This window comes from Sinohyriopsis cumingii, unplaced genomic scaffold (assembly GCF_028554795.1).
Source record: "Sinohyriopsis cumingii isolate HCF-2022 unplaced genomic scaffold, ASM2855479v2 utg001276l, whole genome shotgun sequence".
NCBI classification, from domain to species: Eukaryota; Metazoa; Mollusca; class Bivalvia; order Unionida; family Unionidae; genus Sinohyriopsis; species Sinohyriopsis cumingii.
The window spans coordinates 91,543-379,900 of NW_028315977.1; the positions used below are offsets into that span (position 1 = coordinate 91,543).

General features: G+C 38.3%; 2 protein-coding genes across 8 annotated transcripts; one reads left to right on the forward strand and one right to left on the reverse strand.

Annotated features, from left to right (window-relative positions):
• Window positions 1-6,016: 6,016 nt before the first annotated feature.
• On the reverse strand, window positions 6,017-167,890 carry LOC149772680 (BCAS3 microtubule associated cell migration factor-like). Of its 7 annotated transcripts, none has more exons than XR_016417618.1 (23): window positions 167,700-167,890; window positions 163,268-163,322; window positions 156,360-156,435; window positions 152,749-152,849; window positions 148,215-148,296; window positions 144,972-145,035; window positions 141,202-141,312; window positions 140,800-140,876; window positions 137,873-137,949; window positions 136,465-136,548; window positions 133,779-133,940; window positions 133,122-133,352; window positions 130,083-130,176; window positions 125,652-125,798; window positions 117,496-117,771; window positions 114,480-114,642; window positions 111,539-111,639; window positions 108,394-108,494; window positions 104,138-104,331; window positions 103,432-103,559; window positions 84,856-85,035; window positions 11,684-12,096; window positions 6,017-9,154 (listed from the first exon to the last, which is right to left on the reverse strand). XR_016417618.1 is itself a non-coding variant. In XM_089947488.1 (23 exons), exons 1-23 carry the CDS (start codon window positions 167,765-167,767, stop codon window positions 12,072-12,074), a joined length of 2,634 nt encoding a protein of 877 aa, XP_089803614.1. In that variant the 5' UTR covers window positions 167,768-167,890; the 3' UTR covers window positions 6,017-12,071. The 7 variants fall into 7 exon arrangements, 5 of the variants coding, with proteins under 5 accessions (XP_089803614.1, XP_089803613.1, XP_089803611.1 ...); XR_016417617.1 differs by having other exon boundaries at window positions 6,017-7,868; window positions 9,008-12,096; XM_089947488.1 differs by adding an exon at window positions 36,078-36,114 and having other exon boundaries at window positions 6,017-12,096.
• Window positions 45,006-46,618, forward strand: LOC149772681 (uncharacterized). Its single transcript, XM_089947489.1, has one exon. It carries the CDS (start codon window positions 45,033-45,035, stop codon window positions 46,242-46,244), a length of 1,212 nt encoding a protein of 403 aa, XP_089803615.1. The 5' UTR covers window positions 45,006-45,032; the 3' UTR covers window positions 46,245-46,618.
• Window positions 167,891-288,358: the final 120,468 nt, after the last annotated feature.

Genomic DNA, 288,358 nt, shown 5'->3' on the forward strand with positions numbered 1-288,358 from the left:
TGTTCAGGACGGACATGCTCATGTATGTCCGATCCAAGTGGACCGTTGTCCACAAGACAAACACCAGTCTGTGGATACGTAGGATCTACGTAGAAAGACAAGGATGCCTCAAAAGAGTGCTGATTTACGGGCCAACAGTGAGACGCAGCCTAAGGACAAGAAGAAGACCAATGCGGTGCCCTTTATGTTAATGGATACATTAACATAAACCCAAAGGCCCTTTTCAGGGCCACGCATATTTCTCGAAAAGAGAATGACTTTTTCAATTGCCTACCCCTTTTTTAAAAATTTTTTGTAAAAAAAAAAAAATCCCATGTTTAATTCCCCTTGTCCCTAAACAAACCCAAACTCTATTCCCCATGTTAAATTCCCCTTGTACGTAAAGTGACCCACGATTTATTCCCATGTTAAATTCCCCTTGTACGTATATTGACCCACGATTTTTCGCCATGTTAAATTTCCCTTGTACGTATATTGACCCGGGGGGGGGGGTCTGTAATGCTAATTCCCATTGTACGTCTAGTATCCCTACTTACTGCTCGTAAGCTACATATTGCTAGAGGTGGCCCACAGCAAATTTGACTGGGCCTATTCTACTCGAATATATCACATTTTTTGCTGCCTCTATAGTGAATGTCATACAGGTTATGAAGGCATTCAACACCGTAATAGGTGTCATTTCATAGAATTTGATTATACATACATTTAAGTGGCAAATATTCACTTCATTTAGATTCTTATAAATTATTACGACCCGTATACATGTTTCTGCCGATACCAATTCTCAATGACGGCATGTGTTATTGTTCGTTCGTCTGATGTAGTTTATAAAATTGTTTGTTTATATATTTCTTTCCTAACACTCTTAGTTTTATAATGCTCTGCTGATGGTCATACTCTCCATTCTCATTCCCATTCATTCCTCTGATCCTACCCTCCATTCTCATCCCGATTCATTCCTCTGGTCCTACCCTCCATTCTCATTCCCATTCATTCCTCCGGTTCTTTCCACCACTCTCGTTCTCGTTCATTCCTCTGGTACTACCCTCCACTCTCATTATCATTCATTCCTCTTGTCCAACCCTCCACTCTCATTCTCATTCATTCCTCTGATCCTACCCTCCACTTTCGTTTTCATTCATTCCGCTGGTCCTACCTTCCACCCTTATTCCCATTCATTCCGCTGTTCCTATTCTCCACTCTCATTCTCATTCATTCCTCTGATCGTCCCCCCCCCCCCCCAATCTCGTCCTGATTCATTCCTCTGGTCCTACCCTCCACTCTCATTCACATTCATTCGTCATGTCCTACCATCCACTCTCATTCTTATTCATTCCTATGGTCATACACTCCACTCTCATTCTCACTCATTCCTCTGGTTTTCTTTTGCTATCCGGGTCCCTTAATTCGCCTGCTCTTCCTCGTGTTTTGAATTTTCCGTGTTTCTTCCTTTCTCATTTTTTCTTTCTGATAAGCTTTTATTGTGTATTGACATTCTTCCGTTTGTAGATCAGACTCCTTGAAAAGTTCTGGAAATGTAATATTTCTATTATGTTGATAATTGTATATCAACAAGTAATTATATCTTCCATTAATAGTTTGAATCTTTTCTTCTAAACAAATACTCAACAGCATTCCTCTCATCCCATTTGTTAAATTAGAGGGTAAAATTTGCTTTGATCTTTTTTTCTAACCTGGATGAATAACTAGTGATAAATTAACATACGTCTCCATTCTTTATACTTGATGCGCTAACATTCTTAGATAAATAAATTACAAGCATAGAGTCTCTGTTTACATTAATGGATTTATGTATAAATCATCTAGCTGGTAAGAAATCGCAAACAATGAAGTAACAGGAAGTTATTCAAATTTACGTGTTTGATTCAGAAAATCTATGCTTGAATTCTTTAAATTTCAAAATATGATATACTATACACCTGACAATTAAATTATAAATTACGATATAGCATTCTGCTCAAAGTCTCTTATATTTCTCGAATTGTCAGATCGAACTTAAAACAACTGTTACATCATCCGTCTTGAAATCTTGAAGAAGCTAGACTGTTGTCCTGTATTTTTATTAAACAACTGAACCAGTTTATCTTTTAATGAGCAAAGTAATAATATAATATCTCGCGTTCATTTCAGATATGAAAACAAGTTAGACCAGCTGTTTGGAATAGGGCGATCAATTGCAAACTGTCTGTTGTCTGCAGGAAGAGATTACGAGTCTTTATTGGATGACGTTTTTTATTTTCTTTTCTCAATGTATAGAGTTGGTTCTGTACCCTTGCCATCATATATAAACCTTTTTCTGCATCTTTAATGAATCATCTTCATTTGCAAATAGTTTCTTTGGAGCAAGTGTTTAGTCCATGAAAGAATCATACAAGTGTGATGGAAAATCCAGATCCACTATAAAAATATCATAGTCATCTGATATTTTGGAAAGATCTTTTTCCACTCATCTAAATATTTTATCAACTGAAATTATCATTTACGTACATGTTATTGGCACATGCCCCAATATGCTAGCTATTGCCTTCTGACTATCTGATAAATGACATGAACCAGATTTCATCTTCATCTTGTGACCCTGAACTCTCGTTTTCAACATCGTAGCGCTCTGCGACGTGAACGTCGTTCTTGTGATTTTTCATTGTTTTTGTTAAAGGAAATTTTTCTGACTTGCTTCACGACATACTGTTATGTATATTAATTTGCTTTCTTTGTTAATTTTATTTCGTTGCATGATATTAGGAGGTAACATTGTTTATTCGACATGACTCTGTCCGAAATCGAGTTCATTTCTGCTTGACCCAAATTGGCTTTTTTTATTGTATTCTTTGTAAACAACTAATACATAGCTAAATTATTTTCTATGTGTAAGGGTTTAAAATCAGTATTATTATTAAGAGAAGAAGTAGATATGTTTACTCTGAGTCTATGTTTTGGAATTTCCTTGGTGAATTGTACGTAATACAGGTTATTGTTTTGTTAACGTCAAGATCATTATAAAGAGTTATTTTCCTTGGGTAATATTTTTCTTTAGTAAATGTCAATTGTGGCCAGAGGTAAAATAGAGAGCAATGTATTGTGTAACTGAGGGGACTGTGTCAGTTGCTTTAAGATCTAGCACTTTAAATTGTATGTTAGTTTGTGTCCAGTTGGGCTGAAATTTAGTTTTTCAAAATTACTGAATTCAATGATTTTTCCCCCAAGAATTACAAAAGTGCTCTAATAAAATTACTAGATACAGACATTCACTGAAATTTATTGTGTCTTCAAGCCTGGAATCGTATTTCTGTGATTCAAAAAAATACTACACATACACACATTAGTAGGTATAACAGACATGTAATCACCTTCAGTTTTTTATTTATTCTGGACATTACTGAATTGTATTTTGGACTTTAAATAAAAAGGACTTGTGTCTGTAATTCTTTGATTATTTTGGGATTTAATTCGCAATACCGTAAGTTCTTTTTTCTTCTTCTCATTTTCACTTTGTATTCAATGAAATACATTATTTATTATACTTTACAAAGCTTGATGTCTTTCACTCCTTTCTGTTACTTAGTTCAGGGCATAGAGTCGCATCAGAAAATAGGGGACTCGTCCAGGATACGAATTTCGCTAAAACAGTGCAGAAATGTTAGTGTTTGAAATTTCGGTTAACCTTATTTTGGAATTGCCTAAGTCCCGGATATTATTTCACATTTTAGAAATCTTTTGTGAAACCAACAACCTTTTCACAATATCTTCTAAAGTAGAGAACTTTGTTTTGAATCCTACCCAGAAGTGGTTAGAAATTTTGAAAATGGAATCACAGTTTAACAAAGTTGGAATTAAGGTTAAGACATGTTCATTTTCCGGTAGATGTGATGTATACTTTCCTGATTCTTGTTTCCTCTACCAGATCCATCTGGATAAAACGTTACACGGTATAGCTGCTACCTGCCAAGGTAAAACCTTTAGCCATTGGTCCTCCAACCATTACTGTTAATATTGCCATTTATTATATTCCTATCAATTTTGTACACAAGATATTAATATAATTTTCTTCAACCTTTCCTAGAAGTAGGAATGCGATCCTGACATTTTCTAATTCCGTGTCAGCATCCCCTCCAACGCGGCTGTAACAGCTTTTTGTTCGAGACTTCCTGGTTAAGTGTGGAAAAAGCGTCAAGAAACATGCAGTAACCTCAATAGGCATTCAAAATAAAACGAGTAACATTCTCAGTAACTGGTCTGTTTCGTAAAGTTATAATACTTTATCCAACCGTGCTGCAAATAAATGTCAAAAACTTGTCCTAGACTGAAACTGTAACATTTTAACTTCCATCAGCCCTACGTAATATAGAAACATAGAAACTTTCATAGTCATAGTCTTTCATATGGTGCAATCATCAGTGATGCAAATTTTAACAATAGCACAAAAGCTATAAATCATATATATATATATATATGTGTGTGTGTGTGTGTGTGTGTGTTACATGCCCCCTCGCCCTGGGAGTTTTTGTTTAAAGACAGTGAATGAAGTGAAAATGAGTGTTATTTCACGCGCTTTATTTGAACAAAACAGACACGTACAAAATAACGAATTCTTTGATGATGACAAGAGTTGATCTGCGAACAGAAGGAAATATTAAATGGTCACGGCTGGGCATTGATGAAAATGTAATTTTTTACTTAAGTTCTCACAAAGTGGACACATACCTAAACATCCTGTTAAAATCTCTTCCTCGTCCATTTATGGTTCACTCAGTAGCAGCTTAAAGTTGTTGAACATCCTGCTTCGAAGTTCAAAGTTAAATAAGCAGCTATGACGACCTCTTAATCTTGTATCATACTTAAGTAGTGTAAATAAAACCGTTCAGTTGGCGTTGTGCCAATACACCCGTTGACCTTATGTGGTCATAATTTTCGTAAAACCTGCTCAGCATGGAGACTGACATCATTATGTCTTATTTTTAACATTTTTGCAATTATTCAAACCTATTAGGAAGGAGGCGTAGATAGTTAGCAGTTAGTGTGGTTGTCTTGTAACCAAAAGGAGTGCGAGTTCGAACCCTTGGATCTAATCAGTCTGTGTTGGTCCGGTCATGCATTCTCCGTCAACACAATTTCATACAAATGCATCAGCACTTAGTAGCCTATTTGTGTTTATTTTCATTAAAACACCAAACAAGCAGTCCAAACCAAACCCATTCAATGATTGTTTTTGTCCATATATTTAGCTTTCAAGATAACTAATATATGTATGGAGACTGAATAATTTGAGTAACTGGAGACGTTTTGTTGGTTTGTTTGATTAAACTGCCTGATGAACTGGTGTTTGTATAAACAAACAAAAAGAAAGACTTACTGTATAACCTTGCCTATCCCAGCCGCCTGCCCGTATGATTCTCAATTCATTTTTGAGCCGCCCCCCCCCCCCCCAAAAAAAATTCAATCTCAAAACCCTAAACGTTAATATGAAATAAAGTATATTTGAGCCATTAAAATTTTGCACATCAGTAAGGAAAGTTCCTCTTATATTTTCATTTATAACTTTGATAATAAATTGTTTTGGTGAAGTTTTACAGAACCTGTTCGTTTTGCTTGTTTATGTTACTTAGTTTGTCACCATAGAGCCGTAACACTTGCCTAACATATGTAAGTCACCCGCATACTTGGTGAAGGTATATAGTCGAGAACATAAAACTTTGGGCAAAATTCAACTGTTTTCTTCGAGTAGAAAAAGACACTGACCTTTCAACGTTTGACCTTAAAAACGACGGGCATCTTTTCTCCCCAAAGTACAAACCATTCGTCAAAAGTTCAGATCTGATATGTAGAATTTATGTTGTACAAATATCATTTTTCTTCTTTTGGTCAGTGACCTTGACCTTCGACATTTTAACTCGAGGTATTGCGCTAAAACAAAATTGATAACAGGCGGACGTTCGGTCGGACATGATCATAACATAATACGCTCCCCCTTACGCCGATCGAATACAAACACAAACAATTAAGTTTCGCATATTTTAAAATCAGGTAGGACTTGACGTGAGCTCCACATTTATCTCAGTAATACCTGGAAAGAACTGTTTGTGTCTAAAGACAAAAGCTTAGTATACATGGATAAATCATTTTTATACTAGTATCTACAATCTATTCACAGCTGTTGAAAAAAGACATAATTGTAATCTAAAGACGACCTAAGCAAATATCGACAACTCTATAATACCTCTAACATAATGCAAAACAATACAAATACAAATAGAAAGCCCCTATACAATAAGGGAAGTATATATTGATGTCAAATATATTAATATTTAGAGGAAATACTTTTTAAAAAATCCATAGATCTACAATAAAATCGAATCGTCAAATAATTCTCTCTCACTCATCAGTTGCACAATTACGGGAAAACGCAAAGCATGCTGATATTTATACCTGATTATATGGAGAAACAAATTATTCACTAAAAAGTAGAAAGGGTAAACATTGGACTCAGAAATGTCCCAAAGAGAATTTTAAATAACAATAAATCTATATATGAATTAATACATTTCTAACCAGCATATGCATTACATATATAACAAATGTGGCAACATTTCTCATCGAGAAAACACTGCATATTGAATTTCTTTCTTAATCGCGCACTTGTCAACAATGTTTGTTAAACTAAGTACTTGTTTCAATACTTGGTTGCTATACCAAGAATATACAATCAGCGCAACTCTAATTGCTTTTGAAACAATGAGAAGTGTTGAACCATACTGGCTTGGATGATAAATAAATGATAATGGATAGCCCATTGGTGAGTATCTCTAGTGTACTAGTTTTTCTGTTTGCATTTGTATTAAAGGCAGTTTTCTTTAACAACTTGAAAATTAGTATTTGCCCAGAGACGTGCTTCTGCCAACTTTGGTAAGAGAATAAAATCCTAAACATCTTTTTAACATCTTGGTTAAAACTCTTGACATAAAAAGAAATGTCAGTTTGAACAATTCTTTCCTTACATGAAAATAATATGCGTAATATTTTATGTGTAAAATAGATAAGTGAAACGACAATCTATCATATTTTGCCCTGCTAAAACTGAAAGACTATCAAAATAATGAAGTATTTGGTTCTTTGACAGCTACAAAATAGATGAATAAAAGTAAATGTACAAAAGCTTAAAATTAATTCCTCAAACTTTCATTTAAAACTTTGAAAAGAAAATTAACGAATGATCCCTGAAAGTAAACGGTCAATCTAAAATTTTGGCTTAGAATATTGGCTAAATGAATTGAAGAATCATAAAATCCGAGTTAAACACGTCAAATAAATAGCATCAGACATTCTTTTAAATCAAAGATTTTCCTCTAACAATTTAACTATTGTATTACACAATGGCTTTAGATAATGAAAGTTTCAATGCATCTGTTTGGCAGACGGTGAAGTTACAACGGTGTCAGTTTGTACAAGGTACATAGTAGAACCTTCCAAAGTAACGTCCGTCAAGCTTAGCATGCATACATTCTTACCAAATAAATAAAACAGACAGTCGGCAGCACTCCTCAGGAATCCTGAAAAAATTAAGATTGAAAGTTGGTGGCAAGTAGGTAGAACTTCGGGATGCTTCGATTATTCCCCTTTCACTTCAACAATGAGTAAGCTTTACGAGGTAGATTTGGATGTCAACGTTTGTTTGGTTCAGCTGCACCTTTAACACATAGCATGCTGAAGAACTGGGAAGTAAGTGATTTTGCTAATGTCACACGGATGTAGCTGGCCTGGGATGGGTATCGAAACCAGGGTACTTGGAAGAACGTTAAATGACATTGTTCAACCAAGTCGGCATTTCTTGGCTACCTTTGTTCTTTATTCAGCTGAAAAAAGCGGTCCATAATAGCATACATAATTTAGTACATACTGAAACTGTCATGCAAAGTGGTTGAATAAGTTATGACATTTTAATCTTTACACGATGCATAGTGATAGTCGCCTGGGTTTCGAAGAAATCCAAACTAAAACTTGAAAAGAAGGATGGGTGAATGAAACATACGTGCAATAACGTACTATGACTTGACGCAGAACGTTGTCTTGCCTCACCAAACACCCCAATGCCCAATGTACTTTTAACGTTGAAACGTGTATAACATGTTTGGCATATATATATATATATATATATATATATATATATATATATATATATATACATTGGGAATCATGGCTGGCTTTTCGTGATAAACTTTAAAACTGCAGAGATACGAAAGAATTCACTAACAATATTTTTTCTTCAAAGAAACCAAGTTGCTTGCTTCATAGCTCTGCTACCACAGGCCATATCACCTACCTTATAAATCAAGATCGTGTAGCGGTTGCTTGAGCCATATGGAAAGTTTACTATCAGTTCTGAAAAGGTGATGTGATGTGATGTGATTTTGATTTTTAACGTAGCTTTAACAATTTTTCAGTCATATCGCTACGATGTCTACAATGTGGCAGTTTATAGTGATGTCTAGCACTGGGGCATCATGCCGCAGACATGTAGCATGATGTCCCACCCAGTCACATTATCCTGACACCAGGCCGACCAGTCCTAACACTAACCTCTTAATGCTGAACGGCAAGCGAGGCAGCTGTTAGTACCATTTTTTAAGTCTCTGGTATGACTCGGCCGGGGATCGAACCCACTACCTCCCGCATCCGAGGCGGACGCTCTAACCATTAGGCCACCGGAGCGGTGTAGTTTTGAAAAGGTATATCCCCCTTAATTAAATGCAGATAAAATAACAAGATAGTTCAGTATGTTTAATATGCAATCGGCAAACGTTTTAAGAACAGTAAAGGTTTTCATGATAATGAAAGACACCTATATCAGTGTAATTACGACTAATTATAAAATAAATGTAGTTTTAATCCGCTAACTGCTTTTCGCACATGCACATAACAAAATTTTCATAATGACTTACAGGTAAAAGTTTATTACATGCATAATTATTGAGTTACACGCCTGCTAATTTACCTGTTTATTGAAAATCAGGCGATAGGCATCGATGGCTATGTTTCCCACATTCTTGATATCTACCATGCCTTTGATTGGGCAGGCCATATTGAGGAGGCACGCATATTCCATTCAGACTGTGTAGGTAACTAATATTCAGCGTACAGTCTGAAGTAATGAAATGAACATGATATAAAAACCAAATGTTCCACGGAACCATGTGGCTCCTTTGGATCCATATGTTAATGTGCATCCCCTCCCACCAGACAAACACACAAACTCCCCATTCGACTAACATAAGCTTCAACGAAGAAACTTGACCACTGTTGATATTCCATCCTTGACCACCGGAAAAAGGTCCCATCATTACTAACGCTCTTGAGAATATAATAGAGATCCCGAATCGAAACGTGCTTAAACTACATTTTTCGATCAATCTGAGTTTCATTTCAGGGATTGCTCAAAGAAGACATGTGTGGCGATTAAGATTAAAGCTTATTAGATTAAATGCAACGTAGCGACTAAGAAGGATTTTTTTTTACTTAACATTAAGAACAAAGTAACTAATGAGTAGTACAAAAAGAAAGTGAAATGTCGCTCTCGGAATCGGCTTAATACTAGGAATGTAAAAAGGATTCATAGGGTTTTCCTTGCCTGTTCTCCCATCAAACGGAAATTTGGCAGTAATGCTCAGAGCGTATGAACCAATGATATATTCTGGGAAATTGTTAGTAATGTACAGAGCGTCTGAACCAATGATGTATACTGGAAATTTGGCAGTAATGCACATAGCGTCTGAACCAATAACGTATACTGGAAAATTGTCAGTAATGCACAGAGCGTCTGAACCAATGATGTATACTGGAAAATTGTCAGTAATGCACATAGCGTCTGAACCAATGATGTATACTGGAAGAACCAATGACGTATACTGGAAAATTGTCAGTAATGCACATAGCGTCTGAACCAATTATGTATACTGGAAAATGGTCAGTAATGCACACAGCGTCTGAACCAATGACGTATGCTGAAAAAGTGTCAGTAATGCACAGAGCGTCTGAACCAATGGTGTATACTGGAAGAACCAATGACGTATGCTGAAAAAATTGTCAGCAGGAAACGGTCATGATGAAATCCATATCATACAAACTATATTTAAAAATTGCACGCAGAATCCGAAAATGAATTATGCAAATGACTAGCAGATTAGAAATATTGTGTGAACACCTCTACCAAGAACTGAACATAGGCATATATATATATATAATGATATGATCTCCTGATTTACCACGAACAGCGTAAACAGTGCAGTATACGTGTGCCCAATGTTTAATAGTCCCTTATATGCCCAATGTTTAATAGTCCCTTATATGCCCAATGTTTAATAGTCCCTTATATAGGTAACATAACTTTTGTGCAGAAACAACTTTTCTTCTTTCAGTCTTAGTGATGTTGAACATTATCATTTTTACCCCCAAATAAGTAGACTATTTTTATGCACCAAATAAAAACCATCCACAATATATGACCCAGTTCTGTGATGCAGAACTGACGTTATTGTACGGAAAATTTTTGTCTTCTTTCGGTCATAGATGCCCTGGCCTTTGACCTCTTGTCCCCATATTAACAGGAATATTCGTCACCCAAAATGAAACCCATCCGTAATGCTTGGTTCAGGTCTAAAGTGTAGAGCTAATGCTATCACGCGGAAACCTTCAGTTACAGTGGTCTTGATCTTTGATCACAAGACCGATAGAGTACTTCCTTATTCCAAAAGGAAACTATCAACAAAGTCCGGTAACCACTGATAATGGAGAGTTTACGTTACTTTGCTGAAACCTGTTTTCTTCTTTCAATTAAACTGACCTTCACCTTCGACCTTCTGACGCCTTCTCCCAGTGACCACGATAACATGCAAACAATCCACAAAGATGGGTAACTTTAGATAGTGGAAAACTGAAATTGGTCGTGCAGAATCCATGTTCATTTTTCATCACAGTTGCCTTAATCTTGGAGCCGGAGACCAATAGGCTTCTTCCTTACCCAAAGTGTATGACAGAGATGGGCAACCTTTCCAGTGCAAGTGCCGCATACACAAATTTACACCTTGTCGCGGGCCACATAGTTCATTAAGTAAAATAATTAATATTTGAGATAGCAAAAACAAAAGATTTTTCTAAATAACATCTAATTCATTTTCAGTTGTTAATATGTTGTTAATATTTGAAAACTTAAACTTAAAGTTCAAAAGAAGCACATTTATTTGATAAACAGAGTAACATAAACAGAGTCAGTGCGAATGACGACTTGTTCCTAGGCCGCATGAAAACCCTTGGCGGGCCGCACGAAAGCCTTGGCGGGCCGCATGCGGCCCGCGGGCCGTAGTTTGCCCACCCCTGGTGTATGATATCCATCGAGCCTGTTAACCGTATATGGATTACACAAGGTAATTTTATTATACGAACGGTCATATGGCTAAACATCACAAGATAATAGCATCCGACTTATAGTAGGTATATTAAAAGTAGTCAGTATCTGATTAGTTATTGTAAACAAATGTAAATAAAAACCTTTAACCACTGCTTATAGATCCCTGCCCTGCAGTAATGCTGTATCTTAGTACATGACTGTAAAATTAAGGCTAGCAGAATATTAACATGTTGCCAATTCAAAAATGAAATATAGTATAAAACCTACCCATTTATCTGTCTAAGAAAAGACTATTTCATACCAAATTCACACCTCGCAAATGAAGGTGTATAGTTTGCAAACGTTCGCATCGTTTCCAACAACTGCCATATACCAAGTCCATTTACACAAGGTATATAGTTGTCAACAACAGACTTCGTATGGTCACATTTTCTCTCAGGATGCATTTCTACAACAATTTTCATCATAGCAGACCGACTCAACCATCTAATAAATTTAAACGGAGGGGAGATAAGAGCCCATTCTTATCAAAGGTAACGTTTATGTTGTCCCCAGTGAATCTGGAGAACCACCATCTAACAGGAACAAGCTTTCCACATTTTCAGAATGGCGAGGATGTGACATACTTATGCTTGATCCAGAGCTACTGCTCAAGTTATCGTTGATCCCGCAGAACACATCTGAAATAATAATAATAATAATAATAATAATAATCGCACCAGTGGCAATAGTAATAAGTTTAAGAAGAAATATGTCGTTGTACTTACCAATGTTAATCTACCTGCCATGTTGCATGGATCTATGGCACTGTTTCCATTGAACTACGTTAAAGGCAAACTTGTACCAAATTAAAAAAGCGTGTAATATAGGTTACCGTGATTCAGCTTTGGTAAGAAGGGTTTTGTACTCATCTAGACTCATGTACATTCCAAGTTGCAAGATATCGGTGACAAATAAACCATGAGAACACGGCCTAAACGACAAAATAAACCAACATGTGACGGATGGCCACCATCATGGCGGGGAATTCAAAAGTTTACTGTTAAACAGAAGATCCCTTTAATAGTTCCTATCTTTCTCCATGAATATTTCAATCCATTGTACATATTATTGCTCATGTTTTTTAAAAAAAAATACAAATATATATGTATTCCACATATAATTTCAAAATAAAGCCCGATCGTCATTACCAAAAATCTATCAATTAGGGTTTTATAAAGGAAAGACTCGCATATTTCAGGGATCTGGGAAAACAAACAAAGGATCCAACCAAGCTCTCTACTTATTATTATGTATAAATGTGAACTTTTATAGTATTTCGCACTCTTCATGTGCCCTGAGCTTTGCGGTAACAATAGTTTTCAATCAAGCAAATTGGGATTAAGGGTAGACCTATGTCCATTCCCGCAGGAAACAATCAGTATTAATACTACTTTGGGGGTGAAAATTTTCCGTTCAGTATGAAACACATTGGACATTGTTTCTAAAAGAATGTTGCATACGTATAATTCCTAATGTTTCCTCTATACAACACAACATCAACTGGTACTGCTTGTCACCCAAACAGTATGTCATCGAATTCACTATCTCATTCTGGAGAATTTCGTTTCAAAACGTGAGGCTGAATGGCTTCATTGGAAAGGGAGGAGTTGCATTTTGGAGTCAGAATTTATATTTCTTTCAATTATTTAGCTCTATGACAAATCATCTGAATATTTATTATAAGCAAGTGTGATCTTCCTTATCTGATCGAACGAAGCAGTAGCATCTACAAAGAATTAAGCTAAATAAAAAATGATGAGTTGTGAAAACTAAAGATACTTCCAGAGATTGAATCGCCATGATTTGTATTAATACCACACCCATCCCCAGTCTTCCAACATCACCTAACTCCTTCGTGACTATGATCAAGGACATATAAGCCCAAACCTATTACATACCTTATTTGTATTCCTGCTATGAAGACATGTGAAGAATATGATTTAACATATGTTTCCAGTCTCACTATAACTGCAATTTACGTAGAAATGACCTACCTGGAACCCCAAGAGGAGGCGAGGCATACAAATGGCATCGTCTCGCGGATGGTTACCCACACATGCATCTTGTGCATCAAGGTTGGTGAATTTTCAACCAGTAGTTAAGAAAGAGATAGCTACATATATAGCGATGTGTATTTACCAAGTCAAAGGGTAATAATTAAATTTTAAACATCATCCTATTGCCTTTTTTTAGAGTGTGATATTTTTTGTTAACAAAACTATCATATGTTATCTGTATCGACAATGCCGACCGGAATATATATTCAAAGTTATGACCAATGGAATTATCGCTGATATTTACCGACTGCCCAAACGTCTGAACTGAGTCAAAAGAAACAAATTTTAACATGTTTTGGTAAGTACTGTACACTGTTGAGAACAAACACCGGAGATGTTATGACAAATTATCAGCATAAGATACACGATACAATTTGTAATACTGCAATTATCAAAATGTCTCTATCGTAGTAAGGTAGTGAAAGGACCGAACCTATACAGGATCAAAACCGCTGAGAGAGTGAACATTTCAATTTTAATATCAACATTTTTATGCTGAAATATGCATCCTGTACCCACCAACGACAGCAGAAAAAGATAGCGTGTCAAGAGATAAGGAGGTCAATGAGGAGAGTAGATCTGACACAACGATCACAATTTTCAAATTCAGTCTGCATAGTAAAAATCAGAGTGTTTCTTCCTGTCACGAACTTCAATTTTTTAAAATGGTATCACTGATTATTCCCCAATTTATCATGAATTTATCCTAAACAATAACCAATTTTCTATTCAGAAACATCGGTGGTTCGATTGATTACTTGTTCGTTTTTACTGTGTTGTCTATGTCATTGCATTTATTTTTCTGTGAAACTTTCGTCTTTACTTTTCTTCATTTTGTTTTTCAACTATTATGTCAGTGATGTGATAACTTCATTGTCATTTGCGTGGCGTTTTTATCGCTACATACTTAGTGCCACCTTTAGATGTCTATGAATAATATACATGTAAACGAAAGAACCCTTGATAAGTTATGAAAATGTGGTACGATTCCACTGCTTTTCTATACTTGCAGGTAGTATAACTGTTAAAACGAAACAAAGGTATATATATATAGGGGGAGAGAGAGAGAGAGAGAGAGAGAGAGAGAGAAAGAGAGAGTTATGTGATGGGGGGGGGGGTATAACTCGTGTACTTAATGATATGGAATAATTGAAAAAACAACCATTTCAAGGTGTCAACAATAAAAGCATGTGTACCGAACTTGGCCGAATCCAAACATTTATTGATAAACTATCGCTGCAGAAACCAGAACAAGAGACCAGATAGTTGGGGTTGGGGTAATAATTCTAACATGATAAAATATGAACGCTAGAAATGAAACTAATTTAAGGCCCTATCTGTATACAGGAGTTCAAGGATAAGGACGAATTTAATGGGCATTTATCCCTTAAAAATTACAGTTATCGAACCCAGATATTTAAATCACGAAGACAAATTTCTTTACTACATTTTGCAAGCATTCCTCATTTTCTTCATTAAACCGGTCTTCATTTGCTGATTGATATAATAAATCACGGTTACAGGGTTGGAAAACTGGAATCAAATTTGTTAAAGTTTTATCAATATAAGAATGTATGCCAAATTTAGTTGAAATAAAATCCATCGTAAAGTTATGTCGCAGAAGCCAAAGTAAGGAACGGAAGCCGATGATGAGGCCCATAAAGGAGGTGACGGAATAATGGAAATTGAACTCATTCTAAGACTCGTAATCATAAGGTAACATACTCGGTCTGGCCGAACTCAAACTAACATTGATACATTTATGATATGGAAGTAGTTAAGTGGGATACTATACGTACAATGGGAATTAGCATTACGGAGACCCCTGGGACAATATACGTACAATGGAAATTTAACATGGCGAAAAATCGTGGGTCAATATACGTACAATGGAAATTTAACATGGAGAAAAACGCTGGGCCACTTTAGGGACAATGGGAATTTAACATAGAGTTTGGGTCTGTCTAGGGACAAGGGAAATTAACATGGGAATAGAGTTTGGGTTTGTCTAGGGACAAGGGGAATTGAATATGGGATTTTTTTTTTTTAAAAGGTTTTTTAAATTTAAATTTAAATTTAAAAAAAGGGGTAGGCAATGGAAAGGCTATCTCTTTTCGAGAAATATGGCTGGCCCTGAAAAGGGCCTTTGGGTTTATGTTAATATTAATATTAACATAGATGGCATCTGTCACATCTTCTTCTTCTTCTTCTTAAACTCCTTCTAACTACCGGTCCATACACAAGTACCCTCTTGAGACATCCTTGTCTTTCTATGTAAACTCTCCTCATCCATTGACTAGTATCTGTCCTATCAACAACAGTCCACTTGGACCTGACATACATGAGCATGTCCGTCCTAAACATCATGGAAGACACAAGGGTGGATGACTCAATGAGCGGGTACAAACACAAACACACAAACACAAACACACAAACACAAATACACAAACACATACGCTAAGAAACAATAAACAAATCCATAATCTACTATCCACACAATCGTACGTGAGCGGGTACAAACACAAACACACAAACACAAACACACAAACACATACGCTAAGAAACAATAAACAAATCCATAATCTACTATCCACACAATCGTACGTGAGTGCGTACAAACACAAACACACAAACACAAACACACAAACACAAATACACAAACACATACGCTAAGAAACAATAAACAAATCCATAATCTACTATCCACACAATCGTACGTGAGCGGGTACAAACACAAACACACAAACACAAACACACAAACACATACGCTAAGAAACAATAAACAAATCCATAATCTACTATCCACACAATCTTACGTGAGCGGGTACAAACACAAACACACAAACACAAACACACAAACACATACCCTCACACTATCTTAAAAAAGAGTTAGTGTTTATATTCACACTACTCTACCTACACATTGGCAAATTGATCGTTATTTCTTTTCTAGAGTATTGGGTAGCCCTGAAAAGGGCTGTTTTTTTGGAACTTCATGGACACCTGGTTAATGGTGGCACCTTCCAGGCCTGGCGCCACATACACATCTTATCCCCCAGTTACTTTTTACTTTTTTGGGGGAGAGAGCAGAGGCAGGATATGTCGCTTCAGAATCCCAATTTTCGCTCTCTGGGATTCTGAAATTTATTCTTCTTCTCTTCTTTTCCTTCTCCTCCTCCTCTTCTTTGTTTCTTCTCTCCTCCTCTTTGTATCTTCTTTCCTCTTCTTCTTCTTCTTTATATCTTCTCTCCTCCTCTTCTTTTTTTCTTCTTTCCTCCTCCTCTCTTATCCTTCCCTCCTCCACAATCGCTTCCGCGGCCAGTTCATTCAACAGGCGCCTGGCATATTCCAGATGCACATGAAGTTCCAACAGTTTAGACAGTCTCGTGTTCATTTTTGGTGTTGATCAATCAACAAGGGTAGCTAGACTGCCCAGCGAGTTTCAATTTATAGTGAAAGCGCGGACGTGAAGGAAAACATCCCCCTAAAAAAACATAAAATTGATGTTACCTACATCATGACCAAAAACAACAACGCGCGGACCTAAAAGAAACACTCACTCACTTTTTTATGCTACCCATCACTATTTTAAAATTTTTTATAAATCACTTCATTAGACTATCCACATACGCAAAGCAATCCAATCTAACTCCAAATATACACCTCAAACACCAAAAAAACATGATTTTAATCTACTATTCATACCAACTTACTTAAGCACTTACTAACACACAAACACATACCCTCACATTTTTTAAAAAAGAGTTAGTGTTTATTTTCACACTACTCTACCTACACACATTGGCAAATCGATCGTTATTTCTTTTCTAGAGTATTGGGGTAGCCCTGAAAAGGGCTGTTTTTTTTGTTTGCTATGGCATTCCTTTTTTAGTTTCTAAGAATGCGATGTCCTCTGAGGATAGACTTTCTGGCGATAGGTCTGCTTCTTCGGAAAGAAAAGAAGAACTCTTTGGTGTCGATACGGCAATCGACAAAGCCTCTGTCAGGTTCAGGTTGCAGCTGCTGCTGCTGCTGTTGTTGTTGTTGTTGTTGCTGCTGTTGCTGCTGTCTCTGAAGTCTGTACTTCTCTGTCCATTCTTCTTTCTCCCTGTTCATTTCTTCTCTGAAGAGCTCTTCTATCAGGTCTTCAGTGATTTTTAACATTCTCACATTCTCTATTTCTTCGGGCTTCGGTATCAGACTGTGTCTGACCCTATGCAAATTCACGTAGGCTTCGTTGAGTTTAGCTAGTTTGGAGCACATCTTCTTAGGAGGATGAGTCGACAATGGATGGTTAGACTGGAAACAACCCGGTTCTTAAAGTCAAAGCGCGGACGTGAAGGGAAACATCCCCCACACGGTTTTTGAGTCGCAACGTTTAGTGAGTGTCATGAGAGGGATAGTAAGAAATGAAAGAGCATCAATCCAACATTCTTATAGCTAAACAAAAGACAAAGGCATTTTTTTCAAAACACATTTTTTATTCAAAAATCTCTTAACACTAAACAACAACTCTAACATTTTTAACAATAATCCAACATCATAACATCAAACAATTTTTTTCAAAACACAACATTTTTTTCCACAGTCTCATCACATTCCATCTTTAAAGTTTCTCCACTAGGTAAAGAGGGATAACAGTCTTCCATGGTTTCTAGTAATCTAGGATGACTTCTCTCAAACTGTTGATTTCTATGGTATTATCGAATTCTGCATACAGGATGACGTTCACCGTTTCATCAGGGTCTCGGTCTTTAAACTGAATTTCCACATGAATCTGGCCGGATTTTATAGGGTGGAAATGTCCCTCGTCGCTGCCTTGGTCTGGAGTGAAATCGAAAGCCCACAAAGCGTAGCCTCCTGCATAATCCTCGTACGTAATGCCGTGACTGGTATTGGTTCCTAACTGTCCGGTGGCTTCGTACAGGGACAAGTACGATCTCAAGTAATTCTTCTTGGTAAAGTCAGGTTCGAAAGGTCGGGTACACAAGGTCTTGCCATCGCGACTGACTTCGATTTTGGACACGCCAAAGTGTTGAAAGTAGAAAGGATTTTTTTCGGCAGCTCCGTTGAAGGCTGTATTCTCGACGATACCAACGATCAAACGTTTGGGTAACTGTCCTTGGAACAGATGATCTTCGATCATGGATCGCTGTCCCTTGGGAATGGTGAAGGTTTTCACTTCCACGCGTCGTATGGGATACTTGGCGGTCGTTCTGCTCAACGTCTGACTGATGTCGTTTCCCACTTTAGGTAACACTTCCACACGGCGTACGTAGAGTCTGGCTTCTAGGATTTTGGTTTTGTAACCGTCACTATCAGCCATCAAATGGAAAGCGGCACTGCTACGATTCAGTCTCAGGCGGACATCCACCCCGTTCAGCAAATACTTTTCTTGCAACCACATGTCCAAATGCAAACGATCCATCAGTTCTAAACTTGTGTCGGCTCCCGTGATTCTCTTTCTTCGTTCTACAAATCCATCATTGTTGTCTTTCTTTTCATCAGTTTCCAATATTTCAAACTTGGTAGGTTCGTCAGCTTCCCATACCACACAGGCATTGAGATGAGTGTTCTTGGCATCTATTCCGTACGTCAAGAGATTTTCCAGGTAGGCACGATAAGGGTAAGTATCCATGCTGCTACTGACCAGTTTGTTATTCAAGTACAAGTCCACTCCACTGAACAAGGAATGCATGAAATTGTTGACGGGAGCTACTGCTTCATCGTCTATAGCACCTCCAGTCTTATCTAGAATTTTGACTTTCAGGTACAAGTAACTGCTATTCAGATCGATGTAATCTTCGGGCTGTCCTTTGATTTCAAACTCGATGGGAGCGGAATCGGTCAGTGAGGAGACGGGGTGAAATTCCACCCACTGGGATTCTTGCATGGTCGTCATGGTAGGGGGCATGGCAAACAGATCCAGTTCCGTCTTGGAACAAGCGCAAGATTCTCGGTGCATCATTTTTTTGTCTCTTTTCTCAATAATCGAAAACGTCTAAGTCTCGAACGGTTCTTCTTTTCTTGGCCTTTCTCGCTTGAAGTCTGGTGAAAGGGTGTTTTCTTCGTCGTCTCTTTCTGCCTTGTCCTTGCTGAATGCCTGACTCGGTAGCGTGCAGGGCATTTATAGGTGTTTCTCGTTGGCCTAAAATGTCTTTGCCCGTTTGCAGCAAGACATTTTTGCCTGCCCTCATGAAGGCTTCTTTAGGGTTTTGTTTGTCGATGATGACATTTTGGAGAAATTCTTTGCCTTGCGTCAGTGCCGCATCTTTCAAGGCGTGCAATCCGCGTGTCACCATCGGTTTCAACACCGGGGCCACCGAACGAAAGGCCGATTTTAACATATCTCCTAAGCCGTGTCCTCGCTGTCGAGCAACCCCTCGGTACACTGGATACATGACTTACTTACGAGTCGTGAGAGAACCGTTTTCGAAAATGGAGTTTCACCGTGACTTTTCCTTTGGTGAATGGAATATTTTGTCCCAAATCTCCTTTTATAGCAATGTTGACCGTGTCCAAATACGACTTACTGACAGGCAAATAGTGAGGATGTACAAATTCGCGGTGGACGTGGTAAGTGTTTCCACCTTCCTCGTCAGCGCCCGTGGCAGAATCTACTTTGAAAGGAATGACACGCAGTAACGGTACGGAGGTGTGTCCCACCACGTTATACTCCACCACATCGGAGTACACAAACATCAAATTCAGTCCTTGGTTCAGTTCTACCGGGGCACGAAATAACTTGCTAAAAGACTCGTTGTCGTAAACGATGGGTAATTCGTTTTTCTTGATCATGGTCTTTCTCATGTCCATGTCTCCGCCCAACATGTCAAACAATTCAGGACAAAATAAAATGGACATGATTTTACTCCGTTCAAATTTCATCAAGAAGCGACGAGCTGTTTTGTGGTACTCCATGGTGACACTTTTGTTGACATGCTCCAAAGCTTTCAGAAACACGACATTAAACCTGGAGGTTATGGTGCTGACCAAATGTTGACCACTAAAATAATAGCCTGGGGGAATGAACAAGTGATAGGTGGTGTACTTTTGATTTTGTGTACGGGTGTTCTTGTCATATTTGACATTGCTATCCATCCACTGTTGCATTTGCTCGTCATGAACTTCCACATCAAAAAAATTTTGATTGGGAAGGACATTGAGGACTTGGGTCGGGTGAATCATTTCTACTAAAGCCACTTCCCAATGGGCTTCGTGATCTAACTGGATGGCTTGAGGTAATTTGGCCGTGTAACAGCACAACGTGTTCTTGGGAAACACCTCCATGGAACTGTCACTGGGTAAGGTTAAGTAAAATTGGTTTTGGTGACTCATAATTCCAGAGTTCTGTGGCTGTCCGAGGGGATATTACTGGACGTCAGAGGCGTGTCTCCGTCTAAAATGGGGTTCTGGTTGTGGTTGAAGTGGTGACTGGCACTAGCACTGGACACAAGGTTCCCGGGGTTCCCGTTCGAGGTGAATTTCAGGGAGGGATTAGGAAGCAGGTAACCGATGCAACTGCTCAATAAAATGGTCCACAATTGTTTGTCTCCTTGTTGCAAACTCAAATTGGCGATGGCTGCCCCGATGACACAATACACCACGAAGATTTGGCAGAAAAAGACGATTTGCGTTTTAGGCACACGTTCTCCACACCACACCCACAAGGGTTGTTTTTGTAAATCTTGCACAGAAGAACTAGGTGAAGGAGGAGTGGTCGACGTAGCTGCGTCTGCTGTGTGAAAGGGCATGATGGTCACTTCTTTTTATAGCCGATGACTTACGAAGCGTCGATCCAAGAATCGAAACTGGGTGGATATCCTTTCCAACGTACTTTGACTTCTTTGACACGTCGTTTGCCCACTTTACGGGTTCTGCGTTCGAGAATGCTTTCGATGTCGTACACGTCGTCTTCTTTTTTGGTGACACGTTGTAACTCGGGTAAATAAAACGATCCTTTGAGCACTTTTCCGTTCATGTCTTCCAATTTATAGACGGCAGGATGACGGCCATGCACTCGTCCAGTGACGCGAAACAATTCGGTCGTCCAGTTAGGTAAGTAACCTTTGTCGAAAGTGCGTTTGGTTTTGCCAATGCGCACCCAATCTCCTACGGCCAACATTCCACTTTTCTCGGGGACAGCCCTCGTCGGGGACGTACCAAACAGACGCTCAAACACCAACACTTCGTTCTCGGGAGTCACGTCTTGCGGGGCACGTCCGATGCTTCGATGGTAAGATTGGTTGTACGCTTGCACCAGGTGCGGTAAGATGTCGATGTACTTCAGAGTGTGGTGATGCGTAAAATATTTCCACATGCGTTCTTTCAAAGTGCGTTGAAAGCGTTCCACGATGCTGGCTTTGGTTTCGGGATTCTCGGTGGTTAAAAAATGAATGTCACGTTTCTTTAATTCTTTTTGGAAAGCTTGGTTCAGAAATTCGGTGCCTTTGTCCGTTTGCCATCGAAGAGGGTGACGACCGCTTTGTTTCAACACTCGTTGCAGGGCTCGCACTAACTCGCTGCTCGATTTGGAAGTCAAGGGCACGACCCAAGCAAATTTGGAAAAGACGTCGATGACACAAAACAAATATTTGTAGCCACGATTGTAGCTGGCCAAATGAGAGACATCGGCTAAATCGGCTTGCAATTGATGATCGATGCCTTCCACTCGGGTGCGACTTCTGGCAAACTTGCGTCGAATGGGTTTGTGTAAAGTGTAGGTAGCTTGTTCTTGTAACCATCGTTGCACTTGAGGTAAACGGAGACTTTTCAGTCGCGTTTTGGCAGCACGATACAATTTTTGAACTCCTGCGTAACCTGCAGGATGGGAGGGATCGTAGTAAATGCTGGCAAAGACTTTTTCCATTTTTTTTGTGTTGGTTGGTGTGTTAATAAGACACCCACTCTTGGAGGATGCTACTCTTTTTCTCTTGGGGTATTTTCTTGGATTGCAATGCTTTGCGTGTGCGGCCAGCAATAGGTGTCGAAGAGGAGAAGGATGTCTGAGCGAGGGATATCGGTTCTTGTTTCACTTCTGTCTTCACTTCTGTCTTCACTTTCTTTTTCTCTTGTGAGGAAGAAGGGGTGGCCATCATCTTTTTAACCCATCCAATTCTGGAGGTAGGTGGTGTTGTTAACTTGCGTACTTTTTCTGGTGGAGTTTGAAACCCTTCCTCTTCTTCTCCTTTTTCTGTCTTGGTCACGGCTACTGGTGGTACTGGTACTGGTAATGGTACTGGTGATGGTGCTGGACTTTTCATCAAGGTCTTAAAATCTTTCAGAGTGGGTAGAGCTGTTTCGTCTAAAGCTTTCTGGTGAAAGAGTTGCAGTCGTTGCAAGAGTTGACCGTACTTTTGCGATTTTTCTGTTTCGGACTAATCTTGGCGATCCATCAAGGACTGCAATTCGTGTTGTAACTGGGACATCTCGCTCAAATGGGGACTGGGAGGTAAATGCGGGGTGTGTTGTTCTTGCCACCGATGGTATTCCATCCATCGTTTGTAAGGTACTAAAGCTAGTTTTCGTCCTTCCATGGGGTTGTCAGGGGTCGATTCTGAGATCTTGGAACTTCCGAGGCCTTTTTATCTTGCTCCCACCAGTCCTCCCAACATGGTTCCCAAGACTCCTTTCAGTATGGGGCCTAACAAGAGAGGTAAAATACCTCCACGTTGCACTAACATCTTCTTTTTTTGACGAATGGGAATTTTCTTTTGAACTATTTGGCGAAGAACGTGACGATGTTTGCCTAAGCATTGTTTCTGGTGTTTGGACAAAGGGATCGTGCCTTTCAAAACGTTCAAACAACATTCGCACACGGTATCGATGACCTCTTTGGAGGCCGTTTGAATGAGTTTTTTTCGTAGGGGTGGAGAAGCTTTGGACAGGACAGATAACATGTCCCCATGTTTGGCTAAACGTGGTGGCAGTCCTTTCCTTTTCTTTCCTTGGGTATTTCTGGAGGGTGACATCTTTGAGTCTTCAGGAGCACCAAAAAAACACTGATACCCGACTTGGTCACAGGCCTTTTTTATACTGGAACGCGTCGTCACTGATTGTCTTTACGTCGTATTAGTTTGAGGACAGGCATGACACGTCGTGCAGGGTTACGTAACGGACTAAATCGAGCCAGTTCTTGCCTGGACAAATCCAGCAAACTTTGTAACATGCCCGATCTTTCTTGAACTTTGATTTTGGGAGAAGGTACTTTGTGAGCAGCAGCCACTGCCACTAAATTGGAAGGTCCTGCCACTGGGGAAGTTCTTTTGGGGTCATCAACGGAGAAGTTCTTGGTGTGATCAACGTCTCCAAGTACTCTTCAGTTCTGGGTGTCATTAACGGAGAAGTGGACAAACGTGAAGCTGCCGGAGACGCAGTCACCGCCGTGGCAGGTCGTGGTTTGCGAGTGTAAGGTTGCGTCCTGGCCGAAGTGCCTCTCTTGCGACTAGTTTTCTGTGGACTTTTCTTTTTCTGGGGGCTTCTTTTCTTTTTCCGGGGTGGTGGTGGTGTCTGGTCAGAGGAGGGTCCTGCCACTGGTGAAGTTCTCCTTGGGGACCTGGTCTTTTTCTTCTTGGGGCTTCGTTGGACTTTTGTCTTGGGGATAACTTTGGGGGCATTAGGATCCCATCTTAAAAGTGAGCGAATGATGACCCCTCCTAGAGTACCGCTCCCTCCAGGTTTCAAAATGATTTGTTTTTTGGTTTGAGTGTCGATGCGGGGATCGGCCAGTTGGACCAAAGCGACTTTGTTTCGATCGAGAAAGCGTTTGGTTTGATGAGGAATCTGAATGATTCCTTGGAGTAATTGACGTGCCGTCACCGTGAACCATCGTAAGACTTCTTTGAGACTAGCTTCTAAGACACGAGCTCGTGTTTGTGGATCTTTTTCTCGACTGATGCCATACAAGGCACGAATCAATTTGACGGGAAGATGCGACTGAAGGGACGTCATGTTCGCACTGAGAGTGAGACAGACGAAAAAGGGTCTGAGGTTTTTATAGATTTTTTTATGGGGAGTGAAATGAAGTCGAGGACGGATACGTGTACAGGACAGGCCCTCCGTCTTGGCACCAGTGGTGAAACAAGTGGGTACGAAATCGCAAATCCTCAGGAGTCGTAGGTTTCAAATCGACGAGTAAATAGGCGTGTGGCGTTTGAGTGGCATCGTCGTACGCCTGAGTCAGCCAAGGCGTTCCTAACTGTTTGGCTAAGACTTGCACTTGCGATTTATCTCGAGGGCTTTTAAACAAGACCACGTAATGCGCATTGAGACTGATGGTGCGATGGGCTTTACTTTGTTGAAACAAATTTTGGGTGATGTAAACGACACTGGCATTACGGTGATGCCCTTTGCGCGTGAACCACAGTTTAATTTCTTCTTCGTCTTCTCCTAACATGTCGTCGAAAATGACCAAATGGGTTAGACGGGAGTCAGAGACGATGCCATCGTCTTCTTTAGGAATGCCTTCCACAAACACGATGGAATCGCCTTGACTTTCTCGCAAGAGGCTGTACGCCGATTGCCACTCTTTGTAACACCACACGATTCGTTGAGGGGGTCGATCGATCAAATGATGTTTATGTTCGATCAAACGTTTGACGAATTCGGTTTTGCCTGAACCGCTAGGTCCAGCAATGAGCATGTTAAAGGGATGGCGAAGATACAAAGCCTCCCAACTGGCACGATCTAAGTGTTCGTCGATGACTTTGACAGTAGAGGAAGAGGGAGCAGAGACAGCAGAGGTAGCCATGGTGTGAGAAATGTCACTTGTGACACGAAAAACAAACAAGACAAGAGTTTATATACTTTTTCAGAACACGTTTATTGAATGTTTCAAACATGAATACGAAAGACAAAAATGCATAAAAGCCAAAGGCTTAAGTACAAGAATAAAAGGCACATGATAACCATGAACGTGGAATAAACACAAGTGTCTGTACAACATGTTTTGGGTAAAGTTCTAACCAGTTCTACAGTAGGGGGTAAGTTCACACAAGTGTCCTCCCGAAAGGGTCTTTCAGGCCTGTCCACGACAGTCCTGTCCTGGGTGACGGGTTCTTCTGGCACCGTCACTAACACAGGTTGAAAAGTAACTTTTTTCCTTGAATAACTCTCGTGCATACTGGGCCACCTCTTGTGTCCAAGCCTCAAAACCCTGGTCTCGGTGATGTCCAACATTTGACTCCTAACCAATCCGGTTTCTTCTTCGTCAACGACATGGTAAGTTACTTCAATGAACAATGAACTATCGATCTTGCCTAGGGTTCCTTTTCATATACAGACCAATACCGACGTGACCGTACGGTAAGGTGAAGTGATTGGGAAGTCTCACTCGCTTCTGGTATACAATTTGATAGACTTTTTCCAAGGGTCGACTGACGATGTGGTGAGTGGGTAAACGTACAATCTTGTTCGGTTGATAGGTGGTCACTTTAAAGTTTCCATCCTCTCCCGATTGCAAGGCTTCTTTCAATACCCCAAAGTTGACCACTCGACTGGTACGATGATTCAGAGTCAGTCCTTTCACTTTGCACGTCGTGTGCACTTCTCCTTGTTTGTCCCGGTATTCGTAGCCGTAATTGTTGGGACCACCACTGACGAAACTTAGAATCTTGTCGTCGGGATGCTCGTCTGTCCAGGCTCCTAAACGGTCTCCTTCGATGTCAGGGTGCTGTTGAATCGGGTGATGGATGTAAATGCAACTGTCCGTGTCAAAGTACAGGACGCGTTCTTCTAACAGTTCTAAAGCTTCGTACAATTTTAAGCGAGCATGAGCTGTCACGTAAGCCGCAATGATGACATTTCCAAAAGGGTCGTCTTGTACAAAGTCCAGATCTTCTTCGTAATTGACCAAGATCAAATCCTCTCGAACGACGTCCACGTGTTTCATGTATTTGGTTTTGTCGTGAATCATCTGGAAGTAGCGGGAAGGTTCTGTCAAATATTCCGTCTTGGGTAAACACGGTCGTTGTGCCATTTTACCCCACAAGCAATTTAACATCACTTTGGCAAACGATCGCCTGCCTTCGTATTTTTCGATGTGGTCTAAAGAGATGCCTTCTTGTGCGTAGTATTTCTCTTTGAATTGTATTTGGTCTTCGGGAGTGTGACACCAGGAAGGATAGCCGCTGGCTTCTTGTTTCAGTTTCAAAAAGGCATCCACGTAGTCGGCGAAAATGCCTTTCTGAGTAGGGTCACCCTTGTGGTATTGTTGTGTCTTGGGAAAGTGGCAAATTTCGTACACTTCTAACAGTTGGTATCTCATGTCCAGAGCTTTGAACAATTCCACGCTGACCCAGGTTCCCGTCAAGGCACGTTCTTCCTGGCTGTGATGGCAAGGTTGGTCCTGGTTGCACGTTTCGGCACAAGTACGGCACAATGGAAACATCAGTTTGCCTTAACAATGGTGAGGTAAGACGGGATGGTATAGGTTCGTGGGAGGCAAAACTTTACACTTGATCAAGCCTTCGTATTGTCGAATGTTTTTCAGGTCGATGTGTTCCGTGAACAATTGCGGGTGCCCTACAGGAAAGCGACAATATTTGCACACGTAGGTATACACCGAACACACGTCCAAGTATTTGATTTCTTCTCCTTTCTCTTCGTCGGCTTGGTACAGCAAACAGGTGGCATTGGTCCTTCCTCCGTACAAATTATCCCTCGGGTTCAGCGGGTCCATGAACTGGTAACTTTCCACGAGGCGTTTAAACTCGGGATCGGTTTTCAAACGGTGATCGTACTCGTGTTCCCACATTTCCACCACTTGGTATCCTTGCTGTTCTATCTTTAGGCGTCGCTGACAAGTGTCCTGGTACAAGTCTTCCATGGTTCGTTGCAAAAACTGATTTTTAGTGTCACGGTCAGGGTAACAGACGGGACATCCGTGAAATAAGCAACCGTTAAACTCGTACACGATCTTGGGGTTTTCTAAGTCCCAGCCATATACCGAATACGTTCCGATGGTCTTTTCGCCTCCTCCGTTGCGGGCATGCTGAATCCATTTGTCTTCCTTGTCGCACAAGTAATGTAACCAACGTAGGGCTTTGACCGAGTATTGACGCTTGACATAGTGGGTCGTTTGAGGACTGATGACAGCCACGGTGTTTTCAGGCATGAATCGTTGGCGGTACACTAAGGAACACGCTTTGGCAATGGTGCAAGCTTCTTTCAAAGGATCGACCCCTCCGTGTTCCATGAACAGTTCTCGAAACTTTCCACAGCAACGCCGTAAAATGTCCACGTCGGAACGACAATACTTTAACATTTCTTCCTGAAAGTCGAAAGGGTCCGAGGCGTGAGCTTGGTGCCAAGCGTAGAAAGCTTCTCGTTGTTCGGTACGCATGTTGTCGGGGTCGTAATAGTGAGCCTCAGGCAAATGGGGTAGAACAGCATGTTGACTGGCTTCCGTATTGAAAAAGTGTGGAAGTACCCTTTAGCCATTTCTGTCATTCCAAACGTTTTAGGCATTCGGCTCAAAGGCATGGCCAAGTAACTCATCGAATCTTTAAACTGTACTTGTCCCACTTGCATGAAAATGATTTTGGCTCCGTTCAAAATCACTTTAGGACGTTCGGTGCCATGTTCCGTATAGTACCTCAAAAGAAACTGTCCATCGTATCCGGAGAAATTGTGAGCCATCACCGTGGCATGACGATGACAATCTCCGTAACGTTCGATGTCCTCTTGGCTCCACGTCTTGTCGATGGGGTCTAAGACCCATTGGGCAAAATCGGCTAACGTGTTTGGTCCCCGAAAGATTTTTTCACGTCCTCCAGGAATCTTGCTGCAGTGAGGGCAATGACTGAAGATAGGTTCTTGAATGCACTTCTCGCACGCTCGATGAGCCACGCAGAAATTAGGGATGTGAATGCCAGTCTCTTGCATGCATTCGAAATCGAAAAAGATGAAATTGCCTTTTTTCTTGTGACCGTCCTCTTTCTCTGGTGGGGGTTGGTATTTTTGCACGTAACATTCGTGTTCCAAGTCCACGATGTGGTGACAAATGTGACATTTTTTCTTTCCTCGACATACGTGTGCCTTGGCATTGTTGGTAAGTATGCCTTGTCCACACGTAGGGCACAATCTCAGGAGTTGACAAGCACATTTCTTCTGTGAACCTTGTGTTTTCAAATGTTGCTGGTAACAGGCAGGGCTGACAAACGTGCGCAGACAAGTCGAACAAGGCACTGGTTCTTCGCTCAGACAGGGTGGAGAGGCCAAACATCCTGGGCATTTCAATCCACAATGCTTGTGTTGCTCTCGATTGTTATAACCATAATCACATTTCTCACAATAATAACCGTATCCCAGGAATCCGGTGATACTGGTAATGGTATCGAAATGGTCATCGTGATGATAAACATGAATGTATTTTCCGTCCTTAAAATCCTGGCCTCGAAACAACAGAGACCCGCGCATTTCTTGAGGGTGCACTTTCAAGGTGTAGCGTGGAGCTAGGGCATCTTGCAATTTTTGCATCTCAGGAATGCCACAGGGTGTGTCTTTGGACAGGCCAGCTTGTTGCAACAGGAGTTCTGCTTCGTTTCGTTGTTTGGCTCGATCGGATCGTTGAATAGTGTTCCAGGTTCTTTTCCCTTCTGTCGTGTCGTTCTTGTTGGCATAGGTTCGTCCCACCACGATGGCACGGGCTAAACACATCTGGTCATGAGGATTGTGAATTTGGACAAGACTACGCTTAATGCTGCGAAGCTCGTTCACCAATAACATCTTTTTGCGTCCTGTCCCTTGAGGAAGAGAGACGTGGGCCATTTTCAGTGTGGCTTTACCATCGGTGATGTCAAACTGGTCATTAGATTGTTGCACGTGTTGAATCTTGTCCATGATTTTGGAAGGGGTTAGTTCTGCAGGTCTGCTAAACTCGATCCAAACAGGGGATTTCAAACCGTCGTGATCTATGGATAGTGTCAAGCGATCGTCTTCTTTGGGTTGACATTGTCGCTTGAGTGCGGTGAGCAAAGAATCCCACATCTCGGTGATGAACCCTTTTGCTTTCTCCAAGGGTACGTCGGCCTTGAAATCTTTAAACTTCACCGTGTAGGTGTAAGCCGTGGTTCTAAATTTTCTAGAGGAGCGCTTTTCCGTCTCTCGAATGGAATAGTATTTTTCAGGGTTGACTAAGGGTGACGAACTTGGTTTAGAGGTTTCAAATTCTGGTTCACTCATGTCCTCTTCAAAATCACTGGCATGAATCTGTGCCAAGATTTCAGCCCTGGTACGAGGCGATAGATCACGTTTCTGCCTCTTACTTTCTTCTTCTTCTTTCTTCTCGAATGAATGGGATCGTTTCATTTTGAGTGCAAAACGTCAAATGACTCAAGTTTAAACACCATAGACTAATTTATAGTCTTGGCAAACCAGCGTATATAAAAAGGGTGTGTGTCTTGTCCTTTCACTATCCATTTCACTCTCAAGCTGAGCACAACGATGGAAGAGACTACCCAGATGGAACGTTTCGTCAGAGCTTTGCGAGGGGTCATTAGAAAATTCTCTTCAGACCAGCCGACAGACTACTCTCCTTCCTTTCGAGATAAAGGTCAAGATACTTGCTATATCTGTCAGAAGAAAGGGCATTGGTCTTCAGAGTGTCCAGACCGTCAAAAAAGAACAAAAACAGGGGCTAAAAAAGACAAAAGTCAAGATACCTGTTATTATTGTAAAGAAAAAGGACATTGGTCTCCAGATTGCCCAAAAAAGAAACAAGAGGAGTCAGAAGAAAAGAAGGATTCTTCAAAAGAAGAGAGGGATTCTTCGAAAGAAGAGAGGGATTCATCAGAGGAAGAAGAGGAAGAAAGAAGACAATTCTATTTAAAAGAGGCAAAGAAACAGGAGAAGAAAAGAAGAAGAGAAGAAAATGAGGAAAAAACGGTGAAGAAATTCAAAAAACAGAGAGACTAAATAATGAAAAAGAAGAAGTGTACGAACTTTTTAAAGTGTTCTGTGGTGAATTGTGAATTGGATTGTAAAAAAATGGATAAAAGAATACATGAATGATATAAGGTAAGTGTCTTTGAGTTTTGATTTTAAAATAAGAAGCTACACTCACGCACTCATACACAGACACGTACTATAAGGGTAAAATGGGTGGGTTTATTTTTGAGTTATTGGCAAATTGAAATTGTATTTCTTTTCGAGAAATGTGGGTGGCCCTGAAAAGGGCCTTTTTTCTTTATGGTGTAGGAGTGAGTTTAACCAATCAACTTTAACTGCCTTAAGCCTTTGCCACGGCCAAGGCCTACTTCTGATGATTGGGTTGAAATCACTAAGGGTGGTACGACAGGCTTAGTCACAGGGTTGGCGTGTTTAGCTCGGGAAGGTCGTATTCTCTTCGGTCGTGATAAAAAAGTCTGATACATTTGTTTCAGACTTCTTAACTCCGCTAAAATGTCCAACAGTACCGTAGCCGTTTGATTTTCACCCTCTTGTTTCTTTGCTGCTACTTCTTCTTGCTGTTGTTGCTGTTGTTTTTTTCTTACCTCTTCTTGTTGCTGTTGCTGTTGCTGTAGGAGAAAAGCTTGTTCCGCTTCCTTTTGTCGTTGCATAAATTTCTCCAATTCTTCTTTCTGTCTCTGTCTAAAATTCTCCACTTGCGGTAATGAAGAAGGTAACGAAGGTTCCGGAACAAATTCTTGCGAGGTAAGAAAATCCACAAAATCCCAATGTACCTCTTCTGAAAGTAAGTCCGGGTTCCCTTGGGCAGTCTCCCCTGCTGGTGCACCCCAATGGATCGTTTTCTGAGTTTCCGTCATGTTGAATCACTGTCGCATAGATTGACTGCACACAAGCGCTAGCGAATCTATATAGACCAACTGACGTCACAGACTACTCTCTTCGGATTGGATGCGGGCTGAATGAATTTTGTAACGCGTGTTTGGATTGGTGAATGAACTCAATCCGTTTCAATCCTGCCTCTACCTATAAATAAGCGCAGTTCAGTGCATTGATTCACCTGTTCTCGTCGCTTCAAGATGTGGACCGATGTGCAATCTTCTACGCTTGTGTCTTCCATGATGTTCCGGACGGACATACCCATGTATGTCCGATCCAAGTGGACCGTTGTCCACAGGACAAACACCAGCCTGTGGATACGTAGGATCTACGTAGAAAGACAAGGATGCCTGAAAAGAGTGCTGATTTACGGACCAACAGTGAGACGTAGCCTAAGGACAAGAAGAAGACCAATGCGGTACCATTTATGTTAATGAATACATTAACATAAACCCAAAGGCCCTTTTCAGGGCCAGCCATATTTCTCGAAAAGAGATAGCCTTTCCATTGCCTACCCCTTTTTTAAATTTAAATTTAAATTTAAAAAAACTTTTAAAAAAAAAAAAAAAAAAAAAATTCCCAAAAGCCCAAACTCTATTCCCCATGTTAATTTCCCTTGTCCCTAGACAGACCCAAACTCTATGTTAAATTCCCATTGTCCCTAAAGTGGCCCAGCGTTTTTCTCCATGTTAAATTTCCATTGTACGTATATTGTCCCACGATTTTTCTCCATGTTAAATCCCCTTGTACGTATATTGACCCACGATTTTTCGCCATGTTAAATTTCCATTGTACGTATATTGTCCCAGGGGTCTCCGTGATGCTAATTCCCATTGTACGTATAGTATCCCACTTAACTACTTATGGAAGCCAAGAAAAGTAGGACATTTCATGGAGGCTAAGAAAAGAAGACATTGTATGGAAGCCTAGAAAAGAAGGACCGAAAATAAGCAGGTAAAACTGATGTAAACTATGATGTACTGCTGTACGCTGAAGTGAAAACAACTCAAGGCTAAATCAATATACAGACGCCAATAAAATTTGGTTAAAATCGAACAAACCTTGGCAAATATTTGTTCTGGAATTCAGAAAAACGATAACTTACGGGTCATAACTATTGTCAATGAAACTGTGGACTGCTAGCAGTCATATTCATTAAAGTTCCCATCAATCTAGCACTGTATACTCATTTGGTTGAAATTGAACAAACCTTGGCAAACGTATGCTAACGAAACCAAAGTCAGGGGAAATAAGTTCTGTTGATGACGTAACGGAACGCTCAAAAGAACTAATTCACAGCCCTATGACGATAGACCAAATTCGATGAAATCCAACAACCTTAGTAAACTTGAACTGCTGAGGCTAAAGTTAGAAATATAGTCAATCAAGGACCATAACTTCTCTCAATGATGACAAGGACCATAACCCCTTTCAATGATAACATAGAAGACTAGAAGTTTAGCCCTTTTGAGGTCGCATCAATACAAAGCTCCACGCCAAGTATGACTAAATCCCAGTAATTTGTAATACCGAAAACTAGCTTGTTGGCGGACGGACAAATGATGTTGTGGTTATCGATGACTAGTAAAAGCACTGACCTGTGGGTTCTATGTGTTCTTATTTGTTTTTTTCTAAACATCACTTACTTCTCTTTTTCGTCTAATTGTTGTTCCCAAGACACACCACCGAAACGGCAGACCGGTTTGCCTAGACGGGTATCGAACCCGCGACCATATAATAAGAGTAGTGAGAGAGAGAGAATCAAACTCTAAAGTACCCAATGCTGGAAAAAACAAACATGCATGCAACAAAGTAATTAGTGAAAGAAACGTAAATCGAGGACAGAGAGAATGATGTAAGGAATTGCGGTTGTATCAAAGAATCATTCCCAAAGCTAGAGATTTGACTTTTCTCTTGAAAACAAAATCTTTATACTTAACTTTAAATAAGAAAGTCACTTGTGTAAAGAAGTCGGTCTCTCTGATCAATTACCGATGTTGTGGTTCAGATTGATGCAGGAAACACCCCTACTAATTTCATAAGATATAATGCCCGATAGATTGCCAGCAACGGCAGTAAAACAAAAAATCTGCACGACTAACCGGCAATACCAACTGTGCGGGCTTACTGCAAACCGCTCCCATGCATTTCTGACAGGAACAAGAAAGTATACCATCGTTCAGCAGCACTTCCCTTCTTTTGACAGGGTCATTTACTCTGGATTGCCAAAACACGCCTAATAGTGAGGGGGATCCCAGTTAGATAGATATTACTATACACTGCATCCCCCAACCCGTATTGAACAAATTGTAAAGACCAAAATGTTGATAGATATTTAACAATTTGGAAATACTGCTGGAATAGTTTGAAAAGGTAATTAGGTCGTTTTGATATGCATAGAAATATGCCTGTCAAGTTAAAGTATTCTCCGTTTATGCGGTTTCGTTGTGCAATGGAGGCGAAGTGCTTCTCGAGAATCCCCCCCCACCAAAAAAAAAACAAAAAACGATGAAGTAAATTAGATTAGATTTTCTGTCTTTCGTGAAACAATCAGATTTTGTTGGTGAAAATATATGTTCTGCTAATTGGTAGACGTTTATTTTTTTATACATTTAAACTATTGCAGTTAAAATTAAATTCTTTACGTTTCTTTATCCAACATTCTATATTTCATGCCCCGTTTATTAAGAATGACGCAACGGACAAAACGTATCAGAGAACACATATTGATGGGATGGGATATTGTGTTTAAGTGATTCATATCATGTGCACTTTCCCGTCCATTGTGTTCGAAATGACACATACACTGATCTGGGTAGGTTCCCGTGGTGATGAGTGGCACTATGGTACGTGTCCTTTAGAATGTATCAAACAGTAAAGGCACACTTTTGAGAATATTACCCGTCGTATACGAGTTAGTATATGTCATCAATAAACAGACCTATATTATGTATGAAACACAGTCTCAGAAGATGCCTTCGAATGTATAAAAAGAAGCAGACGATATTACTACGATGGAATTTGTTCAAACGTATAATCAAGCAAAACAAAGCAATAAAACCAAAACAAATGTGGCACTAACATACGCAACAGACGGTAAAGAGAAAAGAAAAACCTGTCTTAACAATAAAAAAACAGTTACAGGAAAAAACAAATAATAACCGATGGTTCAATAAAGGAATATAGCTGACAGAAAAGGAAAAGCAAGAACACCGCACTCGATACATGATATGCCCACAGTGAAGGCCTTAGAAAACGAGGGGCCCGGTCGGATCAATTTGGCGGGGCATCCTGAATTAACGCACGGGGCCCATTGTGATCATGGCATTTGGAAATATACTTTTAAGCAAGGTTCCATCGCTCTAAAATTACTTTCCCCAAATAGATAAAGTTTTAAAACGTAGTAACGCACGGAACCCATATGAGCGCAGATCGGTCGAATCGGCCTAAGGCTGCCCCTGTACGCCCATATTAATAATGTTGGGTGGATTCAGTGGGAACTTGTTTTGGTGTGTATATTTCCTCCGTGTGTATATCTGTACCAGTGTGGAGAAGCTGCAATGTTGGAGTTTATTAATAGGACACTGATCCCTCCACCATGATACAACTGAAACGAACATGACATACGTCAATGCAACTTTCATGCAAAGGTAACATTTGACAGGACTAGAAATAAATTTGGTTTAAATTCATGAAGTGTTCTAATGTTATTCATCAATAGCAAAGGAAGGATTTTACTAAAACGAGCGGTGATTCCATCTCGTTAAATATGGTAAGTATCTGAATTGACGAAGATCAGCATAAGCTAAATCGTTTAAAATATTTTCGTTTTCAACTCATTAAGCTGTTGAAAAGATTTTGGAGTAAGAATAATATTTTGTGACGGACAGTAAGTTCAATTGAACTTAATTCTTTTTTAGTATAACTTCTGAGGTAGTTAATGTTATCGTGATACCTGACAGAACAAAGAATTCGAATGAAAAGAGAAATGAGTAACTGCATCAGATGATGACAATATGGCTTCATCGTCACGCTGGTCTGCTTGGAATACAAATAGCATATCCCTTTCATGGAATACAAATAGCATATCCCTTTTCATGGAATACAAATAGCATATCCCTTTTCATGGAATACAAATAGCATATCCCTTATCTTATTTGCATTTGGAAAAAGTAAGCATCCAGTTCAGTCTTCGTAATGAGAACTAATATATGTAAATAGCTTTGTTTTAGAAAATGGATTTAATTTTGAGGTTAACTAATACATGTAAATAGCTTTGTTTTAGAGAATGGATTTAATTTTTAGGTTTTAACATAAAATTGTTCATGAAATACAAATAGTATAATCACTTTCGTGTGCCAGTGACTTCTATTCACCTTCATAAATGTCTGAAAGTTTGATCGTATGAAATGTAAAACGTTATAAAACAATTTTTTAAACAATGCTGTAAAATGAAATAGCTGGAAAAGTCATAACAAATTCCTTTGGCCCGTCAATAATTTTGTATGACAAAGGAACAACAAAGAGCATAATGGACACAAATATGTACGCGTTTATCTGCATTGCGAAAAATGTGGCAATCTTGAAGGCCTGTTAGCAAGCTTTGTTAGAAGCAACAACTCAGGTACTTTTCAAGGACATGCACATTCTCGGTAATATAACAGCGGGACATACTATAATACACAAAGTAAAAAAGCATTCAGTTCAAACTAAAAAAAAAACGGAAATTTACACGAATAAGAACTCAAATATGTCCACTTGCAGCTTAAGAGTGTTACCTTTTCCAGCAACACCCCATATGGACTTGTTTTTTCTCTGTAATGAATAAAATGTAATAAAATGACCATGGACTTAAAAGCATTTTATTATTATTATTATTATTATTATTGATCATAGATGAAACTTGTGGACTTGTCTGAGAAAGTCTGTCTCATTAACAAATAAATTCATATGTGTAGTACTAGTCAGACACATAAATATGTGTTGTGTACATGCAGATAGACATGTAGGAGATAGATATATCGTTTTTATTATTCAAATTGCAAGGTAAGTAGGTACAATGGCAGTTGTGAGAATTCTTAAGTGTTAATACTTTCGTGTATGATTTAAGTTTGTAGGAAAAGCTACATTATCACTGCAAAAGAGTCTAGTTGCAAAGGTGCTAGTAAGCATCACAAAACAATTAATGGTCATGTTTCTCAATAATTGTGACTCTCTGTAAGCACTAACACTTGTAACGATAAGCGCAAAAGAGAAACGTGGTTGGTATGTTCAAAGATTATGAATTTTTATTCTAACGTTGCTGGTATAACTGCAAGAGTCACAAAAGCATGCAGTGTGGAAGAATGCGGCTGACTCATAGTCAAGTGACAAAAAGTTGTCATAAGGATACAATTCATCTTCACGTTTATCAAATTCGAACAACTGAAATGTACAAGAGCTAAATTTTCTTTCAAATGATTACTTTGAAGGAAATGTTTGTTTGTTGAATGACTTATAGCTATCTATATATGAATGAATGAAAAACGTAATGAATCATCCTTCAGTTATTACACACAATGAAGAATAATTGACATACATGTTTCGCTCACAAGCACTGAATTCGAAGGATCACGGTCCTCTACTGTGGTGTTTAGGCCTCAAAGTCTGCAAATATTCCTTAAGACAAAATCTCTCTGGACCACGTACAAATGATCATATGATGAACTCTCAGGACCACGTATGAATAATCATATGATAAACTCTCAGGACCACATATGAATGATCACATGATAAACTCTATGGACCACGAACGAATGATCACGTGATAAACTCTCAAGATAAGATTTGGCTGACTAATGGTATCTACTGCATGACTATGAATTTCCTCATTGGCAGCGGGATACTCTGCTTGACTACTGGAATTTCAACTGTTCTAGGTGGCACTGCTATCACAATGTGAGGAAATATTACGTGACATCACTGCATGTGAAATACTAAATTCATTATTGACTTCTCCCTTGGGAACCGTTCTGTTAACACATTAACCCCTAGCGACGAGTTAACGTGGCAGGAGGTATTAGCCTACTGCCGAGCTTTGTAGCGTCAAGGTCATGCATGATACACTAAAGTGGGTGGTATTATAGAAAGGTAGATAGATGTATCTCTACAATGATACCAAATAATCTGGAATTTCTAGCTGCACTACAAAATACAGAGGGAAAAACCTCAATTTTTGGAATCGATTTTTTTTTCTATCCAAAATTGGTTTGTGGTCGGGATCCGATTTTGTGTCCGGATTTTATACTTTTTGGTCTCGGATCTAAGGGAAACCGATATGAACTGCAAACAGACAGACGAACCTTTGCAAAAAATAGGATAAGATGGGCATTTGGAATTTTGGAATAAAGAGTAGCCTCGATACAAAAATAATGGGTCCGTTTAAAAAAAAAAAAAAAAAAAAAAAAAAAGAGAACTCGAACTTTTCCCCTTCTGCTCATGCGCGAGCCAAACAGCCAACGAAAAACGATGTTTTTAACACAACTAGGCAGTATGTTATTGACAAATCACATGGGATTTGGTGTTTTCGGATGCATTTAGAAATAGCTTTCAAAATGTGTTTCCTACTCGAATTTCAGGCAAAAACGAAAAAACCTCCAGGGGTTAATGTGTCAACGTGTTTTCTTGCTCGGTATAGGACTGTCCATTATGGTTTTCAATGGCGCAGCCATATTCTGATCACAGAACCTTTCGAATTCGCTCAGCGCACGGTATTATAAAAAGTGCATTCGATCACATTTGCTATAAATGTCATTGATCTGCGTAAGTACGTAACATAATAGCTGCCTGTTAGGTATCCAAACGTTTAATTGTTATTATTTAGGCCTTTCGTGTGTAATGTATCTGAAGGCACCTAGTGATCTTTGAAATTATTTTAACTATTTCACCAAAAGAATTTGCTTTCTTACTTAAAATGTTTGACATAAATCAGGCACGTTAGTACAGATCGTAATTTTAGTTCATGTATTATAACATTTACTAATTCTTTCACGTTTTTGTGAGCGCAACAATTAACGCACATATGATTCACTTAACTCTGAAATGAATAAAATTATTAAAATAATTACTCAATCAATAAATAAAATTATCTTCAGAAAAATGATGCGTTTCAGATTTAAAATGGACTAAGGATGTACAGCATATCAACTATGTAGACTGTCACAACGTTTACTTTATTTTCAATATTTCTGCGATATAGAAAGTATTATTTTAAGGCCATTTAACAAAATAAATAAATAGTAAACTCATAACGAACGAATTTCAGGTTGTTTCAACATTTTCAGTATAACCAATGCTGTTTTATAACCACTGTTGTTTACTGCATAGCGAGGTGTTTACTGCAACATTAGGCAAGAGTACCCTAAAAGGCACATCATACTCCTTTTCCCGTCTTTCATAGATCTCTATGGAGACAACTGAAAAACGTTTGTACAGAAACCCGTTTCATCTTTCAGTTACAATGATACTGACCATTGATTTCTTAACCTCAAATAGACAGGTTTCTTACTGACCCTAGTGATATCCATCCATGAAATATTATTCCAGGCTCTGGTGTAGAATACACGTTTCCGCACACTCATGCGAGTTCCACATCTTACTGCACACATCGACTATCTACCTTCACCAAGGTTTGGAAGACTTACGTGGTCAAGTTCATTTCGACTAGTAGAAAAGTACAACTTTTGTAAAACTTTTTTCTAGACCCACGTGCTTCTACCAGTTTTTGGAGGCTTACACTTACGGTATGAAGAAGCATACTAACTGTGGAGTCAAAAGGTAATAAATCAAGGTCACTGTTGCACAGAGAACAAAAGACTTTATGTAAAATAACCTTTGCTATACAGCAAGGTCCTTGATCAAACTTTATTGATCGTTTGCATATAAGGTCACAGAGGAAACGACATATATATTTATGAAGTACAGATAACAGAGGTCATGGCAAGTCTAATAGGAGAATAATGGTTTCTGCACATTACCTTTAGTTCATGTCTTCGTACCTTGATCAAATGTCTAGGCCATTGAGACCCGTCTCCTCCCCACCCCATCCCCAAACATCTCCCGAATCGCCTATAAAGATGACAATTAAATACGGGAAGGGAGTATAATGTGCCGTTCGCGAGTTTCATGCTGACATAATATTTCAAATTTCAGAATGTTTCTATGAGTTAAATTTGATAGCTTTTTAATATATTTCCATTATTGGTTGACATAAAAGAAACTACTTGGGTTAAAATGCCACTCCTGGATCTTTTCAGAAATGTGACTACACAATTTAGTGAACGTAAGTGTGATAAATAAATTTTCATTTTTGTTTACTAATATTCTGATTTTTTCTGGTTTCTACCTGACGCTTTAAATAAGTCGCACTCTTTGTATGAAGTAATTTCCTGACCAGATGTCGCCAAACATGATTCGTACGAGCCACGAATCAACTAATGTATACAATTTGCATATGCATTGCTTTCTTTGTAAAACGGACTTCTTTGAATTGATTACTGTGTAAAAGGGACTTCTTTGCATTGCTTACTGTGTAAAAGAGTTTTCTTTGAAGCATTGATTAATTAATAGTTTGTTGATCAGTAGTTAATATGTACTTTTGATACTGATTTTAATATGTACCTTTGATACTAATTTCAATATGTACGTTTGATACTAATTTTAATATGTTCTTTTGATACTAATTTTCGAGCTTTTCGGAGAACCAATGCCATTATCCATCATATCTAAATGACCCGTTTGTATACTACTAGGGCCCATTACCGCGGCATCTGAACATTTCGGAGAACCGCTATCATCAGCCATCAAATTTGAATGACCCGTATGTACACTACAAGGTCCTCTGACCGCGGCATCTAAACATTTTGGAGAACCGCTGTCATCAGCCATCATATCTGACTGACCCTAATGTAAATATATACTCAAGAAGTTCACACAGCTGTGACGATTAACAATTGTAATAAATACTCAGTTCATCGTTTCAAAAATTTTAGATTTCCGTTACATGTACACATTTAAGTAAGTAATTAAATTACAGCCAGTTTAAATTCCTTTTCTGAACTTTTCATTCATACAATCGAGCCGGAAACAATCGTGATATTGTTTGCATCAGAATATAAACAAAACAATTAGAAACGGTGTCACGATTTAAACTCTTTGTGAAAGAAAGTGTTATCTAACTAGTAGGAGACAATTAAGGGTGCAATGTCAAACTCGTGAGTTTCGTTTCACAGTAAGGTCTTAGATAAGTCGAATTAAGGCTTGTTAATGAACCCCGTAACTCCTTCAAATTCATAAAAGATGTATTAAAGAAATGGGGCGTTGGCTGGGGAGAAGTACAAATATTCCATATAATATAATAATATTCTAAGTCATAATTATTGTATGGATCTACTAAAACGCGGACACATAATGATCTTTAAAATAAAGGTATTAATTTGGAATATTTTTATCAAATTTATAACTTTTATGTAACATTTCCAGATTTTTAATTTAACTTTGATATCATACCACGATGGTCACCGTATTTCTCAATTACTTCGGAAAAACGTTTTTCTTAGAACGCCTCTCGTCAGAGGTCACGCTGAAGTACCCAGCTCTTTGGCTGACACATTGATCAGAAACGAACATGATTCACTGCTATAAGGTTTACTTATCAACCTCAGAATAATAATCATAATAATTATAAAACAATACGGACCCTACAAGAAAATTGCAAATTGCTTAAATTTATGTCCCCCTTTTGATGGCCTTGTCAATTTCAAACTGACTACAATCTAGCTGAAATCCAACTACCGTTTAAGGAAGTTATTGTGCGGAAAGAAAAGTGAGTGCGTCTAACATACAAAGGCAATAACTTCCCTAAACAATGCTGGACGCTGAAATTCGAATTCGGATAATGCCTCATGAAAATCAAGCTGCATATCAAATTTGGTTAATGTGCAATAATACTGACAGACGACCGGGGGGGGGGGGGGGGGGGTTGCGGAATACCGGGTTTGTTTATAAGGGTTTATAACTCTGCAAAACGATGAAGCAGAATGCTGATAAATCGATTCACACATGTACTATTCAGTATCATGCAGTAAACCATATTTTGTTGAAATCAAATAACAACCAATATATGCCTGGCGAGCCAACGAAAGTGGGTGGGTCTTATGATCAGTTGCTATAACTCATAAACCATGACGTAGAAGGGCGACAATCGAATTCAGGCATGTATTCATACATATTAAACAGCATATTTGCTTGAAGGACAATTACAAAAATCACGGATTTATTTGGCGGAAAAGACAGTGGTTGTGTCTGACAATCAGAGACGATAACTCTCCTAAACAATTATTAAATATATCGAACTCGTCCAATGTCTTGTCAATACAATGTGAAATACCAGATCTGGATTAAATCCAACAATAAAAAATGGGTAAAGTGGGTTGTTCTGAGAATCAGGGTCCGTAACGAATTGAATAGAGAGCAAAAAATGCAAACAACCGAACTCACTTAAGGAGTCGTCAATATCAAATAACAAATCAAAATGTTGCCAAAGCCCAGTAATACTTAATGGACCTACTCTGGGCAAACAAAAGTGGGTGTATCGGATTATCGAGACATATAACTCCGCTAAGCGATGTTATAGAACACTTGCAACTTAAATAATCTACTGTCATATCAATGTCAATATCAATCAACATACTTAGTTCAAATCCAAAAACAATCAACGTGCGAAAACAAAAGTGGGTGGGCCTGACAATCAAGAACTATAACTCTTCGAAATGATGCTGTAGATGGCTGACTATCGACCTCAGTCAAGCTGTCGTCTTTGTAACATGGAATACCAGACTAGGATGACCCCAAATAATAAGTAAGGTCGCTATTGTGCAAAAAGGTGAGTGGGTCCGAAAATCAAGAGCGATAACTCTGCCACGCGATGACACCGAGTCTGAAAATGGAGCCCATGACTCTTCAGCACCTCGCTGCACTGCACAGTAAAACAATAATTAGGGAGGTACTTTGTGGAAACAACTGAGGGACGAATTATGTAGGCTGGCGATAAATACAAATATGCCGCATACAAATATAACACAAGTCAGAATTATTTAATGAATCTAATACAACTCGGGGACACAAACATCTTAATTCAATTTCTTAATTTAATTTTTAATTTTTGTTAAATAAGTTTCCTTTGCATAACATTTTTAGATGTTTTCTTAATAACTTTGATACCATACAAACGACGGCCACTGTATTTATCAAATTCCGCAGTAATAGGACATTCACTTTAGGGCACCTCTCGTCAACGGTAACATAGAATTATCCAGCACTTTAGAGGATACGTTGACCGGAAATGAAAATCATTCACCGTTAGCAATGCCTAATATGTTCATTAATGAAACATTTTCTGGGGGTGTTTTCGAGTCAATTTCGCAGCAAAAAGACGTATCGGCCTAAGAATAATTGTTGTCAACCATGGTTTCAGTCGTTTTGTATTTTTTTCTTCACTTTTCCATATTTGACGGGAAGTGGGGGGGGGGGGGGTTAAGGATACTTCTGAATGTCAATTTGGATTACTGACATCAATTTGTAAATGCATCTATAAACTTAAATATAATATCTAGATCTTCAGGAAATTATGAAACATAATTTCCTTGAAAATATAGCATCTAGATAGTGATAAAATCTAGTGATCAACTGATTGTAAAAGCTTGTTGCTTGAAACCTAATCTACTAATGACAAGTTCGATCTATTGTAGCCTATATTGATCCTTACATTTGGACGGCTTGAGTTTGCAGACTGCGTTGCAAAAAGCAGCACATGACATAGTAGTTTCATTGACCTCAAGAAAAAAAAACAACGACATTCATCTACCTGCCAATAAGAGTATGATTTCCAACCCATTTTCCTGATTCGATTTTCAACCGTTTTTGCTGGTGCATTTTTATCAGCGCTTGGTATGCCCGGTCTATGCAGCTTAGTTATCAACTTTCAGAATAATAACCATAATAATAATAATGTAACAATAATGAAAATGAAGAACCAAAAGTTTGAATCCGATTTCATCTAGAAAATTTGTCAATACATTTGTGCACTTTTGTTTTAATCTTTCGTCCTCCTCTGAAGTCATTCAAGAGAAATATCTGAAACCTCCAACTCGGTGAAAGTGTAGACTAGGGCACTACACCCACCAGACGAAACTATTGATGAACAGTTCCACTGGGAGAAAGTAAATATAGAATAATAGTGTTTAACTTAATTCTACATATGAGCAACATCTTTGTCTAAGTATTTACTTCGCGCTATTGTGAAAAGGCATACAAATCATACTTTTTTAAATAAAGCATTTAACTAGAATTAAAAAAATATATATGTATGGTTGAACAGCTGTTAGTTATATTATTAAAAAAGAATTATCCTTCTGTGTACACATACAACTCTGAGTTAAAGGATGGAACAGTGTATTGAAAATAGAAACCAGGCTTGTCAGGAACTTCCAATAGGCGAAGTACGTGATGTTCTTCTTCTTTTCGCAAAGTTCATTTCGCAACTGTAACATTACAAGAAGTTAGTAGCAGGCGAACGGACGGACGGATGGATGGACGCATGGACTAATTGATGGATATAAATGACCAATCACAATATTTTCAAAGTGGTATATAAACAAGAACACAAAATCAGAGTAACTGGAGTAGAAAATTGACTACAACGCACCAAGAGAACGATGTCAACTTTAATATGCTTGCAATATAACATACTTCTAGAGTTTCCCGGATGCATCAATTACTTCTGGAAATAACTGCGGAGACGAGTTTTATGTGACCTGAAACATATTAATGTAACAGGTAAAATATATTATTGATCACTGTCAACCTAATTACACGGATATGAGTCCAAGTCAGTAGAGTGATTCTAAATGTGTTGTGTTCTTTATGGCAGCAATTGTAATGCATTATTGGCCATAATAGAGAGAGAAAGGGGGAGTGGGGTGGTATCGAACTAGCGACCTTGGATTACGAATCAGACGCATGCTCAGAACAAGTTCACGTGGAAATTAAGCAGCTGTTTGCTTTAGAGCTTTCTTATCTACTGGTATGCAACACGATAAACGTCAACGATGATTACGTCATATAATTCAGTTTTACTTGCATCTTCATCATAATCAGCTATGCAAATGCCTTGTCAATATGGACACATCAATGTTGAAAGCCAATTGTAGACATGGAACAAGATTCAAAAGGATCAAAAGGAAATGTGCAAATATCGTAACATTAAAACTTATCCTATTCATTGGATTTTATGAATAATGCAGGTTAATCAAAGATAATCATTTAATAAAACAACACAAGATAAGCAGGTATTATCTAATACGCAAAACCATCGACATATTGATGCTGGTAATGCGACTGCATTCGTGCAAACACGCTGACATCAACACTTAATTTTTCTTTCTAATGAAATGCAAGATGGGAACGAAACTTAAATCTCACATGTTGAGAGGCTGCGACGATGAAAGATCAAATAAGATGATGCAGTAGCTCAATTCATTTGAGTGAAAATTATGTTCCTGTTTCAGTTCGGGATTATAAAGAGGAACAAAAGTAATAAACAATCGCAAACACTTAAGTAAGTCATTTAATGCAACAGGTGTTATTTGGAGAAAGGGAACATTAATTTATTAGTACTACCCTGTACAGCAGAAGCTATGAACAGCAACACCAGTAACATGGAAATGGATGACCATAACTATCTGATTCAGAACCTGAATAAAGCAAAGGTCATTGAAAACATAGGAGGTATTGTCTTCATCGGCCTTCTGATGATTGTGGGAATTTCAGGCGATACAGCTGCTCTCTATGTGTACTTACAAAAATACAAGCCATCTACCCACAGGACCTTTATCGTGTGTCTAGCGATCGTTGACCTCGCAACATGTGGTGTGACTATGCCCTTCTTTCTTGTGATTTTGAGATATCCCATCACATTCCCAGACAGAAATATCTGCAAAATGTTTCACTTCGTGGCCTACGCCCTATGTTTGGGGTCCATATTTATTCTAATTACAGTTGCAATAGAGCGATATCGTAAAATCTGTATCCCACATGGCATGCAGTTTTCAGAGAAAATGGCTTGGTATATATGCATTTTAGACCTATTCGTGGCATGTTGCTTCTCATGGCCTGCCATTGTCATGTATGGGAACAAAATATATCCAACTGCAAGCAACGGGACCAGTGGTACCGAATGTACTATTAACGACAACTTTGTGGATACAAACTATCCGACATATTTCAACTTTGTTTTGCTTTCTGTTTTCATTGCATCATTCATCAGTCTCACTATCATCTACATTCTGATCGGAAAACAAATTATGCGCATGAAGTCAGGGAGCTCTAAGAGGAATCAACAGCCAAAGTTCTTATCAGATGAAACGGTAAGAACACAAACAACTGAGTTTTCTTGTTCCAAATATTCGGGAGAACTCGATACAATACAAATTACAAAGGAGGAGAGTGGTGTTATGTCCTTTACCCTGGATACGAACAACAGATGCGATGTTCCCGATGGCAACATAAATGCGAAATCCAGATCAGATAAACAAAATATCGATAAAGGAAAACGTAGGAAACAACGCCAAAAAAATATTACTATAGCCAGAACTTTGTTCATCATTACAGTTGTGTTTGTCTGTAGCTTTCTCCCACATTTGGCTCTTCGCATTACAGCATTCCTAAACAAAACCTTCCTGAAAAACCTTTCATTTTCGGGGATTGCGGCATACCAGACTTTTAGATGGACCTTCTTTATTAACAGTATGGCAAATCCAATTATTTATGGATTCCGTGACAAGAAGTTCTTGCGAGAAGTAAGCAAACTCTATAGGTCTTTCTCAAACAAATGCTTAAATAGAAAATAATAATGAAAACAAACAACATTCTTCACAGGAGCGGAAAGAGAATATCTTTGTAATGGCAAAATGCAACTTATTGTATTATGACTATGTAAAAAAGAATCCAGTAAATGTGTCTTGTATTTTTAATTTCTTGAAGGAAGTTAACATTTATCCTAAAATATAGCCTGTGTGCGACCATATTCCCTTTGAGTGTTTTTAACCAGCGTTTGTACCTTTAATCACCCTAATTTATTTTTATTATCCGATTACCCTTTATACACATCATTCATACCACCTTTCATCAGACACCTTCATATATTTTCATGCTATTTTCGTTACATTTTTGTACCTTTATCGTTCGTTGGTAATTAACTTTTTGATCCATACATTTGTACCCATATAACCATTTTTGTGGCGCTATATACCCTTACGGAACTCTTAAGCCGAAAAGTCCACTATGAACCAATAACCAACCAAAAACAAATAAGACAAATATCTAGCAATGTAAATCATTCGAAATCACATTGACATAACGATATTTATAGAATTTGCTTCAATATCTAAGTATTCGTTGCAAAAGAATATATCGAAAACCAAAATCGAAAAGAATACACAGATTAGTGCAACAACTCCGCCGAAAGATGACGTTATATCGACAATCAAAGTCATCAATGATTCAGTAGAAGGCTGCAACCTAAATATAGTTCAAATCTAAAAATTGTGCAAAAATTAAACTGCGAAAGGAAGAAAACTCCATGCATTTACTGCGTTAAGAGAGACTATCATAAAACACTACTTGTGTATATATATATATATATATATATATATATATATATATATATATATATATTGTTGTTGTTATAGGGTTTAACGCCATTTTCAGCACAAGATAGGCTATACATGGCAGCCAGTATTAATGGTGGAGGAAGAACCCGGGAAAACCCAGGAAAAAACCACCCACCCACGAGAAGCTACCGGCAAGCTTTCTCACATATCCACATTGGCCGAGCCCGAGACTCGAACCCACGCAGACAGAGGTGAGATGGCAGTGATCCGTGACGTAAAGCGCTTTAGACCACTCGGCCACTCGGGGCCCATATATATATATATATATATATATATATATATATATATATATATATATATATATATATATATATATATATATGTGTGTGTGCATATATATATATATATATATATATATATATATATATATATATATATATATATAACAATTGTTGTAAATTTCTCCTAGTGATTCTAACATGCAAGACAACAGAATTTTTCGTAGGCTTTTTGTTAAGTGTTTGATTTGTATATGTAAATTGTTTTTTCATTTCCCATGACAAAGAGCTTGTCTATCCGGAAACATTGGGAAACAGTTTTAATTTGCACCGTTATAAATTTTGTATATATATATATATATATATATATATATAACAAAAAGGGAAGGAAGGTGATACGTAATAAACAATAATGTTAATTCAAATTAAGTCAAATGTATTTCCTTCTTGTACTTCCAATAAAACTAATATATAATCATACAACGCATGAGATAGGTACATAATGTGCACAACAGTCGGTTGTTTTCTCACTTCGGCCAGACATCATTTAATTCTTGTACAAACGACTGTTTGGAAGGAAAATACGAGCAATATAAACGAACGCAATGAAACGGTTCGGAATCAGAACCTGAATAACCAAAAGTCCTAGGAAACATAGGAGGTTTTGTTTCCATGATCATACACAGGATTCCATGAAATCCTGGGAATGCATTTGTTATATACATGAGCTTGCAAAAATATAAACTATTCATAGGTCATTCTGTCACTTTACTAACAATGACTGACAATGGTTGACTATCAATGGTTGACTATCAATGGTTGACTATCAATGGGTGACTATCAATGGTTGACTGACAATGGTTGACTATCAATGGTTGACTATCAATGGTTGACTGACAATGGTTGACTATCAATGGTTGACCTGGCAGAATGTTGTATGTCAATACATTTCAACACAGTAATCTTGAGATACAGTCTGCAACCTTTTTACTTTTTGACCAACGCTATTATCATAGAATCCGTATTAATTACAGTGAAAGTTACGGCAAAGAGGAGGAGCCCCGAGTGGCCGAGTGGTCTAAAGAGCTCACCGTTACGGATCATTACCATCTCACCTCTGTTTGCGGGAGTTCGAGTCTCGGGTTCGGCCAATGTGGGTATATGAGAAAGCTTGCCAGTAGCTTCTCGTGGGTAGGTGGTTCTTTCTGTGGTTTTCCTTCACCATTTACAAAGGCCACCATGTACAGCATATCTTGTGCTGAAAAGTGGCGTTAAACCCGAGCATATCTTGTGCTGAAAAGTGGCGTTAAACCTTACAACGACTACAACAACAACGACAAAGAGGTATCGTAAATTAAGCATACCGCATGGGGAAAAATATGGGTTGTATATCTGTTGAACATTAATCACCTGGCCTTTTTGTTTGAAAACCCAGTTTTAAAATATGGTTGTCATACCGTATTACTGCATTGACGATAATAATAGCCCTGTATATGCGGACAAAGGGGTTAATTTATTTTCATGTATTGTGACCTTGGTTTCGTCAGCACACAAGCGACCCAGGAGATGCAGCAACGCGCTTTCTGATGTACAGGAACCAAGGGCTCAACATATCACTGTCGACTTCTGACATTTTCCCCAACCCACCTTCACTGAATTTTTTCCCACAATGTTACCACTACCCTATTGCAAGTTATCAACTAAATAATAAAATATATGTTCACATGAATAAAGTTGAAACTACAATATAAGCAGACGAGGAAAATACTTGTATCTGTGTTTCGATGATTCACACTGTATAAATAACTATTCAAATAAAAACCAGAAATGGAAAATTATGAAAACAGAAACAATGGAAAATACGTCCTTAAATGTATGGCAAGACAACGTTATTAAATGAAAGGATTTTACATTTGACAAGAACGTCAATTATTGATCCAACATATCAAAAATATCCACTACTGCACAATAATTAAGACAGGTATAGTACAGTATGCATGTAAAAACTTCAATGGCACATCCGCACAATCCGCGCTATATAATGCCGAGTAAGTTTAGGTGTCCCAAATTTGAATTTAAAAAAAAAAAAGATAAAATGATACAATCTTTAAAAATCCAGTGACAAATTTTCTATGAAACCGCAATCATGTAAAAAGTCGAAGATCATTTCAGTTGCAATATGACCGCATGGCTTGTTCATGAACGGAAAGGTTGCCTAATTAGTCGCCTCTTATGACATGCAGCAGGCAGAGCTCTTATTGGAAACAATATCTCCACACAAGATGGCTCCGTGGGTTGTCCATCATTTCTTTCTGTGATCAATTTATCCAAGCTGTATTTTGACTTTATTTACCCGCTTTAACTATGTTCTTCCTGTACAATTAGGACACTGGTAAGAATAATATGTAACACAGCCTCGTCTCCTTGTATATGTTTATATCCACACGACTCGTTTACAACACTTAACCAGGATGATGCAAGTAATAAGTACACAAGACGTGATTGTCTCCCTCACTCTGGTAACTGTGATACGTACGCATCACTTTGTCCCACTGAGGCAGAGATTACTGATAAGCTATACATTGTTTATTTATTTATTTTTTTTTTTTGTATGAGCATACGTCCCAAACTAGTGGATATGTAGCTAGAACACGTTTTGTAGAATCAGTAAGGCCTGCTATTTTAAGGTAGCGCTAAGCAATCTTCGGTTACTTGCGGGGCTGAAGATGGACCTTCTTGCCTTTGGGACCACCCACTATCAAACTAACACTGTATAACCTCTATAACCATCAGCATATGCATTTTAAATTCGCCTAAAAAAGAAGGAAACGAATAAATATCAAGCCTTGCATCGCCAAACTGACCCTTCATTGATCATCCTTTATATTACTATAACCCGAACCCACGTGTAAAATAAGCCATAAAACTAGCGGTTTTCAACTTCGCAAAGAACAGAACAAAATCGGATATATTTCATAGAAGAGTTGGTTACAAAAAAAGTCCCAGCTAGTATTTTAATGATGAAGAAAGTGGGCCATAAGAGGACTAACTCCCCTTAAAAACACCAAGATTTACAAAACTCAACACCAACAAAACAGGGAAAACACGAGAAAATGGACAGCCACACGTGCATATTGCAGAACAAAACTTAATTCTAAACACGGCTAGTATAACATCTGTTTCTGAGCTAGAATCGTCCTCTTGTTCACACATCATGGCATATGTAATCTTGCCATACCTGCTGATAGCTATGAAAGTGCAGTCAACATGGAGATAACATATACGTATCCATAATCGAAAATTCGACAATACTAAATTGTATGTTCTTACCTATACCCTTGTAGCCAACCTTATGTTCCAGAATCAAGGTCAAAATAACCCTACAACCTGGAACACATTTTCAGTTATCGTTTCTTCTATGTGATAATAACTCCAACAACTTGGATGGATTTATCTCTAATTTATAATGTGTAATGATCAAGAAAATTCTATTTTTTTTTTTTTCATCTTGCTGCATTTACACGTTACTGCTCTCTAAAGCAGTGTCAAGGTCATGTGAAATACTATTAGGTTTCTGGATAAAGTTGTTCTGCACGCCCACAAGTTCCAAACCATTGAAACAATTTACTCTGACAAGTTGCCTACAGCATCAGAGGGCTTTTTCATTTCATCTTTATGCACTCACACTCTCCATCCCTTCGTACACGAGGCAAGATCATATTAAAATCTTGTTCATGTTATTAGCTATTTTTTTTTCTATATGTTCATAAATCGAATCCTTTAAAGTTTAAAGTGATAAAGACTGTAGTAAGTGCAGTCGATCATTCACTTTATGTCCTCTCAATATCAATACTATTAAGGTATATACTAATCAGAGTGAATGAATATAAACCATATCCGCAAAGTTACGATATAAATGGCGTCAAAGGTTGAATAAGATGGCACTAATGCATATGCGGCATGAAGATTGTTCAATATCCAGCGGAAGTGTGATGTATACTGTCATGCCATCATTATCTTTCTGTGATTAACCTTATGTCCTATGAGCAACATGAAGTGTTAATTCTCAAGGACTTTTTCCCGATGTCAGGAAAAAAAAAACATTGTGAAAAGTAGATAAATTTAATATCAAAATTCTAATAGGCACATATTCTACAAGTGGAAGCTAATTGCAGATCACACCAGGGTTGTGATGCAAGACCTGGTTCTTGTTAAGTAGCGGTAGAGGAGGTAACCACTTTCAAGTATGAAATCAAAGGTGAATGCAGCGATCATACATGTAACTAGACAGATTCTGCTAAATACACTAATATATTATCACAGATTAGCCCTAGCAATTAAATGGGGGGGGGGGGGGAATGAAGATAAACCAACTTAAAGAAAAGACAAAAAGAAGCACCCTTGAAAACAATGGTTTCAGAAATTCGAAGACATATCTAATTCGTCTATAGCAACTAGTGGGAACTGGAATATTCCGCATAATTACGAACCTGACATAGTTACTTATTGTGCGAAAACAATAAAGTGTGCAAACACAAAAGTCACAACCAGAATAGAGCCAGCCGGTTTAGTTGATGTTTGGCGGAACTCTAACCCTTCTGATAGAAGATATACATGACGTCGACCCAATAAGAAAAAAGATGGCTAAAATATTGTCTGGTTTACTGTGATTTAAAGTTATATGTGCAATCTTAAAATACTGATATTAATCAACGATCTGATCATTCACCCCTAGGGGGTTTCACTTAAATTTATGAAACAAACAAGGGATAAAAATCATGGAAATTCATTAATAGTCTTTACGACGACTCGGAATAAGTAATACCATGAAATCACGCATATCAGAGACAGTGGAGCAGTACTGTACAACTTATGACAGATGTGCAGCTTTCTGTATTGATTGTCGGCTATTCTGGGAAACTTTAAAAGTAATTATTAGGGGAAGAATGATATAATATTGATCGCATTTAGAAAAAAGAAAACAACGAGAGAGAGAGAGACAGAGAGACAGAGACAGAGAACAAAGAGCGAAAGAAATTATTGTCACAACGAAATCAAAACTGAGGCTGACAAATTTCTAAATATTCATGAAATTTAGGATAGGGACTCCATACTGAAGTAGGACTCCATCGAACATACTGACGTTCTAATGTTAAAAAAGGCTTCTGAAGTGTTCAAAATACAACAATATCCTGGTTTTAAATTATGAGTGGTGATGTATCTCTGATATTCTTGAGCGAAAAGATTTTCAAATGAATAGCTATGACGGTCATAATAAGTTCCAAATCTACACCATTTTTATCAAGGGCAAACTAAACATCATTAGAAGACTTCAGATGAAAACTAATATATCAACATCTTTCAGAAGTAAGCAATCACAGGAATTTGCAAATGGTCACTGTAGTAGCCTAACCAGTCTCAAAATGGCACCTGCAAATAGTACAGTACATGAGAATTTACTAAAATGTCCCCAACGGCATCCGTAATTAGTGAACGTTTTGCTGTTAACCGACATATTTCTAAAGTTTTTAATATATATATATATATATATTCTGAGTACATTGACGACATGACGACATTAGCGCGAAAATACGAGGAATACGTTGCTTAATCTTACTTTCATTTAGTGTGACCTGCTACTCCGTATTTGGAAAGACAACACGTTTTGTGATTCATAGGGCGCTAGGACTAGAACTATGACTGTCATCAGCTTCAAACACTTTGACCTTCCCGAAATAAAAATGAACCACTAGCTAATGATGAAATATCCTCTGAACAATAAAAGAGTAAACTTCATGCAAATAAATGAAACCCACACTCTAAACAAAAGAAGGAAATACTTGTATCCGTGTTTAGATGACTCAATGCCGCTAGTAAGATTCTACAAACTGAAACATGAACATCACTTGAAATTATTTCTCAAACATATACCGACATACTTTGATTTGGTACCTACTATTTCATTTTTTTTGGAGGGGAGGGAGGAGTAGGCGCTTGGATTTTCTTTCGAACAGAATATTTGTTTCTTTTATCTCAAGATAAATTATGTTGTTTGGTTGCCGGAGGTCGTGGGTTCGAACCCCGGCTGAGTCACACCAAAGACTCATATAAATGGTACTAAAACCTGCCTCGCAAGGCGCTCAGCTTTAAGAGGTTAGTGTTAGGTCTGGTCGGCCTGGTGTCAGAATAATGTGACTGGGTGGGACATCATGCTACATGTCTGGCATGATGTCCAATTGCTAGACATCACTATAAACTGCCACATTGCTGACATCGTTGCGAAATGACTAAAAATTGTTAAAGCTACTTTAAAAATCCAAATAACACACACACACACACACACACACACACACACACATTGCTTTATGTCAAATTCAAGCAGTTAACATTATGTGATGATAATGGCGTGGTCTACTAGTAACAAATATGTGTTTGCTTACAAGAATGTGTTATTAATACAGATACAAGGATTGAGTAACAAGAATGTGTTATTAATACAGATACAAGGATTGAGTTACAAGAATGTGTTATTAATACAGATACATGGATTGAGTTACGAGAATGTGTTATTAATACAGATACAAGGACTGAGTTACAAGAATGTGTTATTAATAGAGATACAAGTATGAGTTACAAGAACGTGTTATTAATACAGATACAAGGACTGAGTTACAAGAATGTGTTATTAATACAGATACAAGTATTGAGTTACAAGAACGTGTTATTAATACAGATACATGGATTGAGAAGATGGAGAGGAAGCATCTACAGATTATTCCTAGGTTTCTGTATACAAAGTATTTTTAATCGCCAGAGAATGAGATCTGTGAAAATAAATACGTGAAAGGCATACATTCGTTTTTAGTGTTTATTTTGGTTGGTACATATGACTCCTTGAGTACAGGTCTGTGTCAGAGTTGATGTCACATAAACATGAACCATTTTAATAACGTGCTCTTAAATGTACATCAATTATATTCAGAAAAATGTTTTCAATTATCCTTGTAAAATAAAGCTTAAAAAGTGCGCATTTACATGTCCTATTTGAAGATGTGTTCTTTCTTATTTACATTTCATTGCGTTTGAACTGTCTCTATCTGTACAATTCGTTGAGACCATATGACCTTTGTGTACTTGTCTGTAGTATTATAAGCACTTATTTGGTTGTAGGCACTTAAACTATATAAAACTGGTATGCATATATCGAATTAGCTTCTTTCTGTCAATAGCTTTTAATTTACTACTTCTCTGCCTCTCAACATTCATGTATAATGTTGTGCACTAAATGTTGCACACATAATTAAACACCCACCCACCTTATTAGTCATGAACTTTATAATACCAGGTGTTCATTATTACTTTTAGAATAAGTAAACATTTCAAGTTAATCTAGGTAGCATACTCCTGAAAATCTCGTATATTTTCAGGATAAATAGTCACTGTAATACAAATTTCGCTTCTCACATTTCTGAGTGTCAAAATGTAACATGTTGCTTTCCTATGATTGTACATTTAATTTCGTTGTGAAATGTCCGTATCTAACACTTCTGACTGGATTTACCTGCATGTTTGTGACATGAAATTATAGAAACTCACGTTATTTATCTTAGGGCATGTGTTGGACTAGCTCGGATGATCCATAGTCAGGTTGTGTTGGCAAGGACATGTACAATTTATCCAGCAAAAGTCACCATGAAAATAATTCATACCATCACAATGAGATATAGTAATGCTCGGGCTTTAATCACAGAGATCAACAATACCGCTTAAAGAAGTAAAGCCTCTGTGAAACTATATTCACCTATTACAGGGCTAACTTTTCTTGCTATTTCATTACAATGCCGTGTAATATTGCTACAGAACATGGTGCTGGTCACACAACTATGGTCAATTGTTGTTGTTGTTGTTGTAGGGTTTAACGCCATTTTTCAGCAGACGATGGGCTGGCTATACATGGCGGCCAGTATTAATGGTGGAGGAAGAACCCGAGAAAACACCGGAAAGAACTACCGATGCACGAGAAGCTACTGGCAAGCTTTCTCACATACACACAATGGCAGAATCGGAGACTCGAACCCAAGCAAGATTACATATGTTTCTAGTTTCTTCTGACTTAAAATTAAGTCCAATCTTTCGAGATTCTACTTCTGCTTTGACAGATATGACCATTCAATTATAACGTATTTGTGCGCCAATGTGTGTACATTCCAAACGACAGGCAAGAGTAAAGTACACATAGAAAAAAATCACTGTAAAAGATGGGAATCCTTGATTCACATAAAATCTAACTGTATCATTTCAGAAGTAGGTTTTTGTGTTCACCTGTGCTGACAATGTTTTGATAAGAACCAAACTAAAGTGAAAATCAAGATAGACTTTTGTCTTCCATACCGTTATATTCACAATCATTTTGTTTCAGAATATATATATATATATTGACGCTAACAGCAGCCAATTCTTGAAGTCAACTTTATGAGCCTGAATATAAATTTGATTATTCACTCCTTTGTTCCTTTCAAACATATCCTCCTACGTTGACAGCAGAATCTATTTTACCACTTCTTACCACTCATAAAGATTTATTTGCACGTACGATCGCCGAACATCACTGATGAAATATATTAAACCATCACTTAACCGCAACATTGAATGATTTGGTCGCTTACGTTAGCTGCAGCGACAACAATAAAAAAGGAACCTTATTAACTTACAACGTTACTAATAATAACATAATAATTGCCTTAAGCACAACAACAACAACTAATAATAATAATAATAATAATAACAATAATAATAATAAAAGTAAAGCAAAACGCACAGACGTTCAATAACGATTTTTATTTTTATTTTATGTTACATCCATAACTCTTCCCATTTTTATATTTCAATGATTTCAAGAAATAAGAAGCTAAAGAAATTTATACAGATCAAAGTTGGTGAATAAAGATTTAACACCTAAAATCAAATTAAAATTTCAAACGTCTCTTCCTAGTATCTAGATTATTTCTCACAGTCATTAAAATGATGATGATGACGACGTTGATGATGAAGATAATAATGATGAACACTTTAAATAATGCCACAACCCCTCTCCACAAATCTGACATGCAATTTGTTTGATATTTCATTATCCATTATACATCAGGAATTATTATTAAATCTCCAAAATACCGCTTTTTTGCTGATATTTAAATAATACCCATCTAGAAGTAACTCGATATGAAAATAAGTTTATTTTAGATGAAACCTCAATATTCATAAAAGAAAAAACAATTAAAAAAAACATGTCAAAAGCAGTAACTGGATTTTCAAGACGGATGTGTGAATAGAGGTGAAAATTACGACCATCGGTGCAGAATTGATGTATTGCCGACTCTTCCCACATTTTTACAAGTGCATCATTGCTGACCATCCTATTACTAGCCAGGTGTGGCTTGGTACTGTATTACTAACAAAAGCAACCACTTGCCAGGGCTTTCCCACTGCATGGTCACTAGCCAGGTGTGACTTGCTATTCTATTACTGACAAAAACAACCACTTGCCAGAGCTTTCCCATTGCATGGTCACAGGCCATGTGTGACTTGCTACTCTATTACTGACAAAAGCAACCACTTGCCAGGGCTTTCCCACTGCATGGTCACAGGCCATGTGTGACTTGCTACTCTATTACTGACAAAAGCAACCACTTGCCAGGGCTTTCCCACTGCATGGTCACAGGCCATGTGTGACTTGCTACTCTATTACTGACAAAAGCAACCACTTGCCAGGGCTTTCCCACTGCATGGTCACAGGCCATGTGTGACTTGCTACTCTATTACTGACAAAAGCAACCACTTGCCAGGGCTTTCCCACTGCATGGTCACTAGCCAGATGTGACTTGGTACTCTATTACTGTCAAAAGTAACCACTTGCCAGGGCTTTGCCACTGCATGGTCACTAGCCAGGTGTGACTTGGTACTATATTACTGACAAAAGTAACCACTTGCCAGGGCTTTCCCACTGCATGGTCACTCTATTACAGACAAAGCGACAACTTTCTGATTGCATCGTCATATATCTGAATAATTGTCAGTATATAAAACACACAACCTAATACTTCTTTATGAATGTTAATGCAAATTCCGGCATAAATATTTGTCACATGATAAATATTGCTTTTTGATAATATAGTCTTCTAAACAGAAGGTGATGCTATCTCTGTTCTGGTTATAGTTGATTCTTTATAAAATAAATACAGACTAAAAATAACAAAACCCAATTTTCTTTTCCAGATGATATACAATATACTTGCATGCAAATAAAAAAAATAGTTTATTAACATAAGTTAGACAAATATCCTGAAAAAAGAATTAACACAATAAGGCGGTAACTATGCACATATAAAGGTGTAATATTATAAAATTATTTGGGACTTTGTGAATAATTCCCCTGTAAATTCCTAATAATACTGTTAAATCCTGAGGACAATATTGTATCTTCCTTTCAGAAAGCCATAGCTGCTCATTTGGCAAAGCATAAGGCTAGTAATCCAACGGTTGCAGATTCGATACCCACCTAGGTCAGCTTAACCCGTCTGCCTGAATCAAACAATGGTTTCTCCCTGCATTGAGCAGTCACTATAGCGTATCTACACTGACCGTTTAGTCTAGCAAACCTATTTTGCATCTCGAAGAAGGCATGGTTTAGATCAAGGACTATCCGGTGAACTGGTCTGCAAATATTTCGTATGTTAGCAAATTGTAACTTCTATCAACGACGGCCAAATCTGCTTCTCTCAGCAGCTTTTACTGACCTGGTATTAACAACCATTTTGGTCTGAGCCATGACAAGATGGGGAGTATATTCTGAATACACACTGATGTATTTAGAGATTATCTGAAAAAGTAGGACCAATTAAAATACACAATTACGAAAACAAATATGCATGAAAACCTTGTCCTCTGAAACATATAGTTCGTGTTTGCAAATATAAATGAATGTACAAGAACATAACAGAGGTAATCAGATAAAATCAATATGCAATATCTATTAATAATGCAAAACCAATAGCAGAAATATAAAATAAGTAAAAGGTTAATAACTTTTTTTAAAAACCTGATTAAGTGGAAAACACTGTCTCATCTGAGATCATTTTTGTAATGCATCCCTCCTCCCACCACATTCATAGCATTGTAAAAGCTGTAACACCCAAACTTTAATATTCAACTTTAACATTGTTGACAACGATAATGCCAAACATACACTGTATACATCTCACCATAATTATGAATCTCATACTTTGTTGACGATGATAATGCCAAACATACACTGTATATATCTCACCATGATTATGAATCTCCCATGCATATCAGATCAGATGCTAAAATATACAGTCTATAATAGAATGAATCCAAATGCAAACATTTTCATGTCTCCATGATATGGATCAACTTATAGGCAATATGTATAAAATCTCTCTCTCTCTCTCTCTCTCTCTCAGATTACTATGATTTAAGGTTAAAATACTGCGAATTTATACAACATGCCATGTCACGGCCTATTACACTAAAATGGTATTAAAATACCGACCCGTGGTGCTGCAACCGTAACCTACCTGTTTAAAGCAAACTGAATGTAAAATGGACAAAAAGATGACTGCAGGATATCATGTCTTTCATTCTTAAAACATCACTCCTTTAAGAAAACCCTGCCATTTTATAATGGTTTCAGTTAGTATATACAAAGTCCAGTATTTATTTATAAATATTTTAAGATGATAAAACAAAATATTTGTTTATGATGCAAACTATACAAATATGAATAATTGGTTGAATGTGAAAAGTTTCACCAATAAAATCAATGGTAAACTGAGAAAGATGACTGCAATTAGTTATGAAACGAATGGTATTTTACAGAATTTATTGAGTCCTGAAGCCTGAAAATTAATTACAAACTTCATGTATAGTACATAATTCATTTTCGAGGTTCATGATTTTATTAACTTGTAAAACAGGATGTTGAGTTCTTATAATTACAAGTATTTACTTAAGTAATAAAATGTCAAAAAATAAAAAAGAGAAATATATTTCAATTATTATTCATAAATAATGACAAAACACACAATCCAAGCATATGGATACCTACTAAGTAGTTCCTTTCTGGTGCTATAAAAAAACAGCTTCAATTGTTCTGCCTTATGTGATACACTTGTAACCAATCTAGATGCTAATTATTAGTTAAATAATATAAATACGGAATCAAATTCATGATGCCATGTCAACCTAATCACCTGGTATATTTTATCAATAGCCTAATATAAGGTTTATACTTGGGACAGTCAATTTATAATATTTATGCTTGAGACAGTCCATTTATAATATTTATGCTTGGGACAGCCAATTTGTAGCATAATTTCAAGCTCACTCTGACCAAAATATAACAATTTTCAAAAATATTGACAAGGGGCCCTGAGTGGCCGAAAGCGCTCTCCGTTACGGATCACTGCCATCTCACCTCTGTCTGCGCCGGTTCGAGTCTCGGATTCAGCCAATGTGGGTATGTGAGAAAGCTTGCCAGGAGCTTCTCGTGGGTCGGTGGTTCTTTCCAGGGTTTTCCCCGGGTTCTTATTCCACCATTAATACTGGCCGCCATGTATAGAATATCGTGTGCTGCAAAATGGCGTTAAACCCAACAATAACAAATATTGACAAAATTAAAAGAACTGTTTCTAAGTTAATTCAGCTCAAACTTGACATACATTTGGTTTACATCCTAGTCAGGTATGTAGGAGAAGTTTTTTTATTATGGCAATCTGCATTTTATAATGGGCAATCACAAGACTTGAGTCAATAGCCCTCGTTATGGCTGTCAGAATTATCAATGAGACAAATTAGACAAATTATATGCATTGAAAATAAAAATATATGAAAGGTCTGATCAAATTCAATAGTATGCTCTGATAGCTTAGTAACTACTGGGCCAGGCTAATTATGTTGGCATCATTTCTTGAAGGCAGTGACCAATATCTATTGAATCAATACAGTCCCATTGAAGAGACTGACACTCTGCTAACCAAAAAAAAAAAGAATTTCTAGGAATCCAAAATGTAACTATTTCTTGTTTCACTTGTGAATGAAGAAATAATATGGTGGCCATATTGGGTGTAAGATTATCACCATTTTCATTTTGGACCAAATAAGAAAAGCACTATCCAGACTTTTGTGATCATCGCCAAGACCTATTTTCAAAAGCTTTAAACAATCATTCTGTGACCTAGAATTATTTAGTTACTTTTCCTTCTTTCTCACATGGGATACATTATCTCTTGCATTTGTATGCACGCTTATCTGACAAAATTATATGCTTCAGATCAATGGCAATTCCAAAATAAAAAGAGCCCACAGCTTTCGTGACCTTCGTTTTTGAGTAGTTCTATCCATTGTGCTGATCTTCAAAATGTATGCCAACAATGTACGTGGTTAAATGGAAATCTACTGGAATGGCAATAGCTGATATAGCCTAATTTTTATTACTGACTGGCATGGCCAATCACAAAACAAACATCCATGGTCATATAAACAAAAGGATTCCAGTAAACATTACCTTAACCCTCTGTGGTCATTGTACAATGTATCTGGGCCTTATGACTTCAAATCAATACAGCAGAACCTATACATTGTCGTCAATTCTAAACAACAGAACTATCAGGACCAAATGACGGTAATTTAAAACAAATAATTTTATTTTAATAACTTCTAAACCATGAGCTCAAGACATTTCAAAGCTGTTTTGAAACAACCCCAATAAATATACAGGATAGAATATTCAGTCTTTACACTACAGAGATCATGTATTCAAACCATGGTCAATGATATTACAACTATATGAGGGTGGCCGAGTGGTCTCAAGCACTCTCCGTTACGGATCACTGCCATCTCAACTCTGTCTGCGTGGGTTCGAGTCTCGGATTCGGCCAATGTGGGTATATGGGAAAGCTTGCCAGTAACTTCTCGAGGGTCGGTGGTTCTTTCAGGGGATTTCCTGGGTTCTTCCTCCACCATTAATACTGGCCGCCATGTATAGCCTATCGTGTGCTGAAAAATGGCGTTAAACCCTACAACAACAACAGCAACTATATGCTTCAGGGGACAATTCAAAACTGAATGCGAATGTTCGGATATAGTCAATTCTTTTTGAGGTTCTGGAAACTTAACAAAAATATTCAAAAATATATAGTGGCAGCTGATTAAATATTTGTACCCGTTTGTAATGGCCATAATGTACTCTAAAAATTCTTATTAGCTGACATTAATTGCATTGTCTAGTTTTCGCTTTGGTCATGTCAGGTCATGCATCCGAAATGCAAGGAGTAAGGACCAACATGGGTACATAAATCTTAAGTATATTTTTAGGTAGGGATACAGTGTATTACATAAAAAACTGCTTTTATGCACAAATATGTCGAACAGGTTTAATATTACAATTCTAACATGAACATTTTCCTGTCTCACTTTACAACACACGGTGTGATAGGTATTTATCTTGATACATCTTTTAGAGTCATGTGTCACTTAGAGTAATGAAGTGCAGGAAGCACAGTCAATGACTTAGCAAAAAAGTCACATGATGTATTACAAGGTCAACAAAGTGCAATGGGTTTAAACAAACCAAATTATTTTTTAAGTTAGAATAAAAGTAATCACTTGGAAAAGATGCATCTTTTTTAAAAGCTAAAAACTTACTTGCAACATTGATAATATTCACAACGGTGAACCAGGGTTAGCACAATCTAGGTAACAATGCAAAGAGACATTTACCTACTGAAACAGATGCCTCTTTTAAGGTCATTATGTTTTAATTGCACCATAAAAAAATAGTAGTAGTCGAATGAAATAGATACCGCTCTCCAAGTCATTATTTATTACATTCTGGAATGATAGGAAGTTGCAGCGTCAAAGGATGCATAATGGAAAACATTATAAATACCCTCGTACAATTCGACACTAATAGCGGGTAAGAAAATTTACATCTCATTTTTTGTCTGACATTCCAATATCAGTCAAATGATCAAAGCTGTCAAGATTTAATGGTCAGCAGTCTTAATGTATTAAACAATTATAGAAAGCGCTGCAAAATCATAAAGCAATCCAACCAACAATCACACCATCAAACCTTACCCTGTTAAAGAACCAATTCTAGCAATGAGATAAATTAAATAAATTACAATAACTATGCTGCAGACCTTCATAAGAAATTCTTGGTTTTCTTTTTCTTCTTTATCTTGCCTTTAGATGCCTCTCTATCTGTCTCAGCTCCATTTATCTTCAATTTGCCCCTGTCCGTGGCACCACTTCTTTCCCTGTTAGGTTCACGATCTTTTTCACTGAAATTATAATGGTCCTCTACCAGTGTTGGCAGATCATCTATTTCACTATGAGCAATTGAAGCAGCTTCCTCTTCTGGAAATGTAAAGTCATTACTGTCAGGTCCATGAATTTCTGGAACTTGTCTCATAAGATCTTCGTACTGTTGCTGCTTCTCACTAAACTTCTCGTCCACCTTCATCTCCCTGACCCTCCTTGTGACATCGTTTCTTGATTTTTCTAGTGATACACACATTCATGGGACAAGTTAGATGAAAGACATTTAAATACACATTTTACAAAGCTAAGACTACATCGAATGTCCACCACTAATAACAAAGTAAAATGGTTGCTCTGGAAGATAAATAATGAACAGATAATATGCCCAGTGCGCTTGAAACGTTTGGAATGTTGAAACTCAAAACAATCTAATTCCACGAGCTTATAAAAATAATTCTTATATTACGTTAGAATCCTATCACATGATGGCTCTCTCAAAGTTTACTCTGATACTTATATACATGATGTCAGTGACACAGGTACTTTTAATGTAGATGTTGAGATTAGGGTTGATTTCCATGTTTAAAATGTTTTGAGGATAAGGAATAATAACTAATAAAAAGTAACGTAAAGAAAGGGTTATAAAATTTGGTCCCTAGATCATGGTAAATAAGGTGGATACTCAGAACTACACATGAAATTTGCTCCAAGTTGGTCGACTGAACAAGTTTGACATGGCCAAGGGACATGTCATGGTCTAGACATACTTATACACCCTATCAAACAATTTCTTTCACGTCATTCAGAACAAATCTGTCATGTGGTTTTGCATTTATTACATAAATTACAATTGCTAAATTTAATACAAATCCCACGTTAATATTATTAAAACATTTTTGTTAATAAAAAGTAATCTGAAATAACAAAACAAAAACTGGGAATCAAAAAAGTTTGATTTGGTATATGAACGAACATTTACATGCAGAAACCAGAGAAACAAACCGAAATAGTTCTAGGCTGTGTGTGAGGTCCAGAAACACGGGATTTAACTTCGCCATATCAAACACCAGATCCAGCATGGATGATTAAAGTTGTAAGCAATAAAAGGTCATCCCAACCATAAACTGAAGTTAATTAACATTTACTTTACGAATGATCTATGATATTAAAGAACTTTTACAAATAATATCCCCACCTCCCAAACACCATTGTACTATGTTTTGATAGAAAAATGCTCTCTCTCTCTCTCTGTGTTAGTTCAGCATATGATCTCAAAGAAAGAAAATTTACATGTAGAAATCGGTGGAAAGAAACTCGAAATAGTTCTAGTCTGTGTGGGCGATAAAGAAACACGGATTTAACTTCTCCATATGAAACATGCATGATTAAAGGAGTACGGAATAAAAGGTGACCACAAATTGAAGTTAATTACCACTTGCTTTATGAAAGATATTTATGTTAAAGAACTTTTACAAATAATATTTCCACCTCCCAAATATTGTATTATATTTTGATAGTAAAATTCTCTCTCTCTCTCTCTCTCTCTCTCTCCCCGTTAGTTCAACAGATGATCTCAAATACTGTTTACAATAGCTTAGATTGCATGAATAATCAAAACATCAATTTTCTGTTTTCACTTCTTTTCTTTTCTTTTTTTTTTTTTTGCCTGGGCCGGCAGAATGTTTGGAAGTTGAACATTATTCATTAAAAACTACAACAAATGGAAGAAGAAAAAAATCTATTTTTGTCTCTCGTAATAATATACCCGATAAATGCACTAAAATCAAAATAAGTCAATAAATTCAACTAATTTTTGTGATGATAAAAATAGATGACACATTGATTAACTGATCTGACACTGCATGTACAAGAATATTTTTCCAGCAGTTTAGAGATACAGAGCCACTTACTACACAGCCTGCAAGGTATCCGGTTAGAACCTTTTAGTAGAGCAGCTCATGCAGCAGGAATAACACAGACAAATCTAATTTAATTCCCATCCATAACAGTCTGATTTTGTTTCCACAGCCCGTTACATAACCAGGCCCTAAGTAGCAGCTTGCACAGTTATGAATGGGCTTTGACTGCTCTGACATGTTAATAATGGTGACATTTGAGGATAAACTGTCTAACGTCAAGAAGTGTACATGTCTCAGTAGCAGCCTGCACAGTTAAGAATGGGCTTTGACTGCTATGATAGGTTAATAATGGTGACAATTGAGGATAAAATGTCTAAAGTGAAGAGGTGTAGCAGTCTATGCATACATGTATGAGGCTACTTACATGGTGCGTACTTCGACAAGATACTCTACTTCATTTACACTGGCACTAAAAATTTAGCACGTGTTGCTATGCCATTTAACACCAAACCAAAGCTGAACGAAATTAAAATATTGACGATGCTCATTTTAAAGCAAGCAACGAATTCTTAAATACTGCATCATGGCTTTGCATTATGCTGTGAATATATATATATATATATATATATATATATATATATATATATATATATATATAACCTCATGTCTACTGCGTAGGTTCAAGTCTCGGATTCGGCCAAAGTGGGCTAATGAGAAAGCTTGCCAGTAGCTTCTCGAGGGTCGGTGGTTCTTTCCGGGGTTTTCCAGGGTTCTTCCTCCACCATTAATACTAGCCGCCATGCATAGCCTATTGTGTGCTGAAAAATGGCATTAAACCCCACAACAACAGCAACAATAACAACAACAACAACATGCCTATACATTATACTTATTAAACATCAAACATTTCGTCTGTGTTAAAGCTTGGGACAAATTTTTTTATAATAGTTCTTAATTAGTGATCGATATCGAGCTGACAAATCAACAGAATATATGAAAATCGCACATTATATTTTCAAGTTCTATACTGAAATTGAAAAACTTTCAAGTTCTATATTTTCAAGTTCTATATTAGGGGCCCCGAGTGGTCTAAAGCGCTCTTCGTTACGGATCACTGCCATCTCACCTCTGTCTGCGGCGGTTCGAGTCTAAGATTCAGCCAATGGGTATGTGAGAAAGCTTGCCAGTAGCTTCTCGTGGGTCGGTGGTTCTTTCCGGGGTTTTCTCTGGTTCTTCCTCCACCATTAATACTGGCCGCCATGTATAGCCTATCATGTGCTGCAAAATGGCGTTAAACCCAACAACAACATCAAGTTCTAATTTATTTCTCAATTAGATCTCTCCCATGTACAGAAAATCCTCCAACTTCTTCTGAAATGGAGAAATAAATCTCCCTCATTCTATATGTTCAGTTCTAATATACACCCTGCTGCATGGCTAAACTCAACTCATCAAATCAAACACGAGTTGCAACTTTAAAAGTGTATTTGTTAAAATTTCAGGTTAAGACTGTAAAAAAAAATTGTACATTGAAATACCAAATAAGACACAATTCCAACGACAAATTGTTGTACAATATAATGCCAAAAAAAACCAATTGTAACGTAATATTTCTGTACATAAAAATGACAAATTCCAATGACAAGTTACTGTATTTTAAAATACATACAAGACAAATTCCGATGGTAAATTTCAAGACATTTAAAAGCCAAGAAAGACAAATTCCAGTGACAAATTCGTGTGCAATAAAATTCGAAAGAATACATATTCCAATGACAAAATACTTTACAGCTTTCTTTAAAGGCTACTAAATTTCACTTATAAGTACAACCACAATTTAACTTAGCCGACCAGTCAATCGAATTCTCGGACTAGATTATTCGTGGCTGTTCTGTAATCCAACTCTCACATGAAATCCCATGAAAATAAACAAAAATGTGAACGCAATATGATTTGGAATCAAAACATTATTGATATCAATAAAGTGAAAATCCATTACTTTAGGTTCATAGTGATTTGGAAAGGAAAATAAAATGTTTTATTCCTCGTGTATTTGCTATTGCTCAATATACGGGGGTGAAGTACTGTAAGAAGATAAATAGGTTTACATTGACATATTTTGGAATCCGTTCCAAGCTTAAGATCAGAATCAGAGAAAAGTTAGATGTATTAAGATTAGCCACAGCGATTCAGTAGACCAGTCTCAAAGAATAGGTAGATGTATAAAGTAACATTTGGCACATAGATTCAGCGAACACATACGTAAACATCCCGCTCACACATGTTCTTGGCCCATGTACGATTTAGTTAGCTGCAGTTTTAGTTAGTTTGACATCCTGGTTCTAAGTTCGTAATTTTATAAGCAAATATGGTTATTATTTCATGATCATGTTGCAACCAAGGCCGCGGATAGGGTAAAACTAGAACACATTCCGGGATCCAACAATGGTCACGTGGCCAATGCCGAAAAATATTTTTTCTCTTTTTTTTTTTTGTTTGTTTGTTGCAATTCACAGTGGCCTACTGTATAATTTGTCCCTGGGCCAACGAATTTTGTCGGTGGCCAAGGCTGCAACTGACTCCCAACCTCACCCCTCATTCAGCTGGCATTGTGCCAACCTGTTACTGAACTTGCCAAGTTGTTATAGATGTGCCCCTATGTGCCGGCGCCCATGATCCGAATGCACTTTATTATCTGAATCATGTGCATATGATCTCAAATTGATTTGCATTTATGCTTCAAACCCCAAACTATGATACACGGAATACATTTATGCAACTTAAGTTCAGCACGTCTGTAGGGAAGAAAAAGACGTTGAGATTCTGCACGATTTTTTATTCTCACTTTATTCTAATTAAACGTACAGATCGTCCAAATTTCCGATTTTTATGCTTGAGCTGGAAAACCCTCGCTTCACAAAATTTGGGCCTGATTATCCAAAATCATAGCGTGTTCCCAATGCTACCAAAGGTGTTCCAAAAAGCTTCCTACCATTCTAACTAGTCCATATAGATCTGAATTCTGATTAATGAAATTTTAAAAATTTCGCTAATAAGCTTTATTTCGCTAATAAAATCTGGTAATTTAGTTATGTAATATTCTACAATATCAACATCTGCAAGTTTTTAATGTAATAAGGCTCAACACTGTTATCATTCATTAGATTGATTCTTCTCTGTGACAATACACTGATGTAGAATATTAGGCTTACGTATGGTACAAAACACCAGCTTCGGACTGCCCGTCTGTTACAAAGCTAAGAGTCTTTTTATCTTTACCGCCAAATGAGGCTAAAATCCACAGCACTATGAACACCGAAATAAGAGATTGCAACACTGAATGGGAACTCTTGTCCTGTGAATACCGTATATACTCGCTTATAAACCGAGTCAGACTGTAAAAACCAAAGATCCTAATATGCCCAAGCATTTTACACATGTAGTTCAAGGTCTATCGTATTTGTTCTACTAATTACTCCTAACAAATAGCACTGATATTATGCGAAGGGAGATCTGGGTCCGTTTAGTTTGTAGTTGGATTCACCTTATATGAGAGTATATGCGGTATTAGTACCTGGACCGATTAATGAAAGTTTGAAGGTTACATGTTACAGAAAGTACAGGCATTTACACGATCCATTCTCGTTCAATATGAATCAGGATTAAGAGTCAGAAGTTTTCAATGATAGTCATTACTTGCAGCCATCCAAAACGTCTGAAACAAATAGATCTCTCAGCAACAACCATTACAGATTATGACTGTCACTAGCTACGATGTCGTAGCCTAACTTGATCTGTTCTGGTTGAGGCTACGAAATGACCCCATATCATGTAATGGAGCAAAATAAATCATAACTAAAGTCAGAAAAACAAACAGTGTAGAAATATACTACATACGTATAACCATGCTGTAAAACAAGTTTGGCTTATTTTGAATTTATTAAGCCCTGACGCGATAAAATAAAGTATCATGTTTACACTAACCTCACCGTGTCCGCCATAGCAGATAACGCGAGACTCTTGCCGTGACCCATATTCTACGTAAGGCTTGCCGGACCGTATCTGGATATTCTACGCTATGTTATTATCAATCAAGTGGCGAATAATGGCTTCTTGGTGGAATTTCAGAGTTGCCGAAAAACCGTATTTACTTCTAATGCACAGAATTTCTGACTCAAATCGCGCCATATTTCTACAACGATTTGTTTACGTTTCCAAATAAGGCCTCGATGTCCTTACATGGCACACACAAACAAACGAGGTTGAGAACGGAAGTAGTCATTATCTGAACTAACATGGCGGACGATCTAAACGAAAATATCGGATAAAAAAGGTAAGCGAGATTTTACAACTATTTCTACGATGATTTTCGATCTGGTATTAAATAAGAGGGCTACCCAATTTATTGGATTATATGCAAGAAATATGTTCAGATTGTTGATATTAGACTAAAAGAGCGCCGAGTGTGAATCACACCCGGCTTGCTCCATTGATACGTATATGCTCATGTTAGTACCCTGTCCACTAGGTAGGATGTAAGAGTACTAATATTAGTACTAGACTGTCAGGTACCTCATAAACAATAAAATAATTATGGCAAATCAAATTTGTGGTGGGCATACAAAATCTTTGAATTGATCTGGATTATATATTTAAATGCATTTGGATATGCTAGAGCCACATTTTTCACGGTAATCAAATGTAAACTACAAAAGGCTAAATTGGGGCCCCGAGTGGCCGAAAGCGCTCTCCGTTACGGATCATTGCCATCTCACCTCTGTCTGCGTGAGTTCGAGTCTCTGATTCAGCTAATGTGGGTATGTGAGAAAGCTTGCCAGTAGCTTCTCGTGGGTCGGTGGTTCTTTCCGGGGTTTTCCCGGGTTCTTTCTCCACCATTAATACTGGCCGCCATCTATAGCCTATATTGTGCTGAAAAATGGCATTAAACCCTACAGCAACAACAACAAAAGGCTAAATTTATATGGGAACCTTACTTAACTGCAGAAAATTCTTAATATAGAAAATCCATAATATGGATTTGTGTGCATTACAAAGTTTAAAATAAAACTTTATTAAACGCATTTTTTTTCTAAAAATTTCCTCGTGTTGAATTTAAGGAATTTATTTTCACACAAACTTAAAATCGGCGGAGTCTGAAATTTAAACAATTGGTCATGTATTTTTATTATGAATTCAGCACCAAAGCTAATCAGGTTTCCTTACAGAAAATTATTCTGTAAAGGAAAGCAGTGTATTCATTAATATCCATGTGTTTTGGAATTGGTCTGTGATACTCCTTATATAAGTATTTTAAACATTACTGAAACTCTTAAGAACTGTCAATGGATTAAATTTTAATTTTTCATTTTCCTCGGTTTCATACCTATTATGACACCAATAAGTAATATCTAATAATCAATACCTTCAATCATGACCTTCAATCAATACCTTCAATCAAGACCTTCACTTTCGACATGATGGCTCAATATCAAGTGTAGTAGTTGATATCTTTCTTCTTCTCACATCCTATTCTACTTAATTGTTGAGAGAGAAAGAGAGAGAGAACTTTGCAACGCAAGATGAGTTTCCGGCTGGGACTATACCTGCCCCCCACACCACACACCCAAACTTTAATAATCCGCTTTTTTCAAGCTTATTAAAATTCTCACTCTTTAGGGTGTGGTGCAATATATCCCCCAATATAAGAACAGTACTCTGTACATGACAGACTACTTGATAAACAAACAAGCACACTAGTTTGAGCGCGAGTTTGTGGAACTTTAGTGAACGGGATGGATATGTCGAAACACTGGAATATCAACGCGTGATAAAGCCCGAGCACTTGCATATTAACACGCGATATAAACACGGTATACTCCTGCTGAGCATATATATTCCATAATTCGGCAAATTCAGCATATTGCTACTAATACATTTATTTACACTTCCTCACAAAGCCCTGCAAAATGTCATTATCAATAGGACTACCACATTCATACATATGGTAATCAGCGTCAACCGTACGCGAGACAGATGAGAAACTGCAACTACTCAGCTACTACCATCTTGTTTAATCAGCTCCCACTATTGACAACAAACTATCGCGGTCAAAGCCTGATGCAGTTATAGGTTACTGCATTTGTATGGGAAAATATCAACGAGTTTTTTCCAACCGAATAATACTGCACAACCTTTGAGAAAACGAGTTCATATTTTCTTATTCAAATGCAATAATCTTTTTATTACGTACTCATTTTCTAATTCTACGAAAGGCTTAAGTATATAAAAAAATACACTAAAAGAAACAAAGTAATTACAGGTTACTGCAATTTTATGGGAAAATATGAACGAATATTTTTGGAATAATACTGAATGACCTTTGGGAGTGAAGTATTGTTTAGAGAAAACGAGTAAATAAGTTTCCCATAAAAATGTAGTAACCTTTTTATTAAATACTCATTTTGTTAGTTTACCTAAGGCTTAATTATAAAAATACACATAAGAAAAAAGTAATTAAATTTTTGATGTATTAACAAATTATACAAGCGTACATTCGTCATGCACAATAACAATATTACTGCGCACATAGCACCGCCTGTTGGCAAAGTGCATATCGTAATTAAATACACTTAACAAATGGAAAATTGATACATCACATTGTCTTCAGTGTCTTTACCTCCACAAAATAATGCTGCAAACTCCACGTAGAACATGATATGACAAGAACTGGTTTTCAAACCAGAAACGAACAGGAGTAGGAGCATGCCATAAGAGAGACATTTAACATATGTATGACATTTCTCTATTATGCAGTCGTATCTCATTTCATTGAGAAGGCCACATTAACTCAATAACTAAAGCATCCGACGATAATATAGGGGTCGTGTGTTCGATACATGCCTAGACCAGCAAGGGTTGGCTGTATAGAGTTCGTAGCAAAGGCACTTAGCTTTCATTTCCAAGTCATGATATAGCTAATAATTTCTTAAAGGTGCTGTTAAAACCAACCAACCAATATTATTCCACTGATGTAAGCATCTGAAAACCCAAACTATTTCAACTAAATTAGGTAATGTATGTATGATTTGTGTCATTTAAGAAACAAGTTATTAGAGGGAAATAAAGTAAGTTGTCATGCATTTTATATGTGGTTTGCCACTTCATCATATACACAGGAACTTGTATAGTAGTACAAAAGGTGGGGCATTTGTATTTTCTGCCAACTTTGCTGCCATTCCAACCGTCCTCACTTCTACCCGATGACAATTTTGCCCCCACTCAAGCATTGCTTTTAATTATGCTCGCGGGGTGCAAACACCACACGCACACAAACACACACACATGAGGCCTAGCATAACATGTCATTATGAGTACTGAAACAACACATCCACAGGTGTTACGTGATGGTTTATGTGCACACACTTGCCTTAAATGTGGTATCGGGATCAAATCACGAAATAAACTTTGACAGCCTTTTGGATCTGTTCGTAAGTACTGTAAAGTATGCTGAAATAAATGAACACCACAAACATATGCGGCAACCCAAACACAGAAAAAAAAAAAACCTTTAACAGAAATAAAGGAAATAACCAGGATTGAAGTCACTGAAGTTCCTGATCCTAATAAAATACATGTGTGCTTTGGATTTTTATCGTAGCTTTAACAATTGTTTAATCATATCGCTACCATGTCTGCAGTGTGACAGTTTATAGTGGTGTCTAACAACGGGGCATCAGGCCACAGTCATGTAGCATGATGTCCCACCCAGTTACATTATCCTGACACCAGGCCGACCAGTTCTAGCACTAACCTCTTAATGCTGAGCGCCAAGCAAATCAGCTGTTAGTACCATTTTATAAGTCTTTGGTATGACTCGGCCGGGGATCAATCCCAAGACATCCCGCTTCCGAGGCGGACGCTCTAACCACTAGGCCACCGGAGCGGTTAAAATACAAACAAAATAAAACAAACCATTGACAGAAATTCCCAAATATAAATATACTTCGACACCCCCTTCGTACAAAAATGCCGACTGTGCCATAGAAGGAAAAAACCCAGCTCGCACGGCTGCATGGACTAGACATACCAAGTTGTATGATCAAAGGCGATCCATCTCTCACCGTATCAAATGTCTCATGGATCCAGTTACATAGCAACACCAAACTGGGTATCCCCAAGGTCAGTTATGAACATAAAAAAATTATCAACATATTTTTGATGGGTAGTTTGAACGGCGCTATATCCGGTCAATGACAATCATGACTTTTTCCGAAAATAATAGCAACACCTGGGCGTACTAGACTTCGTAAAATGGAATTTCCTGTGCAGGTTACTAAACTCGGTACCTAAAATTCGTGCTCGCTATCAATGGTTCATAGAGAGTTTCCGCACATAACGCATGCAATTTGCAGTTGATAATTTACCCCAACCAAACAAAAATGTTTCATAGCTTGAAACAAAAACAATATTCACACTGAGAACTGGTATATTTGTCGAAAACACATCCGCTCACAGTGTGTGTATTGATCGCTACCAAAGGCCTGCCTGAATAAAAACACTCAGCGGGATTTCTTTTATACAATCACAGGAGAGCAGTAGAGAAGTATCAAACGGTGGATCTTGTTCCTTTTTGGAAACCCTTGGGAGTACTTTAATCTGGACAAGACTCTATCCCCCATGTCTCAAGACGTTTCGCTTGTGTATGCGGTGCTTATCTACCGGCGGACAAAATTAAAAGTAACCAAAGGCAACGCACGTGTGTGGGCTAAAATGTTATGAAGAGTAGAGCAAGTCGGGTGGAAAGGCCCCAAAGGCGACATAAAATGCCCTACTTTTATACTACTTGTATCAACACTGACAAACATTATTTGTAAGAAAAAAAACCAAGATAAATCAGATAAATGCTGTCAGTCACATCTGGATAATAATTATACTCGAAAAGGTGTGAATAGTCATTTCTTGTAGCCAATAAACCGCAACAATTCATAAAGCAATGTTACGAGACAACGACAAATACTTTAAAAACAAAACAAACACATTTATAGAATGTTTGAAACAGTTGTGCCAACAAAACGTTAGGGGCCGAGCACGTTTCAGGCTTTGACGCCCCAAGTACTGATATTTAACAGCGCAACGGTGGAGTGGGTAGGTGGGTCGGGGTACTGACCTATTTGGGCGTTTTTAAGGATCTATTTCTAAAATAGAGGCCTTAAAAATATTGAGCTCTTGTACTAAAAACACAGATGCAAGCCCTCTACTATAGGTCCACGACGGCATCATGAGGACCGCCCACTTCGTTGGGAGGGTGCCCACGGGACAAGCAGGGCGTGTTATAAAATAATTGACTTATCGTTGATGTGCTGACAGGTTGCTCAACCAAAGATTTAACGAGACCAATGCGATATCGTGTTCTTGGAATGTGTAAATGAAACTGTAATCAACCCATGTGGTATTTTATGAGCATGCGCTGTCTGTTGTGGGTTTTAACGCCATTTTTCAGCACACGATAGGCTATGCATGGCGGCCAGTATTAATTGTGGAGGAAGAACCCGGCAAAATCCAGGGAAGAACCACCGACCTACGAGAAGCTACTGACAAGCTTTCTCACATATCTACATTGGCCGAATCCTAGACTCGAACCCATGCAGACAGAGGTGATATGGCAGTGATCTGTAACAGAGCATGTGTAAATAAGTTCCTAAAATAGCATACGTGCATATCGCTGGGGCACAAGGTCTGATGAATACTGCGTAGTGTATTTCTTTGAACGCCTTAAAGATATCCATCAGTTGATTATCTTTGATCACTTTTGGGGATCTGAGCGTATCGCTGCGTAGCGTAAATGACATCTGTGTTTTCATGCATTCCTCGTAAAAATATTCTCGTTGGATTTGTTTGTTTGTCAAGCATGACGTCTTCGTAAACCACAAGATTATTAACGCGACCATCAAATTCATCGACCGATGGTACGTCATTGGTATCAGTAATAAATTAAACATATTCATCGGGCGATAATGAATCCTTTCCAACTTCACTGAATTCCTTGAGGACATCATAACATCGCTGCTTATGTCGAGTGTGATGTTTCCGCAGATTGGTTATCCCGACACGCACTAGGGTAAATTTACCTGCCACAACCTAGAAAGATTCAAAATGGATGGTTCGATGTCAGCGGCGTTCATCAGGCAGATATCTTATTTTTCCACACGAAAAGGTACGTACACGCACATACACATACGTCTGACGGTCGTCGACGTTGCAAGCAGATACAAGGAAGCGGAACCATTGTCAACTAAAACAAGCAACATAAGTCGCAGTCACGCTTGAACGAATTAATCAACGTGGACATTTACTATGGCCAGGAATGCTACAGCGTGATACAAGCAAAGAATTTATTGGTACAACAATATCGTCAATGGGCGTTTCTGGAATTATATTGCCCATCATCTCACATTGAATCCTGCCGGGTTTAGGTCTATTCATTATTTTTAGCAATATTAATTATTCGTCCATGGCCCTGTGATCTTCTAATATTTCCTCGTAATAATCTACACAATTTTATCTAGTTTTGTGGTGATTCTCCTGTAAATGAAGGACTTTGTACCTGATCGCCGCACATGATAATCGCCGTGGATTTTGTTGGTAGCCAATTTAGAAACTTCGTTAACGTTTCCTTGTATACATTGCATATTTCGTCCCAAATGATGATTTCTGGAACTTTGGCGCCCTAATGATCTGATAGTTGCATCCAGGAAAATAGTTCGCAATTCACGTCAGTCTGAATTACGTAAGAACCATAAGGAGACATTTCCCAAGTTACCAGTTCAACTGTTTTCGTCAAGCGAATAATCGTCTTCTAAATATTCTTGTTCATATTCCAGGTACACTTACCCAGCAAAAACGTGTTCTTAATGATATTGTTCATGTTCCATTGACGTTGTCGAGTGCGCCTTGTTATAACCATCATGCTGACATCTATGATATGCCATAACAATGCATTCATTGCAGGGTCTAACAATCTCAGATACCAATATCTGGATTGTCGATGATCGTGTCGAATGGCCAAACTCAGTGCATGTGGCAGTATCGAGAGTTACAAGAGCTGTCTTAGCTATACATAATGGTTTATAATCAACCTCAGCATGTATCCGGCGTTCCAAGTCACGGGAATTTAGTCCCCAGCAACGTGAGCACACAAAAAAAATTAAATAGCCGGCTATCAGCGAGATAACAGCAAAAAAAAAAAAAAAAAAAAATAAACGCGAGTTTGATCTTGATCCTTAATTCAACATGGACTTGAAACAACGACAAAATAATCACTGCGCTCTTTGTAACATAATAATGTTATGGCAAAATATTTTCCTAAACCCACGACAATCTACTGTGGACATAATTGACTAGTTTGGGCCATTCACGCGAAAATGTTGCACCAATATGTCTTGTACGTAACTGATGTTGGGGAGCCACTAAAACTGACTCCGGATCCATGCCAGTTGTAATTGTGTATTTTCAAGAATTACCTGTAATTGTTCACGGACAAATCCACGTTGAGGAACTGCCGAATCTAGTCTGTAAATTGTAGGCCTACCCGTAGATCTCACCACACTAGAAATCATATGTGTTTACACTCCAGATAGGATCAGTTGCTCTTTTTTTACTACCTTCAAGTTTACCAGGTTCATATAAATACCTGTCACACAGCTACCCAACAATGGTCTCGCTGGCGAGTCGCGTCGCTTAGCCTGTATGTGTTTCTTCACGATTGCATCGATGCGTTCCATAGCAATTCCACGCGTGACTCCGTTGTTTACTGCAGCTATTACGCTTGGTATTCTTGCAACCCAGTCACGAAATTGAGTGTCCTTCATCAGCAATCATTAGTCTACTGATGTCCAAACAATCTTCAAGAAAGTGCTCGATTAAATCGCTCAATGATTTCCTGATCATGGTGTATGTCGGCAAGTTCGCGTCTGCTTTAACATTATGTTTCTGCATCAGCGATATTACTGCACCAATAAACTGTTTGCCAGGATCAACATGTAGTAATCGTGGCCATCTTAAATGTCCACGTCGATAAATTCGAGTCAAACACGGCTGTGACTTCAGATGCTGGTTTAGTTGAGTATGGTTCCGCTTCCTTGTATCTACTTGCAACATCGACGACAGTCAGCACGTATTTGCATGTGCGTGTGCGTACCTTGTCGGTGGGCAAAACAAAGGTATCTAATAGATGAACTTCTCTGGGAGTGCTGACATCAAACCATCCATATTGAATCCATTTAGTTGGTAGTAGGTACATTTGTCATATTGCCTGTCGGGACAACCAATCTGTGGCTACATCACACTTGACACCTGCTGCATCAGCGTGTTTGCTAATCACCGCTGTGCCTTTCCAGTATCCTCTAGGACTATGTTAAATAGATTACATTATTATAATTCACAGACAATTAAATACCCGCCTGCACCAATAGTTTACCACTCATCTCCGATTGTATCAACCAGTTGGCCAGTGACTCTTATATTTTCATATTTTTTAGACTTCATAGTGTGAATCAGCTAGACAGCAGCGACATGACGTTGTTGGAGATGATTATTTTTTTAAGTGACGTCAAGAGCATGGCTTGCTTAATCAATCACATTCGCTGTTAATTCGCCGGCCTTTGGTCAGTTTTCCTCATCAAGTCTGTTATCATGTCTGTTTCCAGGACCACAATAAATAGATCCCGGCTGATGTTTTCATAAAGACACTTAGACCATGGAGTTCCTGGCAATTTCCCAAGTGTTGCGGCAATATCATCTCCCTTGGTTGGCGTCTCGTGAGACGCTGTTTGTGATTGGCGAATCGCTGAGATACAAACTTATATTTTTGGGGTACCGTATTTTATGCACGTACATGTAAGTGGCCGTGGAGGATTCCTCGTCGTTGTTGCTCTTAATCTAATAGTATCAGTGACCATCTTGCATCAAACACAACAAAGACTCATGATTATACATATTAATACATTCCTACAATATGAAAGTGATTAGCTTTTCAGCGACACAAGAGCAAGGACCCATCAGAACTCATCCGGCATTACCCAGTTCTATCAGCGCAATCATCATTGGTCAGTTTTTGTTCGGTAAAACTCAGTTGCTACTCAACATGATAATGAAATGGCTCAAATGGGACAAACCTTAGTTAGAAGTGGCATCCGCAGACGACCAGGGATGTTATATCTCCTCAGTGAATTCAGTGAAGCTGCAAAGGAATCCTTATCACCCGAAGATGTTGCCGAATTTATCACTGGCATCAATGATGCAACGTCAGTCGAAGATTTTGATAGTAGCATTAATAATCTTGTGGTCTATAATGATGTCATGCTTGACAAACAATTACATCCAGATAATTTTCAGACCTGGTGCCCCGGTGATATGAATATATGTTTAAAAACTTCTTTGCACATGCTCAGAAAACCCCACATGGATTCATTACAATTAATTTACATGATCCAAGAACACGACATCAGATTGGTCTAGATAAAATCTTTGGTTGAGCAAACTGTCAGTTATTTTATAACACACATTGCTACCCCCGTGGACACACTCTACAAAGGGGGCGGTCTTTGTGATGCCATCACGGACCCATAGTAATACAGGGCTCGGACTTGCGTCTTTTAGTATAGGACCTCGATTTTAGAAACGGCCACTAAAAAATGCTACTAAAAGGTCAGCTGAGTTACACTTCCCCTCCCCCCACTTCGCCGTCAAATGTCAGTGGCCGGACCTAATCGCCGACAATGTGCGCTGCCCCATATTTTTATTTTTATACCCCTGATGTGTCTGTGGTAGAGACCACAGGGGAGCATTCGTATCATACCTTACTTCAACTCTAGTAATATTCTGAAATGGGTCATTGTGGGTTTTTTGGTAGAAGGTTCGGTTCTAAAAGCAGACCCCTAAAAATTCTCCAAAAAGGTAGGTTCCGAACCGCTGATGCTCCACGGAATCCTAACTTTGAAACAATTGAGATAATTGCTGGAGGGAAATGTAGTTGGTCAGTGGATGAGGCATTGGAGTCAATGCAGTCTTGACAAGAAAGTTCTAGGTTCAATTCTCACCATCTGATAATGTACGCTCCATGACCATTTACCCATGCAATCCTGCAACACCACAACTTCAGCCCACAATGCTTCTGAACCTATCTGGTTGTGTTTTTCCTGGTATGCTCTAAAATGTATTCCACTAAATAAACATTGTCACCTAATTCCAAAACTATATAACTCCAATGACAGCTTTGCTAACTGCTTCTTGGGTATATAAATATGATAATAAACTTTCTGTTCCATTTTTAGACAGTGAATGGTACTCCTTTTTGAGCATGGCCTTGATAAATAAAAGTTTTGAAGCAGTTATTATCCTTCTAGATATCTATAAGTGAAAAAATTACACACACACACACACACAGATATATATATATATATATATATATATATATATATATATATATATATATATATATATATATATATATATTTATATATATATTGAAAAATGTGGTATTGAAACTGATGGAGTATGGGTTCTTGACTATTTTATTAGTTACTGTTTTTACATAAACTTCATGGTGACTTTTAAAGTAACGTACATTGAACAAAAATGCACAAAGACAAACTGAAATCTCTCATTCCTCATTCAGATTTAAATTCTATCAGAAAATAGTGATATATTTTGTTTTAATTATGCGGTGTAAAACTAAAAGTGTGCTGATGGGATATGCATGTCTATTTCATAGTTATCCATTTTATAACTTGTGCAATGCAATACACATATAAGCAAATTCAAACAGCATACCCCATAATTGCATTATAGTTTCTGCACAATATTAGCAGATTCACATGAATTTAATATCGATGAACATATAAATATTTCTAAGCCCTTCTCATCATTGGGCCCTTTCTATTTTGCAAATAATCACTTCCCAAAAATATTAAGTTTTCACATATTATTTTTAGACTTTAAAAAAATAGTTTTAATATATGAAAAATTAATCAAGATACAAAATATGAAATTTCTGGGCAGATACAATTGCAATTCTTCTAGACCAAGAATTTAAAAATAACAAATAAAGAAATCACTAAAATCACATCTAGCAAATGAACTGAACTGAAACCATGCATATTTCACGAACACTGCAATGTTTAAATCCCCAATTCACATATGATAAAGTGTTGCTTATCAGGGTAAAATATCATTCAAGAATTTATGTTGATAGAAAATAAGGATCCTGTTAACACAGAATGCTTCACTAATATGCATCTATGGATCACATGATGATTCTATAATACCAGCCTTTTAAAGCATTTCTATATCCATGACAACCAAAATAGATGCCACTCTTTGTACATCAGAGCAATGTAACAGTTTAAATAAAGCATTATTTCAACTGAACTGACATAAGGTTTTGATAAGTGTAGTTTAGTGACATGCTCTTGTAACTTGGGCAGAGACTGTATTACACTTGGCTACCATACAATCACATTACATGACTACATGACTGGATTATGGATTAAACAGTAGTTCTGAACTTGTTCCCATTACATTCAGTGTATGTTGCAGATAAACATGTCTTTAAATGAAAGTACATCATCACTGCTTATATTATATTCATATGAAATGCTATTATACTTCCCTGCCATAGAAACACCTTAATACATAGACCTGAACAATTACACCTGAAATATTTCAACATACAAGGAAATATTCAATTTGTGGCAACTATGGTCCACATATTACTCTTTATTAAGTACTGGGTGAAATGTCTTAAAACGGCTGAGGTACAACTGTGAAGTATCACCAGTTAAGATCATGCAATTTGCAAAATTGCAAAGAATGTATCAAAGTAAATATCTCCACACCCGTAATTATTAATACTTTGAATATGGTCCCAAGAATTCAAATACTCAAATGTTTTGTCTCTATACAAGAAATAAGATCAATGTTGTTTAATTGTGCAACAGACTCATGACAGAAATATTGTGGGACTGATCATTACCATCGGATCAGACCTGTTTCCTGCTTGGTTCTGAGCAATCCAAAACTGAGAGCATTTCTGTACCTTAAAACATCAATCCACATACCCCAAGAAAAATACGACGACTAACCCTAAATCAAGGCTAGCCTGAATTTGTAAACTTAAAACAGAAAGATTCTTAGCCTTCAGTGTCTGTTTTTTTTTTTTAATAGTTCTGCTACAAGAAAGATGCTTTGAAGATAGACAAGAAGGCTTCATGGGAAGAAAACATTCATATATGGTACATCTGTGCAATAATCTTAAGAAGTTTTAAAGATATATATCTCTGAAACACAAGATGATTCTAAGTCACAAACTTTAAATTTTTCTAAATTATTCCTAATCTCAAACAACATTACAGCTTCTGTGATGAATATCATCTACAAGTTCAAGCAAGATTCTGTGATGAATTTCATTTACCAATTCAAGTAAGGTTCTATCCTGAACATCACAGTGCAGTTCCAGAAGGAAATAATTCATGACACGGCATCACTTTTGGCAGAATCACTATGTTTAAGTTTATATATCTGTACATAAGACATGTGCTTGGTTAAATTAAATTCAAATTTGAATTTTATCTTAACTTCAGTGAATTATATTGAAAATTAGACCCTTACATGTAAAATCAAGGTCTTGTTACACACTCTTATTAATGGAGCCATTAAAATCAAATCAGTGAATAGGATTATACTGAAATTTAGACCCTTTCATGTAAAATCAAGGCCTTGTTACAAACTCTTAATAATGGAGCCCATTAAAATTGAATCAGTGAACAGAATTATATTGAAATTTAGACCCTTACATGTAAATTCAAGGCCTTGTTACACACTCTTAATAATGAAGCCCATTAAAATCAAATCAGTAAATAGGATTATATTGAAATTTAGACCCTTACATGTAAAATCAAGGCCTTGTTACACACTCTTAAAAATGGAGCCCATTAAAATCATATCAGTGAAATGGATTAAATACTCCTTCTGATCCAGCACTTTGAATTAGAAACAAATCTGCCACAGAACTGAAATTTACCATGACAGTAATATCTGTCAGCATGTTAGAACAGACTTAGATGAAGTGTAATATGGCAGCAAATATACACCAACTTGTCAACATTAAAAAAATGCTGATGCCGGGGAAACATGTTTCAGCACAGCTTAGAACTATTTTAACAAAGGATAAACCTTTCTGAAGTGATATAGAAAAATATGTGTGTTCATCAAACATGCAAGTCCATCCAAATGCTGTACCAGAAAAAAAACCTTGATAAATAGATGAAACATGGATGAACAGATGGACAAAAATAGCACTATATGCCCCTTCCATATTCATGGTGGGGCATATTACAATTACTATGGAACACACAACTATACATAATACAAGATGCAAAAACAAAATCAGATTATCAAGGAGTCCATCAAAATAACGAATGCTCTACAAAATGAAAAGAATTTTCAGAAGACCAAGATAGGACCATTTCTAATTTTATTTTATTGTTTTAACTGCTGAGTATGGAAACCTTGTCTGATATTCTTGGGAAACTCCAACACTCCCAGTTTACAGGCAAAAATATTTCCCACCTGTCTAACTTAACATGGTCACAAGATACATGTAACTGAAGGACAAAACTTTTTATCACTGCCATTGTCTTTGAACCTGATATCATCAATCAAAAATCATTCAACTTGTCTCAATGTCAAGATATATCATTGTCATAGGAATGGTTAAATCTAAAATCAAATATATTTTTTTATTAAAGCAAATGTTATTTCAGTGGCAGCAACCAATATAATCAGATACATCTACAGACTAGGTTTGATAAAAACTTAATTCATTCATACTTATTTGTGTTTAGATACTCACAAGCTAGTACAGCAAAAAAAATGAGTCATGACCTCTGACCTTAAAGTTAAGGTCAGAGTGCTGACTATGAACTTCCTTGGACTTGACTTCAAGGTCAATTAGGTCTGTTTTCTGAAGTTCTGACAAAAGTGTGTAATACACTGATAATCAGATCTGCACCATTTTCATTCAGAATGTATTAAATATCGCAGCTTACAAGTGGGCTTTTTTATTTTTATGAAAGCCAATGTGAAACCCTTATCATTGCAAAAGTAGTGGTGATAACAAGATTTTCAAGATGGCCATTATAGTACCATTTGGAGGTCAGATGAAATAATGGTAATAGGTATAGGGCAGTAACTCTTGTTCAGGTAAATGCAGGGGAAAACATGGAAGCTTTTCTTGGTGAAGTAATTTATATATAATAATAACTGGTCAAACTGATTTTCAATGTTACTTGAACACAATGTGAAAAACTGAAGACAATTGTAACACAAAACTGAATTAACATGCAGAAAATACTGGAATCAAAATTAGATACATTGCTTGATACATAAAACTTTGTTGACTTTGATATGATCCATTTTCCAAGCCATGTACTTCATCAACTTACTGTTCCATATTATATTTTCATGAGCTCTTGAATGAAAAGAACTGGAAATGGTGACATTGTGAGCAAATTTAGAATTTTAACATTATTATTAACATATGAATGGGCTTTTGAATTTGCAGGAAATGAAGTTATTCACTTGTAAATTGCTTTAATGTTTCATAGTTTACATTTTGCATTGTTTCTTTATGAAAATGTTGGCAAACAGCTTGTCTAGCTGCCGAATCTGGTTGTGTCACTAGAAACTAGGTAATTAAACAAATATTTCAATACCTATTTTCTATTTGGATATTTGTGAAGGAGTATTCCAATTTAAAAGTTTGATTATTTATCTCTGCTTTAAATAGCATACATTGCAAGATGGTTTTTTTTAAATGTTGGTATGGACATATATTTAGGAGAAGCAGCTGTTGCTAGAATTTTCAAATTCTGTAAAGTCGCACAGGCATCATTTTCACTTATGACAAAAAATTATAGTGACAAGCGATTTGGTGAAAATCTGATGTCATTATGACCATCCCTTCAACAACAGTAGTGAGACCAAGATTTCAAGATAAACAACTTTAATCAGCACTAGTTTTATCTAGGACCCACTGGATATCAAATGAAATCTTTTACTACAAAACATATATCCATATGGCTATGTGGTAAGGAGGGGTAACATTAAAAATATAACAAAAATAAGCACCGTAGTGACCATATTGGTTACCATTTTCATTTAGAACCAACAAAACATCATAAGAAGTTTCTTTGTGAAAACTCTGGGTCAAAGCAACCATCTATTCAGGAGATGTTGCTATAACAAGATTTTCAAGATGGCCACCTTGGTGAACATATTGCATGTCAGTTCACCACCATTTTCATTTAGAACCAACCAAACATCATAAGAAGTCTTTCTGTCAAAACCTCATACTGATGTGAACTTCTAATAAGAACAATTATCAAAAACAGGATGTTCAACATTGCCACGTTAGTTACCAAAACTGTATGTTAGATCTACATCATTTCCATTTTGGATCAACTAGATATTAAAATAAGTCTTCTGGTGAACACCTTATGTCAAAATGGCTTTCACTTCAGCAGGGTTACAATTAAGAAATTCAAGATGGATGCCATAGTGGCCATTTTGAATCCAAGATTGGCACAATATCTTGCATTCTGAAGGAACAGTGATAAGATTTTTACATGGCTGCCATGGCAACCATATTTGAATATAAATTCAGCACTGTTTTCCTTCCAGACCAATTAGAAATCAAAAGTATTTAGTGAAAACACCATGTCAAATATGACCATCCATTTAAGAGGAGAAACAAGAAAAAGAATTTGAAAAGCAGACAGTTTGGTGACCATAGTGGATGTGGGAGCAGCACCATTTTGATTTAGGACCAACTAGATAATTAGTGTAAAGTTTCATTACAATTCTCAAAGTATTTTAGGATGAGTGGCGATAACAAACTTGTGCTAACAGGTGGCTGATAGAAAGACAATGGGTAACAGGCCATCCCATAAAAGCTTCTGGTCTATAACAAGTAGAACTAAATCTGAAGACCATTACACTTTGTTTCTGTGATCAAAGAACTAAATGGTCTTAAACCATCTGGGAACCAAGACAGTTGAAAACAAGTGGGTGAAAATTTCATAAATAAGGATTCCCCACTTTGCGGAATGCCAAGTGAGACGAAAAAGAAGAAAAGAAAATGAAAATATATATATATATATATATATATATATATATATATATATATAACAGAAAGACACTGTAGGTCTGCATATCCTGGTGTTATTCTTGCAAATGACATAAATGTCTAGGCCAGGAGTTATTTAGCAGCAAAAAGCATAGGAGAAAAAGAAGCACAATTAAGGGTTTCCCTGCCTTGTGTCATGCTAGCTGGTCCCATCTCCTTTGTGGGAGACTCACTCATAGCATCAGCAAGTGTTTCTCTAATCAGGTCCTCCACTATATCCTCACTGCCTCTTGGTTGTTTCTCAAATGTGGACTCGGCCCAGTTACTGTATACATCGATAAGCTGAGGAGACTGGTCAAAACTGCCTGCTAATAAAAAAGCAAGTTTAAAATAATGCCAGATTTTATTTTGCACCACCACACACTCATCTTGTAGGTTTCATAAAAGTTCCATTCACAACTCCAATCGGAGAATAATTTTAGTTGATAGAAACACACAAACACACACATTTCTTGGATTAATTTTTACCTTTAGCATTTTGGCTATAAGAGTGTTAGAGATTTTCCAGTTCTCTTAATTTACATTAGTGGGTGTAAAATCCAGTGATAATTCACTGGTACATACATGAAAAGATAATGCAAGTTGGACAGCATATGTTCTACAAATAGACTTTCCACATTAAAAAATCATCAAGTATACAAGCATGATATTTCAGTAACTGGGGTCAACACTGGAGGCAACAAAGATTAGATGATTATTATTCCCATATATTTCATTAAATAATGTTCTATCATTTTCTTTTAGCAGCGGGGGGGGCGAATCGGACATTTTGTCCAATCGTTATTTTGCTTAATTATTACTTTCTGCACTCAGCGGATCCGGTGTAATCAGCGCTGGTAAAAAAAAAACGACGTCGGTCCATCCTACACGATGGTGACGTCATTTGGTTTAATTAATACCTTCTGCGTGCCGATCCCCAGCGTCGTCAGCGTCCGGTAAGCACAGCGACGACCGCGTCGATGTCATTTCCCCCCCTGCTGCTAAGAAGTTATTTACAATGATCTAACAAACAGAGTGATCACTAACTCCTCCTCTTGTAAATCAATTAGGTTTTTTGACTGATCGGTAAGTCTAAAATTAATTCTCGTTAAAAACCGATTATGGCATCGCATATAGACCGGATTAATTGGGCTCTCAACGATTAAGAATCCTGGAGGGGCTGTTGGCGAAAATGAATAAAGGATATACCCCTGTTGAGCTTGATTTGATTGCTTGGTATCTACCTGGTAACTCCCTTCGATAACATCACACACTAGATTGATTGCTATCACCGATGCGATATTTACGTTGTATGGAGCAATATGCCTACCACCATCTCCGTTATCGTGTCTGAGGATAATTGATGGACCGAGAAAATCATTAAGAGACTTTCTTAGTTCTGGCGCGTTGTATTCTGGAAACTTGAAATCGGGTAAATCGGCTTCTGTGATATTATACTCGGTTAGGAATTTTTGTTTATTACCATCGCTGTTATCGGATATCATTTTAACGATTCGTTCATTGATATATTCCATGTCTGATATAAGTTGATTTAACACCTCAACGTGTTTTCGTGCTTTTGTTTTCCGTAGTTGTTCTAGTTGCAATTGGTAATAATGATTAATCTCGATAAAAGCATTAGTGATATCATTTAAAATAACTGTTAATATGACTTGCGATTCAGGAGTTTCCTTATACTGAAAAAACCACTGCATGATATTCCTGTTTTGAAATAAAAACCAACTGGGTAATAACGTGCTTTTTATAATAGACAAATTATCTCGATAACTGGGATTAATTTCATGATACGATTGCGCATTCGTGTGCAAATCCGCGGGGATTTCATTAGGTGGATTCTCGGGCCAACCTAGTATGGTTCTTATTGAACTGTTATAAATATCAACCATATACCCCGGTGTGCTTATTTCAATCGTCGACGATAACGTCGGTTCATGAACCGTAATATCGATTTTTGATTCTTTTCCTGTGATCGATTTTATCCTGCGTTGAAATTCTTTATTGATTTGTTCTACTTGGTATGACCCAGTTGGTATTGTAACCTCATTCCAGTCTGGGGTCCCATCGGGTTTATTTGTCCATGCAAAAACCAGCGAGTTATTAGGTTGTTGTCCGTTAAATGCTTCCGCTCGGATATTAGGCCAACTGTGATATATTCGCAATTTTGCCAGCGCTATTTCCTTTACTGGAATCGGAGAAGGGAAGTTTACATTGAATTCTGGCTTCGTTGACGTTATCGATATCATACTTGTTTGTACCGGAGTGGTGTTCTCCGCGATCCGTTGAAGCAATTGAAACCCTTCGGGGTTCAGCGACATTATTATTATTCGTCGTTTCTAGTGTTTAATTTCAATACCGAATATTAACAACCTGCTTGTTTTAAGCCCATTGAAGTTGTTTCAGGAGAATGTTTTAAGCCCACTGAAGTTGTTTCAGCCACGTGGTTTCCAGCTTCCAGTTGAAAATCCTCAATTTTTGACATCGCGGAGTCATACAAATGGACCATCGTGGAGAATTCAGCATCGGATATAAACGAATTATCTATCGCCAACGAGATCAACCCGGATAATTTCGAGTACGCGTCGGATACTATTTGATGTTTTACTGTATACTCGTTGAGTTTTTTTTGAAAACACGATGATATCTTTCTAGTGATTGCGTTGGCGACTCCAGCAATTGTTGTCGCCGCGGAGATAGCGATTGGAACAGCGATCGGGGCTATCATGGTCACCGTGGATAAAATAACACCGGTACCGGCTACTATACCTGACACCGAGTACACGACCGCGTCGATGGTGGTTATTTTTCGACGGTATTTTTTTATTTTTACACGGTATTGTTCGGAAAGCGTTTTCAAATTCGCGGAGAATTCTTTTACAGTATTGAATCGATATTGATGTGACGTCGGTGATACCTCTGATTCAATTACCCTGGTGGGCATTTTATTTTAAAAGGGCTAGTGTTTTCAATTACTCACTTAGATCCGCTACAAATTCCACATACCATGTGATGTTTGCCCTAAATAGACTGCTATCAACGGCTTCAATTGTAAATTGTTCAACTGTGTCCTTGTTTATAATTGTTGATATTGTATTGTTAAACCCAGATGAACTCGACGATGATATATTAAACTGCATCGCTGAAATCAATGTCAATCGATAAATACCCTTAACAGTTGCGGTGATATTTATTATATTATTCGTAGGAGTCCAATCGAATGATTCATGCTGAATCGTGTATACTGCGTTGATGGTGTTTTCATGAGGGATTTTTATTTTTGTCATTTCCGGTAGTCTGTTTTTAATCGCTGCAACATCAGTTTTGATTGTTTCTATTTCATATAAACTGATGTTTATACTATTTTTGTTCGTTGCAACATCAGTTTTGATTGTTCCTATTTCCTGTGTATGCGCGTCTACATTCTTTTTGTTCGCTGCAACATTAGAGCTGATTTTTTCTATTTCATATAAACTGATGTTTATACTATTTTTGTTCGTTGCAACATCAGTTTTGATTGTTCCTATTTCCTGTGTATGCGCGTCTACATTCTTTTTGTTCGCTGCAACATCAGTTTTGATTGTTTCTATTTCATATAAACTGATGTTTATATTATTTTTGTTCGTTGCAACATCAGTTTTGATTGTTTCTATTTCCTGTCCATATGTGTATAACCCCGCGTTGATCGCTGCAACATCAGTTTTGATTGTTTCTATTCTCCGTTCATGCACGTATAAACTCCTTTCGTTCGTTGCAACATTAGTTTTGATTGTTTCTATTTTCTGTCCATATGTGTATAACTCCGCGTTGATCGCTGCAACATTAGTTTTGATTGTTTCTATTTCCTGTCCATATGTGTATAACCCCGCGTTGTTCGTTTCAACATCATTTTTGATTGTTTCTATTTCCTGTCCATACGCAGTGATATCATTTATAGTTATTGTAATTTCTTCCGGTTTGGTATTTTTTTTACCAAAGAATTTATCAATGGTGTTATCAGCCCTGTTAAAATTTTTTCGTAACGTGTAAAATTGGCCCGACAGCGTTGTAAACTCCGAAATAGTATTTTTTATCCCCACAAGATTCGGTTCGGTTACCGTCGGGGTTCCAAAAAAACTAGCAGTAGTGAGTTGTATATCGGTGACAGACTTTTGTATCCCCTCGAACTGATTTGCTTGCGCGTTAAATTTATCATACAAATTTTTTAACGAATCCAACACGGATATATAATTGTTGCCAAGTGTACTTATTTTTCCATTTATCGTCAAGATGGATTCACCTGATTTAAGTCGTCCGTCGCCGGTATACAGCGCGATAGTGTCCTCGGAGGCATCATTATTTCGTGTTAAAACGTCATTCAGCGACACATTACTGGATTTCAGTTTACCCTGGCGGTCTTGAAATACAACTATTTCGTCCGGGTCAACACTGGTTAAATTTAACGTATCAGCGATTTCATCCTCAATTAGTTTTTTTATGTCATCGGTGGCGAGCGTTTCCGTGGGCTTTTTCAGCGCCGAAACCGGTCGTCCCCAGATATCAATCATTATTATTGTAAAAAAAACCAGTGTTTTTAATTAACCCGCCGGGCCTCTACGACCCCACTAGTGTATTTGTTTACAACCACATGAGGTGGTTTCCACGATGATGAAATCGCCGCGAGTACGTTCAATACCTCACGGCCGCATATCGGTGGGTCACTTAATTGTTGTGTTGGCAGCGTGGAATAAAAAACCGGGGCTGAACACGCCCGGATATACCGCATGAACTCGTTTGGCGGGGCTAACCCGTATGAATCAAAATAGACGATCGCACGCGGATCAATTGCGTATGCAACCCAATGAGTTCCCGCTCCGGAGGATTTATCGAGGTTAATTATACCGGTTTCAATATTCCTTGGTTTTGTCGGTAATTGATCCCTCATGAAAACACCTCTGAAGTTTTTTATCGCTAACGCGTTTGCGGCATCTATTAAATCAAAATTAGACATTGGAGTCATTGACTCTTGGGTTAATAAACGGTTCCCGGTAGTCTTAGACCCTTCCCCGAGTACCATGAATACGGGGTTCCCGGTAGTCTTAGACCCTTTCCGGCTACGGGTCGTTTTTTTTTTATAGCCTTTCCCGGTTGCTTTCTTCAATGCCATTCCCGCCGCGGTACCAACGGCCCCCAACGCCGCTGCCTTCGCCACTGCTGGGGCCGCCGCGGCAATCAACGCTGGAATCGCAGCTAACAGCGGAAATATCCCACCGGTCTTTTCCATGTTTTTAATCGCTGCGGCCGAAAAATCTATTTGAACACCCTTTTTATTCTTCATCGCATTATTGAAATGTTTTATTTGACGCGCCGTCAACGATATCTTATGATTACCACCTGCCATCTGTGACGGCTTCAGCGTTATTGTGGTTCCACATTGTTTAACCGACTTTGATCGTAATTTTTTGACTTGACCATCAGTCAACTCTACGCCGACAACATTATACGACATTTTATTGTAAACGCGTTTATGTTTTCAATTACATGTTTTCCACTGGTGCATCAACGATTCTCATTCGTCCACCAACGCCTTCCAACAGCATTGATTTATCGCTGAGAATGACAGCAACCGCTCTGTAATTAACACCACCCGGGGCTATACGAGCTCGGAAGTGTATATCAACGACAGATTGTCTCGTTAAATCAAGATGTTCCAGCGAAAAATAATAAATCGGATACAGCTTTTTAAAATCAAGTTGTGATATTTGCAAACCAGTGTCGACGTTTTGATCACGACCCATATATGACAGTAATCGATGATACACACGTGCGACATGGTTGTCGCCGTAATTAAGCTGTATATCCTCGGATGGTTCCTGTTGTCCGTTTATTCTCAGCGAAACATCCCTGACTCCTAATTGATCAAATATCATATGACTGTGTTCTTGATTACCCAATCGTTCCCTATTCTGTAGCGCTATAAATATATGACGCGGGGCTGAAACACCCTGTTTTGATGCCAGGTGCCATGTAAACGTATCGGCGACGTTATCCTCTTTAGCATCAGTTGTTACCGCTAGCCAACTCAACAACGATTTTCCTCCCTGTTCCATAAATGCTAACAATCGTGCTTCCGTGGTAACTGATGGAGTCAACACCGGCATCCACAATGCCATTTTAGTTAAAACGACTTTACCGGCAGCGACGCCAGCAGCATGCCATATTGCATTGTTATCATCGCCCCTTCGCGTCAGCGCGATTGTATGCTTAGCCCCATAGATAACTTTTCTAACATTTCTGCAGAATCCAAATATGTGATGGAGTGGAATCGCGCATGAAAACTGCCGGCGTGGTCTTTGCAACATCCCTACTCGTGTTGCGAATCCTAGATTGTAATCATTGTTGATACTCTTTATAATATTGAAATTAGCGCCTGGTCTTGCTCTGCGGTCTGGGTTATTTGCTTCAGCCTGTGGGGCAACTGCGGTATCTCTTTCCACCAGCACGTTAACGTACTGAAGATGATCAGCGTTATTAGTGGTGTCCTTCGCAAACATCATAGATGGACCCGCCGATCTTGTATAATCATCTGAATACCTCGCTAACCAAATTATCGTCGTTGCAACATCAACCTCGTGTTCTATTGATTCAATTTCTCGCCCGTCAATAAGATATCTGGCGCTCTCAAATAACGCCATGATACCGTTGTTAACGAAGCCAACTCGAACACGATCGTCATCTGCGTATGGTGCATTATCGGCAGCATTTGTCAGGAGTTCTCCCTCGATTTCGATAAACGCTTCACACGGCAAAAAATATTTACTGGTATCTTGGACTTGAAGTTCAATTCGCGATCGTAGGTCAGGTTGCGCTGCATAATAAGAATAATATTGATAATCACGGACAGAATCATCCCTGCGCACTGGGGCATCCATATCAAACGCGGGGTCAGCGGTTCGCGCAAACATTTCTATTATTATTCATGTCGGTGTTTTCAATTGAAATCCATCAACGTTGTTTTCGTCGTAGACCACTCCCCGCTATCGCGTTAATGATCGCGTTGGTTGACGCATCGGCGGATGGCGAAGTCGCCGCCAACGACTCTAATTTTTCTTCCACGGCGTTATTTATTACTTTACTGACATTCGCAGGCATCACTGTCGTTGATGGCATCTGTTTTCTTTTTCGTGAAAATCCTTTGGATTTTACCAACGACATTAATTTGTTCCGCGCGGCTGAAAGCGCCTTTCCGGCAACATCTCCAATAGCGCTGATTCCCTTATCACGAATAACATCAATAGCCTTCATTCCTAATTGTTTGGCTAACGGCGCCACTTTTGGAGCCATTCTTGTAAATAACCCCGCAATGGTGCTACCGAGACCATCTCCATAGTACGCGCGGTAAACAGGTAATCGCGAGTTTACCACGTAGACGAGTACTGGTTTATCATGGTTGTAGTGTATGATCATCTTTATTATAAAAACACCAGTGTTTTCCAATTAGTGATTGTGATCACCAGTGATTAATCAATCGCTGTAATGACCGTGGTCCACGAGTTCGTCTATGAGCGTTCGATATGCATTAATGTCCATAATACCGCCCGTAAATAACCGCTTGCAAATATCAGCGGCCTCATTGATTATTTCCGGAGAGTTATTTCCGGCTCGTTTTCCTCCGATTAGTATTTCCAGCCGTGATATATCACTGAGAACACTACCAGGACAGGTAACGCCGTAGGATTCTTTACCAACAGAGTATCCTTTTCCGTGTTTTGATTTTTTACTTTCAACTTCCTTGTGGAATGCGTCGTAATTGAGATCACCACGATGTGGTAATGCATCTTTATATATACCTGTTAAATACACTATTCTTGTCCAATCCTTTAACGACCTTATATGTTTCTCGTAGCCGCTATTGATATGCTCATTTCGTGTGCCCTTAGCAAAATTTGTAACAGTAAAATTAACTAATTCGTCATCGCTGTCGAAGGCTCTAATTTTATCTATTGTGCTCTTCTTGAGTACATTACGGGGTATATTCTCCTTTTTCTCTATTTTTTCCGGTATTTCTTCCAGTAGTTCTTCCGGTATTTCTTCTTCTGGTTCTCTTGCGGTGGCGCCTGGTTTTTCCTCGTCGGCCATTGTAACATAAGGTTCTTGTGGGTCCGTTATAGCGAGTAGTGGCGGCCTCCGTGTTGTAGCAGCCGCTATTTTCGCAGGGAGTGTTTCCAGAGACTTTTTTGTTTGCTCGGTCTGAGCCGCTATCTTTTCAAGCGCACCGAGGACGGGGACAGTTGCCGCCGTAACATCTTTAGTTACCGGAGCAAAGAGCTGTTCGCTTCCAACAGCAAAATCAGTTTGTAGTTGTTGCCGCGTTTGTAGTTGTTTTCGAACCCTGTCTCGTAACGGTATGAACTTTTTAAGCGCTACTAGCCGCTCTCTGGCTAGCCGAGTAGTAAGTGATTCGCCTACCATTATTGCAATTGCTCCGTAATTTCTAATTTCCCGCCGAGTGTGGCGGGGATATGTCCCAGGGGCTCCAGGGAGTTTTCGTCTATAATCCTTCTAATGTTTTTAATTTTATTAGAGATTTCTCGACGTCGTTCAAAAGCCTGTCCGAGTTTTTTTCGTACTGTCTCAACGGCAGTAAATAGTCCAATAAATGCATTTACGTCATTGCCATACAAGTTTTCATTGATCGTATATTGTAATCGCTTTATAAAAGAATACTCGCGTGGCAAGGTATATCGACCTTTCTTTGATTGCTCGTTAATAATTTCATAATCGGACAATATTTTTTGGTTATCAAGCTTATCAGATAATTCAATTCCTTGATTTTTTAATTTTAAAATCTCGGTTAATATATTATTGATGTCTTCGATATTCATATTCTTATAAAACATCTTATTTCTAATATCAAAAATTTTAATAAAATTATTGGGGTCATTTTTTGACCCGTTTTTAAGGACGATACAATGCCGTAAATCTCCACTCGAGTGTTGTGGCAGATTGTAGGTATATAAACAATGACGTAGATGATATTATGGTATGGGATGATGGGACGGCATAAAACGACGGGGCGGAACTCTACGGCTGATTCGACCAATCAAAAGCAACCCAATTAAATTAACCCGGTTGCATGATTGTGAACAAAAGACAATCACAAGCCCGGGTCAAGTGCGTGGGTTAGTTTTGATTGATCGAATCGGCTTTCGAAAGCCCCAGGCTTATAACGAGTCGTCTTATATATAAGGTGACTAATACAACCGCATCAGTCACAAGGTGTGTGTAATTTGAATTCCCTTGAATCGTTAAATCCTTGAATACTTATTAATGGTGTTTCACAGCATTTAAATGAAACCAAATATTTGAATAAAACATTAAAAAAAAGAATACAGCTGTTAGATAACAGCGTGTATTTCATTAGTTTTCATCGTAAAATGATTAATTAATCGTAACATTAATTGGACTTCAAGGGACGTAACTCTTGTCATGCGACGCTATCACAAAACGACTTATCTCCCTTTGATGTTATATATGAAAATCGAATTCTGTGACCCGTCTTTGTTGAGATTGCTGTTTGATATACTCGTTCTACTACTTTTCGTACTGAGGGCATACAAATATCAAAATATCTACTGGCTTCATTCATTGACTGAAAAGTTTTTTCTTCGTGTGTTGTTGTATCAAATGATTTTACACTCTTTGCTTTCTTTGAGTATTTACCAGTTCCGCCTTTTTTACTATTTTGACTCTGAGAGATGGCTTGCAGATTACACAGTCTGTTATTTTGAGGACATCCATCAATGTGATCAATAACAAGACCGTCGTTGATCAATCCGTTAAACGCTTCATAGATTATTCTATGAACGTAATAGCTTTTTTTCCCGGCACCAAACACCAAATACCCGTGATTATTTACGGTACCAACCGGCTTCTTCAGTCTACAATTTCTAACAACGCCGTCGCGAGATGCCTCGTAATTAACGAGCACAGGATGCGGCAGAAATTCTTGGTTCATTTGTATAATAATACTACTTGTCTAATTCATTATTTGGTTTAATTATAAACCTTTCAATGTAGTCCTGAGGAGTTTTGATGACGAAGTCTGCGGTGGGGTCAATGACGGCATTTTTTATTCGCTTGTCATAATAGCGTTTTAACTCCCTGTATCGCTTTCCGCCACAATTAATACATAATTGTGATTTTCCTCTTACACCAACGTGGCAAACCAAGCACGGGAGGGGGCCAAGAGAACCATTACGAACGCTTTGTAAATGATACCCGCAGAATTCACCTCTACATGATTTATTGCACGGGGTTATCGACCCAATCATCAACCATTTGCAGTGATTCATTATACTATATTCTTTCATTTAAATACTTGTTTTAATTATATGGAGGAGTTCGAGAGATTAGCAGCAATTAAGCCCTGGAAAAATATTAAGTTCAATCTCGACAGAGCCCTCAAGGACGCACCAAAAGCGTTAATAAACGATAGAACCCTGTTGAATAAAATACGCGACTGTATCAATGAATTCAAGCGTGATGGTGCATCTCATAGTTGGTCAACATTTCGAATTGATGGTGTTGTTGATGCTACCATGAATGACAACCGCGCAGCAACGATAATATCACAACTTGACGGTAAAAGGTATTTCTTCAGAGTAAAATTCATTGTCCGGGTGGAATCAGGTAATTGGATCATACGTGATAAATTTGAACCGGTTCTCAGCGATAAGAAAACAGTCATTGTTAGCCGCGACTCCAAGCCAGGGCTGTTAACCGGAGTTGACAGACCATACTATGAACGAGCGTATCCTGAAACAGCAGTTGTCTATGGAATATACCCGTTAAATAAGAAACCTGATATCGGAAAACTAGCGCCGATGAAACAGTCAACGGGGATAAATTGTGTAGCAGAACGAGTAATAGAGCATTTTACAAATGCGTGTCGAGGAAACAAATTGACTGATTTACGACGTAGTAAAATAAACCAATGGGAGGAGACAGTGCGCGAGCGAGGAGCAACCATCAGCGACATAGCGAAATTAGAAACGTCGCTGAGATTTCCAATAACCGTTACAACAATAACCGGTGAAGTATTATACGAATCAAAGTATAAATCAAAGGGAGCCCCAATCAAAATTATTGATCATAACGAACACGCGTGGACGCCCGCGGTCACAATATTCCCCCGGGATAGAACAGTAAAGTATATCCCGGGGGAATTCCTGGGAGAGGATGGTTTTCTCGCGGAGAGGAAACTATTTGATGCTATTGCTTGCTTGTGTAAAAACGACCCTGTATCAGTGTGGTTACTTCGCAGCGCTGAAAACGACATGGATACCTTTGATCAGTTTGTAAGACCAAACGGTGAATTATAACGCACTGAAGCGTTTCACATCAAGATGAAAAAAACCGCCATGGAATTTGAAGAGCATGATGAACAACTGCTAACAAATTGTTTTACGATTCCATCGGTTGCGGCTCATGTTGCAGCAAGGAAAAATGCGTGGAGACCAACGCGCAAGGAATTTCTACCGGATGTACAATCCAGTTGTTTGGAATATTATCACGGTGGACTATGGAACACTGAATACAACCGCGACGCTATGATTTCCGTTGATATGGTTGCCTGTTATCCAGCGAGTTTTCTCGGGTATGGATCCGCCGCTGAGTATTTCAAACGATTTGGACACCCCAGACATGAAATGACTCGTGTTGCTATTAATGGACCACTGCCTGATTTTGATTTAACCGGATTCGCTCGCATAGTATCATTTGAATTCGCAGCAGGACTTCATCGCTGTTGTTATATTTGGATCGGTAGACACATGGCTGAAAAGAAGTGGCTGCCAATAGCGCTGCTACGGTATATGATTGATTGTAGCATGCTTGTATCGTTGATTGTCAGTGACGCGATTATATCATACCGGGCGCAGACTGAAGTCTGGTTACCAGAACCGGAGCGTCTAGATAGCATAATTGACGAATCCAGAAAACACATTGATGCCGACGAGGAATATATCATCGAATGGTCCAAAAAGATATTCAACCAACGAAACCGCGAGGCAAAAGATCTCGGTAGAAGAATAATTGGTAAGTTCACACAAGGTGGAAAAAACTGCGACTACAAACGATATTGCTCACGGCTGATTATAGATGACGCAGAATATGATTTCGTAATCAAGGACGCAGTGGCAAAAAATAGATACGTGAACTGCAAAACAGCTCTGCTGTCCAATGGAACAAAGTTGGGTACAGTTGTTACCTACTTTCATGGAGACAGCCCCGCGTATCCGCATTTGAGGGCGTCTATGCTGGGTTACGCCGCTATCAATTTATTCTCGATGATAAATAGATTTCCCGACACCGCGGTTAGAGTAGCCGTTGATTCATTTTATATAGACGTAAAGTACAAGGAAAACATAACCAAGTTTACTAGTCCGGACGAGAGTTGGGGTATATGGAGAATTAAAAATGAAATACGACGCGATTATTCCCCTTCAGCAAATGTCACCGTTGAAAATAATTACTTACGCGGTGATAATTTATCAGAATGGTCTAATGCACCACCGTGTTCTGATCCAATTTGTAGATATAAAACAGTTTATTTAAGCGGCTGTGGCGGGTCAGGAAAGACGACTCGGGCAATTGAATTATTTCGAACGCGGGCAAGTATAATCGTGCTTACACCGACCCATAGACTAGCGCGAGAGATAAAACAACAAAATGTTGACGCCGTTACTTATCATAGCTTTTTTCGATACAGCGGCGGTGAGTGGACTCCTGATCGAATGGGTGAAAAATTTATTCCTGAGGTTATCATCTGGGATGAGATATGTACTGTTTCGTTAGATACTTTACAAATGTTTCTTGAGTGGTTGCTGCGCGCGAATACAGCGGTAATCATGTGTGGCGACCATGGCCAACCACCACCATTTGTCGGCGAGGGTCCACATGATTGGTTAAAGGGTTTTGTGGACTATTATGAAGAAACCGATACTGATTACCGAGCACTTGATGAACAACTGCGCGAGGTTAAAAAATTAATCAGATTACAGCCGGATAGAGTTCAATGTGAAATAATCCGCAAGGTGATTCCGGAAACGCCGTTAAATGAATTCTGGGAAACATGGAGACCAAACGATTTGATTGTAGCGAGTAGAAAGATAGTTAGAGACACACTTCAGCGGAAGTTGTTTGCGTTGCATAAGGAAAAGTTTCCAACGCGTCCAGTGCCGTTGTGTTATAGACCCGCTGACACACGGCGGCAGAACATTGAAGTTGAAATCCCGGGCCCAACAGCGTCAGGGACAAAAAAACAAATTCTTGTGCTGAATGATATTGTGCTCGTTGATATCAGCGTCGTCGAGGACGCGCTACGTGCTGATAAATCCCCGTGGACGCTAGGATACGCAACAACAATACATTCCTCGCAAGGATTGACTATCACGGATACAATTGTTTGGATGGTTGATAATCGCATCGAATGGTCAAATCTAGTCTATCTCGCAGTGTCCCGAGTACGGAGAATGAATCAGCTTCGAAGAATTGTTATTGACGAAGCCACCGACGAAGCCAGTGACAACGATGACATTATTGATGCTAGCGTCATTGATAGAAAACTCTCGGGTTACCGCCAACAGGATAAAAAAAAAACAGCGGCGTTTTGATATTGATGCCGAATTAATAATTGCGTTACGACAACAACAGAATAATCACTGCGCGAGTTGCAATTGTGTAATTCGGATAAAGACGCTCGCCAATTTACCGTGGATAGGATCGATAACAGTCTCGGTCATATCCGTGGTAATGTGAGGTTAACTTGTCTTGAGTGTAATAGACGCAACGGCGCTAGTTAAGACCACGCGAGGGCAATTGAGTATCGTCAGGTATCACTTGTAGTTGCTCGCGAGTAAATCCGCGCTGAGGAGCAGTTGAATCCAGTCTATAGATCGGTGGTCTACCAGTTGATCGTGTTATCGTTGATATGTTATGTGTGGTAACACTCCAAATAGGATCAGTAGCTCTTTTTTTACCGCCTTCAAGCTCTCCTGGTTCATACAGATATCTGACAGTGACATCGCCGAGAATCGGCTTGGAAACGCTATCTATTTTTGATCTTCCGGGTATGTACTCGTATTTAATCGCGTCGCTGGGCTTCATGTTGATTGCTCGGGTAATCTCGTTATTTAACGCTGCAATTACGCCTGGTAACCTTTTAACCCATTCACGAGATCGTTTTTCTTGGATGAATTCCTTCGCGTATTGATACCCAAATAACCGTTCAGCAAGAGTCCGATTGAATCGTTCAACAATTGCCTGATCACGATGTAGCGCAGTATGACCTCGTCGTATCGCGACGCTATGATGTTTCAGCGTTGATAAAACAGCGCCGCGAAATTCATTGCCAGGATCAACTTGTAATAGATTTGGCCAGCGCAGAGGACCCCTTCGGTAAATCCGCTCAAACGCATCGGCTACTTCAGTTGCTGACTTTGTTTTTAACGGCTCCGCTTGTTTGTATCGACTCGCAACATCAACTACGGTTAGCGCGTATTTGTAACCGTTGTCATGCGGCAGAAATAGTATATCAGCTTGATGAACTTCATCAGGTACGCTGACATCAAAGCGCGAAAAGTTGATTTGTTTAGGCGGTGGTAGATAGATTTGCCATATAGCCTGTTTGGATAACCAATTAGCCGCAACGGCCTTTGTTACCTTTGCAGCGCTTGCGAGTTTACCAATTGCGGCCTTTCCTTTCCAGTATCCTCTCGGAGAATAATAGATGGATTCCATGTTGTTATTATAAACGCTAGCGTTTTCAATTACCAGCGCGAGAAGCTCCGCTTCCAATCATTAATTTACCTTTCATAGCCGATTTTACCAACCATGAGGCTAATTTTTCTTTGACGGATTTATCAGGAATAGCATTTAACGCGTGAATTAATTTTACATCCGCGATATGACGCTGTTGCAGATCACCGCTACGATAAGCTATATCATGTATCCGACATGCTTCGTCGATAGCGTTTATTGGATACTCACCGGGTCGCGGCTGATTTTGATCATCGAGTCTGATATCTAATCGTGTTCCGGGGCCACAGTAGCTATATCCTGGGAGGTGCTTTTCTCCTGGATACTTTGCCCACGGTGTTCCGGGGAGTTTTGATAACTTGGCTGCAATATCACCTCCTCGCTTTTTTTTAAAGCATCCCCGGGTCTAGCAGAAATAAATCTAAATTTCTTTGTACCACATGTCGCACACTTACCAGTAAGCGCCGATCTATTATTTCTTGTTGTAACAGTTGTCATATCATTTGTGCCAGTACGCACTCTACACTTCACACAATATAGATCCATAATTTATGTATAGAGATATGAATATAATTGATTTTTCGGCGACTAAAACGAGAGAACCAGTTAAGCATGTTGCAGCGTTACCAAACTCGATCCGGATGATTATCATCGGACCATCTGGATCCGGCAAGACGCAATTGTTACTTAATTTAATAATGAGATGGATGAAGTGGGATAAGTTGTATTTAATCGCCCCTAGTGTGGATGATCAACGATGCTACGAGATGTTGAAAGATTTTAACGAGAATGCATCAGCGATCGCTGAAAAAAATGTTATTGAGTTTATTACAGATATCAGTGATGCACCAGGCATTGATGATATTGATGGCGACGTTAACAATCTAGTCGTGTACGATGATGTTATGTTAGACAATCAAAAAAACCCAGCTAGGATATTTTCCAGAGGCAGGCATAAAAACACCGACGTGATATATGTCACTCAACGATACACTCAGATTCCAAAAGTAATCAGAGACAACTGTAATATTCTTGCTGTATTCAACGGCGTTGATACACACACGCTACGAAATATTTGGCAAACTTGGTGTGGCGGTGACATGGACTTTAATGGTTTTCGAAACTTTTTTAGTCATGCTCAGTCGACCCCACATGGATTTGTAACGATAAATTTACATGATCCTCGGACACGATATCGTATCGGACTTGACCAAATATTCGGTTAGTTGTAAATAACTTCTTAGCAGCAGGGGGGGAAATGACATCGACGCGGTCGTCGCTGTGCTTACCGGACGCTGACGACGCTGGGGATCGGCGCGCAGAAGGTATTAATTAAACCAAATGACGTCACCATCGTGTAGGATGGACCGACGTCGTTTTTTTTTTACCAGCGCTGATTACACCGGATCCGCTGAGTGCAGAAAGTAATAATTAAGCAAAATAACGATTGGACAAAATGTCCGATTCGCCCCCCCGCTGCTCTTTTTGTTGAAGTAAGAAACTTTGTATCTGCTGGATTACTATTATGGTTTTGATTGTCATGTTTCCCATTTTTTGTCAGCCATGTTTTGGTGATATGCTGCTGAGGTTTCCCATTTTATGGATAATAATCATAATCATAATACGTTATTTTTAGATTGTATAACTTTATTTTCAATGGGTATGACACATAACAACTAATCTTGCATGATGCCCACAGGGGCATACATTACTCTATACTTGTACAAAACATTTACAAAAAAAAAAAGAAAAAATGCATTCGTTTGCAGCTTGATGTCACATAAATATTTCAACTCAAACTTACATAATATACAAATATGTACATCAATGCAATCAAATGTAATAAAAAATAACTCATAACTGGTATTTCAGATTGGTCCATTAGTATTATATTCCCCATGCAAACAAAAACATGCCATATTATTTATAATCAATCACATTATCATGCCATAGAGAAACAGATGATTTGACAAGTTTCAGGAGTTTCCTTAAGGTAGCACTAAACACTTTCATGACTGGCATTTAAGGCAAATTTCTACTCAACAAAATGTTGGCCCCTAAATCAGGGCATAAAAAAACTATAAAAGAGAACACTCAAAAAGAACACTAACATATCAAAACAGAAGTTGACAAAAAACAAAAGTTTCATTCAAAAGCTGACAATTAATTTACCTTAACTGAAAATGCAAGTAAACAAAGTTCATGTGGTCAAATGCCGAGTTAAGGTTCAACCTCTTTAATGACAAGTTTATTCTGTTAAGAATATTGCCGATTTTGTCACATGAATATTATAAATTCTATCAGAAGTGTGTTTTCCATGTGTAAAAAATGTTAATACTTGCGTCACTACACCAGTTTTGTTATTTTTTAAATCCCAATAAAATGTTTATAAAGAAAGAATTGTTCATCAAATCTGTTTCAGAAGCTTTAATTACTGTCCACCCCTAAAAGCCAAAGTTAACTGGATTAAAGTCACATGCATTAATTAATTGGAGTAACACACAGTTTAACCAAAATCAGAAGCGTAGTTCATGCATCAGTAATTAATGTGATTATTCACTACATCTGTGAGCTCACATGAAATGCATTTAGTCACTCAGCTCATTCACAAGCAGAAAACACATTTAATCTGCTGAGGTTAACCAATCAAAATATACAAAACTAAATTCACTGATATGGAGAATTTACCACTGAATAAACATATTTCAATGTCCAACAACCCTGATCATTAAGAACTGTTTCCAGAATGGACAAATTCTATGTGGACTAACAGAGATACCTAACCTACCGTCAGTAAAGAATAATTTGCAATTCATGATTAGGTTTAGGCTTACAATGTGCATGAACAGATGCCCATTTTTTCCTACTCATTTGTTTATCATTCAAAATGTTCCAAGTGTGTGGGAATTTGAGGGAAAATGGCCCCTTTTCATGTCATGTTCCAAGTGTGTGGGAATTTGAGGGAAAATGGCCCCTTTTCATGTCATGTTCCAAGTGTGTGGGAATTTGAGGGAAAATGGCCCCTTTTCATGTCATGTTCCAAGTGTGTGGGAATTTGAGGGAAAATGGCCCCTTTTCATGTCATGTTCCAAGTGTGTGGGAATTTGAGGGAAAATGGCCCCTTTTCATGTCATGTTCCAAGTGTGTGGGAATTTGTGGGAAATCAATCCACTGTCATGGTCCCCTTTGTCTTCATTAAAGTAATATCTGGGATACAAATTTCACTGCCTTGTAGATGAAACCTCTATGATATGGTTCAGTGTATTTTATTTATGTGGTTAAAAATGAAAAGCTCATGGGATTTTCATATCTTGTTGGGAAGAGCATGTTTATCCAGAAAAGTAGTGTCAAATTTCAGCAGCCTGCCTACAATAAATAGATCCTTTGAAAGCAACAAATTTCTATATGTCAATCAAACTGCATCTTCCCTTGGGTCTATACATACCTGTATACAGAAACAATTAAGGTCCAGTGAGAATAAATGTGGTGTATTGATGCGTTTCTCCAATTCAAGTCCTTTGATTTTCTCAACATTTTGGAAAAATAATAACATTAACATTTTAATTTTCCAAACAAAAGAACAAAAAATTTATGAGCCTGTATCTTTAACACTAATTTTTTTACTTATTTACAATCTAATAAAACTGGTTTCTTGCTTTTGACATTCCATCTTATACTAAGAAACTACATTCTAAATACCAATCTAATATATTTGTGCTGAAGTACTTTGTTCTGACCTAAGTCCATATGGAAAACTCCTGTTCATTATTTTATCCCATGCAATCCTCTCAAACATAAATTTGCCAAGTTCTTAATAATTCTGCAAAGTCCTGAATGGTTGGCATAACTGTCCAAGTCCCATTTATTGCCTTTTTGATTACAGGCAATGCAAAATGGTTTAAAAAACTGACCTGCTTCAATCAAGAGTGGGTCAAGATGTCCTCTGCCTGGAGAAGAGCTGCTGTCACTACCTGACAGCCTACGGTAGGCAGGTCGGGTCATTGGCATGGTAACTGGATTGGACCTGGTTGGATGTATTCTGAAAATAACAACAATATCATTTTAATATTTTACCTTGTCATGAGATTGCAAAATTATGAAACATCTGGAAAACTGCTATATTGCAAGAAAATCTCCTCAGGTCACTGATATATGCATATACACATGCATACAATATTTTCTGTCTACCTCATCATGCTAATCAGGTTTATATGAAAATGTTTTAAAACATGCACAAAATTTAATGGTTGCTGTAATATCCTGAAAGTTTAATCAGGTCACTATATCAACATGAATATGTCTATTAAATTATACATCATAATGTTTTTTTCTTAATCAGGCAAATATGGTTTCAATCCCAAAAAGTCAAACACTTTTGAAAAAACACGTAAAACAATTTTTAAAAATAATTAATGACTTATAATTCTAAGCAGGTTATCTACAATAGACAAAAATAAAATGTGTAAAATTTCATGGTCTAAGTTAAATATTCTTTGTGCTACCAAGATAATAAGGATTTGGAACTAATATACAGATCAAAGCAAATAATATCCCTCCTTCTCCTGCTGCTGTGAATGCAAAGTAATGTTTCAAATATTACATAAAATTGTAACTAACTTTAAGCTTTCCAGATCACAGTCATCCCCCATCACATCCATGGCAGTGACAAAGCCTTCTGGACTTTGAGACAACAGAGCCGAGGAAGTCGAGGAAAGCACTGTCGTGTTCTGGACATTCTGATAGGTCTTGAATGAAAACTGAGGACCCATCCATAATCTTCTGTGAGGACCTGCATGGGTGATTATCTCCACCTACATTGACATCAGATACATTAAAATCTTAAATATCATTGATATTTAAATGAAATGATGCAGCAGAGCATGGTAACTTCTGGATTTCTTTTCTTTACTTATGGAAAGATATGAAGGCTGAGATTGGGTTTGAAATGGTGTGTGTGATTGATTTAGATTTTTAAAGTAGCTTAAACATTTTTTCAGTCATATTGCTAAGATGTCTGCAGTGTGACAGCTTATAGTGATGTCTAGCACTGAGGCATCATGCCGCAGACATGTAGCATGAAGTCCCACCCAGTCACATTATCCTGACACCAGGCTGACCAGTCCTAACACTAACCTGTTCATTCTGAGTGCCAAGCGAGGTAGCTGTTAGTCCCATTTTTAAAAGTCTTTGGTATGACTCGGCCAGGGTTCAAACCTATGACCTCCAGCATCCAAGGCAGACACTCTACCATGGTGTGGGTTTGAAATGGGGGTGGGTTGAATCTAATAACGCTTTACATTATTGTTATGTAAAACACAGTTTTGACTGTTAAGAGTACTAAAATTCTCCTTCCACAGGCAAATGCAGGCACTCATACCATATCAGAATACACAGGCTTAAAGAGGAGATGCCAACCATTCCAGATTTTGTAGAATTTTAGTGAAAATGATACATTCAAAATATACTTACAAATATTCCAGACATTCAAAATTGTATGTAATTACAGTTTGCAGAGGGGTCACAGGCTCGAACCCTGGCAGGGTCATACAGAAGATGTATAAAAATGATGCTAGCAGCTTCCTCGCTTGGCACTCAGCATTAAGAGGTTAGCGCTAGCACTGGTTGGCCTGGTGTCAGTATAGTGCGGCTGGGTGGGACATAACACTACTTGTATGTGGCATAATGCCTAAGTGCTAGACATCACTGTAAACTGTCACACTGCAACAGTGTAGCAATATAACTGAAAAACTATTAAAGCTATGCTAAAAATCCAAATCACATACACACACACAGCTTACAGAGGAATTTTCTATATGGACACAGAAATGAAGAGTAATTAGCTATAATTTTACAAACTGCTACATCAAATTTAGTTTAACAAGAAACCAGTCAATTTAATTTTAAATATGGAGAAAAATGGCTTAAAAATGAACAGAAAAGAGAGAAGCAGACAAGTTGTGAGAAAAGCTAATGTTTATGTTACTGTTTTGGCCAAAAATGATAAAGGAATTTAAGGTTTTCCAATCAGAGAAATGGATACACTATTCAATCTCAATGGAGCTTTAGTGTTGCTTACTGCATACAGGTATGTATAGGATCATAGGAAGACAGTATGTTTGTATTTAATTGCTCTTTAATGAACATTATACATTCCAAACCAATTGCCGAGATTTAAAAAAGCTGGTGATTTGACTTCTGATAAACATCTTCATGGGCTGGTATCTCTGATATAGCAAAACTAATGTACTGTGGAAGATAAATGACCTACAAAAGACCTGTTACCATAGCACCATAACACTGGTAACTATGATGTCATCGATGACAGTATAACCCCACCAATGCTTGTTGCTTATGGAAAAGATACCCACAGACCCTGAAATACTTAATTTTACCAATGAAAAGAGAAAAGAATATAATGTAATGCAGAGTGAATGCATATGAAATGCAGAATGAATACAAATGAAATGATAAATACAATAAGAAAGAGATGGAAAGCACATATACAAAATACATAATGTTAAACAATAAATGGTAAATTAAAATGAGATGAAACACAAACGCATTTAATGAACAGATTTGAAAATCTACTAACCAGTACTAACCTATATAGTTCTAGAAGATTCCAGAAACCTATATTGTTAACAGCTTGATAGAAATTTCCATTAAGATGATCTTCATCCTGGTTCTCTTATTGTATCTTAGGTTTTAATATTAGGTTGTTTATACAGAATTACTCATTCCTATCTTAAATTTCAGTTGCGTTCAAATTTAACCTGATAGGAATGATTTACTTAAATTATTCATTGGAATTATAAAGTGCTCCTTAATACTTTATGGGGCAATTTATTATTACTTACCAGCTGTAAAGCTGTTCTAACAACTGCACTAATGTGATGACATCACCAATTTTAGCTGTAACTGTACAGTTTTTATATGAACAAATAGAAATAAGAAATAAAATTTGCTGACAAATATTCTTCAATTATAATTTTACATTTATTGCAGTAGTGATTATATTTTCATTCATCATAAATTAAATGATGACTTTTGAATTTTATGCACTATTTTAAAAAAACATGCTTTTAAAAAGAGAAAATATGCAACTGAAATCATGATTCTGGTAAATTCTTTTAAAATGAACGAAAACGAAAAGTAGATGATGGATGGAAACAATAAACACAAAATAAAAATGCATTTCTGAGATCTGATATATATATTTAATTTGTATTGTCTGATTGACCTTTGTCCATAATTAAGGATAAGAGTTTGGGCCTACATGACTAATGTCATTTTTGGTAAACATGATTGCTTGGTTTTTGAGTTCTAGAAGATTCCAGAAAAACAAAAAATTGTTCACAGTTTGATACAAATTTCCGTTAAGATGATCCTGGTTCTCTTACTGTGTCTTACATATTTATACTATGATTGTTTATCATAGAACTGCTTTTTTCTAACTTTAACTAGAGCTGCATTCATATTTAATTTGAGAAGAATTATTTATTTAAATTATTCATTGGAATTAAACAGTGCTCATTAAAATATTTGGACTAAATCACTATTTTGGGCATTTATTAGACATTTTGAATTGTATCATTATAATCCATAAAGACTGTTAGCAAATCAATACTATTCCATGATATTGGCACATCCAAGATAAGAAATCATTCGGAACACCACTGGAATTCATCAAGAATACTCTATATTTTCATACTTTTGATAAAACTCTATAACTATTTATGATTCCATTCACAAGACTAAGTTCTTTTTTAAATTTTCACTTCGCATTCCAGAGAAATACATTTTTTTGTTGAATTTTACGAAACTTTTTGATTTTCTCATATTTTCAGCTAATTGCATTAAGAGTATAGAGTTATAATATATAGACCAGATGATGGCTGAAGCACAAACAGGATGGAATGCAAACAAAATGAAAAAAAGAAAGTAAATCAAGTGCAAATGAAATATAGACTTGGTAAAATTACCTTTTTCAGGGTTTGTTTTTCTCACATTTCCATATATATGTGACACATTTTGTCCATGTGAGAAAGTCATATGACATATTTATCCCATATGATTGCACTCACTGACACTGCAGATGTCATCTTATGATATCATGAGCAATATTTCTGGAAGTTTAGTAGTAAAGGAATACATTCTGCCAGATGATGAACAGTACAACAAGCTTCAATAATCTACCTATGACATAAATCCTATACAAAGTATTCTAAATTTCTCAAGGATTATTGATACGGATGATATGTCATCTTTACTTCTAACACTACCTAGAAAAATAATCCATCATATGAATCAGTGGGGTTGGGGTCAGAATTTTTGGCAGGAACTCAATAAAGTTTCATTGCTACCTACAGTCTGATCTTCATGTGGTATTTCCTATCTCAAACCAGTACATATCAAAAGTTCTGTTAGTCTCAGTCTTTCATGTTCTCATCTATAAACTGTCACACGTAAATGATGACAAATATTAAGAAAGCATAGAAAATTACTACTTTGCTTTGGATTCTATATTTAATCGCAATCTTTACTCAAAAATATATGTAAAAGGACTCATCTGAAAATTACTCCTTAGCACTACTTTCAGATGCACAACATTTTTAATCCGCATAGTTTGTACCTTTACTTTATTTATATAACTTTGTATTCAGTGTTTCTTTGAAATGTCTGGTCTGGTTACAGTTCTGGATCAATGTCCATTTGGATTGCAAAATTAAATCTCTTTAACCCCAATTAAACCTGATTTGTCACTAGAATATTTCAGACACTCAAACCAGTCAGAAATATACTGTTCTGTCTGTGACCAGATTACAAAACTTTCATTGCTTAACATTTATCAGCTGAACAAAATCTCCACTTACCTGTGAGACCCACTGATCTTCATTGTCTTCCCTGCCACTATGATCTGATGCCAGACTGTCCTTGGAATCCTGTCTTGACACTAACCCAGGCTCTGTGCCATCTAGAGATAGTAAAAGTAAAGGAGTAGAACATACAGTAAAACGTATTTATCCTGTGTTAACCAAGCACATGTAAATGTCTACAAGACAATGTTCATGCTAAATGTTAAATATTTCTTGACCTATGCTGATTACAAGCAACATCCCTTGTGAAGCAGTAAAGCTAACTTTCAAGGGCTATAACTGTCTGAAATGGAGTTGATCTGACAAAATCCATTAATCTAAATCTATGAAAAATTATAAACCAAATTGCATCAGAATATGCTGAATTGTTCATGAGCTATACTGGTTGCAAGAACATTCTGCAGTGGAGATGTCTTCTTGGCAGCCAGCCATCTATGGGGGATGATGGAGTAGCTCCAGAGTAAGCTTTCTAGCTCTCTTTTCAGCATGCTTTATGTTCCTGTCTTCCTTGGCTTTTTTTATGCCCTGTCTGACTGCTAGGTGTAATGGAGATGTAATACTGATTGAAATAGGGTAATGTCTTAATCAAAACTGGAGACAAAACAACAAACCTCTGAAAGACATGACTCAATGTTGAGGACCATTCACCTACCAAATGTCATCAAACTGTGTGCATTGGTTGCAGATATATGCTGGTTACAGTCAACATTCTATGTGAAGATATGAAATTAATTTTCAAGGGCAATAATTCCAAAATGGAGGTGATGGAACAAAATACTATGAGACAAAACATACACCAAATTACAATGGAATATGCTGATCGGTTTCTGAGTGTGTGTGTGTGTGTGTGTGTGTGTGTGTGTGTGTGTGTGTGATTTGGAGTTTTAACAATTTTTCAGTCATATCACTATCATGTCTGCAGTATGACAGTTTATAGTGATGTCTAGAATTGGGATGTCATGCCACAGACATGTAGCATTATGTCCCACCCAGTCACATAAACAAGATATCAGGCCAACCAGTCCTAACTCTAACCTCTTAATGATGAGTGCCAAGCAAGACAGCTGTTACTACCATCTGTATAAGTCTTTGGCATGACTCAGCTGGGGTTCAAACCCACCAACCTCCAGCAGTTTCTGATCTAAGATAGTTACAAGGGTGTGTTATAGTGGAGATGTTAAACTGATGGAAGAGCAGCAATTATTCCCTCCAAACTCATACAAGATGTCCAAACATTTAAAAAGTACATCTACATACAACTGGCAATTCACTTACCAAATTACATCCAATTATATTAATGGGTTACAGATCTATTCTGGTTAGAAAAAATTTCATGTGAAGATAATAATTTAATTGTTGATGGGCTATAAAAATATCTAAAATGGAGTTGAATAAATCAAACCCATACAATCCATGTCTGTTTAACAAATCATCAGAATATGCTCATTGGATTGCTGGTTACAAGGATTTGCTGTGGTGGGCTAATAATATTGATGGAACAAGTGTTTATGCCTGCCATGTCACCTTACTTTGCAAAAACCAATTTTCCTTTTACACCCTCAGTGACCCAGACCTATGACCTACTGAGCCCAAGATTGATAGATGCCTTTCTGGTCTCAGGTACAAGTCATCCTCTATGTTTCATCAATGACAATTGATCAAGGTTTAGAGAATAGGACTCAAGTTATTTTGTGAAAATCATTTTCCTTCTTGGCATTTATTTGACCTTGATCTTTAACTGTTTAACCACAAATCATTAGCCATCTTCCTTATCTCAAAGTGAGCCATCTGTAAAGGTTAGTCAAGGCTTGTAGAGGGACAGAAATTAAACAGTATTATGAAAATCATACTTTGTTAGGTTTCCAATGCATGCCATCCATGCAGTTTGATCAAAATAAGAAACAAAGAATTAAAGATATCATGAAAGACCCATACTTGTCATAATAGCTATGACCTTCAACTATTGACCCCAAAATCTATAACTGTCTTTCATATCTCAAATACTAGCCATTTACAAAACCTGGCCAAAATGTTATTACAGTAAAGTTATAGAGTCAATGCAGGAAACAGTTTTCTTCATTCATCCCTCTGATTTTCTCTCCACATTATTCAAGATTACAGATACACACACACACACTCTCTCTCTCTCTCTCTCTCTCTCTCTCTCTCTCTCTCTCTCTCTCTCTTATCATATAAGCTCATGAGGACAAAGTCTTAGAATTGGTTTCAGTCATTGTAAGATTAGTTGCATGGTTTAACAAAATACATATCTGAGGGTAAAATTTAGTATAATTTAATAAGGTAATACTATAAACTGTCAAGAATATAAAATATTACCTGGTTATATATAATTCTAGAAATCATGGAGCAACTTCAAAATTCAGTAAGATACACAGTGTTCAATAAAACTTGTTACTCATCAAATAAATCAATGACATATCCATTAATTAATTAATTAATTAATTAATTAAGCATATAATCTCAATGTCTTAAAGGCCACCAAATGCTAAATTATTCTGACATTTGACATTTTTTTTACTTTTTCATTAGGCCCTGATTTTGCCATCAATTTAGCCCAAATTAAATAATTACCAAATACCTACATATCACAGTAGTCAAACAGTCTTAAATACATCAAAACAGTAGCAAGTCAGTCTTAAATACACCAAAACAGTAGCAAGTCAAACAGTATTAAATACACCAAAACAGTAGCAAGTCAGTCTTAAATACACCAAAACAGCAGTCAGTCAAACAGTCTTAAATACATCAGAACTGTAGCAAGTCAAACAGTCTTAAATACACCAAAACAGTAGCAAGTCAAACAGTTTTAAATACACCAAAACAGTAGTAGGTCAGACAGTCTTAAATACACCAAAACAGTAGCAAGTCAAACAGTCTTAAATATAACAAAAACAGTAGCAAGTCAAACAGTCTCAAATACACCAAAACAGTAGGAAGTCAGTCTTAAATACACCAAAAATAGTTGCAAGTCAAACAGTATTAAATACACCAAAACTGTAGTCAGTCAAATAGTCCTAAATATACCAACACAGTAGCAAGTCAAACAGTCTTAAATACACCAAAACAATGGCAAGTCAAAGTCTAAATACACTTTACAGAAGTCAATCATAAACAGTCTTACCTAGAATTTTTGTTCTCTGCTGGGTAACAATGGCATCTCTGGCCAATATAAGGGGATTGTTGTTGGGGAGTGGAGGTCGCACTTCTGGTGAGTTCCTCATTCTGGAAATTGTAAAAATACAATTTTATCAATCATTATTTTCTTCTGTAAAAATGGACACCAAAGTGAATGAGGACAGTAAAAAGTGATGATATTGACATATTATGAACTTTGTTGTGGAAGAAAGAAAGAAAAGAAATGTCCAAAATTTATAGATGGAGCATATTTCCTTCGAAAATAACACTCCTCTAGCATGCCTAAGGTAGAAAACTTCAAACAATGTGAATTTCTTTGGACTGTGAGGTCTTCTGTCTGTAGAGAATATGTTTCTTGGCTTGAACAGAAGAAACTTTTGTATTCATGGGATTTGGAGATAATCCCTGTAACAGGGGGAGATCACTATTTAACTGCCAGCTAGGTGAGCAGATAACTTGTTATTGTTGTAGGGTTTATCACCATTTTTCAGCACACGATAGGCTATATATGGTGGCCAATATTAATTGTGGAGGAAGAACCCGAGAAAACTCCAAAAGAACCATCGACCCACGAGAAGCTACAGGCAAGCTTACTCACATACCCACATTAGCCGAATCCGAGACTCAAACCCACGCAGACAGAGGTGAGATGGCAGTGATCCGTAATGGAGAGCGCTTTAGACCACTCGGCCACTTGGGGCCCCAGATAACTTGTAGCTTTTCAGCTAAAAAGTTGTAGTCTGGATTTGCAAGGTACTTTGATTGGGTAACATATCTGAAAAAACCATGAATCCCAATTATCATGGGTTTCACATAAGATATAAAATAAAACCTTAAAAACCCTCAACTGGTCAAGTTATTTGTATGTTTTTGAGTTATGATAAACTTTATCAATGGTTCTGATTTCAACAAATTCAAAGGTTTGATTATTCTATGGTTTCATGCAGACATGAATCTAAAAAAAGAATCCCATTAACTGCATTGTACATGCCCACCAAGCATTTTGACAGCACCCATGGTTGGCTCATGAGATTGTTGAACAATGGGTCTCGATGAGCTGGACCTTTGTTAAGGTATGTGGTCTTAAACTAAACTTACTCTGCAGAAACCATAATTGTCCTATTAAACTTACCATGACCATGACCTCTGACCCAAAGACCCCAGAATCCAAAGGTTTCTTTACCACCTTAAGTGTTTTATAGCAAAAAGTTATTCTTCGAAAGCCATCTCTGAGCCACAATGGCTCTGACCGTTGACCTTTTATCCCTTGAATTAATAGGCATCTTCCAAGCCTTAAGAGCAAGCTCTCCACAAACTCTGGTCACAGTTTAAGACTTATTATGCAAAATATATATATTTGTTTCAGTCATAAAGAGATTATCCTTTGAACTTAAGAAAATCAATAGGTTCTTTCTACCAGATGTGCAAATAATTCACAAGCTTTGGCATAGATATAGTGACATTAACTTTTGCTCTTTGGAGCCAAACAATGAGAGGCTTATTCCTTGCCCCTGGTGCAAGCCATTCACAAGCTTTAGCACAGATATATGGTCAAGAACTTAAATCTGTGCACAGAAATGAGCTTTTCTTTATTCAGTCACAGTGACGTTGACATTTGACCTGTTGATCCAAACAATGAGAGGCTTATTCATTGCCCCAGTTGCATACCATTCACAAGTCTGGTAAGAGAGGTCTATGAAGTAAAACAAATGTTATTATATGGAAATCATTTTTCTTCTTTCAGTAACAGTGACATTCACTCCCTGACCCCAAAATTGATAGGTTTCTTCCTTACCACAAGTGCAAACTCTCCACAAAGATTATTTCAGATAAACAATACAGAACTAATGTTATTATACACAAACCATTTTTTCCTTCTTTCTGTCACAGTGCCATGATCTTTGACCTATTCAACCCACCCACCCCACGCCCATCAACGAGCCCCATACCCACCATAAGTGCATGCTATCCAAAGGTTGGTAGATGATGTATATCTGACATCATGTCAAATTCATTTCTCTCCTTAGAGTCACAATGACTGACTGTTGAGAATGAAATCAAGAAATCTTACACCAAATGCAAGTCACAAAAACATTGGTCCAGGTATGTGATGTGCCACTAAAGCTATTGTGCAAACGCTAAAGCTATTGTGCAAATGCTATTTTACTTCTTTCAGTTCCAGTGACACTGACATTTGATATTTTGACCCCAAAATCAGCAGGGCTCTTTCTTACCCCATGTGCAAACTGTCTACCAAAATCTAGTCCAGGTATGTGATGTAGAATAGATGTCATTGTGTGTACAACATTTTTTAATTCAGTCACAGGGGCCCAGAGTGGCCAAGTAGTCAAAAGCGCTCTTCGTTACGGATCACTGCCATCTCACCTCTGTCTGTGGCAGTTCGAGTCTAAGATTCAGCCAATGTGGGCATGTGAGAAAGCTTGCCAGTAGCTTCTTGTGGGTCGGTGGTTCTTACCGGTGTTTTGCCGGGTTCTTCCTCCACCATTAATACTGGCCGCCATGTATAGCCTATCATGTGCTGAAAAATGGCGTTAAACCCAACAACAACAACATCATTCAGTCACAGTGACTTTAAATCTGGTTATTTTGTGGCAAAAATTAGGTTTTGTATTTGAAAACAGGAAAATTTAATGGACAGATGGACTTAAAATCAATGGATAATACTCTCCATCAGAAGGCATGTATCTAGCATAAAGCCACATGCAAATTAAATTAATACTGATTTCAGTTACTAAAAGTCATCCCAAATAAATATTAAATGGTCCCTGTGAGGTGTAATCATTTTATGAATACGCCTGCTACTTTGTTTCGACAATTGCTAATTCAAAGTCTCAAGAGCTCCATAAAAACTTCTATGCTTGCATTAGATAGTTACTAAAGGGAGACAACCCTTTGATAATATTAACCTGCTAAGGTTCCACTGCATTCGGCCTGCCACCAGTAGCTCCAGAGCACAGTCTTCAGGAACTTTTTCATTGGTTGCTTTTGGTCGTGGTTCCAGCACATATTCTATCAGCATTCCTGACTCCGCCATAATGAAGAGGGAGTCAACTGGTCGCTTACTGCTCTCTGGTTAAATTAGAATTAATAACTCATTTCTTTTCATTCTGAGAAGTATCAATGAACTGATTCCAGTTAACTTTAAAATAGCTTTAGAATATGTCTGTTATAGTACAAAACTAGAAATGTGTCCATATAATGATTATGTTCCTACTAATATAATGGACATTGAAAGGCAAATATTCTAAGTCAATAGGGGCAATAACTCTGTTAAATTATTTGTCACAAAATGGTAAAAATCAGATCCCCCTTTGGTTTCCGTAGTCTTGCTTATAATATTTCAGACAATTTCTATATTGATGTCAGTGATAGAGATAGTGGAAAGGATTCATAATTCCCTTAAGTTTTTAAAATTTAGCACATGGAAATAATTTTATTCTTGAAATACGTAGAGAACTCCTCAAATTTCTCCAGAGATAAGGTAATACTCCTAAAAAAATGCTCAAAACTTCATACTCTATTTTAATCTCTTTTTCCTGCAGAATGTTCTGTAAATAAACTACATCACTGTTACAAATAAGCAATATGAAAATTATTCAAAGATCTTAATTTCAAGAAGAAACTGAAATGTCTGGTGAAACTTGGGCCAGGTACTCCTCAGTTTGAGTTAACAATCAAACTCGAAGTGTTTTACAACAAATTTGTTATATTACCATAAATTAATGCAAACTACAGTTATTTATGACAAAAATCAAATTACCAGATAAATTCAAACATTCAAACTTAATTATCTGAATCCATTTTTTCTATATCAACCAGTCAAAAATTGAGTTTGAGTGTATGAATAGGTTGAATTTTTGTAACTATATGACCAGGCAGTCAGCCATATGGAACATGGTGCAATAGTAACCTATACACCCCTGACACAAAAGACACAGGACCATACTGCTACACCATGACTACCTTAGTCTACAAAAATGTTGATGGATGCAAAATGATAATGTTTTATACTATATTATCACATACCATAGCTATGCACAATTCATTACTAAACATGTTACTATTATTACATACCATATGTATGTACAATACAGAACAACACTGAATACATTAGTATATTACTATGCATCACATTTATGCACAATACTGCCCAAGACTATGCAAATTAGAACAATTGATCACTTTTTTATCAAGCCCACCTTTTATTTAGCTTGACAATGCAAGTTAGAAAAAGGAATCCCTTTTTCATCAAGCCCACCTTTTATTTAGCTAGACTATGCCAGTTAGAACAAGGAATCCCTTTTTTTTTTATCAAGCCCACCTTTTATTTAGCTAGACTATGCAAGTTAGAACAAGGGATCGCCTTTTTTTTATCAAGCCCACCTTTTATTTAGCTAAACTATGCAAGTTAGAACAAGGGATCCCCTCTTTTTTTTATCAAGCCCACCTTTTATTAAGCTAGAAAGTAAAATGCTTCATAACTGAGCTTAACCTAGGATTTGGACAGATGTACATATATATATATACAGATGAATATGGACATGGACACAGACATGGATATGGATATGGGCATGGACATAGACATGGATATGGAGATGGATATGGGCATGGAGATGGACATGGATATGGACATGGGCATAGACATAGACATAGACATAGACATGGATATGGAGATGGACACAGACAAGGATATAGACATGGACATGGAGATGGACACAGACAAGGATATGGAGATGGACACATACAAGGATACAGACATGGAAATGGACATGGATATGGAGATGAACAAAGACAAGGATATAGACATGGATATGGATATGGAGATGGACACAGACAAGGATAGAGACATAGATATGGATATGGAGATGGACACAGACAAGGATGTAGACATGGATATGGATATGGAGATGGATACAGACATGGATATGGATATGGAGATGGACACAGACATGGATATGGAGATGGATATGGATATGGAGATGGACATATACAAGAATATAGACATGGATATGGATATAGACAAGGATATATACATCAATATGGATATGGAGATGGACACAGACATGGATATGGAGAGGGATATGATATGGAGATGGTCACATACAAGAATATAGACATGTATATGGATATGGATACAGGCAAGGATATATACATCGATATGGATATGGAGATGGACACAGACAAGGATATAGACATGGATATGGATATGGAGATGAACACACACAAGGATATAGACATGGATATGGACATGGAGATGGATACAGATATGGACACAGACAAGGATATAGACATGGATATGGATATGGGCATGGATATGGAGATGGACATGGAGATGGATATGGACACAGACATGGATATGGAGATGGACACAGACAATGATATAGACATGGAGATGGATATGGATATGGACACAGATAAGGATATAGACATGGATATGGATATAGACATGGATATGGATATGGGCATGGATATGGACATGGACATGGAGATGGATACAGATATGGACACAGACATGGATATGGAGATGGACACAGACAAGGATATAGACATGGATATGGATATAGATATGGGCATGGATATGGACACAGACAAGGACATGGATATGGGCATGGATATGGATATGGATGCCAACGTGATCATTGTGTTGAACTTCCACCAAGGTGGGACTGACAATACAATCTACATAATGATAAACAGACATGAATGTTTAGTATGCTCAAAAACATTGCATGACATATTTTAATGACCAAATTTTGTAAAATGTTCATCATAAAAGACATTGTCAAGAAAGGTCCCTAAAATACATATATGTAAATATATACATGGTCTTAAGTAATTTTCTACATTATTGTCCATGCTGTTTGAAATCTCACTGATTGAAAACAAAAGCGATTTAAAGAATATTAATGACTAATGTTTTACCTCTCCTCTCTACAGATAACTGTGGACTTCCTATTACCATGAGTCGTGGGGATGAGAAATGTGCAGCCACAGCAAAAATGTTGTTGTCCAGTCCAGTAGGGCTGTGGCTTGGGCTCTGGTTCTTTCCAACAGATGTCATGGAAAGGTTTATGGCCTGCTTTATCTGGTACAAGGGGTATACTGTAATGGGCTGTGGATATGGAGGCATTCGAGGGTTCCCCATGTTGTTGTTTAGAGCATTCTGTCGAATCAAACTTGGATAGTTTTCATACTGTCCTGAAATAAAATAAATTTTAAATCAATTAAATTTATTGTCACTAATGTAAAACTTAGAAAAATAATAGTTTTTATTAATAACTGAGAATATTACTGACCAGCAAATGTAAACCTGTTAATGTCTGTGCTCCTGATACTTATAGAGGCTGGGTGAAAGTAATTGACCTTACTGCCATGTCTATGAGATGTTTATAAAGGTGTTGCACTCAAATGATTTTGTTTATAATATTCAAAATTACTTAAACTTAATTCCTATCTTTGTGATCCCACCAATAGATCATAGCACCATCTCCTACTACATTGTATAATGTACTATCAAAGGAACAGTATATGTATTAGTATATGTATTAGTATTTATGTATCAGCATTTAATGGCAATTCAGCACCTAAAATGTAACAAGAGTCCCTTGAATGGACTAATGCTTCACTGTCCACAAAGAATTTCCAGGAATTCAAGACCATATCTACTGTTGAACTGCCGAGCATTGAAACCATCTATGATGCTCTTGATAACAATTTCAAATTAGGCACTCTGGCAACCCAATGGTCAGCAACATTTTCATTTAGGACAAACTAGACACTGTTAAAAGACCTGGTGAAAAACCATGTTGATTTGACCATCCATTCAAGATCATTAGTGATAAAAGTTTCAATATGTTGTGGCAGCCATATTTGAGGTCATACTGGGACCAACTTCATTCAGGACTAGCTGGATAACATGGATTTGTCTTCTGGTGAAAACCCCATGACAATATGACTTTCTGTTTACATGGAGTAGTAATAAGAGGATGATATTCAAGATGGCTGCCATGGTAGCCATAATGGATTGTCAGACATGCACCATTTTCATTTTGTAATAACTAGACATCATAAGAATTCTGGTGAAAAACCCGCTGTTGATATGACTTATCATCAAAAAGGATTAATAAGATTATCAAGCATGGATATCAGATCTGTAAAATTTTTATTTAAGACCAACAACACATCATAAGAAGTCTTCTAGTGAAAACCCTGCACTAATATAACATTTTGTTTAAGAAGAATGTCAAAAATAAGATTTTCAAGATGGCTGCTGTTTTGGTCATTTTCAATGTCAGACTGGACAATTTTCATTTAGGACCAATTAGTTTAATTAGTTACCAATTAATTAGTTTAATATTATCGTTAAATAAATCAACTATGGAATCAAAAGTGGCAAAAGCAGACTTCATGGTTCAAGATAAAACTGAAGTAGTGTTTAATGCTTGTTTGTAGGTGAACCTATGGAAAATGTTTCCCTTTGGTGGCTGATTTCCTGATCTGCTCCCTATGGAGATGGAATAAGGACAGAAGAAATCAAATTATTGGAAGAAAGTAAACTATATATAAATATATATATATATATATATATATATATAGTTTCTTTCTCAATTTTATGTTCAGTAAACCTTATTCTGAAAAACCAGTTTTTCCTAGTAAAATATGTTTCGTGGAAAATGCTTGCCCAATCATAATATCTTAGGAGAACTACCATTACCTTGCAAATCCAGCCCTTCCAGATACTAGTTTTAGCTACATGGAGCTAAAAGTTTGCCGACCTATCTGGCAGTTGGGCAGAGTGATGTCCCCTTACATATAAGACTTGGCTGCACAGTGTAAGAATGTCCCAGTTATTACTGGAGCAGAGGGTACACTCCCTATGGATGTAACTGCAGGGAAACTGGGAGGGTGTATGTGTATTATGATTGGGTAAGTATTTTTGAAGAAATATATTTTACTAGGAAAAATTGGTTTCTTCTTCAAATACATTACCCAATCAAAATACCTAAGGAGAATAGGTAAGAGGTGGAGGGAATGTACATCCCCTTACCCGGGAGGTACCATCTCTGGTCCCTTAAGGTATTGAGAAAGCTTTTGGGCAACCTGCCTGGAGGAGACTCCAACTGTCGGGACACAGCATCAAAAGGGAAAAAATGCCCACCCCCCCGCCCCGAAATCCAGTGAACTCATTATGTCACATCTTAATACGCTGTTGATCGATCTGGAAGGGAGACCCATTGAGCTGTGAATATAGGTCCTACCAGTTCAAACTGGCCTCACTGGGATAAAAGCTAGCAAATATGCACTCCAATCTCCATCCCACAGCCTGATTAAACAGTTCCGGTTTGATGCTAGGTTCGTGTCAACTGCTCAAACCTCTTGAGCCAAAGCATGTAAAAGTTAATTTCCCTATATGTTCAGCGAATAACCCCCTTACTCCAGGATGCAATATTCTGTTCCAACCAATTCTCCTGTCCTTTTATGAGAAGTAGAAACAGGTATGATCTACCTTGACACAATGGCTCTGTTTGTATAAATGAAGCACCTTAAAGCCCAGACTGGATCTTGTAGGTGTCCTTTAGTTTATGTGTCCAGATGAGACAGAGGGTTTGTGTCAAAAGTTTCATTACCCATGGAAGAGACAGTTTTTGGCGAGGAAAGAGGATGCCATCATGAATAAGACTGACCCATCTTGTCAGAATTTGCATGTAAATCGAGTCTGCTGATAGGGCATGTATTTAGAGAATTCTGTCTAAGTTGCTAATGCCATGAGGAAGCAGGACTTATATGAACAGAAGCATCAGAGATGCCATTGAAAATGGTTCAAAAGGTGTCTTATCCAGCCAGGTTAACACCCAAGATAGGATTCTCTTTGGGCCTAGGGTTAATGTTTTTGGCTGTATATATATAAAGTTGGTGAGAAGGTCAGATAAGTCCTGGGTTTATCCAATATCCTCTCTCCAATGATGAATTAAGGTGTTGGCAATTGTGGAGCATTAATCTTGGATCATACTCAGTATTCACTTGCTCACTTTGAAGAGTCAGAGGAGGAAGTTAGTTATCTGAGGTATTGCTGCCTGGAGAGGCATGATTTGTTTGTTTGTGCACCACTGGGTGAAACTGACATTTGACTTTCAAATGCTTTCAAGTGGAGGACAGTCGTGCCTATGTGATTCTCTCCATGACTGGTTGTGAAAACATTTAGTTCTGAGGGCCTGTTTGCAATGATCCAGGTTCAGGGCTCCAGACAAGGATGAATCGACTGCTTTCGTGGTTTATGAGTAGATGAAGGAAAGCTTGAATTTGCAGGGTTTCTCATGCAAGATTGATGAAGTAATTAGTGGTGCAATAAGGATGAGACTACAGGTTGATTCTCTTGCTTTCTGTATCACTCTGGAATCAGAGGTGTTGGGGGTTGGTGTATGAGTTCAGGTTGGTCCAATCCAATGACAGAGCATCCACTGCCCATGCTGTTGGGTCTGAGACAGGAGTGACAAAGAATGGGGGTATGGCATTCCCTACTGTCGCAAACAGGCCCACAAATGGTCAGTCCTATTGGGTACAGATCTGAGTGAGGACCGAGGGATGTATAGACCATTCCTTCTGTACTAGTCAATTGTTCTGAGACAAAAGGTCTGCCATTTTGTTGAGGAGTCTGGGGATATGGTGAACCTGTATTGCTTGTTAATGACAACACCACTTCAGAAAGTTCCTCAGCATGTTGCAATGATCTGGGGACTGGGGTCTTCCTTGTTAGTGAAGATAAATCACTATTATATGATTGAGTTCCTTGTTGATTGAGATAAGGTCCACACCATGATGCAAAGGTCTGGGGACTGGGGTCCACATTGTTGCTGGAGATAAATCATCATTATAGGATTGAGATAATCCTTATTGTTGAGATAAGTCACCAATGTAGAATTGTCAGACAGAATGAGAACTCCCTTGCCATCTAAGTATTCTTGCCCCCGAAGAAAGGCTTTCACAATGGCTGTCCTCTCCAGAACTGTATATATGAAGATGTCATTCCTGGGAGAGCATGCACCGCTGAAGTCCCAAAACTATGGCAGTGGGTAGGATCCACAGACTTTAGTACCTGCATTGGTACAGACTGTAATCAAACCCACAGTGAACCAAGTTAGGTTGCTCCCAATTCGCCAATGGTGAATCAATTGGGAGATATTGAGAGGATGGTCCAGTGGGCAAATTTTAGGACTCCATTTGTGCAGAAAAAAACAGTAGCAATGCAGTAGAAGGTGATCTGGGACCATCAGGTCCATTGCCATGTTGATCAATCCATGTGGATATAATTCCTTGAAAGTTCGGTGCTACCATGGGCCATTTAAATGCCCAATTGTGAGGGAGAAAAAATATGATGCCTGTGTATTGAATTCTATACCTAGGTGAACGAATCGTTGAGATGCTACTAGGTCAGATTTTTCCTTGTTGACGAAAAGTCCAAATTGGTAACAAGGGCTATCATGACTGGTTAGAACTAACTAGATGATGTTGCTGCAGGATGTTGTCCAGGTAACCTGAGTTTGTCACTATAAAAATGGTCAGCACTTGCGCCATCACTCGATTCGTCGGACAAGGGAAGACGACAAGACTGACAATGAGCCTCAACTGGTGTGCCCTGAATTGATATAAAATGTTGTAGGTGAATAGAGAAATGTCCTGAGAGCCTTATAAATAGAGACGTGGTATGCACTCTCAAAACCCTCATCACACACAAAAAACTGTGTGAAAGGGAACTGAGGCAACATTATTGAAACAAACATAGTAGGTGTGACAAAATCCATTATGAGACAATACTTATTGGGGAAAAAGGCCTGTAAACTGCTTGTACAATACATTAAAGTTGGCACCAAAATACTTCAAAAGCCTTGGATAGAAACTATCCAATATGTATCCGTTTGTAAAGAATTACACATATATAGGAGTTATATGAGCATCAGAGACTTGCACATATAATAAAAAACATACAGCACAAACTGTTACGTTAGGTTGCTTAGGCTCCACATGCAATTATCTAAAAGTGTGATGATGACAAATTGTGTCGACTTGTAAATTCAGAACTTTGTCAGGATAAAAAGAGAGAAAAAGTTGGAAATATATATGAATTATACTTGCCTTAGAAGTTAAAAAACTACAACAAATTGTAGTGATATATCTTCCATGTAGCTTCTGGCTTTTGTGAGGTCTCTCATGACAAGAGTGTGCTTCTTGGCATGAGCAAAAGTATTAACTGGGATATTCTTACATTGAGACACCAAGCCTTTTATGAAAGAGGAGATAACTCTGCATGACCACCAAATAGGTTGGCAGGCAACTTTTAGCTCCTTTAAGCTAAATGTGCTGTTTTGGAGTGCTGGATTTGCAACGTAGTGGTAGATCTCCTATGGTATTATGAGTGGGTAACATATTCAAAGAAGAAACAAGAATGAATTAAAAACACTTTAAAAAGAGTTCAATTCAGAACCATAAATCAGTTAAACAGGCATACAAATACAAACAAGGATCAGGTGGAATTTGCTGAAACAAATCAAAACATACATGATATTATAGTAAACCTGTCTTGAAAGACCAGTGCTGTGAGTGAACACGTGTCTTGAGAGACCAGGTTCTAAAAGCACACAATGGATGGTTATATAGTGTTAAGATCTGTAATGAGAGATCACCTGTCTTGATAGACCATAATTGTCTGGCAAAACAGGTGGTCTTTCAAGATAGGTTTCCAGAACAACAAAATTCTTAGTTGAAAGGTATGTGTGTGTGTGTGTGTGTGTCATTTACTTCAATACAGTACACATACAGAGACTGACAGGAATTATACACGGCTTATGCAGCCTTACTGTTTAATTCATTTGATGGGGTATAAAGGCAAGAAAAACTTCAATTTCTGGCAGTTCATATAATTTAATCCATGCTTCATTTTACTATCATACTACAGCAATAGTCTGTATAAAATAATATTGCAAATATTTTTTTTTTTTACTGATGATACAGTATCACCTTAACAGAGTAGGAAAGATGGAGGTTATGATCTGACAACAGCTTTGGTATGGTCTTTTAACAGCATGGTTACAGATAAGAATCTGAAATATGGGAGCTAATGGAAGCTGCAACTTAACTGGCGATTGCTGAGCTGCCCTGCTCAGTACAGGAACCACTCATTGGCAGATGTTTTAACTGCAAGAACTAGGCTAGGCTCATCCTTCTGATAAACATCCATGAAGACCAGACTGAGCATGGACCAAACAGCTACGACATTACGATTCAATATCTGCACAATATGAAGGTCCATGCATGCAAGAGCAGGTTTAGACATTCCAAGACTGGCAATATCTTGGTTCATGACAGGGACTTCATATTGGACAACTAACATGTGTATTTTGTAAAAGGCCCGACTGTCGTTAGATGGGAGTCATTATAGTAAAATGAAAGACCTGTTGATATTTGGGTCTTGAAGTGAAAATGTCAACAAAACCAGGAATTCTGTGAAAGACTACTGACAAAGCAAAAGCATGTGGATAGAACTCTGCAAATAGAAGTTAGGAGGCTTCTTCAATTATGGCTGTGCTAAAGATTTTTGAGTGTGTATCTTTATTTGGGGCAACAGAGAAATCTTCTGTCATGGTATCAATGATGAAGCACAAATATTTTTGAGTGTGTATCTTTGTGTAGGGCAACAGAGAAATCTTCTGTCATGGTAGCAATGATGAAGCACAAAGATTTTTGAGTGTGTATCTTTATGTGGGGCAACAGAGAAATCTTCTGTCATGGTAGCAATGATGAAGCACAAAGATTTTTGAGTGTGTATCTTTATGTGGGGCAACAGAGAAATCTTATGTCATGGTAGCAATGATGAAGCACAAAGATTTTTGAGTGTGTATCTTTGTGGGGCAACAGAGAAATCTTCTGTCATGGTAGCAATGATGAAGCACAAAGATTTTTGAGTGTGTATCATTATGTGGGGCAACAGAGAAATCTTCTGTCATGGTAGCAATGATGAAGCACAAAGATTTTGAGTGTGTATCTTTGTGTGGGGCAACAGAGAAATCTTCTGTCATGGTATCAATGATGAAGCACAATGAAAGTAGTTGGGAATAGCAAATCACCATACCAATCCCAGTGATATAACATGTCAGTCGAGATAGTACATGAACTGGAGATGATAAAAGTCTCACACCAGCAGGTGCCTAGTGATGAGGTCCAAAGCTTTCACCTATATCTCTTCAAACCAGTGCAAATGTATACTGCAGGTATGGTCTGATTGACATCCTATATTGTTAATATGGGTAGGAAAATCATCTTAATTCAGTATGAACTTCAATCATTTCCAACAACTGATCCCACCAATGTCATACTTACACGTACAAATGAAATCAGTAAAACATCACTACACAGCGAAGTAGAGGATATGAATTAAATATAAAATGCTTTCTTTCAAATTAATGAAATGATTTAATTTCCACAAGAACAAATATAAGTTACTAAATGGTTGTATACTGAGATGAATCGCAATTAGTATTAACCCATTTCAGCAGGCAATCAAAAGGTGCCAATTAGTTTATTGTTTGATAACACAGAGAAAAGAAGTGCAAATATTCAATGATAATGAATAAAATAGTGAAAATTAATTCAAGCTGATTGAGTAAGCTTCAATGTGCAAACTCCTAAGAATCAATCAGACTGGTGAAAAGGGACAGAATTAAAGGTATTGTGAGGAATCTTGTGACAGTCTACTGATGAGCCATGAGCAGGTAGCAGTAACTGGCTTATTATGGTATTTAACACCAATCACTACTAAGGGGAGGCCACTCCTGTTCCACAAACTCCACAGAAATACATAACCATGAGTAATAGTTAATTCAATGTAGTCCTTGGAGCACCTTTAACATGGCAAGAAAATGCCATTATCCAACAAATTTTAAGTTATTTATCATGCAGAAAAATGGGTCTATGACAAATTATTGAATAAACAGTAACAAAAATGCAAGGTCACCTTTAAAATACAGAATATGCAACAAAAGTTTATACGAATAAAATCTGGATCATAATGAATGTGTCTGCTCTACCTAAAGATGCGGGACTGCCACTGAAGACCGGAGGACTGTTACGTCCAGCTGATGAATAGTCCATCTCATCTATACCAGCACTCTTGTGAAATCTACTTGTTCGATTCACTATATGGGGTGAACCATGAGTTCTTACATTGACAGGTCCTGAAATAGTACAAAATGACTCTTTAACAGATAGCAAATTTAAGTGAAACTAGTTAAATATACTAGCCAATCTGGTTTGTTAAATCCGACTAAAAGTTACAAAGAAAAATACCTTATTTTCATTGAACCTGCCTTATATTTAGGTACAAAGGTCAATGACATTAAATGACTTTAAGACTGAGCTTAATCCTTAACTTTAACATTCTGGTTACATTCTGTTGAAAACAGCTTTTGAAAGAAAAGTCACATAAAGGTTTTTCTATTTTTACATACTTCATGGATGATTAACATGATTTAAACAAATCTGAAAAGATTTAATTCCAGGATGTTTTCTGTAATTTTGTAATAAGTAATCACTTAAAGATTTTATTCCATATTTAATACTGATGGCAAAGTAATTTGATCAAATTCTGTTAAGCAGATTTGTTAGAAAAGCAGATTTGTTAGAAAAGTTGGCTTTAACTTTTTCTATTTTAAGTAGTGGCATCCATATATGACAACCAATCAGCATAATATGGAAAGACCTTCATGCCATGATGCTGGTAAAATCTGCTGAATGGTCTCGGAGAAGAAGCCATTAAAAAGTGTTCTGTTTTTTTAGTTTTTGTAATAATGGTAAAATCTGTTGAAAGGTCTCTGAGAAGAAGCCATTAAAAAGTGTGGTCATTTTTAGTTTTAGTAATAATGGTAAAATATGTTGAATGGTCTCTGAGTAGAAGCCATTAAAAAGTGGGGTCTTTTTTTAGTTTTAGCAAGAAATGGTAAAATCTGTTGAATGGTTTCCGCGAAGAAGCCATTAAAAAGTGTTTTCTTTTTTAGTTTTAGTAATAATGGTAAAATCTGTTGAATGGTCTCTGAGTAGAAGCCATTAAAAAGTGGGGTTTTCTTTTTAGTTTTAGTAATAATGGTAAGATCTGTTGAATGGTCTCCAAGAAGAAGCCATTAAAAATTGTTTTTTTTAAAATAGTTTTAGTAATAATGGTAAAATCTGTTGAATGGTCTCCGCGAAGAAGCCATTAGAAAGTGGGGTTCTTTTTAGTTTTAGTAATAATGGTCAAAGGTAATGGCAGATCAACATCTCCTGTAAAAAATAATTTTAAGCACTTCATGTCAGGATCCTTTCTGTCAAATTTGGTCAAGTTTTCCTCAGCATTTTATTCCTCATTAGTTCCCTACTTTTAGTAATTGGTGACACATTTGATTACAGACTGGTATCATTTATACAAAGCTGCAGGGTCTTCATACTAAAATGCCAAATGTTGAAATTGGTACAGTGAATTTATAGAATTCTTTATATTAGAAAATGTTGTCAGACTGACAATGGACAACATGTGACGCATAACATATGAAGGATGTAGGATCATACCATCAGCTTGCTTCAGAGGCTGGTTACTCACCTTTTTCTGTTTGTAACTTTCAACATGCTACATATGACTCAGCCTCATGCTACCATGCAATCAAATGGTGACATATCAACACCTGCAACTTAAATATTGTGTCTAACAGAATTTCAGTCTGTTCAGCAGAGTTCTTATATAATGAATTTTCCTTTCTGACTCAGTATACTTTCTGAATGTGGTCTTTCTGGCCTAAACTGAGTCAAAATGACATCTACACTATCTAATTGCAGAAACCAGTGTAGTGGTTGTACTCCTAATGTATGATAGTTGGGAAGCGTATTGAAGAAAGAAATATGTACACAATAATGACAGGAAGAGAAACTGATATGGTTAATGGGATTTACCATGGTGTTAAGCAGCTGAATAAAACTTTCAAGTTGGTATTTTTACTTCTTCTAAGACAAATTATAACTGAATTGGATGTAAAAGGAGTGCCATCCCTAAACATGTTACTTAATATGACAAAATAGAACATGAATACCAAATAAACTCACTTATAATAATAATAATAATGAGAACTTTGTATAGTGCCTAATCTCTGGAAGCTCTAAGCGCTTTACAACAATAGACAACACCTATAACATAAAAAAACATATGACATTATTACAAAAAGCAAACACCATGAAATTAAAAAACATAAACAATATGCTGAAAATATTTAAGGTATGGAACATTATTAGGTCTTTAAGTTTGTTCTTTGTTATAAGTTAAGTCCAACTGCAAACTGCACAAGCCCATTATGCAATGGCAGATCTGGGTCCGTGCAGTTTGTTAGGAGTAATCAGTAGAACAAACAACATAGACTCTGATCTCAGGCACATTATGCAATGGCAGATCAGGATCTTTGCTGGTTGCAGTTTGACTTATAAGTGAGTATATATGGCATTCCATGTACATGTATCTCTTGATACTTCAGGGTTAGGTCTAGCATTTGCCACTGAATTCATTCAACTTATTTAAAGCCGGCTGGACTTTGTTATGCTCAAAATGTACACAATACACTTGGTCACACTCAAACTGTACCATAGTATAATTTGGTTACATTTCAAATGTAATATGGTGCACTTGGTCACAAACAAAAAGTATCACTGTACAATTGGTCACACACAAAATGTATCACACTACACTTGGTTATACTAAAAATGTATCACAGTACAATTGGTTACACTTAAAATGTATCATGGTGCACTTTGTTATACTCAAAAAGTATCACTGTACAATTGGTCACATTCAAATGTATCAGGGGCCCCGAGTGGCCGAGTGGTCTAAAGCGCTCTGCGTTACGGATCACTGCCATCTCACCTCTGTCTGCGTAGGTTCGAGTCTCGGATTCGGCCAATGTGGGTATGTGAGAAAGCTTGCCAGTTGCTTCTTGAGGGTCGGTGGTTCTTTCCGGGGATTTCCCAGGTTCTTCCTCCACCATTAATACTGGCCGCCATGCATAGCCTATCGTGTGCTGAAAAATGGCGTTAAACCCTACAACAACAACAACAACAACAAATGTATCATGGTACACTTACACTAAAAAAAGTATCATAGTACACTTGGTCACTCGAAATGTTCATAGTACACCTCACATTTTTGGTCACAATGAATATTTATTCAGCACACGTCATAATCATGACCACACTAAAACTTTATCATAGAATACTTCATATCGGTTGCAAAACTCAAAAGTTACCAAGGCAAACTGTATCTTAAAGGTAAATAAAAATATTTCATATGGCCTCTTCATGCACTTTTATATTTTCCTTTTTCAAATTACTAAAGAAATGGCCAACTCATGCCTTGGTTCATGTTCAGCAAAATAACAGTTTATCTGTATTCTTGCCAGAGCACACCAATCGGATCTGAAATTTAAGCAAGTCAAAACGTTTGTGGCTGTATTAATAATGTATAATATACAGGTAGCATATCTAATTAAAAATGGACAGGTAGAATGTTGCCATATCCCATGAATTAAAGCTTAGGAGATTAAAGACATGGCTCCTAAGTATAAAGCTTTTTCATGTTTGAAACAGACACAGTATCTGCATCAGACTGATCCATACCGAACCATAAACTAATGTGATCCGCAATATTTGTTGATTCCTTGTTCGAATTCTAGCTATATGGTTCCCTGGAGCATGTAAACTGACCCAATGCCAGTGCCTCTACAATTAAATCTAGGCATAAACCAAATTTTTAAGTAAATTATATTTCTCCAAGAATGCTTACCCAATCACATTATTTTAGTCATATTAGCCTTCTACCTCACAAATCCAGCCCATCTAAATGAATATAATTCTTTATCTATTTCAACAAACAATGGGCAATATCTCTTGCCCATTACCCTATTAGCACCATAATGTGTCGCTAGATTTCTGCTGAGCAAGATACTAATGAGGATGCTTGCATAGCAGAGTGGTTGGGAGGGTTTTTAAGTAATCTCTTTGGTAAGTATTCTCAGAGAAACATAAATTACTTAAAAATGTCTTTTCTCCTTCAAATATGTCCTCAATCACATTACATTAAGAGACTAATTACAAGATGAGGGATGCTGGCCACAAGAGACTAAGTACAAAAGGAGGGATGCTGGCCACAAGAGACTAAGTACAAGAGGAGGGATGTTGGCCACAAGAGACTAAGTACAAAAGGAGGGATGTTGGCCACAAGAGACTAAGTACAAAAGGATGGATGTTTGCCACAAGAGACTAAGTACAAGAGGAGGGATGCCGGCCACAAGAGACTAAGTACATGAGGAGGGATGCTGGCCATGTGTCATTCCAGAATCATTCAGACAGTAACAAGACTAGTTAGCTGTCCACTTGAATATTCAATATGCAATACCTGATTGAGAGGTGAATGACTGATGGTGGATGTGGCAATCACTTATGCAACTTACCTCCATATGGTGTGATAGGAAATATATGTGTGGTCCCTCTGTGAGTACTGACGGTGATCCAACGACTGTCATGATTGAAATGAATGTCAGTCACCTGCAAGGCATTATAAAATTACATATCATCCACATTTTTAGCCTTGTAGTTTAATGTAAGACCTTTGCAGTTTGTACCCCATCTAAATTTAAATAAATAAATATGCAATATTGCTAAAATGTTTGAAAATGATTCATTTTTTTCAAACATGTTCAAGTTTTAAACCAACCAACTCCATCTCCATGCAAACACCATCATATACATTTCTGTTACAAGTAAACAGCTGGACTAATGCAAAATTTAGTCAAGGTCACCTGGATATTTGTAGATTGCAATGAACCATCATGTACTTCTACTGTTAGGAGAATGAATCAGTTGGTGCTTGTATGTCTGAGCCATTTCATATTCTTCTGCAAGTCTGAATACTTCCTTAACAAACCAGTGAGCAACATGGGTCATTCCTACATCATTCACTCCTTGAACAAAGACTCATCCAGCATCTGAGACTGCATCTGCATGTAGCTAGTCAAGGTACCTAGGTTCCAAATTGATGATTGGTTCCAAATTGATGTTGTCGTGTTACCATCAGGTAAGCGTCCTTCAAGTGGAAATAGATATGATAAGTTTATGTGGAGATGCAGATGATGTCATGTTACCATTAGGTAAGCCTCCTTCAAGAGGAAATAGATATGATAAGGTTTATGTGGAGATGCAGATGGTTGGTTACAAATGGATGATGTCGTGTTACCATCAGGTAAGCATCCTTCAAGTGGAAATAGATATTATAAGGTTTACGTGGAGATGCAGATGGTTGGTGAGCAGAGTGATAAAAGATTCTTTCCTCAAGTTTTTCCCCCATCAAAGCACATTCTAATGGATAAGAAAATATTTTATAATTTAAAACAGTGACAAAGAATTTGTAGAAATGTATGTACAGGGTTTAACAGCACATCAGCACAATCCTGGACATCCACTACCAACAAAACAAATACAACAGTAAAAATGGTAAAAGCTTCAAAATGAGAAATCCAAAAATATTTTATATAAAGTGCACTCTTTAAAAATAGTCCAAGTTCTTCTCAGCAGTTTACATCTTATGACAAAAAAAAATTGACTCTATTAGTGGCCTCAGATGACATAAATTAAGGTGCACTGTGTCTATTTTAGATAACTAAGCCTGAAGGAGGAACATTTTTATTGTGTGCTATACAAAACACAAAATAAGCCTTCTTTTCTCAAAGCTCTACATGTGCTCAAGGATGTCTAATAAATCATAATATGTTCACCAGCCTCCTCCTGCAGCAGAAAAATGGCTTTGTAGAGGGATGAATTTCTTCTGGAGAACCATAAAAGCTGACCATTTAATCTTCCATAGGGGCCTGGGATTTTCCTTCAAGCCAGGTTACTTCAATGCACAATTAATTTATGATAATTATTATTTTTTTGTTAATATAATGAATATAATAGCTTCCATTTTTCCTACATATATGAGCAAAGGATGTGAGCCTGTCACATGCTTGAGTAATGGTTAGTCTGATACCTGATTTACATTAAATTTTCATAAAGAGATAAAGCATGAAGGTTAATGTATGACTTTTAATTTCTGGCAACCAGATATCATGTGGTTTAGTTTAACAATACAGTATTTCTCGGTGAGTAGCTTTTGTCGTCTTGATAGTATTCAGTGTAACAATAAGCAATAATTATCTAAGTGACCTGAAATCTTAAGGACACACAGTTCTTAGGATAACATGTTTTTATACCAGTTTGAATGGATTAAAATTACTTTATTAGTACAACTGTCAATGTGGTGAATTTAGAAATCATCTATTCCTTAGATTTATGCATGTAAACCCCATTTTGTGGCTGCTCACATGTGTACATTTGACATTTTCTGCACTAATAAGCAGGTCACCAGCTAGGTTAAAATGCGTGGCCATCCTAGACGAGGGTACTTTTGAACACAAACTAAATGGTGTCATGGGATTTTGGCCATATAACGCATATGGCTCCTGGTCATGGGGGATGGGGCATAGAGGATGAACCACTGTAGTATATAAATTGAACTTTCCTCAATAACAACTTTATGTTATTTCACTCTGTACTTAAAGTAACATTGATGCCAATTTCATTATGAAGGAGTCAAGTGGAACGCTTAGATTAAAGGCATTTCATTATCAAGGAGTCAAGTGGATGGCTTAGATTAAAGGCATTTCATTATGAAGGAGTCAAGTGGAAAGCTTAGATTAAAGGCATTTCATTATGAAGGAGTCAAGTGCAATGCTTAGATTAAAGGCATTTCATTATCAAGGAGTCAAGTGGAATGCTTAGATTAAAGGCATTTCATTATGAAGGAGTCAAGTGCAATGCTTAGATTAAAGGCATTTCATTATCAAGGAGTCAAGTGGAATGCTTAGATTAAAGGCATTTCATTATCAAGGAGTCAAGTGGAATGCTTAGATTAAAGGCATTTCATTATCAAGGTGTCAAGTGGATGGCTTAGATTAAAGGCATTTCATTATCAAGGAGTCAAGTGGAATGCTTAGATTTAAGGCATTTCATTATGAAAGAGTCAAGTGCAATGCTTAGATTAAAGGCATTTCATTATCAAGGAGTCAAGTGGATGGCTTAGATTAAAGGCATTTCATTATCAAGGAGTCAAGTGGAATGCTTAGATTAAAGGCATTTCATTATGAAGGAGTCAAGTGCAATGCTTAGATTAAAGGCATTTCATTATGAAGGAGTTAAGTGGAATGCTTAAATTAAAGGCATTTCTAAAATATTTTGTTTTATGTAATAACAGCAGTGAAGGGACAGAAATGTGACTGAATGTGATTTTGGCTTTTATTGAAAGTTACTTATTAATTTTTATTAACAAAAATTAATTTTTTGTCAAATATAGTTATTTGCATTTTATTCATTCGTTGTTCCTATAAATATTAAACAAAATTTTTTTAAATTCCAATTCTGCAATTACATAAACAGTATTTTATATTGGACCTTACCCGTGCTGTAGTATCACCTCTGTGAAGAGTATAAAGATGATGAACAGCCCCCAATGATGATCCACAGGGATGGGCCATAAGACGGAAGATGTGGAAATTGTGTCCTAGTTTACAGGCAGTGGCTAGGAGAGTTCCACTGGTATCAAAGGCCAGGGCAGCCACAGGTTCACCTGCATGTGCATGAAAGTGGGCAATCATAGCATCTCCCTCATTGTCCTCATTCACACAGAACTGAAATGAAACATGAATGTGTTTTGTGCAAAAAACACAAAGAAAAATACAATTCCAACATTTATTATAATAATGTCATATACATTAATCTAAACATTCACATGAATTTATCAAGTTTTGCACCTTAATGCTAAGAAACATGCACACATTGCTTCCACATACTTCAGCAAAATACTTTTATTTTTGGTCATGAACCTGATAAATGTTTGTTAAAATGTCACAGTTACTTAACTTTACAGTATTTTCTTACTTGAAAATAAAGTACTTCAAAGAGCTAAAATATTGTGGAACCAAACATATGGTTAGAGTTTTCAGAAGCTTAGATTTTTCTGAGGTTGTTTACATGACAATATTTTACATTAGAACTGTAATTCAACTAAGGAAAGGTTACATGGAATGGGACAACATGTATATCAAGATACTAACGTAGTCAGATGTGACTCTGTGAATATCAACAACAGTTACTATTCCTGGACGGCATCCATCCTCTGTTGCAGTGGTATCGACCCGTTTTGGTTGACTAGGTTTATTACCCGTTACCGTACTGACTATTGCTTCACCAAACATAGACATCCCTTTAAATGCTCCCTGCAATAGGCAAAATGTGTCAATTATCCATTCAATAATCAATCAATAATTGAATCTATCAATCAATCAGTAAGATAATATATCAGTTAATTCCTATCTCTTCATGTAAATACTGCATTTAAGGATAACAGTTATGATGTATCCACCAGCTCCATCAGTACAAAATAAGGCTTTATTTCCTGATTCTCATGAGATGATTTTCACTGAAGAGCACAACACCAGTCACAATGAGGTTAGCTGATTCGTAAAATGTAATACTCACCCCAACAAAGGTCTATAATTATGAAAAAATGAATATATAACATTAGTTCGATATGGAGTGGATATAAGTTTTATGTTAAATGGTATCGAAATAATGGTCTCAACTTTAACTACAGTACTACATAATGATGCCATGTTGCTCAACGACTGACTGCATATTTACGTGATGATGTCAGACTGTTACTTAATATTTAGTGTTACTGTTAGTGAAATGAACCAGCCACCACAAGTATCTATTGTTACTACAAGTATAGTATTACAGTTGGTGACAGGCACCAGCTTCCACAAGAGGTAGATAATGTTACTACATGTATAGTATTATAGTTGGTGACATGCACCAGGCTCAACAAGAGGTCTTTAATGCTACTTCATGTATGATATAACAGTTGGTGACAGGCACCAGCCTCCACATGAGGTATCCCTTGTTACTACATGTATAGTTACTGTATTACAGTTGGCAATATGCTCCTGCCTCCACATGAGGTATCCCTTGTTACTACATGTATAGTTACTGTATTACAGTTGGTGATATGCTCCAGCCTCCACATGAGGTATCCCTTGTTACTACATGTACAGTTACTGTATTACAGTTGGTGATATGCTCCAGCCTCCACATGAGGTATATATTTTTACTACATGTATAGTATTACAGTTGGTGACATGCACCAGCCTCCACAAGAGGTATCTACTATACAAGATAAATACATATTTCCCTGAACTGTCCAAAGAGATGAAAGATGTTCTTGTTTCACAGTAATTTGCTAAAAGATTAAGGTCTTCATTCTACTAATGATTGTATGCAAACCCTGATCTGTTTGTGCATTACATAACAGCAGACACATGCTATATACTATTCACAATTAGGCGTATTACATATGTGACTAAATGTGATACATTAGTACAGTTGTACCGTACCTACATCAGAGACCCAATCACTGTAGCACTGATTATGGTGGCAGATCACATACACAGAAACTAATATGATATACTAGTATTGTATTATTTCTGCAGCACGTGCTCTACCTTGGCAGCACTGATTATGGTGGCAGATCACATACACAGAAACTAATATGATATACTAGTACTGTATTATTTCTGCAGCACATGCTCTACCTTGGCAGGACTGATAATGGTGACAGATCACATACACAGAAACTAATATGATATACTAGTATTGTATTATTTCTGCAGCACGTGCTCTACCTTGGCAGCACTGATTATGGTGGCAGATCACATACACAGAAACTAATATGATATACTCGTACTTATTATTTCTGCAGCACATGCTCTACCTTGGCAGGACTAATTATGGTGGCAGATCACATACACAGAAACTAATATGATATACTAGTATTGTATTATTTCTGCAGCACGTGCTCTACCTTGGCAGCACTGATTATGGTGGCAGATCACATACACAGAAACTAATATGATATACTAGTATTGTATTATTTCTGCAGCACATGCTCTACCTTGGCAGCACTGATTATGGTGGCAGATCACATACACAGAAACTAATATGATATACTAGTATTGTATTATTTCTGCAGCACGTGCTCTACCTTGGCAGCACTGATTATGGTGGCAGATCACATACACAGAAACTAATATGATATACTCGTACTTATTATTTCTGCAGCACATGCTCTACCTTGGCAGGACTAATTATGGTGGCAGATCACATACACAGAAACTAATATGATATACTAGTATTGTATTATTTCTGCAGCACGTGCTCTACCTTGGCAGCACTGATTATGGTGGCAGATCACATACACAGAAACTAATATGATATACTAGTACTGTATTATTTCTGCAGCACATGCTCTACCTTGGCAGGACTAATTATGGTGGCAGATCACATACACAGAAACTAATATGATATACTAGTATTGTATTATTTCTGCAGCACGTGCTCTACCTTGGCAGCACTGATTATGGTGGCAGATCACATACACAGAAACTAATATGATATACTCGTACTTATTATTTCTGCAGCACATGCTCTACCTTGGCAGGACTAATTATGGTGGCAGATCACATACACAGAAACTAATATGATATACTAGTATTGTATTATTTCTACAGCATGTGCTCTACCTTGGCTGTACTGATTATGGTGGCAGATTACACATGCAGCTCAACATGATACATTAGAGTTGTACTGTATCTACAATGTATGCACTACCTTGGCAGCATTGATTATAGCGGTAAACCACATACAAATCTAAATACAATATACTAATGCTGTAATTCAACTCACCTTGGCAGCACTGATTACTGTGGCAGTATAGGACTGTGCCCCATCTCCAGACATCCCAGCAAAGGACTGATGCATGGCAACAAGCTGAGGAGGTAATGACAATTGTCACGTCAAAGTATAATAAGACAAAGTCCATTTTCTTTTCCCTTTTTATAAGAAATAATGATTACTTTCATTTCTGTTCGTGTTGTTGTTGTTGTTGTTGTTGTTGTGGGGTTTAATGCCATTTTTCAGCACAAGTTAGGATATGCATGGCGGCCAGTATTAATGGTGGAGGAAGAACCCCGGGAAGAACCACCAACCCACGAGAAGCTACTGGTAAGCTTTCTCACATACCCACATTGGCCAAATCCTGGACTCGAACACACACAGACAGAGGTGAGATGGCAGTGATCCGTAATGGAAAACGCTTTAGACCATTTGGCCACTCGGGGCCCCTCTGTTTGTGTTAATGTGCAATTCAACATACAAATCAAACAACTTTGTATTGATCATGTTTATAGATTTCTATTTCACTAACAGAACAATACAAATTTAAACTAGAAATTGCAGATTAAATGTTCAGTTCATCAATTCCAAATTCTAAATTAAACATCAGTGCAAACATTTCTCAACAAGAAAGTTTTATGGATTATGTATATATCATTGACAGACATGTGTTCAAAATATCACCCTACACCAAGGTTTTTCAAGTGTCTAATCAAAATCATTAAAAATTTTAATTTATCAACAGCATTGATATTTTGTTGTTGTAAAGCAGGCATGCATAATCTCCTCCAGTTATATAAGCTACACCCTACGATGTAAATAGGTACCATACATACTCGTGTATAAACTTAATAATTTAGGAAAAAATCCTGGAAGAAAGGGGGCTGGCTTATTCACCGACCAAAGTCTAAACTTAAAGAAGAAAAACATCATTTTGTGGCTTCGATAATGACTTTAAATCTTAGGACAATAAATATGATTTATTATTTTCCTCTCCCAAGACTTACATGCATTAGAAAAAAATGCAACAATTTTTGGTGTCCAAACACTTGTAGACATAAAAAATGTAAACACGAAATTGGCAAGATCAATGCAGGTCACACAGTGACCAGCTCTTTCAAAACCCATGTCAATAAACTGTTATAAACTACAATGATTGATTTTGTTATTTTGTATGTGTATATTTTCCGATTACTCCAAAATGAAATTAAATAAAGGTAAAAAAATTCATTAAGTAGAAGATAAAATAAAAAAAAAGTATATGATAAAACTGAGTAATCTGTACACAGGTGGGAATGTCTACCACTACATCAATTTCATCCAACAAAATGCCTGGCAATGGGAAGAATACAGTGTCATAATATTCTGTACACTTTTGCATGAGACACAGATTCTGATACCGTTTAACCTATAGACTGACCCGTCTGTCTGCATATGCTAACCATCTAGAGCTGAGGGCAACTGGGTTAGAATCAGATTCTGGACTGGGGTAACAACCTGTAACAAACAGAAACCTCTCAATAACAACTCTAAGACATTTAATGTAAAAAAAGAACATAACAATAGTCACAGTTTTTTTTTATAGTTTCCAAAGTAATATTTATAAGGCTAAGGCCTCGCTTTAAATGGCATTAAACAGAAGTCAACTATACTTAGTCTCACCTATCATTGAGGAAAGTTGCTCCATATTGGGATCTGTTTTGTTCTGGCTCCTAATAATAGTCATCATGCTGGCTTCAAGTAGTATAAACAAAGTGAAGAAATACTGACTGAAACACCAGTCTAGTGGTGGTTCTATCTTTAAGTGATGAATACAGCCCTGGACAACATGCTGTCTAATGGCACCATACATATAATGTAGAAATTAAAACATGTCTAATTGTTTTGATATAAAAAAGAAGATACCAAACACTACACAACTACTACTACCGTATTTATTAATTTAGACACCTTCCTCAGCCTATTTCAAATTTGGAAGTACTTGTATAAAGAGTAAATATGACAAGGTTTCAATTTTGTTGGTGCCAACATCAGACATTTTAGTTCTCAGAGATCAATGAATACCATCTATTCAGTTTTTAAAATGATACTTGCCTGACTAAATGTTTCATTTTTTTAAAAGCATGAAAAATAAATTTCTGATTATTTGTGGTTTTCATCTATACATTGACTAACTTCTTATGTTCAGTGGAAAACAGTGTGATCCAAATTTCATACCATCATGACAATATCTATTCAACTAGAGGCTGAATAACTCAGGCAAATATTTTTCTCAACTTCATCTCAAAGCAACCTGCTTAAAATGGACATCTCCAGCACAACTGAGATCAGACAAATCATCAATACAAAGTCAAATACTGCCTTTCAATTCTCTAATCAAATTACAGCTTCCACATTTACGAGAGTGAAAAATTTCATTTTGGAACATGATGTTTCTAAGGATAACTAACACAAATTAAAATATTAAATTGAACAGATTACCAAAATAAATGAATCAGAAATCACCAGAACTTGAACATTTATCAGTGCGTGTCAGATTTTATTATTATAACAGAATGTCTTTATCTTGCTCCTACTGCAGGGAGGCAAGATTTGTTGGCACCCTGGGGGAGACCTGTCTCTTTCATCCTTCATGTGATGGGGACATGGGAATATGGGGAGCCTCGTTCTGAGACTCCACCTGCATAGTAGGAGGACTGTCCAAGGAATATGATGCCTCTCTTCTTTTATGAAGCACTCTAGAGAAGAGGACCTACCTCTCTTCTTTCATGAAGCACTCTAGAGAAGAGGGCCTACCTCTCTCCTTTCATGAAGCACTCTAGAGAAGAGGGCCTACCTCTCTCCTTTCATGAAGCACTCAAGAGAAGAGGGCATACCTCTCACCTTTCATGATGCACTCTAGAGAAGAGGGCCTACCTATCTCCTTTCATGAAGCACTCTAGAGAAGAGGGCCTACCTCTCTCCTTTCTCTAGGGCTAGATGATGTGAAGGGATGATGTCAAGCTTTGGCTGGTAACATCAACCTCACCTTGATGACAGGTTCCTGTAGTAAATGGCAGTATGAAAGGGAAGCATAAGTCACTTTCCAGGAGGAGATGAATTATCCATCCCATAGGGATTCAGAAAGATCAGGGGAAAAGGTGTGATATCCATCTCATCCCCTTCTCGTCAAGTGTCTGTATGACAACTCTCAATCCCCCAATGAGGTTTACAGGTAGTCGGACAAGGGGGGATGGGTGTCTTGACCCTTAACCTGCTGCTGTACCAAAAAGTTTCCATAACTGTTGCCTAGCACCTGATGATCAGACTTTAATTTGTAGGAGCATTCCTCCTCATAAATAATTGTGTGACCGCCTAAAGGCAACCTGCTGTGAGAGGGTGGTGACCCTGCCTCTCATGGGGGGTTGGAAATAGCTCTTGCAAGCCATTGAGCTAAGAACCAAATTAGTGATGGAATGTCTCACTCTTCTTCCTTATACAGGACCACACTGATCTTTGGGCCTTATACTTTACTGATCAGACTGAACACTAATGAGAAGGAGCAGACATTTCTTTCTAAGTCCCCAAAAACCCAGGAAGAAGCCTTAATACTGGGATGAGAAGGAGTGCAAGCACACTCACTGAAAACTCCCTGGCTGGAAGTACTAATGACACAACATGTTTAGCACAAGCATAACTTCTTATCAGAAAGAGAGTGGGTGATGACCTAGATCAACATACTACAAAAAGGGGGGCATACAAAGATGTTCACAAAGTAAAAGGAATGTCGGATTCAAGTTTCAGGTTTAGTAATGAATGGAGCAGATACTTAACACAGTATCATGAATAAAAAAACAGAATATTGATATAACTGTATAATATATTGCAATAACTGTATAATATATAGTAATAATAGTATATTGCAAAAACTTTAGAGTATATGTAAAATCTGTATATTCTACTGCAATAACTGTATTATACTGTAATAACTGTATACCATATTGTAAAAACTGTACAGTATGTTTTAATAACCTAAGTATTTTGTAATAACTACATTATATTGCAATGACTACATTACTGGAACTGTATTATACTGCAATAATTGTATTGTATACTGTAATAACTGAATAGCAATATGTGAAAACTGTACAGCATGTGTAATAACTGTACAGTATAGTGTAATAACTATATTATTTTGCAATATCCATACTTTATATATTGCAGTACCAGTACATTCTATTGCAGTATCTGTATTATACTGCAATAACTGTATTGTATATTGTAATAAGTGCAAAGCATTTTATAATAATTCTATAATATAATTGCTGATAATATTCTAAGCATAAACACTGTCAAACAGCCTCTTACTTGTTATCCAGAACAGCTGTCTGAACCGATTGGCATCATAAACACACAGTTTCTCAAGAAATGTGATCACAATATACCTGAAAAAAATAACGCCTTAAAGTATAGTGCCATTTATTTAATAATCATAATAACATACATGTAGAAGAAACTGCATAAATTTACTAATGAAAGAAGAACTTTATGGAGAAACAACCCAAATATATTCCAAAAAAGGAGGATCACACAATTTTTTTGTAAAACAAATATTTTTCAAGACAACTATTTCAAAATAAATCTTTACATTTAAAAACAAAATTTAACATTTTCAAAATAAAGTTTGACCTGATTATTTAAAGATCTGTTACAAAACTAAAGATGGCTGTGTATATTTACAAAAAATGCATTTCATGGGCTAAGACTTACCGTTTATTGCACTCAATATTTTGAACAACCAAGGTTTTAAAATTTACACAGTGAACCTCATCTGATGTCCACAAGGAAACAAACTTAACTGAACAGTAAGGATGACCAGCACTGAAAAGTAAATTAAACACAAATTCAAGTCAACACCAACAAGCAATTATCCTCTGGCATGACTACTGTTTAATTATGTTCTGGCATGACTGTTTTAATTATGTTCTGGCATGACTACTGTTTAATTATGTTCTTTGGGGCCCCAAGTGGCCCAGTGTTCTAAAGCGCTCTCCATTACGGATCACCGCCATCTCACCACTGACTGCGTGGGTTCTTGTCTCAGATTCGGCCAATGTGGGTCAATGTGAGAAAGCCTGCCAGTAGCTTCTTGTGGGTAGGTTCTTTCCAGGGGTTTTCCCCGGGTTCTTCCTCCACCATTAATACTGGCCACCATGTATAGCCTATCATGTGCTGAAAAATGGCGTTAAACCCTACAACAACAACAATAATTATGTTCTTCAACCCATATCAATTTGCTTCTGACACAAAGGTTAAAAGCAAATTCAGTGAGCCCCCCCCCCCTTTCCACCTAAATGGTGAGCTCATCATCCCTTAATTTCAAAAGGCATCAAATTAAAGAGTGGAAGTAAACGTGAGACAAGGAAACTTTAAACTGCAATATTGACCATGAAGACAGCATCACCTGGGTATCTGAAACATTAGCTATAATGTGCAAGTATACAAAGCTTGTTCCCTTAATATACAATGGCTTTAAAATCATGGAACAAAAGACAGTGCAACAATATTGTAAAATATTAAGCTATGACCTTGACCTTGAAAAGGGAACTCCTAATGCAAGGCAGATGTGACACACCTTCAAGTGATGATGTACAAGTATACCAAGTTTCATCCTTTAACTTCTAATAGCTTTGAAATTATGAAGCAGAAATGATAGTGAATCCTCAATGTGATGACACACCTTCTAGTGGTGATGTATATGAATACCAAGTCTCCTTCCTTATACTAAACATTTTTTAAAGTTATAAAGCAGACGTGAAAGTGTGATGAAAATACAAACTCTACTGAAGATGTATAAATACAGAAAGTTTCATCTTTTAATCTCAAAATACTTTAGAGTTCTAGAGCAAAAGGAAAACTGTGATGGATAACAAATTTTGTGCTATGACCTTGAAAACAGGACATGACCCCTCAATCCTACCCAGAATGTATTGCACATCAAACATTCTAATCACTATCTACAACTATACAAAATTTCATTCTTTAACCGTAAGTGGCTTTAAAATTATAGAGTAAAATGAAAGTGCAACATAAGGAAGGACCGATGGTGGATGAAATGCCACCATTGTTTGAAAAAGCTGGTGACAATTACACATCGTGACATTGAAAATGACATCATATATGGCAAAGGTGTAGTATTTAAATGCATTAAATAAATTACCCAAGAGGGCTATAAAAAAATGAATGAGAAATATTGCCTTGATCTAGTGAGGAACAAGCTCAGGCAATATAATGTAAGATCATGTCAATAACATGTACAAATCTCATGATATGACCTGTCCAAGACAGTGATGATGTAAGCTTATTCACCAAGCTGGAGGAAAGACAAATTGAAATGTGATATCCAAATTGGTGACTAGCTCAGCCAATCAACAATACAAAATAACTTCAATATATGTAGACCCTGCTCATAAACAAGTTCAGCATCTTGATAATAAAATGCCATTTAACAAGCTTCATCAAAATCTGGTCAGAAATAATGTCGGTATCTTGCCCATAATCACACGCAACTGAGACATTGATGATATAGGCCTATTTAACAAGTTTGATCAAAATCCTATTGAAATAACAGTCACTAGTGTCACAAAAATCCTCCTCTCAGTTCCCACAGCCGATCAGATTCAACATCACCTCATAAATATGCACACATACTGTTCATAATAAAACCTATCCAAGGTCTTCATATCAGCCTATTTACCAAATACAAAGTTTAGTTACATCAGTTCAAAAACATACCCTATCCTGCCATGACAAGTTCAACAGATACAAGATCACTTTACTAATACAATACCATACACTTACTGGCCTTATGGACTGGCAAACTGAAACTTATTTCTTTACACTACTTTCTAGCAACAAAAATAACATTTGTCATACAATTAATACACTCTTGAGCTGACTGATATTAAATCTATGATGCTCAATGAACCATTTCAATGACTGCTTTCCAGGACTCCAAATATATTGTTGCACTCAAATCATAAATTTAATCTGAAATGAGCTCTCATTATTGATCTTTTATTGACAGAAAATGGATACTGGAGCATTTAGAAATAATGCAAATGAAACCTCCAAGTATTTAACTTTTGGCAAAACACATATATGTTTGCATAATTCTGAGCCAAAAACAATCTAAAACATCAGAAGTTTGCCCTAAAATATGAACAATTAAAGAAGCATAAAAAAACACTAAAATTTTGCCGGTTTAAGATTATAATAATTATATCATTCTTGCTATACACATCAAGATATGTGTACATGCATATTGCTGAGTTAATTTTCCCACTATGCCACTTTTATTAATCAGAAAATGCTAACTAGGATCAGAATCATGGTTTAGTCAAATTATGGCCAATCATAAATGCTTGATAATTTCAGCAAATACATACATTTTATTCATCTCAACTGATAATATAAATATATATTTTCTTTTCATTCTCTAATTAAAAAGTGCATGCTGTAATTATAACAACATCCGATCATGATATTTCCAGGCACTATGCTGCCAAGATGATATGAATGAAATCACAACAGTGATGAAGTGATTACATCACTATAACGTACACTTGTCACCTGCATGAATTAAGAGGTGTGTGTAATCTTTAGTACAAATCAGATAGGATAGGTGTGTGTAATCTTTAGAACAAATCAGATAAGATACAAAAAAGATATGGGAGCTAAATAAAAACTGATGGCCTTCAACCTATATTTACACCAATACTTAAATATGATGTTATGACTTTATTGTCTTAAACTAAGTAACACAAGTCCAAAAGTATAGAGTATTCCAAATGAATTCCTGTTGTGTTCAGAATGAATTCCAATCTTGAAAATGCTGATGTACCAATAGTCTGCAACAGTGTTGATGAATAACAGTCTAGATGTATCACAATGATATAATCCAAAATGTCTCTAAATGAATTCAAAATAATCTCAAAATAGTTATTTAATCTGAAAGTCTTATTGAGCACTGTTTAATTCCAGTAAATAATTTAAATAAATAAATCCTCTCAAATTAAAACAATATAACTAAAAGATTGATTCCACCTCAGATGTTAAGACAAGAATGTGTAATTCTAATATAATTAACCCTATTTTTAAAACACAAGACACAATCAGATGGCCAGGATGAGGGTCAGATTTCCATTAAATTCATTTCCAGAACATTCAAAGTTATAAACAAAGTCAGGTCTCTTACCATAAATTTAATAAAGAACATTTAAAACATCAGGTAGGTCATGTTTTTCACACTGCAATACCAATATCCTGCACTCAGGTCTAATTAATGTAACATGTTTAACTCCAAGTAACATGATCTTACAATACAATCTAAAATCATAGAAAAAAATTAGTTATGTAATATGTTAACAAAAGAATAACTCTGACTCTCTGAAAGAGACTTAGAGATATTTGCAGTGGTACACACAGTCTGATTGCAAACTATACATAATTTCTCATGTGTAAATTTTGGGTTTTCTTACCAAGAGGAGTCACACATGGCCACTAAGGGGCGCTTTTCTGAATACTTGTCTACATGTCCAAGTACTGAAATTAAATACATAATCATTAGTTACTAAGAGAACCAGGGCTACTGCAGGATTCTACTTCAATTTTATTCTTTTAACATACAAGTCAAATGTCAGCTGGTACCATAGAATTCCACCTAATGATTCCCTTCTTTTTTAAGAACACCCCACTAAAACCATGAACAATTCAGAGAACCTTAAGTCTGTCTCAGTATTTAGTACATCTCATTACTATGGCAACTTCATTACAAAGACAACTTTTCTCAAGTTCTATGATTGGTCTTCTTTATGAAGCATTTCTGCATAGGGAAAGAAATGCTAAATAAATTTGTCTAAATAGATTTAGATACATGCAGTAAAACATGTAATTGTTCAAAAGAAAAAACAATTTTCAAAATATCCACGTGTTACTTTCATTATGTAAGCATTCTTAATGCACAAAATAACCCATCATAAACAGTCTTCAATACCTGTCAGGTCTGCCCTCCATTCCACAACACCCTTTAGGGAAAGTGTCTAAACCATATTTTGGGGTAAATGGTTTGGTTTGGTTCTGTGGATGTAACACCATTCTTCAGTACATGATAGGATATGCATGACAGCCAGTATACCTTATGGAGGAAGAACCCAGGAAAACCCTGGGAAGAACCAACATCCCATGAGAAACAACTGGCAAGCTTTCTAACATACCCACATTGGCCAAGTTGAGACTCAAACCCACATGGACAGAGGTGAGATTTCAAAGGATCTAAAAAGGTGAGTGTCTCAGACCACATAACCTCCTGGGGCCCCCTTTTGGGGTAAAACTTCAATATACAGTACTAATAATTTTGTACCTGGACATTAAAAAATTACAATAAATTATACAATTTAGAGAGAGCACTATCTTATAACTTACATGTATCTTTGATTACAAAATAAAAATCATGAAGTTATCAGAGATGGCACTGGCTTTTAAAAAGTTGTCTCCACAAAAATAGCCAGCCTCAATATTTTGTCACAAATTTTTAAATTCATGATACAGTACTATCCATTTATCTTGACATCCTTGGAACCAACGTTATATTATTAACATAAGCAGATGTTTAGATAATTGGGGGTGGGGACTGAAAATAAATTGAAATTTTGCATACAAGTTAAATTTTTACAACTCAGAGATGACCTGTTGTCAGTGACTAGGATTTAGGCATAGAAAAATATATGGAAATTTTGATTAAATGACGACAACTAGTCTGAAATACACTTATCTATTGACAACTTATTTTTGTGTAGTACACTCCATGTGTTAAATAATATACATGCATATGAAGAATCCATGAATTCAAGTATTTGATCATAATTGAAAATCCATGTATCACTATCAGTCAAATCCCACTAGAAAACACAACTAAAACATGTATATAAAAAACAGTGGTCCTCGTATGATCTATATCCCATTGTCAACAAACATTTCCTAAAACAATTCACTGTGACATTTATTATCTATTTAACACGTGGCTGTATAGTTGTTTATATGCTAAATGTACATGCTCTTAAATTGGCCTAGATTTTGGTCAGCTTGAGACAACTACCATGATGCTGAGGCTACCAAGGGGATGAGGCTATTCATAGGGAAATGGAAACATTTGAACAAATTAAAAAGTTCTTGCAAAATGTCCCACCTTCATTTAACCTGATGGCCAGATATCTATTATGTCAAAGTATTGGAACTTTAATTTGGGTTTTAAACTGCCATTGGTAGCGATTGTAAGCATGAACTTTTTTGTTGCAAACAGAAAACTTTCACAGCACAATAAATATGTTTTGTTGCTGGTTTTCTTTGATGAAAGGTCTTCGGTTTGCATAAGTGGATTATGAAATAACAATGCCATGTTAGGGTGGTTTGTCAATATGAAAAAATGATTTTTTATGTAACAAAAGATTCAGATGAAATTTTATATCCAAGTTTGCTGCTTTTTCTGTCATGGTGCTTTTGAATTTCTCAACTCCTAACCCAAGACTGTATATACAATTTTTAACAGCAAAAAATAATGTTGCAAAAAAGATCACCAGATGGTATATTTTGTCTCCAATAAAGAAAACAAATAATAATTTACAATATTGGTGAAGCCCAGCACGACCCTGAGTTATTATTAACAGACATAAAGACTTCAGGGAATTATTAAATATATCACAAATATATTTGGTATTTTATAGCACAGCAAAACAAGTAGGTTACTTAGTGGTGAAGCAGCTGAAATAAAGTGTCTTGCCACAGAACACAAAAGGTCTGAACCTGCACTCTTTTTGGTCACAAGTCCATTGCATTAACCATTCATGCAAAACCTCAATTATTTTTGCCTGTCTTTTTTGGTCACAAGTCCATCACATTAACCACTCATGCAAAACCTCCATTAGTTGCCACTCTTTTTGGTCATGAGTTATCACATTAACCACTCATGAAAAACCTCCACTGTTGCCATTTTTGGTCATGAGTTCATCACATTAAATACTCATGTAAAACCTCCATTAGTTACCTCTCTTTTTGGTCATGAGTTCATCACATTAACCACTAATGCAAAACCTCCCTTATTTGCTCTCTACATCCTTCCTTAAGCACACATGGAATCAATTGCTTGCTACATTACAATGTCATTTTTCATACATTTTTTGTACAAAATCAATCATCAAATTCAAAATTTTGTGGCCAATAAAACTTTTAAAGCTTGGCATACTAAGACTTTTCTATCATCTAAGAATCTGTTATCAATTATGTTAAAAAAATTACCTTAGTTATTAATTCATAATAAAAATAATAAAACAATGCATAGGGGGCCCCAGAGTGGCCTAAGGCGCTCTCCATTATGGATCACTGCCATCTCACCTCTGTCTGCCTGCGTTCTAGTCTCGGAATCGGCCAATGTGGGTATGTGAGAAAGCTTGCCAGTAGCTTCTCGTGGGTCGGTGGTTCTTTCTGGGGTTTTCCTGGGTTCTTCTTCCACCATTAATACTGGCCGCCATGTATAGCCTATCATGTGCTGAAAAATGGCGTCAACCCCTACAACAACAACAACAAAAAAAAAAATGCATAAAACAAAAGACAATACAATGTATTTCTTGTGAGATAATGACATGAGATAATTAATACTGAGTCCATGGAAAGAAGGAAAGTAGTAATGAAGGATTATAACATCGTACAAAAACAACATAGTATCTCACATTGATCTGGGGATGGTAGTATTCGCAGAATTTTGACTGGTCCCTGTCTCAGTGACATCACTTCCTGAGCTTCACCCTTTGGCTGGAACAGATACAAGTAAATGAATGCAGAATATCAAGACTGCTTTGCTGTTTTTCAGCTGGAAATAATCATGTATGAATGCCTCTAATTACTTGACTAGAAGTAAACACAAAAAGAAATTTCAAACATTATATGTATACACATTTTGCTATTTCTCCTATCATAAACCATGATATCTGAACAAATAACTTCCTTAGCATATTTTTCTTTAGCTAGAGGGAACTGCAAATTCTCGTATATAAGGATAAAGATTGCTCTAATCAAGTACCAATGGGAACAAATGGTCATACTAAAATACAACCATGCCTTATTCAAGTTGTTGTTGTTGTAGGGTTTAACGCCATTTTTCAGCACATGATAGGCTATACATGGCAGCCAGAATTAATGGTGGAGGAAGAACCCCGGAAATCCCCGGAAAGAACCACGACCCACGAGAAGCTACTGGCAAGCTTTCTCACATACCCACATTGGCCGAATCCAAGACTCGAACACATGCAGACAGAGGTGAGATGGCAGTGATCCGTAACGGAAAGCACTTTAGACCACTCGGCCACTCTGGGCACCCCTATTCAAGTACCAGTGGAGTCAAATGGTCATACTAAAACATAACCATGCCTCAGAACTTGATCAATGTCAGTTGTTAACTGGTCCAATTTGTAAAACACCCATTGTAATGAGCTTTCAGCATTTCAAGTTTCCAACACTTGCTTAAAGCCAAGATAAAACAGATCTGATGTAATTTGCACTTGTCTAGAGTATGGACGAACAGATCATGTGATTTTGACATGTCCAGAACATTACAGAAAAGGTTATGTAATTTTCACTTGTCCTGAACAAGAAAGATCTTATGGGATTTTCACTTGTCCAAATGATGACAGAACAGATCATGATTTTCTCTTTTCCAGAACACAGAACAGATGATATGTGATTTTCAATTGTCCAAAGCATGACAGAACAAATCATACGATTTTATCTTGTCTAGAAAACGATAGGACAGATCATGTCATTTCACTTGTCCAGAACATGACAGAACAGATCATGTGATTTTGACTGGTCTGGAACATGAAAGAACAGATCATGTGATTTTCAATCATCAAACTTAAAGCACTCTTTGGAAAAAAAATTATTTTTAGACTGAAAGCAAAGATGCTCCAGAAAAATTTGATAACTCAAATGACAAAATGCGATTTTTGTTGAGCCTGAATCAAGTACAATGGAAATACAATTAATCTGCAACAGCACTCTGAGAAAAAATATGGAACTATCATTAATGCAGGTGCACCTGCAACACATGCTAAACCACCACAAGTTCAACTGACACTGACCAAATGTTGACAGACAAAACATTAGAAAGTCATTTAAATCACACATGCTATAGCTGAATATCATGAGTCAGATTTGCTACAGCTGAATAACACGAGTTAGAGAGTTGCTATAGCTGAATAACATGAGTTAGAGTTGCTATAGCTGAATAACATGAGTTAGAGTTGCTATAACTGAATATCATGAGTTAGAGTTGCTATAGCTGAATAACATGAGTTAGAGTTGCTATAGCTGAATATCATGAGTTAGAGTTGCTATAGCTGAATAACATGAGTTAGAGTTGCTACAGCTGAATAGCATGAGTTAGAGTTGCTATAGCTGAATATCATGAGTTAGAGTTGCTATAGCTGAATAACAGGAGTTAGAGTTGCTATAGCTGAATATCAAGAGTTAGAGTTGCTATAGCTGAATATCATGAGTTAGAGTTGCTATAGCTGAATAACATGAGTTAAATTTGCTACAGCTGAATATCATGAGTTAGATATGCTATAGCTGAATATCATGAGTTAGATTTGATATAGCTGAATATCATGAGTTAGAGTTGCAACTGCTTCCATAGTCAAGACTGAAGCATTTAGAAAGATTCTAAAACAATAGTGAAACCTACATTACACTGTTCCAGGAAGGGCATACATTACTGATGCTTACATTCCAAAAATGTATAACAAAAACAACAAAGGAGACTTGTATGACTGTCACAATGCATTGGTGATGAAAGAACACAATAAAATTATGTGCTTCACATATGCAGACTTCTTGAAAAACACATGGGCAAATTTCTGTCACAAGAACAACAAAAGTATGCCAATAAATTGCTTTGAAAATGCCCTCCTGTTTTAACTAATAATGCTGTATTTGTCCTGGAGACCAATAAATAGCTTTGAAAATGCCCTCCTGTTTTAACTAATAATGCTGTATGTGTCCTGGAGACCAATAAATGGCTTTTAAAATGCCCTCCTGTTATAACTAATAATGCTGTATTTGTCCTAGAGACCAATAAATGGCTTTTAAATTGCCATCCTGTTTTAACTAATAATGCTGTATTTGTCTTGGAAACCAATAAATGGCTTTAAAATGCCCTCCTGTTTTAACTAATAATGATGTATTTGTCTTGGAAACCAATAAATGGCCTTAAAATGCCCTCCTGTTTTAACTAATAATGCTGTATTTGTCTTGGAAACCAATAAATGGCTTTAAAATGCCCTCCTGTTTTAACTAATAATGCTGTATTTGTCTTGGAAACCAATAAATGGCTTTAAAATGCCCTCCTGTTTTAACTAATACATTTAAATGCTGTATTTGTCCTAGAGACTGCACATTTAGGCTTACGATGTAATGGCAATTACCCTCACACACAATTTAACAGCTGCAAATTGTATACTCCATGTTCTGCAGGCTTTCAAAATTTTTCACAGAATCCAGTTCTCTTGTGTCCTTCGCAAACAAATCCACACATAAGGCACATTCTACATTGTAAACAAGAACTTCAGCAAATTGCAAAGTCCAGTCTGATAAATAATGTTTAGAAAAGGTGGAACTTGACATATTATTCTCTGTCATATCACTGTGACTAACAGACTGTATTCTGTGCAAAACTGGTAAGATAGGTCAATCCAATGTGTGCCATGAACACATCATTTGTGCAATGTATGATTCAATTAGGCACTCAAGATAGGTCTATGCAAGTTTCCGTTCATTCCCTTAAGACTTTAAAGTGTCTCCTTTAGTCTCACTAATTAATCATTAAATCTTAATTATTTATTGATAAATTGAGACCAATAATCAATTAACCAGCCCTAACTGAATCATAGTACTGTATTAAACTGCAAAAATATTCACAAACACTTTTATCTTAAATCAGAATCTGAAAGTCTGACAAATTTACACGTGACCTGAAACAACAACTGCAAAGTCAAGAAGGATAATGCCTAGATACTGACCCTATGGTCAAAGAATTACTTACAAATTTTAACCAAAATCCTTAAAAAAATGCTGACTATTGATATGATGCAATTCTCACGCAAGTGGAATAGACAATAAAATCATATATTTTTCAGACCGATGTCTTCAATGATTCAAATTCAGTAACTTTAAGTGGATATTCACCTAAAAAGGATCTTTCAAGTAATATATTTCAAATAACTTCTAGTACAGCTTTCAATTCCAAGAAATAATAAGGGTTTCATGGAATACATTATCTCTCCTATGACCCATAACGTTATAAACCCCGACTGTATCCGACTTGCAAAAAAGTTATAAAACTTTAGCAGTGAGAATGATCAGACAGCTGCTAACACCAAAATAATGTCTTGAAGTGCTTATGATGGCAAGAATAAATCTTTATGGTTCACTTTGAATCTACCCAAGTTAGTACGCATGTGTGCTTTTTCCTATTGGAACTGCATGCACAATTCTCCTAATGAATTGTCTGGTAGGTAGGCATGCACAGTTCTCCTAATTAGTTGTCTGGAAAGTTGATATCCACAGTTCTCCCAGGGCCCACCCTAGGCCAATGGACTGATTTGACCAAATTAGGCCCCACACTCGCAGAGGCCCTGTGTGTTAGTAACTTTAAAATATTTCTAATGAAAAAAGAAAGTAATTTTAAAGCGATGGAAGAAAATTTTAAGTTCAATATCATATCATATCAATCTTGTTTAAAAATTAAATTCCAAATGCCATGCTCACAAGGTGCCCCACATGCAAATCCAGCTGGCTCAGCCAACATGATTCAGTATTAGGCCCCACAGGTGAGCATAGTTCTCAAGGGAGAAGGCAGTAATAAATTAGTATTTCACATGGAATAGATGTAATAATTATAGATAGGTGTAGTATCCTTATGTACTCACTGTATAAAAAAATCCCCGTAGTAAGTAAATTGGAACTCAGTAAGAAATGTGATTTATCAAGTAAGCAAAAAACCAATTTTGCTATAAGCAAAACAGTTTCAACAAATTAAACTTTTAAGGTCTGTTACAACAGTTAAAATTATGGAATTATCTGCTTTATCAAAATATCTAATTTACTAACTCTGGTAAAATAATAGGCTGAATGTATAAGATAGCGAGACTAATGACCATGCTTGACTTTGTTTAGAAGCTCCTGTCAAATGCATAATGCTGTACTCACTGTTACATGCCAGATCTGAACTCCATTGATGTACCCCAGCACCACTATTATGGGCAAGCCATCTGAATCTGTATATTTGACATCAGGGTTCTTTCCAATATCTGCATATTAACATAGCTGATGTGTTAATATTTCAACATAATATATACATGATTTGAAATACTCAGAAATCTAGGAAAATATGATAACAATATCTTTCACTGTGACTTTGATTGACAATAATTTTAACATTCTGGCTTTAGAAACTTACACAGAACAATGATATATAATAAAATGTTAAAAAAGACATTAGCTACATTTTTCAATTTTTCACAACTTCAAATCTTTTTTCTTAGGTTGAACATGTGCCAAATACAAGATCCAACCAGAAAAATCTACCAATAACCATGCAATGAATTCTCTCTAAGTAACAGTATAACACGTTCCAAACACAATGTTAGGTTCATAGGAGATAAGTTTTGCCCTTTATTTCCCGCAATGTATAATATCTGGCCAAAATTCAACTTCAAATTCCTTATTTCACCTAACTTCTATTTTATAATCCATATATAATCAAACCTGTCCATAGTGAGCATCTATGGAAAAAGGCATAACTAAGCTTTAAACAGAGGGGATCTATGTAAACAGGTTCATCATTCAAAATGGTTTTTTGAACAAATAACATACAATAAATATAATAATATTATTATTATTAGTTTTGTGCACTATCCAACCGAGATATAATATATATACACCCACAAATGTTCCCTCCCAGACTTGTGTTAGGGTTAGGGGTTAGGGTTAGGTGATCTATGTAAACACGTTCATCATTCAAAATTGCTTTTTGAACAAATAACATGCAATATATATATTATTATCTTGTTAGTATTTTTATTATTATTAGTTTAGTGCACTATCCAACTGAGATATATATATATATATATATATACACACACACACACATAAATGTTCTCTGCCAGACTTGTGTTCCATACATGGCAGCTCACATTAATCCATTCCATAAATAAAATCAACACCGACTATTTTGTGCAACATTGTCCCTTTATGGCATCCTTTCTGCCAGAATATTCCTTTCTCCAGAATATGGTAGACTCTGTGAGTGAGACTGCCTACTGATGGATGATCCTGACTTCCACACAAAGAGTAGGGACGTGATTGTATATCTCTGTGCTGCCTGATGTATACTACCACTGACATTTTGTCAAAGGTGATCATAACACAATGCCAACTTTTGAGGCTGACACAACCATCTTGGGCTAGGAAGATAGCCCAAATTTCTAGGCTGTTTATGTGTTACGTGTTTAGGCTCTTTCAAACAGTAACAAGAAAAAAGTGACGACAGCAAGCTTTGTAAAATTTAATAAATAATTTATTTCCCTAGAAAAACAAGGTAAAAATGAGAAAAAGAACTTACGGTTTTACGAATCAAATCCAAAAATAATCCAAGAATTAAAAAAACAGAAGTCCTAGTAATAAAAAGTCCTAATGAAACTGAGTTTGTATCCCGATGAAATCGAAAAAATGATGCATGCTTTGGTCAGTGTCATACTGATGTGTCAACAGTTCTTTCTAAATCACCGAAAATAATATTCCATTTGAATTCTGTATAAATTTCATTACCTGTCTTTGTCCAAAAATTAATTTAGAGCACAAGTATTTACAGGGAAAAATAATCTCTTAGAACCCAAATAATTTGAAGAAAAATAAAATAATTAGCCCAAAAACTGGTCACAACATAAAATAATTTAACTTATCAAGTGTTATGGCAATAATGATTATTATTTCTCAAAACATCAAAAATAAATCTAGTTACAACGCAAAACAGATGTTGGGATGTGGGTCAATCCTCAGGAAAAACATAACTGATACATGTATTTTGTCATATACTCCAAGTACGGCCTTGATTTCACTTTATGAATCTTACACTGAGAAAGAATAAAATTTTTTTTTAAAAAAGTTGTTTACTTCAACTCTTACTGGTTCTGATTCAAGGTCAGGAACTCGGACAGCATTAGATGCAAAATTTCCATTATTAGTTGTTTCCAAAAGAGTCAGGTCAAACAGAACTAAACTGAATTTCTAGACAATGTCAAATCCAGTAAATAAAGTTACATTACAATAGCATGTAATGGAATAAAAAAATTAAACTTACAAAAAAAAAACAATTAAATTAAATCAAATATACATATGTGAAAAGTCACTTCTTTCAGAGACCACAGCTCCTGAAGAACTACCTGCTCTGGCTCCAGGTGTGCACTCAATCCCAAATGTTACATGCCTGCACATAGAAAGGTGTCGGGTTTGTGGCTGTTGTTGTTGTAGGGTTTAACGCCATTTTTCAGCACACAATAGGCTATATATGGCAGCCAGTATTAATGTTGGAGGAAGAACCCGGGAAAACCCTGGAAAGATTCACCAACCCACGATAAGCTACTAGCAAGCTTTCTCACATACTCACATTAGCCGAATCTGAGACTCGAACCCACGCGGACAGAGGTGAGATGGCAGTGATCCATAATGGAGAGAGCTTTAGACCAGTTGGCCACTCGGGGCCCCTTATGGCTGTAATTGGGTCTCTAGTCAGGAACCAATCCCAATCTAGCCACTAACTCAGGTGGTGACAACATTCAGATCTCAGGCCAATAGTGTGTCTTTTTGAGGTCTCCAGTTTGCTATAAGCAGCAAATGGACAAATTGCAAGCTAAGTTTCCACTGTGGAAGAAAATCCAGTTACTTTCAGAAATGCTATTAACAGGACAGGAATTTACATAATAGAGATTTAATGCTACAATATATTTAGCTGAAGACTACTGTTTAATGGGAGAAGTTATTTCATGCAAAACTAAATAATCCACTGTAACAACATTTGAGTGTATACTCAAGTCAAAGGGTTTCACGAATATGGAGCTAGCATCCGTAGCATTCTTTAGTGTACTGAAATGTTCCATTTAATAAAGACATCTGAAAACACCTAGGTGCATAATCTGTTGTGCATGCAGATATGAAACTAAAATTCAAATAGCTCTACATGGTTGATTGTTTCAGGGTTCATACAGAATTCTGAATGACACATTCAGACTTTTCCCAAACTTTAAAAGACCGCAAACATTGATTTCCAAGACCTATTTTCGCTAACATTTTGTATACAAGTTATGTATATGAGAAAATAATGACTGCAAAATACTACAATTATTGTTTAATGATGAAATGAAACTAAACGGGTCATCAAAAGAAAGAAACCAGGAAAACTTGACTTTATCCAAATCTAACAACCTTGGACAATCATATTTGTGATTACGGAAAGAAATTAAAATGTTTGGGTTTATTTCAATTTTCAAAGACTTTTAAAGATCTCAGGGTAATATGCTCAATTTTCCCAAACTTCCCAAACTTTCAAGGTCTTGAAAATGCTACCTCATTTTTCCCAAATTGTCAAAGACCTTCAAAGACCATATGAACCCTGTATTTACTTCCTGTATATCAAGCCAGCTTAATTTAAACTAGAAATGGATTATCAGAAAGAAATGATCCACCACCAAGAAAAGCCTGAAATGCAGGCCAAAGTGACCTACTTATGGTAAAAGGCTATAGTCATCAAGTGATGACCTTACCATTGGAGTCACAATGCTCAAATCTGACCCACTGAATTTTTTCTTTATCTTCTACTCTAGAACTTCCAGAGTAAGCCTGTAAAATAGAATTTACCAATATAAATTAAGTTCATTTTATGAAAAGTTCATATTGGCAACCAACCATTTGGGCTTTTACCCATTCTGGTACAGGTGTTTTCTACAAATGTGTCATACATGTACAAAAAAAAATTTAATCAATATAACATTTTGTTATGCAGAAATACTCTAAATAAAACTGCTTTGACATTACTCCAATCACTACATATGAAAACAAATATTAGGAAATTTCTGCATACAGTGTTTTTACTAAAAGCAAGAGGCTGATTAAATTATCTGCTAATAAAAAATTTCAGCTACCATTTCCTTTCAAGCAAATGCAAATCATTAAACCTAAAATAGTTACAATCCTGAAATACAGGTATGATGACCCTAATACATTTCCCCCAGGGTTTAATTTTTTTTGTTTAAGAACTTTCTTAACCATGCCCTGAAATTGATTTGTGCATCTAATCGAGCTGGATTTGCCCAGTACCTGAAGCACTTAGTACATTATATACATTAATCATTATAATATATAATGTTAAAAAATTTAATTAAAAAAAAAAATTACCAAAGTTAATTCATGCATTCTAATCAAGCTGGTTTAGTCCAGTACTTGAAGTGCTTAGTACATTATATATACTAATCATCATAATAAAAATGTTTTTAAAAAAATACATACCACCCTAATTTTAAAACCAATATAATAGGAAACACATTTTTGTTGGCTTCAAATGGGCCACCTCTCTGAAAGGGAAAGATTGCCTTTTGAAAGAGATGGCATCTTGTGAAGGGGACAAAAAGGTGAAAAGCGTTGCTCTAGTGCAGCATATAGTGCACCTCTAAACAGCAGGTATCCTTTCTTGCCAAAACAATGTCAAGACTTAGAATAGCATTACATATAGTTTGCACATATATATTATTAGTCCTCAACACAACATGAATGAATGGTGACAGTACATGCTATGTACCGGTACAACGTATTGCAGAAAAAGTCTGACTTAGTCACAAAACCATCTTAGAAATCAGAAAAGCTGATTCAAATTTTTTTTGAAAATAAAAAAAACACAATACTAATACAAAAAATAATAATAATAATAATAATGATAATGTTTTTATTTCATGATGGTGACAGAAAACAAACTAATGACCCAATGTAAATTTTACTGGAACAACCACAATATGTTTCAGTTCCACGTCATTCTAATTTATGTGGAAAATATATTTTTTTTATTCTGTTACATCCTGATGTGTGGTTATCTGCATCAATTGAATTCTCCCTAAATTAATGACCACTCCATTATGTTTACACTATTTAGAGAGTTCCACAAGAGTATTATGTAAGTTTCTTTCAACTGTATTTTTATATCATAAAATTTTGTGTCAATGGCATGGATATCAGCCTCAATAATTCCTGTATGCATATATACAACAAACAGTAGTAGCCCTAAAACAGATCCTTGATGTACTCAAGTGTCAAATATTTATCATTTGATGTGGTATTGTTCATGTCAACTTTTGTTTTCTTCCTTTCAAATACGATTTCAACCAATTTAAAGATTAGCTACTTAGCAAGTCTTTAAATGATTTTAATTCCACAAGTAAAATGTTTTAATTTCTCAAGTAAAATGTTATGATCATCAAAAGCTTTCCTAAAACCAAATAACACAACATCTTGATTATCCAAAGCTCTGAGCCATTTTCAAATCATACAGTGAAACTTGTCTTGAAAGACCACCTTTCTTGAGAACATATTCTCAATGCACAAATTTACTGATTATATAGTACTGTGACCTGTTATGAGAGACCACCTGACTTGAGAGAACATAATTTTTTTGGCAGAGTGGGTTGTCTTTCGAAACAGGGTCTACTGTACTAGCAAGAGCCATTTCACATGAATGATTTGGAATAAAGCTTAATTTTCTATCATACAACAGATCATATTCATCCTGGAAACTTTAGACAAGACAGGATGGATAAACATAACATTGTTTATTTCATCGAAAAGAACAGATTTATGATGTGGTTTCACTTTAATCTCCTTCCATTTCCTAAGAAATTTATTTGTTTTTATACTATGACTACATATGCATGTTATAATTTCTGAAATGAAATGTACTGGTATTCATAGTGATAACATCTTCAATAAAATAAGTTCATCATGATATCTTCTTTGAAACAATCAGTTCATTATGACAACATCTTCAATACAATCAGTTCATCATGATAACATCTTCAATACAATCAGTTCATCATGATAACATCTTCGATACAATCAGTTCATCATATTAACATCATCGATACAATCAGTTCATTATGACAACATCTTCGATACAATCAGTTCATCATATTAACATCGTCGATACAATCAGTTCATTATGACAACATCTTCAATACAATCAGTTCATCATCATAACATCTTCGATACAATCAGTTTATCATGATAACATCCTCAATACAATCAGTTCATCATGATAACATCCTCAATACAATCAGTTCATCATATTAACATCATCGATAGTTCATCATGACAACATCTTCAATACAATCAGTTCATTTTGATAACATCTTTGATACAATCAGTTCATCATGACAACATCTTCAATACAATCAGTTCATTACGACAACATATTCAATACAATCAGTTCATCATGATAACATCTTCAATACAATCAGTTCATCATGATAAATCTTCAATACAATCAGTTCATCATGACAACATCTTCAATACAGTTCATCATATTAACATCATCAATACAATCAGTTCATCATGACAACATCTTCAATACAATCAGTTCATTATGACATCTTCAATACAATCAGTTCATCATGACAACATCTTCAATACAACCAGTTCATTATGACAACATCTTCAATACAATCAGTTCATTATGACAACATCTTCGATACAATCAGTTCATTATGATAACATCTTCGATACAATCAGTTCATCATGATAACATCCTCAATACAATCAGTTCATTATGACAACATATTCGATACAATCAGTTCATCAGGATAACAGCTTCAATACAATCAGTTCATCATGATAACATCTTCGATACAATCAGTTCATCATGATAAATCTTCAATACAATCAGTTCATCATGACATCTTCAATACAATCAATTCATCATGATAACATCTTCGATACAATCCGTTCATCATGATAAATCTTCAATACAATGAGTTCATCATGACAACATCTTCAATACAATCAGTTCATCATGACAACATCTTCGATATAATCAGTTCATCATGACAACATCTTCAATACAATCAGTTCATTATGACAACATCCTCGATACAATCAGTTCATCATGATAACATCCTCAATACAATCAGTTCATTATGACAACATATTCGATACAATCAGTTCATCATGATAACATCTTCAACACAATTAGTTCATCATGATAACATCTTCGATACAATCAGTTCATCATGATAAATCTTCAATACAATCAGTTCATCACGATAAATCTTCAATACAATCAGTTCATCATGACAACATCTTCAATACAATCAGTTCATCATATTAACATCGTTGATACAATCAGTTCATCATGACAACCTTCTTCAATACAATCAGTTCATTATGACAACATCTTCAATACAATCAGTTCATTATGACAACATATCCGATACAATCAGCTCATTATGACAACATATTCGATACAATCAGTTCATTATGACAACATCTTCGATACAATCAGTTCATCATGACAACATATTCGATACAATCAGTTCACCATGATAACATCTTCAATACAATCAGTTCATCATGATAACATCTTCAATACAATCAGTTCATCATGACATATTTGATACAATTAGTTCATTATGATAACATCTTCAATACAATCAGTTCATCATGACAACATCTTCGATACAATCAGTTCATCATGACAACATTCAATACAATCAGTTCATCATAACAACATCTTCGATACAATCAGTTCATCATGATAACATCTTCAAAACAATCAGTTCATTATGACATGTTAGATACAACCAGTTCATCATGATAACATTTCGATACAATCAGTTCATCATGATAACGTCTTTGATACAATCAGTTCATCATGATAACATCTTCAATACAATCAGTTTATTATGATAACATCTTCGACACAATCAGCAACAGTAACATCATATTTATTTTGATGATATTAGTTTTACTGATGCATACATCATTATTTTCTTATGATGCACCAAATATTTTAATAATAAGAATGATCTTTACCATCTTCAAGCTCTTTAAACACTTTACAAATGCTTCCTGGTTTCTATTTAAATTCATGGGGCCCCGAGTGGTCTAAAGCATTCTCCGTTACGGATCATTGCCATCTCACCTCTGTCTGCGTTGGTTCGAGTCTCGGATTCAGCCAATGTGGGTATGTGAGAAAGCTTGCCAGTAGCTTCTCGTAGGTCGGTGGTTCTTTCCTGGGCTCTTCCTCCACCATTAATACTGGCCACCATGTATAGCCTATCGTGTGCTGAAAAATGGCATTAAACCCTACAACAACAGCAACAACATTTAAATTCATCAATCAGTTGCTGATAATGTGATTGTTTTCATAACATTATGTGCCTTACATCATTTCTCATTATTTTCTATTATTTAGTACATTACAACCTATCTTGAAAGGCTACCCCTTCTGCTCCCAAACTATGGTCTCTCAAGACGTGATCTCTCATTACAGGTGATAATACTATATAATCAATCAATCTGTGCTTTGAGGACAGTCTCTCAAGACAGGCCATCTTTTATAGCAGTGGTCTTTCAAGACAGTTTTAACTATATCTCCCAGAGCTTTATATTGATCATGTTTTTACTGCTTGTATGATTTCTGGTATAAACCAGTTTGATTGATAACACGTTTAACTCCATGCTTTTTCAAAGAAGTCTGCCTATCTATAAAGAGTGAATACCAAGAATCGAAAGTATAATTGACCTCATCAAACATTTCTATAATATCACATGAAACACACTTTAACACCTCTTGGAACCTCTTCTCATTCAAATTTTTTAAATCACTATATGAAAGTTTATGGTGAGATGATTTGAGAGTGAAGCACTGGTCTTGCATGTCAGAAATGTTGGATAATGGTCACTCAGGTCAACAGAGGGGACATTAATAAACAGCATCTTACTGGAGGAATAGGAATATAGTCAATTACAGTTTGGCAGTGTCCAGGAACCAAACTTCAATTTACACGATGAACTGGTCCAAATGAGGAAATGTAACTGAGCCAGTAATTTCTAATTTGTGGATTTAGTAAGTCCCTGTTAATGTGACCAATGGGGAATAATTCCTTTTTTTACATTCAACTTTTTCATTCTAATCATCAAATGTCAAATATTTCATTCATTTTACAGCAGAATGAGGATTTATATTGTTATGACTCTAGGTATCAAAACCATGAAACAGAAAGAAAGTGAAATCAGCAACACATGTAAAATTGTAAGCAATTTATTTCCCTACAATTCAAATGAAAATTCAAAAAGACAAAATAGTATGAAATAAACTCCAAATAATCCTAAATGTTCCATCTAAAGTACAAAAGTAAAGAATCTTTCCAATGAATTCCAATAGTCTGGAATGTCCTTATAAAACACAACAATGCAGTGCAATCCACAATGTCCTTGATGAAAAAATTCACAAAAATCTAAAATAACGTATTTATCAAAAAGCCAATGAGCACTTTAGTAATTCCAATGAATATTTTAAGTAAATAATTCATCTCAAATTATAACTAATTCAACAACACAACTATAAACTGATCACAACTTGATTCCCACAGACTGGTCTAAAACAGGAATGAATTATATATTTATTAAATCCCTATTTATACACATTTTCACTTGACCTATGTTTAAAAGAATATGAAGCAATCTGACTGATGGAAAAAATTGTAAAAAAAGCACAGGGCTTGAACTCAAATGCTCATGTAAAGGCTCTGTTTACAACTTACAATAATGGACAAAAGCTAGCAATGTAAATGTTCAGTTTACAGCTTACAATATTTACAAAATACAAACATATAAGAAACCAAAATGAAAATATTTGATATTTGTAATGGAAACTTCAAAACATATGCAATTTAGGCATTCTCTTTTCTTGCTTTCTACATAATGTATATACTCACTTATAAGACGAGTCCAACTTTAAATTGCGCATACCCAGATCTGCCATTGCATAATGTGCCAGCATATCTGAGTCCATGCAGTTTGTTAGGAGTAATCAGTAGAATAAACAATACAGACCTTGATCTGCAGGCACATTATGCTATAGAAGATCAATGTTTTAGTTGTCTGCAGTTTGACTCGACTTATAAGTGAGTAAATACAGTACTGCCTAATCTGTATCACTATTAATAACATTTCGTGACCATGACTCTGAGACAGCAAACTTTACTCCTTAACTGTGCATTATGTATTACAGTTAAACCTGTCTTGAAAGACCACTACTATGAATGACTACCTGTCTCAAGAAACCATGTCCTCAAAGCACAGATTTATTGAATACATGGTGTTATTACATGTAATGAGACACCACCTGTCATGAGAAAACATATTTTTGAGGCAGAAGGGGTGATCTTTCAAGACAGGTTCTACTGTACTGCATTTCAAAAAGCATATGGATGAAATTCAATATTTTGTCAATGAGATCTGCAAAATGACACTGTAATTGAAACTTTGTCATATTTAATCATCTACCACAACCACCATTCCCATCCTACCCATACAGGCTGGAATCAAATACTATTCTTTGCAACACACTGCATTTCCACCAAGCAGTGAAAGGAAATAAAGTTCTGGGCTGAGAGCGAACATACATTACCTGTGGCACAACATCCGAGATGAAATCGACCACACTTTCCATTACTGTCTTCTCACTGCAAACAAACAATATATATCTTAATTCAAGTGAAGTAAGATCCACCAAAATCACTTTAGGTTCTAGCTTTTTACAAGAATATAGAGGATATTTGTTTGAAATGAGTGACTAATGGATTCATGTTAATTGAGTGGGTGAAAATACTTCAGTTTTGCATTAACATGATGAAGCAGATCCTTTATTCATTCACAGCAAGAAAATTTTCTTTTCATTTTATACTCTAAAATATTGGCTAGCAGGATTAATTGAAGATCAGATTGAAAAAGCAGATTGCATACTGTCAGCAGTTTGCCATTTAGGTTCTGCTGTGTTTTGTGATTCTGCACATGGAAAATATAAACTGTAACAGCCTTCCAAATTCAAAACAAAATAACAAACTATGGAGAAAACAAATTGTTGGATTTGAGCTCAAGTCATCTTTAACTGAAAGCAGCCATATTAACCTCTCGACTATGTAAGCATTTAAGAATAACTTTGCATTCATGGTTATAATGTTTCCCATGTCAACTGACAGCTAGTGAAAAATTATGATATTTCACTCCAACGAAATATCAAGATTATTTCTCTCAGAAAATCCAATAATTCATGGCCTAGCATAAATTTATTTATTTATAATCACAACAAAATAATGCAACCTGTAACATGTAAATTTGCCTTACCAATGACTTTTCCAGGGTGAGTGACTGTGATCAAACCTTGCTGCCTTATTTTGGAGACAGTAAAACATATATTCAAAAACAAAATGTAAAACTATAACACTAAAGACAAATGCAAATATTAAGTCAGATTTTGAGCTTAGGCTCATTTTAACTTGGATTGAAACCATGTATTATTCAATGGGATGTAGGATAAAAAGCCATAGCAGGGACATGTACAGTGGAAAAGGCATTGGAATAGGAGATATGAAGAAGAAAAACAATGGCAGTCTTGTTCAAAGCAAGCGAAAATGTAAGTTTATCATATTACATGGCTTTAAAAATATAAGTTTATCATATTGCATGGTTTTCTTATTACCTCTGCATATACAGTATATATCTGTTTGTTTATCCATCAAGACAAGGAAATCCCAGTCACAGGTTATATTATTTGTCTCTCCTGAAGCTACACCTGGTGGGGAGACAAATAATGTATGGTGGGGAGACAAATAATGTAACCCCGCAAATTGGAATTCTTGTCTTGGTACAAACATCAACATAGATTATTTTTCTCATCTATTTTTTTTACATTCAATTTCAAATTAAAATAACCATGCACTTTTACAATATAGGTAGCCGATTCAACACAAACTATTATTTCCTCTCACTTTTTATAAACTTATCTGGTCTTACGATGTAATCTTTTATGAATGTCTGAATAATTATTGGTAGGATCAAACTATATATGCTGCTCTTAGATAAGAAAACAATAGCGAAAAAAACCAATAGCAATTTATAACTGTTATGTGTTGTACATATTGAACTGTGCGTGTCTCGAGACACATGCTATTGTATGTTATTTAGGGCAATGTGGTGCCATGTTGGTCCTAAGTACACAAGTTCTATGCATGAAAAAACAGAAACATGAAAACATTTTATATTATTATTGTATTATCACATTTAGTTAATGGATGTAATACAAAAATAAAAATAAGTAATTAATATAATTTAAAAGGTTAACTTTTAACTTTTATCAGTTCTAATTTTGAAAAGTTATATGGTAGCCAATGATACCAAATGATACTGGGTACACAGCTCTATCATGTGTAAAGACTGTAGTCAGATTTATATGTAATGGACTATTCATGGAGAATTTGAGATCTGTGCTACTATCATGTACAAAAAAACCTATGAAATAAAGAAGTGAAACTGTATGTGACATACTAGTGTGGTAATTGATATTGGTTGTAAAATTACCACCATATTTATTCTGTATGTAAAATATGCCAAGTGTTGCTATTACTAGTGCAATGATAAGATATGGGGAAATTTTGTGGAATAGCATGTGAACTGATGAATGAACCACTCTGGTAAATACAGGAGTTTTCATTTGCAACTGCATTATTATATTTGCCTCAAATGGGGAGGATCAAAAGTGATTGACAAAGTTTGAAGAAAGCAGGTTGACATGAAACATTCCAGGTTGTTACCAAATTTGTGGCAGTTGTTAAGAGGACTTGGATTTCTGTGATATGTATGGCATGTCTGCAACAGTGTTCTCTGTGAGTTTGTAGCAGAAATATTTTCTCACACTAATTTATGTCATACATTTAGAAGTCAAGTTTGTTTTCAAAGCCTTTTTTCATTAAGATTTCCTGCTCCAACCAGTGCCCATACAAATTCACAGTTAATCATGACCCAGGTGCATCCACATGGGCATGGTAAAATGTAAGTTCAGGTCACAAAATCAATGAGACATTTGTTCTTATTACACTCGAAGATACAGGACACAGGTAATGTCAAGTTAGTGAACATTTTTGGTTTATCATTCCTTGTGTTGTTACATTCTCCCCTGCTCTTGTATGTCTCTCATTAAACTTGAAATATTCAAAACTTAGTTCACAATCTTACCATCACCCTACCTGATGTTTCAATGTTTTTCATCTCCTCACCATATCCCAAAGTGCAACATATTTTTACACTGTAAAGTGGTTAATGTGTAATTTGGATTTTTAACATAGCTTTAAACAATTTTTCAGTCATATTACTACAATGTCTGCACTCTGGCAGTTTATAGTGGTCTAATGTCTAACACTGGGACATCATGCAGCAGACATGTAGCATGATGTCCCACTCAGTCATATCATCATGACACCAGGCCAAACAGTCCTAACACTAACTTCTTAATGCTGAGCGACATGTGAGGCAGCTGTTAGTAACATTTTTTAAGTCTTTGTTATGTCTGGTTGGATGTATGTGATTTAGATTTTTCATATAATTTACAAAATTGTAGTCATCTCGAAATGATGTCTGCAGTGTGGCAGTTTATAGTGATGTCTAACATCAAGACAAACATTTAGCCTAATGTCCAATCCCAGCCATGTTATCCTAGCACCAGGCTGACCACTTGCATCTAAATGCTGAGCATCAAGCAAAGCAGCTGGTAAAACAGTTTTAAAAAATCTTTCATATGACTCGACCAAGGTTCAAACCCGCAATTACCTGCATCAGAGGAAGACGCCCTAACCACTTTGACCACCAAGGTGGTCCATTGTCTGGGAATACCTCATGCTAACAAAGCATCCACTGCTAATGACTTATTAGTTTAATCATCTTTCTGGCATTTAAAGGTAAAGCAATTCCAAACAGTGCTCTTTGTCTGCTTATTGAGTATAAGATCTGGCTCAATCTTATTTAACAGTGATTACCGGTACTAGTTATTACTAAACCATGTGTTTGACTAGTAATAGTACTCTTTTATAATAATATTTTAAGCAAATAAAAGTACTGATATGTAAGAATTTATACTGATAATTGTGTATTGATATATCATAAGACCACTAACCATCATATCTGGGCTAAGGATTTAAATTTTGGGAAGGAGAGGCCTCAGATTGTTTGGAACAAAATGTATGAGCCCTAAATAGCTTTAAGAAATATTTCTGCTGCAATATTTTCGAAGTAAAACTTAACTTGTTATGCCCATTGTATTTGATGAAATATAGATATAATTTTCTATTTCAGTTTGCATAAGTTTGCACTACAGCCTCTTATTTTAACATTGCCCTGCAGATTAATGCTCATACCCTGTACAGATGATCACACGACCAGTTTTTCTTTGCCTTAAACATTGACAGTTCAGTGCATCTTATATGGGTGCTGTCTCATTTTGGCATCTAGCTGCCAGGGCTGCAGACATGATTTTTGTGCCATCGGCAAAATTCTCTAGCAGACACCTATGAATTACAAACTGTGATGGTGGTGAACCCCCTGACCACTGTGGGCCCCTGGGCTTTCGTCCTACCCTGTCCACAATCCTCATAGCTGCAAAGAATGTGTAACACTTCAAATTTAAAGACTATGAAAGAAAAATGTCTCCACTAAAAATAGCTTTCAATTTTCTAATGCAGGCTTTTCCACCAAAATTGTGATCAGCTCAAATAAAACCAGGTCAAATATGTATAATTTTCTTCAATACCTTTATACAATCTGCAAAGGGAATTCGACGGAGGTGAACACAAAAATAATCCCAAAAACACAATAACCACTGTCGAAATCCAAGAAATTACCTGTGATATGCAATGGCGTGCCAATGACCCAATTTTAACTAGCTATTGCTCTACCTTCACTTAAAATTTGGGTCAATATCATGCAACATAAATATTTCACACCATCCTGGGCGCCTCTACTAGTCCCACCCACCCCACCTACTCTTAGTTCAGTAGGCCATGCAAACAAACCTGTAACTCTGAGGCCGAACAACGTTGCAAGTGTATTTGAAAGTCCTTTTGGGTGAATCTGCAGACATTTTTGGATTCTAATCTGCAGGTGCAGTTGTTTAATCAGAGTTGGTCTTCGTTTTCTCAATGAAGTGGAATAGTATTTACAAAATGATCATCTGTTTGAGCAGAATTACGTCATCGTGTTTTGGTCTTTAGAGAGCTGGGCTGGTTTACTGTTGACTGCTCGGTATCACTTGATTCGTTCAGTCCTCCCTTGCTTAGAACATCCTGGAAAAAAACTAGAAACAGAGTGAGAGAGACTTCATTGCACAATCTACCACTCGCTGATTTATCCGCATTGTGCAGATTTGGAAGTTACAACGGACAATCCAAGTATGGGCAATTGTTTCATGATCTGAATTACATTTTTAAACATACCGTTCTTCGGAATTTCAGCTTCTACATATTTTTAAAAATCAAACACACACACAAACACACATTTCCATACATACATACATACATACACAATTATATATATATATATATATATATATATATATATATATATATATATATATATATATATATATACAAATACATATTGTACAAAATATTCTACAAGCTTGTACGTTTACCATGAATAATCTTAGTTTTTTCATAACTATTGGTTTGATAATACACTGCGGTCTTATTAACTTCTTTTTGCAAAGTTTGATTAACATTGTACTTTAAAATAAAATACATACGTTCATGGAATTAACTGTCAAAGTTTACATATCTAAGTTCATGGAATTTAACTGTCAAAGTTTACATATCTATGTATAATTTTGTATATAACTTCTATAAATACTCAAAAGCAATGAAAACAAAAGAAGTAAAATATGCCTCCAACTTAGTTTGCTGGCTTGGATAGTTTATAGCACTAATGCTAGAAGTATGACCGCAAACCAAGATCAATGTCTTATATAGTGGTATAGTTCCAGTGGTCCAGGGCACGAACGAAACCGATGCAGCCAACCGTAGACAAACAACAAGGATGATAGTGTACTTAAATCACGGTCCAAAACGTTCTACCATCAGTTCGTTGAAGCGATCTCGAGAGACCTTGTTAAAATGACAACCTTCCTGTTTGACTCCCCGCAAGACGACTGAACCTAGATATATGTATAATTCTGCAATTTTGAGATTGTAAACGTGGCAACAGTTTTGCCTTATCATGTTACTTAACTGACATAGTATTTATTCTGTGGTTTTGTCTGAAAAAAATCAATAGTGACGTGTGAGCTTTAGTATTGGACAGTAAATGGTGTTACATCATATACAAATAGTATTTAATAAGTTATTGTGCTTCAGGCAATGGCTTTAGTATTGTATAGCCCTTTTGTTACTTTGGACAAAACATGTGTGGATAAAATGAGTTGTGCTTTCAAGAGGACTAAACATTAAATGAGAAGGTTTCCAATCTGATTTATAAGTATAAAAGCAGACATTCATCTCTGGTTTATGTAGATAATCCGTTCAGACGGATTATAACAGTGTATATAGTCTAAGCCACAGAGAATATAGTTTGTGCAATTTTTTCTTGAAGTAGTTTTGATATCAGTTTCGCTTGAATGAATGTTATGTATATTTGATTTAGTTATAATTAATTGTTTATAAGTTTGAAAATCTTTTTTTTATAAATAAATGTTATTATATGTCAAAATAATGTGGTTCTGTTTGCTAGGAACTCGTACTTTTTCCAGCAAATAGTTTGACCTTGACTGTTCATTTTAGTAAACACATAAGGCTGGCCTGGTCTCTGACCTTAATTCAAAATTAGTAGCAGCCACGTAAATAAGCTTTATTTTTATTTTAAAATGATTGGATGCTGTCAAGGTCATGATGGGACTGCGTAATTTAAGCTGTAAACAATTTTATTTATTTTTTAATTTTTATTTCTTTGAGTAAAATTATTGGTTTTCGTCAGGGTCATGTTAGGCGTACGATCACGTGCCCACCCACCACCCTTTCGATTTCGCCATTTGGGTATTTTCTAAACTGCGTTTTACAATACAATATAACCTTTGTTTTAGAGAAATAATCTCAGTTGGGTTTTTACACTGAAAAGTGTATGTTGTGTCGTTTGGAGTTATTTTAAATTATTTGGATTCAAAAGAATTTTTAAAAATCCTGGAGATACACATGAGTAGTTAATGGGGGCTGTCTAGGGACAATGTAATTTACAATTAAAAACAGGGTCCTGGCACTCTGGGGACAGTGGGAATTTAACATTGTAGGGCTGTCTAGGGACAATGGGAATTTAACATAGGGAATTATAACATGGATGGGTCTATAGAGGAACAAAAAGTATTGGGTCTGTCTAAGGACAATGGGACAGATATAACTTATACAACAGACAACATACAAACATAAACAACTATACAGCACTAAAACAAATTAGGCAAGAAACGCAAATCTTTTCGAGGCATATGAGTGGCCCTGAAAAGGGCCTTTAGGTTCTTCAATTTTCTCCAGTTCTTCCACCATTTCATCTCTTTGTCAATCATTCCTTTCTTCTACTTTTCCTATTTCTCTGGCATCCAGTCAGGATGACCCATCGATCTAACTTTTTTTCTGCACCTTTATCCAGTTTTTATTTAGTCTGTCAAAGTCCTCTTTTTTTCTTTGTTTTCTTTTTTCTTTCTTTCTTTCGACCACCTGTCTTTTATCTTCTTCACTTCTTCTTCCAGCACTTTACTCATTAGTTCTTCTGCTTTCATTAGCAGGTTCAGCCCCCACTTCACAAAGAACCACTCTGTCCAGTTCAATTTCTCTTCTAAAAAAACGCCTTACTTTCATTACATTATCAAGGGCCTCCTTCAATGTGACAAATCTCACGTATGTTGATTGAATGAAGCCTCGTAACTTCTCCACTTCCTCTTCGATCATGCCTTGAACCAGATCCCTGGCTAATTTCAGGCTGTTCTACTTTGACTTGTCACAAAGTCTTTGGTAACTGGATACCTCCATTCATATTGTAGCCATTCCACCACATAGGCCCCATCCACCATCCAGTACCAACTGTCCTTCAACTTGTTAAATAACTCTGTTGTCATCTTCTTTTATTCTGTGTAGAATGGCGCGAACGAGTTAGTTAATGTACCACTGCTATATGCCTACATGGTAGGCTGTTTGATTGCTCCTAGGGAAAGGAATTCGAGCCACTTTCCCCAGACCTTTATGTGCTCACGGAGCACTGTTTGATTGACGCCGACAGGCAGTGGGACTAAGATTAGTCCCTAACTGTCTGAATTGAGGGCTTGACGGCAAGTGCAAATAGACCCAACAAACACTCGACCTATTCAGTCGCTGCTACTTAGCTGCATTTGGGTATGTATGAGTGGGAATTGACCCATCACATACTCATATGTTGGTACTGTATTTTCAGTAGTATTAAAGGCATGCAATGCACGCTGTTGTTTTATGTTTTATGTCAGGTTGTGGCAATGGAGGAGAGGGTGGAAGGGCAGCTCCAATGTCACAGGTCGGTGTTCCTCGACTTCAGGATATCTGGTCTAAATTGTCGCCATACACAAGTTTGAAAAACAAACTCTGCTGTTTTGAGTTTAGAATTAGCCTAGGAGAGTTATCTTAGGTGACAGTTTTTAATAAAGTCTGCCATTTTCTGTGTCTGGTCCTGATGGTCTTGGACTTTTGAGAATACCTTATATGAAGGATTCTGTCTTTATGGTCTTACTTGTCTAATTTTACGTTGTTTTGTTTGCAGCCTTGTGCTGCTGGGCTTGATGGTCGTTGGTGTTTAGACTACCTTATATATGCTAATTTGGGGTCCTTTTTTCCTAGAGTTGTTTAAAGTTTGCTACCTTGTGTAGCGGGCCATGATGGTCTTGGGTGTTTGACCACCTTATATGCTCTAATTTGGGGGCCTAGAATTTCTCATGGTATACATATGACTGTCAACTTCGGCTGGAGAGTTCTCAGAGGTATTAGTGGTGCTATGTGCATGCTAGAAAGTGGGAAAGATTGGTTAGGTTTAAGGAGGAATACTAAAGAAGAGAAATAATTATAAGATTTTGTTTTTTTAATCATGTAATTTGTTAATAAAAATTCCCTTCCCCTCTTCCTATTTATGGTTCCTAGTTGCCTTAATAAATCTGTTTGGATTTATTTGGTGTTATTTACATTTTTAGGCTAATTTTATTTAATTAAGACTAAGACAGATGTCTTAGCCGATTCGCTCGGGTCTCTAGGACGGGTCAAGGACATCTGATTCCCCCTCCCATATTTCAGTTTCTTAGCCTGAACATTAATTATGTGATGTTTATTACCAATCTATGTCTATTTGGATAAGATAGATATCTTTGCCGATCACTCGAGTCAGTAGGACGAGTCAAGGACATCTGATATTATGTGTTCCCTATGTTTTGCTTTGTTAGCCTGTACTAGTGTGTTATGTTATTTTCTGACTAACATTATTTAGATAAGATAGATTTATTTGCCGCAGAACTCGGGTTACTTACGACAGGTCAAAGGCATCTGATCTTATTGGTCCTACCATTTGGTTTATTAGCCAGTCTCCTAGTAGATAACAATTTAAGTATGTAAGTTTGGTTTTATATTTAGTTTTGTAACCCAGATTCATGTATAAAGTTTATTATATTTATATAGGTGAGATCGAGATTAGGGTTGTTATTCATTAAAAAATATGGGTATGTATCCGAAGATCCAATCTTATTTTGCCCCATTTTTAGTTTAGTTCTTTCTAAATTATTTTTAGTTTCTGGCAGGTGTTGAATATATGTAATGGGTTAATAGGTCTTCTGGAACCCGGCAGTGGTAGCAGTTTGGGTTGTGGGGTTGGGGTCCTATGTATTGCCCAAAGCAGATGGCCAACTTGGTTTTTCCTGTGTAAATTCTTTTTGTGATCCTTTGAACGTTATTGTTCACTTTTGTAGGTTTCCTGGTAACGTTTCTTATGATGGATTATAGTTTTCTGCCTATACTATTCAAGTTCCAGTTTGCTTGCCATATCCTATTGATATATGTTCTATCAGTACTTTCAAAACTTATGGAAAAACATGTCAGCAAGCATATTTTCAGATATCTTGACAAGTACCAATTCCTCCATAGATCACACTCAGGTTTTCGAAAGAATCATTCATGTCAGACTGCAATGACAAAACTTATAGACCAATGGCTACTAGCAGTAGAATCAGGTGAACTTACTGGTGCAATCTTCATTGATTTTAAAAAAGCATTCTCCAAACTCAGTTGCCTGGTTCACGTCGAATCTCACAAACAGATACCAGGTTGTTTGCACGGGTAAACATATATCCGAACCAAGACATATCTTAAGTGGTGTTCCTCAAGGACCTATATTAGGGCCTCTTCTTTTTCTACTATTTATCAATGATTTAGCCTTGTATCCAGCGCATGCTAACACAGATCTTTTCGCTGACGATTCGACATTGCATTTATCTGATAAATCTCTAGACTCCATTAAAAATAAACTTCAAACCGACCTCAACAATATATCAGTTTGGTGTCATCAAAACAAAATGCATATTAACATCTCTAAAACGAAATGTTTGACAATTGTAACAAGGCAGCGTCTATCTACTAACATGGATTTACTTCTAACTCAAAATGGCTTAGACGTATCTATTGTCAAAAATCGAAAACTTCTTGGTATCTACATTGATCAACACCTCAGCTGGAATGCGCATATCGATCACTTATGTGCAATGGTAGTCAAAAGAATAACTCTATTAAAATTGCTTTCAAAATTTCTACCTCCACAATCACTTGAAATTTATTTTTCGGGTTATATACTACCACTGATAGATCACGGCTCTACCATATGGGGAAACACATCAAATTATAATCTGTCCAGAATTTATAGACTCCAGAAAACGGCAGCCTGAATAATACTGAAACTTCCTGTCATGACTCCCTCAAATGTTTTGTTTTCACGTTTGAAATGGCTACCTATACAAAAACGTATTATTTATTTTAAAGGAATCATGGCATACAAGTCTTTAAACGGTCTTTCTCCAGATTATATCTCTAACATAATTGAACTAAGATCATCAAATACTGAGCGTAATTTCCGATCGACGACTAACAACGATCTCCAGATTTCTTGGTCGAAAACCAATCATTACAAAAGCTCATTTTCTGTATCAGCACCTACTGTATGGAATTCCTTACCAATGAGGATACGTAATTCAACATCCCTTGCTTCTTTTAAATTATCATTAAAGAAATTCTTTCTAGACCAGCTGGAATGATATATTAAATGCTCTGAATAGAAAACTTTAAAATCATATCCATAATTGATATATATTTGTATGTTTCCCAGCATAGTCACAAATAGTCATTAATGTCAAATATGTACGAATGAGTGTGCGACGATACATGGTTATGTGCATGAACTTCTATTTTTATTATTTTATTACAAAAGCTGAGGACCACATGGCAGATGGGTCAGCCATGACCAAATGTGTTATCCTCGTTAAAGATAGTTTATTATTATTACTATATAATGTTTGGTTATACTTATTAATTCACTGACACTAGTGGAGATTAGTATAAGTTGGGTCATGTAGTTTTTCCTTCTCTACTTGGTTTGCTAATTCATTTCCTTTGATGTCAATGTGGGATGGTATCCACATGAAGTCAACTATTTGATGGTTATTATTAAGCTCTTTAATTGAGAGATACGTTTGTTTAAGAAAATGTTATCAGGAGTCGGTGTTATTGATGAGGATAGATGAGATGACGCTTAGTGAGTCAATTAATATTACTGTTTTCTTAATATTATTTTCTTTAAATCATCTTAGGGCTTCCATGATGGCCCAGACTTCAGCTGTGTATATGGAGCGATGATCCGGTCGTCTATTTCACATTTTAATGTTCAATTCAGGGATTATTACTGCTGCTGTTCTGGGGGGTGGGGGTTGGGTGGGGTTCTGCTATTTTGGATCCATCAGTGTAAATTTTGACTGAATTAGGGTATTTAGTCATTATTTCTATTGCGGAAATGAAATCTATCTTATGCTCCCTCATAACACAAGAACACAAACGCCTGCCCAAACTACAAGGTTATACCCAGGGAATCATTGAAATCAGACTTAAGGGGCAGAAAGGGGGTGGACTAGCTATTTTTTATTATATACACTAATCGACTATGAAATAACAGAAGTACCCCCTAACATAAACATCAATAATAACATCGAAATAATGTCAGTAATGATAAATATAGGAACCAGAAACATTCAGACATTAAATGCATACGACCCAGGGGGTACCTTCTGCCCTACCAACCTAATCTCACTAAGGGTAATCACTAATAACAACAACAACAATCTAATTATCTGTGGCGACTTCAACGCACACAGTGAATTATGGGGAGGTAAAAAGAAAGATCAAAGAGGGAAAATGGTTGAAAAATGGATAACTGAAAACAATCTGGCCATCTTAAATGACGGGTAAAAAACACTAGATTAAACCCTGAGGATGGCACTCTCTCAGAAATAGACCTAACCATCGCTACCCCAAAATTGGCTCAAATCACAAATTGGTGAGTGGATCAAGAAGATACGTTAGTAGTGAAGTGGGGCGATCCAGGGACAGTGGGACTTACCATTAAAAACAGGGTCCCGGCACTCTGGGGACTATGTAAATTTAACATGGGGAAACTGGCCCGGCACTCTGGGGACAATGGGAATTAACATGGGAATCTATTTTGGGTCAGTCTAGGGACAAGGGGAATTTAACATGGGGAATAGATCGTGGGACTGTCTAGGGACAATGGGAAATTTAACATTACGGAAACCCCTGGGGGGATATAGCCTCAAGGGAATTTAACATGGGAAAAAGTCTTGGGCAACTCTAGCCTCGAGGAGAATTTAACATATGGAAATTGAACATGGTGGGTCTGTATAGCGTCAAGGGGAATTGAACATGGTGGGACTGTCTAAGGTCAGTGATGGTAGAGGGTCAAACACAACAGAGACAGAGACATATATACACTAGTACAAGCGTGAGATTTATATATAAAGCATTATCAAGGCCTGAAATCTTGCTGGGGTGTTCAAAAATTTGCATAATTGTAATGATGCTATAAATAGCTATAATCAAGGAAATGCTCAACGACAAAATGGATGTGACTAAAAGTAACGCTAAAATGACGAAATTGTCCCAGAATTTAAAAGAAAATAAACATATCCCCGAAAATTAAGTTACAATGGTTTAGACTAAAATGGATAAAATTAGAAACTACTTACAATATCAACTTGTGTGACGATCGTGGATAAACACCCATGTACCTATTTATAGCAATAATCAGCTGAAATTCATATGAAATCCCACTATCTATTTATAGCTCCAACTTGTGGGTTATCCCTTTGGAAAATTCCATTATCTTTTTATAGCCTCAGCTTGCGTGACGTTCCTGTTTATGAACTCTAGTACATATGTATAGCTACAACCTGTGGAAATCCCCAAGTCCATATTTATAGTCTCAAAATTTCCAGCGTCAGTGACGTCACTGTACTGAACACTAGGGGATAAATGTCAACAGTGTTGCAAGTGGCTGACCTGAATACGCGCTACTGTAGGTAGGTAGGTAGAGTGTATCTGATAGGGATAAAGTGAGTTTTATAGGGACAAACAGAGACCAATACACACACACACACACACAGACACACACAGACACACACACAACGTACGCGCGCAGACATACGCGTGCACACACACACACACACACAGAGGAAAGAGAAAAAAACAAAACCAAACATACTATCCACACAAACGTACGCGAACGCATACAAACCCCAAATATACTATCCACACAAACGTACGCAAACGCATACAAACCCCCAAAAATACTATCCATACAAATGTACGCGAACGCATACAAACCCCAAATATACTATCCACACAAACGTACGCGAACGCATACAATTCCCAAATATACTATCCACACAACGTCGCTAACGCGAACAAACCCCAAATATACGATCTACACTTGGGAGGAAGAAGAAAAAAACAACCAAATATACGATCTACACAACGTACGCGAATACACACACACAGAGAGACACACGAGCGCGCACACACACACACACACACACACACACACACACAAGGAAGAGGAAAAAAAAACAAACCCCAAATATACTATCCACTCAGAAGGGAGATAATACAAACCCCAAATATACTATCTACACATGGAAGAGGAAGAATACAAATCCCATACCTACTATCCACACGGAGGTGAGATGTAAATAAAATAAACCCCATATCTACAATCTACGCAGAGGGAAGAAATAAATAAACTAACATACACTATCCTCAAAGAGGGAAGAGGAAAAAGCCATAATATACTAACCACACAGAGGGAAGAAGAAAACCATTACACACTATCCACACGGAGTGAAGAAATAGCCCTTTATATATACTATCAACATAGAATGAAGAAAATAACCCATTATATTCCATCAACACAGTGAAGAAGAAAAAGTTTTTTGAAAGCACCTAAGCCCTCATCTGCAATGACCAACTCTGCCAAGCACCTACACCTCACCCCACCCCCAACACTACAAAACCCATTTAATCCGTTATTTTATGGCATCAGTGTGTGATTTAGGAAACATAAGACACAAAATGATGCATGAATAGACTGGCTATTGTTTACCGACTTGCATGCCTAAACAGCGTGCGTGAAGGAAAACATCCTTTCATTTCAATTCTAACTAAAACATGTTCCAGAGGGATAGAGATAGGTGAAAGAGCACAATTTCATAAAGTGTGAGTAAAAAACAAATTAAGCCATCCTTATTATAGAATGTCAAGACTAAGAGACACTTACGTTTTCTTTCTGGTCTATTCTCTTTTAGAAGGTAGTGTGAAATTTCACATCAGGGCCAACGCATCGGCTCACATTGTCAATTTTTCCATTTCCATGTCTTCACTGGCACAAGTTCTTCCTCATCTTCAATTTCTTCTTCTTCTGAATCCCTCTTCTCTTTTTCGTCTTGTTTCTGTTTCTTCTCTTTTCTCGTAGGGCACTCTGAATCCCAGTGTCCTTTCTCCCGACAACGATATTAGGTATCTTGACTTTTGTCTCTCTTTCTTAGACGAAGCAGGTATTCTGGAGACAAATACCCATTTACCTTTGCAGATATAGCAAATTTCATTAGCACTTACACACTTTCGTATGACTCTCATCAAATCAACGACCAAAAGAGTAAGTTTTGTTGCCACTTTCGCATGTGAATTATGTTTTCGTATAACTTTTAGCAAATATTTGACCAGCAGGTCGATCTGTGCTGACTCTTCCATCTTCTTGATCGTTTGAGAGTGGAATGAATACTCTAACGCTAAAACACTCTCCCTATATACAGGGACCTGCTGCGTATGAAACCTAGTCAAATGTAATTTTGCAATAAGATGAAACGATTTCATTGAGAAAGTAAAAGGCAATGATGTACCGTATCGCCTCACACAAGACCTGAAGTGTTAGCTCAAATCCGTGACAGCGATTTCGAAGACGACATAACTGAACTTTAATCAATGCTCTCCATTATGCCACAAAACCACGGTCCTGTTTCACGCCAAAAGAAATTTCGTTCGGTCCATAAAAAATGGTATCACATCTGAGAAACGCAAAAACGAACTTCTAGAAAACTGAGAACGACGGCTTACACCTACAACGTGAAATGCGTGAGTTCAAGTAGTGCGTAAAACTTAGTCAAATTAAATTTTTATAGTCAAGACGAAACGATCTCTTTTCGAAGAAGAAAGCAGACACCAAGCGACAATGGCGATCCGTGTCACACAACACTTTTCAAAATGTGTATTATTAGAGGTTTGTTCTAGCGATCTGCACGGTTAAATTAAATGTTGATGTATTTTGCAATCAGACGGACATAATTTCCATGGGATCGCCCATGGTACCATTGTTCGTGCATTAGTTTAATTTCTTTAAATATTTTTTTTATATAAATCGCCTATAGGATAGACCCAGTAAAGCATGGCCTTTCTCGTCACTGTGTGAATAGCTACTCAAGTCAGTTCGAAGTGAACGCGGTAAGAAAATAAGTATAGCCAATGAAATGGCTTACAACGGGTGATGCATTGTTTTGTTCTAGGACTGTGTGGCATAATAATCCCTACGCTCTTGCGTTGTTACCATTACAGTGCAGACAGACTGGAATGTGAACTTACAAGCCCTCTTTGTGTGTGTTGTACCATTTCTTCTTACCACATCAAAATACTGAGCGTCACAGTATTGGTTCGCGTTTTCAAGCTGACCATTTTTTTATATCTCACTTAAACATTTTAACATAAACGCTCACACTCACATCGGTAGAGTCAGAAAAGACGTGTTACAGTATTGAGGGGCATGTTATCATTTTTTTTTTCCTTCAAACTAATAAATTTGGGGTTTGTATGAAGTAAAGAACCGAAAGTACAGTGAACCTCAAGGATGATGACCCAATCTTTCTGTCTATTGATGAGTGTGTTTACTTAAGAAGAAATATGACCTCTAAAACACAAAGAGATACAGCAAGCATGATTAGAATAAACACAACAATGTTTTCCTTCACGCCCGTGTAATTTAGAGTTTCAATCGTCTTTGAAGACAAACTTGGTCTCCTTTTGTAGGGCTTGAAATAAAAAATAAAAAAAAAATGAAAAATCTTAAGCGCTTTGCTATAAATAATTTCATCAACAGACTAAACAACATAAATACCGTTACAACAATAAAAGCCTTAAATCTTCTACCAAAAAGAAATGCATCAAAAAAATTAAAGATTAACGATAACTAACAATGAAACCGAATTTAACAAAGGCAATGACATGTGAAGAAATGCCTCTCACTTTTGAAAGGTAGGTGAATGTACTTTGTCATGCACCATCAACTTGAAAAAAATTATAAACAGAGAGAAACCTGAATTCAAAATTCAGTTGTTTTTTTCTTCAAAATTGTTTCGTTTCTTTTTTCTTTTTCTGGAACAAATCTAAGCACTAATATAGAGTGGAAAAGGGAAAATGCACATACAAGCTTTGATATTTCTGAAAAAATGAGGGGATATTCCTAACGTTCATAACCACCTATATATGCTTGGACTTGTCTGTGACTTATCCACAAAACAAGATGTACATATTTCTGGTCAAGCTGCAAGTGTGTGCGTGTTTTGGAAAATGGTAAAAACTGGATATACAATTTTCTCGTGACACTTATAAAGTGAAGAGTCTGTGCAAGTGTCAAAAGCCAAAGTCATGTAAGTTTTGTATTTTGTACGGCTTGTAAAGATTTCTACTTTAGAAAATGTGAAGTATCACAAGTTATTATCACCAACAGAAGTGGAACCTAGGGGCTTGCACGAAAGAAAATAACCCAGACAGTTGGTGTCATCAAGAGTGCTAGAGACGGTACCCGAACTTGCTTGCTTGCTTACTTGAGTTAAAGTGATTTTCGCTCTAATGGAGCATGTATCACTGGTTTAATAACGCACCGCGTGATTTTTAATTACTCCTGGGGAAGGAAAGAAAGCCTCATCCCCCAGGCTTTTATGTACTCACAGACTATTTTTAAATTTAGCCACTCAGGTGTAGCACTAACTAGTCCTTAACAACCTGACGGAAAGGCTTTAAACATGAGTGGGAATTGTCTCACCACACACTCATTTTTCTGTCCGAGCGTGGTAAAGGAGGAAAAAGGTGCTCAGCAAGACAGCCATAGATGTTAAGTACTCACCAAAACGCTAGCCCGTACTTATTTAAAATCAAGTCGTGTCACCAAAAAAGACGTCGTGTACGACATCAAAGGCATTGTCAAACGCAGAAACCGTAAAGTGGGCAAACGACGTGTCAAAGAAGTCAAAGTACGTTGCAAAGGATATCCGCCCAGTTTTCATTCTTGGATAGAAGCTTCGCACGTTATCGACTACAAAAAGAAGTGACCATCATGCCCTTTCACACATATTCAGCTACTGCGATCACTCCTTCACCCAATTCTTCTCTGCAAGATTTACAAAAACAACCTTTGTGGGTGTGGTGTGGAGAACGTGTGCCTAAAACGCAAATCGTCTTTTTCTGCCAAACCTTCGTGGTATATTGTGTCATCGGTGCAGCCATCGCCAATTTTAGTTTGCAACAAGGAGACAAACAATTGTGGACCATTGTATTGAGCAGTTGCATCGGTTACCTGCTTCCTAATCCCTCCCTGAAATTCTCCTCGAACGGGAACAACGGGAACCTTGTGTCCAGTGTCAGTGCCAGTCACCACTCCAACAACAACCCCATTTTGGGCGGAGACACTCCTCTGACTTCCAGTAACACCTCGGAGAGCCACAAAACTCTGGAATTATGAGCAATAACAACCAATTTTACTTAACCTTACCCAGTGACAGTTCCATGGAGGTGTTTCCCAAGAACACGTTGTGCTGTTACACGGTCAAATTACCTCAGACCATCCAGTTAGATCACGAAGCCCATTGGGAAGTGGCTTTAGTGGAAATCATTCACCCAACACAAATCAAAAACATCACCGAAAAGCAAAACACTTTCGAGGTGGAAATCCTGAATGCCCAATTGGAGGAAGAAATCAATAAAATCGGGTTTTTAGGGGACACAATACCAGCCAACAATCCAGCCTTCATTATCTACACCTTGAAAATTCCTTCAGGTTATTATTTTAGTGGTGAACATTTGGTGGACACTATTGCGGACAGGTTCAACTTAGCCTTTGGCAAAGCACTGAACAGAGCCAAAAAAAGTGTGAAGACTGAGTACCATAAAGTGGCTCATCGTGTCATGATCAAATTTCAAGATACGGACACACTGTCCCTCAGGTTCAATGGTAGTTTGTTTGAAATTTTGGGTGGACATGCAGAAATGGTCGCAAACAATTTGAGCCCCAAGATCAACAGTAATATGGATTTTTACAGAGCTTTTGGAAACCCGGTAGAACTGAACCAAGGACTTAATTTGATCTTTGTGTATTCCGATGTGGTGGAGTACAACGTGGTGGGACACACCTCTGTGCCGTTACTGCGTGTCATTCCTTTCAAAGTGGATAGTACCACAAACAATGACCAGGAAGGTGCAAACACCTATCACGTACACCGTGAATTTGTACATTCTCACTATTTGCCCGTCAGTAAATCGTATTTAGACACTGTCAACATTGCTATAAAAGGAGATCTGGGACAAAATATTCCGTTCTCCAAAGGGAAAGTTACAGTGAAACTCCATTTTCGAAAACGGTTCTCTAACGAATACATACCTGCGTTTCTCAGATGTGATACCATTTTTTATGGACCGAACGAAATTTCTTTTGGCGTGAAACAGGACTCGTGGTTTTGTGGCATAATGGAGAGCATTGATTAAAGTTCAGTTATGTCGTCTTCGAAATCGCTGACACGGATTTGAGCTAACACTTCAGGTCTTGTGTGAGGCGATACGGTACATCATTGCCTTTTACTTTCTCAATGAAATCGTTTCATCTTATTGCAAAATTACATTTGACTAGGTTTCATACGCAGCAGGTCCCTGTATATAGGGAGAGTGTCTTAGCGTCAGAGTATTCATTCCACTCTCAAACGATCAAGAAGATGGAAGAGTCAGCACAGATCGACCTGCTGGTCAAATATTTGCTAAAAGTTATACGAAAACATAATTCACATGCGAAAGTGGCAACAAAACTTACTCTTTTGGTCGTTGATTTGATGAGAGTCATACGAAAGTGTGTAAGTGCTAATGAAGTTTGCTATATCTGCAAAGGTAAATGGGTATTTGTCTCCAGAATACCTGCTTCGTCTAAGAAAGAGAGACAAAAGTCAAGATACCTAATATCGTTGTCGGGAGAAAGGACACTGGGATTCAGAGTGCCCTACGAGAAAAGAGAAGAAACAGAAACAAGACGAAAAAGAGAAGAGGGATTCAGAAGAAGAAGAAATTGAAGATGAGGAAGAACTTGTGCCAGTGAAGACATGGAAATGGAAAAATTGACAATGTGAGCCGATGCGTTGGCCCTGATGTGAAATTTCACACTACCTTCTAAAAGAGAATAGACCAGAAAGAAAACGTAAGTGTCTCTTAGTCTTGGCATTCTATAATAAGGATGGCTTAATTTGTTTTTTACTCACACTTTATGAATATGTGCTCTTTCACCTATCTCTATCTCTCTGGAACATGTTTTAGTTAGAATTGAAATGAAAGGATGTTTTCCTTCACGCACTCTCTTTAGGCATGCAAGTCGGTAAACAATAGTCAGTCTATTCACCCATCTTTTTGTGTATTGATGTTTCCTAAATCACACATTGATGCCATAAAATAACGGGTTAAATGGGTTTTGTAGTGCTGGGGGTGGGGTGAGGTGTAGGTGCTTGGCAGAGTTGGTCATTGCAGATGAGGGCTTAGGTGCTTTCAAAAAACTTTTTCTTCTTCACTATGTTGATGGAATATAATGGGTTATTTTCTTCATTCTATGTTGATAGTATATATAAAGGGTTATTTCTTCACTCCGTGTGGATAGTGTATAATGGTTTTCTTCTTCCCTCTGTGTGGTTAGTATATTATGGCTTTTTCCTCTTCCCTCTTTGAGGATAGTGTATATTGGGTTATTTATTTCTTCCCTCTGCGTAGATTGTAGATATGGGGTTTATTTTATTTACATCTCACCTCCGTGTGGATAGTAGGTATGGGATTTGTATTCTTCCTCTTCCATGTGTAGATAGTATATTTGGGGTTTGTATTATCTCCCTTCTGTGTGGATTGTATATTTGGGGATTGTTTTTTTCTCTTCCGTGTGTGTGTGTGTGTGTGTCTGTGTGTGTCTGTGCGTGTGTCTGTGTGTGTGTGTGTGTGTGTATTCGCGTACGTTGTGTAGATCGTATATTTGGTTGTTTTTTTTTTTTCTTCCTCCCAAGTGTAGATCGTATATTTGGGGTTTGTCCGCGTTAGCGACGTTGTGTGGATGGTATATTTGGGAACTGTATGCGTTCGCGTACGTTTGTGTGGATAGTATATTTTGGGGTTTGTATGCGTTTGCGTACGTTTGTGTGGATAGTATATTTGGGGTTTGTATGCGTTCGCGTACGTTTGTATGGATAGTATATTTTGGGGTTTGTATGCGTTTGCGTACGTTTGTGTGGATAGTATATTTGGGGTTTGTATGCGTTCGCGTACGTTTGTGTGGATAGTATGTTTGGTTTTGTTTTTTTTTCTCTTTCCTCTCTGTGTGTGTGCGTGTGTGTGCGTATGTCTGCGCGCGTACGTTGTGTGTGTGTGTGTGTGTGTGTGTGTGTGTGTGTGTGTGTGTGTGTGTGTATTGGTCTCTGTTTGTCCCTATAAAACTCACTTTATCCCTATCAGATACACTCTACCTACCTACCTACAGTAGCGCGTATTCAGGTCAGCCACTTGCAACACTGTTGACATTTATCCCCTAGTGTTCAGTACAGTGACGTCACTGACGCTGGAAATTTTGAGACTATAAATATGGACTTGGGGATTTCAACAGGTTGTAGCTATACATATGTACTAGAGTTCATAAACAGGAACGTCACTCAAGCTGAGGCTATAAAAAGATAATGGGATTTTCCAAAGGAATAACCCACAAGTTGGAGCTATAAATAGATTGTGGGATTTCATATGAATTTCAGCTGATTATAGCTATAAATAGATACATGGGTGTTTATCCACGATCGTCACACAAGTTGATATTGTAAGTAGTTTCTAATTTTATCCATTTTAGTCTAAACCATTGTAACTTAATTTTCAGGGATATGTTTATTTTGCTTTAAATTCTGGGACAATTTCGTCATTTTAGCGTTACTTTTAGTCACATCCATTTTGTCTTTGAGCGTTTCCTTGATTATAGCTATTTATAGCATCATTACAATTATGCAAATTTTTGAACACCCCAGCAAGATTTCAGGTCTTGGTAATGCTTTATATATAAATCTCACGCTCGTACTAGTGTATGTATGTCTCTGTCTCTGTTGTGTTTGACCCTCTACCATCATTGTCCCTAGACAGTCCCACCATGTTCAATTCCCCTTGACGCTATACAGACCCACCATGTTCAATTTCCATATGTTAAATTCCACTCGAGGATAGAGTTGCCCAAGACTTTTTCCCATGTTAAATTTCCTTGAGGTTATATCCCCCCAGGGGTTTCCGTAATGTTAAATTTCCCATTGTCCCTAGACAGTCCCACGATCTATTCCCCATGTTAAATTCCCCTTGTCCCTAGACTAACCCAAAATAGATTCCCATGTTAATTCCCATTGTCCCCAGAGTGCCGGGCCAGTTTTCCCCATGTTAAATTTACATAGTCCCCAGAGTGCCGGGACCCTGTTTTTAATGGTAAGTCCCACTGTCCCTAGATCGCCCCACTTCACTACTTACATTAGGAAGTGACCATTTCCCCATCACAATCAATATTCAAACAAAACCTCAACACGTTCCAAACGAAACCCCACCTAAATGGAGGTACCAACAGGCAGACTGGGACCAATTCCAATTATTACTAGCACGAGTAATTCCAGATAACTTAGAAAGCCCAAATATTGACATGTATTATGATAACATAACAGACACAACTATAGAGGCAGCCAACCGATGCATCCCAAAGACAACTAATATCCGAAATAAAACCCCTGTACCATGGTGGACTAAACAGTGCACTATAGCACATAAAGACAAAAAAGGGCCTTAAATAAATATAAACGCACAAAAATATTTATCTACTTCCAGCAATATAAACATAAAGAAAAAGCACTAAAACAAACTATAAAAACTGCTAAAATTAATCTATGGCAAACCTTTTGCTCTAAACTGAGTCTTAAATCAAACTCAAAACAAATATGGGCAAGATAAAAGCCATTAAAGGGAAAGCAACTACTTCAACCCCAAAAATTAAAAATGCCATAGCAAATAGAGATAAGGCAGACCTCCTGGCGAAGCATTTTTCGAACATGAGTAGCAACATAAACCACACCAGAAACTTTCAAGAACACAAAAATCTATTGGAGGAAACCCAACCTCAAATGTTTCAAGACCAAGGAACAAAATAATCTCACCTAAATAGCGACTACCTATCAATATAACAATAGCCATAATCAAACTCAAGAATAGGATATGGGATAAAGGCCAAAATACCCACAAAATGGAAACAGGCCATAGTAATACCAATCCCCAAGCTAGATAAAGATCCCAACAACATAAATTCGTACCGACCCATCTCACGTACGAACAATATTTGCAAAATAACGGAGACAATAATCGCAAATAGGTTAAAACACCACATATAAACCAATAACCTACTCTCCATAAATCAATGTAGCTTTCGGAACAAACGGTCCACCACTGACCAACTTCTCAGATTGGAAACAGATCGAACTCGCTTTTAAAGCAGATAGGAAAACCGATCACAACCTCATAGCGGTTTCTCTACACCTAGAAAAAGCGTTCGACCTAGTATGGACCAATGGACTAATGGTCAAATTAAACCAATTTGGAATAACTGGACGTTTGTTCAACTGGATTGGCGATTTCCTCACAGGCCGGAAAATTACCACAAGAATAGGCAACACCCATTCGGAAGAATTTTCACTTGAAAATGAAACACCGCAAAGCAGTGTAATAAGTCCTCTACTATTTAACCTAATGGTAAACGACCTTGACCTCAATGCAGCCTCCACAAAAATAAACTTGTCACATGTTGCAGATGATAGTGACATATGGAGGAATGGAAATCCTGGCAATAAAACAGTAGTTAAAGAAATCCAGCAGAGCCGAGATAACATAGGGAGATGGGCGGACAAATGGGGTTTCAAAATATCTCATGAAAAAACTGCGGCAATCATATTCACCCCCAAACGAAATAACAACCTAGTCGATCCAAACTTCTATATACAAAACCAATTAATCAAATACGTAACAGTAGTAAAATTCCTCGGAATGTTCTTTGACAACCACCTCACATGGAAACAGCATAGTGAACAACTCACCCAGAATTGTAACAAAGATCTCAATTTACTCAGGAACATCACAGCGACTGACTGGTGATCCAGCCAGGAAACCCTCCTCACGATATATAAAACCCTAATTAGATCAAAACTGGATTACGGTTACCAAGCATGTAACTCGTCTAAGCAGCCTGTACTACAAAAGCTTGACACTATCCACAGAAAAGCCTTAATATTATGCACAGGAACACTCATTAGAAGAACTACAAACACTATCAGGAGAACTACCCTTAACATTACGTAGGCAAGAACTGCTCCTCCGATGCTCCATTCGATTAGATACCCACCCAGACAACCATCCCACCAAAATAGCTATAAACAAGTGTAAAGTTGTTTTCAAACCCAAAATCATACCCACCACACCAAGCGGCAAAGTAATCCTTGACCTAAGAAAAAATATAGCTCTACTGAACAAAAAGAAACAAACAATACAGACCAGAGCAAATCACCATGGTTACAAAAACCACCAAGGATTAACATTCAAGCTACAAAATTAGGCAATAAAGAAGGACAAGAAAACTTACTAAAACCTGTACTGGTAAACGAAATCAACCAAAAATACCCGGACTATGTTAAAATATATACCGATGGATCAAAAACAAACAACCCACCAAGAACAGCAGTAGCAATAGTCATCCCTGAAATCAGTATACAAATGGGATCCAGATTACCTGACTATTGCTCCATTTACACAACTGAATTCTAGGCTATACTTGAATCACTACAATGGATCAAAGACAACCAAATACCTAAAGCAACCATTATAAGCGATTTCCTAAGCGTTATCAAATCGATCCAAAATCACAACACACACTCTAGGGAACAATTCCTCGACAGAGCATGCCAATTAATCGACGATATCACCACAGCACATCAGTTAGTCGAGCTCATGTGGATACCGTCTCACAACGGAATCCTGGCACTGAAACAGCAGACAAAGTTGCACAAACCAAACTAGGAGATCAAAACTCTATCAAGCTTAACTATAGCTCTACGGAAGAACTAAGCTTCGCACAAACATATATAGACCAAAAATGGCAAGATTTTTGGAACTCCTCCACAAAAGGTAAAAAACACCATGAAACCGCAAAAAACGTAGACAGGAACATACAGCTACCTAAGGGTGCCTATTTAGAACAGAAAAACATAAACAGGATAATAACTGGAAAAACTAAACTAGCAAGCAGTTTTGGAAGGTTTATAGGACCCAAACCAGCAACCATTAACTGCTTTAATTGCCACACCACCGAAGATCTACACCACGTATTCAATATATGCCCAAAATATCAACCCGCTAGGAAAATTTTTATCAAAAACAAAAAAAAAAGAGATTGGATAACCACACACATACCCTGAGTTACTTATGGACTCTAAATTAAAATAAACAATCAGCATATAATAATATAAATAAATTCATAGACTCAGCAGGACTTATTAACGAAATATAATTACTATCCCCACAAAACCAAAAGACCCAGTAATTAGCTAAATAAATTTAGAAGCACCCACATACAATCCCATAACATATCATTCAATTTTATAAAAATATTAATAATTAATTCACTTACGAAGCACCTATCAAAAACTAAGGAAACCGCAAAATCGGATGTCCTAGATGTCTTTAACGAACCGAGTAATCAGCTAGGACTCCGGTCCTAGATGTCATTATCGAACCGTGTAATCGCCTAGGACTTCGGTCTCTTGCTAATTAAAGTATAAATAGCATTCAATCTCTAACATTAATAAATAAATAACTTAAAGAGGCAATATCTTAAAACTTATAAATAACATAACGTAGGAAGCACACCCTTAACACTTCGACTAGTAATACCATAATAACCTCGAAAATCTCTCTTCATACATGATTTCTACTGAAAACCTCTATAAACAGCATAGAACACCCCACCCCCCTTGAGAACATTTTGAAGAACAAGAAAAAACGAGAAAAAAAGAAGAAAAAACCCCCAAGAAACACAAGGCAAATGCAACAAGAAACCGGCGATGTGAAGCAACCTGGACCTATCCCGAGCTCTCCTTTCCACTAATGACAGCCAACCACTGAATTGTAAGGGACCTTTATGGACCCAAATATTGAAGCCAAACTATCAGGGTTCCTTGAACCCATAAAAGCCTGGGGGAGGTGGCACCATTCCCTTCCGCAGGAACAACTAGCAGGCTGCGGTGCAGTCAGAAAAACGTGGCACATGCACAATTGTGCGCACGCCACTATAATTAAACTCAACAGCAACAATCTTATGCTCCTGTTCGTTTTTGTTGCAAAGTTTCGTTAATTGTATGTTGATTGATGGTTTGATGTTGGTCCATGGCATTGCGTCATAATTTTTAGTGATTTCAGCCTGGAAGATGGCTATTGATAATCGTCCAATTAGTTGATGTACTTGTTTCCTTGCAGGTACGTTGGGTACTAATTTATTGCTGAATGGTTTATTACATTTATTGATGGCTACCCGGGTAGGGTGTGTATTGGGGTGGGTTGATAATCTAACTGCATATTATAAGGTTAACTCCTGCCTTCATACGTGCAGTGGTAATTATCCAGTTAGAATTTGGAGTTCGGCTAGGGATACAGACGGCAGAGTGCCGGTGAATATTATTAGTGCTTTTGTTTGAATCGAGTCTAATTTCTTAAGCTGTTTGTGAGGTGCCAAGTTATATATTTGACACCCGCAGTCTAAGTTAGATCTTATTAACGCCCGGTATAGTGTTAATAGAGTTTCCTGGTTGGATCCCCATGTGGTCCATTGAAGGTTTTCAAGTAAGTTTAGATCCTTATTACAACTGTTAACTATTTGGTCTATATGATGATCCCAGTTTAGATGTTCGACACAGTACATACCCAGAAATTTAGCAACTTTAACAAATTTGATGATTGTATTTTGTGTGGTAAGTTTAGGGTATTTCAATTTGATTAAACGTTTGGGGAGAATAGGACAGCAATGGTTTATTCATGAGATAGTTTGAACACCCATTTATCTGCCGGTTTCCTTATTTTGTTTAGACTATTTTGGATTTCACGGATAACTGTGCGACTTTCAGGGTTTCCTGATCGCACGAGTCTACTATTGTCCGCAAATTGTGACATTTCAATTCGGTTAGAAGTTAGATTTAGATCGAGGTCATTTATCATGAAGTTGAAGAGTGTAGGGCTGAGTACGCTCCCTTGCGGGGTACCATTTTCTAGTGAGCGTAGTTCAGAACAAGTGTTCCCTACTCTAGTTATTATTTTGCGGCTGGTTAGAAAGTTGTCGATAAAGTTGAACTTTGGTCCTGTGATTCCAAAATGATTTAGTTTTGCCTATCAGTCATTTAGTCCAGACGAGGTCAAAAGCTTTTTCAAGATATAGGAATACTGCTATTAAATTTTGTCTGCTTTGCGGTGGGAGGTTAGTGCTGCTTTGATTGCCGCTTCTAATCTTATGAGTTGATCCGTAGTGGACCTTCTATTTCAAAATCCACATTGATTTTCAGAGAGTAGATTATTACTTTCCAAGTGGTATTTGAGGCAATTTGTTACAATTGTCTCCATAATTTTACAGATGTTGCTAGTTAGGGAAATGGGTCTTTCCTTGTTTAGGGATTGGGATTAAGATGACGTGTTTCCATTTATCAGGTAGTTTACCTACAGCCCAGATTTTGTTAAATAGCTTATGTATAGAGCTGGTAATATTTTCAAGCAGGTGTTTATATATAATATAACCTATCTGATCTTCCCCTGGCGAGGTTTTCGTTTTAGATCCTAAGGCTATTTCCCACTAATATAAGGATATTTCACAATTTAGGTTGGATCCCTTTGTCCCTAAGTCTTTAGAGAAGCGTGAGTGGGTTTTTTTTCATACTTTATCCCTAAGTTGTTGAAAGGCTAGGGTGTGGTTAAGGTTACTGCTCACTGCAGTAAAGTGTTTGGCGAGTTTGTCTGCCTTTTCCTTGTTTTTGGTGGTACCTGCTATTTTGGGGTAGGTGTTCACTGTTTTTCCTTTAATCGATTTTATTTTGTCCCATACTTGCTTCCAGCTCGTTTTGATATTAATTTTGAAGCAGAAATGTTGCCATGATCTTTCCTTTTACTGCTTAATTATTTGTTTTAGGTTTTTTTTTCTTCCTATATTTATATGTTGCAAAATCTAAATAGTTTCCTGATCGTTTGAACTTTTAAGGGCCTTTCGTTTTTCCTTATGCGCCTGCTTGCACAGGTTATTCCACCATGGTACAGTTTGTTTGGTTTGTGTACCACTGGTTTTAGGGATGTAGGAGGTGGCAGCTGCTTCGATTGTGTTAATTAAAGTTTCATAAAATATATTTATGTCCTCATTTTCTAGGTTTTTCGTGTTAATTTTGGTTAATTGCATTCTAAAGGATTCCCAGTCAGCTTGGTCATATTTCCATCTAGGGTGTTTGTTGGTTGGGTTGTTTTGAACCGCCATCTGCAGAGTGATGATGCTTGGAAAGTGGTCACTTCCTAGCGAGTCGGTTTGTTCCACTCTCCAGTCTGTCATCTGGCCTAGTTTAGGTAAGCATATGGTTAGGTCGATAGCAGACAGAGATCCATCCTCCGTGTTTAAGCGAGTTTTTGTACCGTCAATAAGGATGGTCATTTTGGATTCGGCAGCCCATTCCTCAACCAACCTGCCTCTCTTGTCTGTTCTATCGCTCCCACACAGCTCGTTGTGTGCATTGAAATCTCCACAGATTGCCATGTTTTTTGTCTACTTTATTGTTCGTTATTTGCCTAAGGGTTGCCAAATTAGAAGCTTTGGTGTTTCCGCCCGGGTCGTATATGTTAAAAATGTAAAGGTTTCCCCTCCCTATACCGATTATTCGGGATTGTAATTCAAAGTTTTATTACTACATGGGGTGTGGGTTATCTTAACTGGTGTAATATTAGGTGGGGTTTGTATGATACAAATTACTAGACCCTCTTCCTGTCCTATGTTACGATTTTTAAAGTGGCCTGGGGAGTAACCAGGGAGTTTGGGTAGTTGCTTAATTTTTTCTGAGATCTTACCTTCTTGTATGCAAATAATATCTGGCTTTGGAACTTGGTCTTGTAATTTGATTTTTAATTCATTGATATTACTTGATATACCCCTACAGTCTCACTGCCATATTATTAATTTATTCTTGATTGTGTTATTAATAATGGTGCGTGATCATTTAATTTGGTTATATATTTGGGGGAGGGGGTTTAGGGTAGCTTGGCTAATATTAGTTTGAGTTTGCCTAGATATTGCTCTATGTTGTTTTTACATGGAGTTAGGCTATTCATGGTTAATGTGATCATTTCGTGAATAACCTGTTAATTTGGGGGTGCTGCTGTGTTTTCCTTATTTGTGTTTGTGTTTTCTTTAACTGCTGGTGGGTGGGGAGGGTGTTTATATTTTTCCTGATTGGGTGGTTCTGTTATTTTTCCCTTAGGTTTTTGTGGGCTTGGTCTTTGTTTTGCCTGTCTAATTGGTTTATTTGGATTTGAATTTCGACTTACTGTTTTGATTTGAGTAGTGTGTTTCTTGCTTTGTTCTAGGTTGGTGTCAATTAACTGTGTAATTTTTTTGGCTACATTATAGGACATTTGTTTGCTGTTCATGAGATCTATTGTTCTAGTTTCTCTATTTGTATAAGGGCATTCAGACGATTGAGGTTTGTGTTCTCCCCTGTAGTTAGTGTATTTAGGTGCCGTGCTTCTACAAGATCCATTAGGTTAGACCCCACATTGATTGCACTGGGTGTTGAATTTGCAATTGGACGCATAGTGCCCCCAATGCTGGAAGTTGCTACAAAATCTGGGTTTATTTACGTATGTTCCAGGCGATGGCAAACTCAATACGGTCCTAATCGTACCATGGATGTAAGTGGTGTTATGGAATCAATGACTGCTGTATTTGTTAACTGCCCTTTATAATTATTGAGTCTGTAAGCCCTTTTCAATTGGCGCACCATTTTCTTTTAATTTTTGTTAGCGTTTTGTTGTCCATCCTTTGATTTGGGCCTTTTAATTTAAGTACTGCTTTAAATTTGGTGTTTTCTACTGGGGGGAGGTGGTTTGACAGTTATTGGTTGGTTGGTATCGTTAGGTGGGGCGTTGGTTCTGTTTTGGGGTTTGGGTTTTTGGGTGCGAACGACGTTCGCTTTGACTTTATATTTGTCAAGCACGGACGTGAAGGAAATCATCCCTTACACTCAGTTCACATATTATCTACTATATATACATAACTAAACCTATAAAACTATTATATACTATCCACAAAACCAAAATATACTATCCACACACGGGAAGAAGAAAAACTAACAACAAGTATACTGTCAACACATAGGTGAGGGCAAAAAAAAAAAAAAAAAAATTATACTATCTACATACGAGAAGGAGAAAAAACAAATCCTTATTATACTATACACAAAACTAAAATATAATATCCGCACACGTGAAGGAGTAAAACTAACAACACATACTATCAACACATAGGTGAGGAGCAAACAACAAACCAAATTATACTATCCACACACGATAAGGAGAAAAAACAAACCCTTATTATGCTATCTATAAAACCAAAACATGCTATCCACACACGGGAAGGAGAAACACTAACCACAAATATATTAACAACACATAGGTGATGAGCAAAAAACAAACCAAAATTATACTATCCACACATGAGAAGGAGAAAAAACAAACCTTTGTTATACTATCCACAAAACCGAAATATAATATCTACAAACGTGAAAAAGAATTAACCAAAAATATACTATCCACACACGGGAAAGGAAAAAAACACACACTCTACTATTACAATCACACTACTCCACATTCACGTAAATTGGCAACTTGAATAATCTCTTTTCTAGAGATCTGAGTAGCCTTGAGAAGGGATTTTTTTTTTTAACTTCAGATGCACCAACCTAATGGTGACACCTTCCAGGCCGAGCACCACAGACACAACGCCGACTCCAATCATTTTCCTAATTGATTCTTGTGGTTGGAAGCATAGACAGGGCTTGAGTGGCTTCACTATCCCAGTTCTCCGTTTGAGGGATAGTGAAGACTTGTTCTTGTCTCCTTTGTATATTATACAGCCGTGGATGTGGTAGCCGCTGAGGGTTCCACTCTTGTCGTTGCCTCACCAATTCCACATCCAAATTTTCTATCTGGGCAACCTCGGATCTTGGTGTTGGTAGTAGCTGTGGTAACTGTCGCTAAGGCTGTGTCCTCACCGTAGGCTTGACTTCTCTGGTCTGTCTCATGATGAGGTGAGGTAATATAGGTCTTTTCTTTTCCTCCTGTACTTTCTTTTTCTTCTCTTCTTTCTCTATTCTTTCACTTTCTTCTAAGGACTCCATGGCCAGTTCGTCCAGGAGCCGTCTGGCATATTCCAGGTGCATCTGGAGTTCGCTATGCTTGTTTAGTCTGCTGCTCATTCTCTGTAGTTCACGAAACAGCAAGGGTAGCCTTACTGGTCGGTCGGTCGATTGAATTAAGGTCGGGCATGTGCGACTAGTTTATTTCCCATTTGGGAATAACAGACTTTTGCGAGGGGGGAGGAATAGTGCCACTTCCTCCAACGCATTAATGCACTGATTCGAGTGCTAATTGATTAGCCGACAGGTCGTGGGATAATAAGTCCCTTTCGACATGCATGTAAGGTTATCTCGAGTGGGATTGGACCCAGCACGCACTCAAGTTAAATAAATAAATGTCTTTTAGAAGGTATAACAGGATAAGACGTCTAAAGGATTGGGCACTGATCTTATGGCGTCACCCCGGATCCGTGCTTACACGCTCATCGGGGCACCCTAACCCTAACCCTAACCCTAACATTCGTCTTTAATTGTCCGAGCAGGCAGGAAAGAAAGGGAATCGGAGGAGAGGTCCAAACGGCGCTAAAACGTACCTGAAACGTCATGACCTACTTTATATCAAACTATTTCCAGTTTTATAATTGATGGAATTCCCTATAACCAATTCTGTGTTAGCCACAATTGTAATTAGAGTCACGCAATATTAAGGAAATAAAAATGTTCCTATCGCCTAACTAACCGATTTAACTAGTATATTGTGTACAAAAAATAATACCCTACTCTTACGTATATAATTTGTCCAAGAGACAAAATAAGAGTTTCGTCAATATCAGGTATCGGTTTCAATTTTAAACGGTGTATAAAGGATGATACCGATATTTGTGGTTTAATCAAATTGGCATTCCAAGCCAAAATGGAATCCCTAGAATAATGAGACATTTTGATAGCCCTTTGAAGGGCTGTTTTTATAAAGGCAGCTTGAAAGTTCCACGGCGGTCTTTTCTTTTTTGGATTCTGCCGCACTTTGTATTTCCTCGCTGGTCTGTATAGGGAATGCCTCGTATCCGTGTAATTCTGACAAATAGTCAGCAGCTTCTACCAGACTGAAATGGGGATGTTGTTGCCACGCCTGATGATATAATTGGGTAATAATTCTGATTCCATACTGCCATTGCTGGGGTCTTGGCTTCCTGGATTTTTAAAGTTCTCCAAGCCAGGTATTTGACAGCATTGATGAAAGTGCCTGCCTTCTTTGTACACTTCAGTGTTTTTCCTAGTCCCGTGACAAGAGCCATTGTCTCATTGGGTCAAATGCCTCTTCTATCATCTCCGGGTCTATTTCTTCCTCCTTTACGCCTTCTGTCTCCTCATTCTTTACTCTTCAATATCTTCCTCATTTGAGGAAGACGAGATTTCCAGTCTGATTAAATCGTTGATTCAGTTGCTGCTACGGCTCTTTTTGTTGTTGGTGGTGTTCTCTGATGGTAACCATACTAATGTCGGTAGCCAGACTGACTGACTGAATTAAGATCGTTTATCGCCCTTTCGGGCATGTATGACCGGTTTATTTCCCATTTGGGAATGAGCTATTTTTTCGAGGGGGAAAGAATGGAGCCACTTCCATCAACGCATTAATGCACTTAAGAAGTGATATTTGATTGGTCCGGTTTCGAGACATTTATGTCTCACGCGACTAGTGGTGAGTGGGAATGGTCCACACGCACTCACACAGATGGTACATGTCTGGAGGCGGCAACGGAAGATCGGGCTCATTGGAAGGGATGCACCCTAGATCAGGTATAGATTTGTCCCAAATTTCCGAATAGTAAATGGCGTCGTTCGCCGTATTTATAATTTTGGAAAATCATTTGTTCTGTTTATAGAAAAGATATACATAAGCAGCAGAGGGGGCGAACAGACCACTTGTCTGAAACCTAATTTGCTTAAAATATACGCTTCTTCCGAAATAAAAAAAAAATAAGGTCACTACTAACCTGACCGAGAGTTGTGTTTACATACCAGAGGTCACCGCCCCCTCTGCTGCTATCAATTTATCCAAAAATTTTATCAAGTCCAATACGATATCTTGTTCTAGGATCACGTAAATGTATTGTTATAAACCCGTGCTGGGTTGATTGTGCTTGTGAAAAGAAATTTCTGAATTTAATTATATCCATGTCACCGCTACACCAAGTTTGATGAATATTTCGCAACGTGTGCGTATCAACTCCATCAAACATAACTAAAATATTACAGTTATCTCTGATCACTTTTGGTATTTGTGTGCATCGCTGAGTAACATAAATCACATCAGTGTTTTTATGTCTGCCACGTGAAAAAATTCTGGCAGGATTTGATTGCTTGTCCAGCATCACATCATCGTATACAACTAAATTATTAATAAATCCGTCTAAAACATCAGCGCTCGGCGCTTCATCAATATCGGTTATAAACTCTATAACATCCTTATCTTCGTCCAGTAATCTTGCGTTTTCATTGAAATCTTTAAGTACATCATAACATCGTTGATCATTAACTGATGGTGCTACTAAATACAACTTATCCGATTTTAGCGATCTCATTATCAGATTAAGTAATAGTTGCGTCTTACCCGATCCAGATGGACCTATTATTATCATTCTGATCGAATTTGGCAACGCAGGATGGTGTTTAACTGGCTCTTGTTTTCGTGTCGCTGAGAAATCAATTATATCCATATATAAATAATATGAATCTCTATTGTTTACGTTGCAGAGTTAAAACTCCAACTAATGATCTATCTACGGTTACAACAAAAAATGGCAGAATAGCATACGGTGGAAGATGTGCAGTATGTAACAGAAAAAAAGTTTTCTTTTTTACCCAGAAAAGATGGTGGTGATATTGCTAAATTAATGTCATATTTACCAGGAACGCCATGGGCTAAATACCCTGGAGAGAAACATCTACCAGGATATAATTATTGTGGTCCTGGGACTCGACTTGATATCAGGCTTGACAATCAGGATCAACCAAAACCAGATGAGCATCCCATAAATGATATTGATAAAGCATGTCACGTTCATGATGTGGCTTATAAAAATAAAGATCTGCAACATAGGCATATTGCAGATGTGAAGCTGATTCATTCGCTAGATTCCATAAAAAATAAAAATATCAGAGAATCATTAGCTAATTGGTTAGTAAAATCTGCAATGAAAGGTAAACTCCTATTAGGGGCTGGTAATTAATTATAAATGGAATCAATTTATTATATTCCAAGGGGATATTGGAGGGGTAAAGCAGCAATTAGTAAACTCGCTGATGCAGCAGCGGTTAAACAGTCTACTGCTAAAGCGTGGTTATCCAAACAAGCAATATGGCAAATTTACCTACCATCACCGAAACGAATTCAGTGCGCGTATTTCGATGTTAGTGTTCCTAATGAAGTTCATCAAGCAGATATTCTGTTTTTACCTTATGATACGATTAAAGTACGTAGACGTCAAATAACATACAAATACGCGTTAACTGTCATTGACGTTGCAAGTAGATATAAAGAAGCAGAACCATTATCAACGAAAACATCATCTGAAGAAGCCGATGCGTTTGAACGAATTTATCAACGAGGACCATTACGATGGCCACAACTATTACAGGTTGATCCTGGCAAAGAATTTCGTGGTCCAGTATCATCGTTGATGAAGCAACATAATGTCAAAATACGACGAGGACACACTGCAGTTCATCATGATCAGGCAATTGTTGAACGATTTAATCAAACACTTGCTGAGCGGTTATTTGGATATCAATACGCGAAGGAATTAATTCAAGATAAAAGATCTCGCGAATGGGTTGCAAGATTACCAAGTGTGATAGCCGCGTTAAATAATGAGATTACTCGAACGACCAACATGAAACCTATTAGCGCAGTCACAAAAAAAACATATACCCATACAACGACGTGATTTTTCAACACAGCCAGTATTAGGTAATGTGACCGTAAGATATTTATATGAACGAGGTGAACTTGAAGGTGGCAAAAAAAGAGCGATTGATCCTATTTGGAGTATTACGATACACAAGATATCTAACATAACAAGATCCACTGGTAGACCAGCAATCTACAGACTAGATTCAACTGCTCCTCAACGTGGTTTTACACGTGAACAATTGCAGGTGATTCCTGAAGATACACAATTACCACCGCAATCACTTAACTAGCACCCCTACGTCGATTACATTCAAGACAGGTCAACATCGTGTTTTCTCGTGTATGGCCAAGATGGTTATCTTTCCTATCTACGGTAAATTGCCTTGGATCATTTTTCAGATACCGCCGTAACATTATACAATTGCAACTCGCACAGTGAATATTCTGCTGCTGTTTCAGCGTATTAATAAATTCAACGTGAAGATCAAAATCACGTTTATTTTTTTAATCACATTGTTTATAACCAGCTAATATTTTTCTTATTATGTCACCGTCAACATCATCATCATTGATCACTGACTCGTCCAGGATAATCCTTCGTAGCTGAATATTCTTTTAACTCTAGATACTGCGAGATAAACCAAATTTGACCACTCGATACGATCATCGACGATCCAAACAAATGTATCAGATATAGTTAATCCTTGAGATGAATGAATCGTCATTTCGTATCCTAGCGTCCATGGGGATTTATTTGTTTTTAGCGCATCTTCAACAACACTGACATCAACTGCGACAATATCATTTATAACTAAATTCTGTTTCTCGGTCTGTCCTGGTATATCAACGTCAATATTTTGTCGTCGTTTATTGCTGGTCGATAACATAACGGAACTGGCAACGTTGGAAACTTTTCTCGTTGTAACTGAAACAACCGCTGTTGAAGTGTGTCTCTGACTATCTTTCTACTTGCAACTATCAAACTGTTTGGTCTCCACGCGCGCAAAAAGTCGTTCATGGGTGATTCTGAAATCACTTCACGCATTACTTCACATTGAATTTTATTTGGTCGCAGTCTGATTAATTTTTTAAACTCCCTTAATTCTGGATCAAGTGCTCTATGATCATCAGTCACTTATTCGAAGTGGTCAACAAAATCTTTCAGCCAATCATGTGGAGATGGTCCAACAAAAGGTGGTGGTTGACCGTGATCGCCACACATTATCACAGCAGTATTTCTTGTTAATAGCCAATCAAGAAATGTTTTTAATGTTTCTAACGGTACTGTACATATTTCATCCCAAACGATAATCCTCGGAATATATTTCTCACCCATTCTTGAAAAAGTCCATGCATTACCCTTCCATCGGAAGAAGCTGTGATAGGTACACGACTGCACTCCTCGTTGTTTCTTCTCTCGCGCGAGTGTATGTGTAGGAGTTAAAACGATCATATCTGAATTCTGAAATAATTCGATTGCTCGAGTCGTCTTACCAGAAATCCTGGTCCGTTCAGATAAACCGTTTTATTTCTGGTCATTGGATCGTACACCGATGGTGCAGAAGATAGCTTTAATGTTTGATATTTTTTACAATTAATATTTTTAATCGCAACATCAGTGGATTCGGAATAATCGAGTATGTTTTTTTTTTTATTCTCCACGAACCCCACTGTGCACAAGTATCGATATGTAGTTGTTCTAGCAATCCTGAATATTTTTTATTGATATAAAACGAGTCCGTGGCAACTCTGACAGCGAGTGTAGAAACCTTATTTATCATCGATAACAGATTTATCGAAACATATGCTAGCATCGATGATCTTAAATGAGTAGTCTGAGGTGACTCACCGTCCATGTAGCACACGATTGTGCCTAGTTTAGTTCCATTTGACAAGAAAGCTATTTCTCGACTTATAAACGTGTTTTTCCATGTTGTATCAGCGATTATATAATCTAACTCAGCATCGTCCATGATCAATCTTGCACAATGTCGTTTATGATCGTATGATCCTCCTTGAGTGAACTTGCCAATTATTTTTCTGCCAAGATCTTTCGTAATTTTATTCTCCTAATCTGTTTTATCCGGGTTTTCATCATCAGAATACAGTTTTTGTTGTGGTAACCAAACTTCGGTTTGTTTCCGATATGATATAATTGCTTCGCTGATCGTCAACGATATTAACATCGCACAATCAAGCATATATTGTAACAGTACTATTGGTACCCACATTTTTTCTGAAAAAAGTTTTCCAAACCAAACATAACAAATTGGATGAAATCCCATAGCAAACTCGAATGACTCGATACAAGCGAATCCAGTCAGGTCAAAATCCGGTAATGGTCCATTTATCGATACTCGTGTCATCTCGTGCGTCGGATGACCGAATCGCTCAAAGTACACAGAACAATCTCCGTACCCTAGAAAACTTCTGGGATAACACGCGACCATATCAACCGAAACAACATCTCTGTGATCGTATTTAGTATTCCATAATCCATCGTGTCCGTATTTGACACAACTGAATATTATGTCATGGAGAAAATCAAATCTAGTTGGTTTCCACGAATTTTTCTTTCTAGCAAAATAAGCCGCAACTGACGGAACAGTAACACAGTTGCTCAATAGTTCGTCAGTATCATCAGTATATTGCAGTGCAAGATTTTTCATTTTCTCGTGGAGAAGATCTTTTCGATAAATAACGCCATTAGGTCGTACAAACTGATCAAATTTATTTTTTTCTTCCACGCATGATTCGTCGTTAGAACTCTGAAATAACCATACTGACACAGGATCGTCTTTACTTATTTCGTTAATAAAATCAAACATGTCTCCGCGGTAAATTTTAACAGATCGATTTCGTGGAAACACTGTTACTGCGCTAGTCCACGCTTGTGCGTTATGATCAATAATTTCGATCCAAGCTCCTTTTGATTTATATTTTGATTCAAATAATATTTCTCCTGTTATCGTCGCTACGGTTATTGGGAACTTTAGTTTGTTTCCTAACTCAGCCACATCTTTGATTGACGCCCCGGTATCTTTAACCATTTCTCCCCACGTGTTTATTATTTTACGTCTTTTATTCGTTAAGCCGTTTCCACGGGTCGAAACTGTAAAATGTTCTATTACTCGTTCAGCCACACAGTTTATTTTTGAAAATTTCATCGGTGCCAGTTTATCAACGTTGGGTTTTTCTTTTATCACATAGATTCCATAAATAACTGCTGTTACAGGATAAGATCGCTCATAATACTGTTTGTCACTGCCAGTCAATAGACCTGGCTTGGAATCTTTACTTAGTATGACAGTTTTTTTACCCTTGTGTACAGGATCATATTTGTCACGGATAATCCAATTACCTGTTTCTGTTAGCACGACAAATTTTATTCTGAAAAGATATTTGCGATTATCAATGTAGTTAATGATACCTGCTGCTCGTTCGTCATTCATCGTAGCATCGATGACACCGTTACGTATAATCTTGAACGTTGACCATACATGAGATGCACCATCTGTGTGAAATTCTTTCTTGGCGCCGTGAATTTTATTAATCAAGCTTTTATTTTTCGGATCAACCACATCTCGCATCGGTAGGTCAGGAGATATTCTGTCGAGATTAAATTTATCTGCGCTCCAGGGCTTGATTTGGGACAATCTATCGAACTCGCTCATATTATATTTTAAACAAGTATTTAAATGAAAAATATTATATATAATGTCTCAGTGCAAATGGTTGATGATCGATTCATTAACTCACTGTAATAAATCCTGTAAAATCGAATTCTGCGGACAACATTCACAATGTGTTCGTAATGGTAGTTTAGGACCAATACCGTGCCTGCGATGTGGTGTTGGAGTCCAGGGGAAGATACAGTTATGTGCTCGTTGTGGTGGTAAGCGATACAGGGAACTTAAAAGATATTATGATAAAAAAAATAATGACAGTGACAGAGTTATAAAACGTGAAGAGGATTATTTAAATAAATTCTCAGACAAATTATGATTTAGACAAATACTTTTATTATATAAATGGAGCAAAATATGAACGAGTTTGTGAAGCACCCTATCATCAAGAATTACAAATCAAATCCTAATGGTGTGATCAGAAATTGCAGGTTTAAGAGACCAGTTGGTGTTATTAGTAATACTGGTTATCTAAGATTTACTGTTGATGGGAGGAAAAATTATTTCTGTCATCGATTCATATACGAGTGTCATAAGGGGTTGATCAAAGATGGTCTTATGATTGATCGTATTGATAGAAATAAACTTAATAATAATTTATCCAATCTGAGGATTACCACGCAAAGTCAGAATTGTAGACTTGGAAACACCGGTTGTAATAATAAGAGTGCCAAAGTAGTCTTATCTATAAATTTAGAGACTGGTGAAGAGAGAATATTTCAATCGATGTATGCAGCTGGCAAATATTTTGATATTGAAAGGTTTTCAATACATTCTGTCTCGGAAAATATAACCAGATCCGCTTTCTCTAAAAAATATGATCAAAGAATCATCTTCCAATATCAATGATGGAGATAAATCGTCAAATTACCTCGAATTATATTTATTAACTATTTATTTAATATTTGGGTCTATAGTATACGAGCAGACTACTTACCTGAAGGGGATAACTCCGTTGAGCATACTCATGTAATTGAGTTACTTCCCTTTGACCGTGTTTACGATCGTAAGCGGAAAATTGTTATACCCTCCAACTTAAAATGAAATGGATAGTACATCTGTGTCAAATTTGCGATGAATTCATGTATGTCAATTAACCATTGATTTCAATTGCACATGGGAGTTATTGGATGTAAAACCGTACTTATTTAATTTTGATTTGTCTAGAGCTGGCTAACGGGAAGAATTTCAGTTATTTTCCGTTGTCTTACAGGAATTGTATCAATTATCTCCCTTATATCAGTGACTATTTTGCACAAACAATAATCTTTTTTATATTAAATTCGTTCGGTTTTCCTGGTTCGCTACGATGTCTGCAGTGTGGCAGTTTGGTCCATTTATCGATACTCGTGTTATAGTGATGTATGTCTTCTGGGATAATAACAAGTAGCCAGAACGTTTTTCCGGTACATATATTATCCCGAAAAATAACTAACTTCTTAAATCTGACTTGTGCGTTTTATCTGTATTCAAAATTGAAAAGTCTTATAGGAATAGTATCAATTATCTCCCTTATTTTATATCAGCGTGACTGTATTTAGCACAAATAATATATTTATTTTATTAAATTCGTTCGGTTTTCCTGGTTCGCTACGATGTCTGCAGTGTGGCAGTTTATAGTGATGTTAGCCAGAACGTTTTTCAGATACATATATTATTCCGAAAAATAACTAACATTTTAAATCTGATTTGAACGTTTTATCTGTGTTCAGAAGTGAAAAATTAGTTATACTGAGTTCATTTGTTTTATCGAATGATTTAATATTAAGTTTGTAGCAATAAATACCCAGTACAGATTACTCCAGTGATGGTTAACTATATAATAACTTTTAAAGCGTATATAATCAGATTAGGAACTATGGCGCAAATGGTAGCGCAGCTGACTCTCATTCTGGGGGTCTCCAGCTCGAATCTCGTAACGGACATACTGTCGACGGTACCTATGGTAGGGTTTTTCCTATATAAAAGTGGGGGCGGCAGCAGCCCATGTACATCTCACACTACAAAACCGTAGTGTGAGTGCGTTTTATCAACCCCGGGATTTCTCCTGGGGGTGTACATGGCGCATAGACAATGTTCTGAATATTCTAGCATTTCGTTTCGGTTAGAAAAATTCTCCGGAGATATGTCTATGACGCCCCCAAAATAAACAGTAGCGCAGATGTATAAGCTCTAAGTCACATGGGTACCCACAAAAAAAAAACAATTAGAAAAAATGTTTGGCTAAAAGAAACAATCATGGGATGCCGAGAAAAGACCATAAGAAAGGTCTCAAATGAAAACAAAAGTCTCGGGACAAAAATCTCAATCGAGATGAGTCTCGGGACAAAAGTCTCATACAAAGGATCCCATGGAGACACACAAGCCAGTGCAGGAAAACCCATGAATGATAACCGCTCATCATGCTACTGTTCATATTTGTTAAAATTTATTTATTCTGAAGTATTTATTTATTTTATTCTGAAATATTTTTATTTATTCTGATATATATTTTTTTATTCTGAAATATTTTTTATTTATTCTGAAACATTTTTTATATTCTGAAATATTTTTTATTTGATCGATTTGAGTACCAGCCACTCCATCAGAATTAACAAACTGATTGATTTACAGGATTTTAAGTACCATTTTCCCATAAATTTCTGAATAAATACAATATTACAGAATAAAATATTTCAGATTATAATAATTATTGCAATTTGTACAATTTTAAGTACCATTTACCCCATCAATTTTTGAGTAAATAAAATATTTCTGAATAAAATATTTCAGATTATAATAATTATTTCAGAATAAAATATTTCAGATTATAATAATTATTGCAAAACTGATTGATTTTGCACAATTTTAAGTACCAACCACCCCATCAAAATCAGCAAACTGATCGATTTGCATAATTTTGAGTACCTAACTACCCATCAAAATCAACAAACTGATTGATTTGCACAATTTTAAGTACCAACCACCCCATCAATTTCTGAATAAATAAAATATTTTAGAATAAATAAAATATTTCTGAAAAATCATTGAGATTTCACATACAGATTCACAATCAATTTCTCTCTCCGTAGGTCAATTAAGTGTCCAAGGTGGTCAGTTAGTTTAAAATTTATTCGTGTTAACATATTATTATGACACCGCAGATATACATGATTGGTTGGTACTTGCACGATCAAATCCCCAGGGGGTACTTGTGGTGTGAACGTGTTTAAAATGTATCCTTGTTGAGCTTGATTTGATTTTCCAAGATCTATTTGATAGCTGCCATCGATCACATCACAAACTAGATTAACTGCGATTGTCGATGTTATATTAACGATTCCTGGTGAAACATGTCTGCCGCCGCCGTATGGATCATTGTCATGTCTGAGAACAAGCGGAGGTGGTGCTATTTTTCTCCATGATTCGATGATTTTAGGAAAGTTTTCGTTGATAATATCGTTCAGTGATTTTACTAGTTTGTCAGCATTAATCCCTGGTATTACAAATGCTGGTAATTGTTGTTCAGTTATTTTGTAATGATTGAGAAACAACCGTTTATGGGTCGTTGCTGTAAGTGGTTCTGTACGATGATCAGCATCACCGTGGTAAAATATATTCCCAATGACAGTTTTATTGACGTATCTAAGATCTGATATAACTTGATTTAGATGTTTTATCATCTCAACGATTTGTTGTTTCACATCATCACTGTAGTATTCTGTGATGTCAGAAAAGAAATTTCGCAGTTTGTTGATTGATTGTCTAAATTCAGAATGAACAGGATCGGAAAATGACTGAATAAATCCTTCACCGATGATTGGATTCATTTTATCATCATAAGTATACAAATGCTCTATTATTTTAGGAAGATGTTCACCATCAGGAGCAACAGTAATTCTGATAATTCCAGTCTGTCTCCATGGGAATTTGCCTCGATATTTTGGAGTTGTTATAAATTTCTTTTCATTTATTGTAAAATCATCCCGACGTGGTTCTGGTGGTCCATGATATTCTGGCGGGATTTCAGGCCAACCTAGTACTGATCTTATCGATGATTGATAAATATCAACGGCATAATCAGGTGAATGTATTTCAATCGTTGCTGATAGCGTCGGCTCATGAACTTTAATTGATATTTTTGCTTCTGTTCCCGTTATTGATTTTATTCTACGCGCCAATTCTTCATTGACCTCTTCAATCTCATAACTGCCAGTTGGTATTCCAGCAACGACCCAGTCAGGTGTTCCATCATCTTTATTTTTATTAGCAAATACAAGCGAATTATTTGCTGGTGTATCATTAAATAATTTTGATCTGATATTTGGCCAACTATGATATACTCGTAATTGTACTAGTGCAATTTCTTTTACTGGAATCGCAGTTGGAAAACTGACGTTAAATTCAGGATTAATCGAACTTACTGAGATCATCGTGGTCTTGTGCAGAGTTGTGTTTGTCACGATTTGCTGGAGTAGCTCTAGTGATGTCATTATTTAATATATTTGTGCCTTTAATATCAGCACAGTTGTATATTTTAATCATTTCTGTAAAACTCAAATTCAGATATAATTCCATCATTAAGACCTGTTGATAACAACGAAGATAACTTCGAGTATGCTACCGTCGCCGTGTGCAACTTTATTATGTAATCGGATAATTTTTTATTCGTGCAAGTACTTATCTTTTTTGCAATGATATTGAGCACACCTGCAATTGATCTTGCAGCTGAAATACAGATAGTTACGGCTACTGACGCCATCATTGTTATCGTTGATAATAATACGCCGGTGGACACAACAACAGCGGATACTGAATAAACGATCACGTCAACGTTAACTGGTCGTCGTCGATATTTCTTTACTTTTACCGTATATTGTTCGACTCGATTTTTTAAGTTCGTTTGCCATTCACGTGCTTGATTGTACCTGTAATGTTGCGATGCTGAGGTACTCATTATATTTTACACAGTAACCAATTGAGGTGTTTCAGCTACAAATTCTAGACACCACCAGAAAGATGCGATTAATCTCTTATCAGCTGCTTCCAGAATAAATACTTCTTCTTTTTCCGCTATTTAATATGATAGACACAACTCCAGAAAACTTGTCGGTGGAATGACGCCATGGGTACGTTGTAAAAATCTCGAATTATGCAGCACTGAACGCAGACAGCCTGTACACGACAGTGACTGTTGCGGTATATTTAATAGTTTTATTTTGCTGTGACCATGTTGCGAATCCAGATGATACTGTGCATACGATATTGGTAATATGCCCGGGAGTTATTCCGGCTGGAATTTTAATCAGACTAATTTTGTTAACGATATCAGAAATTCCACTTACGACATCTCCTAGTGTTTTTTTTACTTGCGTCTAGGTTAGATTTGATATCAGACAGTTTTATGTCAACGGCGTGCGGAGTGCCCAAGAATTTATCTATGGATTCATCGGTTTTTTGAAAATTTCTCCGAAATCTTCAAAAAAGCGCCTACGTGCACATCATACTCTGCCCGCAACGTGGATAATTTACCGTCAACGGTATTGTAGTTGACGTCGACGTATTTTTTCGTCGCGGCATCTTCGTCGGATGTTGGATCTAGTAACACTACTATCTTGTTTCCGTTCATGCTTAGTTCCCCTGTCATTGTGTCACCGGTATTTTCCACGCGATTATCAACGCTCTTTGCAATTTCATCTCTGATAGTTGTAAACGATATACTTGAATCCCTGATTCTACCGTCGTCAGTAAACACAGGAATGTTATCCGTGACCGCACCGAGTACTCGTCGAACTATATCATTCCATTTGATATTGCTAGTTTTTAGGTTTCCGTATCGGTCCTGAAAAAAAAACAACCTCATCTGGGTCAACTCCAGCCAGGTTCATAATATCAGCGAGTTCATCTTTAGTCGCGTACTTCGACAAATCAATGTCGGATTTTTTTTTCTTACTGGTAGAAAAAGATCTTCCGTAAATATCAACCATTATAATTTAAGATCTGTTCAAAACGAAGCGGTGACTTGTATAATCATGCACGACTTTATGAGGTGCCGCGGAGGACTTTGATATAGCGTCAAGTACATTAATTACTTCACTGCCGCATATTGGCGGATCCGTCATTGTTTGTGTTGGTAGCGTTGAATACCAAACCGCTGCGTGAAGTGGCGCGACATACTTGATAAACTCACGAGGTGGAGCTAACCCGTACGAATCAAAATAAACGATTCCACGTGGATCAATTGCGCATGCGGTCCAATGAGTACCAGGTCCTGAATTATCATCGAGATTAATAATACCTGTTTCAGCGCTGTTTGGTCGGTCCGGCAATTGATCTCGCATAAAAACACCTCTGAAGTTTTTTATTTTTAGTTGTTTAACAGCATCAAGTAAATAAAAATTTGATGCTGGAATAATTGACGAAGTGATCCTGGAAGCCTTAGACCTCTTCCCCAACGAGATCCCGGTAATCTTAATCCGGTCCCTCTTTTTTTTCAATCCTCGCCCTGTTGCTTTCTTTAGAGCCATTCCAGCATCGGTTCCAACAGCACCTAATGCGGATGTTTTTGCTACGGCAGGTACCGCTGCAGCAATTAATGCTGAAATAGCCGCGAGAAGTGGAAAAATACTGCCTGTTTTAATTGAGTCTTTAACCGCACCCGCAGAGAGATTAAGTTTGACGCCTGTTTTTGATTGTTTAGCGCTGTTGAAATGCTTAAGTTGACGTTCTAATAATGATAATTTATTCTGACCGCTCGTGATCTGATCTCGCTTTAGTGATAATTTCATTCCGCAATTTTTTTGCTGAATTTGATTGAAGATTTTTAATCTGACCAGGAGTCAGACTGACACTAACGTGATGATATGGCATTTTATGATAATACTCGTGTTTTTAAATAACATGATTACAGATTTTCCTCTGGTGGATCAATAACCCTCATTCGTCCATTACCACCTTCAAGTAACATTGCTTTGTCACTGAGTATAACCGCTATTGCTCTGTAGAAGGCACCACCACCTGGCGGGTCATTAACACGAGCTCGAAAGTGTATATCAACGACAGATTGCTTGGATAAATCAAGATGCTCCAGCGAAAAGTAATAAATCGGATACAGATTTATAAAATCTAACTGTGATATTTGCAGCCCAGTATCCACGTTTTGATCACGTCCCATAAATGACATCAAACGATGAAAGAACACTGTTAGGACAGGCAATAAGACCACTTCCTTGAGTAACCAAAGGAAAACCGCTTCCTACAGCACTCGGAGGATCATCATCATCCTTTCCTGCCAACATCTGTTCCCTTTCTCTTTCAAACTTCTCAATTGGCTCCCTCAGGGTAGTACGTCGTCGGGTATATAATCGCTGCAGGGGTGAAGGTTTTTGCTGCGGTGAAGAAGATTGTTGTTATTCTATCTGTTGCAGAAGTGGAGAAAGCTGATAGGAAGGATCTTGCTGGGGGGATTGCGATGGAGAAGATTGTTGTTGTTCTGCTTGTTTCATTCTCTCTCTATAAAGTCTTTGTGCTTTGTCATAAAGATCTGCATATTCTAAATCATAATGTCTAACTTGCCTTTTGTTTTTATATATGCGATATATCCACTTAATAAGATTTTTATCGCTTACTTTTTTATGACCGGATTTTAAAATACTGGATTTATCAAGCATACCAATAACTATTTTTTCAGGTAAATCATCTTCAGTATTTCTAATTTCTCTGATAAATTTTTCATTAAATTTTTCGATTAATTTAATGTTTTCTTCTACTGGTTTAGACGCAAGTTCTTTTTTCACGTCGGAGATTTCAGTACGAACTTTACCAATACCCTCAAGTATTTCTTCATCGACGGGTTGAGGTTGAGCTGCAGCTATTTCAGTTGGAAGATCCCGTAAAATCTTTTTTGTTTTCTTGGTTCTTTCTGCTATTTTTTTAGTCTGCGCTGCGGTTTGTTTTAATACTTGAAGAATACCCTTCTTCTTCTTTTTCTTCTCCTCGTCCTCGTCATCCTCATCATCCTTAAAATCTCCCCATACAGCTTTTTTAGTAATTGTTGTAATGGGTTTAAATAACTGTTCTGTGCCTTCTGTAAATTCAACTTGGCTTCTTGACGTTCTTGCAATTTTTGTCTAGCAGAATCACGAACAGGAAGAAATGTTTTGATTGCTTTTAGTCTCTCTCTCGAGCTAATCTATTAGTGTGAGATTCCTTAGCTGGTGGCATTATTAATACGATAATTTTTAATTGATAGCAGCAGAGGGGGCGGGACCTCCGGTATGTAAACACAACTCTCGGTCAGGTTAGTAGTGACCTTATTTTTTTTTTTTATTTCGGAAGAAGCTTATACTTTAAGCAAATTAGGTTTCAGACAAGTGGTCTGTTCGCCCCCTCTGCTGCTACATATATATGGCAAAATGAATATCCTAGTCTATTTTAGGAAGAAAATTATTTAATCGAAATATATTTGGTGTTTCTATTCTAAAAATAAACGTTTCCGTCTTGTGCGGGGTGCCTGATAATTGGGTTTTTATTCGCCTTAATGACCAATATGTTTAGGACATAATTCCTAATTATATAATTTGGTGCCACCTTGTGTGATTGGTCCTGAATGGCTTTGGGATTTTATATCTAGTTTTCGGTTGTTACTCTAATTTTCTAGTACGTTCATGGTCTATTTGTTGCCGCATTGTGCAGCGGACCCTGATGGCTGGGATTTAAGCCACGTTATAATTTTTAATTTTGTTGGCCAGTCTAAATTAGTATTTTTTCTGTCGATTCATCGTGCTTTAAGTAATGATAGAAGATAGATGTTAGTATCTATGATGGTTCCCTAATTACTGATTGCTAGTTACATTGCTTAATAGACTATACATTTTGGCAGCTCATGGCGCCGAAGTGGGCGATAAATGCAAGTGTAGCATCAACCCGCTCACTGGCGGTACTCGCCCCTAGTCGGGCTGTATGTAAACCTTATGCGACTCCCGCCCCCACTTTCCCACCCAGCCGAATTAAGAGGGGTGTCCGCTAGTGTACAGTCTAATGATGTATGGATGTTTATTAATTTGTCCTATTTCTGAACGTATGCCTTAGAATATAATGCTTATGTAATCGCTCTAGGTGTCCGGTTGGTCTGAGTATGGATTTGGTTGGCTTATAATTGATTGATGTTTTCAATTTCCTTAAGGAAAATCAATATAGCATCAATTGTTTGATTGGGGTTTGGGTTAGTTTGGTATAGAAATTCGGGGTAGGTATATGACGAATTAATTGTCCTTAGTGTATCGACCAATTTTTTCCTTTGTTCGTCATACTGAAACAAACCCGGCTATCTGTCAACTTCTATTCTTATCAAGTGCATTTGCACATATCATTAATGTTGGACATAATTTATAATCTCCATTTATTGTTTACATCCCCTTCATGTTGGAAAGTTGTATCTCTGTTTCCAATGCAAATAATAGTAACTGTAATAACAGATTTTGATATATGACCCTTGCGCAACGGAAAAGTAATTTGATACAATTTGTAAATCATAGAAAAATGACTTGTTTAAATATTTATCATCTGGGTAAAGATTTTTGAAGCCCAGTGTGTACATAATAGGATTGTAAACATTTATCACTTACCTTCTAATCTGAGAGAGGATTGAGTTAATACTCATGTAAGTTCATAATTTTTCGTCACCATTGTGATGAAACTCATCAGTGTTGAATCTTTGTATAATTTATTGTGAAATAATTGCTATTTTTGTCGTTTTAAATAGGGCGCCATTTTTACTACTGTGTGTATTGGGCGCTTGGCTTTCCACTAGGAGGCGCTCAGGTTAATATTTCCGAATTCTTCCATATTTAGTCATATTCGTGAAAACTTTGTCATGAATTTCCCGAGTGTGTTCCAAAAACCTATAAATAGTGGTGAGATCCGCCGTTTTGGAAGTTGTGGTTCTATTGGACTCCAGTAAAGGTCTCAAGACCAAGCAAACAGAACAAAAGTCTCAAGTCATCTCAGCAGATACTTTCGAGCATTAACAGCAAGGTAGACTAGTTACTACCGACACATTAAATTTAGCACTCATAATGACTACTATAATGTTTCTCTGAAATTGTTTAAACGTTTATTTCGTCGTTATTTCAGATAAAATTTCCCACAGAGGGATTTAGCTCACGACACCGTCACTGTTTCGTCTTCAACACAGCCGTCTGCTATCCAATGGAAATTTAGTATTGGCATTATCGAATTTCCTACTCAATTTCATGTATCATCTTGAAATCACAAATTTCCATCCAGTTTGTAGTGGTTGTGTCATTTAGATGTCGAAATAATATACCCAACACAACAGCACACTTTGTTGTTGCAAAACGACACACAATGTCGCATTCAACTCAAGCGACACACTATTGACATCCGGTTCCAGACTGTGTGGCTCAAAACGACAAACTGTGTCTCAGATAAGAAACGCGACAAACTATTAACATCCGTTTTAGACTGTATCTCTACCATATCCACCATTGGATTGTAAAACACAAACCTGGGCCTGATTCCGAACCTTGATGGGATACACAAAATCATTACCACTTCGGTACGTCATATGAACAAATTTTGAGAACTATTAACTTATTTTTCTGTGTAAGATTAGTTTGGGAATTGGGATTATCTGAGTTGAAGATTATACGAGTTACGACAAATTGAACATTTATGCTGATTTTCACATGCAATTTACCACTGCAACTATTGTTTTTTTTTTTAACATACTTTATCAAACATCTGTTCTGCATATTTGCAAATATTATATTTCACCACTGTGAGCACTAAATTTTATGAGAAAGCGCATATAAGCCTGGAGGTCATATAATAAACTGTTTTGACTATTTATATATGTTTTGTTTTGTGCTTTTATGAAATAAAAGACAACGAATATGACATTTTATGATGAACACACCATTTCTTGACACTACAATACACTGGAGAGATCTTGTAACTGAAAAAGCGTGAGCTGTCCATCTATTCCATTTTATTTGACCTTGAACCTTGATACGTTACAATATTTCGGACATAACATTGAAAACATGCCGGAGATCTTCGTCATCAACGCAACTGAGGCACTTAGCTCCAAATCCACTATTAGCCGGGACATATTTCTCCATACTGCTCGCAAGTAAGGTTTTTCCTGTGTTGATTCGGTTAATGATCCGTTAATGATATTGGCTTTCGGTGCTTTGGTATTACGACTCACTGTCTTTTTAATCGAGTACAGCATACGTCCTTTGACGCATTTATCCCATTGTGTTTGCCATTTAGAGATAATTTTTGTGGTTATCATTCTGTACAATTCTGAAACACTGTAATCGATGTGGGTTGGTTCAAGATCGCTTAGTGCGTTCTTTGCTGCTTAATCGACATTCTCGTTGCCTGGAATGTTTATATGTAGTCGAACCCACATGAATTCTACAATTTGGCCTTGTTTCTCCATGTTGTTAATTAGCAAATAGGTTTCTTTAATGAGGTTTTCATGCCCCTTTGAGTTGCATGTTTCCAGTGGTTTAAGTAAACTAAGTGAATCGCTTACTATTAGTAGTTTCTGAATTTTCTGTTCATATGCTATCGTTACTGCTTCGAATATAGCCCAGAATTATGCTGTGTATATTGAGCATTTGTCAGAGAGTGGGCTTCCTATTTCGTTATTCAGTTCCGGTATAGTGCGTGCTGCATCAGTTCTGTCTGGGTTATTTGATTTGGACCCGTCTGTGTATATTTTGACAAAGTCTTTATAAGAGTTGTCTAATAATATAGTGAGGATCTTTGATCTTATTTCCAAAGGATGTTTTTCTTTGGATCCGAAGGTTGTTGCTAGGGTGTTGATAGTTGTTTTTTTCCTTGACCATGGGGTAGGGTCTGGATATTGTATTGATTCTGCACGATGGCAGTCGAGTTGTAGTTCTTTACATAATGTGTGGATCATTTTCCCAGATGGCGGGAAGGGGACGAGTGTCTCCGGTTAAATGGGATGTTGCATTTATTAATGATGTTCCTTGTTGGGTGGTTCGGATTTTGTATTGAAATTCTGGCCGTAATCTTAATATCAACTCTTCTCTCCTTAATGTTGAAAATGTTTCGCCTGTTATGATTTGTTGTTCTTCTTTAGAGGTATTTCGTACTGTGCATGTGCATATGCGTAAAGCTTGTGCTTGGATTATATCAAGACGTTTGAGTATTGATGGTCTAGCAGATGCATAGATCTTGCATCCATAATCCATTTTGGATCTAATAAAGGCCCTGTAGTGTGTTACCAATGTATCTTGGTCTTCACCCTATTGTGAGCCTTTGATGTTTTTTTCAGAAGATTAAAGTCTCCGCTACATTTCCGTATTAATTCAATGATGTGATGGTTCTATGTGAGATGTTGATCGTAATACATGCCTAATACTTTTGCCACTCTTTCAATTTTGATTGGTTCGCCTTGGATATATAGGGTTGGTGGCTCTATACTGTATATTTTATTGGGGGAGAATAGTATTCCAGTTGTGTTTCCATTTAATAGTTTGAACCCCCCATTTGTCGGCCCATTTGCCGATGTTAGTTAGGCTGACTTGCAGTTCTGTTAATAGTTGTTGGTTACGTGGGTTGTCCGCTTTCCATAAGCCACTGTCGTCAGCAAACTGCGATAGGTCTATTTTGCTGAGATCGACAGAGCGTTCTAGATAGTTTATCATGATGTTAAATAGGGTCGGACTCAGGACACTTCCTTCTAGGGTGCCGTTCTCTAGCACATATTCTTCTGAATAGTGAGCTCTGGTACTGATGTGGCTGTCTATTAAAAAGGTTTTATTCCATTTATGCATGTTGCCATTGATTTCATATTGTTTCAATTTGGTAATAAGACCATCAGTCCAGACTAGATCGAAGGCTTTCTCAAGGTCTAAGAAAATGGCTATGATGTGTCTATCACATTTTCCTTAGCACTGAAAGCTAGTTTCATACGAGACTCGAGCCTTAATAATTGATCTAGAGTGGATCTTTTAACTGTGGAAGCCACTTTGGTTTTGTGAGAGAAGATTGTTACTTTCAAGGTGATGTTTGAGTCCGTTGTTTATCATCCTCTCCATCACCTTGCATATGGTATCAGTAAGAGAGATCGGTCTGTACGAGGATATTTATGTGGGGTCCTTGCCAGCTTTAGAGATCGGGATGACTATAGCCTGTTTCCATTTATGGGGAATTTGTCCTGTCTGCCATGATTGATTTACCAAGTCTAGTATGATTTCTTCCATATTAGGTTGTATTTTCTTATATATTTCGTATCCTAGGTTATCTTACCCTGGGGAGGTGGTTTTCTTATGTCTAAGTGCTGTTTTCCATTTGTCTAGGCTGAATAGTTCGTTTAATGGAGAAATTCTTTGATCAAAGTCAATAAATAGGTATGGGTATTTATACTCTATTGTTTTTCTGTGTACTTGGAATTTAGCTGTATGATTGTCATTTTTGCTCATTCCAGCAAAGTGTATTGCTAATTGTTCTGCTTTATCCGTATCAGTCGTTGCACCATTGATGTTTGGAATACTGTTACTATTTGCGCCTCGCATTGCTTTAACTTTATTCCAAACTTGTTTTGAATTGCATTGGTTAATTTCATGGGTGGAGCAATATTTTTGCCAAAATCTTTCCTTTGCTCTTTTAATGATATTATTTGCTTGTTTTGCTTTTATTTTATAATTTGTATAATCGGTTGAGAGGCCTGTATGGCGAAATTTATTGAGGGCTTTCATTTTTTTCCTTGATTATATTTTTGCAGTCGTCGTTCCACCACGAGATTGGTTGTTTAGCATTGGCTGTGTTTTTGGTTCCAGTAGTGGGAATACTTTGAGTGGCGGCTGCATTGATAGTTTCGATGATTTTTCTGTTATATTTGTTGATGTCATTGTCCCGTAGACTGGCTATAGTCACTACGATGAGCAAAAAATGTAATATGTGCCAGATGGCTTTGTCCAGGCTCCATTTGGATACTTTGAAGGAAGTGACAACAAGATTGGTAAAATTGATGGTAATAATAATGGGGAAATGGTCGCAGCACAACGTGGTATCTCTATCTACTTCCCAGTTAGATATAGATGCTAATCTGGCTGTACAAATTGTTAGGTAAATTGCAGATAGTGATCCATCCTCTGTTGAAATTCTGGTTTTAGTACCATCATTAAGTATAACCAGATTATTGTTGGTGGTCCATTCTTCGATTAGTTTGCCTCTCTTGTTTTGATTCTTTCCTCCCCATCTTTCGCTGTGTGAGCTGAAGTCACCGCATATCACATATTCCTTTGCTGTGCTGATGAGTTGGGCATAGTTGAGAGAAGAGACGGCAGGAGGCTTGCCAAGGTCATAAATATTAAAGAGTTCATATTAAAACTGCCCGCTGTGGATGAGTATCGATTGATACTCGAGGGCTGTTGGGTTAATGGGATCGTTTACGGCTACACGGTACTGTTGAAATGATGTATTTGGGAGTGAATCACTGACAAAGATGGCTAAACCACCCCATCTTAGCTCATTACCTCTCATCGTGAAGTTGTTGGCTGAATAACTAGGGAGCTTGGTATATTTTTAGTTTTTTTATGGATAAGTGTTTCTTGTATGACTAACACATCAGGTTTAATTTTAATTTGTTGGAGTTTAATCATTAGTTCCGGTTTATTAATGTTTAATCCCCGGCTATTCCAAGTAGTGAAGGGGGGCACTTTAGCCTCAATGGGAATTAGCATTAAAAACACCCTTGGGTCAGATTAGCCTCAATGGAAATTTAACATGGAGAAAAATCGTGGGTCAGATTAGCCTCAAGGGAAATTAACATGGAGAAAAATCGTGGGTCAGATTAGCCTCAAGGGAAATTAACATGGAGAAAAATCGTGGGTCAGATTAGCCTCAAGGGAAATTAACATGGAGAAAAATCGTGGGTCAGATTAGCCTCAATGGAAATTTAACATGGGAATAAATTGTGGGTTAATATACGTACAAGGGGAATTGAACATGGGATTTTTTTATTTTTTTTTATATTTTTTTTAAAAAAAGGGGTAGGCAATTCAAAGGCTATCTCTTTTCGAGAAATATGGGGGGCCCTGAAAAGGGCCTTTGGTTTATGTTAATATGCCCTTAACATAAAGGGCATTTGCGACATCTTCTTGTCCTCAAACTTCGTCTTACAGCAGGGCCATACATCAGAGTCCTCTTGAGGCAACCTTGTCTCTCTATATAGACTCTTCTTATCCACAGGCTGCTGCTGGTCCTGTGGACAACGGTCCACTTGGATCGGACATACATGAGCATGTCCGTCCTGAACATCACTGTTGACACAAGGGTTGAAGATTCAACGTCGGTCCACATGTTGAGGCTCCGAGAATAGGTGAATCAATGCACTGAACTGCGCTTATTTATAGGCAGAGGTAGGATTGAAACGGATTGAGTTCATTCACCAATCCGAACACGCGTTACAAAATTCAGTCAGCCCGCATTCAATCCGAAGAGAGCAGTCTGTGACGTCACGTAGTCTATATAGATTCGCTAGCGCTTGTGTGCAGTCAAGCTATGCGACAGTGATTCAACATGACGGAAACTCAGAAAACGATCCAATGGGGTGCACCAACAAGGGAGACCGCCCAAGGGAACCCGGACTTACTTTCAGAAGAGGTGAATTGGGATTTTGTGGATTTTCTCTCCTCGCAAGAATTTGTTCCGGAACCTTCGTTACCTTCTTCATTACCGCAAGTGGAGAATTTTAGACAGAGACAGAAAGAAGAATTGGAGAAATTTATACAACGACAAAAGGAAGCGGAACAAGCTTTTCTCCTACAGCAAGAAGAAGAAGAGGTAAGAAAAAAACAACAGCAACAACAGCAAGAAGAAGTAGCAGCAAAGAAACAAGAGGGTGAAAATCAAACGGTCACGGTACTGTTGGACATTTTAGCGGAGTTAAGAAGTCTGAAACAAATGTATCAGACTTCTTTATTACGACCGAAGAGAATACGACCTTCCCGAGCTAAACACGTCAACCCTGTGACTAAGCCTACCGTACCACCCTTAGTGATTTCAACCCAATCATCATCAACGTTACGCAGTTCAGAAGTAGGCCTTGGCCGTGGCAAAGGCATAAGGCAGTTAAAGTTGATTGCTTAAACTCACCCCTACACCATAAAGAAAAAAGGCCCTTTTCAGGGCCACCCACATTTCTCGAAAAGAAATGCAATTTCAATTTGCCAATAACTCAATAAAAAAACCCACCCATTTTACCCTTATAGTACTTGTCTGTGTATGAGTGCGTGAGTGTACGTTCTTATTTTAAAATCAAAACTCAAAGACACTTACCTTTTATCATTAATTTATTCTTTTATCCATTGTTGCAATCCAATTCACAATTCACAACATAACACTTTAATTAAAAGTTCATTGATTTCTTCTTTTCTCCTTTTTTAGTCTCTCTGTTTTTTGAATTTCTTCACCGTCTTTTCCTCATTTTCTTCCCTTCTTCTTTTCTTCTTCTCCTGTTTCTTTGCCTCTTGTAAATAGAATTGTCTTTTTTCTTCCTCTTCTTGCTCTGAAGAATCCCTCTCTTCTTCCGAAGAATCCCTCTCTTCTTCTGAAGAATCCCTCTTTTCTTCTGACTCCTCTTGTTTCTTTTTTGGGCAATCTGGAGACCAATGTCCTTTTTCTTGACAATAATAACAGGTATCTTGACTTTTGTCTTTTTTAGTCCCTGTTTTTGTTCTTTTTTGACGGTCTGGACACTCTGAAGACCAATGCCCTTTCTTCTGACAGATATAGCAAGTATCTTGACTTTTATCTCTAAAGGAAGGAGAGTAGTCCGTAGGCTGGTCTGAAGAGAATTTTCTAATGACCCCTCGCAAAGCTCTGACGAAACGTTCCATCTGGTTAGTCTCTTCCATCGTTGTGCTCGGCTTGAGAGTGAAATGAATAGTGAAAGGACAAGACACACACCCTTTTATATACGCTGGTCTGCTATGACTATAAAGTAGCTCATGGTGTTTGAACTTGAGTCATTTGACTTTTTGCTTTCAAGATGAAACGATCCCATTCATTCGAGAAGAAAGAAGAAGAAGAAAGTAAGAGGCAGAAACGTGATCTATCGCCTAGTACCAGGGCTGAAATCTTGGCACAAATTCATGCCAGTGATTTTGAAGAGGACATGAGTGAACCAGAATCCCAACCCTCTAAACCAAGTTCACCACCCTTAGTCAACCCTGAAAAGTACTATTCCATTCGAGAGACGGAAAAGCGCTCCTCTAGAAAATTTAGAACTACGGCTTACAAATACACGGTGAAGTTTAAAGATTTCAAGGCTGAAGTGCCGTTAGAGAAAGCAGAAGTGTTCATCACTGGGGTGTGGGATTCTTTGCTCACTGCACTCAAGCGACAATGTCAACCCAAAGAAGACGATCGCTTGAGACTTTCCATACAACACGACGGTTTGAAATCCCCTGTTTGGATCGAGTTTAGCACCCCTGCAGAATTGACTGCTTCCAAAGTCATGGACAAGATTCAACACGTACAACAATCTAATGACCAGTTTGACATCACCGATGGAAAAGCCACACTAGACATGACCCACGTCTCTCCTCCTCAAGGGACAGGACGCAAAAAGATGTTATTGGTGAACGACCTTCGCAGCACCAAAAAGAGTCTCGTCCAAATTAACAACCCTCAAGACCAGATGTGCTTAGCCCGAGCCATCGTGGTGGGACGAACCTATGCCAACAAGAACGACACGGCAGAATGGAAAAGAGCCTGGAAAACTATTCGACAATCGGACCGAGCCAAACAGCGAAACGAAGCAGAACTCCTGTTGCAACAAGCTGGCCTGTCCAAAGACACACCCTGTGGCATTCCTGAAATGCAAAAATTGCAAGATGCCCTAGCTCCACGCTACACCTTGAAAGTGCACCCTCAAGAAGTGCGCGGACCTCTGTTGTTTCGAGGCCAAGACTTTAAGGACGGAAAATACATTCATGTCTATTATCACGATGAACATTTCGATACCATTACCAGTATCACTGGATTCCTGGGATACAGTTATTACTGTGAGAAATGTGACCATGGTTATAACAATCGAGAGCAACACAAGCATTGTGGATCGAAATGCACAGGATGTTTGGCCTCTTCACCCTGTCTGAGCGAAGAACCAGTGCCTTGTTCAACTTGTCTGCGCACGTTTGTCAGCCCTACCTGTTACCAACAACATCTGAAAACGCAAGGTTCACAGAAGAAATGCGCTTGTCAACTGCTGAGATTGTGCTCTACGTGTGAACAAGTCATACGTACCAATAATACCAAGGCACACGTATGTTCAGGAAAGAAAAAATGTCACATTTGTCACCACATCGTGGACTTGGAACACCAATGTTACGTGCAAAAATACCAACCCCCACCAGAGAAAGAGGACGGTCACAAGAAGAAAGGCAATTTCATCTTTTTCGATTTCGAATGCATGCAAGAAACCGGCATTCACATTCCTAATTTCTGCATGGCTCATCGAGCGTGCGAGAAGTGCATTCAAGAACCTATCTTCAGTCATTGCCCTCACTGCAGCAAGATTCCCGGAGGGCGTGAAAAAATCTTTCGGGGACCCAACACGTTAGCCGATTTTGCCCAATGGGTCTTAGACCCCGTCGACAAGACGTGGAGCCAAGAGGACATCGAACGTTACGGAGATTGTCATCGTCATGCCACGGTGATGGCTCACAATTTCTCCGGATACGATGGACAGTTTCTTCTCAGATACTATACGGAACAAGGCACCGAGCGTCCTAAAGTGACTTTGAACGGAGCCAAAATCATTTTCATGCAAGTGGGACAAGTACAGTTTAAAGATTCGATGAGCTATTTGGCCATGCCTTTGAGTCGAATGCCTAAAACGTGTGGAATGACAGAAATGGCTAAAGGGTACTTTCCACACTTTTTCAATACGGAAGCCAATCAACATGCCGTTCTACCCCATTTACCTGAGGCTCACTATTACGACCCCGACAACATGCGTACCGAACAACGAGAAGCTTTCTACGCTTGGTACCAGATTCACGCCTCGGACCCTTTCGACTTTCAGGAAGAAATGCTAAAGTATTGTCGTTCCGACGTGGACATTTTACGACGTTGCTGTGGAAAATTTCGAGAACTGTTCATGGAACACGGAGGGGTCGATCCTTTGAAAGAAGCTTGCACCATTGCCAAAGCGTGTTCCTTAGTGTATCGACAACGATTCATGCCTGAAAACACCGTGGCTGTCATCAGCCCTCAAACGACCCACTATGTCAAACGTCAATACTCGGTCAAAACCCTACGTTGGTTACATTACTTGTGCGACAAGGAAGACAAGTGGATTCAGCATGCCCGCAACGGAGGGGGTGAAAAGACCATCGGAACGTATTCGGTCGATGGCTGGGAGTTAGAAAACCCCAAGATCGTGTACGAGTTTAACGGTTGCTTATTTCACGGATGTCCCGTCTGTTACCCTGACCGTGGCACTAAAAATCAGTTTTTGCAACGAACCATGGAAGACTTGTACCAGGACACTTGTCAGCGACGCCTAAAGTTAGAACAGCAAGGATACCAAGTGGTGGAAATGTGGGAACACGAGTACGATCACCGTTTGAAAACCGATCCCGAGTTTAAACGCCTCGTGGAAAGTTACCAGTTCATGGACCCGCTGAACCCGAGGGATAGTTTGTACGGAGGAAGGACCAATGCCACCTGTTTGCTGTACCAAGCCGACGAAGAGAGAGGAGAAGAAATCAAATAATTGGACGTGTGTTCGCTGTATCCCTACGTGTGCAAATATTGTCGCTTTCCTGTAGGGCACCCGCAATTGCTGACGGAAAACATCGACCTGGTCAACATTCGACAATACGAAGGCTTGATCAAGTGCAAAGTTTTGCCTCCCACGAACCTATACCATCCCGTCTTACCTCACCATTGTCAAGGCAAACTGATGTTTCCCTTGTGCCGTACTTGTGCCGAAACGTGCAACCAAGACCAACCTTGTCAGCACAGCCAGGAAGAACGGGCCTTGACGGGAACCTGGGTCAGCGTAGAATTGTTCAAAGCTCTGGACATGGGATACCAACTGTTAGAAGTGTACGAAATTTGCCACTTTCCCAAGACACAACAATACCGCAAGGGTGACCCTACTCAGAAAGGCATTTTCGCCGACTACGTGGATGCCTTTTTGAAACTGAAGCAAGAAGCCAGCGGCTATCCTTCCTGGTGTCACACTCCCGAAGACCAAATAAAATTCAAAGAGAAATACTACGAACAAGAAGGCATCACTTTAGACCACATCGAGAAAAACGAAGGCAGGCGATCGTTTGCCAAAGTGATGTTAAATTGCTTGTGGGGTAAAATGGCACAACGACCGTGTTTACCCAAGACGGAATATTTGACAGAACCTTCCCGCTACTTCCAGATGATTCACGACAAAACCAAATACATGAAACACGTGGACGTCGTTCGAGAGAATTTAATCTTGGTCAATTACGAAGAAGATCTGGACTTTGTACAAGACGACCCTTTTGGAAATGTCATCATTGCGGCTTACGTGACAGCTCATGCTCGCTTAAAATTGTACGAAGCTTTAGAACTGTTAGGGGAACGCGTCCTGTACTTTGACACGGACAGTTGCATTTACATCCATCACCCGATTCAACATCACCCTGACATCGAAGGAGACCGTTTAGGAGCCTGGACAGACGAGCATCCCGACGACAAGATTCTAAGTTTCGTCAGTGGCGGTCCCAAAAATTACGGCTACGAATACCGGGACAAACAAGGAGAAGTGCACACGACGTGCAAAGTGAAAGGACTGACTCTGAATTATCGTACCAGTCGAGTGGTCAACTTTGGGGTATTGAAAGAAGCCTTGCAATCGGGAGAGGATGGAAACTTTAAAGTGACCACTTACCAACCGAACAAGATTGTACGTTTACCCACTCACCACATCGTCAGTCGACCTTTGGAAAAAGTTTATCAAATCGTGTACCAGAAGCGAGTTCGACTTCCCAATCATTTCACCTTACCGTATGGACACGTTGGTATAAAACATTGGTTGTAAGAGGATAGTTACCCCACCAGAAAGATGACTTCGCCACAGCAAGAATCGAGTGAGAAACCCGATGAGAACTCCAAGTTCAAACCCTACCATTTTCCAGTCTTCTTACCTGACTATTGTGATTGTGCCCGTCGATTGGACACGTTTCAGAAATGGCCTACGGATAGGGAAGGATTACCTTCTTCGCATGTTTTAGCTAGAAAAGGATCTGTCTACTTGGGACCTGAGTCAGGATTGGGATACGAGGTACAGTGTTTCGCTTGCGGACTGAAGTTACGAATGGATCTATGTATCTATAAAGATTCAGCTATTCTGGAACATACTCGATGGTCTCCGCACTGTCCTTACCTTTCTATGGCCTTTCCACCCATCACACTACGGTACAATGTTGACGGTACCTTAGAGATGGTGCCTTCCAGAACAGGACATAAAAAACGTAAAAAAGGAAAGATGTACAAGCTGGAGACTGCATTGCGACTAGTATAAAAAGGGGGCTATGGTCAAGATCGATAGTTCATTGTGACTACCAAGACCGAGCGAACAAGATGAATACTTTCAGAGAAACACAGAACAAGTTGTTTAGAAAGGCACAATTCAAGTGTGAGGCTTCGGAAGTGGAATGCGATTGTGAGCCTTGCGATGGGTACGATGCTGTACCTTGTGACCTGAGCGATGCCGTAAAGCATCATGGGAACTTTAGTGTCCCTACCCCTATCATGGAAAGTGATGCTGTGCCTGTCAAACCTGTGGGATGCGAAAGTGATGCCGCTCGTCTCTTGGACATTTTACTGGGTTTCGTTTTAAAGGGGAATGTTCACCTTCACGTCTACCCCCCTACGGATGTCATCCAGCCCTGAGCAAACTCCTGTTCATGTCACCCAACCCTCATCGAAACGAACCTGTGAAAGACGAATATTCGTTCCCTGTGCGTTTGTCGGAATACTGCGACTTTGAAAATCGTCTTCAATCGTTCAAAGGAAAATGGCCTAAGTATCTGGGAGGACCGACCCCCGAAGAATTAGCCAGAGCCGGATTTTTCTACTTGGGCGAAGGAGATAAAGTCAAGTGCTTCAGTTGCGGTGTGTCACTTCACCACTGGGAACCGCAAGATTCGGCCTACGTTGAACATGCTCGATGGTCACCGAATTGTCATTACTTACCCTTAGTGGGACCGAGACATTGAAGTAACTTCTTACCATAATAATCTGTTCATGGATACTTTACAAGAGAACATTCGTGCTTTGCCTGTGGAGTTGAGAGAACGCATTTACCGAGAGCTGGTCAAAATACAAGTGAAACGTAAAGAACAATTGCATCCGTTACGTCACCGGTGTTTGAACCACTGGTACCTGAAGGCTATACAAGGATTGATTCAATTGAAAGTGTTCCATCGGACAGACATTGATCAACGATCCTCTAGTTTTAAAAAGGATTGGTTTGGTATGGACGATTGTAGTTACATCATTGTAAACGTACTGCATCGAATTCCAGAGGAAGAGTTAACGAATTACCAACATCTTGAACACAATGTCAACTTGGTGAAAGAGGAAACTTCTGAACGAATTGTAATGTGTAGATTAGTGCCTCAACGATTTAAATTCGACACTGAAGTAAAACCATGTTTGTGCAAAGAGTACATTTCTTGTGTCAGACCAAAGAGGATTTAGTATGACCTATTCATGGATACTTTGCTAGAGAACATTCGTGCTTTGCCTGTGGAGTTGAGAGAACGCATTTACCGAGAGCTGGTGAAAATACAAGTGAAACGTAAAGAACAACTGCATCCGTTACGTCACCAGATCTTTAACCACTGGTACCTGAATGGTATAAGAGAACTGATTCGTCAGAAATTTTTTCAGTGGTCAGACCTTGTTCAATACTTCCAGGCCCCCGATGATTCACGTGTTGATCATTTTGGTTACTTCGAGATTCACCTAGAGCAACCCATTGAGGAAGACAAGGTAAAGGATTACCAACATTTGTTACGTGGAATCTACTTAGCGGAAGAGGAAACTTCTAATCGAACTCTGACGTTTCGGTTACAGTATGCAAGATTTACATTCCCAACTGGAGAACGAAGATCTCTGGCTAGAAAGTACGTGTATTCTTTTCGAAACAAAGAGACTATAAAAACAGGCTGCTATGCCACGACTTATGTCGTATGTAATCCAACAGATTCCGTGGAAGGAACTCAATGACCATATTCAAACTGTGGATCATTACCATCGATTATTACAAGAACTGTATCCATTCAATTTGGGACGACAAGTGGTGTGTGTCTTAGTGACTTGTTTTCTGGGATTTCGTTTACCAGCCGATTCTTTGTGGACTCTTTACGATCAGTACTTACCACCTCAATGGCCTTAAATGGTCACGAAAAACTCCTTTTGCTCAAAGCCTTGCGTTTTCATCTGGATACTTCTCGACCTCAACAGGAAAAAAAGATTCGTCAACGTTTAGCTACCCAAGACGTGTATGACGATGTGTGTGTAGCTTGTGACTTACATCCCCATTGGACAGATGTCCGTGCCTGGAAAGAATGGGGTTTTGAGGCTTGGACCCAAGAAGTGGCCCAGTATGCACGACAGTTGTTCAAGGAAAAAAGTTACTTTTCAACCCGTGCCAGAGGAACCCGTCACCCAGGACTGTCGTGGACAGACCTGAAAGACCCTTTCGGGAGGACACTTGTGTGACCTTACCCCCTACTATAGAACTGGTTAGAACATTACCCAAAACATGTTGTACAGACACGTGTTTATTCCACGTTCATAGTTATCATGTGCCTTTTATCCTTGTACTTAAGCCTTTGGCTTTTATGTATTTTTGTCTTTCGTATTCATGTTTGAAAAAAAAAACATTCAATAAACGTGTTCTGAAAAAGTATATAAACTCTTGTCTTGTTTGTTTTTCGTGTCACAAGTGACATTTCTCACACCATGGCTACCTCTGCTGTCTCTGCTCCCTCTTCCTCTACTGTCAAAGTCATCGACGAACACTTAGATCGTGCCAGTTGGGAGGCTTTGTATCTTCGCCATCCCTTTAACATGCTCATTGCTGGACCTAGCGGTTCAGGCAAAACCGAATTCGTCAAACGTTTGATCGAACATAAACATCATTTGATCGATCGGCCCCCTCAACGAATCGTGTGGTGTTACAAAGAGTGGCAATCGGCGTACAGCCTCTTGCGAGAAAGTCAAGGCGATTCCATCGTGTTTGTGGAAGGCATTCCTAAAGAAGACGATGGCATCGTCTCTGACTCCCGTCTAACCCATTTGGTCATTTTCGACGACATGTTAGGAGAAGACGAAGAAGAAATTAAACTGTGGTTCACGCGCAAAGGGCATCACTGTAATGCCAGTGTCGTTTACATCACCCAAAATTTGTTTCAACAAAGTAAAGCCCATCGTACCATCAGTCTCAATGCGCATTACGTGGTCTTGTTTAAAAGCCCTCGAGATAAATCGCAAGTGCAAGTCTTAGCCAAACAGTTAGGAACGCCTTGGCTGACTCAGGCGTACGACGATGCCACTCAAACTCCACACGCCTATTTACTCGTCGATTTGAAACCTACGACTCCCGAGGATTTGCGATTTCGTACCCACTTGTTTCACCACTGGTGCCAAGACGGAGGGCCTGTCCTGTACACGTCTCCGTCCTCGACTTCATTTCACTCCCCATGAAAAAAAAATCTATAAAAACCTCAGACCCTTTCTCGTCTGCCTCACACAGTGTGAACATGACGTCCCTTCAGTCGCATCTTCCCGTCAAATTGATTCGTGCCTTGTATGGCATCAGTCGAGAAAAAGATCCACAAACACGAGCTCGTGTCTTAGAAGCTAGTCTCAAAGAAGTCTTACGAAGGTTCACGGTGACGGCACGTCAATTACTCCAAAGAATCATTCAGATTCCTCATCAAACCAAACGCTTTTTCGATCGAAACAAAGTCGCTTTGGTCCAACTGGCCGATCCCCGCATCGACACTCAAACCAAAAAACAAATCATTTTGAAACCTGGAGGGAGCGGTACTCTAGGAGGGGTCATCATTCGCTCACTCTTAAGATGGGATCCTAATGCCCCCAAAGTTATCCCCAAGACAAAAGTCCAACGAAGCCCCAAGAAGAAAAAGAAAAAGACCAAGTCCCCAAGAAGAATAACTTCTCCAGTGGCGGGACCCTCCTCTTACCAGACACCACCACCCCGGAAAAAGAAAAGAAGCCCCCAGAAAAAGAAACAGAAAAAAAGTCCCCAGAAAAAGAAAAGTCCACAGAAGAAAACTAGTCGCAAGAGAGGCACCTCGGCCAGGACGCAACCTTACACTCGCAAACCACGACCTGCCACGGCAGTGACTGCGTCTCCGGCAGCCTCACGTTTGTCCACTTCTCCGTTGATGTCACCAGGAACTGAAGAGTACTTGGAGACGTTGATCACACCAAGAACTTCTCCGTTGATGACCCCCAAAAGAACTTCCCCAGTGGCAGGACCTTCCAATTTAGCGGCAGTGGCTGCTGCTCACAAACTACCTTCTCCCAAAATCAAAGTCCATGAAAGATCGGGCATGTTACAAAGTTTACTGGATTTGTCCAAGCAAGAACTGGCTCGATTTAGTCCGCTGCGTACCCCTGCACGACGTGTCTTGCCTGTCCTGAAACTGATACGACGTAAAGACAATCAGTGGCGACGCGTTCCAGTATAAAAAAGGCCTGTGACCAAGTAGGGTATCAGTGTTTTTTTGGTGCTCCTAAAGACTCAAAGATGTCACCCTCCAGAAAACCCCAAGGAAAGAAAAGGAAAGGACTGCCACCACGTTTAGCCAAACATGGGGACCTGTTATCTGTCCTGTCCAAAGCTTCTCCACCCCTACGAAAAAAACTCATTCAAACGGCCTCCAAAGAGGTCATCGATACCGTGTGCGAATGTTGTTTGAACGTCTTGAAAGGCACGATCCCTTTGTCCAAACACCAGAAACAATGCTTAAGCAAGCATCGTCACGTTCTTCGCCAAATGGTTCGAAAAAAAATTCCCATTCGTCAAAAAAAGAAGATGTTGGTTCAACGTGGATGCATTTTGCCTCTCTTGTTAGGCCCCATACTGAAAGGAGTCTTGGGAACCATGTTGGGAGGACTGGTGGGAGCAAGATAAAAAGGCCCTCGGAAGTCCCAAGATCTCAGAATCGACCCCTGACAACCCCATGGAAGGACGAAAACTAGCTTTAGTGCCTTACAAACGATGGATGGAATACCATCGGTGGCAAGAACAGCGCACCCCGCATTTACCTCCCAATCCCAATTTGAGCGAGATGTCCCAGTTACAACACGAATTGCAATCCTTGATGGATCGCCAAGATTTGTCCGAAACAGAAAAATCGCAAAAGTACAGTCAACTCTTGCAACGACTGCAACTCTTTCACCAGAAAGCTTTAGACGAAACAGCTCTACCCACTCTGAAAGATTTTAAGACCTTGATGAAAAGTCCAGCACCATCACCAGTACCAGTACCAGTACCAGTACCACCAGTACCCGTGACCAAGACAGAAAAAGGAAAAGAAGAAGAAGAAGAAGAAGGGTTTCAAACTCCACCAGAAAAAGTACGCAAGTTAACAACACCACCTACCTCCAGAATTGGATGGATTAAAAAGATGATGGCCACCCCTTCTTCCTCACAAGAGAAAAAGAAAGTGAAGACAGAAGTGAAGACCGAAGTGAAACAAGAACCGATATCCCCCGCTCAGACATCCTCCTCCTCTTCAACACCTATTGCCGGTCGCACACGCAAAGCATTGCAATCCAAGAAAATACCCCAAGAGAAAAAGAGAAGCCTCTTCCAAGAGTGGGTGCCTTATTAAGACACCAATCAACACAAAAAAATGGAAAAAGTCTTAGCCAGCATTTACTACGATCCCTCGCATCCTGCAGGTTACGCAGGAGTTCAAAAATTGTATCGTGCTGCCAAAACGCGACTGAAAAGTCTCCGTTTACCTCAAGTGCAACGATGGTTACAAGAACAAGCTACCTACACTTTGCACAAACCCATTCGACGCAAGTTTGCCAGAAGTCGCACCCGAGTGGAAGGCATCGATCATCAATGGCAAGCCGATTTAGCCGATGTCTCTCATTTGGCCAGCTACAATCGTGGCTACAAATATTTGTTTTGTGTCATCGACGTCTTTTCCAAATTTGCCTGGGTCGTGCCTTTGACTTCCAAATCCAGCAGCGAGTTAGTGAGAGCCCTGCAACGGGTGTTGAAACAAAGCGGCCGTCACCCTCTTCGATGGCAAACGAACAAAGGCACCGAATTTCTGAACCAAGCTTTCCAAAAAAGAATTAAAGAAACGTGACATTCATTTTTTTACCACCGAGAATCCCGAAACCAAAGCCAGCATCGTGGAGCGTTTTCAACGCACTTTGAAAGAACGCATGTGGAAATATTTTACGCATCACCACACTCTGAAGTACATCGACATCTTACCGCACCTGGTGCAAGCGTACAACCAATCTTACCATCGAAGCATTGGACGTGCCCCGCAAGACGTGACTCCCGAGAACGAAGTGCTGGGGTTTGAGCGTCTGTTTGGTACGTCCCCGACGAGGGCTGTCCCCAAGAAAAGTGGAGAGTTGACCGTAGGAGATTGGGTGCGCATTGGCAAAACCAAACGCACTTTTGACAAAGGTTACTTACCTAACTGGACGACCGAACTGTTTCGCGTCACTGGACGAGTGCATGGCCGTCATCCTGCCGTCTATAAATTGGAAGACATGAACGGAAAAGTGCTCAAAGGATCGTTTTATTTACCCGAGTTACAACGTGTCACCAAAAAAGAAGACGACGTGTACGACATCGAAAGCATTCTCGAACGCAGAACCCGTAAAGTGGGCAAACGACGTGTCAAAGAAGTCAAAGTACGTTGGAAAGGATATCCACCCAGTTTTGATTCTTGGATCGACGCTTCGCAAGTCATCGACTATAAAAAGAAGTGACCATCATGCCCTTCCACACAGCAGACGCAGCTACGTCGACCACTCCTTCTTCACCCAGTTCTTCTGTGCAAGATTTACAAAAACAACCCTTGTGGGTGTGGTGTGGAGAACGTGTGCCTAAAACGCAAATCGTCTTTTTCTGCCAAATCTTCGTGGTGTATTGTGTCATCGGGGCAGCCATTGCCAATTTGAGTTTGCAACAAGGAGACAAACAATTGTGGACCATTTTATTGAGCAGTTGCATCGGTTACCTACTTCCCAATCCCTCCCTGAAATTCTCCTCGAACGGGAACGTTGTGTCCAGTGCCAGTGCCAGTCACCACTTCAACAACAACAACCACAACCAGAACCCCATTCTAGACGGAGACACGCCTCTGACATCCACTAACCCCTCGGACAGCCACAGAACTCTGGAATTATGAGTCACCAAAACCAATTTTACTTAACCTTACCCAGTGACAGTTCCATGGAGGTGTTTCCCAATAACACGTTGTGCTGTTACACGGCCAAATTACCTCAAGCCATCCCCTTAGATCACGAAGCCCATTGGCAAGTGGCTTTAGTAGAAATGATTCACCCTACACAAATCCAAAACATCACCGAAAAGCAAAACACTTTTGAGGTGGAAATCCTGAACGAACAATTGCAACAAGCCATGAATGACATCGGGTTTTCAGGGGACACAAAACAAGCCAGCAATCCACCCTTCAACATCTACACCTTGAAAATTCCACCAGGGTTTTATTTTAGTGGCCAACATTTGGTGGACACTATTGTGGACAGGTTCGAGTTCGCCTTTGGCAAAGCCCTGAACAGAATCAAAAAAAGTGTCACCCTGGAGTACCATAAAGTGGCTCGTCGCTTACTGATGAAATTTCAGGATACCCAAATGTTGTCCTTCAGGTTCAATGGTAGTTTGTTTGAAAGTTTGGGTGGACATCCAACAATGGTCGCACAAAATATGAGCCCTAAGATCAACAATAATATGGATTTTTACAGAGCTTTTGGAAAACCGGTAGAACTGAACCAAGGACTTAATTTGATGTTTATGTATTCCGATGTGGTGGAGTACAACGTGGTGGGACACACCTCTGTGCCGTTACTGCGTGTCATTCCTTTCAAAGTGGATAGTACGACAACCAGTGACCAGGAAGGTGGAAACACCTATCACGTTCACCGGCAATTTGTCCATCCTCATTATTTGCCTGTCAGCAAGTCGTATTTGGACACGGTCAACATTGCTATAAAAGGAGATTTGGGACAAAATATTCCATTCACCAAAGGAAAAGTCACGGTGAAACTCCATTTTCGAAAACGGTTTTCTCACGACTCGTAAGTAAGTCATGTATCCAGTGTACAGAGGGGTTGCTCGACAGCGAGGACACGGTTTAGGAGATATGCTGAAATCGGCCTTTCATTCGGTGGCCCCGGTGTTGAAACCGATGGTGACACGCGGATTGCACGCCTTGAAAGATGCAGCACTGACGCAAGGCAAAGAATTTCTCCAAAATGCCATCATCGACAAACAAAACCCTAAAGAAGTCTTCATGAGGGCAGGCAAAAATGTCTTGCTGCAAACGGGTAAAGACATTTTGGGCCGACGAGACACACCTATAAATGCCCTGCACGCTACCGAGTCAGGCATTCAGCAAGGACAAGGCAGAAAGAGACGACGAAGAAAACACCCTTTCACCAGACTTCAAGCGAGAAAGGCCAAGAAAAGAAGAACCGTTCGAGACTTAGACGTTTTCGATTATTGAGACACAGCAACAAAAAATGATGCACCGAGAATCTTGCGCTTGTTCCAAGACGGAACTGGATCTGTTTGCCATGCCCCCCACCATGATGACCATGCAAGAATCTCAGTGGGTGGAATTTCACCCCGTCTCCTCATTGACCGATTCTGCTCCCATCGAGTTTGAAATCAAGGGACAGCCCGAAGATTACATCGATCTGAACAGCAGTTACTTGTATTTGAAAGTCAAAGTTCTAGATAAGGATAATGGTGAAGTAGCAGACACTGAGCCAATAGCTCCCGTCAACAATTTCATGCATTCCTTCTTCAGCTCAGTGGACTTGTACTTGAACAACAGACTGGTTAGCAGCAGCATGGATACTTACCCTTACCGTGCCTACCTGGAAAATCTCTTGACGTACGGAATAGATGCCAAGAATACTCATCTCAATGCCTGTGTGCTGTGGGAACCTGATGAAGCGAAGGCATTTGAGGAAACAGATAAAGACAATGACGGCTTTGTGGAAAGACGAAGCAAAATCCTAGGTGGAAAGAGTTTAGAACTGATGGATCGTTTGCATTTGCACATGTGGTTGCAAGAGAAATATTTGCTGAACGGGGTCAATGTCCGCTTGAGACTGAATCGTAGCAGTACCGCTTTCCATTTGTTGGCTGATGCTGCTGCTGGCAATCCTAAAAGCCAAATTTTAGAGGCCAAACTCTACGTACGACGCGTGGAAGTGTTACCCAAAGTAGGTAACGAAATCAGTCAAACGTTGAGCAGAACGACCGCCATGTATCCCATACGACGTGTGGAAGTGAAAACGTTCACCATTCCCAAGGGACAGCATTCTATGATCGAAGATCATCTGTTTCAAGGACAGTTACCCAAGCGTTTAATCCTTGGTATGGTCTCGAATTCAGCCTTCAACGGAGCCTTCTCTGAAAATCCTTTCAACATTAAACACTTCGACGTGAAGAAAATCGAAGTCAGTCGCGATGGCAAGACCTTGTGTACCCGACCTTTCGAACCTGACTTTGATCCCACAAAGATGAATTACTTGAGATCGTACTTGTCCCTGTACGAAGCCACCGGCCAGTTAGGAACCAACACCAGTCACGGCATTACGTACGACGATTACGCAGGAGGCTATGCTTTGTGGGCTTTCGATTTCACTCCAGACCAAGGCAGCGACGAGGGACATTTCCACCCTATAAAATCTGGCCAGATTCGTGTGGAACTTCAGTTTGCAAAAGAACTACCAGCAACAGTGAACGTCATCCTGTATGCAGAATTCGATAATACCATAGAAATCAACAGTTTGAGAGAAGTCATTCTAGATTATTAGAAACCATGGAAGACTGTTATCCCTCTTTACCTAGTGGAGAGACTTTGGAGATGAAATGTGAGGAGACCGTGGAAAAAGAAGAAGAAGAAGTAATCATGATGAAATCGAGATGGCCAGAACAAGAAGCCCATTTAGTCTCCTGTTTTGCCAAACACTTGGTCGACAAAATGACGGAATTGATCAAGAAAAATTGTTATGGATGTCAAAACGATCATCCCAGTCAAATTCAACACGATAAATGCCTGATGTTGAGTCAAGAAGAAAAATTGGACGAGTATCTGGACGAAGCTTGGAGTCTCATCTCGAACAAAGACGTGTTGCACCAGTGGTATAAAGACTTGCGTGAACATTCTTGTCCACCATTAACCACTCAAGAGATCCATCGTATCGAAGCTCTCCTGAATCAGAGTGAGGAAACAGAACGAATAACCGTTTATTCGTCAGACATTTTCAAGCAAAAAGTCAGGATCGAATTGACAACGTATTATTACCTGTGAAGAAGAAAAAACACACAAAACAATGGATACCTGGGAACTTTATTATCTTTTGAACCACAGTTCGTATACGGCTTCTTGGAATCCTGTCGTCTGTGCTAAAGATGAACTCCCTCATCGCAAACCTAAAGACCATCAAGCTTACGTGATCAACATGGACGACAGTCATCTCCCAGGAACCCACTGGGTAGCCGTCTACTTTCCTCAAGAAGGATGTGTGGAATATTTCGATTCGTACGGATTGCCCCCTTTGGAAGACGATATCATTGACTTTATGAGAAGAAATGCTCAAACCACCCGATTCAATAATGTGAAATTACAAGGCACGGATTCCTTGGTGTGTGGACAGTACTGTGTGTATTTTCTGCATCATCGAAGCCTAGGCTATTCCTTAGAACATTTAGTGACTCATTTCGATCCTCGTTCTTCTGCTAGAAACGATGTGAAAGTAGATCGATGGTTTTGTGATCATTATGCTTATCTTTTGTCTCAAGCTAGGAAACGTAGTGTCCATCAATGCCCTAATGATTTCCAACAATGGAAATCACAATTTCATTCACAACGTTGTCAACCCTGTTTAAAGTAGATTGTCCATTGAGAAAAAAATGTTTGTGATTTGAAAAAAATTGTTTGATGTTATAGTGTTGGATTATTGTTAAAAAATGTTAGAAATGTTGTTGTTTAGTGTTAAGTGATTTTTGAATAAAAAATGTTGTGTTTTGAAAAAAATGCCTTTGTGGTTTGTTTAGCTATAAGAATGTTGGATTGATGCTCTTTCATTTCTTACTATCCCTCGCATGACACTCACTGAACGTTGCGGCTCGAAAACCGTGTGGGGGATGTTTTCCTTCACGTCCGCGCTTTGACTTTAAGAACCGGGGTTGTTTCCAGTCTAACCATCCATTGTCGACTCATCCTCCTAAGAAGATGTGCTCCAAACTAGCTAAGCTCAACGAAGCCTACGTGAATTTGCATAGGGTCAGACACAGTCTGATACCGAAGCCAGAAGAAATAGAGAATGTGAGAATGTTAAAAATCACTGAAGACCTGATAGAAGAGCTCTTCAGAGAAGAAATGAACAGGGAAAAAGAAGAATGGACAGAGAAGTACAGACTTCAGAGACAGCAGCAACAGCAGCAACAACAACAACAACAGCAACAACAGCAGCAGCAACAACCTGAAGCTGACAGAGGCTTTGTCGATTGTCGTATCGACACCAAAGAGTTCTTCTTCTCTTTCCGAAGAAGCAGACCTATCGCCAGAAAGTCTATCCTCAGAGGACATCGCATTCTTAGAAACTAAAAAGAATGCCATAGCAAACAAAAAACAGCCCTTTTCAGGGCTACCCAATACTCTAGAAAAGAAATAACGATCAATTTGCCAATGTGTGTAGGTAGAGTAGTGTGAAAATAAACACTAACTCTTTTTTCAAAAAAATGTCAGGGTATGTGTTTGTGTGTTAGTGTTTGTAAGTGATTAAGTAAGTTGGTATGGATAGTAGATTAAAATGATGTCTTTTTTGGTGTTTGATGTGTATAGTTAGGGTTAAATTGGATTGCTTTGTGTATGTAAATAGTCTATTGAAGTGATTTATAAAAAATTTTTAAAATAGTGATGGGTAGCATAAAAAGTGAGTGAGTGTTTCTTTTAGGTCCGCGCGTTGTTGTTGTTTTTGGTCATGATCTAGGTAAGATCAATTTTATGTTTTTAGGGGATGTTTTCCTTCACGTCCGCGCTTTCACTATAAATTGAAACTCGCTGGGCAGTCTAGCTACCCTTGTTGATTGATCAACACAAGAATGAATAGTAGCAGAATAAGCAAACTTCTTGAACTCCAGATACATCTGGAATATGTAAGGCGCCTGGTCAATGAACTGGCTGCGGAGGCTATAATAGAAGAAGAAAGAATAAAGAAGGAAGAGGAGGAGAGAAGACAGAGGGAAGAGGAGGAAAAGAAAAGAGAAGAGAGGATGTCGTTCAATATTCCCGAGACAGAGGATTGGGGTGATGAAGCGAATCATCCTCCCTCTTCGCTCCCCAGAAGAAAGGTGAAAGGAGACTGGGGAAGAAGATGCGTGTGTGGCGCCAGGCCAGGAAGGTGCAATCATTAGATAGTTGCATCTGGAGTTCAAAAAAACAGCCCTTTTCAGGGCTATCCAATACTCTAGAAAAGAAATAACTATTAATTTGCCAATGTGTGTAGGTAGAGTAGTGTGAATATAAACACTAACTCTTTATTAATAGTGGAAGTGTATGTGTTTGTGTTTGTAAATGCTGAAGTAAGTTTGTGTGAATAGTAGATTATGGGTTTATTTATTGATTCTTAGCGTATGTAGAGAGTATAGTTGTGGTTATATTATATGAAATGAGAAAGTAGGGGGATGTTTTCCTTCACGTACGCGCGATGTTCGGTCATGATCTAGGTAAGATCCATTTTATGTTATTAGGGGATGTTTTCCTTCACGTCCGCGCTTTCACTATAAGAACCCACAGTGTTCGTTGTTCAAACCATTCTGCAAAGAATAAAAAGAAGATGGCGTCAAACCAAATGGACAAAATACAAACCTTGCAAGACGTTTTAGACAACTTAGGAATAATGGAACAGATGCTAATAAGACTCGTTGAAGACCATTATTCCTATAGTCCCATCGTGTAAAGATGGAAATTAATAACTTAAGAAAAGCAAAGGACAAGATTAGTGGTGTCATGAAAGAGATAAAGGAGGAGAAGGAGGATGAAGAGGAAAGAATAAGAATACGCAAATGGAACGAAAAAATTGAAAAAGAAGAAGAAAATGAGAAGAGGAAGAAAGAAGAGGAGGAAGAGAAGAAGAAAGAAGAGCAGGAGAAAAAAAGAAAGAGAAGAAGAGAAAGAGTGTAGGAGATAAAATAAGAAGTTGGTGGAGGAAAAGAAGAACTTAGAAGCAGAAGAAGAAAACCCAAAGGCCCTTTTCAGGGCCCCCCATATTTCTCGAAAAGAGATAGCCTTTGAATTGCCTACCCCTTTTTTTAAAAAAAAATTTAAAAAAAAAAAAAATCCCATGTTCAATTCCCCTTGTACGTATATTAACCCACAATTTATTCCCATGTTAAATTTCCATTGAGGCTAATCTGACCCACGATTTTTCTCCATGTTAATTTCCCTTGAGGCTAATCTGACCCACGATTTTTCTCCATGTTAATTTCCCTTGAGGCTAATCTGACCCACGATTTTTCTCCATGTTAATTTCCCTTGAGGCTAATCTGACCCACGATTTTTCTCCATGTTAAATTTCCATTGAGGCTAATCTGACCCAAGGGTGTTTTTAATGCTAATTCCCATTGAGGCTAAAGTGCCCCCCTTCACTACTATTCCATTACCAGATTACTATATTTTGTTTCCTAGTTGTATCCATTTATGTTGTTATAATTAATTATAGTAGTAAATTATGAGGTCAAATCAGTATTCGGTTTGGAGGTGTTTTTCCAATAAATCAGATAATAGTCTGAAAAATGGGATACATGATATATGGTAATTTTGAGAGATATTAGTGATCCCCACGATGAGGTCCTTTCAGTAATCAGTAATGGTGTTATGTGAGAATTCCTCATGTGTTGGCGCACTTGTGTTACCTACATTGCTTTCACTATTGCTACTTGCTTTGCTTGGTAGTGGTGGTTCTGCAATTTCAGTTTTTGCTTGGTTTCGAACTTCCTGTACGAAGGTCGATATGTCTGATTTTGGCTGGTTTGGTGATAATATTAATATCTTTAAATATTTGTTTGGTTTTAGGATCCACCTGTTTTTTATTGGTGCTAGTGGGCAAGAGGGTGGTTTCTGTTGTCAGTTGAATGTTTGGATTAGGACGGGCTTGGATAGGAGTGGGTTTGGGGTTTTGTTTGGGGTTTGGCACGGTTATAGCGGGTGTTTGCAATTTTTGTTACTTTTCCTGAACGGAGCGTTTTGATAGTTGAGTTGATTTGGCAATTGCATAGGGCAGCTTTTGCTATTTCATTGCTTGTATGATTTCCTATTCTCTTCTGGTGTACTGACATCCTTTGGAGATAGGATGGTGGGGGCCGTTGCAGTTGGCACCTTTTGTCTTTGGTGTGTACATTTGCTGCTGAGATGTCGCCACAGGAGTCGCATCTTTTTTTGTTGTTTGTTTTTGCAGCTGCTGGCTTGGTGTCCCCATGATTTGCATTGACTGCAGAAGCGAGGTTTAATGTTGTATTCCAGTAGTGGGTGTGGGTGGCCATCAAAGTAAACAAGAAATGGTGTAATTGGATTGAAATCTCGTAGGATGATGTTGGTCGGTTGTCCTTGGCTCGTCTTAAACCTGGAAGCTCTTGATTTATCAGCTGCCTATTTTATTAGCTCCAAGGCTATGTAGTTGTTACTTATGTGATTAAAGACTGGATGAAGTTTAATTACCTTTTTATGTTGTAGTTGATTTGGGTCCAGTCGTCCGTGTTTGTTGGGTATTGGTTTTTTGGACGATATCTGATTTTTCCTCCTTATCTTATTCTTGATTTGGTCCTGCTGTATTTTGTTTGAGGTGTTTTTGGAGAGTGCTTTATGCCTTGTTATGTTCACTTTGGATTAGCCGATTTGTTGAATCTCTATATATTTGACCACTTGCCTTGAGGTGCTGCATCTGACTATGATATAATTCGATCTTGGTCGGATGATTTCAAAGGCTCCAGCATGGGTTTAAGGTAGTATGGAAGCTAGACTAGTAGTGTTTATATTGAGTTGTTTGGCACTGTTGCTGGCGATGAATATGGTAAGCTCTATACTATGGTATTAATTTTGGTAGCCAGGCTGACGAGCGCTCCCATTATATTTGTCAAACACGGGCGTGAAGGAAAACACACCCGACACCAAAACGTACAAGATCCATATTATTACCCCAAAACATGGAAGGCGCGGACCTAAAATAAACATTCACTTTCTTTTTTACTTACAATTACTAACTACATTAGACACATTTCTATTTTTTAACTTACTAACATACCATTGACAATTTAATTAGCATCTCATTTCTAGAGTATTGAGATAGCCCTAAAAAGGTGGTTTTTTTGTGGACAGGGAGTTATGGCAATTCTTTATTGTCTAAGATTGCGTCCCCTTCTGGCAACAGGCTTTCCCACAGGATAGGGTCTGCTTCTTCGGAAGAGAAGGAAAACTCTTACACGGCAGTCGACAAATCCTCTGTCTGGTTCCTGCTGCTGGTGCTGTTGCTGCTGTCTCTGCTTCTGAAGTCTGTACATCTCCGTCCATCCTTCTTTCTCTTTCTTGATTTCCTCTCTGACGAGTTCTACTATCAGGTCTTCAGTCACTTTCAACATTCTGACATGCTCTATCTCTGCAGGCTTCGGTATCAGTCTTTGCCTGACACGATGTAAGTTTCGTTCAGCTTGGCTAGTTCTTAGCACATCTTTATAGGAGGATGAGTCAACAATGGATGGTTAGACTGGTCGGTCGGTCGTTTAGATTAAGGTCGTTTTCGCCCTAACGGGCATGTACGACCGGTTAATTTCCCGTTTGGGAATAATATACTTGTTCGAAAGGGAAGGAATAGTGCCGCTTCCCCCAACGCATTAATGCACTCATTTGAGTGCTGATTGATTAGCCGACAGGTCGTGAGACAATACATCCCTTTCGACCTGTATGTAAGGTTATCTCGAGCTCGAATGGAATAGGACCCAGCACGCACTCAAGTTAAATAAGTAAATGTCTGTGTTGGAAGGTATAACAGGATAAGACGTCTCACAGGATTGGGCACTGATCTTATGACGTCACCCCGGTTCCGTGCTTACACGCCCATCGGCGCACCTGATTATAGACGAGTGGAAATCGACCCACATACTCGTCTTTGAATGTCCGAACAGACAGGGAGGAAGGAGACTCGGAGGAGAGATACAAACGTCGCCAGAATGCCAAGATTAATATTGCTAAATCAAACCCAGTTACTTATATAATGGGCATTCCCTATTACCAATTCTGTGTTAGCCACAATCGCAATTAGAGACGTGAATTTAATTTTCTCAATTTTCCTATCCTGGTTAATTCCAAATGCACAAAATGTGCATTAAATCATTAAATCAAAAGAAATGTAGTCTAAGAGACCAAATAAAAATGTTGAATGTCAAGTTAGGTATTGTGGTTTTGATTTAGAACGGTGGTCCAAGGATCATATTAGGTATCAAATTATCAACAAGTCGAGATTTCAAGCCAAATTGAAATCTCTTAATAAGAGGCAATTATTACATAGCCCTGAGAAGGGCTGAGGTTAATCCTGCTCCGGAAATAGTAGACCCCTCAGACGTTTTGGTGGTGAAAACTCCAATCTGTCATCTTCTTATGTCGCAATAATTTTTGCACGCTACTAAAGGTCATTAAACTTGGCAATTGTTATTGATCTTCTTAACTGGTAATTGGTACTGCTCAAATGAGACAAAGATTGAATCTCCTTAATCGCTTGATCTAGGTTTGTTGAAAACTTGGAAGCTGGCGAAGTGCAAGGAGTGGGGTGGGGGTAGGGCAACATGTTAAAAATATGCAAGCAGATTCAAGTCAATGTATGCTCATGAAAAATATATATTTGCCCATCATATCATACGAAAAGAAACACTTAATTTTAGGTTTCTCTTCGTAACTATATTTACACGTATGAGACTAGTCCGATAAGTCAACACCCAAAATCTGTGTTGATAGTGATGGACGATATATGGGTAGGATGTACCTGTTCATTAAAATGTGCAATTTTGCTGCATGCAAATCTTTCCAGAACAAACCTGGGTACATTTCTGACACATACCGGTAATTGGTAACGGCATATCAAGTGCGAAATTCAAAATGGCCTCTAGACAGATAGTTGTGCTATTCCGGGTGGACTTACAAGTCACCAAACGTATGGTATGCTCCGGAAATATAATGTACATGTCACCAAAAGAACTCTACAGCTGACGGTAGCTGCACAATCACGAGAAATACCGGTAAGTGTATAAAATGTACACCGATGTGAGCAGGCACATTTGGATGCAGATAATTGCAGCTTTTAATGAATAGGTGATATCAGACCCTCACCCGAAAATCTACATCATCACGTGTGAAGGGCTAATTTATCGGCCTAGTACGGGAGGAGCTCGTTAAAGGTCCGACTCTGCTATGGGTTGAGTAGTTTGGTAAGCAGTATAGTCGGATACCCTACGGACAATGGGTAAATACATTACAACCCCCCCCCCCCTTAGGAACGTTGACGGACAAGATTTTTCAGATCCCCCTGGGAACGATTACGGACAATGGGAATGTATCATGGAGAATATTGGGACTGTATAAGGACAAGGGAAAGTGGGGGTGTTGTATAGGGACAATAAGAATGGAACAGGTGAGGTGACGTCACGGTACTGAAGACTGGTAACAATATAGCAAGGGGCTGACCTCAATTTGACCAAACAGTTGGGAAAATCCTAGAAGACTTGTCGGGGCGGGACTGGCGAGACATAGACATATATAACACATACAACATACAGACATATATTGATGGACTTCAATCTATCACACAAACAACTATACAACTGACTAAAAAAAAGTAGGCAAGTAAGCAAATATTTTCGAGGCATTTGAGTGCCCACGAAAAGCGCCTGTGGGTTTATGCTAACATCATGGGGACGAGAAGCGATGGTATAGTAGCGGCTACCAAAATCAACACGCTCCTACTTCCAGAAGAGGTCGATTTTAATTTGGATTTAGTCAATTTTCTTTCTTCTTCGCATGAATTTGTTCCGGTACCAGTACCTTCGCCACCTTCTCATTCTTTACCACTTGAGAATTTTACACAGAGACAGAAAGAAGAACTGGAGAAATTTTACAACAGCAGCAAGAAGTAGAACAAGCTTTTCTTCTTCAACAGCAACAGTGAAAAGAAGAGGCAAGAAGGCGGAATCGACAAGAAAAAGAAGCAGCAGAAAAGAAACAAGGCCCACGAGAAAAGGAGGACAGTGAAAGCCAAACAGTGACGGTACCCTTAGACATTTTAGCAGAGTTAAGGTCTCTGAAACAAATGTATGAGACTTCTTTATTACAACGCAAGTAAAAAAGACCTTCCCGAGTCAAACAACCCATTCCTGTTACTAGGCCTGCGATACCACCCTTAGTGATTTCTACGAAATCATCGACACGAGCAGTCCAGAAGTATGCCTTGGCCGTGGCAAAGGCTTAAGGCAGTTCAAGCTGATTACATCCCGTTCGTGAGTTTGTTTATTATTTAAAAAAAACAAAAAAACACCCGACGGTCCTTTACAGGGCCACCCACTTCTTTCGAAAAGAGATGGTATACACTGTGCCAAAATTAATAAAAATTTAAAATACATTTTTTGCCCATGATATACGCGTGTGTGTGTGTGTGTGTGTGTGTGTGTGTGTGTGTGTGTGTGAAAGAGAGAGAGAGAGAGAGAGAGAGAGAGTGTGTGTGTGTGTGTGTGTGTGTGTGTGTGTGTGTGTGTGTGTGTGTGTGAGTGATGTGTGTGTGAGTGAATGCGTGAGTGTAGGTCCCTATTTAACAAATCAAAACAAGAGGCACTTACGTTTTCTGTCTGGTCTATTCTGGTACAAAAATTTACAGTCAAATTCACAACACAACAAAACACTTTAAAAAATTCATAGACTTTTGTGTTTTTGTTCACTCTCTATTTATAAATTTCTTTACTTTCACAGGTTTTTCCTCCTCTTCTTCATCACTTTCTCCCCGTCTTATTTTCTTCTCTTTTTTGTCTATCTGTACGTGTCTGAGTTCTTCCTTTGGGGAGAGTACCTCTTCTTCCTGCTCGGAACCCATCTCTTCCTCTTGCTCCTGTTGTTTCCTAGGGCATTCTGAAGACCAATGTCCTTTCTCTTGACAATGATAACAGGTATCTTGAATTTTGTCTCTTCTGACACCTGTCTTGATTTTTTTAAGGTCTGGACACTCTGTAGCCCAATTCCCTTTCTTCTTACAGATATAGCAAGTATCTTGACTTTTATATCGAAAGGAGGGGGTCTAGTCTTTCGGCTTGTCTGAAGAAAACTTTCGTATGACACCTCGCCAAGCTCTGATCAGATGTTCGATCTGTGTGGGCTCTTTCATCTTTCTGGTCGGTTTGAGAGTGGAATGAATTCTGGAAGGGAAGACACTGACCCTTTATATATAGACTGGTCTGACATATATATAAAGGAACCCATGGCGCTTAAAATGTTGTCATTTGAGTATTTGCAGCCAAAATGAAACGATCGCATCATTTCGTGGAGAAAGGAGAAGAAAGTAAGAGGCAGAAACATGATTTATCGCATCGCACAGTAGCTGAAGTCGTGGCTCAAATTTATGCCAGAGATTTTGAAGATGGCATGAGTGAGCTAGAATCCAAACCCAGAGATTCTACACCCAACCAAAGTCCTCCACAATTAACTCCTCAAAACTACTAACACATTCGAGAGACGGAAAAGCGATCCTCTAGAAAATTTAGAACTACGGCTTACAGTTACACGGTGCAGTTTAAAATATATCAAGTCCGAAGTACCGTTGTAGAAAATAGAGGGGTTCATCACCGAGGTATAGGATTCTTTTTTAACCACACTGAAACGGCAATGTCAAGCCAAAGAAGACGATCGGTTGAGACTTTCCATTCATCATAACAGTTTAAAGTCCTCCGTTCGAATCGAGTTTTGCAGCCTAGCGGAATTGATACCTTCCAAAGTCATCGACAAGATTCACCACGTGCAACAACCCAACGACAAGTTTCACATCACCGAAGGAAATGCGACACTGTATATGACCGACGTGTCTCTTTCCCAAGGGAAAGGAAGCAAAAAGGTGGTGGACGACCTTCGCAGCACCAAAAAAGATTCTCGTCCGAATTAACAACCCTCAATACAAAATGTGTCTAGCCCGTGCCATCGTCGTAGGACGAACGTATGCCGACAAGAACGACACAGTAGAATGGAAAAGATCCTGTCAAACTATTCAGAAATCGAACCGATCCAAACAACGAAGAGAAGCAGAACCCCTGTTACAGCCAGCAGGGCTATCCAAAGATATACCCTGCGGCATTCCTGAATGCAAAAATTGCAAAACGTCTTGGCACCACGCTACACCTTGAAAGTACACCCTCAAGAAATGCATGGACCTCTTTTAATTCGAGGCAAAGATTTCATAGACGGAAAATACATTCACGTCTATTATCGCCATGAACATTTCGATGTCATCACCAGTATCGCCGCATTCCTGGGATACGGTTATTACTGTGAGAAATGTGACTATGGCTATAACAATCGAGAGTAACACAATCATTGTGGATCGAAATTCTCAGGGCGTTTGGCTTCTCGACCATGTCTTGACGAAGGAAAAGAACAAGTGATCGATCTGCTTATCAGCGCACTTTTGTCAGCCATGCCCGTTACCAACAACATCTAAAGGTTCAAAGCAGAAAAGTGCTTCTCAACTCCTGAGTTTGGGTTCTGCTTGTGCACAAGTCGTACGTAGCAATAATGCCAAGGCGCACGCTTGTTCAGGAAGGAAACGATGTCACATTTGTTACTAAATCGTGGACACGAACACGAATGCTACATTCAAAAATACCGGCCCCAAGATGAAGAAAATGACCAGAATAAAGGCAATTTCATCTTTTTTGCTTCTAAATGCATGAAAGAGACTGGCATTCACATTCCTAATTTCTGCGTGGCTCATCGAGCGTGCAAGAAGTGAAGCCAAGAACCTATCTTTAGTCATTGCCCTCGCTGCAGCAAGATTCCTGGAGGACGTGAAGAAATCTTTCGGAGACTGAACACGCTAGCCGATTTCGCCCAATGGATCTTAGACCTCATCGACTAAACGTGGAGCCAATAGGACATGGAACGTTACGGAGATTGCCATAGCCATGTCATGGTGATGGCTCACAATTTCTTGGGATACGCTGGACAGTTTCTTTTTTTGAGATACTATACGGAAGAAAGTAACGAACGTCCGAAAGTGACCTTGAACGAAGCCAAAATCATTTCCATGCAAGTGGGAGAAATGCAGTTTAAAGATTCGATGAGTTACTTGGCCATGCCTTTGGGTCGAATGCCTAAAACATTTGGAATTACATAAATGGCCAAAGGCTATTTCCACACTTTTTCAATACGGAAGCCAATCAACACGCCATTCTACCCCATTTGCCTGAAGCTCACAACAACGACGCCGACAACATGGGCACCGAACAACGAGAAGCTTTCTACACTTGGTACCAGACTCACGCCTCGGACCCCTTCGACTTTCAGGATGAAATATTAAAGCATTGTCGTTCCGACGTGGACATTTTACGGCGTTGCTGTGGAAAAGTTCGAGAACTGTTCATGGAGCACGGAGGGATCGATCCTTTAAAAGAAGCCTGCATCATTGCTAAAGCGTGTTCCTTAGTATATCGCCAACGATTCATGCCCGAAAACACCCTAGCTATCATGTGCCCTCAAATGACCAACTTTGTCAAACGTCGATAGTCGGTCAAAGCCCTACGCCGGCTACATTAATTCTTCGACAAGGAAGACAAATGGATTCAATATGGCCGCAACGGAGGAGGCGAAATGACCATCGGACCGTATTCTGTGGATGGCTAGGACTTAGAAAACCCGTACGAGTTTAACGGATGTTTATTTCACGAATGTCCCCTTTGCTACCCTCAACGTGACACTAAAAATCGGTTTTTACAACGTACCATGGAAGACTTGAACGAGACCATTTGTCAGCGACACTTGAAGTTAGAACAGCAAAGATACCAAGCGGATGAAATGTGGGACCACGAGTACGATCACCGTTTGAAAACCGATCACGAATTTAAACTTATCGTAGAAAGTTACAAGCTGATGGACCATATGAACCCGCTGGACAGTGTTGTATGGAGGACGGACGAATGCCACTTGTTTGCTGTACCACGCCGACGAAGAGAAAGGAGAAGAAGTCAAATACTTGTACGTGTGTTCACTGTATCCTTACGTGTGCAAATATGGTCACTTTCTCGCAGGGCACCCGCAGTTGATGATCGAGCACATCGACCTGTACAAAGAGCAATCAAGATCAGCCTTGTCAGCGTACCCAGGAAGAACGTGCCTTGACGGGAACGTGTGCCAGCGTGGAATTGTTCAAAGCTCTGGACTTGGGGTATCAAGTGTTAGAAGTGTACGAAATTTACCACTTTCCCGAGACACAAAAATACTACAAGGGTAACCAAACTAAGAAAGGCATTTTCGCAGACTACGTGGATGTCTTTTGGAAACTGAGACTAGAAGCTAGAAGCTGTCCTTCCTGGTGCCACACTCCCGAAGACCAAAAGAAATTCAAATAGAAATACTGGAAGCAGGAAGGCATCATTCTAGACCACATCGAGAAAAACAAAGGAAAGCGATTTTTTTGCCAAAGTGATACTGAATTGCTTGTGGGGTAAAATGGCAAAGCAACCGTTTTTACCCAAGACATAGTATTTGACAGAACCTTGGTGCTACTTCCAAATGATACACGACAAAACCAAACACATGAAACACGTGGACGTCCTTCATGAGGACGTGATCTTAGTTAATTAAGAAGAAGAACTGGACCTTGAGGCAGCTGACGATTTTGGAAATGTCATCATTGCTTCTTACGTGACAGCTCATGCTAGTAGTGAAGGGGGTTAGATTAGCCTCAATGGGAATTATCATTAAAAAACACCCTGGGCTATGACAGCCTCAATGGGAAATTTAACATTACGAAAACCCCTGGGCTATAATAGCCTCAAGGGAAATTAACATGGGAAAAAATCGTGGGCAGGTTGAGCCTCAAGGGAAATTTAACATAGGCAAAAAAACAAAAAAAAAACAAAACAAATGGGGGTAGGCAATTGAAAGTCAATGTCTTTTCGAGAGATTGGAGTGGCCATGAAAAGGGCCATTGGTTTTCCTCTTCTTCTATTTCCTCCACTTCTTCATCCATCCCCTTATCTTTCCTAATAATCCTTTCTTCTTCTTCTTTATTTCTGACTCTGGTAACCAGTCAGGATGGCCCAACTCTCTGAACTTGGTCTGTATCTTCATCCAATTCTGATTTAGCCTCTCAAATTCTGTCTGTTTCTGTTTTCCTGATCTTTTCTTTCTTTACTCCATGTCTCTTTAATCTTCTCTACTACTTCTTCCTCCATTACTTTTCTCATCAGATCTTCCCCTTTCTTCATCTTGTCCAACCCCCATTTTACATTCCTCCACTCTGTCCAGTACAATATCTTTTCTAGGAAGCACCGGACTTGGATGACATGATCCAGTGCTTCCTTCAAACTTCCCACTCTGACATAAGGTGGGTCAATGAAGCCTCTTGACTTATTGACTTCTTCTATTATCCCTGCTATGATATCTCTGGCTGCCTTTAGACCTTGAACTTGACTGGTTACCAAGTCTTACATATCTACATGCCTCCATTCCTTTTCTATTCTTTCCACCACATATTCTACATCCATTATCCAAAAATAGATGTCTCTCAATAGATTAAATAAAACTGATACTTGAGTCATTTTGTCTCAGTTATTCCGTAGAATGGTATGAATGACGAACACTGTGGGTTCTTATACGAAAAGCGCGGACGTGAAGGAAAACATCCCCCTAAGACCCAAAACTTAAATTACCTAGATTATCACTTAAAACGCGCGGACGGGAAGGAAAACATCCCTACTTTTCTCATTTCATATTGTCTACTATCCACATACGCGAACCAGCAATAAACTAACCCAAAATCTACCATCCACACACACAAAGCATTAAAATCAAATCCCAATAATCTACTATCCACACTAACCTATGCTAGCGGTTATAAACACACAATCATATACATAAACTCATACAATCACACTAGGAAAAAAGAGTCAGTGTTTATATTCACACTACTCTACATACACATAATCGCAAATGGATTACTATTTCTTTTCTAAAGGTTTGGGTAGCCCTGAAAAGGGCTGTTTGTTTTGAACTCCAGGGCATCTGGTTAATGATGGCACCTTCCAGGCCTGGCACCACACACACATCTTCTACTCCAGTCTCCTTTAATATTTTTTGTTGGGATCGCAGACGCGGAATGAGTGGCTTCAGAATCCCAATCTTCTGTCTCTGGGATTCTGAAATTTCCTTCTTGTGTCTGTGGTACAGCCATTCTTCTCTCCTTTTCCTCCTCTTCTTTTTTTTCTTCTCTGCACCTCTTCTTTTTTTCTTCTCTCCTCCCCTTTCATCCTTCCCTCTTCGACGATGGCCTCCGCGGCCAGTTCATTTAGTATGAGCCTGGCATATTCCAGGTGCACATGAAGTTTCAACAGTTTCGCTAGCCTTCTGCTCATTCTCTAGTGTTGATCAATCAACAAGGGTAGCCAGACTGCCGAGCGATTTTCAATTTATAGTTAAAGCGCGGACGTGAAGGAAAACACCCCCCTAAGACCTAAAACTTATATTACCTAGATCATGACCAAACAACGCGCGGACTTAAAAGAAACACTCACTCACTTTTTTATACTACCCATCACTATTCTAAAAAATTTTCATTGAACCAATAATGTACAATCCACATACTTCAATCAGTCAAATGAAACCCAAATCTACTATCCCCACACTTCAAACAACAAAAAACATTATCATAATCTACTATCCACACAAACGTACGTGAGCGCTTACAATCACACACACACACACCCACACACACACACATTTTTTAACTAACAAAAAACAATTCATGTACTTATACACGCACTTCTATGCTTTAACTTATTATAGGCAATCGATTGTTATTTCTTTTCTAGAGATTGGGGTAGTCCTGAAAAGGGCTGTTTATTTTGTGTGCGAAGTTGAAGCTAGGGCGATCTTTTATATTCTAAGAATGCGACGTCCTCTGACGATAGACTTTCTGACGATAGGTCTGCTTCTTCGGAAAGAGAAGAAGAACTCTTTGGTGTCGATACGACAGTCGACAAAGCCTCTGTCAGGTTCAGGTTGCTGCTGTTGTTGTTGATGTTGCTGCTGTCTCTGCTGTTTCTGAAGTCTGTACTTCTCTGTCCATTCTTCTTTCTCCCTGTTCATTTCTTCTCTGAAGAGCTCTTCTATCAGGTCTTCAGTGACTTTTAACATTCTCACATTCTCTATCTCTTCTGGCTTCGGTATCAGACTGTGTCTGACCCTATGCAAATTCACGTAGGCTTCGTTCAGCTTAGCTAGTCTGGAGCACATCTTCGTAGGAGGATGAGTCGACAATGGATGGTTAGACTTTGTTGTTGTTGTTGTTGAGTTGAATTATAGTGGTGTGCGCTCGCATTGAGCATATACCACTGGTTTATGATGCCACAGACACCTATTTGATTACTCCTGGGGGAAGGAATGGTGCCACTTCCTCCAGGCATTTATGTGTTCACAGAACACTAATTGATTGGGCCGTCAGGTCGAGGTACTTTTGTGTACATATCGATCTGATTGTAAGGCCTATGTTTTTGACTGAGTGGGATTGGACCCAGCACGCACTCAGTCGTTCATTTGCATTGATTAGTGACTAGTGGGATTGGATCCAATCTAGTTCGTTTATTGATTTATGATTCGTGCACTGCACGCATGGGTTTTGGTGTCTGTCCGTGACAAAGGGTGAAAGTGGTCAGGCTCGGGCGGTGTTGACTTGCCACAGGTTAGTAGGGTTTTTCCGATCCCGGATATTTTGTTCTAAAATTCCGTCTTTGAATTTTGTATAATAAAACTCTGTGCTGTTTTTAAGAGAAATAGAGCCTATTGAGGTTGATGTTAGCTACTAGGTGACAGTATTTTAATCGATTGGTTTTGAAGCCTTGTGCTGCTGGCCCTGGATGGAGTTGGTGTTTTTTCCATCTTATTGAGTAATTGTTTTGGGTCCTATTTTTCTAGTCGTGATTTTTGGTTGCAGCCTTGTGCTGCTGGCCCTGATAGTCATTGGGTTTTTTGACTACCTTATGCATGTGATTTTTGGAGTGTTATTCTATATTGTTGTTATATTTGCAGCATTGTGCCGCCGGGTCTGATAGTCGTTGGGTTTTTTCGACTACCTCATATGTGTAAGTTTGGGGTCTTAATAAGGGGATCCCTGATGGTCTATTCTTGCGACCACCTTATACGTTCTATTTTGGAATTATATGGTTATATCTAGGTTTGTCTTAGCTGTCACCTATGTATAGAAGATAGAGTTTTGTAGCTGTTAGTTAGGGTGTTAGGAGAGTAGTATGTTAAGGGAAGTGGAGAAGGGTTGTTATTTTCACCACCTACCCCCCTGTTTATTTCTTCCTGGTATTTGGACTAGTTACTTATTTATAGTTGGTGTTTTTTAATTTACTCTCATTATTTGTATAGTTTTATCAGTCAGCGGGCTTGTTTTGTTTATAATTGTTTCTATAAATTGAAATTTTTCCACTGGTCAGAATTTGGCACTTATTTCATGAGTGTATTTATTTTGTAATACTTTTGGCTAGATTCGGATTAGATTTCCTCGTCGATCACGCTCGCCTCTCATAAATGGAGAGTTCGGGGAAACCGAATCCTTGTCTTCGCCATTGGTCTAAGTTTGATATATATTTTATGAAAGTATTTATTATTGTATTCTAATTGATTTCGTTGCTTAGCTGGTTTCGGATTAGATTCTCTCGTCGATCACGCTCGCCTCTCATAAATGGAGAGTTCGTGAGAACCGAATCCTAGTCCCTGCTATTGGTCTAAAAAAGGTATATTGTTTAATTATTTATTTAGGTTGATATTTAGATTTTTGTATATATTTCGGTTTTTTTAAGGAAAGTTATGATGTTGTTGTATGTGATATTTAGGTTGGGGTTAGTGTTGTTAAGGAATACTGGATATGTACTCGGCGATCCTATTTTATTTTGTTCGGTTTTGAAAATTTCTCTTTATTTCTTCAATCTGTAGCATATGTTAAATATGTGGTGCAGATCTTCAGGCACCCGACAGTAGAAACAATTTGGGTTGTGAGGTTTTGGTCCTATGTGTTTTCCGTAGTTGTTGGCCAACTTGGTTTTTCCTGTGTAAATTCTATTTATTACTGCATATTATGTAGTTTTTTGCCTGTCTTGCTATTGTTCCAATATTCCTGCCATTTTTGATTAGTCATGATTGTTGTTAGGCTATATATTTCACTAACACTGTATGCCAGTGGTACGTGGTTTAGCTCGCTTAGCTTTTGTTTAGCTAATTCGTCTGCTAGAGTGTTTCCTAGTATGTTTATGTGGGATGGGACCCATAGGAAATCTACTTTTGTTTATTGCTTTTTAGTTTTTTTAGTATCAAATTGGTTTGATTTAGGAAATTTTCTCTACTTTTGGTATTGTTATTTAAGATGGTTGTAAGGACGCTTAGCGAGTCGCTTATTATTACTGTTTGGGGTGGGTTGTTTTTTTCCACCCATTCTAGTGCTTGTAGTATTGCCCAGAATTCTGCTGTGTAGATTGAACAGTGGTCCGGTAGTCGGTGACCAACTTGTATGTTTCATTTGGGGATTACATATGCAGCTGCTGTTTTTGCGGGTTCTGTGGTTTTTGATCCATCTGTGTATATTTGTAGATGGTTTGAATACTTAGTTGTTAATATTTCTGATGTTATAGTGTGCAGCTGCAGTTCTTGATTTAATTTATTGCCATGTTTGGTGATGGAGGTATTGATGTTTGGATCTTCGTTATACCAAGGTTCAGGATCGAAGGTATTGCTATTTTCTATTTGCTTTATTTCTAAGGGGAGTAGTTTCGTTAATTCGTGCACTATTTTTCCTGTTGGTACGTGATGCTTTTGATTGTTACTAAAGGATATATTGCATTTCTCAATTGCTAGTAATGTGGGGTGAGTATTGGATTGTGTTTGTAATCGGACTGCATATCTCAGTATTAGTTCCTGTCTTCTGAGATAGAGTGAAAGTTCACCTGTTAGTACCTGGAGCTCTACTAACGATGTTGATGGCAGTGCCCCAGTGATTGTAATTAGGGCTTTTCGTTGTATTTGCTCTATTTTTTTAAGCTAATTTATTGGCGCTAGGTTGTATACTTGGCACCCATAATCAAGTTTGGATCTTATCAGTGCCCGATATATTGCTAGCAGTGTTTCCTGGTTGGACCCCCAGTTCGATCCTTTAAGGCTTCGTATGAGATTGATGTCCTTATCGCATCTTTTAACTACTTCCTGTATATGTTTTCCCCAATTTAAGTGTTCGTCGAAGTACATACCCAAAATTTCTTATATTTAACATATTTTATTACTTGATTGTTTATAGTAAATGTCGGTTGTGGTTTGTTTCTTTTGTATGTGGGTGAAAATATGATAACTTCTGTTTTCTCCTGTGATAGTTTAAACCCCCATTTGTCAGCCCATTTTCCTATGTTGTTTAGACTGTCTTGTATAGTTTGTATGGTTTTTTGACTGTTGGGGTTGCCAGCTTTCCATATTCCACTGTCATCCGCGAATTGCGAAATTTCAATTTGTGTCGTTGCCAGATTTTTGTCTAGATCGTTGATCATTAGGTTGAAAAGAGTGGGACTGAGTACACTGCCATGTGGAGTTCCATTTTCTAGGGAGTGTATTTCAGAGTGTGTGTCTCCAACTCTTGTTATTATTTTGCGGTCCGTTAAGAAGTTTTCGATGAAGTTGAACATTTGACCAGTAATTCCATAGTGGTTTAATTTGGCTTGTAAGCCTTTGGTCCAAACTAGGTCAAATGCTTTTTCTAAGTCTAAGAATACCGCTATTAGGTTCCTATCGGCTTTCCTTTTTGAGTTAAAGGCTAGTTTGATCGCTGTTTCCAGTCTTATGAGTTGATCCGTAGTGGATCGTTTGTTTCTAAATCCGCATTGGTTTTCGGATATTAAGTTATGTTGCTCTAGGTGGCATTTCAGTCGATTAGTTAGTATGGTTTCCATAATTTTGCATATGTTGTTTGTTAAAGAGATAGGTCTGTATGAGCTAACATGGTGGGGGTCCTTATTTTGTTTCAGGATAGGAATAACTATAGCAATTTTCCATTTATAGGGTGGGTTTCCAGTTTTCCAGATTTTATTTAAAAATTTAATTATTAATTGTTTGATGTTATTTGGAATATTTTTGTACATAATATATCCTATTTTATCCTCTCCAGGCGAAATTTCTTTTTTGGTACTTAGTACTTTGTCCCATTCGGCAGTTGTGATATCTTTATTTAGGTAGGAATTTTTGTTGCAAATGTCATTAAATAGATTGCTTTGAGTTCTTTCTACCTTACTTCTATGTTGTTGGAATGAGTTGGTGTGGTTTTTATTACTACTCATTTCTGCAAAGTGTTTAGCTAATGTTTCCGCTTTATCTTTATTTGTATTTGCTTCTGGTATTTTTGGGATGCTACTTGATATTTTCCCTCTAATTGCTCTAATTTTATCCCAGACCTGTTTGGTGCTGGTTTTGATGTTTATACTTTTGCAGTATTTTTGCCAAGATGGTTAGAATGGAGGCTACCCCGGCTTTAAAGTCAAAGCGCGGACGTGAAGGAAAACATCCCTACACGGTTTTCGAGCCGGAACGTTCAATGAGTGTCATGAGAGGGATAGTAAGAACTCAAAGAGCATGAATCAACATTCCTATAGCCAAACAAACCACAAAGGCATTTTTTTTCTTCAAAACACAACATTTTTTATTCAAAATCACTTAACACTAACAAACAACTATAACATTTTTAACAATAATCCAACAATATAACGTCAAACATTTTTTTTTTAATGACAAACATTTTTTTCAACTAACACATTATTTTGGACAGGGCTGACAACGTTGTGAATGAAATTGTGATTTCCACTGTTGGAAGTCATTAGGCCATTGATGGACACTACGTTTCCTAGCTTGAGACAAAAAGACCAGCATAATGGTCACAAAACCATCGATCTACTTTCACATCGTTTCTGGAAGAATAACAATGAACAAAATGAGTCACTAAATGTTCTAAGGAATAATACAGGCTGCGATGATGCAAAAAATACACGCAATATTGTCCACACACCAAGGAATCTGTGCCTTGTAATTTCACATTATTGAATCAGGTGGTCTGAGCATTTCTTCTCATGAAGTCATCGATATCGTCTTCCAAAGGGGGCAATCCATACGAATCAAAATATTCTACACATCCTTCTTGAGGAAAGTAGACGGCTACCCAGTGGGTTCCTGGGAGATGACTGTCGTCCGTGTTGATCACATAAGCTTGATGGTCTTGAGGTTTGCGATGAGGGAGTTCATCTTTAGCACAAACGACAGGATTCCACGAAGCCGTGTACGAACTGTGGTTCAAAAGATAATAAAGTTCCCAGGTATCCATTGATTTGTGTGGTTTTCTTCTTCACATGTAATGATAAGTGATCAATTCGATCCTGACTTTTTGCTTGAAAATGTCTGACAAGTAAAAGGCGTTTAGATCAGACTTCTTATTCTGGTCAAAGAGAGATTCGATACGACGCACTCCAGAGACGAATGTTTATCCAAGCCTTTATACCACTCGTTCAACACTAATTCTATCTGGATGAGACTCCAAGCTTTGTCCAGATATTCGTCCAATTTTTCTTCTTGACTCAACATCAGACATTTGTCGTGTTGAATTTGACTGGGATGATCCTTGTGACATCCATAGCACTCTTCCTTGATCAATTCTTTCATTATATCTGTTAGGAATGTAGCAAAACAGGAGACTAAATGGGCTTCTTGTTCTGGCCATCTGGACTTCATCATGATAACTTCTTCGTCTTTGTCTTGGGATTCTTCTTCTTCTTCCACGGTCTCCTCACATTCCATCTTCAAAGTGTCTCCACTAGGTAAAGAGGGATAACAGTCTTCCATAGCTTCTAATAATCTAGAATGACTTCTCTCAAACTGTTGATTTATATCGTATTATCGAATTCTGCATACAGGATGACGTTCACCGTTTCATTAGGGATTCGGTTTGCAAACTGAATTTCCACACGAATCTGACCGGATTTTATAGGGTGGAAATGTCCCTCGTCGCTGCCTTGGTCTGGAGTGAAATCAAACGCCCACAAATCATAGCCTCCTGCATAATCTTCGTACGTAATGCCATGACTGGTGTTGGTTCCTAACTGTCCGGTGGCTTCGTACAGGGACAAGTACGACCTCAAGTAATTCTTCTTGTCAAAGTCAGGTTTGAAAGGTCTGGTACACAAGGTCTTGCCATCGCGACTGACTTCGATCTTGGACACGCCAAAGTGTTGAAAGTAGAAAGGAATTTTAGCGATAGCTCCGTTGAAGGCTTCATTCTCGACGATACCAACGATTAAACGTTTGGGTAGCTGTCCTTGGAACAGATGATCTTCGATCATGGATCGTTGCCCCTTGGGAATGGTGAAGGTTTTCACTTCCACGCGTCATATGGGATACTTGGCGGTCGTTCTGCTCAACGTGTGACTGATGTCGTTTCCCCCTTTAGGTAACACTTCCACACGTCGTACGTAGAGTCTGGCTTCTTGGATTTTGGTTTTGTAATCGTCACTATCAGCCATTAAATGGAAAGCGGTACTGCTGCGATTTAGTCTCAAGCGGACATCCACCCCGTTCAGCAAATACTTTTCTTGCAACCACATGTCCAAATGCAAACGATCCATCAGTTCTAAACTTGTGTTGGCTCCCATGATTCTGTTTCTTCGTTCTATAAATCCCTCATTGTATTTTTTGTTTTCATCATTTGTAATAATTTCGAATAATTCAAACTGGCCCTCATCGTCAGCTTCCCATACCACACAGGCATTGAGATGAGTGTTCTTGGCGTCTATTCCGTACGTCAAGAGATTTTCCAGGTAGGCACGATAAGGGTAAGTATCCATGCTGCTACTGACTAGTTTGTTATTCAAGTACAAGTACACTCCACTAAACAAGGAATGCCTGAAATTGTTGACGGGAGCTACTGCTTCAGTGTCTATATCACTTCCATTCTTATCTAGAACTTTGACTTTCAGGCACAAGTAACTGCTATTCAGATCGATGTAATCTTAGGGCTGTCCTTTGATTTCAAACTCGATGGGAGCGGAATCCGTCAAAGAGGAGACGGGGTGAAATTCCACCCACTGGGATTCTTGCATGGTCATCATGGTGGTGGGCATGGCAAACAGATCTAGTTCCGACTTGGAACAAGCGCAAGACTTTCGGTGCATCATTTTTTTCTCTTTCTCAATAATCGAAAACGTCTAAGTCTCAAACGGTTCTTCTTTTCTTTGTCTTTCTAGCTTTAGAAGTTTGAAGTCTGGTGAAAGGGTATTTTCTTCGTCGTCTCTTTCTGCCTTGTCCTTGCTGAATGCCTGACTCGGTAGCGTGCAGGGCATTTATAGGTGTTTCTCGTCGGCTCAAAAGGTCTTTACCCGTTTGCAGCAAGACATTTTTGCCTGTCCTCAAGAAGGCTTCTTTGGGATTTTGTTTGTCGACGATGACATTTTGGAGAAATTCTTTGCCTTGCGTCATTGTGGCATCTTTCAAGGCGTGCAATCCGCGTGTCACCATCGGTTTCAAGACTGGGGCCACCGAACGAAAGGCCGATTTTAGCATATCTCCTAAACCGTGTCCTCGCTGTCGAGCAACCCCTCGGTACACTGGATACATGACTTACGAATCGTGAGAGAACCGTTTTCGAAAATGGAGTTTCACCGTGACTTTTCCTTTGGTGAATGGAATATTTTGTCCCAGATTTCCTTTTATAGCAATGTTGACCGTGTCCAAATAAGACTTACTGACAGGCAGATAGTGAGGATGTACAAATTCGCGGTGAACGCGATAAGTTTTTCCACCTTCCTGATCACTTGTCGTGGTAGAATCCACTTTGAAAGGAATGACACGCAGTAACGGCACGGAGGTGTGTCCCACCACGTTGTACTCCACCACATCCGAGTACACAAAGAACAAATTCAGTCCTTGGTTCAGTTCTACCGGGTTTCCAAAAGCTCTGTAAAAATCCATATTACTGTTGATCTTGGGGCTCAAATTGTTTGCGACCATTTCTGCATGTCCACCCAAAATTTCAATCAAACTACCATTGAAACTGAGGGACAACGTTTGGGTATCCTGAAATTTCATCAGTAAGCGACGAGCCACTTTATGGTACTCCAGGGTGACACTTTTGTTTATTATGTTCAGGTCTTTGCCAAAGGCTAACTCGAACCTGGAAGCAATGGTATCCATCAAATGTTGGCCACAAAAATAAAACCCTGACGAAATTTTGAAGGTGTAGATACTGAAGGATGAATTGTTGATTGGTTTTACGTCGCCTGAAAACCCGATTCATTCATAGCTTGTTGCAATTGTTAGTTCAGGATTTCCACCTGGAAAGTGTTTTGCTTTTCAGTGATGTTTTTGATTCGTGTTCGGTGAATCATTTCCACTAAAGCCACTTCCCAATGGGCTTCGTGATCCAATTGGATGGCCTGAGGTAATTTGGCCGTGTAACAGCACAACGTGTTGTTGGGAAACACCTCCATGGAACTGTCACTGGGTAAGGTTAAGTAAAATTGGTTTTGGTGACTCATAATTCCAGAGTTCTGTGGCTGTCCGAGGTGTCACTGGACGTCAGAGGCGTGTCTCCGCCCAAAATGTTGTTGTTGTTATTGGAGTGGTGACTGACACTGGCACTGGACACAAGGTTCCCGTTGTTCCCATTGGAAGAGAATTTCAGGGAGGAATTGAGAAGCAGGTAACCGATGCAACTGCTCAATAAAATGGTCCACAATTGTTTGTCTCCTTGTTGCAAACTCAAATTGGCGATGGCTGCACCGATGACACAATACACCACGACGATTTGGCAGAAAAAGACGATTTGCGTTTTAGGCACACGTTCTCCACACCACATACACAAGAGTTGTTTTTGTAAATCTTGCAGAGAAGAACTGGGTGAAGGAGTGGTAGAAGTAGTAGCTGCGTCTGTGTGAAAGGGCATGATGGTCACTTCTTTTTATAGTCGATGACTTGCGAAGCGTCGATCCAAGAATTAAAATTGGGTGGATATCCTTTCCAACGTACTTTGACTTCTTTGACACGACGTTTGCCCACTTTACGGGTTCTGCGTTCGAGAATGCTTTCGATGTCGTACACGTCGTCTTCTTTTTTGGTGACACGTTGTAATTCGGGCAAATAAAACGTTCCTTTGAGCACTTCTCCGTTCATGTCTTCCAATTTATAGACGGCAGGATGACGACCATGCACTCGTCCAGTGACACAAAACAATTCAGTCGTCCAGTTAGGTAAGTAACCTTTGTCGAAAGTGCGTTTGGTTTTGCCAGTGGGTACCCAATCTCCTACGGCCAGCACTCCACTTTTCTTGGGGACAGCCCTCGTCGGGGACGTACCAAACAGGCGCTCAAACACCAACGCTTCGTTCTCGGGAGTCACCTCTTGCGGGGCACGTCCAATGCTTCGATGGTAATATTGGTTGTACACTTGCACCAGGTGCGGTAAGATGTTGATGTACTTCAGAGTGTGGTGATGCGTAAAATATTTCCACATGCGTTCTTTCAAAGTGCGTTGAAAACGCTCCACGATGCTGGCTTTGGTTTCGGGATTCTTGGTGGTAAAAAAATGAATGTCACGTTTCTTTAATTCTTTTTGGAAAGGTTGGTTTAGAAATTCGGTACCTTTGTCCGTTTGCCATCGAAGAGGGTGACGACCGCTTTGTTTCAACACTCGTTGCAGGGCTCGAACTAACTCGCTGCTCGATTTGGAAATCAAGGGTACGACCCAGGCAAATTTGGAAAAGACGTCGATGACACAAAACAAATATTTGTAGCCACGATTGTAGCTGGCCAAATGAGAGACATCGTCTAAATCGGCTTGCCATTGAGGATCGATGCCTTCCACTCGGATGCGACTTCTGGAAAACTTGCGTCGAATGGGTTTGTGTAAAGTGTAGGTAGGTTGTTCTTGTAACCATCGTTGCACTTGAGGTAAACGGAGACTTTTCAGTCGAGTTTTGGCAGCACGATACAATTTTTGAACTCCTGCGTAACCTGCAGGACGGGAGGGATCGTAGTAAATGCTGGCTAACACTTTTTCCATTGTTTGTTTGTTTGTTAATAAGACACCCACTCTTGGAGGATGCTACTCTTTTTCTGTTGGGGTATTTTCTTGGATTGCAATGCTTTGCATGTGCGACCGGCAATAGGTGTCGAGGAGGAGGATGTCTGAACAGGGGATATCGGTTCTTGTTTCACTTCTGTCTTCACCTTCTTTTTCTCTTGTGATGAAGAAGGGGTGGTCATCATATTTTTAATCCATCCAATTCTGGAGGTAGGTGGTGTTGATAACTCGCGTACTTTTTCTGGTGGAGTTTGAAACCCTTCTTCTTCTTCTCCTCCTTTTTCTGTCTTGGTCACTGGTAGGGGTGGTGGTGGTAGTGATGAAGGTGCTGGACTTTTCATCAAGGTCTTAAAATCTTTCAGAGTGGGAAGAGTTGTTTCGTCTGAGGCATTCTGGTGAAAAAGTTGCAGTCGTTGCAAGAGTTGACCGTACTTTTGCGATTTTTCTGTTTCGGACAAATCTTGGCGATCCATCAAGGACTGCAATTCGTGTTGTAACTGGGACATCTCGCTCAAATTGGGATTCGGAGGTAAATGCGGGGTGTGTTGTTCTTCCCAACGATGGTATTCCACTTGTATTTTGACAAGTTCTCGGTAAATGCGTTCTCTCAACTCCACAGGCAAAGCACGAATGTTCTTTTGCAAAGTATCCATGAATAGGTCATACTAAATCCTCTTTCTGACACAAGAAATGTACCGTTTGCACATACATGGTTTTAATTCATTGTCGAATCTAAATCGTTTAATCACTAATTTAAACATTACAATTCGTTCAGAAGTTTCCTCTTTCACTAAGTTGACATTGTGTAAAAGATGTTGGTAATTCGTTAACTCTTCCTCTGGAATTCGATCCAGTAAGTTTACAAAGTAGTAGATAGAATTATCAATACCAAACCAATTCTTTTTAAAACCAGGGGGTCGTTGATCAATGTCTGTCCAATGGAACACTTTCAACTGAATCAGTCCTTGTACAGCATTCAGGTACCAGTGGTTCAAACACCGGTGACGTAACGGATGCAATTGTTCTTTACGTTTGACTTGTATTTTGACCAGCTCTCGGTAAATGCGTTATTTCAACTCCACAGGCAAAGCACGAATGTTCTCTTGTAAAGTATCCATGAATAGGTCAGTCCGTACAATTCACAATCTTCTCCTAGAGCAAAAGTAATCCACATAGTGAGTAATTTCTGACCACTGCCACTCAGGGTAACGTTCAAGAATCTCATTGAACTCTTTTGATGTAAACGGGTTAGAGTAATATAATAGGATGAATGCACCCTTGACCCAGAGAAATCTAACACACTGGTTGACTTTTTTCACTTTAATCTTGTGAATTTCTCGGCATAAAAGTACTACAGTCACCCAATGAGATTTCACTCTGGCAAGCCCCTGCCAAACTTCTTTGTAAATCTTCCCTTGCAGTTCTTTAGGTAATGATTCAATATCGCTTTTGAAATGAAGTTTAAGTACTGGTCCCGGTGATGTCCAACATTTGACTCCTAACCAGTTTGGTTTCTTCTTCTTCAACGACATGGTAAGTTACTTCAATGTCTCGTTCCCACTAAGGGTTAGTAATGATAATTCGGTGACCATCGAGCATGTTCTAGGTAGGCCGAATCTTGTGGTTCCCAGTGGTGAAGTGACACACCACAACTGAAGCACTTGACGTTATTTCGTTCCCCCAAGTAGAAAAATCCGGCTCTGGCTAATTCTTCGGGGGTCGGTCCTCCCAGATACTTAGGCCATTTTCCTTTGAACGATTGAAGACGATTTTCAAAGTCGCAGTATTCCGACAAACGCACAGGAAACGAATATTCGTCTTTCACAGGTTCGTTTCGATGAGGGTTGGGTGACATGGACAGGAGTTTGCTCAGGGCTCGATGACTTCCGTAGGGAGGTAGACGTGAGGTGGACATCCACCTTTAAAACGAAACCCAGCAAAGTGTCCAAGAGGACGAGCGGCATCGCTTTCGCATCCCTCATGTTTGACACGCACAACAACACTTTCCATGATAGGGTAGTGAGAACAAAGTTCCCATGATGCTTTACGGCATCGCTAAGGTCACAACATACAGCATCGTTCCCATCGCAAGGCTCACAATCGCATTCCACTTCAGAGTCCCCAAACTTGAATTGTGCCTGTCTGAACTTGTTTTGTGTTTCTCTGAAAGTATTCATCTTGTTCGCTTGGTCTTGGTAGTCACAATGAACTATCGATCTTGACCATAGCCCCTTTTTATACTAGTCGCAATGCAGTCTCAGCTTGTACATTGTTCCTTTTTTATGTCTAGTCTTGAAAGGTACCGTCTCTAAGGTACCATCATAATTGTACCGTAGTGTAATGGGTGGAAAGGCCATAGAAAGGTAAGGGCAGTGCGGAGACCATCGAGTATGTTCAGAATAGCTGAGTTTTTATAGATACATAGATCCATTCGTAACTTCAGTCCGCAAGCAAAACACTGTACTTCGTATCCCAATCCAGACTCAGGTCCCAAGTAGAGAAATCCTGTTCTAGCTAAAACATTCGAAGAAGGTAATCCTTCCCTATCCGTAGGCCATGCTTGAAACGTGTCCAATCGACGGGAACAATCACAATAGTCAGGTAAGAAGACTGGAAAATGGTAGGGTTTGAACTTGGAGTTCTCACTGGATTTCTCACTCGATTCTTGCTGTGGCGAAGTCATCCTTCTGGTGGCTATCCTCTTACAGCCAATGTTTTATACCGACATGTCCATACGGCAAAGTAAAGTGGTTGGGAAGCCACACTCGCTTCTGGTACACGATTTGATAGACTTTTTCCAAGGGTCGACTGACGATGTGGTGAGTTGGTAAACGTACAATCTTGTTGGGTTGATAGGTGGTCACTTTAAAGTATTCATCTTCTGTAGACCACAAGGCTTCTTTCAATACGCCAAAGTTCACTACTCGACTGGTACGATAATTCAGAGTCACTACTTTCACTTTGCACTTCGTGTGCACTTCTCCTTGTTTGTCCCGGTATTCGTAGCCGTAATTTTTAAGACCGCCACTGACGAAACTTAGAATCTTGTCGTCGGGGTGCTCGTCTGTCCAGGCTCCTAAACGGTCTCCTTCGATGTCAGGGTGCTGTTGACTCGGGTGATGGATGTAAATGCAACTGTCCGTGTCAAAGTACAGGACACGTTAACCTAACAGCTCTAAACCTTCGTACAATTTTAAGCGAGCATGAGCTGTCACGTAAGCCGCAATGATGACATTTCCAAAGGGTCGTCTTGTACAAAGCCCAGATCTTCTTCGTAATTCACTAAGATCAAATTTTCGCGAACGACGTCCACGTGTTTCATGAATTTGGTTTTGTCGTGAATCATCTGGAAGTAGCGGGAAGGTTCTGTCAAATATTCCGTCTTGGGTAAACACGGTCGTTGTGCCATTTTACCCCACAAGCAATTCAACATCACTTTGGCAAACGATCGCCTGCCTTCGTTTTTCTCGATGTGATCTAAAGTAATGCCTTCTTGTGCCCAATATTTCTCTTTGAATGTCTTTTGGTCTTCGGGAGTGTGACACCAGGATGGATAGCCATTGGAGTCTTGCTTCAGTTTCAAAAAGGTATCCACGTAGTCTGCGAAAATGCCTTTCTGCGTGGGGTCACCCTTGTGGTATTGTTGTGTCTTGGGAAAGTGGCAAATTTCGTACACTTCTAACAGTTGGTATCCCATGTCCAGAGCTTTGAACAATTCTACGCTGAACCACGTCCCCGTCAAGGCGCGTTTTTCCTGGGTGTGCTGCAAGGTTGATCTTGGTTGCACGTTTCGGCACAAGTACAGCACAAAGGAAACATCAGTTTGCCTTGGCAGTGGTGAGGTAACACTGGATGGCACAAGTCCGTGGGAGGCAAAACTTTGCACTTGATCAAGCCTTCGTATTGTCGAATATTTTTTCAGGTCGATGTGTTCCGTTAGCAATTGCGGGTGCCCTGCAGGAAAGCGACACTATTTGCACACGTAGGGATACAGCGAACACACGTCAAAGTATTTGATTTCTTCCCCTTTCTCTTCGTCGGCTTGGTACAGCAAACAGGAGGCATTGCTCCTTCCTCCGCACAAACTATCAATCGGGTTCAGGGGGTCCATAAACTGGTAACTTTCCACGGGGCGTTTAAACTCGGGATCGGTTTTCAAACGGTGATCGTATTCGTGCTCCCACATTTCCACCACTTGGTATCCTTCCTATTCTAACTTTAGGCGTCGCTGACAAGTGGCCTGGTACAAGTCTTCCATGGTTCGTTGTAAGTCCCAGCCATCGACCGAATGCGTTCCGATGGTCTTTTCGCCTCCTCCGTTGCGGGCGTGCGGAATCCATTTGTCTTCCTTGTCACACAAGTAATGTAACCAACGTAGGGCTTTGACCGAGTATTGACGTTTGACATAGTTGGTCGTTTGAGGACTGATGACAGCCACGGTGTTTTCAGGCATGAATCGTTGGCGGTACACTAAGGAACACGCTTTGGCAATGGTGCAAGCTTCTTTCAAAGGATCGACCCCTCCGTGTTCCATGAACAGTTCTCGAAATTGTCCACAGCAACGCCGTAAAATGTCCACGTCGGAACGACAATACTTTAGCATTTCTTCCTGAAAGTCGAAAGGGTCCGAGGCGTGAGCCTGGTACCAAGCGTAGAAAGCTTCTCGTTGTTCGGTATGCATGTTGTCGGGGTCGTAATAGTGAGCCTCAGGCAAATGGGGTAGAACGGCGTGTTGATTGGCTTCCGTACTGAAAAGTGTGGAAAGTACCCTTTAGCCATTTCTGTCATTCCAAATGTTTTAGGCATTCGACTCAAAGGCATGGCCAAGTAACTCATCGAATCTTTAAACTGCACTTGTCCCACTTGCATGAAAATGATTTTGGCTCCGTTCAAAGTCACTTTAGGACGCTCGGTGCCATGTTCCGTATAGTATATGAGAAGAAACTATCCATCGTATCCGGAGAAATTGTGAGCCATCACCGTGGCATGACGATGACAATCTCCGTAACGTTCAATGTCCTCTTGGCTCCATGTCTTGTCGATGGGGTGTAAGATCCATTGTGCAAAATCGGCTAACGTGTTCGGTCCCCGAAAGATTTTTTCACGCCCTCCAGGAATCTTACTGCATTGAGGGCAATGACTCAAGATAGGTTCTTGAATGCACTTCTCGCACGCTCGATGAGCCACGCAGAAAGTAGGAATGTGAATGCCGGTCTCTTGCATGCATTCGAAATCGAAAAAGATAAAATTGCCTTTCTTCTTGTGACCATCCTTTTTCTCTGGTGGGGTTGGTATTTTTGCACGTAACATTGGTGTTCCAAGTCCACGATGTGGTGACAAATGTGACATTTTTTCTTTCCTGAACATACGTGTGCCTTGACATTATTGGTACGTATGCCTTGTCCACACGCGGGGCACATTCTCAGGAGTTGACAAGCGCATTTCTTCTATGAACCTTGCGTCTTCAAATGTTGTTGGTAACAGGTAGGGCTGACAAACGTGCGCAGACAAGCTGGACAATGCACTCGTTCTTGTCCCTCGCTCAGACAGGGTGGAGAGGCCAAACATGCTGAGCATTTCGATCCACAATGTTTGTGTTGCTCTCGATTGTTATAGCCATAGTAACATTTCTCACAGTAATAACTGTATCCCATGAATCCAGTGATAGTGGTAATGGTATCGAAATGGTCATCGTGATGATAAAGGTGAATGTACTTTCCATCCTTAAAGTCTTTCCCTCGAAACAACAGAGGCCCACGCACTTCTTGAGGGTGCACTTTCAAGGTGTAGCGTGGAGTTAGGATATCTTGCAATTGTTGCATTTCAGGAATGCCACAGGGTTCGTCTTTTGGTAAACCGGCTTGTTGTAACAGGAGTTCTGCTTCACTTCGTTGTTTGGCTCGGTCCGATTGTCGAATAGTTTTCCAGGCTCTTTTCCATTCTGCCGTGGCGTTTTTGTTGGCATAGGTTCGTCCCACCACGATAGCCCTGGCTAAACACATCTGGTCATGAGAATTGTGAATTTGGACGAGGGTCCTTTTGGTGCTGCGAAGGTTGTTGACCTATAGCACCTTATTGTGTTGTCCTGTCCCTTGAGGAGGAGAGACGTGGGTCATGTCCAGTGTGGCTTTTCCATCGGTGATGTCAAACTGGTCATTGGATTGTTGCACGTGTTGAATCTTGTCCATGACTTTGGAAGCGGTCAATTCTGCAGGGCTGCTAAATTCGATCCAAACAGGGGATTTCAAACCGTCGTGTTGTAAACAAAGTCTCAAGCGATCGTCTTCTTTGGGTTGACATTGTCGCTTGAGTGTGGTGAGCAAAGAATCCCACATCTCGGTGATGAAACCTTCTGCTTTCTCTAACGGTATTTCGGACTTGAAATCTTTAAACTTCACCGTGTATTTGTAAGCCGTGGTTCTAAATTTTCTAGAGGGACGCTTTTCGGTCTCTTGAATGGAATAGTACTTTTCAGGGTTGACTAAGGGTAGTGAACTTTGTTTAGAGGGTTTGGATTCTGGTTCACTCATGTCCTCTTCAAAATCACTGGCATGAATTTGTGCCAAGACTTCAGCCCTGGTACGAGGCGATAGATCACGTTTCTGCCTCTTACTTTCTTCTTTCTTCTCAAATGAATTGGATCGTTTCATCTTGAAAGCAAAAAGTCAAATGACTAAAGTTTAAACACTATGGGCTACTTTATAGTCATGGCAGACCAGCGTATATAAAGGGTATGTGTCTTGTCCTTTCATTATTCATTTCACTCTCAAACCGAGCACAACGATGGAAGAGACTACCCAGATCGAACGTTTCATCAGAGCTTTGCGAGGGGTCATTAGAAAATGTTCTTCAGACCAGTTGTCGGACTACTCTCTTGCGAGATAAAAGTCAAGATACTTGCTATATCTGTCAGAAGAAAGGGCATTGGTCTTCAGAGTGTCCAAGCCGTCAAAAAAGCAAAACAGGGGTTAAAAGAGACAAAAGGCAGGATACCTGTTACTATTGTCAAGAAAAAGGACATTGGTCTCCAGATTGCCCAAAAAAGAAACAAGAGGAGTCAGAAGAAGAGAGGGATTCTTTAGAGAAGGATGAAGAAGAGGAAGAAGAAGAGGAAGAAAGCAGACAGGTGAAGAAAAAGAAACAGGAGAAAAAAAGAAGAAGGGAAGAAAGTGGGGAGGAAGAGGAGGAAAAGACTATGACTGTGAAGAAATTTAGAAAACAGAGAGAGTGAACAATGAGACAGAAAAAGTTTATGAACTTTATAAAGTGCTCTGTTGTGAATTGTGAATTGAATTGTGAAATTTGTACCAGAATAAAAAGTCTATAAAAAGGTAACTGTCTTCGGGTTTTGATTTTAAAATAAGAACCTAGACTCACAATCATACACACGTACTATAGGGGTAAAATGGTTTGTTTTTTTTTAGTTTGAATGGATGTTGGCAATTGAAAGTCTATTTCTTTTCGATAGACGTGGGTGGCCCTGAAAAGGGCCTTTTTGGTGTAGGGGTGAGTTTAAGCAATCAACTTTAACTGTCTTAAGCCTTTGTCACGGCCAAGGCCTACTTCTGGACTGCGTACTGTTGATGATGATGATGATGATTTGGTTGAAATCACTAAGGGTGGTACGGTAGGCTTAGTCACAGGGTTGGAGTGTTTAGCTCGGGAAGATCGTATTCTCTTCGGTTGTAATAAAGAAGTCTGATACATTTGTTTCAGACTTCTTAACTCCGCTAAAATGTCTAACAGTACCGTGACCGTTTGATTTTCACACCCTTGTTTCTTTGCTGCTGCTTCTTCTTGTTGCTGTTTTTTCTTACCTCTTCTTCTTGCTGTTGTTGCTGTAGGAGAAAAGCTTGTTCCGCTTCCTTTTGCTGTTGTATAAATTTCTCAAATTCTTCTTTCTGTCTCTGTCTAAAATTCTCCACGTGCGGTAATGAAGGTGACGAAGGTTCCGGAACAAATTTTTGCGAGATAAGAAAATCCACAAAATCCCAATTCATCTCTTCTGAAAGTAAGTCCGGGTTCCCTTGGGTGGTCTCCACGGCTGGTGCACCCCAATTTATCGTTTTCTGAGTTTCCGTCATGTTGATAAACTGTTGCATGAGTTGACTGTACACAAGCGCTAGCGAATCTATGTAGACCACGTGACGTCACAGACTGCTCTCTTCGGATTGGATGTGGGCTGACTGAATTTTGTAACGCGTGTTTGGATTGGTCAACGAACTCAATCCGTTTCAATCCTTCCTCTCCCTATAAATAAGTGCAGTTCACTGCATTCCTTCACCTGTTCTCGGCGCCTCAACATGTGGACCGACGTTCAATCTTCTACGCTTGTGTCTTCGATGATGTTCAGGACGGACATACCAATGTATGTCCGATCCAAGTGGACAGTTGTCCATAGGACAGACACTAGCCTATGGATATGAAGAGTCTATGTGGAGAGGCAAGGATGCCTCAAAAGAGTATTAATCTATGGCCCTACAGTTAGGAGAAGCTTAAGAAGAAGAAGATGTCACAGATGCCCTTTATGTTAAGAGCATATGAATATAAACCCAAAGGCCCTTTTCAGGGCCACTCCAATCTCTCGAAAATACCTTGAATTTCAATTGCCTACCCCCAATTTTTTTTTTTTTTTTTTTTTTTTTATTTGCCTACGTTAAATTTCCCTTGAGGTTCAACTTGCCCATTATTTTTTCCCATGTTAATTTCCCTTGAGGCTATGATAGCCCAGGGGTTTCCGTAATGTTAAATTTCCCATTGAGGTTATCATAGCCCAGGGTGTTTTTTAATGTTAATTCCCATTGAGGCTAATCTAACCCCTTTCACTACTCATGCTCGTTTTAAATTGTACGAAGTTTTAGAACTGATAGGAGACCGCGTCCTGTACTTTAACGCGGACAGTTGCATCTACATCAGTCGCCTGGGTCAGTGTTACACTAAAATCGAAGGAGACCGTTTAGCAGCCTGGTCGGACGAAAGTAGTAAGGTAGGCCACCATAGGGACAATGGGACTTACCATTAAAATCACCCCCTGGGCCACTATAGGGACTATGTAAATTTAACATGGGGAAAATTGCTGGGCCACTATAGGGACAAGGGAATTTAACATGGGGAATAGAGTTTGGGCTTGTCTAGGGACAAGGGGAATTGAACATAGGGAATAGAGTTTGAGTCTGTCTAGGGACAAGGGGAATTGAACATGGGAATAGAGTTTGGGCTTGTCTAGAGACAATGGGAATTTAACATGGGAATAGAGTTTGGGTTTGTCTAGGGACAAGGGGAATGGAACATGGGACTATAGTGTGGGTCTGTCTAGGGACAATGGGAAATTTAACATGGGGAATAGATCGTGGGACTGTCTAGGGACAATGGGAAATTTAACATTACGGAAACCCCTGGGGGATATAGCCTCAAGGGAATTTAACATATGGAAATTGAACATGGTGGATCTGTATAGCGTCAAGGGGAATTGAACATGGTGGGACCGTCTAGGGACAATGATGGTAGAGGGTCAAACACAACAGAGACAGAAACATACATACACTAGTACAAGCGTGAGATTTATATATAAAGCATTACCAAGACCTGAAATCTTGCTGGGGTGTTCAAAAATTTGCATAATTGTAATGATGCTATAAATAGCTATAATCAAGGAAATGATCAACGACAAAATGGATGTCACTAAAAGTAACGTTAAAATGACGAAATTGTCCCAAAATTTAAAGGAAAATAAACATATCCCCGAAAATTAAGTTACAATGGTTTAGACTAAAATGGATACAATTAGTAACTACTTACAATATCAACTTGTGCGGCGATCGCGGATAAACACCCATGTATCTATTTATAGCTATAATCAGCTGAAATCCATATGAAATCCCACTATCTATTTATAGCTCCAACTTGTGGGTTATTCCTTTGGAAAATCCCACTATCTTTTTTATAGCCTCAGCTTGAGTGACGTTCCTGTTTACGAACTCTAATACATATGTATAACTACAACCTGTGGATATCCCCAAGTCCATATTTGTAGTCTCAAAATTTCCAGTGTCAGTGACGTCACTGTACTGAACACTAGGGGATAAATGTCAACAGTGTTGCAAGTGGCTGACCTGAATACGCGCTACTGTAGGTAGGTAGGTAGAGTGTATTTGATAGGGATAAAGTGAGTTTTAAAGGAACAAACAGAGACCAATACACACACACACACACACAACGTACGCACGCAGACATACGCGCGCGCGCACAAACACACACACACACTATAAAATGGATAAAATTAGTAACTACTTACAATATCAACTTGTGTGACGATCGTGGATAAATACCTATGTATCTATAATCAGCTGAAATTCATACGAAATCCCACTATCTATTTATAGCTCCAACTTGTGGGTTATTCCTTTGGAAAATCCCACTATATTTTTATAGCCTCAGCTTGAGTGACGTTCCTGTTTATGAACTCTAATACATATGTATAGCTACAACCTATTGAAATCCCCAAGTCCATATTTATAGTCTTAAAATTTCCAGCGTCAGTGACGTCATTCTACTGAACACTAGGGGATAAATGTCAACAGTGTTGCAAGTGGCTGACCTGAATACACGCTACTGTAGGTAGGTAGGTAGAGTGTATCTGATAGGGATAAAGTGAGTTTTATAGGGACAAACAGAGACCAATACACACACACACACACACACACACACACACACACACACACACACACACACACACACACACACACACACACAACGTACGCGCGCAGACATACTCACATACACACACACACACACATACACACACACAGGGAAGAGGAAAAATCAAACCCCAAATATGCTATCAACACAGAAGGGAGATAATACAAACCCCAAATAAACTATCCACACAAACGTACGCGAACGCATACAAACCGACATATACTATCCATACAAACGTACGCGAACGCATACAAACCCCAAATATACTTTCCATACAAACGTACCCGAACGCATCCAATTCCCAAATATACTATACACACAACGTCGCTAACGCGGACAAACCCCAAATATACGATCTACACTCGGGAGGAAGAAGAAAAAATCAACCAAATATACGATCTACACAACGTACGAGAATGCACACACACACACAGAGACACGCACACACAAACACACACACACACATACACACACACACACACACACACACACACACACACACACACAGGGAAGAGGAAAATAACAAACCCCAAATATACTATCCACACAGAAGGGCGATAATACAAACCCCAAATATACTATCTACACATGGAAGAGGAAGAATACAAAACCCATACCTACTATCCACACGGAGGTGAGATGTAAATAAAATAAACCCCATATCTACAATCTACGCAGAGAGAAGAAATAAATAACCCAATATACACTATCCTCAAAGAGGGAAGAGGAAAAAGCCATAATATACTAACCACACAGAGGGAAGAAGAAAACCATTATACACTATCCACACGGAGTGAAGAAATAACCCTTTATATATACTATCAACATAGAATGAAGAAAATAGCCCATTATATTCCATCAACACAGTGAAGAAGAAAATGTTTTTTGAAAGCACCTAAGCCCTCACCTGCAATGATCAACTCTGCCAAGCACCTACACCCCACCCCACCCCCACCACTACAAAACCCATTTAACCAGTTATTTTATGTCATCAGTGTGATTTAGGAAACATCAAGACACAAAATGATGGGTGAATAGACTGACTATTGTTTACCGACTTGCATGCCTAAAGAGCGTGCGTAAAGGAAAACATCCTTTCATTTCAATTCTAACTAAAACATGTTCCAGAGGGATAGAGATAGGTGAAGGAGCACAATTTCATAAAGTGTGAGTAAAAACAAATCACGCCATCCTTATTATAGAATGTCAAGACTAAGAGACACTTACGTTTTCTTTCTGGTCTATTCTCTTTTAGAAGGTAGTATGAAATTTCACATCAGGGCCAACGCATCGGCTCACATTGTCAATTGTTCCATTTCCATGTCTTTACTGGCACAAGTTCTTCATCATCTTCAATTTCTTCTTCTTCTGAATCCCTCTTCTCTGTTTCGTTTTGTTTCTGTTTCTTCTCTTTTCTCGTAGGGCACTCTGAATCCCAGTGTCCTTTCTCCCGAAAACGATATTAGGTATCTTGACTTTTGTCTCTCTTTCTTAGACGAAGTAGGTATTCTGGAGACAAATACCCATTTACCTTTGAAGATATAGCAAACTTCATTAGCACTTACACACTTTCGTATGACTCTCATCAAATCAACGACCAAAAGAGTAAGTTTTGTTGCCACTTTCGCATGTGAATTATGCTTTCGTATGACTTTTAGCAAATATTTGACCAGCAGGTCGATCTGTGCTGACTCTTCCATCTTCTTGATCGTTTGAGAGTGGAATGAATACTCTGACGTTAAGACACTCTCCCTATATACAGGGACCTGCTGCGTATGAAACCTAGTCAAATGTAATTTTGCAATAAGATGAAACGATTTCATTGAGAAAGTAAAAGGCAATGATGTACCGTATCGCCTCACACAAAACCTGACGTGTTAGTTCAAATCCGTTCATCGATTTCGAAGACGACATAACTGAGCTTTAATCAATGCTCTCCATTTATGCCACAAAACCACGAGTCCTGTTTCACGCCAAAAGAAATTTCGTTCGGTCCATAAAAAATAGTATCACATCTGAGAAACGCAAAAACGAACTTCCAGAAAACTGAGAACGACGGCTTACACCTACAACGTAAATTTACGAGTTCAAGTAGTGCGTAAAACTTAGTCAAATTAAATTTTTATAGTCAAGACGAAACGATTTCTTTTCGAACAAGAAAGAAGACACCAAGCGACTATGGCGATCCGTGTCACACAACACTTTTCAAAATGTATATTATCAGAGGTTTGTTCTAGCTATCTGCAGGGTTAAATTAAATGTTGATGTATTTTGCAATAAGACGGACACAATTTCCATGGGATCGCCCATGGTACGATTGTTCGTGCATTAGTTTAATTTTTTAAAATATTTTTTTATATAAATCGCCTATATGATAGACCCAGTAAAGCATGGCCATTCTCGTCACTGTCTGAATAGATACTCAAGTCAATTCGAAGTGAACGCGGTAAGAAAATAAGTATAGCCAATAAAATGGCTTACGGCGGGTGATGCATTGTTTTGTTCTAGGACTGTGTGGCATAATAATCCCTATGTTCTTGCGTTGTTACCATTACAGTGCAGACAGACTGAAATGTGAACTTACAAGCCCTCTTTGTGTGTGTTGTACCATTTCTTCTTACCACATCAAAATACTGAGCGTCACAGTACTGGTTCGCGTTTTCAAGCTGACCATTTTTTTATATCTCACTTAAACATTTTAACATAAACACTCACACTCACATACGTAGAGTCAGAACAGACGTGTTACAGTATTGAGGGGCATGTTATCTTTTTTTTTTTTTCAAACTAATAAATTTGGAGTTTGTATGAAGTAAAGAACCGAAAGTACAGTGAACCTCAAGGATGATGACCCAATCTGTCTGTCTATTGATGCGTGTATTTACTTAAGAAGAAATATAACCTCTAAAACACAAAGAGATACGGCAAGCATGATTAGAATGAACACAACGATGTTTTCCTTCACGCCCGTGTAATTTAGAGTTTCAATCGTCTTTGAAGACAAACTTGGTCTCCTTTTGTAGGGCTTGAAATAATAAAAAAACTGAAAAATCTTAAGCACTTTGCTATAGATAATTTCATCAACAGACTAAACAACATAAATACCGTTACAACAATAGAAAGCCTTAAATCTTCTATCAAAAAGAAATGCATCAAAAAAATTAAAGATTAACGATAACTAACCAATGAAACCGAATTTAACAAAGGCAATGACATGTGAAGAAATGCCTCTCACTTTGGAAAGGTAGGCGAATGTACTTTGTCATGCACCATCAACTTGAAAAAAAATTATAAACAGAGAGAAACCTGAATTCAAAATTCAGTTGATTTTTTCTTCAAAATTGTTTCGTTTCTTTTTTCTTTTTTTGGAACAAATCTAAGCACTAATATAGAGTGGAAAAGGGAAAATGCACATACAAGCTTTGATATTTCTGAAAAAATGAGGGGATATTCCTAACGTTCATAACCACCTATATATGCTTGGACTTGTCTGTGACTTATCCACAAAACAAGATGTACATGTTTCTGGTCAAGCTGCAAGTGTGTGCGTGTTTTGGAAAATGGTAAAAATTGGATATACAATTTTCTCGTGACACTTATAAAGTGAAGAGTCTGTGCAAGTGTCAAAAGCCAAAGTCATATAAGTTTTGTATTTTGTACGGCTTGTAAAGATTTCCACTTTAGAAAATGTGAAGTATCACAAGTTATTATCACAAGCAGAAGTTGGTATATAGAGGTTTGCAAGAAAGAAAATAACCCAGACAGTTGGTGTCATCAAGAGTGCTAGAGACGGTACCCGAATTTGCTTGCTTGCTTACTTGAATTAAACTGATTTTCGCTCCAATGGAGCATGTATCACTGGTTTAATAACGCACCGCGTGATTTTTAATTACTCTTGGGGGAGGAAAGAGAGCCTCATCCCCCAGACTTTTATGTACTCACAGACTATTTTTAAATTTAGCCACTGAGGTGTAGGACTAACTAGTCCTTAACAACCTGACTGAAAGGCTTTAAACATGAGTGGGAATTGTCTCACCACACACTCATTTTTCTGTCCGAGCGTGGTAAAGGAGGGAACAGATGCTCAGCAAGACAGCCATGGATGTTAAGCACTCACCAAAACGCTAGCCCGTACTTATTTCAAATCAAGTCGTGTCACCAAAAATGACGACGTGTACGACATCAAAGGCATTGTCAAACGCAGAAACCGTAAAGTGGGCAAACGACGTGTCAAAGAAGTCAAAGTGCGTTGGAAAGGATATCCGCCCAGTTTTCATTCTTGGATCGACGCTTCGCACGTCATCGACTATAAAAAGAAGTGGCCATCATTCACTTTCACACAGATTCAGCTACTGCGATCACTCCTTCACCCAATTCTTCTCTGCAAGATTTACAAAAACAACCCTTGTGGGTGTGGTGTGGAGAACGTTGCCTAAAACTCAAATCGTCTTTTTCTGCCAAATCTTCGTGGTGTATTGTGTCATCGGTGCAGCCATTGCCAATTTGCGTTTGCAACAAGAAGACAAACAATTGTGGACCATTGTATTGAGCAGTTGCATCGGTTACCTGCTTCCTAATCCCTCCCTGAAATTCTCCTCGAACGGGAACAACGGGAACCTTGTGTCCAGTGTCAGTGCCAGTCACCACTCCAACAACAACCCCATTTTGGGCGGAGACACTCCTCTGACTTCCAGTAACACCTCGGACAGCCACAAAACTCTGGAATTATGAGCAATAACAACCAATTTTACTTAACCTTACCCAGTGACAGTTCCATGGAGGTGTTTCCCAAGAACACGTTGTGCTGTTACACGGTCAAATTTCCTCAGACCATCAAGTTAGATCACGAAGCCCATTGGGAAGTGGCTTTAGTGGAAATCATTCACCCAACACAAATCAAAAACATCACCGAAAAGCAAAACACTTTCGAGGTGGAAATCCTGAATGCCCAATTGGAGGAAGAAATCAATAAAATCGGGTTTTTAGGGGACACAAGACCAGCCAGCAATCCAGCCTTCATTATCTACACCTTAAAAATTCCTTCAGGTTATTATTTTAGTGGTGAACATTTGGTGGACACTATTGCGGACAGGTTCAACTTAGCCTTTGGCAAAGCACTGAACAGAGCCAAAAAAAGTGTAAAGATTGAGTACCATAAAGTGGCTCATCGTCTTGTGATCAAATTTCAAGATACGGACACATTGTCCCTCAGGTTCAATGGTAGTTTGTTTGAAATTTTGGGTGGACATGCAGAAATGGTCGAAACAATATGAGCCCCAAGATCAACAGTAATATGGATTTTTACAGAGCTTTTGGAAACCCGGTAGAACTGAACCAAGGACTTAATTTGATCTTTGTTTATTCCGATGTGGTGGAGTACAACGTGGTGGGACACACCTCTGTGCCGTTACTGCGTGTCATTCCTTTCAAAGTGGATAGTACCACAAACAATGACCAGGAAGGTGCAAACACCTATCATGTACATCGTGCATTTGTACATCCTCACTATTTGCCTGTCAGTAAATCGTATTTAGACACTGTCAACATTGCTATAAAAGGAGATCTGGGACAAAATATTCCATTCACCAAACGGAAAGTTACAGTGAAACTCCATTTTCGAAAACGATTCTCTAACGAATTGTAAGTCAAGACAGCGACGAGGGACATTTTCTCCCTATAAAATCCGACCAGATGCGTGTGGAACTTCAGTTTGCAGAAAATCTACGCGCAGATAATACGGTGAACGTCATCTTGTATGGTGAATTTGACAATACGATATAAAGCAGTTTGAGAGAAGTCATTCTAGACTATTAGAAGTCATGGAAGACTTTTATCAATGTTTATATAGTAGGGATTCTTTGGACATGGAATGTGAAGATCTTGAGGAAGGAGAAACCCAAGATAAAGACGAAGAAGTCATCATGATGAAGTCTAGATGGTCAGAACAAGAAGCACTTTTAGTTTCCTGTTATGCTATAGTCTTCACAGACACAAATTAAGGAATAGATCAAGAAAGATTGCTATGGATGTCATAACGATCATCCCAGTCAAATTCAACACGATAAATGTCTGATGCTGAGTCAAGAAGAAAAATTGGACGAATATCTGGACGAAGCTTGGAGGCTCATCTCGGAAGAAGACGTGTTGCAACAGCAGCAGGGAAGTTCTACAGACCAGACGTTCCAGACCAAATAAAGCCTCCTACGAGAACTTTCTCCGTAGAAGCCTCAGATTTCAAAAATAAGCCTTCCTACGAAAATTAATTTGCGTAAATTCACTCCCGACTGCAATTTTTTGTGTGCAAAATCAATGATTCCGGACAAGGAAAAAGGGGGGGGGGGGGAATTTATTCTGGTGTCGATGAAGTTTGCAAACTTTGGCTGCTGATCTCATGAATAAATTTGATCGAGACCGATTCGATATCTACTACGCGGATCATGAAGATTAATCGTGATGAAACCATGCGGTGTTGCCTGGGCGCGGCTGAAGAAATTTTTGAATTTGTTTATGTCCATATCGCCGTTGCACCAAGTCTGATGAATATTTCTCAACGTGTGAGTATCGACGCCATTGAAAACCGATAAGATATTGCAATTGTCCCTAATTACCTTTGGAATTTGCGTATATCGCTGCGTCACGTAAATAACATCGGTATTCTTGTGTCGGCCACGCGAGAATATCCTAGCCGGATTAGTTTGCTTATCCAGCATAACATCATCGAATACGACAAGATTATTAACGCCGCCATCTAAATTTTCCACTGATGGAGTTTCATTGATGTCTGTGATGAATTCGATCGTGCCTTCGTCGGTATTGTCGCTGAATTCCTTTAGTACCTGATAACAACGCTGATCATCAACGGACGGTGCAACCAAATACAACTTATCCCATTTTAGCCATCGCATTATCAAATTTAGCAACAATTGCGTCTTTCCAGAACCAGACGGGCCAATAATTATCATCCTTATCGAATTTGGTAACACCGCGTTGTGTTTCACCTGCTCGCGTTTCTTCGTGGCCGAAAAATCAATTACATTCATGTTACTAGAATATATGGATTTATATTGTGTTAAATGTCGCACGCGCACAGCTACGATAAATCCAACTGAAATCGTCACACGCAATAACAGAAACGCAATTGCAGGAGAATGCGAAGTTTGTAATACACGCAAATTCAGATTTGTAAAAAAAAAATAGAAGAACCGGAGGAGACATTACCGCCTCCATGAAAAATCTACCTGGGCTGCCCTGGGCGAAATATCCCGGAGAAAAACATCTGCCAGGATACAATTACTGCGGACCTGGTACGAGGCTCGATATCAGACTCAACGATAATAATCAACCAAATCCCGGCGAAGATCCAGTAAACGCCATCGATAACGCGTGTTACTATCATGATCTTGCGTATCGCAGCGGGGATTTACAACAAAGACATCTCGCTGATATTAGGCTAATTCACGCACTAAACGCGATTCCTGACAAAAGTTTCAAAGAAAAATTGGCAACTTGGTTGATAAAAGGCGCGATGAAAGGTAAATTAGTACTCGGCGCTGGTAAATAATAATGGAGCAAATATATTATTCTCCGCGAGGTTTTTGGCGAGGAAAATCAGCAATAGCCAAACTCGCCAAGGCAGCAAAAGTAAAACAGTCCGTTGCTGAATCGTGGCTATCGAAACAGGCAGTCTGGCAAATTTATCTTTCTCCACCTAAGAAAATACCGTACGCGAGTTTCACCGTCAGTGTCCCTAATGAAGTCCATCAGGCTGATTTAATGTTTCTTCCTTACGATACCGTCGACGGAGTCACATATAAATATGTCTTGACAGTCGTTGATATCGCCAGCAGGTATAAAGAAGCCGAGCCGTTATCGAATAAAACAGCAACGGAGATCGCTAAGGCGTTTAGCGAAATTTATTCACGATCTCCATTAACATGGCCGAAGCTTCTCCAGGTTGATCCAGGTCGAGAATTTCTTGGCGCGGTTACTTCACTGATGAAAAAGAATAATGTTAAAATCCGTCGCGGTATTGTAGGTGTTCATCACAATCAAGCTATCGTTGAGAGATTCAATAAAACTCTTGCAGAACGATTATTCGGATATCAGTACGCGCGCGAATTTATTCAAGATAATCGATCTCATGATTGGGTAACAAGATTACCTCACGTGATTAACGCGCTAAATAACGAAGTAACTCGAACAATAGCAATGAAACCCGCAATTGCAATTACAAAATCAAATATACCACTAAAGCGAGATTCCACAATTCCGCCTGTGCTAGGTAGCGTCACGGTCAGGTATTTATATAAAGAAGGCGAGGCTGAAGGAGGAAGAAAAAGAGCAACCGATCCAACCTGGAGCGTAACAACACATAAAATATCAGCCGTAACAAGATCGTCAGGAAGACCAGCAATTTATTTTCTAGATTCACTAGCGCCACAGCGCGGATTTACCAAGGAAGAATTACAAATAATACCGAAAGATACTCAACTACCGCCAGCGTCATTAATGTGAAACCGAATTCTACCTAACTGAGATAATTTTCTTACTCTTGACACGGCTAAATAAACTAAATTTGACCAGGAAATTCTATCATCGACGATCCAAACTTGACCATCCACGGTTAATCCCTGCGATGAGTGTATCGTTGTTGCGTATCCAAGTTTCCATGGCGATCTTTCTGCGTTTATCGCGTCATTAACGAGATTAATATCAACAAAGATAATATCATTCAAGACCAAAATCTTTTCCTCTCCGCAGGGTAAAGTAACACTAATATTTTGTTTCCTGGTATCAGCGGGCCTGTAACACAACGGCACCTGCAATGTTGGAAATTTCTCGCAATGAAGTTTGAATAATTTTTCCTGAATAATATCACGAACAATTTTCCTACTAGCAACGATCAAATGATGGGGACGCCATAAATTTAGAAAAATATCCATCGGAGTCTCGTCGATTATTCTTCTCATCACATCGCATTGAATTTTATTCGGTTGTAATCGAATTATTTTCTTAAATTCGGTCAGTAAAATATCATCGGATCTATAATCAGCGTCGATTTCCTCATAATAGTCAACGAAGTTCCTGAGCCATTCGTGAGGAGATTCACCATCAATCGGATCAGGCTGGCCATGATCTCCGCACATTACCACGGCTGTATTTTTCTCCTCCAGCCAGGTTAGGAACGATTTTAATACAACTAAATTTACTGTGCAAATTTCATCAAATATTATAATTCTGTTGATATATTTATTTCACATGCGAGCCGAATCCCATAATCCACCGCTGTATTTGAAATAACTGTGATACGTACCAGAATCAACGCCGCGTTGCCTTATTTCTCGCGCTAATCTGTGAGTTGGAGTCAACACGATCATATCAGATTTCGCAAATAAATTTATCGCTCGCGTTGTTTTACCGCTACCACCAGGACCATTCATGTAAACGAATTTGTTACGTGAAATCGGGTCAAATGCGGATGCAGCCGTCGATATTTCCTCAAATTTATCTCGATGAAATTTATCGCAATCTTCGACATCGGCGTCTTCGCAATAATCTAGAATATCCTCGTTTTTTATCCTCCAAGTGCCTCAAGAACCATCGGCGATTAAATTATCCAGCCTATACTGATATTTCTTATCGAGATAAAACGAATCCGTTGCGACCCTTACCGCGATATCAGAAAATTTATTTATCATCGACAGTAAATTTATACTCACATAAGCGAGCATCGATGATCTCAAATGCGTATACTGCGCTGATTCTCCATCGAGATAGCTAATTACGGTACCTAACTTTACTCCGTCAATGATAATATTTTCTCTGTTGCAGAATATTCCTCGCGATACCGTATCGGCAATAATAAAATCCATTTCGGCATCGTTGATAAATAACCTAGCGTGTCGGTGTTTATGATCAACGGATCCTCCTTGAGTAAATTTGCCAATTATTTTTCTTCCAATATCTTTCGCGTTTTCACAATCCGTCGGCAACCACACTTCAGTTTGTTTTCTATACGATATAATCGCCTCACTCACCGTCAACGATATTAACATTGACGAATCCAGCATATATCTCAACAACACTATAGGGACCCAACGACGCTGCGATAAATGCCGACCAAACCAAATATAACAAATTTTATGTAAATTTTCAGCAAACTCGAATGAAGTAACACAAGCGAATCCGGTCATGACAAAATCAGGCAACGGTCCGTTAATTGCCACTCTTGTCATCTCGCTGGTGGGATGGCCAAACTTAGCAAAATAATCCGCACAATCGCCATATCCGAGGAAACTTCCAGGATAGCACGCGCTCATATCAACGGAGATCATATCTTCGAAATAATATTTGGTATTCCACAATCCGCCATGGCCGTACTCGATACAACTAAGTTGAATATCAGCGAGATATTCATTCCTCGTAGGTTTCCACGAATTTCTTTCTCTGGCAGCGTGAGCAGCAACAGATGGAACCGTAAAACAATTTGTCAGTAACTGATCAGGATTTAACGAATATTTCACCGCGATATTTCTCATCGATTCATGTAATTTTTCATCTCGGTAAATATCTCCGAGCGGCAATATAAACTGATCATACTTTTCTTCGCTCGAGAATAACCAAACCGATATTGGATCAGATGCGGCTAATATTTTGATATATCGGAACATGGCATCGGAATTATCCTTTGCATCATCAACAGGATAAAATTTAACAACACGATCCCGCGGGAATATCATTACCGACTGCGACCACGCATGTGAATTATGATCAACAATTTCGATTGGAACTCCTCGAGATCTATACGGCGACGAATATAATATTTCTCCCGATAGCGTTTTCACGGTAATAGGAAATTTAAGTTTCTTGCTCAACACAGCAACATCGTCAATCGATGCGCCATCAACAACTGTCTTCGCCCATGAGTTAATTTTATCCAACCTCAACTGAGTCAATCCAGATCCACGACGGGCGTTTTTCATGTGCTCGATAACGCGCTCGGCAACGCAATTTATCATCGGTGATTCTTTCATCGCAGGTAGATTTTTCATGTCGGGATTATTATTTAGCCGATAAATTCCATAAACAACAGCGCTAGATGGATACGCCCTAGCATAATAAGGACCATCGATTCCCAATAATAATCCTGGCTTCGAATTTTTATCAAGAACGACGTTTTTCTTACCGCCACGCACGGGATCTCGTTTATCGCGAATAATCCAAGTGTCGTCAGGCATTTGTGCAATAAATTTTATTCCAAAGATAAATCGCTCCTCGGAATGCGAGTTTTTTATATGCTCGATTATCTTCTTGGCCCGTTCCAGATTCATCGTAGCATCAACAGCGTTAGTTTTCCATGTCGACCAAACATGAATCCCCCCATCATCGAAAAATTCTTTTTTGGCGCGATCGACCTCAGGAATGATATATTCTGCCTCATCAAGATCAAATGTATCCATTATTATATTTTAGCCAAATATTTAAATTATAATATGCAGTGCAAATGGATACCAATCGGATCAACAAAATCATGCGACAAATCCTGCAGAGGTGATTATTGTGGCGCTCATATATATGCGATTCGACGAGGCAGTAAAGGACCACAACGGTGTTTAGTTTGCCAAGTTGGCACGCGAGGAAAAACTCGATTGTGTTTGTCCTGTGGAGGGAAAAATTATCGGGAATTGCTCAGATATTACAAAAAGAAATCTTCCTCGGTGATAACCTGCGAAGAGGATTATATTAATCGATTCAAGGCAAATTATGATTTAGACAGATAATTATTATATAATGGAAATGAAATCAACGATTCCTGCAATGAAAATCACACACGAGTTTAAATCTCATCCAAGTATCGAGGGTTACGAGTCATCATCGGATGGTACCGTCAGAAATGCTAAAACGAAGAATCGTGTTGGTCATATTTGTAATTCGGGTTATCTGTTATTTACCATTAGCAAATGCAGAAAACAAAGATGGGAAGGATATTACTGTCACAGATTTGTGTTCGAATGTTTTCATGGACCTATTAGGGATGGGCTTGTTATCGACCACATTGATGGAAATAAACTTAATAATAAACTATCCAATCTTCGCGCGGTAACTCCGAGTGAAAATTCCAAATTTGGTAATACCGGTGGCGTACGGCGACCAGCTAAAGCAGTAAAATCAGTAAATCAAGAAACAAATGAAGAAATTGTATTCACGTCGATGACCGCCGCCGCAAGGTATTTTGGTATTAATCCAGCATCGGTGCATCGTGCTGCAGAAAGAATAATCAACGCAGCATTTTCCTACAAATTTAGCGAGTGGATTGAGTTTTACTATATTCCGATAATATCCGAAGAAAAATAATTGAATATTTACAGAATTAATATAACATGAACGAAGAAAATATAAGCAATATCATCGAAGCCATCGATGATCTAAGGAAAAAAATAAATCTTCCATCGGATCTAGACACGAATAAAATCCGATCCGAATTTGAAACAATTATCCAAGGAAAACTCGAATACAAATACACACTGCCCTCGGAGTACAAATTAATAAAGAAAATCCAAATCGCGATGTATCAATCACTTGCGACAGTCAGCGATGATCGCGTCGAGGATTTTGTTAAATTATCGACGCTGGTAGAAAAAGCTAGGTTGATTTTATCAGAAGCATACGAGTCAAAAAAAATTACAAGTTCACGCATCAGACAGCTGAAAAAACTTGTCGATGAGAGCAAGGCCAAGGAAATCGCAGACTCTTGAATTTTCCTGAATATTTTCCGCAAACAACAAAAAAAAAACAAAAATTAAAAAAATATATTAATTTTAAAAAATTCCCTGGATTTTATTTATTTTTTTGGCCTGTTTTTCCATGGCGGATGGATTTACGATTTCACCAGCAGATTGATACTAACAGTTTCCCCGCGTATATCAAGCAAATTTCCTTTCTGATCCGTCAGTTTGAAATTTATCCTTGACAATAATCGATTATGACATCGCAGGTAAAATGGATTCACCGGCTCCTTTATTATCAAATAACCCGGAGAGGCGCTAGGTGAAAACGAATACAAGATAAATCCCTGTTGCGCCTGATTTGACTCTGACGAATCAACATTGTAGCTGCCCTCGACAACATCCGCGTGAAGATAAATCGCGATAACTTCCGTTATATTAACGATACCTGGCGAGATATGCCGCCCTTGCCCGGCGGGATCGTTATTGTGTTTGAGAATCAATTCCAATTGTACTTTTTTAGTCCACGCGGCATGTAACTTCGGAAATAAATCATCGATGGTATCAGTGACGGATTTTCTCATTTTATCAACGTCATAATCAGGAAATTTGAAATTTGGTAGCGTTTCCTCGGTTAATCCAAATACTCTCATGAATTTTTGTTTTTCTCCTGAATTTCTGATCAACTCGAATTTGCTAATAGGAAGAACATAATCGGCAATTGATATATCGTCGACTATCGCCTGAATAAACATTCCATGATAATATTCAACATCATTCGCGAGTTGATTTAAAATTTTCACGCGTTTGATAATTTCGCTACATGAGCCTGATTTATTTAAGATGCATTCATGAAAGGATTCCCGCAATAAATTTAATTGTATTGTATGTTCTTGAATAAATTCGTCGAGGGTTCTTCTTACCAAGATACCGTCTATGGGGGCTATTATCTTAATGTTGGTAGCGTCGAAGATTTCCACGCCGGGGGGGATTTTGGGAAGAACCAACCACGAGAGAATTCTTTCGTTAATAAAAGTAAAAGCGAACATTACCCAGTTAAATTTGTGGTTATTTATGAGGTTGATGGCGCTATCGATCAGAGGCTTGTGTTTGATATCTCCATACCATCCTTCGTCGGTGGTAAAATCTTCTTTTTTTGGTTCCGGTAGTTCTGGAGGAGCTTCCTCGTACCAACCTGGAATAATAAAATCTGATTTTTTTGATTTTGCTAGAGGTGCGATTTCAGGCCAACCTAATATGGTCCTAATCGATGATTGGTAAATATCTACCATATATGGTGATTTCACTTCTATCATCGATGATAGCGTTGGTTCGTGCGCAGATATCTTTATTCCCGGAGTAGCATCGCCGGTTATATTTGATATTCTGGTGGTAAATTCCTTATCCAGCTGATCAATTTCGTAACTGCCTGTTGGTATGCCAACGACGATCCAATCTGGCGTTCCATCGGGTTTGTTTTTGTTGGCAAAAACAAGCGAATTATTTGATAATAATCTGCCAAATGATTTCGATCTAACATTAGGCCAGCTGTTATAGACACGCAATTGTGTTAACGCAATTTCTTTGACGCTGATTGGTGTTGGAAAATTGATGCTAAATTCTGGCTTAGTTGAGCTTAACGATATTAACGTTGTTGTCGGCGGTGTCGTGTTTGTCACGATCTGGGCTAGCTCGGACATTATTAATATTCATTTGTTCAATCTCCGAGTAAATACTTATCATTGCCGAAAATTCTAGATCGGAGATAACGCCATCGTTGAGACTCTCGGAAAGCAACGATGATAATTTTGAATACGCGTCATTGACCTTGGTTAGTTTGTTTTTGTACAATGATAACTTCTCACTCGCGCATGAAGAGATTTTTTTCGCTACGATATTGAGAACACCAGCGATTGTCGTTGTTGACGAGATTATTATTGTTGCAACGATTGGCGCGATTGTTGTTACCGCGGATAAAATTATTCCCGCGCCGGCGACTACCGCGGATACAGTGTACACAGCAACGTCAATGATAACTAATCTACGCTGGTATTTCTTTATTTTTGTTTGATATTCGTCTAGTAGTTTTTTTAGTGAATCCTGCCATGATCGCGCCTGATTATAACGGTAATCCGATGCGGTCATTTATTAGTTATTTATCTAGCCAATTGATTGGGGATTCTCTATCTCGGCAGCTGCAACCGGCTCGGGACTCTCTTTCTCCTCAGCAATTGTAAATGGTGTAGATCGAAAAACTAAATATTCGTAAATTACAAAATAATACTCTGGTCCCATGGTGGTTCTGTCTTGTGGTTCTATTGTGAAATTTGCGATGTTACCTTCAACTAACGAAATAATGAAATATCCCGGGGAAATTTCATTAATTTCATAAGTCGAATTTACATTGAATTTTATCTTGGATACAACATAAACTCGATATACACCCTGAATTGGCGCTTTAAATCTAAAAGAATTATTCTCGGGTGTCCAAATGCGATATGAAGTTCTAATAACAAATGTCACAAGGCAGGGGTAACCCTCTGTTGCCACCTGATCTGGTATCGAAATATGTGTCAACGCAGGAATATCCAACGGTGATATTTTTGTGTTAATATCGTTAATTTTTGTAGTTGCGTCAAGAAGTTTCGTGTTGATATTTTGAATTTCTCCGTCGTACACTGATGTATCGACTTTTTGACGCGCTAATTCACGTACCGCGTTAATTTCATCGTTAATTTTAGTAATATCCTCGTCGATTTTTCTTGTTTTCTCATCTGTCGATTCACGTATCGCGTTAAACCCCTTAGTAAATTCGGGAACAACAAGATCGTTGAGTTTATTAATTTCCTCGCTGATTTTTTTGTTGATATCGTCGATTGTTGCTCTCTGACCTAACGAGATATTTATTTTGGTAATTTCCTCGTTAATGGATTTTACTCTCTCGATGAGATCGCTGTGTGATGTTCTATCGGCTTTTTGAAATATTAGTGCACGTGCCGATTCAATATCTTTGTTGATTTGGGCGATATCTTCGTTGATTTTTCTTGTTTTCTCGGTAAGATCGTTATGTGATGTTCTATCGGCTTTTTGAAATATTAATGCACGTGCCGCTTCAATATCTTTGTTGATTTGGGCGATATCTTCGTTTATTTTCTTTGTTTTCTCGGTAAGATCGTTATGTGATGTTCTATCGATTTTCTGACCCATCGCGGTATTTATTTTGGTAATTTCCTCGTTGATGGATTTTACTTTCTCGCTGAGATCGTTATGTGATGTTCTATCGGTTTTTTGAAATATTAATGCACGTGCCGATTCAATCTCTCTGTTGATTTGGGCGATATCTTCGTTTATTTTCTTTGTTTTCTCGATGAGATCGCCGTGTGTAATTGAGGAAGTTTCGATGAATTTTTTTATATCCTCGTCGAGTTTTTTACTGAGATTTTTTGATGTATCGTCTAGTTTTTTAAGATCGTTAGTTAGCTTGGTAAATCTTTTTGTCACTCTGTCCTGAAGATCGTCGTGTAATGCTTTATCAGCCTTCAGAAGCAACGTTGCTGATAACTCTTTGTCGGATTTTTCTACATCCGCGATATTGGCCTTCAGGGGTAACTTCGCTATAATATCGGCGATATCAGCAATAGATTTTAATACCATCTCCGATTGACGAGTAAATTGACTAATATGATCGCGGTATTCGTCTCGCTTGATTATATCAGTTATTTTGACGTTGCTGGTTTGTAATCTTCCTTCGGTATTTTGAAAAACAGCAACTTCGCCAGGGTCCACCTCTGACAACGATAGAAGATTGTTAATATCGCTCTTGGTTGCGAACTTTGATAGATCGACGTCAGTCACTTCTGCTTTTTCCTTCCTGTAGATAAATCTACCGTAAATATCAACCATGATATTTATCTACGGCGTATTCAAATACAATTTTGTGATACGGACCGGATGATTTTGAAATTGCATCGAGGACGTTAATTGATTCAGGGCCGCATATTGGCGGATCCGCTAATGTCTGCGTTGGAAGTGTCGAATACCAAACCGGAAGTTTCAACGAAGACACATAGTTGATAAATTCATTTGGCGGTGCTAATCCATAAGAGTCAAAGTAAATAACTTCGCGAGGATTAATTGCGTAGGCAACCCAGTGTGTTCCAGGGCCGGTATTTTTATCGAGATTTATTATTCCCGTCTCGGTAGGGTTTGGTTTGTTTGGTAGTTGATCTCGCATAAATACGCCTCTGAAAAATTTTATTTTTTTTTTCTTTGCTTCGTTGATTAGATCTAAATTTGAATAGGCCGTGCTAATCTTAGGCCGGATCCGTATGGGGGGTGTCTTAGATAAAGGCCTGATCCTTTTTGTTGTTTTTGCAACATTTTCGCGATTAGGGGAGAGAAGGCGGGAAATAATCCTCCCTTTTTTTTACGGTAGCCACTTCCCGTAACTTTTTCTAATACTTTTTTAGCCCCGAATGCACCCACGCCTGATATTGCGCCTGTTAGTAATGGAGCTAGTAAGGGAAGAAAGGGGAGAATTCCGCCTATTTTGACCATATCTCTGATTGCGCCTATTGAGAGATTCACATGAACACCGGAATTCGCTGATTTGGCTCTGGTAAATCGTTCACGTTGACTTCTTGTTAGCGATAGTTTATTAGGCCCACCGTGAATCTGATCGTTTTTCAGGGTTAAATTCAAACCGCTTCGCCTTGCTGTTGCTGTTTGGAGTTTTTTTATCTGACCCGGGGTCAGAGTTACGCTGACGTGTTCGTATGGCATATTAATAATCGCTTAGTCTAAATTTGGAATTTATCACATATTCTCGACAGGAGCATCGATGACTCGCATTCTGCCGCTAATGCCTTCCAAGATCATTGTTCTATCGCTGAGAATAACCGCGATGGCTCTTGCTGCTCCGGCTGTGTTAATTCTGGCTTTGAAATGAATATCGACAACGGATTGTTTTACCAAATCAAGATGCTCCAAGGAAAAGTAATAGATAGGATAGCGAGTATTAAAATCCAACTGTGATATTTGCAATCCGGTATCGATATTTTGATCGCGGCCCATGAAACTTAGTAATCGATGATATGCGCGGGCCGTCGAAAAATTTTCAAAATCGATGGCTATTTCCTCGGATGGTTCTTGCTGACCGTTTATTCTCAGTGAAACATTTGTTGCTGCAAATTTGTCGAATATCATATGACTGTGAAGTTGATCGTATCTATCCGCAGATTGAAGGGCAACAAAGATGTGCCTAGGTGCCGAAACACCTTGTTGTGACGCAATTCGCCAGGTAAATATTCCGTTGATATTAACATCGCAGGAGTCGGTCATCGTTGTCAACCAGGACATGACGGATTTTCCGCCTTGATTCATGAATGATAATAATTTTTCTTCCTCGAGCATCGATGGAACTATCGCTGGCATCCACAAGGTAAATTTTTCAAGGACAACTTTACCGACATTAGCGGCATCCGCACTAGCTTCTCGCCAGATGGCTTTGTCACTGCCAGCAGCGTCTCGAACGAAAGTTATCGTGTGTTTTGCCCCGTAGATAACTTTTCTGAAATGCCTGCAAAATCCAAAAATGTGAGATAGCGGAATTGCACAGGAAAATCTTCGTTCATTTCCCTTTAACATAGCTCTTCGCGTGGCAAATCCAAGATTGTAATTGTCATTGGTATTAATTATCATGCTTTCGACGTCAGCATTTTCGGCGGCGTTAGTATTTTTTTTCGGTTGTCTGATGGTATACTGGACATGATCAGCGAAATCAGAATTATCCTTGGCGAACATCATGCTAGGGCCAGCTGACCTGGTAAAATCATCCGAGTATCTCGCTAGGCCTATAATCGTCGTTGCTATATCAACGTTGTCCGTGATTGATTCGATCTCTCTTCCATCGATCATGTAAGTGGCGCTCTTGAATAATGCCATAATACCGTTATTGACAAATCCGACTTTGAAATTATCGCCAAAGTTGGTATCGTTTGTCCTAATAATTCTCCCAACAACCTCGATATATGCCTCAGATGGAAGAAAATATCTTGTTGTATCGTGGACTTGAATTTCCAAGCGATTATTTGTATTTGGGTCAACTGCATCGTACGAGAAATACTGGAAATCCCGCACGGATGTATCCCTGCCTACAGGCTCGTCCATGTCAAACACTTCATTTGACACTTGTGCGAACATTTATTATTAAGAATATCATCTAAAACGAAGACCGCTGCCTGAAATGAAGCTTGTATTTGCAATTTCCTTTGCTAGATTTGTCTTAGCAACTTCCTTTGCTAGATTTGTGTTAGCAACTTCATTTGCGAGATTTATCTTAGCAACTTCCTGCGCTAAATTTGTCTTAGCAACTTCCTGCGCTAGATCGTTTATTTTTTTATTTGCTGCGTCATTTATGACTTTGCTGATTTCGGGTGGCATTTCTCTGGTGATGGGTAATTTGACGGGTTGTTTTTTGCGCACTAAATTTAATATTTTACTTTTGACAACATTGAAGCCTTTATTGGCCAAATTACTGATACCAGAAATGGCAGTCTCGCCGATTTTTCCTATTGCTTTTA

What these genes read in the sequence shown, in the direction of transcription:
- LOC149772680 (XM_089947485.1), bottom strand. Translation starts at nt 167,767, where the DNA reads ATGTCTGCAGATTCACCCAAAAGGACTTTCAAATACACTTGCAACGTT. An exon ending in TAGCATATGCAGACAGACGG is followed by an intron (nt 136,549 to 137,872) that starts GTCAGTCTATAG and finishes TTACCTCCTCAG; the next exon opens with CTTGTTGCCATGCATCAGTC. An exon ending in AAGATCAGTGGGTCTCACAG is followed by an intron (nt 104,332 to 108,393) that starts GTAAGTGGAGAT and finishes ATGTCAATGTAG; the next exon opens with GTGGAGATAATCACCCATGC.
- LOC149772681 (XM_089947489.1), top strand. Translation starts at nt 45,033, where the DNA reads ATGAACAGCAACACCAGTAACATGGAAATGGATGACCATAACTATCTG.